This window comes from Triturus cristatus, chromosome 8 (genome assembly GCF_964204655.1).
Source record: "Triturus cristatus chromosome 8, aTriCri1.1, whole genome shotgun sequence".
NCBI lineage: Eukaryota > Metazoa > Chordata > Amphibia > Caudata > Salamandridae > Triturus > Triturus cristatus.
This window is the reverse complement of record NC_140591.1, coordinates 78,755,223-79,043,580: the sequence shown is the minus strand read 5'-3', so window position 1 is coordinate 79,043,580 and position 288,358 is coordinate 78,755,223. Positions and strand designations below refer to the sequence as shown.

Genomic DNA, 288,358 nt, shown 5'->3' with positions numbered 1-288,358 from the left:
CGCGCTGTGGGATGCTGCTGCCCCCTTCGCCTATTGCCTAGCCAGCGGCGAAGGGAACCTGCGAGAAGAGAAGCGACTGTCGGCCGTTCCCGTTGCGGCGTAGACCTGAGGGGAATTGACTCCTTGCCACGACTCCCCCCCCCCCCTCGGCCATTGCAACGTATAGCGGCAAAACATGGCGCTGAGTGCCTGCTCGAGGCTGGGGGGGGCTACTCCGGTCTCGCCCGCTGCCCACTTCGCCCTCCCTCTTACGGACACCAGCTATACGGTGCCGTCCCGGATTGCTGCCGCTGTGGGGGCCCAGCCTCCGCCGACATGCGGCTCCGTTCTGGCTGCCCTGCGGGACTTCCAACTACAGATGTGCGCTGGCCTGCAAGCGCTGAGCGAGCGGCTTGACCCCATACTGTCGGCTGCGGGTCGTGAGCGCACAGTTTGTCATCTACAGGGCGGCGTGGGTCTCCCGGTGCTTTTGTCCACTTGCGGGGACTCAACGGCGGTGTATGACTGTGCTACACTGATGCCTTCACCTGGCGCTCCCGGCGCTCAGGGTACACCGCTCTACACCTCAACTGCGGACACTTTGTCCCCCTGGTCATGGCTGCCTGCTTCATTGTTGCCTGCCTCGCCGCGTCCGCTGGACTATCCTGTTGAGCGATACCTAACTGCGTTGAGGAACCGTCCGCGGTGGACCACGGCTTATTTTTTGTGGAACTCCTGTACCTTAATTGCCAGGTTTGGATTTTATGTGGTGCAAAGAGGGACCTCAACCGATGGTCGGCGGCCATTTCGTGATCCTACTTCACCATCCTTTCACGAGCGGCCATCTTGTCTTTGTCTGCTCGGGACACGGGGCCTTCATGCAGGGGCTGGTTTAATCCCACGCCCGCGATCGGGCCAGGGCTAGACTGACTTCTATTGACAGGGTTTATGGACGGGCTGGCCTGGGACTGGAACTGTATGTCTGTTTTGCGCGCACTCATCGCGACTTGTATCCATTCGCTTACACTGTGGTGCCATGGTATCTTCGCATGCCGTTTTTTGGAGTAGTGGGCTCTCAGTGTGTGGGGGCCATGACTGGCTGATGGTTCGGGGCGCTCTGGTGTCCCGTGGGCTCCTCCCCACCTTCTTTTCTGTTTTCTTATTTTCTTTACTCTATTCCCACTTTCTCTCTTCTCTATATTTCGGGTTCATTGGGCGACAGGCACTATGTCGGGGGGGGGTAGGCCGTAGCCTCCGCATTGGTGTAGGGTGGGGGGATAATACTCTGTCCTTAATTAGTTCTATGGGCCTTTTTTCTTCTATGTCTCTGTGCTCTACTTTCTTCGATTCGGGGTCCGGGTGTGGGGTGGATCAAGTGGGGGCGGCTCCGGAGGGGTGCGTACTTGCTCAGGTGACTATCCTGTTATATTTCTGCACCGCCTCGCTGTTTGAGTTTTGAACTTCCATTGTTGTTCTTACTGATGTTGCTGCTCTCCCGTGTGGTGAGGCTATCTTGCGGACTCGAATCTCCTTTGTTCTTATCCTTCATTGACTCTTTTCTCTGATAAAATAATCTAAAAACTTAAAATTAACCTTCACTTCTCCTTCCCCGGGTGTCAAAGATATCTCCAGTATGTGACTTATAACTCGTTGTTAATCCTGACCATTGACGCACGGGGGATGTAATGTGGATATCAGTGCTTCATTGTATCGTGGCCGGCCTGACGGTTGTAGGCCCGTATTTGTTCTTTTAAGATGCACAAATAAAGGTTTTTAAAAAAAAAAAAAAAAAAAAAAATTGTTGGTTAGACCATATGGATGCCTGGAATGGCAGAGCCATTTTCTCCACCAGCCCGGACGTAGTGATAGAGTCGGATGCCAGTCGATGGGGCTGGGGAGCGCGTTGCTGATCCTTGGAGACAGGGGGTCGGTGGTCCCAGGAGGAATTGAAGTTGCACATAAATTGCTTGGAACTTCTTGCGGGAGCATTTGCAATTCGCACTCTGGCTCCTCAGAAGGTTTCTTGTTGCATTCTCCTCCGCATGGACAATGTGTCGGCGGTGAGATACATAAATCGGCTCGGAGGGACCAGATCTCGTCTCTTGGCGGAGATAGCCAAGGACTTCTGGCATTATTGCCTGGATCATCGTCTGGTGGTGATGGCGGAGTATATTCCCGGGTCAACCAACGTGATTGCCGACTGGAATTCAAGGCATTTGCGGGACAGCAGCGATTGGAGGCTGCATCCCGGCACATTCAAGGCGCTGAACCTCAAATGGGGCCCGTGTGTATTGGACCTGTTTGCATCCAGACTCAACAGTCAGCTCCCACGGTTCTACAGTTGGCGGCCAGACCCTCTTGCGGTCGGCTCGGACACCTTTCTTCACTCGTGGATGACGGGCATTCTATATGCCTTTCCACCATTTGCCATGATCCCAAGGGTGTTGGCACAGCTTCGCAGACAGAAAGCAAAACTGGTTCTAGTTACACCTTGTTGGAAAGCACAAGCATGGTTTCCAACAGCATTGACATTGGCTTGTGCGCCTTCGGTTCGTCTTCGATCATTTCCGGACATTCTCAGGGATCCGCAGGGGGCTTCGACATCCGTTAGTGTTGCTGGACCAGTTGGTTCTCATGGCCTGGAGACTTTCAGGCGTCGCTGGCAGGTGCCGGGAGTTTCGCAAGACACTCTCTTTTTCTTATCTCAAGCTTGGGCACCTTCCACACACAAACGATACGAATCTGCTTGGAAGCGATGGGTCAGTTGGTGTGGTGAGCGACAGAGTGATCCCGTGGGATCCGACATTCATCTGATTGTGAATTTTTTGTCGGAATTAGCCAAATCTGGCTTGGCATACCGTACGGTGAATAATTTTAGATCGGCGATTTCGGCGGGCCATCCGCATGTGGAAGGCAGACCGGTGGGGGAACACCCCTTGGTTTGTAAGGTGGTGCGAGGTATTCGTTTAGTGAATCCTCCTTGGCCTAAGTACACCGTACTTTGGGACGTTTCGGTGGTACTACGTTTTTTCAGGAACTGGCCGAATAATGAAGCTTTGTCTAGGAAGCAATTATCGGCAAAACTGACAGTCTTGTTGTGTCTCATCTCATGTAGACGTGTGTCGGATGTGCGAGCTTTGGATTTGGCAGGTAGAGTATTTACTCCTTCGGGAGTTTCCTTTACGATTTCAAGACGTACTAAAACGCATTCTCTGTGTATTACATATCCTGCTTTTCCTCATCACAGCAAATTGTGTGTTGTCAAGTGTTTGAAGGTTTATGAGGATTGTACTAGGGAATTTAGATCTGATGTGTCAGGACAATTATTAATTGCTCTTCAGAGACCTTTTCGTCCGGTCACGTCTGCAACCCTGGCCAGGTGGGTCACTTGGTTACTGGGTCTTGCGGGGGTGGATATTTCCATTTTTGGAGCTCATTCTATTAGAGGAGCTATGGCCTCAAAGTCTTTTGGGGCGGGTTCCCGGTTGCAAGATATCATGACTGTGGCGGACTGGTCGACTGACTCCACATTTAAAACGTTTTACCATAAACCTATTGTGGATGTAGCTTCGGTGGTGGTGACTCAACTTTAAACTAGCATAATCAGAGCCTCCGTGGACTGACATAGAATGAAAAATTGTCTAGCAGACGCGACAAAGAATTTTCAATTCTATTAAGGACACGGAGGCGAGGATTATCCCACCCAAGCTTCTGGAATGAGGACATTATTGTGTGACTGTTATAATGTGGTACCCACTCGATAATCCTATACATTGTCTTCAACGCCATTTTTATATGGACGTTACGATGTCAGTTTCCATTTCAGGTGACCAGGCCAAGCAACCTTGAGGTTCTGGAGTTTTGGCATCGGCAAGGATGATACGGCTCATCAGGGACACAAATTGGACTGGCATAAGACAGATGACATCGTCTTCCGGAGATGAAGTTCGGGGTTCAAGTTGGGACGCACGTCGATGAAGAAATCGGTGGTCCTGTGTTCATCAGTCAAGTTTGTGGACTGTGTTAAGAGTTTCATGCAAAGAAAGAGGAAGTGATGTCGTGGTTCGAACTATATATACTAAAGTACTGATAGTGATTGGGGCATACTATGGAGGGGGTTGTACTACAGGGGTATGCTGGAGTTTAAAGTTGTTTAATTGGCTGCTGTGTTTTTGCAGTAAAGCAAAGAGAAGCATAATCCTCGCCTCCGTGTCCTTAATAGAATTGAAAATTCTTTGTCGCGTCTGCTAGACAATTTTTCATTCCACTTTAACTTCCATCCAAATGGAAGGAGTTGTAGGATGAAAAGCCTGAAACAGTATAGTTTTTAGCTTAGAAAATGTGGACTTTTTACAGCCTGGTGGGCAGAAAATCTGGATCTTACAAAAGACATGGATCTCAATATTATGCAAAACCTCCTTTCCTGCTACCACTCACAGCAGCAAAAAATAAATAAAAAAATGAGGATCTTTTACAACATTTTACGAGACTTTAAAAACAAAGAGCACACAGCCACCTCCACCTTGTTCTTTCTGAATGCACACATAACCTTCCAAAATAGCAATGACCACCCAATCAACCTCCTTTCTTTGTAATCCACCTCCTTCCCCCTCTATGACAACTTCAACTCATTATGATAACAAAAACATTATACTTGGATTGTGACTCTCAGGGAAGAATGATATTATCATCAGTGCCCTTGCCACCATATGTCCAGCTGCACTTTCCACACATTTGAAATACAAGCCTCTAATCATGGTCACTTAACCAATCTGCTGACTGTATAATGTTCTGCAAATGGAACCTGCCATGTAAGCTTTGGATGCCAAGGCCTTACCTCTATTCCAGCCCGCCTGGTTATTTATTTAACCCATCTGGACAGCCCTGGGAAAGAAACCGCTTTAAACAGGTTTTTGAACGAAATCAACTGTTGCATTACCCCCCAAAGGTCCAACTGCCCTAGCAGGTTCCTCATACTCTTTTAACACGGTATACCCCACACATCTTTCCATTATCCTGAAAGTAAGGGTAACAAAATAGTGGTAAATAGCATCTTAGTTCTTTTAAAATAAAAGGAGACTCCTACCATAAAAACATTGCCATAGTATCAGACACTGTCTTAATACAATTTGGCATACTAACATCATAACCTTCATAGTCAGGTCTCTCAACGTTAAATCCTCCAAACTCTCCGACAAAGAAAGTTCTCTAGTCACAGAGAATTATTCCTTGCAACCTGTAACGCCCTGAACGTCTCAGGATCGTTTAACAGACACGACAATGAGGACGCAACCACTTGTGAAGGGTTAGTTCTTTTAATGAAGGCAAATAAAATACAAAGAACAAACAAAAGTTATAGTCACTGGAATCCTCCAGGCTAAGTACGTTACCAGCCCACAGCACGGATGGTCCTAACCGTCCTCTGCATATACGCCGATCCCGGCGTATGCCAACAGAGGGCAGAAATGAAATGGCCGACAATGCCAATCGGTAGGCTGTGAGGGGCACGAAGAGTGTTGGGGAGAATCGAGGAGTCAGGGAAACACCCAGCCGGGGTCTCTACCTGAAGGGAGCAGCCGCTCAACCTCTTCCTCAGACTGCACCGGGACGCGGAGTCACCTCCTGGTGATGCGTCACCGATACCCCAATCACAAGCAAGAAGACTGAACCGAGAGCAGCCGCTCGATCGATCCTGTGGACTTCCGAGTCTGTAACGCGGCAAACACCTCCTGGTGTGCGTTACAGCTGGCAGTCCCTGTGTCTCTGGTCGGGCTGGGAGTTACGACTCCAACCAGCAAAAGCGCCACTGCGCTTGGACTCAGCCGAGTCAAAAAGCGAAGCTCAATGGTTGACCGGTAGAGCTTCCGGGTCCTTCACAGGTGACGATGGGGCAAGACACGGCCCAGGGAGTAACGACTCGACCTACCTCCGTTCTTGCCTTACTGGAGCACCACTCCGGAACACTGCTCTTCACGAAGCAGGTACGTCGGTGTAAACACAATATCCGACAGCCTTGTACCTCCCGGTTCCTCCCTTTATAGGGCGTGTTTTCCTTGAGTTATGTAACAGCTCTCCTGTTTACATAAGGGCGTGTTTCCCTTGAGTTATGTAACAGCTCTCCTGTTTACATAAGGGCGTGTTTCCCTTGAGTTATGTAACAGCTCTCCTGTTTACATAAGGGCGTGTTTCCCTTGTATGACAGGAATTCTTGACAGTACATCCTCCCTCTCAGCGGCTCCCCACGGGTCCAGCGCTGGCAGGAAAACGCCGATGGAACAATGAGACCAAGCGCGGAGCATGAACCCCTTCAGCCGGTTCCCATGAATGCTCCTCCGGGCCATAGCCTTTCCACGCAACCAGGTACCACAGCTTCCCCCTGCGCCATTTGGACGCCCGTATGCCCGACACTTCATACTCCACCTCCGACTCCACGCATACCGGCCTAGGTGTCCCAGACGGCTTGGAGGGTGCTGGTTTGAGCAACGATACATGAAAGACAGGGTGTATCCGCAATGACTGGGGCAAGCACACCTTCACGTTCACGGGACCCATACACTTGGTAATTCGATAGGGGCCCATGTACTTGGGATGGAACACACTGTTCTTTCGAAACCTCATGTTTCTTGTGGATATCCAGACGTAGTCTCCAGTGCGGTACAGTGGCCCGGGCCTTCTCTTCCTATCTGCCGCAGCCTTGTATCTTCTCTTGGCCTCTATTAGGACAGCCCTTGAGCGCATCAACGTGTCTTTTATGTGTGCCACCCTGTCCGCTGTGGCGGGAATCCTGTCCTCTCTGAACGGATGTAGAAATGGCAAGAACCTGGGATGTTGGCCATAGTTGCTATAGAACGGAGATGACTGTGTGGAGCTGTGAGTGGCGTTGTTATAGGCTATCTCTGCAACCCATAGCAAGTCGACCCATTCTTCCCTGCCCTGGTCCACAAAACATCGCAGAAACTGTTTGAGCGTTTGGTTCAGGCGCTCGGTTTGGCCGTCCGTTTGAGGGTGGTAGCTGGTGGACAGGGCGGTCTTAACATGCAGCGCAGTGCACCAAGTCTTCCAGAATTGCGCAGTAAACTGCGACCCCCGGTCCGACACGATCACCCCAGGTAATCCATGCAGTCGTACCACATTCTTTAGGAGTAGTGACGCCAATTCCCCGGCCATAGGGACTCTCTTGCAGGGGATGAAGTGCCCCATTTTCGTCAAGTAATCCACCACCACCAGTATTGCCGTCATCCCCTGGTCTACCGGTAGGCCCACCACGAAGTCCAGTGATATGCTATCCCATGGTCTATCCGGGGTCGGAAGTGGATGTAAGAGCCCTTGGGTTCGGCCATGGTCGGCCTTCATGGTAGCACACGTAGGACACTCCTGTCCCCACCTCCTGACATCCACTCTCATGGTTGGCCACCAGAAATGCCGTCCCATGCTAGCCACCGTTTTTTCAAAGCCCAAATGACCTGCGCATGGAGAGTCATGGCACCAGATGAATGCTTGTTTCCTTAGCCTAGGCGTGGGTATCAATAGGCACCTGCCCTTCAGGGGTATCCCGTCCTTCAGCTGCCATTCTCTGTGACTGAGGAGCCACCTCCGCCATGCGAATGACCTGATCCCTCTCTTTATTCCCCTCAGGAAAGTATCCGGTTGGATAACCCCCAATACCATCCTCGGGGAAATGATGGAACGCTCGGTTGCAGGCAATGGTTCCTTAACTGCAGATTGACGGGACAGGGCGTCCGCCTTCCGGTTTTCCGTCCCCGGCCGATATGTGATGCGGAAGTTGAACCCCGCAAAGAAGATCATCCACCGCAGCTGCCTGGGAGAAAGGTGTCTAGTGGCCGTCATGAACTGTAGGTTCCGATGGTCCGTGTACACCGATACCACATGTCTTGCCCCCATCAACCAATGCCTCCATTCGGTGAAGGCGTCCTTGATTGCGAGAAGCTCCTTCTCCGCAATATGGTAGTTGCGTTCGGCGTCGTTGAGTTTGCGGGACATGTACGCAACGGGATGAAGCACCCCTGTGTCGTGGTTGCGTTGGGACAAGATAGCCCCCAGCGCCACATCCGACGCGTCCGCTTCCACCACGTAGGGGAGATCCGGATCGGGGTGAGCCAACACCGGCGCCTTACCAAAGGCGCTTTTCAGGGCCTCAAAGGCTTTGTTCGCTTCAGGGGACCAGACAAACTCCTTGGACTTCCTCAGTAGCTGTGTGATTGGGGCCACCACTCCTGAAAATCCATCTATAAACCGCCTGTAAAAGTTGGCGAAGCCAATGAAACTTTGGACGTCCTTCACGCTTTGGGGCACCGGCCATTCTTTCACCGCCTTGATCTTTCGTTCTGCCATCTCCTGTCCCTCTGGACTCAGCATCACTCCGAGGAATTCCACGGATGTGACGTGGAAGTCACACTTGCTGAGTTTACAAAACAGCATGTTTTCCCTCAGCTTTTGGAGCACAGCTTTGACGTGGTGTACGTGCTCCTCCACACTGGACGAATAGATGAGGATGTCGTCGATATATACGACCACGTAGATATCCAACTCCTCTCTGAATACCTCATTCAAAAAGTACTGAAAGGCTGCCGGGGCGTTGCACAGACCGAACGGCATGACGAGGTACTCAAAAAGGCCGAACCTGGTCTTAAAGGCGGTCTTCCACTCGTCTCCGTCCCTCATGCGCACCAGATGGTATGCCCCTTTCAAATCCAACTTGGTGTAGATACGAGCTTTCTTGACCTGTTCCAGAAGTACACTGATGAGAGGCAAGGGGTACCGATTTTTTATGGTTATCGCATTCAATGCCCTAAAGTCCACACAGGCTCTCAGCTCCCCATTAGCCTTCGGGATGAAGAAGAGTGGCGAGGCGGCCGGAGACTTGGACGGGCGGATGAATCCTAGCTTGAGGAGTTTATCCAGGTACCCCCGGAGATGCACGTTTTCAGGCTCCGTCAGGGCATACAGCCTGCCGCTGGGAACGCTGGCCCCTGGCACCAGGTCGATCTGGCAGTCAAACTGTCTATGTGGTGGTAGCACTTCCGCCTTCACCTCATCAAATACATCCTCAAAACTGTGATAAGCCTGGGGGAGAGCCACATCTTTTTCTGCCGCTGTAGCCACCGTCTGACTCCCGCTCTCATCTGCGTCAAGGGATTCCGTTCTTATTCCACAATGCAGGATGCAATACGGTGACGTCATTTCGATGCGATGTGTTGGCCAATCCACAAAGGGGTTGTGTTTCTGTAGCCACGGCAATCCCAATATGACGCCATATTGGGGCGCTCGGATGATGTTAAAATCGATTTGTTCCAAATGGTTCCTCCCATATCTCATCGGAAGGACCCCCGTGTGCTGTCCGATGGGCCCCGTCACCAATCGCCTTCCGTCTACCGCATAGACGTCTTCGGGTACTGCTTTGGGAAGAAGCACTAGCCCTAGCCTGCATGCCTCGTTGTGGTCCATAAACATGCCAGTGGCCCCTGAATCCACCATGGCCACAACGGGTATCCACTGGTCATGCACTCCCACGTGCACCGTGATAAACAGGTGTCGTTGTCCCTTAGTGACCGAGTTGGAAAGTGAAGGGATGGATGAGTGACTCCGAGATGTCCCTTCTCTGGTCTTGGAGTCCTCTAGTTTTCCGCCGGTATGTCCACCACGGCTGTTACCGACCGGTTGGCCCGATAACGTGACGTCTTCGGTTTGGCAGGGCATTCACGTACGTAGTGGCCTTTTTTGCCACAATATAGGCACAATCCTTGTTTATGGCGTGACTCTTTCTCCGTGGCTGTGAGGCTCGCTCGTATTGCGCTGATGTCCATGGGTTCTCCCTTGGATGCGGTGGAAGTTTCAGGACTTCCCACCGTCACATAGGATGGAAGGGATTTTCCTTTTCTCCCATGATCCCCCTTTCTTTCACTTAGCCTATGTTCCAGCCGTAATACCAGGTTGATAAGGCCCTCACATGTCTTGGGTTGAGGGTCAATATGAGCCACGGCGTCCTTGAGCTCATCGCACAGCCCTTGATGGAAGAGCGCCGTCTGTTTAGCAACAGGCCACTTGGTTTCCGCAACCAGCCTTCGGAACGCGTTGAGATACTGCACCAGGTCGTTGGATCCCTGTCTCAACTCAAGCATTTCACGGTCCGCCGTGTACGAGTCAGCCCTTCTGTCGAATACCTTCAGGAATTCCTCGCGAAAAGCACCCCAATCACATAAGAGGGGGTCGTCCCTGCTCACCAGAGGTACAGCCCATTGTGCCGCGTTTCCAGCCAAATAGGATATAAGGAAAGCCACACGAGCCTGACTTGTGGGGAACGCCTTTGGTTTGCACGATAAATGTAGCGCCACTTGTGTGAGGAATACCTGCACTGTGTTAGGATCCCCACTGTACCTCTCTGGTGTTGCCAAGGGAATGGCTACCGGCATTTCCACTACTACCGCAGGGGTCTGGTTCGTGAGGGAGGTGCTGGGCGAGAGCGGGTCCAATTGGATAGCATCCAGTCTGGCTTTTACATCGGCTGTTTCTTGCCTAGAGGCAGCCACTTCAACTTGCATGGCCGCTAAAGCAGCCAGCACATCATCAAGTGTTGCCATGTCTGTTATCGACCGGGAGACAGTTAGTGTTATTAAGGTCGGATATTTTGTAACGCCCTGAACGTCTCAGGATCGTTTAACAGACACGACAATGAGGACGCAACCACTTGTGAAGGGTTAGTTCTTTTAATGAAGGCAAATAAAATACAAAGAACAAACAAAAGTTATAGTCACTGGAATCCTCCAGGCTAAGTACGTTACCAGCCCACAGCACGGATGGTCCTAACCGTCCTCTGCATATACGCCGATCCCGGCGTATGCCAACAGAGGGCAGAAATGAAATGGCCGACAATGCCAATCGGTAGGCTGTGAGGGGCACGAAGAGTGTTGGGGAGAATCGAGGAGTCAGGGAAACACCCAGCCGGGGTCTCTACCTGAAGGGAGCAGCCGCTCAACCTCTTCCTCAGACTGCACCGGGACGCGGAGTCACCTCCTGGTGATGCGTCACCGATACCCCAATCACAAGCAAGAAGACTGAACCGAGAGCAGCCGCTCGATCGATCCTGTGGACTTCCGAGTCTGTAACGCGGCAAACACCTCCTGGTGTGCGTTACAGCTGGCAGTCCCTGTGTCTCTGGTCGGGCTGGGAGTTACGACTCCAACCAGCAAAAGCGCCACTGCGCTTGGACTCAGCCGAGTCAAAAAGCGAAGCTCAATGGTTGACCGGTAGAGCTTCCGGGTCCTTCACAGGTGACGATGGGGCAAGACACGGCCCAGGGAGTAACGACTCGACCTACCTCCGTTCTTGCCTTACTGGAGCACCACTCCGGAACACTGCTCTTCACGAAGCAGGTACGTCGGTGTAAACACAATATCCGACAGCCTTGTACCTCCCGGTTCCTCCCTTTATAGGGCGTGTTTTCCTTGAGTTATGTAACAGCTCTCCTGTTTACATAAGGGCGTGTTTCCCTTGAGTTATGTAACAGCTCTCCTGTTTACATAAGGGCGTGTTTCCCTTGAGTTAAGTAACAGCTCTCCTGTTTACATAAGGGCGTGTTTCCCTTGAGTTATGTAACAGCTCTCCTGTTTACATAAGGGCGTGTTTCCCTTGTATGACAGGAATTCTTGACACAACCAGTGGCTTTGAACCATATATACTCCTTAACTACCTTTTTACCAATAAATCCTGTCCTACATGTGTCCCATTTACCAGGTTATACCCTGCAGCAATTGCCAACCTGCACATACTAATTGCCCTATAAGATAAACCTTCCCAAAACTATTCTGACAAATTGTCCACCCCATATAGTAAGTCAGCAGAAATGGGGTCAAGATCCCTCTCCACACACCAGGGTAACCATTCTCCCTGGGCAATCTGTATGCCCTTCTAGCTCTGGGAGCCCAAGGTTTTGCAGTGATTTTTAGGCAAAGCAAGACTATAGAAAGCGGGTTTGAAAAGTGTTCCCAAAAAGCGGATTGCATGGCTAGCACGCGCACAATCACGCGCATCGTGCCGCCATGCAATCCGCCTTTTGGGAGCACTTCAAAGGGTCAGCTCCCCCGCCCCCAAGTGCGCGCGTGCCACGCTCCGCCGGGCTTGTCTTGTTTTTCTTTTTCTTTTTTAACTTCAAGCGCGAGGCGCGCGTGCGGCCAATGCTTGTCTTTCTCTAGTGCTGTATCTTCCTCTCTAGCCTACGTCCCCTGTTGCATTATTTCACTGTTCTTAAATTGTGTTTTGTTCTTTTTTCCGATATCCTTTTTCTTCCCCTTTCTACGTTATCTCCTCCCTCCCCCCTCTTTCTGTCTCTCCCCTCTTCGTTTCTTCGGTATCTACCCACGTCTGGTTGTTTCTTTCTCGCCCTCACTCTCTTAAACAAATCTCTCTCAAACTCCCCTCTTCATTATTTTCTTCTTTCCAATAGCTGACCTAATTCATCTCTTACTCTTGCCGTCTTTCTCACCTTGACTCCGTTCTCTCTTTCTTTACAACTTTACTTGTCTGCCGTATCTCTACTATCACTCTTTCTGTCCCCACTTCTTCTCCGATGCTGTTTTACCTTTGTCTATCTTCCTTCAAATAATGTCTGTTACTTCTAAACGATTTTTTTTTCTCTGACTTTCCTCTTTTTAGCTCCCTCGCTCATTCTATTTTGTCTGTCTTCTCTCTATTCTACGCCATCTCCGCTCTTTACTTTTCTCTTCTCGCTCTCAATACACTTAGCTTTTTCTACTGTTTCTCTCCTCACAAGTTACAACTGTCTTTTCATTTTGAATCGCGTTCTGTTGTCCGTTCCCCCTGCATGTTTCATTTGTCTCAGTGGGTTTTTCTCTCTCCCTCGCCTGTTTCTCCCTTCGCCTCTCCGCGCCTTGCTCCCAACCTGGCTCTCTCCACCTGTTGGCTTCCCAGGCCAGGGCGTGGCGGGTGGAGGGGGGAGGGGAGTTGCCTCGGTCTGAGACAGGTGGACCGAGGTAGGCACACAACGCCCATTGGTATGAAAGGGCTTCGGTACCCACACCTACACCACCAACCCCTCCTCCCTCGAGTGCCTCAGCTCGGGCAGTTGTAGCTTCCAGGACACATACAGTTCTGAAGCTGGAATGAAAAAGCGCTTCAACGCCTCCCCTGAGGTAGTAAGCGGTATAAACGTGTAATTACAATACAAGGTGTGTTGGTCTGCCTGGACATGTGGCCTCAATGGCAGCCTCCTACAAAGTATTTCCTACGTCATCCAGAAGTTGAGATGCATAACAAAAGACCTATGGAACTCTGATCCTGAGAGCAGTCTTGGTGATGTGACTAAAAAAAGAAGACAATATTCTGAAACTAGTTTGTTGACTTTCACCTAGAGGTACAAACATATAACATATAATGCAAACACTTTAAATGAAGAATACATTTTAAAATAATACAATTCTTTTTAATTTAAGGTGAGCGCATTATATTCTATATGTAGAGTAAAACATGCACTCTTTTATGTTCTGAAAGATTAGTTGGTCAGTTTGGTCACTGTAGATGTATGTGAATGCAACTTGCCACAGAACTGAATTCTGCTTGTGTCACCAGTAGAATAGTGGCGTGCACTTATAGTTCCTCGAGGTCCCAGCCTGTGACTGAAAGCACTGTGAATGTGCACGTCATCTTTTAAAATTGTATTACACGCAGTAAAAGAAAGGCTGTCAGAAATGTGCGAGGAGACTTAGGGTCAGATTTACTAACTTTTCACACAAGGCAGCCCAGCATCCAAAATTGCTGTATTCGGTTGAGTGAATAGGAGAGAGCGGAACAACATCACATCTGCCTAGACATGGTGCTGTTGTCTCCCTGAGGTGGCACACTTTAGGTTGACATGCCAATTCCCACACCCTTTCGTCAGAGGGCATGGGTGTGTGTGCCGTTCAATCTGATGTTTTGTACTTGAACGGTATTTTTCCAGGGCAATAAAACTGTGCTTAAATATAGATTCAACACTTTTCTCACGTTGTACATGTGCTGTACAGTGCAGCACAAAACATGGAAAGTTGGAGAAGTTTTAAGGAATAAAAAAAATTCTCCAATGTATAGTCAGCCAGTTCAACAGTTTGCACCGGCTTGCATCACTTTTGTTACCAGGTTCAGATTGTTAGTAATTCTGTCCCTACATACTTTATAAAGCTATATTTTTAGTAATACCCAATCATACTGGACCTAGTGCAAACTTTTTAGGTCTTGCTGAGACAGCAAAAGCTGTCTCTTTGTTAGGTCTCGCTGAGACAGCGAAAGCTGTCTCTTTGTTAGGTCTCGCTGAGACAGCGAAAGCTGTCTCTTTGAGACATTTTGTAAGTGGGCTTTCAAAAGTGCTACCCACATGGTTTTGCTGGCCTAGGGCTTGAGTGCCCGATGGCGTGCACGTGCACAGCTGCTCCTCTGCTCCTTGCATTCCCCCCTCCCTTCTCACCCAGCCCTTTGATGCTCTGCTCGATTACTTTCACTTTAGCCGCTTTGACCCTTGCATTCCCCCCTCCCTTCTCACCCAGCCCTTTGATGCTCTGCTCGATTACTTTCACTTTTGCCGCTTTGATGTTTGATCGCAAACGCGATCCCTTCCGCTTCGCATAGCCTGTACTTGTTCTCTTTGTCCTCACATATGCTCTTCCCTCTATGTTTTTCTCTCTGGTCTCACATGTGCTATACCCTCTGTATTTTCACTCTGCCCTCACATGTGCTTTTCCCTCTCCATTTTTCTCTTTCCTCACACATGCTATTCCCTCTGTATTTGTCTCTCTTTCCTCACATGTACTCTTCCCTCTGCATTTTTTCTCTATGCTCTCACATGTGCTCTTCGCTCTGTATTTTTTTCGCTGCCCTCGCATGTGTTCTTCTCTCTATATTTTTCTCTCTGCTCTCACATGCTCTCTTCCCTCTATGTTTTTATCTCCGGTCTAACATGCGCCCTACCCTCTGTATTTTTTGCTTTGCTCTCACATGAGCTCTTCCCTCTCTATTTTTCTCTCCTCCCTCACATGGACTCTTCCCTCTGTATTTTTCTCTCTGCCCTCACGTGCTTTTCCCTCTGTATTTTTCTCTCTGCCCTCACATACTCTTCCCTGTATGTTTCCTCTTTGCCCTCAAGTGCACTCTTCCCTCTGATCCCATGCATACACAACTATGCACACATACAAACACACACATGCATTTACACACACATATGAACATATACAAACACACACAAACATGCATAAACATATGCATATACATACACACCAACCCCACATACACATATAAACAAGGACGCACACCAACATACTCAAACACATATACATACACACAAACATGCATACACAGACATAGGTATACACACAAACATATATGTACACATCCATGAAGACAAATGAACACAATGACACACCCATACTTGCACACCAACACACACATGCATACACAAACATATACACATACAAACACACACACATGCATACACACACAGATATATACATATAGACACACACACTATGCACACACACGCATCTCCCGTACTGTCTCAGGGGAAGAGTCGGTGTCAGCTGTCTCCTAGAGGGAGATCTCGCATGAGACAGTAAGACTCAGAGACATGTGGCGGTGGGGAGAGACAGACATGCCTCCCTTTAATTGTGTTGTTGCAAGATGGTGACTATCTTCTGCCACTGGTGCATTCAAATAAGCGGCAGGAAGTTCGTCGGACACATGCACTGTTTTCAATTTCGAGAAAGTGGGGTGAACGTTTCACAGATCGGGAGTGTGTGTCAACACGTGTTTCTCCTTCACGGCAAGGCCAATCAGTACGTTTTGTTTAACCGTGTGGTCATGAATCCTTTAATTGCATAAGTGAGCGGGTATGGATGTAAACAAAAAAGTAACACTAATACCACATTTTCTGTCACTCTTGTGAACAGGTTTGCTGTGAATGTATAAATGAGAATGGCGTTTTAGAATACGTTGCATGGAAAAGGGTCAACATGGTGTATACGTGTTTTTAAATTTTTTTTACATTTATTTTTTATTGCATGGTTAACGTCATGATATACCGGATTCGGATGCTTCATTTCAGATCAGTTGTTTGGCCCGTGGTTATTTACGAGTTTGGAAAATACTTTTGTATTGTTTCGATTCTTTTTGTCTCTGCCCTATCTCTTGGCTGCGTCCTTTCTCTCTCCCTTCTTCGCTCTCCACCTCTTTGCTACATGTTCTCTCGTAATGTTTTCATTTTCCCCAACTCTCCTCTTTACTCTCTCTAATTCTTTTTTTGCTCCTTTTCTGTCTCTGTCCCTTCTCTCCTCTTTCTCTCCCCACCTGTCCCTTCTCGAACCCCACTCCTCTTCCTCTGCCCGCCCCCCCATCCCTCTCTCTCGCAGTACTGCAGCATAGGCAGCACCAGGTCTCTGATGCCTTCTCAGTGTTGGCCCTGGGGGTGGAGGAGGTAAATCAGCCCCCCAAGTGAATCCCATTATCAACAGATAGTGAACCTCTATTTACCAGCAAGTACGGAGCGGTCTCGGGTGACGGCTGATGCGAAGAGTGATCTGCTCTCGGCCCCGGAAGGGCCTGTGGGGTGGGGGCATTACCCTACACTAGGAGCGGAAGTAAAAGTGATATCCTCCCCTCCCCACCACTCCACCACTGTCTCTCCTCACCCTCCACCTCTCTCTCTCCTCCACTTCTGATTCCCTTCCAACTCGGTCTCTCCTTAGCCTCCACCTCGGTCTCTCCTTACCCTCCACCTCGGTCTCTCCTTACCCTCCACCTCGGTCTCTCCTCACCCTCCGTCTCTCCTCTCTCTCCACCTCGGTCTCTCCTCACCCTCCACCTCCGTCTCTCCTCACCCTCCACCTCCGTCTCTCCTCACCCTCCACCTCCGTCTCTCCTCACCCTCCACCTCCGTCTCTCCTCACCCTCCACCTCCGTCTCTCCTCACCCTCCAACTCTGTTTCTCCTCACCCTCCATGTGTCTCTCCTCACCCTCCACCTCACCCTCCTCACCCTCCATGTGTCTCTCCTCACCCTCCATGTCTCTCCTCACCCTCCACGTGTCTCACCTCACCCTCCACACGTGTCTCTCCTCACCCTCCACGTGTCTCTCCTCACCCTCCACACGTCTCTCCTCACCCTCCACACGTCTCTCCTCACCCTCCACACGTGTCTCTCCTCACGTGTCTCTCCTCACCCTCCACGTGTCTCTCCTCACCCTCCACACGTCTCTCCTCACCCTCCACACGTGTCTCTCCTCACCCTCCACGCGTGTCTCTCCTCACCCTCCACACCCGTCTCTCCTCACCCTCCACCTCCGTCTCTCCTCACCCTCCACCTCCGTCTCTCCTCACCCTCCACCTCCGTCTCTCCTCACCCTCCACCTCCGTCTCTCCTCACCCTCCACCTCCGTCTCTCCTCACCCTCCAACTCTGTTTCTCCTCACCCTCCACCTCACCCTCCATGTGTCTCTCCTCACCCTCCACCTCACCCTCCTCACCCTCCATGTGTCTCTCCTCACCCTCCACGTCTCTCCTCACACTCCACGTCTCTCCTCACCCTCCACACGTGTCTATCCTCACCCTCCACGTGTCTCTCCTCACCCTCCACACGTCTCTCCTCACCCTCCACACGTCTCTCCTCACCCTCCACACGTCTCTCCTCACCCTCCACACGTGTCTCCACTCACCCTCCACACGTGTCTCTCCTCACCCGCCACACGTGTCTCTCCTCACCCTCCACACGTGTCTCTCCTCACCCTCCACACGTGTCTCTCCTCACCCTCCACACTTGTCTCTGCTCACCCTCCACATGTGTCTCTGCTCACCCTCCACATGTGTCTCTGCTCACCCTCCACGTGTCTCTCCTCACCCTCCACACGTCTCTCCTCACCCTCCACATGTCTCTCCTCACCCCCCACACGTCTCTCCTCACCCTCCACACGTCTCTCTCCTCACCCTCCACCTCACCCTCCACACGTGTCTCTCCTCACCACACGTGTCTCTCCTCACCCTCCACGTGTCTCTCCTCACCCTCCACGTGTCTCTCCTCACCCTCCACGTGTCTCTCCTCACCCTCCATGTCTCTCCTCACCCTCCACGTGTCTCTCCTCACCCTCCACGTGTCTCTCCTCACCCTCCACACGTCTCTCCTCACCCTCCACACGTGTCTCTCCTCACCCTCCACATGTGTCTCTCCTCACCCTCCACACGTGTCTCTCCTCACCCTCCACGTCTCTCCTCACCCTCCACACGTGTCTCTCCTCACCCTTCACACGTGTCTCTCCTCACCCTCCACACGTGTCTCCTCACCCTCCGCCTCACCCTCCACATGTGTCTCCTCCTCACCCTCCACATGTGTCTCCTCCTCACCCTCCACATGTGTCTCCTCCTCACCCTCCACAGGTGTCTCCTCCTCACGCTCCACATGTGTCTCTCCTCACCCTCCACACGTGTCTCTCCTCACCCTCCACACGTGTCTCTCCTCACCCTCCACATGTGTATCTCCTCACCCTACACGTGTCTCTCCTCACCCTCCACGTGTCTCTGCTGCACGCCTCACACTTCTGTACGCCACACACTGCTGCACGCCTCACACTGCTGCACGCCTCACACTGCTGCACGCCTCACACTGCTGCACGCCACACACTGCTGCACGCCACACACTGCTGCACGCCTCACACTGCTGCACGCCACACACTGCCATACACTGCAGAACGCCGCACACTGCTGCACGCCGCACACTTCTGCACGCTGCACACTGCTGCACGCCGCACACTGCTGCACGCCACACACTGCTACACAAAACATTGCTGCACGCCACACACTGCTGCACACCACACACTGATGCAACTGGCACACTGCTGCACGCCACACACTACTGCACACTGCTGCATTACTCACTGCTGCATGCTGCACGACACTGCTTCACGCAGCACACTGCTGCACGCAGCACACTGCTGCATGCCGCACACTGCTGCACGCCGCTGCACGCCACAGTGCTGCATGCCTCACACTGCTACACGAAACACTGCTGCACGCCGCACACTGCTGCACGCAGCACACTGCTGCACGCCGCTGCACGTCACAGTGCTGCATGCCTCACACTGCTACACGAAACACTGCTGCACGCCGCACACTGCTGCACGCCGCACACTGCTGCACGCCTCACACTGCTGCACGCCACACACTGCTGCACGCCGCACACTGCTTTTATGCAAGTTTATGCTACTGACATTGTAAATGACAATGCCTTTTATTTGTTTTAAAACCAAAACATAAATAAAAGGCATTGTCATTTTGCAATGCCAATAGCTCAAACTCTTATAAATGCGAGACCTATTGCATTGCAAATGCTTGTTAAAATCAAGGAAGTAGTAACATAATCCACTTACATCTACAATAATACTTGCCACTATACCTGTGAACTCTAAAGTCGTGTCACCACTACCACAGTTTCTTTACAATGGCAAATTATCAATGTCTTTCTCACTATTACTACAAATGGCGAAAAAGCCTAAGGTTTAAGGCCCCTCCAATCCTGGAGAAAAGCATCTACTTTCTTTGCCCCCGGACCCAGAGGCCAGCAGAAATAACTCCTCACCTCTGAATTTAGTCTGCTTGCAAACCGGTACACCCTATACAGACCCTACTTCTTCTGAATAATTGAGAACACCATCCTGTCCAAAATGCAGTTGCTTGTATCTAGGAATTGCCCTGAATTCCAGTCTGCTGTGCTGTTCTTTAGAATTGGAGTATATTTGTTATGAACTGTAATGCTACTCTGAAGGCAGTAATCCCTGACACCTTAATCAAATACTTCACATGTGCCTCCACCCCATAGCAGTCTACATATCTCACTGCAAACACATTGTCTATCCACAGAATTAAATAACAATTCAGTCTTTTTTTCTGTTAGGCATCTTATCACAAATGCCCTCACCAGCATCTCCAAGTTATTGCTGTGCATATGTCTCTGATCATTGTCCTCCTGTCGAAGTCTATCCGTACCATGCACTGCAACCATCTAAACACACATCTGACTCTATTACCAAATCTGTGACTTCTCCAAATCCAAGCTTGCACATTCTTCAACCATCAGTTCAACTCTTCTGCATCCTGTGTTAAATCAACTGATAACACCTCATGCCCCCTCTCGCAAATGAGCTGCCTTCAGTCTCTGCAAAGCCCAATAATATAAAGGACCTGGAAAAACAACCTGAGCTGTTGATTAGAGCAAACCTATAATACAAATAAGCATTCTTAAAGAAATATGATCCAATGACAAAGTCTTCTGTATATCTCTCAAGGCATCTCAACTTTTCTCTTGGTAACTTCAACATTTCTTCTATAGTATCCACCATGAACCCTAAAAATTGAGTCTTTCGACTTGGTGCAAAGCTTGATTTCGCTCTGTCCATCACATACCCCAACTTTTCCGACAAACTAACTGCCATCCCTGTCTACTGAACCAATATTTCCCTGTCTTGGGCCACAATCAGAATATCATCCAAATAAATAATCAGCCTTACTCCTCTTATTTGGAGCCAAGCCACCATCAGACACCAAACGTTTTATGAAACACCACAGGGCAGAAAAAAGACTAAATGGTGAGCTGCACAACTTCCATGTCAATCCTGTGAAATCTCTGATGAGGTTCCTATATTGGTGTAGTTAAATACATATCTTTTAACTCTACACATTTTAGCCAATTCCCATTTTGCATGATATCCCTCAGGATAAGGGTGAGGAAGAAATCTCCATGTGATAATTAGCTTGTCACAATGCACCTGGGCTGGGACAGCTTAAGTTCATTGGAACAAAGGAGGAAACCAAGACCCCTGGAGCCAGCACAGGAGGGATTCACTTTCTAAGGTTGGAAGGGATCAGTCACCCGTGTCAGATACGGGGTGAGTCTACAGGACCTAGCCCAATGTGAGCTCAATCCAATAGCGACTTGGGAGACCTTCGCTAACAATATGACTAAAACTCAAAATGAGAGGAGTCACAAGAAGGGAACTCGACTTGATTACGGCAAATCGTCAATACTGCCTGTCCACATTCGGAACATGAGAAGGGAAACAGGCAGACTCTTTCGGCAAACACGCCAACATCCGGGAGATCCTTACCTATTGCAACAGCTCCATAATGAAAGACGGCGGCTAAAAAAAGAGATCTGGAAGTACAAACAAGTAAAACAGGAAACACTATGGGCCCAGTTACAATACGCCTCCAAAACGCACGACTCGAAAAGATTTTGGTATATAATTAATCGGAACGAGAAAGGCCCTGCAGCTCCAAATAATGCCAATATCAGTGAGACAGACTGGGTATATTATTTAAAGTCACATTTCAAGAGCAATTTGATTCATTCCGCTAGTACATTCTGCCCCCCAAAAAAACACTGTGGTACAGCGGAAAATTACAGCAGCCGAAGTAGAGATGGTCATCAAAAAGTCCCGGACCGATTGTGCCCCCGGTCAAAATGGACTACCACAGGCTCTATTCAAACATCTTCCCCAAAAATGGGCTGTTTTCCTAGCATCAATGTTCAATTTTATTTTGGAAAACAATGTTATTCCTGATAGCTGGAGGGGCTCCATCCTTCATCCCATTTTTAAAAAAGGTCTGGCTTGTTCACCTAACAACTATTGTATTGTATTGTATTGTATAAATTCTTGTAACGCGCAAGTCTGCCACCCAACGGGTATCCTGGCGCTCTGAGACACAGTAACAAACTATAGGCTAATAACCCCGATGGATGTTGAGTTAAAATATTTTTCAACTCTAATACTCCGTGATCTGGAGCTTTGGGCACATGGCAATGGAAGAATTCCCCTAAATCAAACTGGCTTCCAAAGGAATCAAGGTACTTTAACTAATCTTATGGCTCTGAGTCTAATCAGGAACAGAGCGAAAGCAACCAGGACACCCCTTTACTTGTGCTTTGTTGACTTTAAAGCAGCTTTTGATGGTGTCCCTCGGGATAAATAATGGGTTAAGCTTCAGCAATGGGGCATCCCATCAAGCATCCTACAAGCAATTAGGCTAGTATATTCTGACACCTGGGTCAAAATTAAAATCGGAGACGGCTCTTGCGTATAGAGGAAGGTTCAAACATCCTTAGGCGTAAAACAGGGCTGTGTCCTAGCCCCCTTCCTTTTTAATTTATTTTTGGCAGATCTTTCCACTGAGCTTGACGAACAGTTGACCTACGTGCCGTCTGTTGCAGGTAAACAATTGTCACATGTCCTCTATGCAGATGACCTGGTGTTGTTCAGCAACATGCAAATAGGACTCCAAAGGCTGCTCAACAATCTGGGAGCTTACACCGAAAAGAACGGCCTGGAAATAAACTTTTCAAAAACAAGTGTGATGGTGTGCAATTGTCCCTATAAGATTAATCGAAAATGGTCTACTAATGGAAACAAAATTGAGGTCAAACTCTGTATACCTAGGAGTGAAAATTGACTCTAATTCCACCTTTGTTTCCCAGAAGAAGGCGATTAGGGCGAAAGCGCAGGCTCTAAATTATGGCTTCTCGTCACTGACCAGATCTATTAAAGGTCACGATCTAAAGCCCATGGGGTCAGTTTTGAAAGCTAAATTGTTGCCAACTCTTGCATATGGAATGGAGATTATGTTGGGCGATGGTGCTCTTTTGTTAGAAAAACTGATGATAAGAGCCTATAAACAAATCTTTAGGCTCCCCAAGTCTGCTTCTCCGGCGCAAATCCAGCTAGAATTTCTGCTCACAAAACAGACACTCGCTAGGCCGGCTGCGTTTGTAAAGCTATGTTATAACTTGCGAGCAGCAGCGGAAAACACTGGCAAATCTAGTCTGGATTGAAATTAACTTGCAAAGGGGCAACTGTGCTTACAAGTCATTTTTAGAAAACAGTATTACGATGCTTGAACTGGGTGACCTTTGGAATTCTAATATCTCGGGTAAAATCTTTAAGAAGCTTGTAAATAAATCTACAAAACTGCAAAGTTGGTTGGCAGACAAAGAAACCCTGTCAAAACGTCGCCACGGGTGGCTGGTGTTGAAATCGTATTTCCACTCTAAGAGAATCAACCTTGCTAGCTGCTCCTTACTACCGCAAGATTACGCAGTCGTTTTTGGCCCTAAGATTCAGAGAAATACCCACGTTAGACCTCATGCCAAAATGGAGGATGTCCAGTCAAAGTGAAGACCAGTCCTGCCATCTATGCCACCAGGGGCCTGAATCTCTGCTTCACATTGTCTGTGATTGCCCTGCTTTGATGGTTCAACAAAGAGCCTTATTAAGGCCAGAGTTCCTTGAACAGGGTATTAGATCGTGCAGGCATGCACTGGTGGAGTCCATGGACCCAATCAACATCATGCTGAACATTAGACTGACTGACTCAGTTATTGATCTGTTTTAAGAAAATTATCAGTTAATAGGATATGTGATATGTAATCTGGAGGCGGTTTCTGAATGTAACTTTAAATTGTAATAACTTGGAAATTTGTAATCTTAACCGAGCACGCCCAGTAACTGTGAAGGACGGGCTGCTAGGGTCTGAAACTAGCAGTTCTCTACCCCGTTAGACTCAGATAACTATTTTACCTATTTTTGATGATGTGAAGTCTTGCAAAATTGTTCTTAATAGTGGGTCTCACAGTGCACCTGGCCCCGCATTTATATTTCTCTTAGTTCCGCTTATAGGCATTTTTAATTATATGTATTAAATTACTTAAGGGGCTTTTTTAAGTTATCTGTGCGGAAGTCTTGCTTTTTTAGATATCAAGTTAATGAACGATTCCTGTTTAGTCACTTTTTATCTAACATAGATTAGTGTTTGGTATCCCGATTAAAATCTCTAGGAAGGAAAGTTAAGAAAGCAAAGGGTATGTAGCGTGAAGAGTTGAGGTTGTATTAGTTGTACGACATACTTTCTTTTTATCTATTTACCTTTTTATTCCTTATGTACTTTTAGCCGTGTGATTTGTTTATGGTTTTAATTGACTAATAAACTAAAAAAATTAAATGGGTGGAGTTGGGGCTCTCAAAGGTGCTCTTACCGAAGACCTTACTTGAAGTTGCCATTGTGGATTTTCCCAGAACGCTGTGCAGAAGGGCTGGGACAAGGGTGGCGGGATAATGTGGCATCCTGGAATTGGACAGGGGTGCTTGCCCCCTAAAACCTTTCACATCTTGAAATTTTCCCTAAGCTGCTACCACCAGGAGAAAAGGAACATCAAGTGCACAGGTCTTGCAGATAACAGCAACAAGAAAATCTTTTTCATCCTCAAATATTTCACCGCACCTCTTGCTACCTCCAGCAACATCACTCACAAGATCTTTGCAACAAGATCTCAAAATTCTTCTGTAACAACTTCACCTCCATATACTGAAACTTTGACCCTCAACCAGACCCCTTCACCGTTGCAACTCAACTTCCCATCACAGCTGAAGAACAATTCCTGATCTCCTGGCCCCCTGTCACCACCATCCAAATAACTGCTACCATGAAGACTATCCACTTGGGGGGCCCCATCTGACCTTTGCCCCCACCACGCTTTCACCAAAGGACTCCTACTGATCAGCAAAGCACTCACACATCCCCCATTCAGATATGGTTACAAAGAACTAAAGCATGGAGTTCTCAAGGCTCAGCCCTGATTCCAACCTTTTATAATATATACTTGTCTTCTTTAGCTAAATTTATCAAATAGTGGGTCTTTGATTTAGAGTCATATGCTGATGAAACTTACCTCATGCTCTCTTTTGAGCAAATTGATATAGCCCCAACAGAAAACGTTCAGGCCGGCCTTTCAGAGGTGGCTGGATGCAAAAGAACTATCTAAAGCTTAATTCCAGTAAATCTAAGCTACTTTTCTTTGGGAAATACAACCCCGTCAACTTGTTACAAAGATGGCTGTTTGAAGCTGGCTCTCTATGCTATACCAAAAAGAGGCATAGTGTGCAGAGAGTACTGTGGATCCCCAGAGGCTTTACAAGTGTAAAGTAAATAATACAAATGCTCTCTTTTGTGGTAGTGTGGGCGAGCAGTAAGGCTTATCAGAGGGTAGTGTTAAACAGTAGTTGTACACACAGTGGCAATAAATGAGACACACACTCAATGAATAAATCTGAGACCAATTTATAAAAATAATACTTGGTAATATTTATTTTGCAGAACCACAGAACTTCATCATAGGTAAATATGCTTTTCAATAGAAATACTTTTTAGTTTAAAAAACACAGTGCAATTTTCAGACTTTGAAATGTCAACCTATGGGAGGAAGAAAACATTCAGCAAACGTAGGGATAACATCAACTTACAAGACCAGTCTTCGGAAGTTAAGGTCAGTATTGGGCAAGGTTCAGTTCAGCAGCAACAGTAGACCACCAGTGGCACAGGGGAAGCTGGGTGTAGGGTACAAATTCGGGGTCGGGCACCCAATACAAATCAATGGGGACTGGGGCAATCGGACATAGGCTGCTTACAGTTAAGTAGTAGTGGCTTGGGGGACCAGTCTCCGGGAGTTAAGGAGAAAAATGCACAGAACTACCTTGAGACAAAATCCTAAACTTACTACCATTTTGGTATTCACAGAAGGCACTTACTCATTTTGGTATTCACAGAAGACACTTACTCACTTCGGTATTCACAGAAATTAGGAGTCTTAACTTTAGGACTCCTAAATGCCTTCTGTGAATACCGAAAGTCTTAAAATTAGGATTTTTCTCAGTTTAGGAGTCCTAAAGTTAGGACTCCTAACTTTACTACTACTAAACTGAGAAAAATCCTAATTTTAAGGTTTTCGGTATTCACATAAGGCATTTAGGAGTCCTAAAGTTAGGAGTCCTAACTTTACTACTACTAAATTGAGAAAAATCCTAATTTTAAGACTTTCAGTATTCACAGAAGGCATTTAGGAGTTCTAAAGTTAGGAGTCCTAACTATACTACTACTAAACTGAGAAAAATCCTAATTTTAAGACTTTCGGTATTCACAGAAGGCATTTAGGAGTCCTAAAGTTAGGACTCCTAACTTCTGTGAATACCGAAATGAGTAAGTGCCTTCTGTGAATACCAAAATGAGTAAGTGCCTTCTGTGAATACCAAAATGGTAGTAAGTTTAGGACTTTGTCTTAAGTTAGTTCTGTGAATCGGGCCCACAGAGCCCAAGGCAGCACTAACACTACACCACCAGTGGCACAGGGGCGGCCGGCTGCAAGTTTGGGGTTGGGCGCCTAATACAAATCCATGGGGACCAGGGCAATCAGACAGAAGCTGCTTACAGGTAAATAGCATCAGCTTCGGGGACCAGTCTCTGGGGATTGAGGACAAAACTGGACAGGGCCCAAGGGAGCACCAACACTAAACCACCAGCGGCACAGGGGCGGCCGGGTGCCAACACGGCGTCGGGTGCCCAACTTAAAGCAATGGAGATAGACCAAATCGGAAAACCAACCTATAATAGGAAGGGCTAGGCTAACACATCTGCTCAGCGCCAGGATACTCTCACAGGTTATACTGTACTTTACAAATACACATAACATCCCCGCGTATAAACCCCTGCAAAAGGGAGAAACAGATGAGAAGACCCTGTGCCTGGGAGCCACAGTGGTGAAAGGATGCCCATCGGGAAGGAAAAGCCAACTAAGCCCTGCAAGGATTTACTAAAGATGTTGACTTCAGATGACCCTAGGGTTAGGATGGGTCTCTCTGGGCTAGTGGCACTTGCCCCCTGAGGAACAGATGGACAACCAACTGACCCTCTCAGACACACTGGCGGTCTTTGTGGTCGCGATTGATGGGAAACTGGGCACATTAAATACATTATTACAAAATAAACAGGATCAAGCTCAAAGCAAGTCCGAGGGCTGTGGATGCAGCCCGATAATTGACAAACTGGCCACACTTCCATCGATGTTGAGCGATTTATGTACATTAATAAAACCATTATCGCAAGGAAAAGAGAGCCACTGGCACAACGGACAAATAGTCGGGGAAATAGATAAGCGTCCCCAAGAATGCCTCACCATCAACAAAAGAGACAAATTAAAAATCACAGCACCTCTCGTAATTACTGAAAATGTCCATACTGTGGTATCGGAGAAACAGATCCACAAGAATCAGAAAGGAGAGGCCAAAGAGACAAGAACAGCGGATAATGAACTGCCTGAAGATCTACAAATTGAGAGGGCTGACAATCATCTAAATGCAAAGCAAAGGAGGACAAACAAACGCAAAGGCAGGAATCAAAAAATAAAACTGATAGAGCGGGACTCAGCCACCTCTTTGGGTCATCGCTCAACCAAGATGGACTAAATAATATTCAAACCGACGACGAAGACGCAGAGACTATCAAGGAGACTGACAAGAGGGAAGGAAGAGAAGTTCCTCACCAAGAAGAAACAAATAGACCCTCTCCACCAAGTCTGGAACAAAGAAAAAAACAACAAAATCCAGTTCAAAGAAAGCAAGGCGGTCTGATCGCCAATTCTATAAGGAATCCTAATGAAAACAGTGGAGTAATGCCTGGGAGCGAAAGTGCCCAGCACCCTCCAATCAAAATAAAGGGGAGAGTTATGGAAGAGTTAGATGTGAACATATCGGCACAAAGTAGACAAACATCGATATCTACACAAACAAGAGTGATTCCAAGATTAGACATGAATGAACGTACAAGTGGTGGGGGATCTGAACCACCAGTCCTCAGACAAAGGGACTGGAACCAAACAACAACCATAGGTGGACAACAGAAAAAACATGACGAAGGGATTATTGGAGTGGAATCTTCCTTATATCAAGCTCTACCTAAAGAAATGCAAGGAACCGGATTAGGACATGGAGGAACTGCCGAAAACATAAACAAAAGGAAGTCGGAAGATATTAGAAACACAATAGCAAATATTGTATGGTTCACCCCGGACTACATTTTAAAAGGAAGTCATGACATACTGAACAGAGGGAATATCTTACGGCTCTTATCTCATATTCCATCTCTGGCTAGCGTGACTACCCTGGATCTAGTCTCCATCGAATTTACTGTAGTAGTAGGCTCGAAGGCGGAAAAAACAAAGGCAACATGGACTACTTCTTCAGTTGCACAGAACATACTGGCCGAGAGCCAAACCTTCCAAAACTGGGGAATCTCAATTGCCCCTTATATAAAACCAAAATACCCTGATTTATTAATCCCTGCAGGAAGAGATGGAGTACAGAACTGCGGCAATAGATCTGGAATGTCAGTACTCCGAGGTGCAATAGGGAACACTGGAGGAAGAACCAGGGAGGACCTGGAATCCACAGGACATGCCTTAGATGGCACGTCAACAGGTCCACCTGATCTGAGATGGATTGCCAGAACAATTAATAATCGAGCAAAATGACCAACTATGGACCTTCCTACATCGAATGGATACAATAACTACAGAATTTGCTCATGGAATGTCAATGGTCTTGCATCTAAAATGAGCAATCAAGAATTTGTCAGCTATATAAGATCTTTTGACATCATGACCTTTCAAGAGACCTGGCAAGAAGAACCACCGCATCTGCTTGGCTTTTTACGTTTCTACACAAGTGCGGTGAGAGCTGCAAAATATGGCCACCTCCAAGGGGGCCTTGTGACCTATGTTTCAGCGGCAAGTGTCCATGAGATCAAGGAACTTGGGCCGCCCAGTCCCAACCTGTTGATATTAAATCTTCTCACCTCGGAACATGGCAAGAGGGGCGCAAATCTAATTCTAATCAACGCCTACGTTCATCCAAAAAGGAAAGCAAAGGTAATAAAAGAACTATGTAGTTACCTAGAGGAAACTACACTCAAAACATTGAATATGGATGTCGTGCTCACTGGTGATTTTGATCTTAACCTGATGGAGAACACAACAGATGATGAAAAGCATCTTCAAGATATAGCCTGGAATATACCATACCAAGCGCCTTCAGAAACATCAAAATACACTAAATTAGATAAGCAGGCATTAGAGAACCTTGAGCCCTACAACATTAGAGTACTAAATGGAAGACTCATTGAAGATACTCCACCAGCATGCACGTTTCACTCATAAAGGGTTAGCAAAATCTTGGATTACACGTTTATGTCACTATCTCTCTTTCACCATGTGACCGCCTTCAAAATAGGGCAAAAAACTGATAGTGATCATTGCCCCCAGGAAATCACATTGAATATCTGCAAGCCCAAATTTGAGCAGTCTTTGGTCCCTATTGACTCAGTTTATACCGTCAATTACAAAAGGATTAAATATTCGGCAGCAAATGAGGGAAGCTTGCATGATATGGCGATACAGCATTTTGAGGGAAGAATCGGGGCAAGCGAAGTTGAGAAATGGGAGTGTTTTACAAAAATAATGGCAGGCTACTCCACAACACCGAAACTTGAATCAAGACGGGCAGACAAAAATATGACCTCGCTTACAAAGGAACATCAAGCGAAGATAACACGTATAAAGAAAAGTATCTATCAAATAATGCGTCAACTTAGGTACTCTCCAAGTGACATGGTGAAACAAGATCGCTTACGGAAATTGAAGGCTTCTTTAAAAAAAACAAAGTGGAAAGCAAATACAGAAATGGAGGACAGCTTATGGGCAAAACTACAGGCTGACATAAAACAGAACGATGGGGCGAAATTCTGGAAATCAATCAATTCTTTTTTAAATCCTGTGCATGATCGAGTATCCTCTAATATTAGTGAAGCTGCATGGTCAAAGTATCTTCAAGATCATTTTACACAACAAAAGGCCTCTGACTTTGAGTTAGGAAACGAGGGCAATAAACTATCAATAATGCGTGAAAACTCACATAAACAAGCATGTGGCAATACAACCATGAATACAAGAGAGATAAATCTACAAAAGATTATCACGCAACAAATTAAAAAGGGAAGAAGGGAAGGGGCACCAGGCCCGAACGGTATACCTCCCATCCTTTACAAACAGAGCGATAGGGAATGGGCTGGAGCACTAGAGCCACTATTTAATGAAATAATACAGTTTAATATATTACCTGCTTCCTGGAAGGGCTCAATTATCTCTCCTATACTCAAATCAGGGGATAAATCACAACCAAGCAACTACAGACTGATTGCCCTCATGGATAACGAGGCCAAGTACTTTGCCGGGATCCTCTTGGAAGAATTACAATCCTGGGCTATAGAAAACTCCTTAATCCCTGTAAATCAAACAGGTTTTGCTAAAACTGTTGGGACAACAACGAACATCTTGACAATGGGCCTGTTAATCGATAAAGCCAAAACTACCAAAATGCCACTCCGTCTGTGCTTTATTGATTATAAGGCAGCCTTTGATTACATCAATCGGAATCTCCTGTGGTCCAAACTGAACAAATGGGGGATCCCGAGGCCCTTGTTAGATCTACTTATCAACCTGCATAGTGACACCTGGATACAGGTGAAGTTGGGTGATGGATCTCATCTGTCCAGACGCATCCCAACTAACAAGGGCTTAAAACAGGGATGTGTCTTGGCCCCAACCCTTTTTAATCTGTTCTTAGGTGATCTAACTCCGATTTTAAATAACTGTAATTCCCACGCACCGAAACTAGGAGGCCAAATATTACCATCAATACTATATGCGGATGACATAGTGCTAATCAGTCAAACAAAAATAGGGTTACAAAACCTTGTAGATGCAACTCGGTTGTATTCGGATGATAATCAATTTACGATAAATCTACAGAAGACACAAACTATGTCAATTAACAAAAAAGGGAAAACCAACTATGGCTGGTTCTGGAATAATAACCGTATTGAAGACACAACAGTGTATAAGTATCTGGGAGTCAAAATCCACAATAGTGGCCAATTTACCATTCAGAAAGCAAGCATTAGAGGAAAAGGTATTGCGATTTCTATTACATTAAAAAAATTAAATGGTAAGCTCACCAGTCCCTCTCTCTTGCCCCTGGCACAAGTTATAAGAGCTAAACTGCTGCCCACAATTACCTATGGGAGCGAAGTACAGAGAGGTAGGGATGCGGCGACCCTAGATAGAACTGTGGCATTAGCATACAGAACCATATTCAGCCTGCCAAAACAAACCTCTCTCGGCCCAACTCAGGCTGGAATTTGGAGTACAGAAGCAGTCTTTGGCAAGACAAGGCGCATACATAATGACTTGGGACAAGGTCCGAAAGGCAAATAAAGGAACCCTAAACAGCTACTTATGGTCAGAACTAGACTGGTATCCGGCATCGCCAGCCGCCAAATACTTGAAAAACAGCCTAGTGAATCTAGGGTTACAGGAGCTGTGGAATACCCCTACCAATCATACTATGATCGAAAGAATAGTAAAAAGAACAATAAAACACCTCTCATGGATTGAAGATAAAGCGTGTGTTGCAAAGAGGTCACATGGGTGGATCATCCTAAACTCCTACTCCAAACAAGGCCACCAGATTTATCTTGACCTCGGGTACTCACGTTATATAAAATTGAAGTTTCTCAGATATAGACTGGGCGTGTTACCATGCACACGCCATTTTCCGCAGTGGCTGAGGGTTAATGGGGGTCCCCTCTGTCGCCTATGTGGCAAGGTGTCTGAAGACATGGAACATTTGCTGTGCTCCTGCGAGAAGCTGTTGGCGGAAAGGAAACGGTTACTGAAATACCACTTCAACCAGCGTGGAATACGCTCACAAAGACAGGCAGTTCTTGCCTGCTTTACACCTAGTGACCCGCAGTTGAACTGTAGCCTGGTGAAGTTCTTGAAGGAGGTAGAAACAAAGATGCAGAAGATTGACCTATCGTCATGTTTTTAGAGGCTCTGAAATTAAGCAGAATCCTATCTATAAAGTATCAATTATGGAAGGTGGAAGAAGAGTGAATACTGGAACTTGTCCCCTTGCCCTAAATTACAGAGGACATTCAGAACAATATGTTTATTATTTTAATCTTATCAACATTTTAAATCTTATGAATTTTTGAAAGGAATTGTAAATATAGATTTTATGTGAATGTAATTTTATTTAAGTGATGAATAATGTATTGTGTAGACATTAGTGTTTTATTTTTCTAAGGATGAATTGCAATGGTTTTAATTAACTATGCTAATAAACTATTACTTACTTACTTACCCTGAGGAACAGGTGGGGTCAAGGACTTGGTAGGGGACCCTGAATGGCTCCCGCAGGACCCGGGGAGAAGGGGGCCTCAGAGGCCATAATGCAGTATGAGCAAAGCACCCCATGCATGACCGCTCTCCGAAGGGGATGATTGTTTTCTCAAATTTATGAATTCTCTCTACATACAAAAGTGCGTCTGATCAGTAATCTCCTGACCATTATTCGACCATCATAGCAGTCAGTCATGCTTCCCAACTTGGTAAAATGATGTCCTCATAATGTTTAAAAGTATTGCCCAAACTGTTGGTGCGGCCAAAACACACACGCAAAAGCATTGACACGTACAATGACCATCCATATACATAAAAATCAGGAAGCCTCTGCTCTGCCTATGATGTCACTACTGCGTTGTGGTATTTCCCAATCTCCACCTAACTGCTTCCTAACCATGCTCCCACATGTGCAGATACTCGTATGCCACCGAATCTGGCCCTTCCATATGCAATGTATTCAAACCAAATGCCTGCCAATTGTTTCCTGTACTGGGTCCTCAGATAAACTAGTATTCACATTATCTATGCTTGATTGAAACCAAGCGTATAATACAGTTATGGAGAGCCTGGACTTAATTGTCCTGATGCCCTACCCTTAGCACTAATGTCGATGAGAACCATGCCTAACCAAACATCTTTAGTCCTTCATTTGCACCTGTTTGATGATGTGATTTTAGAATATTACAAATAAGTAATTAGGTGTCTCAGTAGCTTCCATTCTTAGGTATAAGGTGCCTTGCCCACCAGCCCGATGAACCCTGCCACAATCTTAAGCCTGGTGATTGGGTCCAGGTGAAGGCCAATCAGTCAAAGTCATTGCTTCAACCTTCCGGATGCTGCTCTTCACCAACATTCCAGGTGTGGAGACCGCTTGCCTGGATACACGTTGCATAGCAAGAGCTCCTTCCTCCAAAGACACACCACACGGATGCGACAAAGACGCAGACTCTCCTGCTGCCTGGCTATGACCAGCAAACCAGGTAGCGGGAAGCCTCCTCGCTTCTTGAACCTTCATCAGGTCTACCTGGTCCTCTTCATGGCAAGCCTATTGTGGCAGTGCCAGGAGAAGGTGGGGGTGGGCTCAAAAAAGATAATCACACAGTGCCCACTGTACTTTCCAGAAACAAGCGAGTGATCTACAAGACAACGCTTTCCTGCAAGCTCTGGATCAATATTCAAAAGCACCCATGATTTTACTGATGTTGGGTGTGCGCCCACTGACTCAAAGGGATGTGTATCTATGATCCTGAAACTCTCTGAATCAGAAAAAGAGTACTGTGTCTTCAACATGCAGGGGTACTTTATTACTGAATGCAATATATACCACTCGTGTCACCCTTGATGGGTTGACTGTGCCATTAGATTTTGCCCCTTACTATTCACCCACCTTCTGTAGCCAGAGGACTGGTTTGCAAAGAAGGGAGCAGCAGTGTTTGCTTGGCACACATTGAATGCAATGTGACTAAACAGCGTCATTTCGGTGGGTTGTTCACCCAAATCGATGTCCATGATTCGCCTTATTTTCAAATTGTGGATTGGCTCTGTCAATTAGAGAGGTTTGGCAGGTGGGTTTAGTGTTGATGGAAGCAGCCAATCCAACTACAAATGTTCTTGCTCTTATTATAACCCAATTAGATACACAAAGAATTGCTATTTCACAGAACTAGATGGCCTAATGCATCATTTTATCATATGATTTACTTTCAGATCTGAGTTTGTATCGCCTGGATGAAAGGTCTCACAGGAGGAAATGGAACTTCCCCACCTTACTCCTTAATGCTAGTTAGGGTGAATATGAGGACAGTGTCTCAAAGGGAAAGAGGGTAGAGAAGGGCAGGAGGTGCTTCTTTCATTGAACATAGAGTTGATTGTTACTGCACAGGGCTGTGATGGATCAGGTAAAACAAGATTTTGTATACCTCCTCTAATTTGCATGAAATTAATTACGTAATCATTCTAAAATTAATTTACATAACATGTTTGAAGTGGAAGTGATACCAATAAATATTTGCACCTTGATAAACATAAATACACGTGGGACTAAATTGCTAATTGCATGGCAACGTTAAATAATTAACAATGGTACGCAAACTAACCTTAGATTGTGTTAAAATAGTAAAATTGCATGGTTTATATTGCTTCGTGAGTGTATTGTGGCTTAAAGTTATTGTATGGTAAGTATTATCGCTTTAAATGTTGCTGCAGCTAGGAAGATACTAATATATAGTGGGATTAGTGTGGGTTTGAACATTAAAACCTTCATTTCTATATTTTAATTGCTGCTATGTCTATCTTCGCTTAGTTAACATTCGGGCCTGCTAGGCCGCAGTACTCAAGATGGCGTTCTCTGAAGCAGATGCCACTATGTGCGCGCGATGATTTCTGCGCATGCCCAGATAGCTCTGGAGATCACAAGGTGAAATGAACTCCTGACACCGTGTTCCCTGCCAAGGTCGATGAGTTGGGGACTTGACCGCAAGCCAGTAGATGAGCGTATGAGAACCAAGGAAGAGACAAAGAATGAACCTTTCAAATAGGACCCTTTTGCCTTGAAAATATACATTTACTGGTCCCCCCATGGGAATCGTAAGGATCATCACAAATTGTGAACTCGTGCCAAGAAACTATGCAGAACCAGTTTGCACTGGGAAGAATGCAATGAACTATTGATAATCCCGAACTGTCCAATCAGAACATTTGGTCTGCCCCTAAAGTTGCCATATTTTGTATGCAGTAAGGCAAGAAAAGGTATAATAACCCCTCGTCGGTCATTACGGGTGGGGGTTCGGGAGGACTTCGAGAGTTGCAGTTGGAGGTGCGGTTACGTTTGTCTTTGGGTTATTCTTTGAGAGGGAGTTCTTGTTGGGTGGTTGTTCCTCTTTCAAATTTCCCGACTTTTCTATTTCCATTAAGTTGAATGCTGCCGGTCTGGGTGTGGAGTAAATCCATGCTGCGGATTGATATATGGACATTGCAGAGATATTGCGTTGTATCCTGTGTTTTGGCCTGACGGTTTGATCCCTTGGTGAGGGTCAGACTGCCTGTCTAAGGGAGTCTTTACCTGAGAATGCGGATATCTCCCTGTTTGATCTGAAGCTGTCGTCGCCTGTTCATTGGTTAATGATTTACTGCATTTTTCCTTCATTTATGTTTAAATGAAATTTCTAAATGTTTAAATTACTCTTTAATAAATCTGAGTTTCAAATTATGAGCTGTAGTAAATAAATGCAAGAAAGGATTGATTAATGATTTAGATAAACAAATTGAAATAACAAGAAACGAGTTTTGTGGTTCTTAACCCCTTCCCCGCTCATGACGGAACCACTCCGTCATGAGCCACGGTTGCGCTGTGCTCATGACGGAGAGGTTCTGTCATGCTGTGGCCGTTGGCGGCCGCTCCGCCTACGCGGCGCTAATTCCCCGCCTGTGCGGGCGATTAGCGCAGTGGGCGGATACGTGGCGGAACCACTCCGTCATGAGCACAGCTCAACCGTGGCTCGTGACGGAGTGGTTCCGTCACGAGCACAGCACCACCGCGCTGCCCCCAAGCCCCCCCAGCGCCGCGGCGGAATTCTTGCTGCGGCGAAGGGGTTAAATTAATCACTGAAGATATCAAATGTTTCCTAGACTTTAAATTGTGTTTTAGCTGGTTCTAATTCACCATCAACCAGTCCAACTAGTTGGTCCATCGACCAAACAGTGGAGTGCCTTGATGATAAGGTCAGGATTCTGAAGAGTGTATATAGAATGTATATATAAAGTAGTAAAGAAATAAATCCTGATAGATAATAAGGTACCCACATTGTCCAGCAGCCCCTTCTCCTGTGTACAGATTCAAGTAAGTTTGTGTGGATGAGAAGTGTGTTGGTGTTATGGGCCCCACCAATGAATGTATGAATGAACATTTGTGAATAAGAATCTGTGACATAAGGAGAATATGTAAATGTTGTCCCTTGCGCTGGATCAGCCGCACAGTAAAATACTGCAATGAGGAGGAATTGGGAAATTAAAATGCATAATGCTCGACTATAGTAACTCTAGTAACCCGCAACAACCATCATTTTCTGATCACTGTTGCTCTGCTCTGCTCAAGGGATGTGCCCGTCTCTGAGAAGAAATGCTCCTCAGGTTGCGAGGTCTGCATTTTGAAAATCTAGCTTGCTCAGCTGCAACCATGTACATTGCTGCTACTTATGAATGCTGGCTACTCTTTCTCTCCCATGGCTCAGTCTGTACACCAGCGTATACTCTTGGTGAAAATGTAGTCTTGTGAGCGATACTATAAATTTCCATTATAGAGTATGTATACATATTCATGCTTCCTTGTCTTGGGTGCTTTTCTCCATCTCTAGATGTCTTTTATATACATTTTTTTTGTGGTATCTCTATTTTGCTCTGATTTTCTTCCTTCCGAGGTTGATAAAATTAGTTCAATTAAATTTGATACCAATTAAGAATCTGGTATTTCATCCTCAAGTTCTCTTCATGGTGATTTTTTTTTATTTTTATAAATGCATGTTATGTTAAGTGAGGATTGGGTTAAGTTGTTTCTTATTACATGATAGACATGGATGGCAACAAATTGAGAACAAAACTTTAAAAAAAATTGAGAAGGAAAAAAATTCATTGTTGTTCCTAATTAATTTGACTAAGAAATGCACAATTATTTTGAACATTTGCCAACATTTCAACTTCCCACTGAAATGACTGCTGGAAATCATAAGCTATACATTGAAGCACTGGATTGGCTCCAAGGCCATTTCACAGATGAACCCACCTTGTCATAGAAAGACACACATTTTGCATTCTGTTTCAGGTGCCTAGTAAACCCATTGACTCTTACGTTGCAGCTTTTCGAATTGAGGTACCTCCGTGCAAATTAATAACCTCAAACATCAAATTGTTGTTAACCCCTTGCATGCTCATGACGAGCTGGACACGTCATGGCACACAGTGCTCGTGTGCTCATGACGAGTCCAGTTCATCATGAAACATGCAATGGAAATCCCTCTGGTGCGGGCACCAGAGGGATTGCCTTTCTTGCTGAAAGAGCCTCGGGAGCTGGGGAAGAGCTTCCCCAGCTCCCGAGGCCCCCTCCCTGGTTTCCCTGAAATGACGATCGTCGCGCACGCTGCGCTGACGTCATGTCAGTGAAACCGAAACTGAAATGAGCCAAGAGGCTCATTTCAGTTTCCCTTTCTATGTGCTCAGGGGGCTATCTCAGCCCCCTGAGCACATAGAAAGACGGGAGAGGTATCATTGGAAAGGGGAGAATCTCCAGTGGATCCCTGCTTGGGGATTGCCACAGGAAGGCGATTCCCAAGCAGGGATCCACCCACTAGACACCAGGGAGGGGGGAGCGGCCCCTTGGGCAAGGGCCTTTGCTCCCCCCCAATTAATTTTGGCATCATTTAGTCTTTTTGCCCCCCCGGGGGGGCAGTAGCCCCCAATCTGCCCCCCCAGGGGGCAAAAAGCCCACTAGACACCAGGGAATTTTTCGAAATAAAAATAAGGGTGGGGGCTGCCCAAAACGGGCATGCCCATGCCCCCACCCCTCCCGCAATGACTAAAGTCTTTCTGCCCCCCCGGGGGGCAGATGGGGCATTAGCCCCTAATCTGCCCCTTCGGGGGGGGGGGGGGGGGGCAGAAAGCCCACTAGACACCAGGGAAATTTTTTGAAATTAAAAAAAAGGGTGGGGGCTGCCCATAGCATACATGCCCATGCCCCCACACCACCTGCCCATTACAGCCTTTCTGCCCCCCCTGTGGGGCAGATGGGGCAATGGCCCCTAATCTGCCCCAACGGAGGGGCAAAAAGCCCACTAGACACCAGGGATTTTTTTTACAAATTTAAAATAAAGGTGGAGGCTGCCCAAAATGGGCATGCCCATGCCCCCACCTCCTCAATTATTACAGTCTTTCTGCCCCCTTGGGGGGCAGATGGGGCATTAGCCCCTAATCTGTCCCTTCGGGGGGGCTGAAAGCCCACTTGACGCCATGGATTTTTTTCAAGCAATTTTATTTAGGGTGATGGCTGCCCGAAATGGGTACTCCAATGCCCCCACCCCATCACCATTACAGCCTTTCTGCCCCCCTGGGGTGCAGGTGGGGCAGGGATTTAATTTGGGCCATTTGTTTTTAGGGTGGGGGCTGCCCAAAATGGGCACGCAAATGCCCCCACCCTCCGCCACCATTATAGCCTTTCTGCCCCCCCCGGGTGGCCAATGGGGGCAATAGCCCCCAATCTGCCCCCCACCCCCAGAGGAGCAGAAAGCCCACTTTCCACCAGGGATTTCTTTTTGATCAATTGTTTTTAGGGTGTGGGCTGCCCGAAACGGGCACGCCAATGCCCCCCCCAAAAATGACAGTCTTTCTGCCCCCCGGGAGGCAGATGGGAGCTGTAGCCCCCAATCTGGCCCCCCGGGAGGCGCAGAAAGCCCACTAGAAACCATGGATTGTTTTGTTTTATTAATGTAGGGGTAGGGGCTGCCTAAAATGGGCTTGGCAATACCCCCACCCCACCCCCAGAGAAATTATAGTGTTTCTGCCCTCCGGGAGGGCAGATGATGGCAGTGGCCCCTGATCTGCCCCTTGGGGGGGCAGAAAGCGCACTAGCCGCCAGCGAGTACGCAGGCTTTTTTTATGCATGTGGGCTGCCCAAAATGGTCATACCAATGCCCCCACCCCCACAAAAAATAGCCACAGTCTTTCTGCTCCCTTTGGGGGCATATCGGGACGAACCCCCCTCCCCTGATTCCCCCCCAGGGCGGCAGAAAGCCTACTAGGCTCAGACTTTTATTTAGCAATGTGCCTACCTGTAGATTTTGAACCCTAGCTCTGCCAGCACCTAGGGAAACATAGCAAACCTATACATTTTTTTAAACTAGACTCCCAGGGGAATCCAGGATAGGGTGACTTGACTGGCTCTCACCAGGTTCTGTTACCCAGAATCCCTTGCAAACCTAAAAATTTGTCCCAAAAAAACAAATTTTCCTCACATTTCTCTGGTGGAAAGTTCTAGAATCTGCGTGGGTCCACAAAATTCTACCCACCCAGCGTTCCCCAAAGTCTTCCGAGAAGAATGGTACCTCACTTACATGGGTAGGCCTAGTGCCCGCGACAGGCAAGGGCCCAAAACCTATTGAGGAGACATCAAAATTACCTATCACAAAACAACATGGTTTTGCAAAGGGGGTCCCCTGGGTTTTTGGCCCGGTGCTCGGCGGCCACCTAGGGAAACCTACCAAACCCACACATTTCTGAAAACCAGACACCCGGGGGATTCCAGGGAGGTATGGCATGCGTGGATCCCCCAACGTTTCCTTACCCAGAATCCCCTGCAAACCTCAATTTTAGCTGAAAAAAAATCACTTTTTCCACACATTTTTACCCTTGCCTGTCACGGGTACTTGGGCCTCCCACACGTGTGAGGCACCGTTTTTATCGGGAGACCCAGGGGAACGCTGGGTGGTAGGAAATTTGTGTCAGCCCGGTGATGCCACCACTTTCCCACACTAAAATGTGTGAAAAAAGTGATTTTTTCAGCTAAATTTGAAATTTGCAGGGCATTCTGGGTAAGGAAACGTTGGGGGATCCACGCAAGCCATACCTCCCTGGAAGCCCCCGGTTGTCTAATTTTCAGAAATGTGTAGGTGTGGTCGGTTTCCCAGGTGGCCGCCGAGCACCGGGCCAAAAACCCACGGGACCCCCCTTGCAAAACCAGGTCGTTTTGAGATAGGCAATTTTGATGTTGCTTCAATACGTTTTGGGTCCTTGCCTGTCACGGGTACTTGGGCCTCCCACACAAGTGAGGCACCGTTTTTATCAGGAGACCCGGGGGAACGCTGGGTAGTAGGAAATTTGTGTCAACCCAATGATGCCACAATTCTCCCACACAAAAATGTGTGAAAAAAGTGATTTTTTCAGCTAAATTTGAGGTTTGAAGGGCATTCTGGGTAAGGAAACGTTGGGGGATTCATGCAAGCCATACCTCCCGGGAAGCCCCCGGGTGTCTAGTTTTCAAAAATGTGTGGGTTTGGTAGGTTTCCCTAGGTGGCCGCCGAGCATCGGGCCAAAAACCCAGGGTACCCCCTTTGCAAAACCAGGTAGTTTTGTGATAGGCAATTTTGATGTCGCCTCACTACGTTTTGGGCCCTTGCCTGTCGCGGGTACTTGTGCCTCCCACATGTGTGAGGCACCGTTTTTATCGGGAGACCCGGGGGGACTCTGGGTGGTAGGAAATTTGTGTCAGCCCGGTGATGCCACAACTTTCCCACACAAAACTTTGTGGAAAAAGTGATTTTTTCAGCTAAAATTTACGTTTGCAGGGGATTCTGGGTAAGGAAACGTTGGGGGATCCATGCAAGCCATACCTACCTGGAATCTCCCGGGTGTCTAGTTTTCAGAAATGTGTGGGTTTGGTAGGTTTCCCGAGGTGGCCGCCGAGCACCAGGCCAAAAACCCAGGGTACCCCCTTTGCAAAACCAGGTCGTTTTGTGATAGGCAAATTTGATGTCGCCTCACTACATTTTGGGTCCTTGCCTGTTGCGGGTACTTGGGCCTACCACACGAGTGAGGCACCGTTTTTATCGGGAGACCTGGGGGAACGCTGGTTGGTAGGAAATTTGTGTCAGCCCAGTGATGCCACAACTTTGCCACACAAAAATGTGTGGAAAAAGTGATTTTTTCAGCTAAAATTGAGGTTTGCAGGGGATTCTGGGTAAGGAAACGTTGGGGAATCCACACAAGCCATACCTCCCTAGAATCCCCTGAGTGACTAGTTTTCAGAAATGTGTGGGTTTGGTAGGTTTCCCAAGGTGCCGGCAGAGCTAGGGTTCAAAAACTACAGCTAGGCACTTTGCCAAAAAAGGGTCATTTCTCACTGCGAAATTGAGCTGTGTCCACGTTGTGTTTTGTGCTGTTTCCTGTCGCGGGCACTAGGCCGACCCACACAAGTGAGGTACCATTTTTCTCAGAAGACTTTGGGGAACGCGGGGTGGGTGGAAATTTGTGGATCCACATAGATTCCAGAAATTTCCACCACAGAAATGTGGGGAAAATGTGTTTTTTTGGACAATTGTTTAGGTTTGCATTGGATTCTGGGTAACAGAACCTGGTGAGAGGCAGTCAAGCCACCCCGTCCTGGATTCCCCTGGGTGTCTAGTTTAAAAAATGTATAGGTTTGCTAGGTTTCCCTAGATGCCGGCAGAGCTATGGTTAAAAAACTACAGCTAGGCACTTTGCCAAACAAGGGTCATTTTTCACTGCGAAACTGAGGTGTGTCCACGTTGCGTTTTGCACTGTTTCCTGTCGCGGGCACTAGGTCAGCCCAGACAAGTGAGGTACCATTTTTCTCTGAAGATTTTAGGGGAACGCGGAGTGGGTGGAAATTTGTGGATCCACGAGGATTCCAGAACTTTCCACCACAGAAATGTGGAGAAAATGTGGGATGTTTTAACAATTTTTTAGGTTTGTAATGGATTCTGGGGAACATTACCTGGTGAGAGGCAGTCAAGCCACCCCATCCTGGATTCCCCTGGGTGTCTAGTTTTCAAAAATGTATAGGTTTGCTAGGTTTCCCTGGGTGCCGGCAGAGCTATGCTTCAAAAACTACAGCTAGACACTTTGCCAAAAAGCGGTCATTTTTCACTGCGAAATTGAGATGTGTCCGCGTTGCGCTTTGCGCCATTTCCCGTCACAGGCGCTAGGCCGACCCACACAAGTGAGGTACCATTTTTCTCGGAAGACTTTGGGGGACGCGGGGTGGGTGTAAATTTGTGGATCCACGTAGATTTCAGAACTTTCCACCACAGAAATGTGGGGAAAATGTGGTTTTTTTGCCAATTTTTTAGGTTTGCAAGGGATTCTGGGTAACAGAACCTGGTGTGAGGCAGTCAAGTCACCCCATCCTGGATTACCCTGGGCGTCTAGTTTTAAAAAATGTATAGGTTTGCTAGGTTTCCCTAGGTGCCGGCACAGCTCTGGTTAAAAAACTACAGCTAGGCACTTTGCCAAAAAAGGGTCATTTTTCACTGCGAAATTGAAGTGTGACCACGTTGCGTTATGCGCCATTTCCTGTCGCGGGCACTAGGCCGACCCACACAAGTGAGGTACCATTTTTATCGGGAGACTTAGGGTAATTCAGGTTTGTAAAGCAACTGTTATTACCTATTGACTTTCGATGCATTTCTGCCTTCCAAATGAAAGATATAGTGTAAAAAAGTCAGATAATTCTCATGCTAGTATGAGTATTCCCAATTTCGAAAATGTGCAAATATCTACTGTTTCTAAACTCTATAATTTGTTCCCATTTCAGAAATACATAGGTGTCTTTCATACCGATTTTTCCATGTATACATTTTCCCACAATAATTGATATATATCCGGTACATAATAAAAAGCCATTGGAAATTGCTGCTCAGTTTTTGACTCTGGGTTCGTCGGGTTCTTGGTGAACCTACAAGTCCTATATATCCCCACAACCAGAAAGGTCCAGCGGATGTAACGGTATATTGCTTTCAAAGAGCTGTCATAATTAGAAGAAGTTACAAGTGAAAACGTTGACACAAAAGGCTGTTTTTTTCAACTAATTTTCAATTTTTCCTATATTTAGCTGTTAGTTTCTATAGAAAAACCTTGATGGATCTACACAAATGACCCCTTGCTGAATTCAGCATTTTATCTACTTTTCTAAAATGTATAACTTTCCAGGATCCTTTATTGCTTTCATACCCATTTCTCCCATTAACTGGAAGGAGGTTGAAAGCACAAAAAACAACAAAATAGGCTATGTCCTAGAAAAATGCCAAAACTGTGTAAAAAATGTTGGTTTTCTGACAAAAGTCTGACATTCCCTAAAAGCTGGGAAAATGGTGATTTCAGCCCCACAAACCCTTTTTTGATACCATTTGCAGGGAAAACCCAGACGCTTTCATTTGCAGCCCTTTTTTCGAATTTTTCCCAAAAAAGCAAAATGTTGCTGTATTTTGGCTAATTTCTGGGACCGCTCCAGGGGAAACCACAAACCCTGGGTACCTTTACAATCCCCATGATGTGGGAAGAAAAGGACACAAATTTGGCGTGGATACCTTATGTTGTCAAAAAGTTACAGGGGCCTAAGCGCGCACTACCCCAAATAGCCCAAAAAAGGCTTAGCACAGGGGGGGGGAAAGGCCTAGCAGCGAAGGGGTTAATGGTTTTTACAAAGAAATTCAAGAAAAGTTGTAAAGGCATAAAACCTCAACTGAAAGGAGACAATTGACATTGTGAGAAGTGTGGAAGTATCCTTAACGTTCAGTTCGGGTTTTAGCTGACTGGAAGCAGCCCATGCATGTCCTTACATGACGTTCGTACCATCGAAAGCAGGTTACTTGTAAATAAACAGGAATGCAAACATGAGGAAAAGAACATTTAATGTTCTTTGCTTATGTTATCTCTGTGGATCACATATTCATGCAGCCAACTTTAAACACTGTCAATCTGTGGGAAAATAATGTTTTAAAATCAATAAAACTTGGTAACATTGCAAATATCTGTAACAGCGCTTATAAAAAAAATCTGCCTAGTAGAAGATGTTGAAAGTGACAATACTGATTGCAAGATCAACCTCATTCTGAGCATGGTGATGCTACAGTGATCTCATGAAGATATTATTTCAAATACAATTTAGGAAAATAATAACTGAAATTGATGAAGAACTTCACATTACTACTGTTTATGAAAATTTAAATAGAGATTTGTCTTATAAAGTATTAGCAGATTCTGGTTCTCTATATAATGAGACTGATAATAATTTTTTTTAAGTCTAATTGAGATGATCTCAATGTTAAAACGTATTCTTTTTGTGGTCATTTGATTGCTATGTCGGGATATTGAAATGCTTACACTCAACTCAAAGTTAAGAAAATTGTTGGAAAGGTTTATATTGTGAAAAAGGTTAGTATCTGGTCGGTTGGCGACAGCAGGGTAATTTGAGCTTCACTTTGAGATCTGGTACTGCTGCGCCCATTTCTTGTGTTTCCAAGCAGAACGGTCACTTTATGCAAATTCTGAATCATTTTCAGGATGTGTTTGGCAAACACTTAGGAAAAGTCAAGTGATTTCCGAATGTAATTAGATGAAAAGAAAATGCAGTTCTGGTAAAACCTAAGCTACACGATGTGCTTTAAAGCAATAGGCAAGAGTTATATAACATGCTGAAAAAAAAGTGCTAGTATGGCATCATTGAATTGTGCAAGAATCAGAGAAGATGGTGGTCTAAGGCTTTGTAATAATCTTTTGCCTTTTAACAAGCAGAATTTAGTTGATTGTCACTCTCCCTGAAGCCAAGATGTTTTTGCGTCCATAAGCAAGACAAGGCTTTTTCCACTTTACAGTTACAGGCCACATTTCACCTTATAAAGGTAACTTAGTCCTGATGAAGCGCCAATGACCTTTGTGGCAGACTGGGCGCGAAACATGTTGCCTTATTATATCCAGGCACATTGTGCTGGTTGGGGTAATACTTTACCCACGGGGGTTGAATTGAATGTACCTTCTTACAAACAACCCCTGGACATTTTTAATTCACGCTGCATGCATTGCTCTCACCCTCATTAATAGGACCCACACCCCACACACCCGCAGGCACCATCCGGCATTTGCTGAAAAGAACTCCGATAAAGTGACCCTTCGGGGTACCCGCAGGGGATTGCAGCGACGACCCTGCGAGGAGCAAATGCCCGATGATGAAGCATGACATCCTTTGGGATGTGTGAGGGCAACAGGAGGGAAGATTTGTTCTTTTCTCCCCCCCCCCTCCAGTGGGTCCGCTTCAACCTAGGTGTCTCCTTTTCTTTTCTTCTCTTTTGTAAGGCGTGCAGGTAATTTCTGGACCCCGCCCTAGGAACAGTGTCCTTTTTTTGTTTTTTTTTGGTTTGATGAACTTCAAATTCCCAACATTTGATTACATTATTAAGTTCAGATTGGTCTTTTCGCATGTGTCTTTCAGTTTGGCATCTGCCACTTCTTTGTTCCAAAGACTTGTGGATAATTTATTTGGGAACATAGAAGAGGTTTCTGTATTCCAAGATTTATTTTTTTCAATTGTTCCTTGACTTGCAGAACATAATAGAATTCTAAGCAAAGTACTTCAAATGCAGTATGGCACTTTGGATGGATAATACAAATTTTCATGAAAAGAAGTAGAATATATAGAACACAGTATAGCTGTTCCTTGGTTGAGGATTTCCACAAAGTGATAAAGTTATCAGCTTACCGGCTTTGGCTCCTTTTAATAAATAGTTAGATTGTAATGTTAAGTTTGATGCCCGGTATGGGCTTGAGAGTGATTGTAATCCAGACTCCTGTAAGGAGAGGTTCAATACACAACAAAGTTGCTTTGTGTCTAGAGATTTGTCAAATACTAAAAAGAGATATTCAACGATGGAGAGGGTGCGTTTGGTCCGTGGAACCTTTTAAAGTTGTTTCCTTGAGGAAGAGAATTCTCCCTCATAACAGATCACAAACCTTTGGTATTTATGCTTTCCAGAAATGGTACCAGCAAACCATATTCCAGGTTGGTAGGCTTTTAGCCAAACTATATGAGTTCAGTTTCACAATGTAATATACCCCAGTAAAGAACAATTATGGAGCAGACCACTTATCCAGATCTTTGTGTGGTAAAGTAAGTTTGAATATATAAGGTGTGTTTGAGATATGTGTTGACGAGTCTGTGTTTGATGCCAGGAGAACTCTGGTGGAAGAGGTAACTGAGGAAAACTGGGTGAGAGGTATGAAGGAGAACTATCAGTGAATTCAATTAAAAAATATGGTCAATAATTAGCCACGTGAAAGTGTTTTGTCCACAAATTTGCAGGTGTTCAGGAAGGTCAAGAACAATTGTCCGTCAGAGGAGGGCGAGGCAGTGGTAAGAGCAGAACATTTGTTTGATCCTCTAGAGGGTGTCAACATCAAGATCATTAGGATTGCTCACAAATGACACTTAGGAGACATTGCAAGAAAACCAAATAGTAAGATCTATGTTTTGGTGACCGTACATGGATTAGATGATCTCAGTGTTTTTTAGCTCATGTGTAGACTGTTCATATACTGACAGGGCCTTGAATGTTCACAGTGGCCCTTTCATTTTCCTCCCCTGTCTCAAAGGTTCATGGGAGCTGATCTGCAGTGATTTTCAGGTTCCCAATGACAGTCTAGGAAGTGATCTGCGTTACATGGTTATTCATGTGGGGCTAGATGTACGACCAGCAAAATAGCGACTCGCCAATTGCGACTCATTTGCGAGTCACAATTTGAGAGGTGCAATTTGCCATGTACAACAGGGTGTTTAACACTGTTTGCGATTCCCAATGGGGTCGCAAATTGCGAGGCTCATTAATATTAATGAGCCTCTCACAATTTGTGAGCCCATTGGGAATGACAAGCCTTCCCAGGTATGGTGGCATGTTGGGCTCAGCAGACCACCATATCTGGGACTGCTTTTAAATAAACCATTTTTTAAAAAATGCAGCCCGTTTTCCTTAAAGGAAACCGGGATGCATTTTTTTTTTTTTTTAAATGAACCGTTTTCATTCAAGGGGGACCACTGCCTGCCCTTAGAAAATATTTTTAGAGATGGTCACAAAGGGGAAGGGGTCTTCTTTGGACCCCTTCCAAATTGCGACTGCATTACCACCCTCTTGAAGAGAGTGGTAATTTGCAAGTGTTTTGCGACCGCAGTTGCGGTCACAAAACATTCATACATTGATTTGCGGACGCAGTTAGGAAGGGAACTCCTAAATAGCGAGTCGCAAATAAATTGTGACTTGCTATTTAGAAATTGTACATGGCCCTGGGCCATTTTGCATGCGCAAACGGGTCGCAAACCCGTTTGCCCATGCTATTTAAGGTCGTACATCTGGCCCATGGAATATTATCCCAAATGAATTGAATTGAAATTTATCAGAAAGTCAACAACTGCGATAGTTATGGATTTCTTAAACAATGCTGTGCCAGAGAGGGTTTTCATATACTTTTATTTAACTTTATGTATTGTTTTTTTCAACTAAGTACATACAATGAAACCAGGACTAAATATAAAACAATAATACCATGTGTGGCACAGCAAATGGCTAGGGAAGAGAAAGATGAAAGCAAGTAGAGGGCCAGAGAAACTATAGAGACAAGGTACAATTCAAAAGCAGACACGGCTCATCACTGCATCACTGATCAAGTCAGGAATGTGCCTTCTATAGCATTTGATCCAGCGCAAAGGATAACATTTACATATTCTCCTTATGTCACAGATTCTTATTCACAAGGTTCTATCATACATTAATTGGTGGGGCCCATAACACCAATTCACTCCACATTCATAGGATCTCACTCGAATCTGTTCACAGGAGAAAGGGGCTACTGGACAAGTGGGTACCTTATCACCTATCAGGATTAACTTCTTACTACTTTATGTACACATTTTATACAATTTCCAGAATCCTGACTTTATCATCAAGGCACTCCACTGTTTGGTCGATGGACCAACTAGTTGGACTGGTTGATGGTGAATTAGAACCAGCTAAAACACAATTAAAGCCTAGGAAACATTTGATATTTTCAGTAATTAATTTAAGATCCACAAACTAATTTCTTATTATTTCAATTTTGTTTATCTAAACATTTAATCGAACTCTTACATTTTGCATTTACTGATTACAGCTCATTATTACAATTTTAGATTTATTAAAGAGAAAACAAACATTTTGGCCCACATGCATCAAAGTAAAAACCGGTCGCAAACGGGCAGATTCTCAGAATCTGCCCCTTTGCGACCGGTATTTTTGCATTTGGGATGCATCATCCCAAATGCAAAACTCACAATTTAAGTAATCTCCAAATTGCGATTACTTAAATTGCCATTTCATTTAAGGAATCACAAATTGAGATTCCTTAAATGCAATGCATTAAAGTAAAAAAACTAGTGATTTCGCTAATAGGGGGAGCAAATTACCATGAAGTTGAACTTCATGGTAATTTGCAAAAACTTTGAAAAATGCACTAAAGTGCGTTTTTCAAAGTTCCATTTTACACACACACATGCCCTTGGGGCATGTGTGTGTGCAAGATGTACTCATATGCAGATTTCAGGGGTGCAACACGGTGTCCATTTGACACCCTGGCACCCTTGAAATTGCATTCTCAATTTGAAAGTCTCTGATTGAGAATTTCTTCCCATTCATTCCTATGGGCCTCTAGGCCCATAGGAATGAAGGAATGAATGAATGAATGAATGAATTTGCGAGTCGCAAATAAGCAATGTTTAGAAATTGCTATTTTTTAAGCGATTTCTACATGCATAGCCTTTTGCTATTCCTTATTAGCGAATCCTTATTTTTCGCTAATAAGGAATCGCAAATTGCATTGTTGATGCATGTGCCAGTTAGAAATTACTCTTAGACATAGATTTAAGTAAAATGCAGTAAATCATTTACCAATAGACAGGTGACGATAGCTTCAGATCAAATAGGGAGTTATCTGCATTCTCAGGTGAAGACTCCCTCGAAAAAGGCAGTCTGACCCTCATCAAAGGATCAAACCATCGTGCAAATTACAGGATGCGGCACAATAGAGTTCAGATATTCAGCAAAATCCATACATCAATCCGGAGCATGGATCAATCCCACACTCAGACTGACAGCAAAGAATTAATGAAGAATACATTTTGGAATTTTGTAAGAGGAACAACCACCCAACAAGTACTCCTTCTCAGAGAAAATAACCCAAAGACAACGCACCTGCAAAGTTATTCCCCAAATTCAACGCCAACTGCGACACTATTCAATTCAATTCAAATATCTTTATTCGATTGTAATCTTTACAATCATAAAAGTTCATGTCACAAATATACAGTCATAAACCAAATTTCATAAAAAAACAGTTAAAAAGTTCATATCACAAATATACAATCATGAGCAAGATTTCACAAATAAACATTAAAAAGGATAAATCCTCCAGTTCCAAATTTAAGACAGCAAAGTTGTGAGACAATAAATTACGAAGTTTGTTATAAAACCAGAACAGCAGACAAATTGAACCAGTTAAAAATATAAATAAGTATACAAGGTTAAAAATAAGGGAGAAGTACATCAATAAAAACAGCATAATTATCCCTCCATACTTTTCCTAAAAATAAGGGCTAATTTCAAAAAACTGCATATATATAGAGTGCAGTCACTATTTAGGAGTTGAAGGTAATAAAGAGCTGGTTTAATCTGTATAAAATTCAACTTTTTTAAGCAAGGCTTTAGATATAACTTCCGTGGTACTGCATAATAAGGACAAATAAATAAAAAGTGCACCAAGTCTTGCGGAGACTTCCCGTCGCAGCCGCAAGCAGGTAGCACTTGCCCTCGGTGTGCCCCTTTCGGAGTTGCCAACAAGAGGTGAATCAAATCAAAACGGAACCTTGTCAATAAAAAGCGTTCAAAGCCAGACATAGGCCATGTTAGGTACGGTTCCATACTTGGGCTTGTTTGGAGTAAAGCATGTTTCCTAACACTAGCTTTCAACAATTCGCCCTCCTCCCGGGCAAAATTCCTTAAGGACAAAAATGATTTTTTCACAAAGGTAACATCAGCTCTAGTTATAGTCTCTGGGGCTGAAAACAAGTCAGGGCGTCCCAATTCCGTGAGGCGGTCATTTATATACCTCAACCATGGTACCTTAAACCTGCCGTCCCAAGTTAAGGCTTCTTTTAATATATCATGTGTGAGAGGTATATCTTTGTTTAGCCAGGAGGTCAGCCAGCATATCATGGGGCTTGCTGCTAATCTATCACTGAGAAAAGGTACACCTAACTCCTCGTGGACCGAGAAGTTTCCGGTACCCCTTGGCAGCCTCAAAACCTTCTTTAGAAAATTGTTTTCTGCAATCTCCAGGGCTTGCGTTTGACTATAACCCCAGAGCTCGCTGCCATAGCAGGCAATGGCAACACTCTTAGCTTGATAAAGTTTAAGTAAAGCAGCCACCGGGCTATTGCCCATTTTTCTAGCAAACCCGAGAATGGCTGCATTTGTGCGTGTTACCTCGCCCTTCTTTTTTATAACAGCTGGGCCCCAGGTTAATTGATTATCAAGTAAAACCCCGAGGTATGAGAAGGTTTTAGAATTTGGGATTTTTTCCCCATTTATGGAAAACACATTAGGCTTTCGTGACCCTTGACCTAGTTTCATCACATATGACTTTGAGTTGTTAATACTCAAGCCTCGAAGGCTCATGAAATCATGAAATGAGTTTAAGAGTAACTGAAGGCCATTCGCTGTCCTGGAAATAAGGACGGCGTCGTCCGCATATAGCAGAACCGGGATGCCCTTTCGGCCGACATAGGGGTAATCGGCTCCTGTTTTAATCAGGTAATCCTCTAGCTCATTAATATATAAATTGAACAAAAATGGTGCTAGGATACACCCTTGGCGGACACCCCGATTAATTTTGATGTCACTTGTTACTTTCAGATCTTGAGTGTAACGAACATTAGCTCTGGTGTCTGAGTGCAAGTCAGCCAGAACATAAATTAAGTTCTGCTCGACGCCCATCTTTATCATAATGTCCCACAGTTTACATCTATCAACACAGTCAAAAGCGGACGATAGGTCCATAAAAGCCATGTGAATGGTTCCCTGTCGGGCCATAGTGTATTTGCCTACAATCAGATATAGATTCAGGCATTGAGTTATTGTAGAATGACCAGGTCTAAAGCCATATTGTATAGAGGATATGACTTTATTATCTGACGCCCATGTTGTTAACCTATTCAAGATTACGCCACCTACCACTTTAGCTACTGAATTAATTAACGATATTGGCCTGTAGCATAGTGGACTACTACGGTCGCCCTTCTTAAATACGGGGACGATGGTGGATTGTCCCCAAGACTTTGGACATCCAGACATTGCAGCTGCATTTATCACCTTTGTGAGAACAGGTGCCCATACCGAGATACACGATTTAAAAAGGTCCGGTGGCAAACCATCTGGGCCTGGAGCCTTATTGCCAGTTAAACCTTGAATAGCCTTTTCTATTTCATTATCAGAAAAAGGTAAAAAATTCTCCTTTAATGTTAAAAAATTGTATGCTGTCTGTTGGTCATTACTTTTAAAAATTGCACTAAAATGAGTAACCCAATCTTTCTCTGGAATGTTTGTACCAAGTGCAGTATCACTCAGGTTGTCAAATATAGGTTTATTTATAATTTCCCAGAATTTGCTACTGTTGCCCAAGACTAAGGGGTCAAGTAAGGACTCCCAGATATGGGTTTTTATTTCCTTTTTCCGTTTAGCAAGAGTTTTTTTATAAATCAGACGGAGGTTTTTAATATTACCTGAATTTCTGGGTTTATTTTTTAAAGCCTTTCTTAAGTTTTTACTTGCCGAGGAACATGCATTATCGAACCATTTAGGAATATTTCTAACCTGCCCCTTCACTGGAACTGATAACAGCGACCCTACTGTTGTCACTATACCTTCAAAAATGTCTAAAATTTGCTCTGGGTGCAAACATGTCGATACACAGTCCATTAGATCCCTGCCGCATGCTTTGTTAATTTCTTTATAGAGATTTTCCTGATTTACCATATGCCATTTCAAGCGGCGTTTTCCATTTGTGCATTTTAATATGCCCACATCTTCACAGTGCTTTCGCTGTTCAAATATACCCCCATTCAGTTTAATGGAAAGTGGGTTATGGTCACTGTGAATGTTTGTTTGAATCGTGAAATTAGAAGCCTGATTGGCGAGATCGGCAGATAATAATATGTAATCTATGAATGTCCCAGACCCAGAGCCTTTGAATGTTGGAACGTCATAGACTTTGGTCTCAGGGGCCAATGACATAGCTACATACAGGTTATTTTCGTTTATCAAGTCATTTAAAAGTGACCCTTGCCTAGTGTGTCGAAAATGGAATCCATCCATGCTATTACACCCCAGGTCGCCCATAGGGGTGTCTCGGGGGTTACCGCAAGGATGAACATTAAAATCTCCTACAATTAAGACGTTACACGGCAGTGTGCCTGGACCATCTTTCAGCAGTTCATTCAATGATATTAAATTACTCTCCCCTTCATCAGTTATAGCATTATAAAAATTAACTAGGGTTAGAGTATGTTTACCTCGCTTCAGTACAAGCAATTGAATATTACAATTAACAGTTTTCTGGTAAGTTGTATTACACAAGAGAGACAGATTAACAAAAATAGCAAGACCCCCCTTTGCTCTGCCACTAGCTGAGGGGGCTGCAGGCCTAAGGAAGCTTTGATATCCATCTATGAAGGCATTATTTCCTTCCATCCACGTCTCTTGGAGACATATAATCGCAAATTTTTTGACAAAAGCAAGCCAGCTTGGATCATTTATTTTATCAGCCAGGCCTGCTACGTTCCAAGAGACTAAGTTCATATTACATACAACAGCATTCTTAGTATCGGGTGCAGCCTCGATGACGATGGGATCTGATGTTCGATCAAAATGTTCAACGTTAAAGGCACCCATAATATTTACTGCACTAGATTCTGGGTCTATATGAATAGGATGAATATTAGAAGCTTCTAACTGATATTGCATTGTACTGATGTGCTCTGAGCCAACAGATTCAGAACTAACCGAAAACTGATCTATAACTATTTCTGTAGGATCGTTACTATCTGAATTAATATGGGTGGGGGAAAGGTTCTTATCATGGACAGGGTTACTAGATTTAAAATCAATACACATAGAAGTAGCTGAAAAATCATACAGTCAGTCAACACCCTCTAAGCCATTACGCTCATAGAGGGCGTTGAATCTATTAGAGATAGGAACATTATATTGGATATTAGGATATGTCAATTGGGGAGTATTATGATTATTATATAATCCATTTAAATCCTCCCAATTCTCAGGATAGAATGTTGAGAAGTTAGCTTTGCTGGACATACCTAGTAAATCATTTCTAGAATGACTTCGATCCTTTATGGTAAAGGGTTCATAATTCCTCGAGGTTGCACCATTGTAAATTGAATTATGCATGGTGTAATTTGCCCCAACCTCAATGTTAGGATGAATGTTGCTATCATTCCTTGGAGGATAGAAATAGCTTAAGTCCTTAGTACGGATTAGACTATGGATCAAATTATCCTTCCAGCTGGTAATATGCCTAACCGCTCGTTTGTCAATAAACGTGACAATAATGCAGTCTCCCTCGGTTGATTTGAATCTATGGCCCACCCAATCGACTCTCCTGACATTTGTGATCTTACCACTGATATGACGAGGGAGCGGCCTATGGCTGGTTAGCCAATGACTAACTTTGTTCTTCAAATCACCATATCTCTCCGTCTTTCCCAATTCTAATTGCGGTACACCTATCATCACTATGGTGTAAAATTGGGATTCAGGGGGAAGATTAATGTGAATGGGTTTCTTATTTTGTTTGGGTTGCACGTACTTTTGCGCTGGTCGTATATTATCAGTTGATGGTACTGTAAAAGTAGACCTGACTGGCTCAGCCTGGGCATCAGGAATTGCGGTAGATGTGCCTTCCGTGGCCCATTCACTTTCGTCACTATTGGATGAGAGTCCCATCGTGGTAATAGGCATAGCCGGGGAGATTAAAGCGGTATTACATATACTTATATGTTGATTAGAATTAATCTGGGCTTTGGAATTCGGTAGCAAGGAAGTTTTTAAGTTATGACCCAAGGTTTCTAAGTTATCTGTCTGAGTGGAGATATTAGTACAATTAGACAAATTAGTAACTTCCTTAGGTTGAAATTTATCTAGATTCATTAAAATTTGTTCTAATCTAGATATTTTCTCATTTATAGGATGGAGAAGGGATTTAATCATCTGTTCCAATCTCGATGAATATGATTTATCAATTACACACACCTCCTCAGTCTGTGTTGTCTCATTTATAACAACTTTGCTAGTCGTAAACGAATTTTCATTATGCAATGTTACCACTTGCTCAACAGCTTTTGTAGTTAAGTTAGAGGTACTGGATGTTTGTTTAGCCAATCTAAAGTTTGACCATACATCTTTAACTGAAGATTTATATTTGCCTATAGGTTTATATGTCTTCCTCATGATTGATTTTGGTTTCGTTTTTTTCCTTCCATAGCGCAGACTCTTTAATTTTGGAGAAGGAGATTTATCTGCACTTATGAGGTTAGTTAAAAGAGAGCTTTCCGCAAGAACGGCCCCTGGGGGAGTCAGTGACTTGTTTCCTAAGTATGATACACATGGAATATCCTCACCGGTAGGGGCAGATTGGGGGCTGCCTTCATTACTGGTAGGTACAATTGGAGGGTTTAGAGACGTATTTCTTCTACAGCTATTACCATTAGGCAGTCCCGAGAAGGACTGCAGTAATAACGAGTCCTCTACACTAATAATAGACTCCGCGGTGTTATTCTGCACAGAAGTGTGCATAGACAAATTAGGGAAACACAAGTTAGGAGTAAGTGAGAGGCGTCTCTCCGTGTTTTGGATTGCATCGGCAACCACTCCGATGGTTTTTTGCAGCATTAGATCTATTGCTGTAAGAGATGGTAATGGTGTTACTGGCACGGACTTATTTCTTGTTGTTGATCTAGTCGCCATAGTGGTCTTTCTCGACTTGGTCATAATAAACTAGATGTTCACCTAGTTAAATATACATAAGATACAGGTGTCGAGGTAAAACAGATTAGGGTTTCCTAGGGACACACATCTGCCCTATAGCATTTACGTCTCACGATGATATCACCTTCCGGCAGTGGTACCAGGATGCAAGATGTTAGGGGGGTTGCCCGTCCCGTCTCCTTCAGACCCCTGAGGGCCACAGAGGGCCCGCCCTTTGCCCGGGCTTAGCCCGGCGCTGCCCGCGCGCGGTCCCGCGACGCGGGGAGTGTCCTCCAAATTTATATGCCTCCTGGCGCCAAATCGGTGGTGTCAATGACGGCTTCCTGCCGCTAAGGATCTTGGGAGTGGTAGTCCCTCCCGCTCTGCGACCGCGCCGGTGCAAGAAGGCGCGGCGGCGGGGAGAGACCCACAGGGCAGCAGGAGAGTGCAGAGCAGCAGTAGACCTTTCAGCCAGGTAAAGATTACGTTTTTATCAGCAGCACGCCCGCTCTGCCGGGAGAGTCCTCCAAATTTATATGCCTCCTGGCGCCAAATCGGTGGTGTCAATGACGGCTTCCTGCCGCTAAGGATCTTGGGAGTGGTAGTCCCTCCCGCTCTGCGACCGCGCCGGTGCAAGAAGGCGCGGCGGCGGGGAGAGACCCACAGGGCAGCAGGAGAGTGCAGAGCAGCAGTAGACCTTTCAGCCAGGTAAAGATTACGTTTTTATCAGCAGCACACCCGCTCTGCCGGGAGAGTCCTCCAAATTTATATGCCTCCTGGCGCCAAATCGGTGGTGTCAATGACGGCTTCCTGCCGCTAAGGATCTTGGGAGTGGTAGTCCCTCCCGCTCTGCGACCGCGCCGGTGCAAGAAGGCGCGGCGGCGGGGAGAGACCCACAGGGCAGCAGGAGAGTGCAGAGCAGCAGTAGACCTTTCAGCCAGGTAAAGATTACGTTTTTATCAGCAGCACGCCCGCTCTGCCGGGAGAGTCCTCCAAATTTATATGCCTCCTGGCGCCAAATCGGTGGTGTCAATGACGGCTTCCTGCCGCTAAGGATCTTGGGAGTGGTAGTCCCTCCCGCTCTGCGACCGCGCCGGTGCAAGAAGGCGCGGCGGCGGGGAGAGACCCACAGGGCAGCAGGAGAGTGCAGAGCAGCAGTAGACCTTTCAGCCAGGTAAAGATTACGTTTTTATCAGCAGCACGCCCGCTCTGCCGGGAGAGTCCTCCAAATTTATATGCCTCCTGGCGCCAAATCGGTGGTGTCAATGACGGCTTCCTGCCGCTAAGGATCTTGGGAGTGGTAGTCCCTCCCGCTCTGCGACCGCGCCGGTGCAAGAAGGCGCGGCGGCGGGGAGAGACCCACAGGGCAGCAGGAGAGTGCAGAGCAGCAGTAGACCTTTCAGCCAGGTAAAGATTACGTTTTTATCAGCAGCACGCCCCTGCGACACTAACTGTAACTGCAACCGCAACTCCAACGCAACCAACTACCCAATAATGACTGATGAGGGGTTCTTATACCCTCTTCCACCTTACTTCATACTAGATATGGCAACTTTAGGGGCAGACCAAATGTTCTGATTGGACAGTTCGGGGTTATCAATAGTTCATTGCACTTTTCCCAGTGCAAACTGGTTCTCTATGGTGACTTGGCACAAGGGGTCACAAATTTAAAGTTATTCTTCCGTTTCTCATGCGGGAACGGCAAATGTATCTTTTCAAGGCAAAAGGGTCCTATTGACAGGTTCATCCTTTGTCTTCTCCCAAGTTTCTCATTCGATCATCTTCTGGCTTGCGGTCAAGTCCCCAACACATTGTTCTTGGCAGGGAACACGATGTCAGGAGTTCAAGTCACTTCGTGATCTCAAGAGCCATCTGGGCATGCACAGAAATCATCGCGCGCACATGGTGGCATCTGCTTCAGAGAACGCCATCTTGGGTACTGCTGGCTAGTAGGCCCGAATGTTAACTTAAGGAAAAATAGACTTAACAGCAATTCAAATATAGAAATTGAAGTTCTAATGTTCAAACCCACACTAAACCCAATAAATATTGTATTTCCTAGCTGCAGCAACATTTAAAGCGATAATACTTACCATACGATAACTTTAAGGCACAATACAATCACGAAGCAATATAAACGATTCAATTTTACTATTCCAACCAATTCTAGGGTTAATTTGCGTACCAATGTTAATTAATTAATTTTGCCATGCAATTAGCAATTTAGTCCCACATGTATTTGTGTTTATCAAGGTGCAAACATTGATTAGTATCACTTCCACTTCAAACAGGTTATGTAAATTTATTTTAGTATGATTACGTAATTAATTTCATGCAAATTAGAGGAGGTATACAAAATATTGTTTTACCTTCTCCATCACATTCAATAGTTAACAAGTGTTTAACCTGCCACTTCATCGTCTGCAGAGCAATCCAAGGACAGCAAGTATTCCTGCATTGGGGGGCGCTAGGTGGCGCACGACCAAAATGGCCGCACGCCTGTGAGGCGCTTGCTACACCGAGCAGGAAAATACACTTAATCCTCATCCTGGGTGGCAGATGTGATTATCTGAAGGCGTCATAAGCTGCCGGAAGAGTTGCAGCATTTGGCGGTGCCAGACTTGCCTACTAACGAGGAGGAAAACCCGGCGGCGCTGCGGACGAAGCTTCGTGCGGACTCTCACACATCAGGCTGGAGCTGGGAGGCGGACGCTTGGGGTAGGCGAGCCCGAGGCCGCAGCGGTGGACGTACTACTTTGGCGCGCCGGAGCTCCGGTGGGCAGATACCAGCGTTTCGCCAGCAGATGCACGACGGCACAGGGATAGGCGCGGCGCAAGCGGCGGAGCTACCTCCTGGCGCTGAGAAGCTTTGACGACACTGGGGACGGGAGAGCCCCGGCCGCGTACCGCTGGGGCTGGATGACTCGCGACGAGCCTGGAGGCGCGGCCATTGCGGGAGGTGACACAGAGAGAGGAAGTTGAGGAAACCTGTCGTGGAACCCGCTGGGTCGAGGTACATACTTGGTGTGGCGCGGGACAGGCGGTCCTGACGCTAGGAAGATCGGCGCGTACCTGCGAAAGCGGCCATTTTCCCTGCCTGGTGTCCTGCGCCCGGGGCTGGAGGTGCGAGTCCCGAGGGGCTGCAGAGCTTCCTGAGAGAGGAGCTTGGCTCACGAGTGTTTGTCGGGGCCGTGCTGGCTGGAGGATTCGGCTTGTGAATACTGCCTGCTGGGAGGATCATGGAATAGACTGGTGGCCATCTTGCGGGAGCTCAGAGACCCGATACTCGGTCTGGCGAGGGGTGAGCGCTCACTCACGTCGGACAGGGGCAGAGGGGTTACAGTGTGCCGTGCCTCTCCTGGAACCCCTGTGGAGCATAGGCACCTGCAGAGCAACGGATTGTTGGTGAGAGACTTGCCCATATGGTTACACTCCAAGTACACCGTCACACCGCATGGTGGAATGCTGGTGCTGCAGGGGGTGTCAGACTGATAGACTGGCTGGGCTCACCTCCAGTGGCTGCCTTACACTTCGCTTTTGGACACAAGCGTGCAGGTATTGCTGGCCCTACGGAACGGGGGAGTGCTCCCAGCCCGGATTTGGGGCATCTGCTGCTGTAGATAACCTCCCTTGATTCCCTCCACGCGCTGCTGTTTGGTTCGGAAAGGGGCGCGATGGGACGCACGGACGCCAAGCAGACCAAGCTCCCGTTCGAAACACGCAAAACGTCCAAGCCGGCCCCGCAGGAGCGTGCTGATTCGGACGCCTGGGAAATGCCGGAAGAGGACTGGAAGGCCCTCCTGCTGGGCATGAAACATAGTCTCACGTCCATTGATGCCAAGATTGACACGATGAACATGCGCATGGAGGCAGTGGTTAATAAACTCGACCAGCATGAGGAGCGGATAAAAGAGGCTGAGACCAGGATTTCGGACCTTGAGGATGGCGCGACTTCCAGCCGAGGGCAGCTGTCGCAAATGGACAAGCTGCTGAAGATCATAGCCGATAAAAACGAAGATTTGGAGGCTCGCTCTCGGAGGAACAATGTCCGCATTTTTGACCTTGGCGGAATCCACAAACGTAGGCCGCATGGAAAACTTCATAGAACGACTGGTTGTGGAACTGTTCGGCTGGGACTCCTTTTCAGCGCATCTTACGGTGGAGAGGGCGCATAGATCGCTGGGGGCCCGCCCTCCTCCGGGGTCGCCACCGAGGCCGATGATAGCCCGCTTCTTGAATTACCGCGACAGGGATGCAGTTCTACGACTAGCGCGCGAAAAGAAGCAGGTACACTATGAGAATACCATACTAGCGTTCTACCCCGATTTCACTCAATCAGTTCAGGAGGCCAGGCGTAAGTTTTCTGCGGTTAAGAAAAAGCTTCAAGCGCAGGACATTTCATATGCCATGCTGTATCCGGCGCGATTGCGGATAACACATAAGGGCACGCAGCACTTCTTCCAGAGTCCGCAGCAAGTTGATGACTTTAAGAGGTGCCGGCGCGAGACGTCCAGATGCCCGGAGACGCAGCACCGCTCCAGATCACACTCTCCACTATCTGACCCTGGCTAACACGCCTCCACTGAACATTGGTCCCCTTTTGTGACTCTTCTGGACACTGTGCCATTACTAAGGGGCCTCTAGCTGGTGATGTATTATCTTACTTTTTTATATTCCGCATGATGTCCTGCTCGGTACCTCCCCTCCGTCCCACGATAACTGCCTACTTTAGTGTGGAGTGGTGTGTGGGTGAAAGCAAGGAGGGAGAGAGCGGGTCGTGAGCCTCTGGCGTCCCCTATGTGGGCACCCCCCAAATATTTGATGATGAGGGGCAGTCAATGTGGGATATTGACGACTGTTGGGGAGGGATAGTATACCCGGCATGTTGGGGTTACCGGTGTGGGAGTTGGGAGAGGGGTATTTGGTTGCAAGGGGTTTGCTGAATTTTTTACGAGTTATTCTTGATGCAGCGATAGATACAGATTATTGTAGTGCACACCGTGGCAGACACCACACGAGCTTTTAAGGGATTAAAGATTGCGACATGGAATGTGCGGGGCTTGAACAACCCCAGAAAGAAAAGGCAGGTGCTTGGATATTTAGATCGTCATCATATTGACATAGCTATGTTACAGGAGACACATTTGAGCCCTGGTGGAGTGCCTGTATTTGCCTCACGCTGGGCGGCACACCGATGCTTCGCATGCTACTCCAGCTATTCTCGGGGAGTTACTATTCTGTTCAAACGAGGGGTACCCTTTGTACCTAGTGGAATGGAGGTGGATATTGGTGGCAGATTTTGCCTCCTTTGGGGGACACTTTACTCTTATGGGGTGATGTTTGCTAATTACTATAGCCCCAATATAGATGACCCTCACACTCTTACTAGGTTATGGAATAGAATTCAGGAGATAGGCATGGCATATGTAATTTGGGGAGGGAACTTTAACACCACGTTGCAGCCACGGCTGGATAGGTCCCGCGTCACCCCCACACACTTCATGCTTACGCACAGAGCGTTAAACGATATAGTAGAGGACATTCGCCTACTGGATTCTTGGCGGCACATACACCCTGGGCGACGGGAGGGCACACACTTCTCGGCAGTTCACTCATCCTGGGCTCGATTGGATAACATATTCCTGTCGGTGGGAATGGCGCACTGGTTGCAAGATGCGACCCATCTGGCCCGAACGTATTCCGATCACTCTCCTGTTGTGGTGGTCCTACAGGTTCCCTTGCAGCACTCCCCATATAATAGCTGGCGCCTCAACCCTTCGCATTTACAGGATGCAGTGTTTAAAACAGAACTAGAACAGGATATACGGGACTTCTTTGAGCGCAATACCCAATCGGTCTCCAGAATGACAGTGGTATGGGAAGCGTTCAAAGTGACGGTTCGGGGATGGTGTTTGTCTAACGGGGGCGGTATTCTTAAGACGTTACGCAGAGACCTTTGCAGACTGGAAACTGAGTTGAAAATGTTGGAACAGGAAGCTAGTAGTGACGCGGACGGATGCGAACTCAGGGCTACAATACGTCATAAATTGACTGAGTTTGGTGAGTTGGCAGACAGGGAACTTAAATTCCGGGGGAAACCCCACTTGGCTAGGCGATACGGGGAGGGGGATAGGCCGGGGAGGGCGCTGGCGGCAGCGATCAGACCCCCGCGGTTCTCTAACTACATAACGGAGATACAGGATGGGCAGGGCCAGATACATAGAAATCTTCCGGACCAATTGACTACATTTCGGGAGTTTTACAAGAACCTGTACTCTTCTCAGAGGGGTACTCCTCTTCACCTGCCCAAATATCTGGAAGATACAGCCCTGGCGTGGTTGGGGGAAAATCAGCAAACATTTTTGAATTTGGAGTTAGAATTAGACGAAATCACGGAGGCTATTATGCAGATGAAGTCTGGTAGGGCGCCCGGATCAGATGGACTGCCTATAGAATTCTACAAAACCTATGCTACTATCCTGGCTCCCATATTGAAGGAGGTATTCTATGTGGCATTGGAGGAAGGTAGCCTGCCCGGAACTATGCGCGAGGCCTTAATAACCTCGTTATTGAAACCAGGGAAGTCCCCTCTCTCTTGCGACTCCTACCGCCCCTTATCGCTCCTAAATTGTGACACCAAAATCCTGGCTAAGGTATTGGCGACCAGGCTGGGCCTGTTGATGCCGAGGCTGGTCCTTCCTGATCAGGCAGGATTTGTCCCTAGCCGAGCCACGTCGCATAACCTTAGGACGCTGGCGGCAGTATTACAGGATATTGATCCCAATACCTCGGCGGTGGCGGTCTTTCTGGATGCTACTAAAGCGTTCGACTCCCTGGAATGGGACTACTTGCTGGGTGTGTTGGAACGTATGGGAATGCCATACACTTTATTAAACTGGATTAAGTTGCTCTATAGTGGGCCTGTGGCGTCAGTGCTCTTAAATGGAGCTAAATCCCCACCCTTTGCCATTTCCAGGGCTACACGTCAGGGGTGCCCACTATCCCCCATCTTGTTTGCCCTTACTATCGAACCCTTAGCAGCGAAACTCCGACAGCACCATAATGACAAAGCACTGATATACCCCTCTAGACAACTGCTTATTTCATTATATGCAGATGACATGACGCTCTATGTAAAGCAACCCCAGACCAATCTTAATCCTATACTGCGAGAGATCACAAAATTCGGCGTCATATCAGGCGTGCAAATCAATTGGGCGAAATCGTCTGTCTTCCCCTTAACTGGAAGTACCACCCCTTATCCGTTGGACTATCCCCTAGTGTGGGAAGAGGAGGACTTGAAGTATTTGGGAACACACATTACCAGAGATAAAGACGCATTAATGAGACTGAATTATGGGACGGCTATAGATAAGATCACTGATAATGTTACCAAGTGGCTACGCCTTCCCCTGTCCATGGCCGGAAGGATATCGCTGATTAAGATGGTGTTACTACCAAAGCTGTTATACCTGTTTGTTAATATTCCTTACCATCCAGGGAGATTCTTCTTTGACACAGTGAAATCACAACTCGCGAGGCTTATATGGGGTGGGAAGAAAGCGCGTCTTAACCTAGCTACGCTTATGTTGCCATAACACCAGGGGGGATTCGAAGTCCCAGATTTTGAGTTTTATTACTACTGTGCGCAAGCCCACTTTGCCACCTATTGGTTCCATCCACCACCTTTCATGCCTCATTTAGCGGTCGAAGATGGTTATATGGCCCCGACGCCTTCGTCCGGTTATCTTTTCACTGAGGTGGGGGAACGGGCACAGGACCCGTCCACAGTAGAATGTACTGTGCGGGCCTGGCAACGCATTGTCCGCAAGTTGGGGTCCCTCATGTTGTACTCGCCCAAAATGGTCTTGTCGCGCAATCCCCTGTTACGAGTGACGGGAGAGGGCATTTGTCGGAAGATGCTTGATGGCCTAAGGTATCTTACCTGGGGTGATTTGTATGTGGCAGGGCGGTTTCGGACAAAAGAGCAGTGTTTTGGTGAGCAGGAACAGACCGTTATAGACACATTTCTCTACACCAGACTTCGGCAGAGCCTTAAAGAGGTGACTCCTGATTTCCCCGCGGAGCCTGACACATTTGCGCCCCTGCATGCTTTCTTGCAAGCAGCGCCCCCCCGCCATGCCATATCACTATTATATAAGCACACACAGGATGCGGTACCGACCAATTCCATACGGGCCCGAGACGAATGGGATGCAGACTTGGCTGCCCCATTGTCGGATGACCAGTGGGAATTTAGCTGTAGACAGACGATGGCAATTACTGGTAACAGCAGGCTGCGCCTTATTCACTTTAAGTTCTTGCACCGGCTGTATTATACGCCGGCCAAGTTGTACAGATTCGGACTCAGGGACAATGATAGATGTGTGCGCTGTGGAAGGGAGGGGGCGGATTTTGAGCATTTAGCGTGGAGCTGTCCCTCGGTGGCAGAGTTTTGGGCACAGACGATTGACGGCCTCTCGAGCATAATCGGGGTCCGGGTCCAGCTGTGCCCCCTGCCTGCGCTTCTTGGTCTGATACAGGATGTCAATACTAAGTATAAAAAAGTTTTAGCGCTGGGACTACTATTAGCCAGAAGACAGGTGGCGTGCCGATGGGGTAGAGGTTGTGCCCCCAAGTTTAAAGATTGGCTCGATTCAATGGTTACCTGGCAGGAACAATTACATGGGTATGCAGACCTTCTTCCTACTCGATCGCGACCAAGGTATATTTGGGGCCCTTTAGCTGCGTATCTGTTGGCGCAGGCAGAAAGGGATAGGGAAGGATACGATGACACGACATTGAAGGAGGGAGACGAGCTGGGGGCTGAATCCTTGCCTAGAGGGTGCGGGTAGACTGCTAAAGAGGGTGATCATTGTCCTGCTCGGGTTCAAATACCGGATGGGAAGAGGCATTGTTCTCATATTTGGAATTGGGAGGGAGGAAGTATCCTGGGCAGAGTGGAGTGCCCCTATGCCAGGGTGGTTGTGGACTTCGTAGGTACCCTGCTAGCGGCAGACTGGGGTTGAGCAGTGAACCACTCTCCATGACAATACCATGCAATGTAATAGGTTGGACTTTATGATGAAATTCATGTGGCTGCATCAAAAGTTTGTACTGGGGGCGGGGGGAGGGCAGTTCTACTCATTGGTGTTGGGGTGCGATGAGGGGGGGGTTGTGTGGGAATTGCTACAATATCGGATAGGATGTGATGTATGCACTGATGTACCATGAAATAACTCAATAAAGGTTTTTCAAAAAAAAAAAAAAAAAAAGTATTCCTGCATTGGCTGCCAGATAGATTTGGGACTGAAAGTAGCTGACTGTAGGAAAGCATACAGTTCAGAATTAGTATCACAATAGGACAGATCTGTGATCCAGGCAGACACCGTAGGGGTAGTGCAAGCATTCCAGTGAAGCAAGACCTACAGTTTGGCTAGGAGTAGGGCAATGGCAGCAAAACAACATAATCCTAATGGTAGTGGCCTAACGAACCCCAGCAAAGCCATCAGGGGGTCAGGAACAAGAGGTTGTTACAGCATGAGAGACAAAGTAGAATATATGTCACCCCACTAGGATGCAATCACCCGACAGGTCCATGATAAATAGAAGAAATCTGCCTGTTCCGCCTGGCATTTAGGGCAACAGTGTAATATGGTGGGATTGAAATTGGCCAGAGCCTGAGGGGTAGTGTAAGCCAGGGTTTGCGTATACCAACCACACTGATAAGGGTTTACTTTTCAAGAACAAAATAATGAGAACATTCTTGACTAGAAATATCGATGAAAGCGCACCTCTTGCTCGGACTGTAAAGAAAGAAAAACTTTTTCTTTCAAATAACCCTCACCCACCCGGGTTTCCCCTTGGTGGCATGCTTCATCATCCATGCCCTCTACAGACAGAGGCGTGCTGCTACCAACGGATACGCAGGAGCACTAAATAGAAAAATAAGGGTGTCCCTGTACACCTATGTGGTCTTGTTATGAAGATGGAGTGGGTTATGGAAGTGAACGTTAAAAGTATCAAAATAGTGAGACAAAAACAACTTTATTTTCTACCCCTAATTGATATGATAAAATCTGGGGAGCAAGCGTGAAATGCTAGAGGCATGATTACCTATTGTTTCCCTGGTTGGTCGACTAGTTTCAAACCTTACCCCAGGGCTTTTCGTCCGGACCTCAAAGGAGATATGATGCTCCCACTCCTGATGTTTCTATTAGCACAGTTAAGGTGATAAACAAAAATAAGAAAACTAATATATAGAGCACCTAATTTGTCTATTTTAAATCACAAAAATCCTGCAGAGGTATGAAGAGAAAGAAAAAGGTTAAAAAAAATGCACCACCCTCGGGTCTCCAATGGGTTAAAAATCATTGGTGATTCAGTGGTTATAGTGGTGAAAATACACCAAACCAGTGCGTATAAATGGCGAAAATGCTGTGATAATTGGACTAACAAGACATTACAAACATATAAAAACATATAAACATTTAGAAAGCATAATTTGCTGGCACATCGTCATGTTACCGTGGTGATTGAGGTTAATTACATACATGATCAGAGACCTTCAATGGGCCTCATGAGTCCTTAGAGGAGTTGGAAGGGACGCCTGTAGTCAAACCCTGAAAGTATGTTAATAAATGAGAAATTCTCAGAAGTTACAGTACTGTCTAAAAAGACGTGACAAATCGCTTATAGCATATTGGTCAGAGAGCGTCTACTTACTTCGTCAAGGCTACTCCCTTTCGGCAAACCTGACTTGCTCACTCGAGGCTCCGATGTTATCGGAGTAGCGTAGGAGTTCGGCATATAACGTTGGTTTATTGCCAAACGTGAGCGTCCACGTGGGCGCCAGCGACTAGACTGCGTACTGCTAATCCCAATCCTCACTTCCTGGAGAACGCTGATTCATCACCATAGTAACATGGTTACAGTGACAAGTTGCTGCCTATAGTCTGTGCAAACTGTGCGGACATGTATTAAGAGCGAAAAATTTACCGCTCACTACGTGATGATGTTGGTTACCATCATGTGTATTTTGAGGATTTTAAAAATGACATGGAAATGGGGGCATTGTGCGGACATGTATGAAGAGCGAAAAATTAACCTCTCACTACGTGATGATGTTAGTTACCATAATGTATGGTCCATGTTTTGAAGAAATGAAATAACCGCCCATCTATTAATCATGCTGATCAAAAAAGTCAAGCAGATCATGAATGGAGAACTGGAAATGGGGTGGCTCACTCCGTCACATGAAAGTCATGGATTGGTAAAAGTATGTAAGAGTATGCCCCCTTATCTGAATGGAGGTAAATAATTATTGGTGCACAGTTGAAAAATTATGTTCACACGAATTGGCCCCATGGAATATTTTCATTTAGACCTGTCTCATGTGATTTGAGTCTATAGACCCATCTCTTTTCTTTCTCAAATAGATGGGATTAATTGCTGAGCAAATCCTAGGAAAAGTTATGATCAGATCCTTGGAAAAACCTATGAGTTGATCCTTGAAAAAACCTATGATAAGATACCTAAAAGAGCATGGGAGCAGATCCTTGTAAAAATGTATCCCAAGTCTTTAGAAATCGTTGAAATTATTCAGGAGCAGGTAGTGGAAATATTATGCCCTTGGAATGAGTAATGAGCGTATCCTCAGAAAACGTACTGAGCAGAGTCTGCCTACATTAAAGAAGAGATACTGGGGGAATTTGTAAGCCATCCCAAAGACAGTTCAAGTTCCAATTCCAGAGTTTTCCTGGGGCAAGCCATAGTGGTAACCATTAACACACCCTAGTAATATTAATGACCAAGGACCATATGTAGGAATCTGTTTTGCGATCGTAAACAGTGTGAATTGCAAAAAACAGGGTGTTTGTGATCGCAAAACAGACCGTTCCTATGTAGGAAAGGTTTCCGTTGCCCAAAAATGAGAATCGCTAATTTAGCGATTACCATTTTTGCGTAACACAGATTCTGTGAATTATTTTGCGAAATCGTAGTCTGCGTCACATCAATTGCGAAAATCGCTATTACCGATCTCGGTAATTGCGAATTCGCAAAATTAGATGTTGGAATAACTCGCAATTAGCGATTTCACGAGAATTGCAAATTTGCACTTCTCAATTACCACCAACTCTGAGCAGGTGGTAACCATGTGCAACCTATTTAAACAGGCTCACAATGCCATTGGGACTTCCCACCATGGCTGGCCTGTACGTGATAGCCAGGAGGCTGTGAATCAGAGCTGCCACACAGAGAAGGAGACGCCAGGAAAGGATCTACAGAGCACGCATCACCGTCTTCCAACTGACAGAGGAGGAGATCCATGTGAACTACAGGCTGCACCCAGACAGCATCCTGGATTTAATAGAGGAGCTGACACCCATACTTGAACACCCCACACGCAGGGCACACACCATTCCCACCCATGTTCAGGTCCTGTGCTCGCTGCACCCCCTGGCATCAGGGAGTTTTCAGGGGGTGATCGCCACAGCAGGAGGTGTCTCTCAAAGTCCACTTTCACGCTTCTTCCACGCTTTCCTTGATGCAATGGTACAGAGGCTGCATTACCACATACAATTTCCAAGCACACAACAGGCACTAGATCAGACCAAGCAGGAATTCTACCAAATTGCCCAATTCCCCCACGTCATTGGCTGCGTAGATGGGACCCATGTCGCAATCTCACCCCCGTCACAGAATGAGTATGTGTTTAGGAACAGAAAGTCATATCATTCCCTGAACATCCAGGTAGTGTGCAATGCCCAACATATAAACACTGATATTGTGGCCAAATACCCAGGAAGCACACACAACTCATTCATGTTTCGCCACTGTGCATTACATCGCAGACTCACAAATGGCGAATTCGGAGTGGGCTACCTGCTAGGTAAATGTATGGCTTACAGACACAGAACCAGTAGAGTTATGTAGTGGCAGGACAGTATTGAACATGAATCTACGTATACCCTGCCGGTGACAGTGCGTATGCTGTACATGACTACATCCTCACACGTACCTGAATCCTGCAACTGCAGGTGAGAGGAGGTACAACAGCGCACACAGAGCCACACGCTGTGCCATTGAGAGGATCTTTGGAATCCTAAAGAGCCGTTTCCGATGCCTCCATAAGAGTGGATGTGCGCTACTTTACAGCCCTTAAACATGTTGCAAAATTGTGGTTGCCTGTGCAATGCTACACATCGCTACCAAGAAAGGCACCTCAGTGGATCTGACAGACTCTAAATCATCAGATGAGGAGGGACCATCTCCACGTCGTGGACCAGCAGGTGGGGCCAGGGCGGCTGACGGGCGCATGAGACGAGATGAGATCACACAGAACTACTTCTAAGTGAGTAATGAGGACACAATGCTACTGAATGGTGTTTAACAGTGATGTTTATTTCCTTAGTTGCAGGAATACATCTGTCACACAGCGTGACTTTATTGTTAGTGCTTGCACATGTTTGTGGCACAGTGCAAGAATTGCCATCAGCCACTGAGTCAATATGGAATGTGTTGCTTCACACATGGCCATTAGTCCCTGGTGTCCCTTCACCTCCTATGTGCATGCCCTGTTGCCCCACGCTCTGTCTGCCCACTGCCCTCCCTGGAGACATCATCCACTCTCCCTTGACGCGCACTCCGGCGTCTGTCCGGTGGAATTGGGGGAGTGATGCTGCTCCTGCTGGACTGTTCGTTCGTATCCATTGCACTAAGTGGGCCTATGCCACCTGTGGCAGCTGCGTGCATCCGGTCCACCGCATGTGTTACCTGCACCAGGACACTGCCCACGTCCTGGCAGCAGTGGGCCATCTCACGCTGCATACTGACACTTCTTCTGGCCAGCAGGGATGTGGTGGTTGACTGGCGGTTGACCGCTCTTGTGTACAAGTCCAGCCGTGTGTGATGGTGATGTCTCTCCCTGCGCCAGGCTGCCCTGTCCCTCCTTATCTCCCTGCAGAGCACCTCCAAAGCACCAGTCATGGCCATTACACCAGCCCGCAACTCGGTCATGTTGTGATTGTGTGCAGCCAGATGGCGCTGTATTGACCTTATCCCCTTCACTTGCAGGCGCTGTTGTTTCAGCATGCTGGCCTCAAGGCCCGAGAAAACCGTGTCCTCTTCGACATGAGCAGTGCTGGTGGACGGCCGTGCCCTGCGTCTCAACCCTCTCCCTTCTCTGGATTGTTCAGGGGACTGTGTTGGCTGCTCTCCTGCACGCTGCCTGTGCACTGGCTGTGCCTCTCCTGCTGTGTCTGGTGCCTATGCCTCCAACAGTGGCAGTGGTGACACTATGTTGCGCCGCCTGCATGGTGCAGAGTCTGATGGTCTTACTTCACCCTGCTCCTCCTGCCCTGCCTCGTCCTCCATTTCTGCTGTTTCCTCCCCTTCAGGCACGATTTCCTGTGTTGGTGGTGGTGCTGTGAATTTAAAGGCACACATTCATTCTGTATCCTGTCTCGCATTTGTAATGCATTACAGTTTACAAAATAAAATTCACATGGGTACTATCTGTCTGTTTCCCTATTTTCATGATTGACTCATCCCTATTCCACCTGGCTGTGTCTCACTCACCCAGGTCTCAGTGCATGTGACTACATCTCCCATAATGCATTTCTGGGTGTGCTGGTAGACATGTACTGGAGTTGCACTCAGGTTGCCTTTCGTGGGTGTGAGTGGGTTGGGTATGTATCAGGGGGTTTTGGCATGCATCTTACCTTGTCTGGTGTCTGTGTGTTTGGAGCTGTCCAGGTCAGCCACGCCACTCACACTCTCAGGCTGAAGGGTGCCCTCCACCAGCTCCTCCAGGGGCGTTGGGTCTGTTGCTGTAGACGGACCGCCACCGGTCTTTTTGTCCTCAGCCAATCTTGTAGCCACCCTCTCCTTGCCGCATGTCATACCGCCTTTTTCTGAGGTCTTCGACTGAGCGGTGTGTCACGCCAATGGAATTTACTTTTTCTTGGATGTCACTCCATATTTTTCTTTTTCGTGCCTCTGGCACACGTAGGGAACTTTTGCCAAACAGGAGGTCATGGCTGCTTACTATTTCCTGAGTGAGAACTCCATCTCCCTTTCGCTAAATTTCTGTTTCCTCTTTCTGGGTGGTTATTCCTGCTGCTTCTCTGGCCCCTGGGACTCCATTTAGCTTGCTTTCAGTGGCTAAGCACAACTCTCCAACTCTCCACACAGGCTCTCACTCAGCTTCTGGCTCTCACTCAGCTGCTGGCAATCAGGTGCAGCCTGGGCAGTCACACTTCCTGGTTGTGATGTCATCATTCTGCACCTGAATTGCAGATTCCCAGATTTGCGATTCCTTAATTGCGTTCTCGCAATTAAGGAATCGCAATTTTGGTAATCGCAAAATAATTCTGCGATTTTTTGGGAATCGCTATTATTTTGCGATAAATTACCTACATCGGAATTTGCGATTCTCAAAATGCGATTAGCGGAAAATCACAATTTCAGAATCGCAAATTGCTTTTTACCTACATATGGCCCCAAATCATAGTAAATCAAGAGCCCATTCAGGGGCTTTTAGTCTGCAAATAACAAAATAATTTATGCTCCCCCGACCCTTCCAACAATTATTGTCTAACTCATAGAGTAATACGTTCAGGTCATATGGGTAATCATGAGGTGTTGCTAATGGGAATTTTAATCCAAATTCACGGGTTCCTAGGAGTTCTAATTCTCAGAATATTTTGTGAATGTAAGTGTTACAACTTCATGCAAAATGTTGAATCTGCTTTTCGAAATCTAAACTCCTGATTTACAATATCAGGATTTGTAGTTTTCATTTATGTCTTTGGAAAATTAAAAAATTGGTAGGAATTTCTGCAGAGGGTAATATAGGCTTAGGGATATAAATATGGACGTTCCAAGTAGCTGGGGTTGTATAACGCAGAATCAAGGTAAGTAACATAATACTGCAAAAATATGGGGGCCGATTCACAGAACTAACTTAAGACAAAATCCTAAACTTACTACTTTTGGTATTCACAGAAGTTAGGATTTTGTCTTAAGTTTGTCTTAAGACAAACTTAAGACAGACTTAAGACAGACTTAAGACAGACTTAAGACAGACTTAAGACAAACTTAAGACAGAGTTAAGACAGACTTAAGACAAACTTAAGACAAACTTAAGACAAACTTAAGACAGACTTAAGACAGACTTAAGACAAACTTAAGACAAAATCCTAACTTAAGTCTGTCTTAAGTCTGTCTTAAGTCTGTCTTAAGTTTGTCTTAAGACAAACTTAAGACAAAATCCTAACTTCTGTGAATACCAAAAGTAGTAGGTTTAGGATTTTGTCTTAAATTAGTTCTGTGAATCGGGCCCATAGTCTTAGTAATACTGACTACCACTTCATCATGAAGGTAAGTATTTATAGATTTATGTGGATTTACTATTCTTTACTCCACATTTACAAACTTTAAAAATATATATTGTCATGGGACGCAGATGGGGAGTTAAGAAGAGTAAATCTATACTTATCTACAGGTAGATTTGCAGTCATGATAATCTGGAGTTGACATTTTGACAAGATGATTTTTAAAACTCAATAATGTAGTGGAACCTCCACAAAGGTATTTAGCATCCACACACTTTAACTTACTGGAAATATTCTCAAGCGTCTCGTGGATGACTGGAAACCCTCATTGATTACAATTAGTGCTATACCAATCCACCGATTGATTGATGGACATGTTTGCAAGGTGACAAATCGCAAGAGTAAAATCTGGAGGCACCAATACCCATGGTCAGCTACAATATACATGGATGTTACATTGTGCTCATGGGGATAATTGTAAATTTCCAAACAAGTGGCAATCCAGGCTAACCATAGGTATAAGTTTGAGTATAAGAGTTGCATTGTTGTATTTGAAAATCAATCAACAAATTAAAACTAAAACCAGTGGAAAGCAAAAACTATCCCTTTGGAGAACCACAAATGGCGAACATATAATGACTCATAAACAAACCACTTTGTGTAAACAATATTTTAATATAAATATTTTGAACATACAATATATTTATTGAATAGGAAAATCGGTCACAGAAATATATAAAACAAATACCACATTTCCAATTTACGTGATAGGACTTAACAAATGATGACAAAGAAACTGGGAGAAGAAACACTTGGGAGTGAGCAACAAAAAAAGAGGATTAAGGAGACAGCTGCTGCAGCAACATTTGGCTTTGGCCTCATATTGGGGCTACAGTGGTACTACTATTGGGTAGCTGTTCCCAAGTTTTCATAGGAATTGAAGTTTTTGTGCTGTTAAAATGTTTTTATCACATAAACGTATTAAAATGTGCTGTGTTGAATGGTCATAAAGAAAGAGGAGTGTATAAAATTGGACTGTGTGTCTTTAATAAAAATATGCATTTTACATCACAGTTGCAAGAACCAATGTTGCCATCAGGATTCTTCTGTGGCCCATTCTAAGGAGCAGACAGGCACAATTACAAACTGCGTCTATAAAACTACCCTGTTGAGACCTATTGTAAACTTCGGTAAATCTACATTTAAACTATTTAAAGTTTTCCAAAAGTCGCCTTGTGTGTGTGGCTCTCTCTGACAGAGAAGTGCAGAGACAGTCAGGTTATGCGAGCAACATAATAGAGACAACAAGTAGAGAAAAATACAAGTAATTTTAAAAAGTCGTAGTCTGGGCACAGGATGTGGCGGAATAAGACCCGTCAGGTAGTTCTGAGGTCCTAGAGCTAGTTGTGCTATTTATACACTACAAGCTACAGAAGTCTTGGACCTCTTGGTTCATCTTGCTGAAAGCGTCAGGGATTATTCTTGGAGGACCATCCTTCCCAAGATGAGAAAATCAGAATCATTGAGTTGAGTAACAATAAATATCTGTTACGCACCACCAAGATGTCCCTAGGAGTGAACATGTGCTTTACAAATAAACGTAAAGTTATTCTTCAAACCAGGAAAATTATAGTACTTGGGAGAGATGAGAAGGAGGCTGAGAGTGGCTGTGCCATCCCATTCTTATGGACCACCGTTGTTAACAAACTTTAGTAATGTCTAAATAATTAATCAATAAGAGCCCCTCCCCCAGCTGTGCACCAAACTTCATGTCACACCGGATGTTGTGTGAGATTTGCCAAGTGTTGGGATTGCTGTTCCTATATGGACTAACATTTCCGGACACAAAAGGAACCTTTTCACAAACACTATAAGATCAGTGAGGGAACTGGTGGGAAGAGACTACTGCAGAGACTTTAGTTGCTCCGGCTGCAGATATTGGCGAGGCACTAAAAGCAGCAGAAGGGCTTGGTTACTCTCTTCTGATACCCATTCCAACCCTGCTCCCACTGTAGGTGAGTGGCATGTGTAGGGAGGCGCAGAAGCATTGGAATCTGCAATGTGGGCTGTTCTTTTCAGACCCCCACCTCCAACCCCACTGCAAGTGATGGCCATGTACATTGGGGAGCTATAGAGCAAAGGAGATCTCACCTGACCTTCATCCAACCTGCTCCCATTGCCGGGATGTGATCCACCAAATTTCTCATAAAAATCCTCAAACATTGACAGTGCCTATGAACACCCCCTAATATTAGAGATTGTCCTGTGGCTATAAACATGTTATATGTGGATGCGTTTTGTAAATAATCGTAAAATATAGTCTCCTGCAAATTCTTGTGATGTCTAAATTTGTAAACACTAGTGAACATTGATTTTCAGAATTTGTGAAGGCACTGGAATATACCCATTGCAAATCCCAAAAGATAAACACTGAAAACATGAAACCTTATCTATAACACAGGTGTGATTCAAAAACACAGGGATGGGGAAAATAAGGGCTGGGAGTTATAATCTGATTATGCTGGTGCTCATCTGAAGTGGTAGAAGATCTGATTGTTGTTATTTTGTGAATAATACCATGTGCCAAAGGAAATATGTCTGTTGCTGGTACTTAGACGGGTATGAATCAGGCATCTTTAGATGACACTTGGTTCCTGCTCAGATTCGATCTGGGTGACACTACTTCCAATTTGTTGGTAGATCCACCATCAACGGGCATATGCTGTCCAACCCAAAGACGTCAAGGTGAGATAAAACTGAGATCAAGGCTGCCTGTGTTTCTCCAGATCAGCTGGCATCCTAGTTCTGACCCTGTCTATAGGAGATTGGCCTTTCCCTAGAATGACACCGAACCAAGTCTTATTTGATCCCTTTGCTCATGTCATATGGTTTCTACTAAAATATATACAGATTTTTTCTTCTTTTCTTCAGGTTATAGTAGTCATCACTACTATCTTCTCAAGGCTGGATCATGATAAATGTTATTTTATCCTGTCTGATGATCATGTGCTACTAATTCTGAACTCTGCTGCCTGCCTTGTCTCTGGAGCGCTAAGCATGACCACATTTCACCTCCTCTTTGTGCAATGCATTCATCCTTAATCTGGGTAACAATTCAGTTGCAGATGCTCTGAGATCCATCAGTGTTGACGCTTTCACTGCCCACTATTCCTGACTGTGAAGGTTCTTGATTTGCTTCCACACCAGCTCTTTCCTGTCTCTTGATTCCAGGGTGTGGTCCTGTCCTCCTTCCCCCTGCGCTAGAACATAATTCTTCTGAGCCTCAGATAAAGCGAGGACCGTCTCATTGTCGCCAACGCCTCAAGACCTGGCTCTCCGTAGCCCTGCTCTAACCTAGCTTTCAAAGTTATGAGCTAACCTCTCCAAGCCCCAGGAAGCCAGAGCAGCACCTAAACTGCTCAAACTCCCTCTACATTGGTTGACAGAAGGTAACACAGAGATTTTTATGACATGACGCTGTTTGCTGATGCCTTTGTGATAGCATTGGCCCTGATTCATGTTATTGACACATGGCTTATGATTAGCGATAAGAAATGTCCTCTTTTAGAGCCTGCATGTCTGCGGTATTTGCTCAGTGGATTGCAAATAGAATATAAATGCATAACAGATTACTTAGCTATTCATAGCCCTGGATGTTTTAGGCGCGCCTGCTGACTCAGCAGTATCAGGGAGGTTCTAATGAATTTTAATGCGTGCATAGTTAATGTTTTATAATGCCATAGGCAAATAAGCGGTGACTTCACCTAATGAAACCTCATATTACAATGCCATCAGGAACACTCTGTTGATAACTGGTGGGGGAAGGCCACTGTGCAAAAAACATGTTTTACAGCTTTCATCCTGGATTCCACAACAACTGTAGAAAGTACTGGTGCTAGACCAACCAACACTCCCGCCAGCTGCTCATCACATCCTTATTCGCCGTCCTCATCCAAGACCTTACAGTTTGAGTGTCCCACTGCCCTCACTGGACAGGCCATTACCACTGACCCCTTTTTTCTATTTTCCTTTTTTCCTCCTCTGCCTGTTAAATCACTACTAAAAACCTTCCCTACCCCCATCTCAGGTGAGGGGTTTTTCCTGTCATCAAATCAAGACGGCTAAATTAAAGCTGTTCAGATTGGATTTATGTTTATTGTATCTCTGGAGATACCGCGTCTTACTGGGTGTGGAGCATTTTACGAAACAGATCAGAACAGCTTCGCCTTATTGTGCATAATGGGTCACTTGTCTGCTTTTCCTTTGATAACAGGAGTAAGACATAAAACACAGGCAGTGCCTGGCCCTATGATGGCTCCTTTCTGCACAAACACACACAAAGAGAAAGTAACCAGGCAATGATGATGCAAGGAAGGGCCTTCTGAGTCAGTGTCTTGCTCGCAATTGTTTTCATTCTGAGAATGAAGCAGTATCAGCGCCACCATTTCGCTGCAGATGAGGAACAAATCTCGGGGAAGAGTTTCTATATATGTATGCATACGGTATGTGTATAGCGCAAACCTAGCCAAAAGACGATATAACACTGTGGTACCAGCCTGTCTTGGGGAGTGGGATGCTCAGACTTCAATGAGGAAGTTCAGGACTCAGAGAATGAAGATTACTGGTAACTACTCAGGTCACTCACATGCACTATGGGCTGCTGTGAGTAGGACGTATATTCCTCTTGTGCCCACTTATGCAGATAAAGGATGATTGACATGTCATAGGGAAGGCTTTGTCAGATACTTCCTAAAATGTATATAATCTGGGAAATGCCTTATCTGTGAGAAGAGAATAGAGTCATCACTAAGGTCAACAAATGAATGGAGGATAAGGTACAAGAATGAGATAATCAAAATTTCTTCTGACCGAAATATTGATTCCTGAATTTTGTTTAAAAAAATATCTCCCCATTGGAGTTAGCAATAGAAAATCGACAACCAATTGTTTGATATTTTTCTAAACAACAATTGGAGCAGGATAGTTTTGTCAGAATAGTGTATATCCTGACTTGCAATAGATTTGAGAGACAGGGGAGATCATCTTATAAATCCAAATGGATGTATACTTTATGTCACACGATGAACCTCTTAGAAGGGAACTGAACAATAGTTTCTCAGTCGTGGGTTGTATTTAACATTTCGTTTCCTATTTTCACCATCCTAATAGGGCTAAATATCATCAAAGTTTTGGGCTTTTTTGTTAATGAATGTATGGAGACCAGTGTTGCAGTGGCTGAACGTGACCGAGCATTCTGGCTTGGATTTCATCAGCTACACCATACTTTGTTCTCACATGGTCTATTTCCCTGGACAATGCTTATTTCTGACGGACTCTTCTAATGGCAGGTTCCTCACCTTGGGAATCCACCATACACCAAACTAGTTCCGCAAATTCTTGTAATAGCTCCTGCGTGGCTGCAAGTGGTGCTATCAGCTAGGTCCACTGCCTTTTGGCTAGGTACACTCTATACAAACACCACAAACCTACATAGCATGAGCTTCCAACTAACCAGGTAACTCTCATATCACACATTGACCATATGCTTGTCTTTGACCCTGTTCAGTGCTCTGCTGCCTTTTGGATAGGTTTGCTCTATAGGCATTCATAAATACATACAGTTGTTGTTAGGTTCATAAACCTATCCCATAGAAGGGAGTAATGGGATAGTGTCTGATTTTTTCCTAGGTTTATAGACCTTTATAAGCACTTTTTAGGGATTGCTTCTCAGTTGTTAGGTTTATAGGACTCTTATAAGGGAGTTGTGAGATAGCTTCTGAGTTTTTTTTAGACTTCTCAGAAAGGACTTGTGGGGTAGATTCCCACTTTTTCTTAGGCTTATAGTCCTCTTACAAGGGAGTTTTAGTATGGCTTGTTTGCTGTTGTTAAGTTTATAGACCTCTTAAAAGAGAGTTGAAGGATAGCTTGTGAATTGTTCAGTTATAAACATCTTCAAAAGGGAGGGATCATTTCTAAGTTGATCTTAGATTTCTAGACTTCTTACAAATGAGTTAGCTTCCCAGTTACTGTTTATAGAAATTTGTTGTTAGGTTAACAAACCTTTTAGAAGTAGACTCCTATATATGAGTTGTGGGATAGTTTCAGCATTGTTCATAGATGCATAGATCTCTTACAATTGAGTTCTAGGACAGATTCCCAGATGTTGATAGGTTTACAGACCTTTTAAAAGGGATTTTTGGGATAACTTCTGAGTTGTTCTTAGGTTTATCAATCTCCTATTTGTTGTTTATAAAACCCGTACAAAGGAGTTGTGGGATATATTCTCAGTTGGTAGATTTACACATCTCTTAGAATAGACTCTTAGAAGGGAAGGTACTGAATTGTTGTTTAAAGACCTCTTACAGGGGAGTTATGGTATATATTCTCAATTGTTAGATTTACAGACCTCTTGTTAGAGACTAGTAGGATAGCTTCTGTGTTGGTATTAGATTTAAAATGTGCATTCTCATGATTGTACACATTTTGAGAAATACACACCGATCATTAAATTCAATAAACCATGTGGACGGTGTTGAAATCTACCTGCTCTCCATCATAGGAAATTTAGAACAGGTCTCACTTGGTCTATAACACAGACTCGATTTATAGCCCATATGGATATGAAAGCTGTTACCCTTTTCTCAATAGGTACCAAGGCTACCAAGGTCACTATTATTAATAAATATTGATACTTGAGTCATTTTCTTCTCACTATCCCAGGAACTGCCACATATACCTATGGTTCTTCTTGGGTCCATGTGTGGTCCCTCCATGTTATATTGCTTCCGAGCACTTTAATAAGTGCTATGTAATAACATATCGTTATTTCGCTTGGAGAAGGATATGAGGGGGGACTAGAGGAGTAGGAAACGGGCACTGTAGTGGCGACACTGCTTAGATGTAGACAATGGGATGGGATACACTGTGAGAAATGAGCCCTAAGTCCTTCTAAAAAAGTTAACATTTAAATATTACAGAAACATGATCTGTAGGCAGGGTCTATTTTTATCATATAGTACCCCAGGCCCGTTCTGCCTACACCTGAGGTATGAGACCCTTATCCTTGCCCTGGCAGCCTAATTTGTAGGCCGTGTTAAATTGACCAGAGGGTCCGGTTTTACTGTATAACAAATGCCCTGGGCCATCCGAGTCACTCAGCCAGTATGAACCCCTACCTAGGCCCTGCCAGCCTAATCTGTAGGCCTTTGGTAAATTGACCAGAGTTCTGCACCCATTTTTCTGAACAGCAGGCTCTATGCCTGTCTGACTAAAACCCACAGCCAGCTTCTCTCTGCGAGGCCTCCTGCTCCAAACTATAGAGCCCCCACCCTACCCGTGTGCACAGAGTTCACTGGCGCAAAGTTCACTGTCTCTCTCTATCCTGTCGGAATATAGCCCACCACATCCTGGGTACATCTGGCTATGTGAATAGAGAAGTTCCCACCACAAGAACGTCAGACCAGGGTGATGGATGTGGCAACCAAGACATTGCTATATATTTTATTCCTTACATTACATATTTTCTGCTTGCCCTATGCAATTTACGACGAGCTCTTGGCCTGAGAATATAACCTTTCACCTAGTCTATGTTCCGCATTTAGAAGAATAGGCGCAGCATTTCTGATAAATGTGCAACGTGTGACGTGGGTAGGACTGGCGTGAGATGACATTGCTGTAGGCACTTCTCACTGCTTGAAGGGTATAAAAGGGAGGCCCACAGGTTTCTCGTCGGACTACCCCACCTGTCTGTTGGTAGAAGGCAGGCAGCTGTGGGTGCTCCCCAAGAGCTCTTGTTTTTTGTTTTTATGTTTTTAAGATACAATTTAACTTGCCAATATATTTGTCGTTTGTGCTATGTATGCTATTTTGTCTCTAAACTGGTGTTTTCTTATTGAGAATTTAATGCTTATATTACACTTGCAGGGCTGTTTTCTTTTAGGTGTAAAACGTGAGTATTCTCAACATTATAGATCAAATGTGTTTTGTATTCTGAGAATACTCTCCTTGGTTTAAATCATGCTTTTCATAGTGCATTATAAATGTGTCTTTTATGTTTCTACTCTGCACATCTTATGTCAAACAGTTTCAATGCTTCCATGTAAAAGTGCCTTCTGATTTGTGTGTCACTCTGTGAATGGGAGGTCACTATAGATTGTATTTAGCATTTTAAATGCCTTTCTCTTGAAGTTGCGCCTTCTAAATAAATCTGTTAAACCTTTTGGATTAGTTTCCATGGCTCACACATCTGTTTCCTTCATTTTAGAGTGAGCGTTCCCGTGCACCCCAGCTCAAGTTAAGGTGCCCCATAGCCCCTAAATCTCTCCTACGATCATTAAGTGAAAGTGCCCCCTGCCCCCTAAAACGCTCCCTGTAACACGGTGTTGAAATCTACCTGCTCTCCATCATAGGAAACTTAGAGCAGGTCTCTCTTGGTCTATAACACAGACTCGATTAATAGCCCATATGGATATGAAAGCTGTACCCCTTTTCTCAATAGGTACCAAGGCTACCAAGGTCACTATTATTAATAAATATTGATACTTGAGTCGTTTTCTGCTCACTATCCCAAGAACTGCCACATATACCTTTGGTTCTTCTTGGGTCCATGTGTGGCCCCTCCATGTTATATTGCTTCCGAGCACTTGAATAAGTGCTATGTAATAACATATCATTATTTCGCTTGGAGAAGGATATGAGGGGGGGCCAGAGGAGCAGGAAACGGGCACTGTAGTGGTGACACTGCTTAGATTTAGACAATGGGATGGGATACACTGTGAGAAATAAGACCTAAATCCTTCTAAAAAAGTTAACATTTAAATATTACAGAATCATGTCTGTGTGGGGACATAGGATCTTGTTAAACTCAATAAACATCTAAGATCACATGCATTAAATTCACTTTTCTGGTGAAGAGTGACTTTCTGAAATGCCTTAGTGGACAGCAGAAATACACCCATCTGTTAGAATAAAAGTTACATACAAGTGTGAGATGGGGTTTGTTGTTCTTGAATTACACCATTTCAGGGAATTCACACATTAGGATAGCTCCAATAACATTTGTTTTGAGATTCCAGGCTTGGTTACAAGACCTCTAAAGACCAGAGCTTTGTCCACCGCTGTCTTCATGGCGGCACAGAGTGAAGAGTCGGAATGTCCTCCTGATTTGTACTTGAAAGTGCCTTGTGTCTTGTCAAGTGTTCGTGTTTTCACAACAGGGCAGTTCTGCTCACACAAACGTGGGCTGGAGGTCCTCCTTGAAGTTAACCACTGCCTGGGAACCAGCACGCATTTTCACCCAATGGCCCGAGTTGCCAAAAGTCTCACCATCTGTTCCAGATGTGCCACTGTCACTAGAGTCATAGGGATTCTCAAAGCAGATCTCACAAAATGGCCTGTGGCAGCAGCAGAAATACTCCTCTGAGCTGCTGGAATCTGAATCTAGCGACTCCTGGGTATAACGTTTCCTGGGTCCATCCACAGTCTCATTGTTTGCTGCTTCGCGCCTAGCTCTGTTCAGAGGGCCCAGGGCAAACTGTTCTGTTGGACGGCTCCTCCTTCTCTTAAGAAAGTGATGATTATTATTTGGTCCAAATTGTTTTGCATCTCCTGGATTTTCAGGTGAACTTCTACTGTCCTCAGCCTGCAGACTGAGGTCTCTCTTGAAGGCAGGCCGCATTGACTTGCTGCGGGGATGCGCCTCATGACCTTCGTTGATGGGAGGCAGCTCTGCTTCAGGTTGGGGCCCGAGCCCATTGCATGCCACACTAGCCCTCTTGTTCATCATGCACAGAAAATGTGGGGGCAGTGGCCCCAGGTGGTATGATGATGACGGAAGGATTTTGGAAGAGTAGGTTTGGCCCCTCCTCCTTCTTATCATGTAGGGAGAAAGGCTGAGACAGACATTCCTGAAAGGCTCCGGTGACCTCACGTTGACCTCGTGCTGCACACCTTGGCTAGCACGCCTTGGCCTGTCAGGCGACTTCAGGTTTCTGATCCCCACAGTGTCTATGCTTAGCTCTTTCAGAATTTCCTGCAGCTTCTCGCTGCTCACGTAGTTCACCCTGGGTGACGATTGCTCTGTGGTTCCTCCTAACGCCAAGGGCAGACTTGGCTTCAATGAAACATCAATCTCAGGAGCTGCTGAATTGTCAAGGCTTGATTGCTGATCTTCAAAACCAGAGCTGCCTTCACTTGAATTAGTCCACCTCTCTTTACCATCTTTTTTAGTGGTACATGCAGGGCCGGTCACAGATCCCTCAAGCACAGCCTCGGTGTCATTATTTCCTGATGACGCACTGTCAAGATTCGACTTCTCTATAGGATTCTTATTGTTGCTGTTCCTCTGATGACTAGATGAGGACACCTGATTCTGTATCGAGACAACGACACTAAGCACGTCTCGTCTTTGGTCCACACGTATTGCCTGCTCTGCAATGGTCATGCTGTGGCCAACATTGCCCGCATCACCCTCTAGACTGTGAGCAAAAGCTGGGATTGCACTAGAAGAAGGGTCTGCGCCAAGGTGCTGGTCATCACAATCCGTAGACATCAGCCTGTAGAGCTTTTCTTTGGCATTGTTCACCTGCTCTTGCAGACTGTCTATCACTGCATCTTTCTGTGAAAATATAAATATTTAAAAAAGCATGAGGTGTGTAAGCCCTTGACAGCAAGACCGTTCAACCAATCCAGATCACATTGAATTACCCCAGTAAAGTTTTTCACTCATCGGACATGACGTTTCCACATATCTGACATGACTTCTTATCTTATTTTTCTCTTACATCTTATCATTTAAAATATGTTCACAAGACACAGCACCTTGACTACTAATGCAGTTTGATAAAATAATTGACTATCTTATGTCATGGTTCTTAACCAGAACCATAAAAAATCAGACACTACAAATTAACAATGTATAGTTGCTCAACATTCTATTGTGTATGGCTATTTTTGCAGAAAAGTGGTAGAAGCAAGCATCATGCAATTGATACAGATGGAGGTGGGTTACTGTAGGAGGGCACATGTTGTCAGTGCTACCAAAACTAGGAAGAGATCCATAGCTCACCTCCTTTCCAGCTTAGCACACTCAGTCTCTTTGTGTGTTGTAGCTCGGAAGATGAGGAAAAGCCTGATGCTAAGGTATAGTGCCCTGGCCTTTTCCAGGTAATATTTCACATAGCATCTGGGCCAGTTCTGGGCACTCTCTCCTTGGAAGTTTCTGTCTTACTTTGACAACTCTGGAATACGGAGAGGAACTTCATTGTTAGTACAGAGTTTTTAGAGCTTAGCATACACCAGTGGCACAAATGTAGAATTCAAGGATTGGGCTCTTTTGTTATCTTTAAATCCCATTGGCTAAGAACTCTAGTTTTGCTCCGCTGCTGCACTGCTTTGATCACTCTGTGAACAACAGCCCAGTTCCAGTACCCTTGGTTTCAAAACTTGGCTTATCACAGACATATAAATGAAGGGGCTGATTTAGAGTTTGGGGGAGATGGAGGACTCCTTACACAAAACTTAAGGTCCACTCACCTGATTTACAGATGGGACAGACCTCAAGTATTCCAGCAAGGGTGACTACTCAATCTCCTTCGCTGACATACTCCTCTGTCGACCCAACGGGATAATGGCTATTGGAGGTTTGGTGATTCAACTGGCTACCCAATTTAAATGGGGCTGACGAAAGGCCATTTTAACGACAAACTGCAAAATGATCCCCACACTGTGGGAGACAACTTTATTTATGACAGTGGTTCCTGTCAATGTTAAGAGAAGTTCGCAGGGCGGCAGACATTTCTAAATTTGGAGCAGGAAGGACTATCGGTATGGCAGAAGTAAATTACTCCACCATACCAATGGATTTACCGCCATCCCCCAAAGTGTAAATCATTCCATTGATATATTCTGGAGTCTGAACATAAATCATATTAAACGGCCTGCTCCTCTAATTCACTGTATGCGTTCTGGCCCTTGTCCCCCACACCATCAATGACTTTGTAATATTAGTCTTGACTTCATATTCCTGACTATGCCGCCCTAGAGTATGGTTAGAGGGATAAAAATATGTGCACTATGATAGGTTGTGTTTAGTGCACGCATTGATGATTCAGTTATCGTACATTCCTGCCCAAGGTGATGAAATACTGCACGGTTGTTGAGCAATATCTCTCTACAAAGAGGCAGATTGAAATCCTCTGCCACTATCCCTTAGAAAGAGAATTTGTGGCAATGATTGGCTGTACTTCTTATTGAAAATCTCCAGCAAGATTTACTGCAAGAAAGAATCCAGTCACTGGGCATGGATGGCCTCACCCTCCTTCTAGTCCATTATGAAAGGCGTGCATCATTAGGCTGGATCTGAATTTCTATGACTGCTGACAGCGACCTTCACTGCTCTGGAGCTTCTTAGGCACTCTCTTTGCATTTTCCATTTTGTTATTCCTAGATATCATTTCCTGTCCCTTCACCATCAGGTAATCCTGCTGCCTGCTTTATTGCCCCATTCACACACACATGCCCATCTTAATCTTCTCTTATGGCATCTACTTCACCGCTACTTCTATTTTTGTGTCCCACATCTGGGGAGGGATTTGGAGCAACAGTGCGTTTTCTGCCAATGTTCTTCCTCTCTTGAACTTTCTTCCTCTGAGCCTCAGATTGACAAAGAACCATCACAACTTTCATAACAGCTTCAAGACCTGGCCATGTTTGGTGATGGTCTAGCTTTTTATGGTCATCAATTAGCTGCTCAAAAAGCCACAAAGCCAGTAACGCCTTGAATTTAAATCTTGTCATTCGCTTGGTTAACACACCGGTATTTCTTAATTCTCTCCCTTCATGCACCCCATGTCATCTCCATTATTGACAAGCTTTTTGACGCTGTAACCATGTTCCTTCCTTTAGTCGCTCTTCTTTCACATTTGTCTTGTTCCTCACTCCTCATATGTCACTGACACGTGCGCTGGTGCCCGCTTCATGAGGCCTGTAGGATTCACTGTTTTGGTTCCATTTACACGTCTGTTTGAGTTATAGAGTTGTGTTATATGAAGACTTCAGAAACATACATTGGATTTTTTAATTGACGATCTTCAGGGCCATACTCAGAATCAAAAGCATCCCTGCAAAAATTAAATATCTGCTCCAGGCTGCACCAAGCTGGCATAGCAAGGTAGTCTGTCCTCCTGCAGGTGCCTGGCAGCGGTGGCACAGAGGGAGAGTCACCCACAAGTACATTTTGAAAACATGTGACCCTAATATTCCACTGAGAAAATCTCCTAACTCCCTTGTACCAGAGTTTAGCCCTGCTGAACTTTCAAAATTCATCATGGCACCCTAAAGGTTGGACCACATCTCTTCAATAGTCAAATGCATCTTAATACATTCATTTCAATGTATCTTATTTATGACACAATGCTCTTAGTATACAACAGCTTATGTAGTCTGATAAAAAGCTGCTGATATTTGGGGGGGACAGTGGGAGGCTGGTAGCTGTGAACAACCACAGCAAAGAGGTTAACTATTTAAAATTCCATATTTCGAAAACATTGTAGTTTGTCACGGTTTGTTTTATGCGATGCACCTAAAACATAATCAGTTCGAGTTCTATTCAGAAATAATTTGAGGAACTGAAATTTAGAAGGAAATTATTCGAAAAAGGTATTTTTTGTTAATTCATTCATGATTGTAATTTTTGCCACACTTTCATGATTGCTGCTTTGTTACTGCTTTTTTAATTAAACTGAAATACTAGTTTCGATCTGGATAATTTGGTTAGAGAATGACTTCATGAAATTATGTAGAAACTTTACAAATTCTATGGAATTTGTGAATATTTTTTAAACTGGGGGAGGTAAAAGTAGACAGAAAATTTGTAAAGTACAGTGATTAAATCAAGCAAAAAAAAAAATCATGCTAGTCTTTGTGTAAAAAAAAATCTGAAACCTTCTTGGGGTTTATTTAAATTATTATCAAAGCAAAAGGCAACTATGTAGATTATTTTCCCAGCACAGTAAGTGAAACCTTTAAAATTTCCTCACGTATTGTACTAGTAGATTTACCAAAAATTAACATTTCCGACCCTTTGTGTTTGGTAAAATAAGTGAAACACTGCGATTCCTCATCAGGGGTAGTAAGCGCTATATAAATACAATACAATCTTTACAAATTTATATTTGTGCAACAGAAGATCTGCAAAAAATTTGTTTTTGCTGAGGCATAATGGAATAAAGTATTTACCATTTTGCAATCTCATAGGTTCTTCAGAAGAATTAAATTCCGCTCATTCCAAATTTTGGTTTGGAAACTGTTCTTTATATAATTTTTGAGTCTCCTTATGCAAGCCATTTTCAAAGTTAATCAGATCATTTCTGAAAGTCAAGTTCTCAAATACTCTTAGGGCCTCATGTAGGTAAATAAATTTTACCGGTTCATAAATACCGAGCCGTACCGAATCGGTAAATTAGAACCGGTAAGTTATATGTAGGTAAAAATTCGGTAACAGTTACCGATTCGGTAACATTCGGTAAATACGAATCGGAAGTCACCGAATCGGTAAATACCGAGGTGGTATCCACCGAATCGGTAAATACCGAGGTGGTATTTAGCGAATCGGAAAATACCGAGGTGGTATTTAGCGAATCGGAAAATACCGAGGACACTACCACCTTCCCTTAACTAAGTAGCCAATATCACAATCATGTCATTATAGAAGGTCTCTCAGGCTTGAATAGGGGACCCCATACCTCAAAGATCAGCTTAGTGAAATCACATCACAGGAGCATCAGGAGTCTCCTCGCAGGAAGGCTCGTCTTCGGTCTGAATAATAAACATGACGTCTGAGATATGAAAAGCACCAACTGTCAGGTATGTGCAGCTGCGCGTGTGCCATGGCTAAATCGTGGGTCGAACAACCTAGAGTGGAAAACATGCATTGTGTAAAATTCCAGACTGTGTGTCACAGCATGTACAGACCAAGGTCGCTGCGCAGAGCTTGGGATGGGAACAACAGAATGCACTCGTCTGAAGGAAGTCTCGAGTCAGCAGTTTATTCAAGAAAGAACATGTAAACGCAGTGTCGTGTGCAAAGACACAAATATGGCTACATAACATTCAACGTGGTAATGCCAACTGAACAATGCATGTACGTATTCAGGGAGAACTCACTACACGCCCCCTTGAGCGAAGCAATATGTAATAGGCAAGAAAAGAGAGAACGCAGAGTTCAGTTACGTCAGAGCAGAACAGGGCGTAACCAATGCAGCGCCAAAGTCCTACAGTCCAATTAATTGCAGCATACAATTCCAAAAACACAATGCAAGTATAGTAAAAAACTCAAGCAGACCATCAGGAAGAGAAAAACGAGAACTAAAAGAAATAAATGTTGCGCCAGGGTGCTGTCCAGTAGCACAGGCGCAATGGACGACAATCCAGTTAATCCATGAATGTATAGGCAGCATATGTGGCCACGGCTTCCAACAAGCAATCGTTTTCAGGGCCACTAAAAGTCTCAGCCATCCAATTGAGTAAAGAAAAGGAACATACGTGTTCTCCAACCAACGGAGCCTCTAGCACAATCAGAGGGCACCCGGAATGTTCCTCCAAATAGCTCATGGACAAGAAGTCGTAGGCTGCCGCTGAGATGTCCCAATTACCCAGGATACCATGCGCCGCTCCACACGCCATGATCCGGACACCAGAACAGGACAACTCGTGAGACACTAAGGGCCTCATCAGTCGATCGAAATCCGGCACCGGAGACACCATGTTGGTCAAGCACAAATCCAGAGGCCATTCAAAGGGACAATCCAGGCAGTGTAATACAGGTTGTACGCAGGTGAAGTAGGAATACCTGAAGGATAATCCATAAGCCAGGCTCAAAGTCGCCAATGGCAAAGTACCATAGAAGTCAAGCATCCTATCACGAAGAAGATGCAGACGGGACAGGTGCTCGTGTGGCACAGAAGGAGCAGCCATTCCGTAGTATGAAAAGTAAAAGCAGCACACCTGCCACCAGCGCCAGAAGCAGCGGAACACCTCCAAAGATGCTCGAGAACAGTGAATGAACAAATGCCGGAATTACACCACAAATTGTTTGGAAAGAGGTCACGAGACCCGAGCCCCACATGTTAGAAAAAATTGAGCCAGGCCGGTCGTGGACGAGGCATTGATAATACTTTGGATCAAAGAGCCGAAATGCAGGGGGAGGTCAGTATTCAGAGGCGCCTGTTCCTCAGTGCGCGTAGTAGCAACGTGAAGGACAAATATTTTAACGAGAGGAAGTCAAAGGCACCTCTTTGTGGGACAATGGCGCTCTATTCTGCTCAACTTGTTGGACTCTGCTTTCAAGGTTGGAATCGAAGGCCAGATGGAAACATCCCGCCGCCCATGCGGGGGTGGAAAAAGAACAGTATTGCAGCAGACAACTTCATGCGAGACAGTTATGTACGGGATTACCACTCACATCCCGCAGCAAACTTCATTAATCATTATTAAATGAATACCGTTTGCAAGCACAGTGAAAGAAGGTGTAATCACAGGCACTGGGATACCTCGTAGGACGCACGCCAAAATCGGGGCTTGTACATTGCATGCGCCGTGTACTTGCATGTGCCTATTGTCTCATGTATGAATCCTAGAAGTGAGAGTGCTAGAGCTAATATCTATAACGGCTTAGGCCTTCTCCATGTTTGCTTGGTCAATAGCTCTCAGTCTGGAAGCCGCCTCACTGTGCGACAACTTGCAGACCTCGTTGTAAATAGCATACGCGCACCTTTTGGTTCTGCCACCCACGGGACCATTCACAATATCATTCCATTCGGTATGCACATTGATGGAGTGGGTGGACTTCCTGATCCTGTAGATGTGCTCTGTGTCAGCTGGTGGACAGAGTGGGATGTGTGTCCCATCAATGCAGCCAATATAATGGGGGAAGTAATTCCTGAAGGAACGGGACAGGCAACTCTGGGATACACCACCCACCGCAGCTGCACCACCTGAGAAATGCCGGATGCCAGCAGATGTGGGCTGCAGAGCACCTGCACATGTGGGGGTATGGCGTGCGCCCTTCTCATTGGCTGGTCCAGGAGTGGGTGCGGGTCCCTGATTGAGTCCATGATGGTTTCGGGGTGTAGCCTGTACCTCTCATGTATCTCTGCATCAGTCAGCTGGAATAGTGTGATGCGCTGTCTGTGGATGCGTTCCTTCCGTCGCCAAACCCTCAGTCCTGCTGCCTCTAGACGTAGGCGCATTGCAATGACGTACATAGCTGCCAGGGTGTCCACGCTGTTGCATTTTGGGATTGCTTAGCTGCACTGTTGTTGGTTACCACCTGCTTTCAATCCGTGTTAATTACCGACTCTTATTTACCGATTTTCTTGGATTTCTTAATTACCGAGTGCTCCTACATGTCATTTTAACTTTTTACCACTTCATATTTACCACTTCATATTTACCGATTCGTTAATTATGTATTCGGTAAATATGAATCGGTATTTACCGCCTCATATTTACCGAAAAGTGGTTTTTGGTCTCCTACATCTCACTTGTCTGAATACCGGTCGGTAACGGAATATTTACCGAAATTGGGCCGTTACCGACCGGTATTTCGCTACCTACATGAGGCCCTTAATGTGACTATTGAGTTTAACTAATCTGTTGGCCATGGTACAATGTTTGTGTCATGGATACAAGCCAATATTTCAGCATCATTGAATGTTGTAAACAACCAGAATTAAACAGAGTTTTCCTGAGCTGAGTTCTGAAATTTAGAAATGTTATTCTCTTCCATCTATGAGTTGAAAGAGCTCCTTCACCACATGACCTATAGGTGACTCATTGTAGACACACAGATACCAAAGCAATAAACACCATCCCCCTTAAGCAACACTTTCACTTGCCTTTTATGCCATCACAAATTTGGTTAGCAACTGTAGTATTGTACAGTGCATAATTTCCTTACATCTCTTTGTAATGTTTATTTGTTATGTGTATGTTTGAGTAGCACCATGGTGATGGAACCTGGTGTGAGGAGTCTTGAGTTCAATACTGTTAGTTGTACTTGACACAGCCTACTGGATGGATGGGACCATTTGTTCTGCAATAAACTTATTCCTTATATTCAACTCTGGAGCAGCATTATCATCATTTAGCTTGAATTTTACACCAACCAAGACATTAAGGTACTATTGCCACTTCACAAAACAAAGATGGCCGTTTTCTAGGGAATGATGCACAATAGCGGAGGCTATGTCTCAAGACGAATAAAGACGAGGCAAGTTCTACTAACATGGTGAGGCACATGGACTACATATTTTACAGAGGGAACAATCGAAGATCCAGGTTTTTTCGAACTTAAAAGAAATAAGGTGATGTTTGAGAGCATGCAAGGTGCCGATAATGCATATCGGCGTAGAAGAAACTATGGGAAATGTAATAAGTGTAGAAATAAGTCAGTGAATGAAAGGCATTGTTATCCAATCAGAGGTGGCCCAGTGCGAGATTTTCTTATAAGCCAGTGCGTATATTGGCTGTCATTATGCAGATGTAAACCTGGATGATTCCTGATAGGTCATTAGTCCCTCTCAGGAGATGGGAAGAGCAAATGTGCCTGGCAGTCCCCGTACGCCATAACTATAAATGTTTCCATGAGAATGTCCGCATTGAGCACTGGTCCAGCCACCCTACACCCGGCAACCCACGTACCTCGGTCAGCAGTCGTTTCATTGAGTTATTCTCTCCCAGCAGCTGGTAAATCTGCTCTTCGCTGTATATGGAGCGGAAGCTCTTGCTGGGGCTGTTGAAGAACTTGGCCATTTGCCCAATGCTCTGGTTGTGCTCCTCCTCAAACTGCCTCCACTGCATGAGCTGTAAATAACAAGCACACGTCATTGCCCAGGCTGCACTCATTATAAGCTGTATACAACAGTGAATTATTTGCTTTAAAAGCTTTAAAATGGGCAAGTATGATATTACCCACATTCAGAAATTTCAGATAATGAAAACAAGCTTAATGAATATATTACAAAATAAAGAATTTGGGGAACATTGGTTTAGGGCAAAGGTCTTGAAACTATTCTGAATTAATGTATGGGGGCATACTAAATGTCCAAGATGAGAATATAATGCTCAAGGTATCAACCTCTCATTCCTGATAAAGTTACACAATGTGGACTCTTGTAGGGTGACAGGTCTGCCAATAGTATGTTGACAATCATGTATTCAGCTGCACTTTTAAAATGGATAAATCAACAGTACAGCAATGTTCACATTGTTAAATATGTCTTGAGCTGCCAGTGGTCGTTTTTCTTTCAACCAGTCCTGCAGTTTATTTTTACCAGCAGCGCAGTGTATTTTGTCACTTGCAGTTTTATATTTAATAATGTAAATATTCCTAAAACGTTCCAGAATGCAAAGTGCATTTGGCCAAAAAACAAGGACTGGCTGGAGGTGACACACTTGACAAAGGGCCAGTTGCCAGCCAGGGATGGAAATATGAAAAAATTAATGTCAAGGATGAAAAATTAGCTTGACTAACCGTAAAGTCCCTTGCACTTTTTTGACTCATTTGCGTATGTTATTTTTTCAATTTCACATAAGGGATTTATTGCAAAAAAAAGTAGGAAAGAACATTGCTTTGGACAAATCTTTTAATATATCCCTCAATCCTGGAATATCATTTTGTTGCAGGGATTTTGCACATACACAGAACTATGCACAGGAAACCAGGACCTCTGTGTATTGTGGTGTACCAAAAACACGCCTCAGTGCCCAGAACCCCTATCCAGATAGCTATAGTATCCCATTCGTTCTCCGTACTACAGCAGAGCTACCAATGATTGGCTATCCTAGAACACGCGACTCAGGGCCTCTCAGAATTCGTGGGAAGAAGATACTCTTTCGCTTAGATACTCATACCTGTTCACAATGTGAGTAACCAGAGACACTGTATAGTTTAAAATGTTTATTTCAACTAGCATGCTCTGTAATGCAGGACACGTGCAAACATTAGCAAAGCAATGCAGAAAAAGAATATAATAAGCATGGTTACAATTCCATATAATAGGAACGGGGATAGCATATTATAATGACAGTGGATGAAGCCTTATAGCGCTTTACCACCCTCCCCGTGCTACAAGCTATGTTTATTATATCAGTGGAAGACCTCTGGGCTTGGACAGCGGAACCCCCTACCTCAAGTCTTAGATGATAGGATTTACATCTCCGGACAAGCACATCACTTCCTCTGGAAAGGTTTTCTCCAAGTGTTGATAACTTGCATCCCGTGCAATATTAAAAGCACCCGAAAAGTCAGAAGCGCAGCTGTGTTCCATGTTATGCCTATATGTGTGTGGGACGGACCAAAGCAGATTAACCAGTGGAGTTGTTTTCTGGCCTTGAACACGAAGTACAGATGAGAACTCAGAGCACAACAGAAATAGTGAAAGCCAGACAGTTCCCATGTGAAGCAGCACGAGCAAAGATTGTTTACGGGAACCAAGACATGTAGTGTTGTGTGCATAAGCGGCAAGATGGCGGTGATGCAAAGCACGGACTAATGCTAACGCTAACTTAGCAACGTCCGCTGGCACCCCAAAACCCTCACAACACCCTCCCCTTGAGCAGTCCTACGCACAGTGATTGAAGTAGAACACAGAGTTCAAAAAGTCTGAGCAACAAGAGCTTATGCGGTCTGGAAGCGAAGAATGTCAATTGGGTGTGAAAAAGGAGTAAAGGTCTTTTCGTTCAAAAAATATCCTTTCGGAAGTAAAACAAAAATAAAAATAATGAAATGGAAAAAATTAAAAATAAATGTCTGGGTGGCCTAGTCTTATCAATCCATCAGTGTGTAAGCGCAAAAAGTGGTGATAGCTTCCAACAGGAAATCATTGTCATCGTCTGAAAAAGTAGACGCCATCCAGTTTAGTAATTCAAAGGAGCAAACATGCTCATTAATGATGGGTGCTTCCAGCACCAACGGTGGGCAACTTGCGTGGTCGTGGTACTCGATGTAACTCCATTGCAGGAAATCATGTTCTGCTGCACCGATATCCCACTGAGCTAGCACTCCGAGCGCGGCTGCACAAGCCATCAAACCCATACCGGAACAGTCCTGCTCATGAGACACTAGGGGGCTCATCAGTAAGGCAAAGTTCAGGTCGGAGACGCTGTGTTTGTGAGGCAGAGATCCAAAGCCCATTGAAAAGGACACTCCAAGCATGAGAAAACTGGTTGCACGCAAGTGTACCATGGAAATCGGAAAGACAGATTATAAGCCACGCTTAGAGTGGCCAGTGGCAAGGTACCGTAGCACTGAAGCAAGCGGTTACGAAGCAGCTGTAGCTGGGCCGGGTTGTGAACGACCACAGGAGGAGCAGCCATTTCTGAGCAGGCAAATCAACAGGAAGACCCCGGCAGCTAAGGCCAGTATTAGTGGCAACCCGCCGAAGACGCTGTAAAAGATATGATGAATGAAAGCCGGGATCACACCAAAAATAGTATGAAAAGATGTTACAAGGACAAAGCCCACAGTTTTAAAAAACATGAGCCAGCCTCGTTGTATGCAAAGCATTGAAAATAGAATGGATAAGCTCACCAAAATGTTGTGGGAGGTCAGTGTTTAAAAGTGCTTGAACTTCTGTTCTTGTATTAGCCACCTGCAGGATATAGGTCTCACGGGCAGAAGTGAGAGAAACTTCTTTCTGGGACAATAAAGCTCTTATTCAGCTCAGCTTGTCAAACTCTGCCTTCAAGGTTGGAATGGAAGGCCAAATTGAGAGATCGGGACTCCCACGAGATGGAGGGAACAGCACATTTTTGCAGCAAACTACACGTTGTGACACAGTCACAATGTACAGTATGCCTATTAACATGCCGCAGCATTTTTCATTATTCAGAAGTAAATAACTGCCGTTAGACAGCAGCGTGAATGTTGGTTTAATAGAGAGGACGGGCTTTCCTTTTAAAATGAACGCTAAATTAGGCGCCTCTACATTACAAGTGCCGTGCAATTGTATATTTTTGCACACAAGGGAGTGTCCAATGGAAGAATCACAAGATTCACCAGTCAGATACACCTCTGTGTCATCACGCAAACATCTAAACGTGAAGGGGAGTGACCAAACTTCATGAAGGAACGAGTTTCCTAATGGTTCATAGCGACCTAGGGGAAAATGTTTCATGCACGATATAATTTAAATAAGGAGAATGGCAGTGTTATAACCCCATGAACGAGCCAAACAGCAGAGTTTGTTTCCGCTACTGAGAATGGAAAGGGTCTAATTGTTTAGGGTATAAGTGGCATCTTTCATGGACATAGACTGTTGTCTTTCAGTTAAATTAAAAGGCAAAAGCAAAGAGGATGCGTTTACATAGTCCCATGGCACTCGACCCATTTTAAGCGTCTGCAGGGTCCATGCTAACTGCATAATAGAGCGCAATTGGTTCTGACCATGATATAACACAGATACATCATCCTGTACAATATCAACAACAGGAGAAACCAGATTGTCCAATGTGTATATCCTGGAGGAAAGGGTATTAATACTGTTATCTACCACAGCAATAACTTTTTCAAGATTAGCTTGTTCTATAGCCCTTAAACGTGAAGCGGCTTCAATTTGAGACAATTTCCAAATTTTATTGTAAACTGCATATATCAGGGCCAATCAGACCTTTTATGAAATCTGATAAATCCACATCATTTGATAACATTGACAAATGTTGTTTAACAGAAACTAAGGTAGAGTGTTGTAACCAAGTTTGACATAATTTACCAACAAAATACGTTGTAACTGAATGTGTATTTGAAAATTGTGGATCAGGCCTATCCTGTGTGTAATCTGAAGCCCTGTTATGGAAACGCATTTGGCATGCATCTGCACTGGTCTGCCAAACCAACCACCCCATAGAGTCAAGATTCGAGATATTAAATGTTGCATTTGTAAATAAAGTCTGGTAATTGGTAGTAACATTCCAGTCTGGGTATTCTGCAAGGGATGGAAAAGCAGGAGCCTTCAGTTGTTTAGCTGTAGCTAAGCCCAGACAAGTAGTCTGATATATAGAATCGTTCAAAAACAGTATTTGTGTCGGTATAAGACATGCACGATACAAAGCTTCCGTGTCCTGCACCTGCCAGGTTTTGGAACCCCAAACTGATTTCAAATCAACTGTATTTTTCCAATGATTATAGCCACCCACCGCCAATTTAAGGGTAAAAGAATCTGAGTACAACAATTTAGTGTGTGTACGCATAACTTTTGTATTTCATTTAGAATGCAATTTAAAATAGTAAGATTCAGGGTTTGATTTATCAAAACTCGTAAAATATGTACATTTATTCAACAGGGTCTTATAACTCCCTATCGGTGGGGTGGAGCAATGTTCCCATTGCGTATAATTAAAAACAGCTCGAAAAGTAGTTGCTTCATGCAAATAATGGTGGCCATAATGCTGATAGCAAAATAAGTCAGCATAATTTGCAGAATTCAAATACAAGTCTTCAGCATCGAATGCTGCATAGTATTTTAAATCTGAAAACAGAGATTGTATTGCTCGCACATCCCAGTCATCAGAATGTATGTTATATATAACTAAATCACCCATGGAGACACGAAGCACATTCGGAACATTAATAATCTCTGTTGGACCATGAATTTGAAACAGGACTGTATCCCAAACTATGCCATCCACAACTAGCCAGGCTGTAATGTTGACGAAAGTCAGGTCCCTTTTCATGATTTTTTTTTTTTAAAAATATTTTTATTGCAGGAATCCGTAAATCGTTACATAACCGGCCAACATTATATATCACGCCCGATCAATGAGACGCAACCCTCCGTTCCCCCACCGTAAGTTACTTACACAGCCATTCAGCCCACAACCCTAGGGTCGGGCGGCGAAATTCAATGGGGGCTCAGGAGGATGTCGAAGCTGGCCCGGAGAACACGCTGTCCGTCATCTGCTTTTCCAAACAAACCCATAAACCCAAAATAACACCCCACTCTTAAAACACCCCAACCCCAGGTAAACCCTCCCCCTCCCCCCGCCATCAGCGCGCGGCACCAACCGCCACAGGATCTCCAAAAGGACCCACGGGGAAAGCAATAGATCTGAAAAGTGCAATCGTCTATCGGGACTCAGGGCGAACCTCTTCCTCAAGCTCAGAGTCGCTGGGGGCACCATAATCCCTAAGGGCCTGCACCAACATCTCCCATTCCAGCGCTGCCTCCTGTGCCTTCTCATTACGCTGCCTCCAAGCTAGCTGGTATCTGAGCGTACTCTCCCCCGCCGCCCACTTCAAAAATTTGCTGCGCCACCGGCTTCCCGTCGGACCAGCTCGTGCCTTCCAGTTCCTGGTCACCTCCCGTTTAGCAAGGAGTAGCCCCAGATCAATGAACTTGCTAGAAATTTTATTTTTGGGGGTATGAGGGAACCAGTGCAGGAGACCCACCGCCGCGTCAAGCGATAAAGATCTCCCCGTCGTCTCGTCCAGGGTCTTCCCCACTTCCTCCCAATAGGATGACAATCCCGGGCAGGCCCACAGCATATGGAGGAGGTCCGCCTCCTGGGCCGGGCACCTGGGGCATTCCGCCGAAGTCGTACCAAAATATCGCCTGATTTTCACCGGGGTCAAATAGGCTCTATGGAGCACGTAGTAGTGGACCAATTGAAAGCGGGCGTGGCGTGTGCCCTTCCAGGCCCTCCGCACTAGCTGGGCCCAGGTCGTCTCCGGGATCTCCCTGCCAATGTCCTCCTCCCAGCGGTTTCTCAAAGTGGTGAGGGGAGCCATCCCCTCATTGATCAGTCTGCCGTAAAGGCAAGTGACCGCCTTCACCGTGCCCGCAGACATCATCACGTATTGGCATACTGGGGATAAAGGGGGTTCCTCCTGCCCGCGTCTCCAGTGCGCCTGGATCGCTCGAACAAGGGCCGAGTGCAGCAAAAAGTCGCCGCGGGGAATCCCGAAGCGCTCGATGAGCTCCTGGAAGGGCAAGAGCGACCCGTCCTCGTATAGATCCCCGATTAGCTGCAAACCGGCGTCCTCCCAGGTCGCCAGCCGCGACCAATCACCCCCATGGGGCAGAGCCGTTAGCATCCCCAGCGGTATTTCGGGCGCGTACGGTGTTCGCAGGTGGCCCCGGGCGTGAGCTCGGTTCCAGCACAGGCGGATAGTCCGCTCCTCCATTGACAAGTCCTGCAAGGCCAACCGTTGTCTCATCGCTATGAAGGAGAGAACATGCCTGGCCATGCCCGTTCCCCTCTTTTCTTCGGGGCCCCGGAACTCCCGGGCGATCTCCTGGGTGAGGGCCTGGAGCTGCGCCGCTAAATAATACTTTTCGAAGTCCGGCACCGCAAGCCCACCCTCCTCCTTCGGCCTCAGTAGGGTCTTGAGGGCCACCCGCCGGCGGCCCGAACCCCAAAGGAATCCGACAATCATGGATCGTAAAAGTCGAAACGTGGTCGGTGGGACCCAGATCGGTAGTGTCCGGAAATAATATAGCAACCGGGGGAGCGCCACCATTTTAAGCAAAGCAATCCTCCCAGCCACCGAGAGCGGTAGCGTGGCCCAAAAGCCCATACTGCCTCGAAGTGCTCGAATGCCCCGGGCAATGTTCCCATCCAGGAGGCCAGAAGGTTCATGATAGACATACACCCCTAGATACTTAAAGCAGTCGGGTTCCCATCTAATCTCCCTACTCAGAGTAGGGGTAGGGGTGCCCCTGCGGACCGGGAAAAGACAGGTCTTAGTCCAATTCACTCGGAGGCCCGAGACCTCCCCAAACTCCGTGAGCGCCGTCGCAGCCCCATGTAGGGCATCTAGCGGGTCTTCTAGGAAGAGCAACAGGTCGTCTGCATACAGTGAGATGTAATGCGGGCCCGAAGGAGTCCACAGGCCCGTGTAATGGGCTCCCGACCGGAGATGCAGCGCAAGAGGTTCCACCGCCAGCGCAAAGAGCAGTGGGGATAACGAGCATCCCTGCCTCGTGCCTCGTTCCACCGGATATTGTGAGGAAATCAGCGGTCCCGCCCGAACCCTGGCTGACGCCGAGGCGTACAGAACCCTGGTCCACCTGATGAAGCCCTCCCCGAGGCCGAACCTCCGCAACACAGTACAAAGGTAGTCCCATTCCAGGCTATCAAAAGCCTTCTCTAAATCCACTGAGAGGACAACCGGGCACGGGGCGTCCACAAGCGGTTCCCCTAGCAATCGGAACAACCGGCGAATATTCATGGTCGTGTTACGCCTGGGGATAAAGCCAGCCTGGTCCTCATGTACCAAGGAGCTCATGTGGCCGAGCAGCCTCGAGGCCAGGATGCTGCTCAGTATTTTATAATCCACCGTCAGCATCGATAAGGGACGGTACGACCCCGGATCGGAGGAATCCCTTCCAGGCTTGAGGAGCGGGACCACCAATGCCTCACACATCGAGCCTGGGAGACGCCCAAGCCTCTTCGCCTCCCTGTATACTACCAACAATCTAGGGGCGAGGAGATCGGCATAGGCCGCATAGAACTCCACAGGAAGACCGTCCAGGCCCGGGGTCTTATTTCTCGCCATCTTTTTGATGGCGCTACGGATCTCTCCCAATTCTATGTCGGACCCCAAGGCTTTCGCCACGTCCCGCTCCATCGTTCGGATCTCTAAAGGCCGCAAATAGTTATCGAGCAGGTCAGGGTCTCGGACCGAGCGACTGCGGTATAAGCGCTCATAATATTGCCGGTAGCAGCTCAGAATCGCAGGCTGGGTGTACACCTGGGTTCCGTCTGCCCTGCGCATGGACGTCGTCAGTGAGGACTGCCGCGTAGGGTTGGCCAGCCATGCCAACAGCGCGCTCGACCTATCCCCCTCAGCGATGGACCGAACCGTATAGGCCTTATAGTCAAAACAGCGGAGCCGTTCGACCTCCGCCGCCACCGCCTCCTTCGCCTCCGCCGTGCGCGCCTGCAATTCGGGGCGCCCGGGGCGGCGTAACTCCAACTCGCGGAGTTTTCGATCCGCTGCCTCTAGGTCGGCGAGGATACTTCGCCTCACGCCGACCTGTTTAGAAATGCAGTACCCCCTCACCACCACCTTAAAAGCGTCCCACTCTAGCGCTCTCGAGCTCGCGGTGCCACGGTTGGACGCAAAGTACTCTGAAATCGTATCACCTAGGTCCGCCTTGAAGACACTGTCCTCAAGGATCTCGGGCCGTAATTTCCAGGTGGGCACCGCCGGCACCCCGGGAAACCAGCCAAGGTCCTGGGTCCCTTTTCATGATGTGCGATGAAGAATGCGGGGCTAAAGTTCCATCCACTAGTTCCACAGCAGAGCGTTCTTTAAGGTAGTGTCCATTGATAAAAAAGAAAAAAAACAGTCACAAACCCAATGGACATGAATAAAAAAAAAAGGATGAGCACCAGCCAAACATATATCCATGGGGAAACCAAATAAGTGCGTTTAAACCAGGAGATAAAAATTGCAAATTTTGATGGGGTCAAAGTCCATGTTGAATAAGAGTCAAAGGAAAAACGCGACTCGTTCCTGGCTGTAGCATTTAACCCAGGCAAAGATTCACTTGTAGGGTATGCATATTCTGGTTCGTCATTATCAGCTGAGGACTGTAGGAACAGCAAAGGATTAGTAACAGAGTCCAGCTCTATGGCACTGTCAGGATTTCCTGGAATACAGGCATACAATGATGCTGGAGGCAAACTATTCAGAATCGGCCAGATGGTGTAGCTTGACCTTGTCATTTGAGACGTATCTATTGTCTTTGCGACCAGGAAGTGGTGGTAAAATTACTGTACGAGTTCCCTGCACGCCCAGTACTGGAACCGGAGCTCGATAGCATGGACCAAATTATTTTTTGTTTTCCACCTTCTCCCTGACCAGTTCTTCAACTTTAGGCAGCCAGCCGATCACAGGAATCTGCAGTGCACCATCAGCGGCGACACGTAAATGTTCTTTTGCTACACTTTCTCTTGTGACTTGTAGGTTCTGCAATACAGCACAAAGTTTATCTACGTCAAAAAGGACGGCTTGAGCCGCCAACTCTAAGCCATCAAGGTCTGGCACAAACATCTTCATGCCAAAGAGCAATTCGTAAGGGGTCTGCCCACCCAGAGGTCTTCTAGGGAGATTATTAAGTGCAAGTTGTACGCCATACAAATGGGCGAGCCAGTTCCTGCCAGTGCCTAGGACTCTAACTGTTAAGGATTGCTTTAAGTCACGGTTCATTCGCTCCACAACCGAATTGCCCTCAGGCCTGTATGGAAACGAAAATTTGACCTGCACCCCCAAAGACCACATGGATTCTTTGTACGCCTTAGAGGCGAACGCCGGACCCTGGTTTGAATGTAAGGTGCCCACTGCAAAAATTCCCACAAAGACTCGCAAATCCCTGAGTACAGTTCGAGCTTCAGTGCTGCGTTGTGGCCAGACCCAGATAAAACGTGTGCACGAATCAACTGCAACTAAAATGTATTTATATGCAGTATCAGAAGAAAATGGACCGCAGTGATCCAAATAAAGACAAGCAAATGGTCTATTGGATATGCATAACGGTGTTTGTGGTGGTCGGGTCACAGTAAATGGCTTGATTTGCTGACAAATTTCACAAGAAAGCACATAAGTACATGTTTGTTTATACAAGCCACGCCACCAGTAAAGTTGTTGCAAGATACTGACTGTAGCAGACACACGCATGCGCCGAGGCCATGCCCTTGTGTGCTGCGAATATCAGTGTAAGCCTGCGGTCTGCGTTGGGAATCAACCTCTCACCAACGTTATTAATTGTCACATAGGGAACGTTATCAGGGTTTAAATTATAAGAGTATTTGGAAGGTAATCCTTTTGGATAATTACCTCCCTTCTTCGTAGCAGCTATAGCTGCCAAAATGTCATCATCAATCTTACTCATGGATCTTGTAACTGCTGCTACTAAGCACGTGTCCACTGCTGACTTAGCTGCCTCATCAGCTAAGCTGTTACCAGCCGCGTGGACTCCCACACGTTGGTGGCCAAGAGTATGAATTACCTGTGTGAGTGGCAGGCGTTCCTTCAGCTCTGCCACTCGAACCCATAGCATTTTAGGCTTAATTGTCTTGCCTTTGGAATCCCGGTAGTCATTTTGAGACCAAAAAGAATACAATGTCATTAAAAGATTGTACACAGTAATAGGAATCGCTTACAATGAAAGTAGTCACATTAGGATCTGCAAACTCCAGTGCGAGCACCAAAGCTTGCAGCTCACCCAATTGGGCGGTTCAGTCACCGAGGGCCTGTGTGTGAACCACACTGGACTTAAACTCGCCGTTCACTATGGAACCAGCCACAATCGCACAGGCTGCAGAATAAGAATGTTTAGATCCAATCGCTGGTTGCGCCGAACCGTCAATGTAAATGATACAACGGTATTCCTCGAGCAGGCGCATAGACAGTGGAGCTGGATGAACAAATTCATATTTTAGCGACTCCTGAGTCTGCAACGAGGAATCATAGATAAAGGCAACATCCGGGGATGTCAACGATGTAGCCCATTGTATCCACCGTGGATGTAAGGCTTTGGAGTTAGGAACACTCGCCTTCGTCACTGCTTCCAGAGCAGGATATGGTGTCACCACCAACATGCGCTTTCCTTGTGCCAGGGGGTGTTCTTTTAGGATCGCCATCTGGACCACCGTCAAGACTTTTTCGACAGAGGAAAACCTCAGTTTAGCTGAACTGTACAAGTGTGACTTATAAGCAATAGGAACTGTGTCACCTTCATTAAACGTCAAGTATGTGAAACCCACCGCGCCTGGGACGATTCTTATTACCAGGTTAGTATGGTTGTCACGCGTTAACAAGAGTTTAGAGTCAAGTAGATCAGACCACAAAGACAGCAGTATATTTGTATGTTCCGGAAGCCAGCATGCTTTCGCAAATGTGGGTTGTATCAAAGCATAAAGAGGCTTGATACGCTGGGCATACTCTGGTATGTAAGTACGACCAAAGTTCAAAAAGCCCAGCAAGGATTGTAATTTCTTCAGGGTTGTAGGAGGACGCAAACGTGCACACTTCTCCAGAAAGTGCGGTGCCAAACCGCGTCCTTCATTATTGAGCTTGTAGCCCAAGAACAACACTGCGAACTCAGCAATGTGTGATTCGGCAAAATTACATTTATAACCGTAGTCCGCAAACTCCACAATGATGCAGTCCACGCGACAAAGATGCGGATATAACTCGTCGTTTGTGAGATAAATGTCATCTACATACGAATATGCATCAAGGTCGATTATGTCTAACAATGAGACCACACGTGCGGCGAAAACACCAGGGCTGTTTTTATAGCCCATCGCTAATCTTGTAAACTGTTTTTGTTTGCCGCCGTGTGTAAAAGCTGTCCATTGACTTGGCAAGGGGGACAGATTGTGGCTAAAAAAGCCATTGGATATATCTAGCATCGTTTTATATTTTTTCCGAACGAGACTGTCCACTAGGGCTGAACTATGGATATTCTGGACGGCATTCATCCGACAATGTGAGTTCAAATGTCTGTAATCCAAAATAATGCGGTACGACCCGTCTGGCTAGGTTACGGTAAAAAGAGGGTTATTCATAGGTGACGCACATGTCTCAATTACCCCTTAATACTCCAATTGGTGTAGTATTTCCGCTACAGGAGCCTTTGCTTCCCTTCAAATAGGATATTAGGGTTTTGCCTGTGGCTATCCGCAATGGTATCTCGTGGTGGGGAGATGTTTTATCCCAACCCACCTGAGTACGTTATAAAGCCGGCGCAAGCACCGAAGCCCACTGTTCTGCAAAATGTTACGCATGCTCCTTTGAGACACCGTGTGAAAAACTAGGGAGGATCACTTCCTCCCCTCTCAGAGCTGCCAGAACAAAAGGCGGGGGCCAGTCTGCCTCCGCTAACAGGATGTCATACGAAGAAGTCAGATTTTCACCCAAAAAACCTTTGATAATGCGTTTGATGTCACCTTCTATGAGAATACTAATTTCATATAGTCTGTCAGCGGGAGCCACTCGGGTGTCAGCGGTTTCAACTGTGATGAATGTATCAGTTGCTCTTGCCTCCAGAAATGGACGCAGTGCTTGCCGCACTACTGTAACCTCCGCTGCGCTGTCTGGCAGCGTTACTGCCCATGTTAGATTCCGGACCTGGGTCCTCACCATCCGTAGCATACCTCGCAGTTAAAGCGGCCAAGTTTTTCTTCCGAAAAGGAGGGTGCTGACGAGGAAAGTCTTCTTGTTTACCCTTTCCGTCACTTGCCCGTGGCTGCTCACGTCCTTGTGGGTCACCTCGACCTCTTCCGCGCTCCTGGCGGTTACCTCCACCGGCATATGAGCCTGATGCTTCCTGTGAAGAACGAGGATAACGTGTATCAGGAACCTGATATCAATCAGGAGATTTAATTCTCGCGCGGTCACGCAGTTCATAAGTGCTTCTGAGACCGAAGGTGTAGGGGAGGGTGCCCATCCCCCTTGTTTCTGTTGCGATTTCCCCTGTTTATTATTTTTCCAATTCTTTTTAGGGAATTGTGGACAGCCTCCTTGATCAGTTTGAGACATCCGTTGAGCCTGCGGTTGTGCAGGTACTTTAGCAAAAGGCTTAACACCCAACTATTACGCCTAACTGTTTTAGAAGCCTGGGCTATAATCTTAGGTAATCCGCGAATATTTTACCCCAACTTTCACAATCAGTGACTTCGGGGACTAAGACTTTCTGCAAACTAATTATCAAAATTCGGTGCTTCTCCACAGGAGTGGTATGTGGAAACACCGCTTCCAGCTAGTCAAATTTCTCAGCAAGCCAATAAGGCAAATCTTCCTTATTTGGGGGAGGCTTTCCCATAACCAAATTAACCATGACGGGGCTAATAATAACACCGCCAGTACCAGCCGGTTGCTGTGCAACTCCAGGTGCTCCCACCTGGATGTTGCGGTTTACATATTGAACCAGTGCTCTATACACACGGACTATTGTAGTGTGTAGTAGACGGAGAGCCGCCACATTGCACGTTAAATACTGTGAATGCGGCGTGTAACCTGCCAACACAGGCCAAGTGGCCCCATCAATCGATAACGGGCCTAACATGACAGGTGACAAGGGTACGGGAAGGGTGCCATCAAACCAAATGCGATGCTGCCATGCCGTCAACGGAACTTCTAGAGTTCTATATGGCCAATACACAGCAGGAAGGGCGGTATGGCTGTATTTATGCCACAAATTATCCGCCCCTCAACAGCTGGAAATGTCACCCAGGAATAAAAAACCTCATATGTGTATACTGGGTCGGCTTGGACCACAAAGATCAGATTGACACCTGCGTCCGGCACCCCACATGCTTGCAAATCATGCCGCACCGCCACGCGGCTGTGTGCCGCAATATCAACTTCAACCATATAGAAACTTGAAAAGAAAAAACACAAATTAAAAAGGCGGCTAGACAAAGTTGGGTCGTAATCCAAAATACGAACGATACCTTTTTGTATATATCAAGCTTGAATCACCTATAAAAGCAACAATATAGGCAGGTAAACCGTCACCGCTGTTTTCCGGAAACAGAGGCGAGGGGATTGTGAACAAGTATTGAGAACTACTAAAGTGCCTCGTAAATAAGTACCAGACCAAACGTTAGCTGCGCCATGTTGCAGGGATTCTGCACATACACAGAACTATGCACAGGAAACCAGGACCTCGGTGTATTGTGGTGTACCAAAACATGCCTCAGTGCCCAGAACGCCTATCCGGCTAGCTATAGTATCCCATTCGTTCTCCGTACTACAGTGGAGCTACCAATGGTTGGATATCCTCGAACACGCAACTCAGGGCCTCTCAGAATTTGTGGGAACAAGACACTCTTTCGCTTAGATACTCATACCTGTTCACAATGTGAGTAACCACAGACACTGTATAGTTTAAAATGTTTATTTCAACTAACATGCTCTGTAATGCAGTACACGTGCTAACATTAGCAAAGAAATGCATAAAAACAATATAATCAGCATGGTTAAAATTCCATAAAATACGAACGGGGAAATCATATTATAATGTCAGTGGATGAAGCCTTATAGCGCTTTACCACCCTCCCCGTGCTACAAGCTATGTTTATTATATCAGTGGAAGACCTCTGGGCTTGGACAGCGGAACCCCCTACCTCAAGTCTTAGATGATAGGATTTACATCTCCGGACAAGCACAGCTCTTCCTCTGGAAAGGTTTTCTCCAAGTGTTGATAACTTGCATCCCATGCAATATTAAAAGCACCCAAAAATTCAGAAGCGCAGCTGTGTTCCATGTTATGTCTATATGTGTGTGGGATGGACCAAAGCCGATAAACCAGCAGATTGTTTTCTGGTCTTGAACACGATGTACAGACGAGAACTCAGAGCACAACAGAAATAGTGAAAGGCCTTCAGTTCCCATGTGAAGCAGCACGAGCAAAGATTGTTTACGGGAAACAAGGCATGTAGTGTTGTGTGCATAACCGGCAAGATGGCGGTAATGCAAAGCACTGACTAATGCTAACTTAGCAACGTCCGCTGGCACCCCTAAACCCTCATGACAATTTGAGAAGTTTGCCTCCTTTCTATCTAGTAGGAGAAACTGAAAAGCCTTACTGTTAATCAATTTTGTTTTTACTTATTAGAGTTCCATCTTTCTTTTTTTTTTTTTTTATAAAAATTTTATTGTGCAGAGAAAAAGGGTACAAGCACGGGCCTACAACCTCCTGGGCCGGCCGCTAGTATGCAGAAATGATCGAGCAGTTCAAAAACAATGACTGGCCCGCAGGGGCTCCGCTAAATGGCAGGAGATCAAGCTGCACATAAAGGAAGTCAGGATACACCCTTTTTACATAACTATCAACCAAAGTAAAGAAAAACAAAAAGCAAGGCGAAAAACATTGAAAGGGCGTCTAACCATAGCAGAGGAACTCCACATAGGACCACCCTAGGGTGGTCAATAAAAGGGGGGTCTGAGAGGGAGGGGGGGGCCACGGGAAAACCAAATCTATACTCAGATGAACAGAGTAAGCAAGAAACCCTCAAGGATCAGGGGGACAAGGCAACCTCAGACGTATCCACCAGGGGGGGAGAACAGATAGTCCCTCGATACACATTCCACTGACCCCAGAATCTACCCCACGCCCCCGGTTTACCACGAGCCACATACACCGTCTTCTCCCTGAACATGCACCAGTCCATGTTCTCCTTCCATACGGACACGGTGGGAGGCCGTTGGGAACCCCACAGCTGCGCAATATCTCTCTTTGCGATCATGTTTCCAAGGGCCGCCCACCGAGCCTGAGCCGCATTATAGTCATTGGGCTCCCACACATTCAGAACACATCGGCGCACCTCCGGCAGCAGAGCGACCCCAGTGACTCGTTTCATAACATCATGCACCTCGCGGCACTCCCAGAGGATGTGGAGAAAGGTGGCACTGAGCCCGCAGCCACGCTTACAGAGCCCGTCATCAGAAAACCCCATCGAGACCAAACGGGGACCCGTCACATAGACACAATGGAGAATCTTAAGCTGGACCAGACGGAGACGGGCCGGGATGGCAACCTCCTTAGGGGATGACAGCGCAGACTGCCAGTCCTCGTCGTCCAACTCCACCCCATCTCCCGTCCATGCCTCCCGAAGACGCACCAAGAGATCAGCCCGATTATTTATTAGTTTTTTATAAATCAGGGATATAGTACTGTCGGGGACGTGTCCGTCGAGTATACGGTCCTCGAGAGGCGAAGAGACAGGGACCGTGATCCCCTCCCCAAAGACCGAGAGTAGGGCGTGCCGAACCTGGGCATAGCGGAAGAACTCCCTTTCACTAAGCTCGTACTCGCTCTGAAGCGCCGCGAAGGATTTAACCGCGCCTTTAACCCATAGGTCCCCCACTCTGCTAATGCCGATCGTATCCCAGTGCTCAAAGCCTTTCGTTGTCCAGAGGCTTCCCAAGCGCTCAGAGGCGAATAGAGGAGTAGCACACGTTAACCGCCCACTCCAGCCCACAGCTACATTCGCCGCCTTCCACACACGTACCGCAATCCTAGTAGGGCCCGTGAGGGTCCTTCCGGCAGATCGAGAGTAAAGCGCTCTGTTATAGTTACCGCCGGGAAGCAGGAATTTATCCATCTCATATGCCGGGTTCGAGCCAGGAGCGTACGTAGCATGGTTAATGGCAGACAGCTGGGAGGCCCAATAGTACCTTCTAATGTCAGGAAGCGCGATGCCCCCGTCATACCAGGGAAAAGTCAGCTTTGCCAAAGCGATACGCGCACGACCGTCCCAAACCAGTTTCCTCTGCAAACTCTCCACTTCCCTAAAGTAGGCCGCCGGAACGATATCGAAGGAGTTCTGGAGAGCGTAAAGAAACCTGGGAAGGGACATCATTTTAAACAGTGCTGCGCGACCAAGTGGAGACAAGGGCAACTTACACCACCGAGCCGTGTCCGCCCTCAAACGCCGGAGGGGAGACAGGAGATTCTGCTCATAGCGGACCGCCGGATCCAACGAAACGTATACCCCCAAGTATTTAAAGCCGGATTGAGACGTTTGGATCGGAAGCCGAGGCGGCAAGAGAGGAAGGCCACCGGAGATAGGATACACGCAAGATTTGGACCAGTTAATTATCAAACCCGAATTTCTACCGAAGGAAGTAAGGACATCAAAAAGCACATTGAGCGACTTCCGCGGCGAGGTGAGGTACAGAAGAATATCATCCGCGTACAACGAGACCCGATCCTCGAAGCCCGGGGTAGAGTTCCATCTTTCAAGACCCATAACAATCCTTTAACTTGCTTGCAGTATATAACATTAAATAGAATAATTGTGAGAAAATACATTTGAAATCTGAGGGGGTGACGGCCTGATAAAATTATTTTATATAGGGGTTTTGGCTGTGTGACATTAAAAAGTTTGAAGATCTTTGGGTTAAGGTGTTCGCCATTGGTTGCCAGATGTCAAAGTCAGGGTATCCACTTCATATGCAAATAAATATCATTTAGATTCATTGTATGTAAATGTATTTCACGTAAATACCCTGAAAACCTGACATTGTTCTTTCCCTTCTTGTCCAGTGTTGGAGAGATGCTTGTCTTTGAAAGATATCACACCATACCATTTGTATGAAACAAGCAACAAAATGCTGCAAAAGGCAGTCAAAGATGTAGGTTTAGCACTATGCCAAGGCAAACAAGCATTGGCAAATTGGTCTTGCTTCGGCAATGCTTTATGGTTGCCGCTATTGTATTTGCCACTGCTGGTTGTTTATAAAAATGTGCAGGCACTGCCAAAGCCAATAATGGAGGCGAGCCCTTCTTGAACATCTGTTTGCTATACTTTCAAGACAGCCTCCCCGTTGCATGACCAAATGTTGAGAAATGCAATGCAGGGGCGACCATAAAAGTATAGAAAATAATATTTTCATGCTTTTACGATGGCTGCCACATTGTGTGACATGATGGCAATGTTTGTCACACAACATGGTGGCAATCTTGGAAGCATGTGATTTTCTATACATAGATGACCTTTAGGTGTGAAAGTTGTGTGACCGCCATCTTCAATATAATAGAAACATTTGTTATTTACTGGACTGAGAACTGACATGCGTTTGTTTTAGTAAAACAAGTTAGAATTATGTTGCATTACCTAAAGCAATTTAATATATTCAAACCTAATTTCAATGTGGAAAAGCTGAGTGTATTTTCTAGTAGCATGTCTTACTCATAATACACATTAAGGATGTTTCCTTAAGGGCTGCAAATGACTGGTTCACTGGCTTCAGTTGACATGACCTTCATCAGGGTTTGTAACGCATGGAATCTAGATAAACCTATGGATACTGTTGATGTGATTCTGCAGCTAGTCTCTGACAACTAAGTCCTCAAAACTGACTCAATCACTATTGCCTCCACAGCAGAACAGGGAGAGGGGGTTAAGGATTTTCTGGGCGGCTTAGCTACTGACTTTTGCAATATGATGAGTCTTCCCAGGCAGGTTCTGTAGTCACACCGGGTGCAGGGATTTGTATACAGTGCATCAATGTATTTTTATATAGAGTGTGTTTGATCACTAATGACTATAAGCAAAAGAGAGAGAACTCCATGAGGATACTGTTTACGCCTCTCTAGAATTCAGTGTGGGGGGCATCCCTATTTGTTTTAAAGGACCCTTGCCAACTAGAACCACTAGTCGCATGCTTCGTCCTTGGGCCCTCATCCATGACATCTTGTCTATCTTGGTGGGCTCTATGCTGAGGATCAGCAGAGCTTTTGATTTTCTTGGGGAGGGATCTCTAGCTAAAGTTTCCTGTACCTTATTGTATTCATTATTGGATCCTTTAAAAAGAGTAAAAACAAAGGTGTGATGTCAATGGATGCCCCCATCAATAGGTCTACATGTTTCAGCCTAATGTAATTGTCAGGTAAGCACTATTTGTGAAGTGAGACAATTTTGTGACTCAAACTCATTCACACACAATTTTTGTCATTGCATGCCATGCATTACAAATCCTCCTTAGATACTTCCTCAGTGAATGTATTTGACATACTTTAGAGGCCCAATAGAGGCTTAGTGGTGGGCGGATCATATTGTCACACTTTTTTCAAGGGAGGGGCCAGCATGGACCTGTGTGTGTCCTTTAAGCTGTGCTCTGTCTAAATCTGGATCGATTACAAAATTTGTCAGGGCCATAGCTAAAGTAGTCTGTGTTCCCTTATTTGCAGGTCTGTGTCTAAGTCTGCCACTGTTCCATTATTCCTTAGGACAATGCCATAATCCGATCTGCTTCTTTATTTGTCAAGAGTGTGGCTAAGTCTGGATCAACATGTCTAATTCCATGTCTTTTTTCCTATTTTTCAGGGCCATGGCTAAGTAGTCCAGCTTTGTTTCCTAATTTCTGAGGCCCATGGGTAAGTTTAGGTCTCTTATTTCGCAGTGCTATAGCTAAATCTGGTTCAATTCCTTGATTCGTTGGTTACCTGCGGAATGAAAATGAAGCAATTGACGGTGGTCGTGCAGAGGAAGATCCCACCGGAAGTCAGCCCGAACACCAGGTTGGACCAGGCGTAGAAGAAACGTGTCACCAGAAGGACCACCCCGGCGATGAGGATCACTAGGTTTACACCAACCATAATTGTCAAGGATTGGTTCACTGGTGGGGAGCTGACGTTCTCAGTCAGGCCAGCCAGGTAAGTGCCGTATATTAGAACGGTGCCCTGTACAGAAAGATGAAACACATGTCAATAACAACAGCAACGCAACAGTGGATCCTATAGTGCCATTATTTAAACAAGCCCTGAATCCTGATACTTTTGAGATTGCTGTCAGCTAGAACATCCTGGGGTTAAGAAAATATTACTGAAGTTATTGTGCATATCTGGGTGAGGAACTTGACATTAGTAGTTTGAGTAGAGAAGTACGGTAGGGCTTTATGGATTACTTTCACAACAAAACCTCCTGTGAGCTAGAGAAAACTTCAAAGACATAATCGCACTCTGAGCTACAACAAGTCTTCTGTTGATCTCCACAAACACAGTATTGAGCAATGCTTTCTTTATGCAGTTATAGAGTTTGTTAAATGGGAAGCCTGGTTTGTTCTCCCAGCTGTGGGAGTCTTCACATAAGCCGATGAACACAATGTCAGAATACGCCCATGATATTCATCCTATGTGTTAGGGAGTTGCATCCATCCATCCATCCATCCAGTCACCCATCAGCATGGAACAGTGGTGGTAATTCTGAATCTGAGTCTGATGTGTGCTGCACTCAAAAAATGGGAATACTGTTTAAAGAAATAATGTTGCTCTTCCCTGGCTCGAGATCACAAGGACAACATAAATCAAAGGAACTTCAGGGATGTAAGATGTATTGGGGAGAGAGGTCTATGCATCAGTTTAGAGCCAATTGAACTGAGGCACTCCTACACAAATGTGATCATTTAGTGAGGCACTCTTTACGTCCTTTAGGATGGACTAAAAAAATAAACTCCTCATCCCACATGGGGCTACAAGGGGAAATCCTCAACCAGTAGTTGTTTGTCTGCTAGCAGTCAGATCAAGAGACCATGCAAATGACCAGTGGTTCTTACCCTGTGGTCTCAGGCCCCCTGGGGGTCCCCGTGGCCTACTCAGGGGGCCTGTAACTCTTTTACAAAATTAAATATTACAAAATTAAATCATATTAAAATTAATCAATGAAAGTTAATAGAGTATATACAAATTGGGAAGCAACATTGAACATTTGAAAACGTTTTCTATATTGGATTGTTAATGGCACAAACTATATTTCAATATTTGATATTTGCTTGGTGTATAATTGTTTTTGTACTTTTGTGTATTGTTTTGAGGTCCTAATCATAGAAATGACTTAGGCTCAGGGTCCCTGGCTTCCAATAATGACTCAGTGGGGGTCCCCGAATTCCACTTATGATTTCTTGGGGGTCCACAGAAGCCAAAACTGACTTAGACAACACACACACTGTCCACATGGATCCCATTGGCCATACCCACACATGAGTTTTTAAGACGTTGTAAGGTGCAGCTTCTAGTAAGACAGCTCTCAACTACTAGACATCACTCTACTCAAGGAGTCCACCGGATGAATCATGGGACACACGCACACATGCTATGGTCCACAGCAGCTCAGACTGGGTGATGGGACAGAACCGCTGTCATAAGGTAAGCCTCAGACATCAGATATTATTATACTAAGTAATACATTCAAAGTCAGCAAAAGATACATAATTCGACACTAGGCTTCTCTGTATGGAAACCCAGAACCTCAAAGCACACATTCCACAACTTCACTAAGAAGGGTGTTGTAGGTGCACGTGACCCAACCATGCCAGAGGGCTCACCTCAAGGGAAGCCAATATCTATATATATATATATATATATATATATATATCAGGTATCACTTGGGCAAAAACACTAAGGGCCTGATTTCCACTTTGGCAGTGCGGTGCCGAGTCAGCCCTGCCGCCGCACCACCAAAGCCATGGTCAGGCCGCCCGCCCGCCAGATTAGGAGTTTCCTCCTGTCTGGCGGGCTTTGTTTTTCTTACGTTCCCATGGCGGTGCCCTGAAGATGAACACCGCAATGGGAACGCCAAAAACAGTTCATCATCGCATCTGAGAAGGTGCCCCCAAGCCCGTATGTCACCTGCTGGATCCAGTAGCAGCTATCTGTAATGAAGATGTCCACAGGTTCAGGTGGAGGATATATTTATTCTCCTTCAATGCATTGAATAGTATCATTCCTTGAATCCTTATCTTGCCCCAGTCAATCCATAGGTTTCCCCTGCACCAGCAGGCATTAAGTACCACAATAGTATAAGTTTTCTTTGTCTTTCCTGTACATTGTCTGCAGCACCTTCATTGTTCCAGAAAGATCTACTGGTTGGATAGTATGGTCCTTTCTAAGATCGGATTAGCAGACTGAGGGGAGAACCCCAAAGTGAGCTGGCTGGACGCTCATCACTGCAATGCATGGAAAGAGTAATGACTTTGGTGCATACAGAGCATTGGACACTCCAGGCTGGGGATGTCTGGCAGGCTCTGTAGAGGCTGATGATTGGCTGCCGGGCACATGTCAGTAGACTTGATAAAAACATGCTTTGAGGGATAAGGACCTCATTTGACCACAAGTCTTTCAATGACATCTCCTCTACCAGATCAGCTGTGAGTGGCTTCTCACTGAGGAAGCAGCCAGTGGCAAGATCTTAATGAATCGAGTACCCCCTGCACTTTGGACTGGACTCAGTTGGCTCGGGTATTTCATGCTATTGATTTGTTTTTTTATTGTGTCCCTACTTTAGATATTGCTTGGTGAGCCAAAACAAATGATGAGTAAGAGAATGAAATGGATGTTACTCCACCAAGAGGCCTTACACAACAGCAGGAGGCTAAACATGAGGGTCTCTGGAGTTTGGAAACAGCTTGCGCACCTCGTTGCTGCCACAATGGAGGAGACTTGACAACATGTTGATGCGCCCTTATCCTTGGCTGCCCTGAAACACCTGAACAGCCTGGACTTCAAGAGCTTTAAACTTGCCACCACATCAGAGTCAAACAAGAGGAGAGTGTTGATCCATTGATTGATTCATTTTTGGTTTCATAGTGTGAGCTGATATTGAAGGGTGTCCTAGCACTAAAAACTGAAAGATAGCAAAATACAGTAAAGGAAGAGAAGTGATGAAATGAGTGAGCACAAAGCTATTGTTGGAAGAGATGTGTTTTTAAAAGTTAATTAAATTCAAAAAGATAAGGCCCAGCACGAGTGGCAGAGGGCAAGGGTTTCCAGCAAGAGCAGTCAGCACAGAGAAGGATAGTCCTCTGAAAACTGGAAACAGAAACCAAGTTAGCAGTTGAAGCAAAGCATTCTGAGTAGTCTGTATTGTAGGAAAGTGGCTCTATATATACTGTTCCAAAATAGGTACAGTGTGTATAGAGTCCACAGTCCCCAGAGGTTTGGCAGAGGCTAAAGTTAGATATAACCTTACTCTCTAAAGTGGTAGCTTGGTCGAGCAGTAAGGCAGTATCAGAGGACAGTGTAAAGCATTTGTTGTACACACTCAGCAGCAAAGGTCTCACACACTCAAGAACTGAACTCTAGGCCAATGGTTGGTATATAAAAATATATGGTTGTTTTATTTTAGAACCAACAAGAGGTATCAAAATATACTTTCTCAGAAGGAGATGCTTTAGTTAAGTACTTTGCAAAAGACAATTGACTTGGAATGCAATAGTTACAGTTTGTTGCAATAGGCAACACAATTTCAAACACAATAATACATTGAGCTCAATGGGAATTTTAAGTTATATGCAATTGATTACTTTCAGGATTACTTTTCTAACTCCAGGACTGGATCCTAGATTCAGTTCTGGGACAGTTCTTGGAAACAAGTGAGTAAATACTTTTTAGTAACTGTTGTGATTTTTAAGAAATATTTTGCTATTTTAAAAGTTGACAGAAACTTTTTCTGATCAAATTACCAATGTTATCCTATGGAAGGAAATTCACTTAGCAGGTAAGTGGGGTTACGGTTACTTTTTCTAGGTCAGTGTTGGATCCTGGATCCAGCACTAGTGTACCACCTGTAAGCAGTTGAGAAACTGCGTTTAAGTTATACAGGTGATTTTTAAGGAATATTTAGAAGTTTGCAAAATCGACAGAAAAAATTTCACAGAAAAACAGTCAATGGTTTCCTATGGAAGAAAATTCAAGCTACGGGTAAAGTACGTTCTCGTTACTTTTGTAATCCAGTGCTGGGCTCCTAGGCTCAGTACTGGGACATATATCTAAAACAGGTAAGTAATTACGTTTTCACAGTGGGTATGATTTTTAAAGAATATTTGTAGTTTGCAAAAATCGACACTTAGAAGAAATTTCACAGAAAAACAGTCAGTGGTTTCCTATGGAAGAAGATTGAGTTAGTGGTAAGTACGGTTGGGAGTACTTTTCAGGGTCAGTGCCGGGCACCAAGATCTAGCACTGGGATCTCTCCTAATAGCAGGTGAGTATTTCCGTTTTCGTTACTCGGTTGATTTTAGGTGAATATTTTAAAGTTTAGAAACTCCACACAGAAGACATTTCAAGAGAAACCAGTCAATGTTACCCTATGGAAGAAAAGTGAGTTATCGGCTTTTGGGTAAGTACTCGACTGGCAGAGTTAAGGTTCTGGGCATAGACTCAGGGGTCTCCCAGGCTCAGGTAAGTACAGTTGTTACACCCTCAGCGGCACGGGGGCAGCTGGGTGCAGAGTGAGTTAGGCCCAATGTTATCCTATGGGAGGCATGGGGCCCTTGGTTGGTGGCTGCTGACTAGCAGGCCACGCGGCTGTGGGAGCTGGGCTCCTGGTCACTTGCTCAGGGAAAATGGGGAAGTAGGTAGGAGTAGAAGTTACACTGCCAGGGCCACTCGGGCGGCTGGGTGCAGGGTGCTTTTGAGCCTTCGGGCGCTCAATGGATTGCCATGGAAAAGCTCAAGGGCGAACAAAGGCTGCAAGCTCGGGGACGAAGATTCTTCAGGTGTGACCACCACTTCGAGAGGTAAGTTGGGTAGTTGGAGGATAGGTAGGTACCCAGGAGTCGGGCACGGCAGGCCGCAGGGCGCCGGGTGCAGGGGTGCCTTTTGGTGTTGGGAAATCTTACCCTCTGTTGATCGCGGTAGGGGGGGAGCCCTGGTTCTGAGGCTGCAGGCATCGTCAGGAGCGTCGAGGTGGGTCCTTGGGTGCCGGATTCGGGGTCACAGTCGCAGGGGGGACGTCCTCGGGGTCTTTGTCCACTCCAGCACAGGCCAGGCTTGGCGGGTGCAGAGTGTGCAGGGTTCGCGGTTCCGTGCTGGTGCCTGGGGTTAGATACTTGCTTTGAGCAGAGCCACTGCTCGTGGGAGTCCCAGGTGCTCAGAGTCACAAGGTAGCCAGGTCCTCCGGGGTTTGTGAGGTTGCTGGCCACAGGAGGTGCCAGGATTTATCAGGAGCAGGTTCGAGGGTCGACAGGCCGGTAGGGGGCCAAAGCAGTTGGCGTCTTCCTCTTCTTAGCAGCTGCACGGCAGGTCTTCTTTCTTCTTGATCTTCTTTGCTGTTTTAGAATCTGGAATCTGAGGAAGGAAGGTTCAGGGTGCCCCTAAATACTAAATTTAGGGGCGTTACAGGTAGGTAAAGGGCAGGGACCACTGGGTCCCTTTCCTGGGGTGGTTACACCCCCTATCCTGCCACTCTCCTGTGGGAGGGGTCAGTGGCCTAGTCCTGATTGGGTTGGGCTCCCCATCTTCAAGATGGCGAGGGCCCGGAGATGTGCTTCACCTCGCCTCCCACACCTGAGGGGTGGGGTTGGCAGGGCTGGCACATCCCCTGTCCTTACTTGGAGTTTCCGGCCAGTCTTCCCGCCAGAGTGGGGGTCAGAACCGGTGGGGGCCAGTTGCTGAGTACAGCGAGTGGCCTAGAGAAGCTCACAGAGGCGGCATGCCTTTGAAGTTTCCCCCTGCCCATCCTGGGGGAGGAGACCTAGCACCTCGCCCAGGATGTGCATTGTTGCAGGCCTAGGAGAGCGGGGGCTCTCCACCCAGGGGGGTCCAGCAGCATCTCTGCTGTGTGGCAACCTAGGCAGCCTCTCAGACAAGACGTGGATTGTAAGTTAGGTTTCAGGGGGCATCTCTAAGATGCCCTCTGTAGTGCATTATACATTAAATCCCACACTGACATCAGTGCGGGTTTAATGTGCTGAGAAGTTTGATACCAAACTTCTCAGTCTTCAGTGCAGCCATCATGGTGCTGTGGAGTTCGTGTTTGACGAGCTCCCAGCACCATATACTGTTAAATGGCAGCACTGCACTTACAGTGCCCAGGAATGGACCTGGGTATTGTAGGGGCACAGGGCTCATGCTCCTGTGCCCACACCACTGGCATAGGGCACCCAGCTAGAGGGGTGGCTGATGTATGCCAGGGCAGTGTAGGTTGTGGGCATGGCACACAGGGATGTGTGCCATGTCGACTCTCTGTTTTGTCTTGTACTCAGACACTCAGCCTGCAAGGGCAGTGTGTTTGTGTTAGGGTACAGGGCCTCTAAGGGCGGCACAATAAGTGCTGCAGCCCTTAGAGGCCTTCCCTGGTCACAAGGCCCTGGGTACCTAGGGTACCATTTACCAGGGGCTGACATATGGCCAGGGTTTGCCAATGTGGGTTTTAGGTTTTGGGGAAGAAACATAGGCCCTGGGCACCTGATTGGCAGGAGTCCAGGGCACACTCAGTCAAAGTACATTCAGCAATTCAGCAAAAAGTGGGGGCATACCATGCAAGAAAGATGGCACTTTCTCACATGTATCTAATGAACAACTGAGTCATTTAGCTGGAAGAAGATGGTGTAAAAATGACCTTGTGACAGAAATCTGTGCCACTCATAGTCCCCCAATTGGACTGGCTGAGAGTAGTGTTAGCTACGGGCATGACTGTGAGCATAGGTCATCTGGCACCCTTGTCGCCGTGTAACGAAAATAGTAGTCAACACAGGTTGGTGCACATTGTACAAAGTAGCAAAAGGCAGAAACGTAGTCAAACAGGTAATCCAATACGAAGAGAGTTCCCTATGTCTGGAACTTCTTTATACTAGATCGTCACATCATAGCGTTCGCGTGGTGCTAGCATGCATGTGTGTCTCATTCTACAACCACATACAAGTACTATAATCATGACGACCTATGCAGTCCACCCAACTCTTAGTTTCTATACTTCAGTGAAACATGGAGACTTTGAAGAGGGGCAGGCAGTTTTAAAATCAACATTCATGAAGGTGAAAGGAGAAGGTATTAAAGTCACATACAATTATAAAGATGAGCATTCCTAACAGATTGAAAATTGAGTCTCCATAAATTTGTGGATCTGCAATGGTACCACGTCGTGACTTGTGGTCCAGCAGCTCGACCCATTTACCCCAGCATCTTCCAACATTGAGCCCACTGGCTTGCCACCTGTTACTACACGTCAAAATGAGCACTCCCCTACCTTAAAACCAAACAGAAGGAGAATCCATAGCTCCGAGTATGCAGAGGCGCAGAATTGGATCCTAGTGACGGAGCAGGACACGTCTTTCTCAGCCACCTATTTGGGAAACAAAAGACGGAACCATTATTGGTCAGTCCAAGCTTCATATTCCATAGACCAGATGAGCAGTGGTCTGAAACGGGGTGAGGTATCTACCACACCCAATAAATACCAATTTACTGGGTGAGATAAATATCTCTTATTGTGAGTTTTATCCCATCAAAATGAGGAATTGCAAGTTGAATTGGAGGTCTCTGCCCCGAATTCTCCATGTTTCGGAATTCTTCATGCATTTAGACCCCCTGTAAATTTCAGCAGGTTCGAACTGCCGGAATTAGCCAGGGGAAGATTGGAGGGGTGCAGGAATTACTGCACATAAATCTGGTCATTGCGCAAACTTCCAACTCTTCAAATTTAGCCCTGAACTTGTAATCAGGGCCTAAGAAGTAATTCTTCGATTGAAGATGTCATTCCTCCCTTATTTCATGGTAGACGATTTTCCAGAGATCTTAAAAAGGAATGCAAAGGGCATTGGTTATAATAACTATATTAGAGTGGCCACCTCACTCGAGGTCATTACAGAAACTGGGGCTGATTCACAAAGGGCCTTCGCACTCATGGCGCAGGCCCGCAGTCATTGCAAAGGGGCCTGCAGTCGTGGCTGGGGGTCTGCACCTGTGGCGTGACCTTCACAATGGGTAAAGGCCATAAAGAAGTCCCGCCATGAGTGTGGATATCCAACCTCAAGTGTGAAAGTTCCACCACGAGTGCGGAGATCCCGCCACGAGTGCGGAGATCCTGCCACAAGTGTGGAGATCCCACCACAAGTGGGGGACCTCTGCCACGACTGCGGGGCCTCCACCACGAGTGCAGAGGCCCTTTGTGATCTGGCCCCACTATCTCTAGTACTGAACCTTTAACCTACTGACCACTGATTTCCGGTGTGTTAGTGTAATTAGTTCAATGGAAAAAAACAAGACTACAACACCCAGAATCCATTAGGCTATCACACAAAAGTCCAGGACTGGAGACAGTATCTACAATGACCTTTAGATTGTGGTCACCCTCAAAATGTATGTACTAAAACAGTGAAACTCAAAGTACGGCCCAGTGGCCGCTTGCGGTCCTCTTGACCTTTAATGCGGCCCCCTTGGTGAACAGCAGCACCAGCTGCTGTTTAGTTGCTGAGCACAAGTATTCAGATTTTATTTTATAAAACTAAATGCGCAAGCATTTATTAACCTGCAAATAAATGCTTGCCCATTTATTTAACATGTTTTTGAACCACCTTAAACGATCCCTGACTCACCCAGACCCCCTACCTCCACTCTGCTGCTATCGGTGCGTCCCTCAGTCACACCACAAACTGTAGTTTGTGCCCCCTGGGCAAATGTTTGTGAGTACCCATGTACTAAAAGAAAGCATTTAGAGAGTGCACTGTTACGGGTCACTGAGTGTGCACCATCTTGTGTTGAAGATAACTAGCCATTCAGGCACCATTGAAAACTTTCCATCAGGCAAAAGTTAGAATAATAGAGCAGATTAACAAAGTTGCTTAGGCCGAGGATAGAAAATAAACTACAAATAGGGTGACTACACAACTCTAGGTCATAAAAAGACACTACCTCTGAACATTTCACCTACAAACCACTGGTTTCAGGTGTGTTGGCATAAATCAACCAATGGAAGCTAAAACAAGGCTACAACACCCAGAATGGATTAGGCTATCCCACAAAAGTCCAGGACTGGAAACAGTGGACATCTAATTACAAAGTTATGTGCAACACTACCAAATGTTACAAGATAAGTGACCAGGTTCAGGGTGTGTCTGCTCCTGATGTTTTTCATTTACTGGACCATTAAGGCACATAATTATGGGACTGTGCTTTTACTCAGTGGCGTAGCATGGGTTGCCAGCGCCCGGGGCAACCACCCCTGTGGCCCACCCACACTACACTACTGCTTTCACAGCTCGCTTTTTTGGTGCAAGTTCAACCACTCTTTGACTGATACTTATTGAAACCGCCCTCACACTGGATGGACTCCCTTCTTCCTCGGGGTCACTTTCAATACATGCTGGACTGGCAGAGATATCATGTCCCGTGATGGCCCTGATGCGATTAAAATAATGCTTACAAAAGTTGATGTTGTTATATGGCCATTAGGGTCCTTCTCGACATTGCTAAGTTAGCATGAGCTTTGCTGCCATGATGCTGCTTTGCGCACGTTACTACATGACTTTATTTTGCAAGACTCTGTTTATGCCTTTCACATGAGAACTGTCTGCTTTTCGCATTCTCTGCTAAGTTCCTGGAGTTTAGTCTGAACACGATGTGCAAGGTCGATAAACAATGCCCCTTGTTATTCTGTTCTGGTCAGTCCCTAGCGCCTAGACAAAACAAGCTAAACACAGCTGCACTGCTGGAGGCTCATGCTTTGATATTACGGGAAAGCATGTTGTTCAAACACACACTTGGAGAGAGCCTTTCCATGGAGAAGAGCTATGCTGTTCCTATGATGTAAACCTTCCATCTAGGCTTTAAGGTATGGGGTCTGCTGACAAAGCCCAGAGATCTTCCTTTATATAATAAACCTCAACTTACCAAGGGGAGGGTGGTTAGGCCTTATCGTCCTTTTTCCACTGTCTGTGTATAATGACATCCCCTTTTATATTCTATGGTATTTAACAATGCTAACTGTGTTAGGTTTATGCATTTCACTGCTGGTAGTGGCTCGTATTCTGCATTATAGAGAACGATAGTTAAAAATAAACACTTTGAACTATTACAGTGACTCTGCCAATTCTTATTGTGGACAAGTACGAGTGAGCGAGCGAAAGGGTATGTCTTGCTCCCGCAATTCCTGAGAGAGTCGGGAGTGTTGTGTTCTGGGTTGTCTAATCATTTGTAGCTTTGTGATTATGTAGGAGAACGAATGAGACAGTATAGCTAGTCAGATTAGGGATTTTGGGTACTAAGGTGGTAGGAAGGTGCAACCCCTATACACCAAGGTCCTGTTTTCCTGTGCATAGTTCTGTGCACGTGCAGAATCCCTGCAACAACGTCTTAGTCTATTACACTATCGTTTTCCACCCAAACCAGGAGTTAATTTCATACTGCAAGGGGTTCCAGCTGACACATTGCTAAAGTGAGGGAGCTTGGGGCTGGGGGGGGGGGGCGGCGGGGGGGATTAGTGGACTAATAATTAATTTTAAAAACGTACCTGTCGACGCCGCCAATCCTGGTGTTCCAGGAGTAGTCTAAACGGCCTGGTTTTCCGCTCAGACAGTGCATGGGAGTTTGTGCTGTTTCTCCAACCTGGCTGTGCAAGAAGGCTGGGTTGGAGGAACCTAAGTGCGCATGTCTGTTTGGCTGGCCAAACAGACATGCGCACTTTACAGTGCCCATCACTCCCCCCCTGCCATGGTGCGGCCCCACCCTGCCCTACACTGACATCAGGACAGAAAGTCACCAGAAAAAAAAATGATGGTATTGTTTTAGTATCATTTCATTTTTCTCTGACTAACTTTCACAAGTGGGGTGACGCTCCTTCACCATTACGGAGGTGTCACGCCCGGTCGCACTTTCCAGCACCGTGCTTATTTCTCAGTCTGCCATCGTTACCTATCTCCGATACTGTGCTTGTACCTCAGCCTGCCATCGATACCTCTCTCTGGTTCTGTGCTTATAACTCAGCCTGCCATGATACCTCTCTCCAGTACTGTGCTTAATCCTTAGTCTGTCATCGATACCGCTCTCCGGGACTGTGCTTGTACTTCAGCTTGTCAATACCTCTCTCTGGTACTGTGCTTATGTCTCAGTCATTGATACCTCTCTCAAGTACTGTGCTTATACCTCAGCTTGCCACTGATACCTCTTTCCGGTACTGTTTTTATACCTCAACCTGCCATTGATACCTCTCTCCAGTACTGTGCTTATACCTCAGTCTGTACTCGATACCTCTCTCCGGTACAGTGCTTACACCTCAGTCTATTATCAATACCTCTCTCTTGTACTGTGCTTATACCTCAGTCTATCATTGATATCTCTCTCTAGTACTGTGCTACACCTCAGCCTGCCATCAGTACCTCTCTCAGGCACTAGGCTTATACCTCAGGCTGCCATCGATACCTCTCTTCGATACTGTGCTTACACCTCAACCTGCCATCGATACCTCTCTCTGGTACTGTGCTTATACCTCAGCCTGTCATCTATACCTCTCTCCTGCACTGCTTATATCTCATCCTGTAATCGATACCTCTGTCCGGTACTGTGCTTACACCTCAGTCTATCATTGATACCTCTCTCGGGTACTGTGCTTATCTATCATCCTGCCATCGATACCTCTCTCTGGTACTTTGCTTATACCTCAACCCACCATCGATATCTCTTTCTGGTACTGTACTTATACCTCATACCTGCCATCGATACCTCTCTTTGGTACTGTGCTTATACCTCAACCCACAATCGATATCTCTTTCTGGTACTGTACTTATACCTCATACCTGCCATCAATACCTCTCTCCGGCACTGTGCTTACACCTCAGCCTGCCATCAATACCTCTCTCCGGCACTGTGCTTACACCTCAGCCTGCCATCAATACCTCTCTCCGGCACTGTGCTTACACCTCAGCCTGCCATCAATACCTCTCTCCGGCACTGTGCTTACACCTCAGCCTGCCATCAATACCTCTCTCCGGCACTGTGCTTACACCTCAGCCTGCCATCGATACCTCTCTCCGGCACTGTGCTTACACCTCAGCCTGCCATCGATACCTCTCTCCGGCACTGTGCTTACACCTCAGCCTGCCATCAATACCTCTCTCCGGCACTGTGCTTACACCTCAGCCTGCCATCAATACCTCTCTCCGGCACTGTGCTTACACCTCAGCCTGCCATCAATACCTCTCTCCGGCACTGTGCTTACACCTCAGCCTGCCATCAATACCTCTCTCCGGCACTGTGCTTACACCTCAGCCTGCCATCGATACCTCTCTCCGGCACTGTGCTTACACCTCAGCCTGCCATCAATACCTCTCTCCGGCACTGTGCTTACACCTCAGCCTGCCATCGATACCTCTCTCCGGCACTGTGCTTACACCTCAGCCTGCCATCAATACCTCTCTCCGGCACTGTGCTTACACCTCAGTCTGTCATCGATACCTCTCTCCGGCACTGTGCTTACACCTCAGCCTGCCATCAATACCTCTCTCCGGCACTGTGCTTACACCTCAGTCTGTCATCGATACCTCTCTCCAGTGTTCCCGGACGGACTGGGAATTCAAACCAGCCCTGGCAATCACGTTGGACCAGCCGCATGGGGAGGCAGTGGGGGGTGGGCGTTGCAGTAAAAAACCGGCACCCAGTAATAAAAACGCCCCCCACCAGTTCAAAACCGTCCCCCACCTTTTCGGCCCACCGGGAAAGCACGGGGTGCCCCTGACTGTGTTTATCCCTCAGCCTGCTATTGATACCTGAATCCTGGTTATTTCTTCTTTGTTTTTCTCTCTAGGAATCTTCTTCTCAAGTTTCAGTTATTTGTCCCCTCTACTTCTGGCAAACCTCATTCTCTCACTGACTTGTTTCTCATTTTAGAGAACCCGCTTTAGAGCATGTTAGTGATTTGACAAACTTCAAGCCAGCATGCACACTTTATTGTTGTGTTGCCAATCTTTGATCTAATCTTTTGTCACTGATTGTGCCTCTCAAGGGGCATTTAAATATACCCTCTTGCGCCCTCACCCCACTTGGGTGTTCATACCCCACCTATGAATGATCCCACCTGGGATCTGGAACTTCTGGACAGGCTTCCTTTTTTGCGGGAGAGCTTTTAAGTCAATAGTGCCCATATTGACCTCACCATGGGTTACCAGTTGACTTCTTCTACCCTCCAATTGAAGCATTGGTCCCATGGACGTCGATTCACCAAAATGCCTGGGGTAGCGGAAGTGACATCACAAACCCTTTGACCCTAATGACATCACGGAAAATGACATATATTGACCACTGACCCTGAATATCCCCAGGAAGTGGTGTAACATTACCTTACCCTGAAGACATAAAGTACCATAACTCCATACTTACTATAACACAACACAGACAAATGTCCATTTTAGAAACCACCTATATTAGGGCACTGACAGTATCTTTGAAAGTGGTGGGAAGTAATGGTTTCCTTGAACTATTGCCAGCCAGACCTTTTCTAGGAGAACTTGGGAGGGTTCTTTTCTTTTCCTAAGAAAATTTTAAATTAAATGGGATCAAGTAGTGCATTTAAAAGCACAGTTTTCACATCAGTTTGCTAAAAAGCCAGAGGCTCTGAAGGGATACTCATTCATATTCAAATCCTTGCATGGTGTGCCAAGCCGATGAAACCCGATGCTCTGTTTTCAGAATGTGCTACAGTCGCCCCCAAATGTCATCACTTACCTCCATTGTGCTAGGGCCAGCATTTTATCATGGATGCCCGCCTATGCCTTGGGTGTGACCTTATGTCACAAATTACCGACAGTATGCCAGTGTCAGAATTTTGCAAATCATGCCATCCATATATCTTATGTCAAAGTTACCTCTAGAATGTCAGGGCCAGTATTCTGTCAAGGTTGCCCCCCACCCCATATGCCATGGTGTTCCTCTCTAATGTCAATAAGTTTCTCCAATCTGCTAGCGTCACAGGCGTCACTATACCAAAGATGTCCTCAAGTATGCCAGCATTTTTCCCTCGGTGCCCAGTATGCCAATAATTGCTGCTGTTATGCCAGTACCTGTATTTTATGAAGGGTGACCTTTATGCCAAGAATTACCTCCAGCATGCCAGGGCCAGTGTATTTGCCAGAGGTGTCCGTCATCCTAACAATGCACTCCACTGTGCCAGCACCACAATTTCCCTGTGTGCCTTTATAAGCCACAAATTACCGACAGTCTTCCAGGGCCAACTACAGGCACTACATTGTTACCCACGCTCACTTACATTTAGTCACTTACACTCCCTAATTCTCACTTACTTGCAATTAATTCACTATCTTGCATTCTCTTACTCACTCACGGGCACACTTATTGATAATCATTCTCACTCATTAGTTGTCACTGATTCTCACTCACTGTCACTCACAAATGCTTACTCATACAGACACATGGTCACAAACACACACTCCCTTGCACACAAACACACCCTCACCCACCAGCATGCACACAACTTAAATGTAACAACATTTCTTTTACTTACATCATCTGCAGCAGGAGATCTCGTTCCAGCTCCTGGTTCTCTGTTTTTTTTTATTAAACTAATAGTGAATAATAAACTATTAAGTACTATTAGTACAATAAAACATGAGCAGAAAACATGGGTGGAGCAATGGAGTCCATTAGGACAAGCTGCCTCAGTCTTTTTGAAAATGACTTTGCTGCCTCTGGGCTGGGGGCAGAAAAGACGGTGCCAAGGGTCTCAAGGGGCAATCCAGGGGTCGCAGCTGTGACGAGTGGTGACCCTTAAAGGACGTCCGTGATTGGCCCTTAACCTGTACTCAACTAACTACCCCCGTCCTGGGGATGACCTCATAGTAACACCCAAGTCAAATCGCCATTGACAACAGAGGTCATATAGACTCCATTACCCCCCCCCCCCCCCCCCATTCATAATATCTCTTGGAGTTAAGCCATTCATCTTATTATGTATACACATTTACTAATTGTTCACATTTTCCGCACTGTGTTATCCCTTTTCAATTCACATACTTGAATTTCTTCACTGAACTAAATGTACTCAGTATGGCTTTAGCCTGGGTGGTTGTTGCAATCTCATTTTTGGGATGTTTCTGAACAACTTATTTGATTAAGCTCTATAGTGGATGGATTATGCATCCCCCAATTGAAAACCTCTACTTTGAGAAAAAGTCTACAGTGGATCTCTGTTTTTTTTATATATCATAATATATCCAGGTCTTTTGCATTAATTCAGTTTGGCACCTTAGGTCTTCTGCTTTGCATTTAGAGAAGCTTTCCAGAGTTTATTCAAGTCACCTGGTATTTCCTGCATATTTGTTGTGCTGTGACTGTCTGTGCCCCTCGCAAGAGCAGTGGCTGTCTCCAGATGTCGCACTATGCACTCACCTGCCACTCCCTCCAGCACTACCTAAGCGGGTTAGCCTGTGTTCCCTCCTGGAACCTTTTAGGAACCTGGTGCTCCAAGGACATTTGGTGCTTTGTGAACACCTCTTTTCTCCCTCTGAGAACACCAAAGGGGACTTCCTCCCTTCCTGCCCTTCCGCCGATGGGACTTTCTACTCAGGCTACATTTGGAACAGCTGCCAAGATACTCTTAACTATGAGCCTTCTGCAAATTACTGGCAAATAGCACCCAACCTAGCAGTTGAAATGGACCTCTCCACATGTGTCCAACACTGTCAAATAGTGCCTTACTTGTGTCGTACCACAGTGTCGAAGCGCTAATATCGACTCCACAATAATGACTTGCACTGCATTGCCATGGTAAATAGATATGGAGTTAGAATAGTAAATAGAAGAGGTAGAGCAGTAAATCTATACTTTCCATGGATGCGTACTTTGACAATATGGCGGTAGTCGAAAGTGGAGATGTAAGTGCAGATCTATATTATTGACCTCGATTATGACAATCAACCTTTTTCCCCATGCACTGAGGTAATATATCCCTGAGGGGCAGTGTGTTTGTTCTTTTGCAGAATAATGCACCCCATCCGTTACATTATAAGAATCATAGAAATCACCTTCAAGTTTTGTGCCTGTACAAAGTTCTCATCCTCCAGTATTACACAATGTATGGAGCATAGTTCCCAATTAATGTTCTAATATTAGAGAGTTGTCAGTACATCACTCTGTACATATTCATGATTTATATTAAACACACCATTAATGGAAATGCAGGTGTTATTATTACCCAATGCAATGGGGCTCCTTTTACTGACATTGGAAGAAGGAGTGGCAGTATCGACCCTAGAGGGGTTCAAAGACTTATATTTGGCCTTCCCCAACAAACCCACATCACACCCCACCTCAGGCAGCTCCACTGGCTCCCCAAACAGAAGAGATGCCAATTTCAGCTGCTGACTCACGCACAGAAGGTTCTGCACAACCAAGGTCCCGCCTACATTAACCACCGCGTGAACTTCCACCAACCGTCGAGCCGTCGAGAAGTGTACGCTCTGCCTCTCTATCATTTGCCCATATTCCCTGCATCTACCGTAGCAGAAGTGGAGGACGCTACTTCTCCCGCATCACAGCAAAGTCCCAGAACAGCTTCCCCACACACTTCCGAACCATTACCTCACTTCCGGAATTCTAAATGGCCCTCATGACCTGGCTGTTCAAATAGGCCTCTGGGACCTGCAAGCGCCTGGATACCGGGTGATTTGCCATGCTTAATAAATCGCCGAATTGATTGATTGCTTGAAAGCTTTGATGTACAGTTCAGTCATTAGTTCTCTGGTTCTCATCATATTTGCGCTTCGCATAATGGACCATTCAACATTCGATTGTACTTTACCTTGATGGCAGCATTGAGCGACTGCACACAATGAACGGGATCCGACAGCATCCAGGTGAGAAGCAGGAGTACGTCGACAAAGAGCAGCGCCGCCACCATCCCCAGCAGCTGGAGGTCTTTAATGATCTGCAGGAAGAGCAGAGGTCATTGAGAACAGCCATGAATGGCACACACCGCTCGGTTCACCAGAGACCCCCATTCTTCAGGTTCTGCACTCCTTCATCATGGACATTCAGCACACACGCATCATCCTCATAGTTCAATACACTGCGCCTCATTAATAGTCAGTATAGACTGATCTCATGCATATTCAGTGAGCTCACCTCATTAATTTTCCAGGCAAGCTGGTCTAATTAATATTCAGCATACAAACCCATCATTTTGCAGCCCACTTCTCTTTTTTAACAATCAGTGCAGATCGATGATATGTGTATTCGGTGGAAGCTCCTCATTAATATTCAGGAGCAGCTTGTCTCATTCATATTCATCATAGAAACGTATCGCCATCATTGGGCAGTGCACCGCTCCTCATTCACGCTCAGGACAAATGTTCTCATTCATATTCAGCACACACCTCATTAATATTAAGTACGATTGCTCTCATTGTTATTCTGTCATTGGGCCGCGCACGGCACGCACTCCTCACTGTCATTGGGCAGCGCACGGCACGCACTCCTCACTGTCATTGGGCAGCGCACGGCGCGCACTCCTCACTGTCATTGGGCAGCGCACGGCACGCACTCCTCACTGTCATTGGGCAGCGCACGGCGCGCACTCCTCACCGTCATTGGGCAGCGCACGGCACGCACTCCTCACCGTCTTTGGGCAGCGCATGGCGCGCACTCCTCACTGTCATTGGGCAGCGCACGGCACGCACTCCTCACCGTCATTGGGCAGCGCATGGCGCGCACTCCTCACTGTCATTGGGCAGCGCACGGCACGCACTCCTCACTGTCATTGGGCAGCGCACGGCACGCACTCCTCACTGTCATTGGGCAGCGCACGGCACGCACTCCTCACTGTCATTGGGCAGCGCACGGCACGCACTCCTCACTGTCATTGGGCAGCGCACGGCACCTCATTGATACAGTAGAGTTCTCATTCATATTCCTTACACACCATTTGTTAAAGTTCCGAACTGGCTGTGCTCATTAGTATTTAGCATCAATCATTGGGGAGGAAGATAGCAGGCGGCGTCCTCTTTAGTGGGTCCTGGCTGCTCTATGGTAGCCTCATAGACAGGTCCTCTCACAGGGCGCAGAGGCCCTGTGCCAAGGGAGAGGGGAATACAGAATTTTCACTCATTCGCTCAGTTAGATAATAAGTGAACCGAGCTGTGAAAAACGTATTTTTATTTATGATTTTCAACATCAGTTCTTCTATTTGTAATTCCCTGAATAGTTTCTGATCACGAACTTTGGTGCCTTGCTGACGTGTTTCAAAGTCAGCACCAACAGACTTATTTTGCTTGTGTCTATTCACACCTGGTGTTGACATACCTGCCCTTTGCCCGTCTGAGGCTGATCTAGCAATGTTTATACTTGATTGCTCAATTGTCTGCAGTTGTAGGAGAAGGAAAAAGCAATGTCAACTTGTAAAAGTTTATGCTCGTTTGTTCGATTGTCTGCCAATGTCTTAAGGAACAAGCAATGTCCACTGATAATATTTGTGCTCGTTTGTTTGATTGTCTGCCAATGTCTTAAGGAACCAGCAATGTCTACCGATAATGTTTGTGCTCGTTGGTTCGATTGTCTGCCAATGTCTTAAGGAACAAGCAATGTCCACTGATAATATTTGTGCTCGTTTGTTTGATTGTCTGCCAATGTCTTAAGGAACCAGCAATGTCTACCGATAATGTTTGTGCTCGTTGGTTCGATTGTCTGCCAATGTCTTAAGGAACCAGCAATGCCCACCGATAATGTTTGTGCTCGTTTGTTTGATTGTCTGCCAATGTCTTAAGGAACCAGCAATGCCCACCGATAATGTTTGTGCTCGTTGGTTCGATTGTCTGCCAATGTCTTAAGGAACCAGCAATGTCCACCGATAATGTTTGTGCTCGTTTGTTTTATTGTGTGTTAGTATTTGAGTATCTGCACCAAACCTTAACATTGTTACCTCGTTAGGGATTGTTCCATCTGTAAATATTTTGCACATTCCCAGCCTATGCCAAATGTATAAATAACCTAGCAGAACTGTGCAAGTTGTCCACTCTTGTCATAGCCACCTGAGCGCTGTGATTATGTGCACCAGCGTGTTACTATTAAATACGAGTTGCCTTGGAAGACCTCCAACTACTGGCTTCTTTATTTTGGAAGTGGAGACTAGAAAATAGCGATTTCCACAATTGGCTACCACGAAGGGACCTTGCTGAGAGACATCCAACAGATTTAAAGACTGTGGTCATGGAGGTGCGACCTGGGACCGACTGATCGTGGGGCGCCCTGTAATTTAAAGAGACCAAGTTTCTTAAGCAGCTGCCACCTGAAGTCCCTAACAAGCCTCCTGACTTGACTTCTCCGGCTGAGGTCCCTGACTGATCCTTTTGGAGTAGGCGTTTTTTCTAAGGACCAGTGGCCATACGTCAAACAGATGAAAACAATTGGTGAGATTGTTCTGTTGTATTGGTATCGGAATTCTTTGTGGTATTAGAATTCTTTTGTATTGGTATTGGAATTCCTTTTGGTATTGGAGTTCATTGATATTGGAATTCTTTGATTTCTAGAAGTCTTTGGTATTGGTAATGAAACATTTTGGTATTGGTATTTATAGTCAAGCCCTTAAAAAACAGCTAGATAATTGTATACTAGCTTCTTTGTTTTGGAAGTGGAGACTAGAAAATAGCGATTTCCACACAGCTGTCAAACTTCTCTAGATTCACAAAGTTATATGTGCAATCTAGCAGTATCAAAGCGGATGCTCCATGTCTTCCTGTGGGCGCATCATGTCAATGAAGTGCAGAGCTGCTACAACATAAAGTTACTCACTTAGATTCAAAATATTTAAAATTGAGACAGAAGAGTAAATAAACTATTGTTAAGACTTAAACAATACAAATGCCTCAGAGGGATTAATAAACAGTAATATATATTGCTAATTGAATCTAAGCCCCTCTGATTTACCACTGAAGTATGACATTTTTGAATGAGTCAATAACGGATCTTATTATTTCTCTTGTATCAATACCCAGATTCTTATCCACCATACTAGATTGTCCTAGTACTTCTTTAATACTGGTAATGGGGCACAAGACGTTGGGTTAGTGGAAAATAAGATATTGCGTTTTTCCTCAATTTAAGTTCGTAATTTATTAAACAAAGAAATATTAATTGTTGGTGTCTTTGTAGGTGCATTTGTACTACAAATGTATTTTTCTTTTAATATGAATATTCTTTTGCATTTATAAGATAATAGAAATGTAATTATAACAAAATTATTTGGTTAGATATTTTTAGAACACTTTGCTCTTTAAAAAAGTACTTCACATATGTCCGAAGTGTTTTAGGGTCCAAATAGTAATCCATCAATTTAACATGAACATTTTAGACCACTGGTTTATTCAGTAGAAACTAATTTTGTTTTTTCAACTATATCTTGTATAAAGTACACTAAACCCCCAGAGTATCTCAAATTAAGTGTGAGGGCACTTCCAAGTGTATTTCTTTACATATAAAGATAATCTGACTAATATTTGTGAACTGCAGAGGAATTGTAGGACAATTGTAGACAATTTCAAATACACTAAAATGAAAAGTGAAAAAAGAGTTTGGTTAAGTCTGTTAGAAGTTAATTGGAAAGTACCAGAGGTTTGAATGCTATTATCATAGGGTGATTTAATCTCCCTGTGATAATAGCATTCCAGTCTTGAGAATACTGATAGCAACACTTTGACTAACACCCAATTCCCCCATTGCAACGAAATGGTAGGAAGAACTATTAAGGTGCCGATTCCGATCATGGATAAACCGGGTACGAATCGTCGTACGGAGCATTTTCTCCATACGACTCGTACCCGGTAAATAAACCGTACGAACTAGCAAGTACGATTCGTACAGGAATCCTATTTCCGTACGAATCGTACAAAAGACCGTACGGCTAAAAGACACGTACAAGTCTGATCCGGGACAGCGCGAACGCGACGTCCGTACGGATTTAGGCAACATTGTACGGACCAGCAAGTACGATTCGTACCTACAGCACTCCGCACGGCTATTTTTTTACGGGAGCCAAAAAGTGCCGGAAAAGCTAAGTACGCTGCGATGCATGACGAAAAGGGGGCCCGGTACGCGACGTACACGCCATCAACCACATCGTACGTGTCATCATGTACGGTGCCTACCCCAACATTGCATATGTACAGTACGTACATACGCGCTGGCGGGGTACGCACCGTACATAGGCCAACCGTGCGTATGTACGGTGCGTATGTCCGCACTGTACCCCCCACCCGCGTATGTCCGCACCGTACCCCAGGCGTACCCCAATCTTCGCGTATGTACGGTCCGTACATACGCGAGGATTGGGGTACGCCTAGGGAACAGTGCGAACATACATGGGTGGGAGGGGGTACGGTGCGGACATACGCGGGGGGGTTCGGTGCGGACATACACGGTGGGTACGGTGCAGACATGCGTGGGGTGGGAGGCTGGGGGGGCCATACGACTCGTACCCCGGGCAAAGTTCGATCCGTACGGGACGTTTTCCATACGCTTGTGTATTCGGAATGCCGTTACGGATCGAACTTGTGCGCTCGGACTTCAGTTTTATGACTCGTACGTAAAACTGTCCGGGGACGACTCGTAGACCTTTTCCCGATACGAATCCGTATGTATTTTTTTACGTACGAATCGTACTTCACCGGTTGGACGGGACTTGTACGATTCATACGTAAAAAAATACGGATTCGAGTCGTCCTGGAAAATATTTTCCCGGATCGGAATCGGCCCCTAAGTGTCTGTAAAACTAAGGAGCTAGTCATGGCTCAAAACCAGATTTATAAATATTGAAATTCAGAGTACCATGCTATCTTAAGCAATTGACAATACATTTTGGAAAGAATTGTTCTAGCCTTTCTCCTCCTCTTCTATTTAGTCCTTTTTTGTATTTATTAAGATTCATTCAAATGGTTTCAGAAATGCTGATTTTTCTTCTGTGTGAGATGTGTTGTGTTTATACGGATTATCTTCAAATATTTTTAATGTCCTAGGTTATTGTGCAGTACCGTGGTGCAGAGTTCTATGCTCAGACTGATTTCATTACGGTCAGTAGCCCATTTCCAGTGCAGACATAAGGCAACTTGTCTGATTCTCACCACACGTTTATCTGGAACCCGCTGTGTGAAGACTTTGTATAACCTCCAGCTCTTGCCAAGGATGGGCCCAAAAACCAGTGAGACGCCGAGGTACAGCATCCCAATCCTCATCTGAAATAATAAAAAAACGCTGTTTTTACAATCACTGAAATACATTTCCAGATTTTTTGTATCTGTAGGTAATGAATAAAATATCTTAACAGACTCTTGGCGTAACTTGGTTTTAGGGATATCTGGGGTGTCTTTTCAGGGCATGCTTCTTGATTGGTTTGTAAAAGAGCCTAAACTGTGCCAATATCTGACCTGTTTTACTTATTTATTAATTGATTTAAAACTGTGAATAGTAACAGAGTTGTTGTGTTATGTTATATTGATTTGTATAGCATACTACTCACCCGAGAGGGTATCCAGGAGTCAACACATATGATGAGAAAGCGCTATGCACTTGAAGAATAAATCTTCCACAAGTGGAAGATTTTCCTAAGATGGCCATATGTGCAGAGGACGGCCTTCATGGTAAGTACGAGGTATGTGTGAAAATACTACGCACACTGTAGAAGGTGCAAACACTTAAACCCTCTGCCAGGCAGGGGAATATAGCAAGAGAAAAGGCATTTATGACGTTCAGTAGAGTTTGCAAATACCCTACTGGCAAAATGTATGTCAGAGGTATATAAAGCAATGGCAGCAGTACAAAAAATATATATAATAATATATAAGATAAATATATGGACAACCATGAAGAAGCAAATAAGGCACTCCACAGTGCTTGAGGGCTAATGCTACAACAGCTTAACAAACTTCTATAGACAGTGACTGAGTTGGAATGCTTGCTGAGCTGGAGGTCGGCTGAAGCAGCGTCCCACAGAAAACAAAAAGAATCCCCTAGGTTATATATTTTTTAACCTATCACCTTATGTAGATTAAAGGCGATGTGCATGCTCTGCAAAGTAAAGGAAAAAATGTAAAACATTTATAAAATTTGTTACAGCAATACATCTTTAAAAAACATTCACGCACACATGAATATTCTTGAATCCCCGTATTTCACTATAATGTGGAAGACAACAGATTAAAATTTAACACAATCTACCTCATCATTATACATAAAATAATCAATGTTACTTATTTCACTCATATAATACACGGAAGGTAATAAGTGCCAAACAATTCCCAATGTGTTTCGGTGTCCTAGAGTCATACAAACCACCTTCTTTAGGATGACATTGATAAAATCTTTGAAATCTAAATGCACATTTGTAGCTCCTCTTGAATGATCAGAGTAAGGGACGCTATCTGACAGTGTAGTTGGACCAAGACATACTGGTTCTCTCAAGAAATTGGGACATCCATTCCAGGTTTTGGGAAACAGTTGTAGAGATACCAAAGAAAGTAGATATCCATAAAACAAACATATTGCAAGCATTTTATGAAAAAACAATTTTCCCCTACAATTACACTTCTGAGAGCTCTGGTGTGCTATGTGTTATAGTTCAGGCTAGAGCTGTTACTCTCTTTCAAGAACTCTGGTGTATGTGTCCTGCTACCACAGGACAAACACCTTACCATGGAAGATGCTTGCACCAGCCAGCAAGTATCTTAGGAGATGTATGTAGTCATTATCTGTCAACTGGTGTCTCTTATAAGCAATGCCAGCTCTGTGTATATTTTGGAGAGTCCCAAAGAACCTTACTAGGAAAGGGATCAGTGGAAAGATGGGTTTCAGACATATCTTAAATTTTGGGGAGGAGACATTTCCATGGTAATAAGAGAATTGGTTAATTTGAAGCAATGTTTGGGATAAAGGGATAAAGATTTCCCCAACACATTTCCTTTCCCCAGTAGTTGAGTGCTAAAGAGGAGAATGGTCTTGATAAATAGGACTGGCCTATGCACACCCTAGATGAAAATTATTTTACCATGAAAAATCAAGCTTAGAAAGGCACATATGCTCTGCGAGACGTCAGATGTCATACAGTGTTATGTAGCTGAAGTGCGAGGTACTGGTGCAACCTTTAACTACCATGAATTTCAGGATGAGATGATAAGAGATCAGTTAGTACATACAGCTAATAACAGCAATATTCAGAAACTATTGTGGGCCAAACATCTTGTTTTAGAGACCGCCAAGGAAATTGCATGTAGATTTCAAAATTCTTCCAAAGAAATTTAAAGAACTGTCCATAGCAAAGAAACAGGGACTTGGGCTGAAAAAGGGGTAATTCAAGTGGTTAAACCTCAAGAGTACAAAATATCATGCAAGGGTGCAAAGGAGGGAGAGATGTTACAGATTTGGATTCTAGGGACATGTGGCACCAGATCTCTCGTTGACGACTGAGACACACATGAGTAGGAAATATAACAGAAAGGGACAGAGTGTCCAAGGGGAGACATAGAACCTGTAGGGAGGGGTGTGAATATGATTGAGGATAAGGAGATTAATGAGGATGGAGAATTTGTACTTTAAGTTGAAAAATATTCTGGAGAAGGGATTTTTCCCTTTTGCTGTGTGTTAGCAGGAAACACATTTTTGAAAAAGTATCCAGTAGACCATTTAAAAGGCTGATATCAGTCTGAAAACACCTTGAGGGGTGCAGTGTCATCACACTTCCAAGAGGTGATGGCCTGAGGGCAGGATGATAGGATAGCGATAGACAGAGGCGGACGTATGGGGACCAGTGCAGCGGAGGAAGACAAGCATGTCTGCTGTAATTTTATACACACAGGGGGTCTAATGGGAGTAAGAAACCCAACCAGACATGTACTGCTCCTTAAATAATGGAGCACATACAAAAGTACGTCTGGTGAAAAGGGGAGGGATATTATTATTGTATGTGGGAGAATTCTTTCTCAAAGACAAGAACCCTCACACACCTGAGGGTGGCATACTTCATCATTGGGTTTCCTTCCTCACACTTGCATCAAATGGTGCCTGGTGTGGGCTGTGACTCTCCAATGGAGAGGAGCTGAGGTGTTTTTTGTTGCAAATGAGCGCTACATATGGGTGAGAGGTAGAGTGCTATATATATATATATTACCTACTGGCGGTCGCCAGTAGGTAGTTATAGTTAGGACCACGTTTCCATAGGAAATCCGCAACATTCTATTTTGAATAACTTTGGCGCCGGTTGACGAATCCTCGCGAATTTTTCAAAATAGGTGGGGCACTACGCTCCGCTCCTACCCTGAAAGTCTCGGGGGGATTCGTCAAGCGGGGGGCTGAGATAAAAAGGGGGTCCCAAAACGCGTTTTTCCCATGCATTTTTCCATAGGACCTTTAGACACAGCTACAGCCCGAACGGCTGAACAGAATTACTTGAAATTTGGCAGAGAGGTAGTCCTCAGGTCAAGGAAGTGCCTTTTGTAGGTTTGGTGTAAATCTGTTCAGTAGATTCTTAGAAAATAGCCTTTAAATCAATCTATATATCTGAGCCAGCTTACGGTGCGCTTACGGTGCGCTTACCGTACGCGTACGGTGGCGTGCGCGAGCGCGATTCTGATTGGCCCTTAGATCTTAGTAAACATTCGAATCGGTCGAAACCAGGAAGCGGCGGCCGCCATTTTCTCTCTCGCACTCTGACAGGGGGTTGAAAAACAAAGTGCAAATCATGTAAAGGGTCTGTTTACACAGCTACCAAGCACCTAGCCATGTCGAGGGAGTCCCCAACGATCCCCCAAGTGAAAAAAGGCAATTTTAATTTTTTCGAAAATTTCGCCGATTACGCTTACCGTACGCGTACGGTAAGAAATAATAATAAAAAAAAAAAAATATCAACATTCTCCCCACCCCGTGTGCAAAAGGTGCCCGAAGGGAACTTTTTGTGCAAGGTTCATCAGAGATAAACAAAACCTATATTTTACCTGTCACAACGATGCTCATCATATGACCTCCATGTGCGCACGGTGCGCGAAGCGCATCGTGCGTTCATGGCCCATCTAGCGTAACGTGGGCACGCGGTGCGCGAAGCGCACCACGTGCTCACTGTGCGCGCACGGTGCGCAAAGCGCACCGTGCGCGCACGGAACGAACTGCGTTAAGTGGGCGCGCACGCCACAAATGGCGTAAAGTAACTTAGCATTTAAAAAACCGTACAAATTCACTGAAAAAACCATAGGTTTCACACACGTTATAGTTAGGAATTAGCATTTAAAAAACCTTGCAAATTCACTGAAAAAACCATAGGTTTCACACATGTTATAGTTAGCTGGACATTTTACTGATAAAACACCAATGAAATGCCCCCGTTATAGTTACTGTAGGCAACTATAACTCACGCGACCGTAATCCTCTGCTGATGACATATGTGTCTTTATGAAAAAAAAATATTTGTAATATATGTATAGCTAAAATTTAATGGAAGAAGACATGGGCAAATAAGTGTCTAAATACAGTATTAGCATCAGCAGAGGATTACGGTCGCGTGAGTTATAGTTGCCTACAGTAACTATAACGGGGGAATTTCATTGGTGTTTTATCAGTAAAATGTCCAGCTAACTATAACATGTGTGAAACCTATGGTTTTTTCAGTGAATATATATATATATATATATATATATATATATATATATATATATATATATATATATATATATATATATATATATATATATATATATATATATATATATATATATATATATAGTGTGATGACCAGAAAAGTGACAGGGAGTTTGGAAAAGAAATTCCCTTCATAAGTTCAACATGTTTCCGCTCTAGGGTGACCCAGTTCTGGATTCGTTGGGCATTCATCAGGACCAGTTTGTATAGTCACTCTCAAAGACAAACGTAAGTATAAAACCTGGAGCTGGCCTATATGTAGGGGCCCAGGTGATACAGAAGATGGCCCACAGTTTCTTTGTTTGGGGTCCACCATCCTACTAGATTGTAAAAAGACAAAACATAAGTTTAAAATCTTTCAAGAACATATCAACAGACAAAAGTCCACAAGCAAAATAATGTGCATAGACCTGAGTAAGAGGGTGCCCACCACCATTGGGCACAATAGTGATGTGAACGGAGTGATGAGTTTTCTTACCCATAATGTGGGAATTCTGCTCACTCTCACGCCTTAATATGTCACCTAGACTGTGAAGCTGTACAACACAATTAAAAACAAAGTACTATCAGAATGGATTTATGAGCGCGCCTAGCAGGCATACATGGGGCAATCATATCATCTGAACTATTTGTATTGTTTGAGAAATGCCCAACACTCCTCAAACTATGAATTATATTCATATTAACAAAGTAAAGCTTAAAAAAGGTCGTTGTCGCACCATGATGGTCAACAAGTTCCTATGTGAGAGATCTCACTCTCAACCGTTCCTTCAAAGCAGTGTCACGTAGTGGCCACAATAGATGAATCAATTTCTGTCTGGGTAAAAGTCACAGATAAGCAGTATGTGTACGCGTAGTGGATGCTGAAGGACTGAAAAATGCTGATAGCCAAAGCGAAATATGCGCATAATGAGAATGCAGTGGAATTAAGTCCTCTTCCTAAAGTTTCATTGGGCATATAATGCTCCAACACTGACCCTCCATCTATATAGGCCAAACAATGGTGCCGGGTAGTGGCAAAAAAAGTGCAGCGTGGTCCTCTCCAGGGCAGGTAATGCTGTATGCGCTTCAATCAGAGCATATAACTAACCCTATGGGGTTGTGATCCAATCACGGTGAGGGGTGTGTGGCTGCTACTACTCTGCGAGAGTTGGGATGAGCTGCAAAAGATTGGCTTAATTTGGACTAATAAAAGGGGAATAATGGTGATCCTATCCTCGTCGCCAATGATGATTAATAATGATGAAGAAAGTGGAGTAGTAATTTCAAGCGGGCTTATTCAAACCGTCATCAATTCAGTCAGAAACAAACGAGAACAGTTGTATTTTGATAGTTGACAGCTGGCTACTAGAGTGTACCAATGTAAAAGGTAGTGGTGGTGGGAATAGGGAGGGGGAAGGAACCATTGGAAAGAGAAGGTATACAGGGAAAATACAGTAGTTGTGTGGAACTAAATTATGTTATCTCTGTGTCCACCATATGCGTCTTCTGTATCGTGTCTTTATCCTTGGCGTGTTTTTGATTTTTTTATACTGACATTGTATTATGATGGAGAAGGATGTGTTGGATTTTAACTATGTATTAGATCACCTGCAACTCTCTAAGAATCTAATGCTTATATTCCGTGGAATTATAGGACTATTCGTCGCGGACTCGCCTTCCCAAATGAACGTCAGTAAACTTGTCTTGCAATACTAATGCTGCAGGGGATACCACTTCTTTTCACCAGGCCTCCCTGTGATTTAAATTTACTTTCAGATGTAAGTAAAGTACAGAATGGTGACTGCGTTGTTCAGTCCACTGGTTGGACACAAACATTTTTTTTCTTTTTTTTTTTTTTTAAACCGTTTATTGCAATCTCAAATATATACAGGTAGGGGCCTACAACCTTCTGGCCGGCCGCTAAAGTGACGATAACAAATGACATACATACAATGAGGCACTTAGCTTTACATAGACACTAAGGCAGGAGGTATCCACAACGCGGGCCATATGGCTCTGAGCCCACAATACGGTTTCATTTTATACAACACAACAACATAAATAAACACACACCCGCAAGGCAACCCACGATCGAAAGTGACAGCACGTGCTCCTCAAATGGGGGACCCCAAACCATCCACTGAAAACCCCCGAGAGGGGAAGGGAAACAGGTCTGGGACCGGGAGAATACTGTGCTCGGAACTGAGGGAGGGAGTAAACTAGGGGGATGGAGCTAATGAAGCGGGAGGCAACAACGGCGGCTCGCAGATATCCCCGCGGTAGGCGTTCCAGGGGCCCCATATCTTCACCCATGCCCCAGGCTTACCCCGCGCCACATACACCACCCTTTCTCGGAACATGCACCAATCCATGTGTTCTTTCCAGGCCGACACCGCCGGGGACCTCTGGGATCCCCACAGCTGTGCAACGTCCCGTTTAGCCACCATATAGCCCAGAGTCACCCATCGCGTCTGCGGAACCGAGTAATCGGTCGGTTCCCACACATTCAGCAAACATCTCCTCGCTTCAGGCAACAGCGCGACATGCGTAACCGCTCGCAGGACCTCATGCACACCACGCCAGAATCGCTCCACCCTCGGGCATTCCCACAAAATGTGCAAAAAGGTCGCTGAAGCACCACACCCACGCCTACACAATCCGTCCTCGGCATAGCCCATACGCAGAAGCCTTGGCCCCGTCATGTACACCCGGTGGAGTATCTTAAGCTGGACGAAACGAAGGCGAGCCGGGATGGCCACCTCCTTCGGAGAGGCCACCGCGGAAATCCAGTCCTCGTCGTCCAACTCCAGCCCATCGGCAACCCAGGCCTCGCGGAGGCCAGTCAGTAAGCCCAAACGATCATTTATCAATTTCTTGTAAATGAGGGAGATCGTGCTGTCCGGAACATGGCCATCTAGCACTCGATCCTCCAGGGGGGAGGACTCCGGGATGGAGGCCACGTCTGGGAAGACGGAGCCCAGCGCGTGTCGGACCTGCAGGTACCGAAAGTATTCACTGCCCCGCAGCTGAAACTCCGCCTGCAACGTCTCGAATGTTTTAAATCCTCCCCTCGTCCAGAGATCCCCCACTGTACTGATGCCTATAGTGTCCCACTGCTCAAAGCCCTTCGAGGTCCACAGAGAGCCCAACCTCTCAGACGCATACAGCGGTGACGCCGGGGTCAAACGGTCCTTCCAGCCCATAGCTGCATTAGCCGCGTGCCATACTCGCACCATGACACGCGTGGGTCCCGTCAAGCGGGAATCGGGCACACTAGCGTAGAGCGCTCGATTGTAGTCGCCACCGGGCAGGAGCATCTTGTCCATTTCAAATGCCGGGTTTAGGGCGGGCCCATAGAGGCCCTGATTAATTGCAGCTAACTGGGAGGCCCAGTAATACCGTTTAATATCCGGGAGGGCAATCTCTCCGTCGTACCACGGGAGCGTCAACTTTGCCAAGGCTATACGCGGCCTCCCATCCCAGAACAGGCGGCGCTGTAAACCTTCCACTTCACGGAAGTAGCGCGCTGGGACCAAGTCCATAGTGTTCTGGAGAGCGTACAGGAAGCGCGGCAGTGACATCATCTTGAACAACGCCGCCCGGCCGAGCGGCGAAAGTGGCAAGCGCCTCCAGCGCGCGACATCCTCCTTCAAGCGCTGGAGGGGGGGAAGCAAATTTCGCTCGTAGCGGGCCACCGGGTCCAGCGTAATGTAGACACCCAAGTATCGAAATCCCTCCGAGGCAATCTGGATCGGACAGCCCCGCGGGAGGACAGGAGCCTCCCCGGAAAGCACATAGACACAGGATTTAGCCCAGTTGATGACAAGGCCTGAATTGCGGCCAAAAGAGTGCAGAACATCAACCAGGACAATCAGTGATTTGCGCGGGGAGGCTAAGTACAAAAGGATGTCGTCTGCATAGAGAGACACGCGGTCCTCACACTCAGGGATCCAACGGAGACCTCGGATAGAAGGGTGCCACCGCAGCCACTCTGCCAGGGGTTCCAAGGCCAGTGCGAACAGGAGCGGCGACAGGGGGCAACCCTGTCGCGTGCCCCGTCCCAGCCCGAATGGGGCCGAGACTCGACCATTCACCACCACCTGCGCAAGTGGGTCCGAGTACAACAATTTGACCCAGCTGATGAAACCCGGCCCGAAGCCAAATTTCGCCAGCATCGCCCAGATGTACGGCCACTCGAGTGTGTCGAACGCCATAGTGGCGTCCAAAGACGCCAAGATGGCCGGCTCCCGCACGAACGGAACACGCGCTAGCACGCCGTGCAGGCGTCGCAGATTAAGAGCCGTATTGCGGTGGGGGATAAAGCCGGACTGGTCTTGGTGGACCAGGTCGCCCACCACGCCGACCAGCCGGTTGGCGAGCACCTTGGCGAGGATTTTAGGTTCCGCATTCAAGAGCGAGATAGGCCGATAGGATGTGACCCGATCTCGAGGTCTCCCCTCCTTGTGGATGACCACGATGGTAGCCAGACGCTGGTCCGGCGGGAGGGAGCCCCGCAAGTGGGCCGCAAGGAACATTGCGCGGAGGTGGGGTGCCAGTACATCCGGTCGCAGCTTGTATAATTCGATGGGAATGCCGTTCGGGCCCATGGCCTTGCCAGAAGCGACCGAGCGGATGGCAAGGGCGATTTCGTCCGAGGTGGGGGCGGCATCCAGCAACTCCCTGTCCTCCACAGAAAGGGAGGGGAGCGCGATGTCACGCAGCAGGGCATGGGAATCCTCCTCCGAGCAGGGAGAAACCGGGGAATATACCTCGCGGAAATAATCCGCGAAGCAAGAAACAATGCCTTCCGGCTCAATGACACGCACACCATCCGTCCTCTCAATCAGCGGGACCACACGACTCGCTCTCTCCTTCTTATCCAACCACGCAATCAACTTGCCCGCCTTATCACCCACATCATACAATCGCCCCTGTTGCTCTCTGCTGAGGCCCCTGGCCGCCTCCGTGACGAGGGCCCTATAGGCCGCCTGCTTAAGGTGCAGAACGTGGAGCGCAGCGTCAGTCACCCCACTCCCCAAATCACCCTCCAGTTCAGTAATTTCGGCCTCCACCCTGGTCACCTCCTCCTGTGCGCGCCTCCGGGCATGGGAAATAAAGGAGAGGGCCTCCCCTCTAAGCACTGTCTTGAAAGCCTCCCACAGGGAGATAGCCGACAGGACTGACCCCACATTCTCCTCGAAATACCGTTGCAAGGATTTAATCAAGTCAGTGCGAATAGTGGGGTCGCGCAGGTACCAAGCGTTGATTGGAGCTACCCTGCCCTCCCCCCTCGGGAAGACATCAAAGTGCAACAGGAGCGGGGAGTGATCTGAAATGCCCCTCGCCAAATGGCGCACCTCCCCCACCCTCCCGGCATAGGCCGCAGGGACAAGGATATGATCAAGCCGCGAAAGGCTACCATGGGCACCCGAATGGAAGGTGTACTGCAGCTGAGTGGGATGCTTTAAACGCCAGCAGTCCACCAATCCCAGTGTGTCCAAAAGGCCCGACAGCCACGCCTGTGCCCGGGGGAGGTCCCTAGGGGGATAACGATCCATAGTCCCAGAGACCACCGCGTTGAAGTCCCCCCCAGCCACCAGAAGCCCCTCCGGAAGGTCAAGAAGGAGGCGTCCCAGGTCCGCAAAGGTGGTGGACTGTAACCCCGGCGGGACGTACACTGAGACAAAGACGACTACTTTGCCCTCCATTCTCCCCACCAAAACAGTGTAGCGTCCCCTCTCATCATGGCGCACCTCGTCTATTTCTAGCGGGAGCGAGGTCTTGACCATAATGCCCACCCCTCGTGAGCCTGACGTAAAGCCCGAGTGGGCCACCAAACGATAACCACGTCGATTCATGGCACAAAAGGAGTTACCAATAAGGTGTGTCTCCTGCAGAAAGACCACATCAGGCGAAATCCGTTTCAGATATTGCAGGACCACACCCCGCTTAATCCTATCCCCCAGCCCGTTAACGTTCCAGGACAACAAAGTCAGGTCCCTACCCCCCATCACATACAGAAGCCATCATTTGTCCCCCCGAGAGCAACTCAAAAACACCAGTACAATAAAGGGTTTGCCTTGCGGTAGAAACGAACCACACCCCACCCCAACCCACCCATCCCAACAGAACTCCCCCCACCCTGCACCCCTGCATGAGCCCAAACAGCCCCCCCAAAGTGCAGTGTGCCTGTCGCCCCATAGAAAGAAAACTAACTAGTCCCCCAGAGGAGGAGGGAGATCCCCCAAGAGACCCCGCACGACCTCCACAGGAGGGGAACTTACCCTAACAGTCAATGGTGACAATGGTGACAATAACACAGCCCGGAGCAAGGCCTACCATTAGTCCCTTAGTCCTGACCCGGCGGGCCCTCCCCACCAACCGCACCCCCCCCGCCCCCCCGGCCCCGATCTCCGGGCAAAGTGTCCAGCCAGTCCCCGGCCGCCTCGGGACGATCAAAAAAGTGCGTGCGGCCATCTACCTCCACCCTCAGCTTAGCTGGAAAAAGCATCGAATATTTGAGATTCAGGTCTCGTAGGCGACGTTTGACACCCAGAAAGCTCAGTCTCTGCTTTTGGACCGCCGGGGTAAAGTCAGGATAGAAATTAATATCCATGTTGTCAAGTCTGACTGGCCCTTGGAGCCTAGAAGTCTGCAGGATAGCGTCTCTGTCCCTAAAATTGAAGATCCGGGCGATGAGAGGCCTCGGAGGGGTGCCGATCTTAGGCCTACCCCCGGGGACCCTATGGGCCCGTTCCACTGCAAAGAATTTGCTCAGCCCCCGAGGCTGTAGGTGGGTGAGGACCAGGTCCTCCACGAACAGATCCGCTGCCTCCGCCTCTCGTCCCTCCGGCACCCCGATAATGCGGACGTTGTTTCTCCGGGCCCGACCCTCGGAATCCTCCAGACGACGATTCATCAGGGCGCTCGCCTGGCCAAGCCTGCGCACCTCCTGTTGGAGGGCCGCCACGTCAGTTGTGAGGCCCGAGGTAGAGTGGGCCAAAGAATCGACCCGGTCATTCGTTTTAGACAGATCGGCTCTCACGAGGCCCACGTCCACGAGGACCGAGTCGATCTTCTGCGCCAGAGTGTCAAAGCGCTGGTCCACCGAGGCCTTCATCTCGGCGATGGCGCCCATGACGTCCCGGAGGGTCAGGTCCGTGGGCGGAACAGGAGCATCAGTCGGGCCCGTGGGGGACCTACGCAGCACCTCTGGAGATCCCTTCTGGAGGGTGTAGCGGTCCATGTTATTGGATTGTTGGGCCGTGCCACGACGGGTCGACTTCACCTTGGCCCGGTCGCCATCTTGTTTTGTGGCCATGGTCGCAATCCCCAAATCGAGCCAATCTCCTCAGAAAGGGGGCAGACAATCGCGTTCAAGGGCTCCGGGGGGGGGGCGACCACCGCCCCTCAGGACGGTTCGCAGCCGGCGGGCCGGCAGGGCAGCCCAACGAGGCCACAGCACCGCACACCGCCCCGCAACCCAACCTCGCCTGGCAGCAAGGAGGGCGCAAAAGCGAAAGTGAAAGTGCGGGGCACGCGAGCCACCCAGCCTTGCCCGCCGCTGTTGTTCACTTTGTGTCCGGATCGCCCCACAACTCCAATACGGGGGGCCGGCGTGGAGAAGGCCGCAAATCTCAATCGATGCTCCTGCCGGTGTCCGAGGTCCGATTTAAAAACGGAAAACGGGCGTCACCTCTGCTCGGGCTCACAAATACAGTCCCCTCATCTGGGACAGGATTCTGTCAGGATTTATGCAGGAGGTCGCGGAGGTCCTCGGGAGCCTCGCACCTACGCGGCCATCTTGGTTGCGCGCTAGGCTCCTCCGACACAAACAGTTTTTGAATTGAAAGGCCATGGCCAGACATTGGACCGGGATGGTGGTGGGGTATCCAGGATAAAGCTGGGGTTCAGAAGTGTCTTCAGAGGGAGTGAGTGTGTTTTTCAACTCCAATAACGTGTACACCCTGAATATTTTGACCCCAGAAAATCGATGAAACACAATATCGATGACAAAGTATATTAAAAAAATATAAATTTGTCAGTAAATGTGGATTTTTTACACCCAACTCAAAATATAGGTATCTAAGCGGTACATAAATCTTCAAGGTACATAGATTATTGGAGTTAGGCATAGTAAATCTATACTTCCCAATTCACTTTTACCTTCCAATATTTTCACCCTTGATATTCTGTCCTCAATACTCTTCCTCGATCACGATAATCTGGCGGCCGATATACAGTAATTCTATCTTCCATCGATAGTGTGACCTACAGCCAAGCTGGGATTCTCTATTGTGGACAACATCTTCAATTTAGATCTTTCTTGACAACCGGGGTCCCTGAAAACTACATCATGGACCCAAAATCTTCCTGTGACTGTGACCCTGAAGGGTAGAAGTGTGAGAAGGTTGAAGAAGTGGGACGATGTCCCATCATCTCCGCACTCTGGGTGGGTTTACCAAGCCCATGCACCCCTGAGTATATAAGACAGGATCAAAAATAGAATCCGGGTCTATACAAGACGGCGTTGAAAAACGATGGCTATGAAACTTGTGTCAATCTTAATGTGTCACGAGCTTTGCATATATTTTCCAGCAGCTCAACATGGACCTGTTTTAGAAACAATGAGCCATATTAATGGGTTCTCAAGATGAACATCTCGTGGCATTTGCCTGATCTTTTCATTTAACTTCTTTAAATGTGTAAGTGAATTAATTCTCACACCCAGCCCAATAGTCAATATCTAGTTACCCTTGTGGTGATTACCCACCTGGACTAAAGTCTCTATGGATGCCCCGGCTGCCATGTTGTGTTCTTGGATGCCGAAGAGGTAGCCGCTGGCATACGTCAGGCCACTCCCAAGCAGGGTCACCACGTTCAGGTTAGGGCTGGACATTTTCACAATCCTACAAGAGAGCGGCAGAGAAGAAATGCACTGAGGTGTTTAGAGGGGTGAGGTTTTGAACATTCAAGGCAGTGTTAATGTCATACTTTATAGCACACAGGGGTTTTCATTGGCACTTTCATACTTCCTGTTTTATCATGGGTAACATGGACCAAGGAATTAGCACAGGCTCAGAATCCTCTTTGCAGTTTGTCTTTTGTACCATGTAGCCCCAAGGCCTAATCTTTGTATCTAAGGACATCACTAGCATGCGGCGGCCTTGCCACATAACAGGGGATAGAGAACAAGAGAGTTACATTTTGAATAGAAGGATCTGTGATGTCTATGTTGGTAGTAAGAGTCCAAGAGGAGGAAGAGGGCATACTGGTCAGGACTAAGTGTGGGTAATACTCTGGTATCATACCCCGTGACGGAATGTCACTATGGAATGGCACTGTGGCACTAAAGAGGTACAGTCTGCTGCCACCAATGTTCCATTTCTAGGTATGACAGCAAAATGTTCAAACACAAAAGGAGGGACACATTCAATGGTGTTGGCTGTTTTAGCTATCTTGGTTGGCTAAAATGCTCTATAACTTCAGCCAATCAGACTGCCTGAAAAGATTCATCACATGACGGAGCATTAGTAAAAACGTGGAGTGCACTGCAGTCCGGCTGACGGATTGTGAGGCAATTCCATCCATTTGAGCTCTCAGAAAATGTTCTACCCGCTTCTAGTCAGGAGTTGCAAACTAGCAGCTTCAGTTTACACTAGCTGAAGTGGGGTTTTGTCATGACATTAAATGGCTCATCACAGCTAGGAGCTACAGAGGGTATGTGCCAAGCCGCCCTCCACTCAATAGTGCAGCTATAAAAATACAACCCTGTGCGGTATAGTGGAGGCAGGTACGAATGCCCTCCGCCTCTAACTCAATTTTAAATATTGCTTGGGACATCTGGTTCTTCGCAATACACGGGTTTCCTTTCTCTGATGGGAACAGTAAATATCTCTTTTTCTTGATCTGTTTCCTCTTTTTCTTCACTGGACTTTAATTTCTTGACTCTTGTGAGTGGGCAACCGATGATGAGAAAACGTGGGCATACTGGCGAGAACCGGCTGGTAGCCTCCCTGGTGTTGCGTACGTGAGGTGCCCTCTCACTTTCACCTTCATTATTTTCTTGAATTTTTTTCTTGAGTATTCTTTACTTTTCTCTGTGGAGGTGTTGGATAACGGTGGGCTGTTATTTTGGTTGATTTGGAAATTTGAGGGGACTAGGACTACATCTATCTGGATGCAATACCAGTAGCTGAAGAGAAATAACGATTTCCATGAGCTGTGTAGGTCCTAAAGTAATAATAAAAATTATATCCCCTCCCAGTGCTAAGCCTTGTTTGGTTTAATGACATTAAATGGAACAAGTTAATGAGTTTACCACTTGGCAAGGTTGTCCATCTGACACCACATCCAGAGTATTTTTTCCTGTCCAGCACTGTCTTGTGCATAGACAGTCCCACAACATTAAGGGCACTGACCCTTTAACTTCCACATATGAAAACTCACTCTTCCGGGGGTTCATGTTAAAAAAATGTAAAAAGTGGCACCTTGTCTAACATATTGCTTTGTAAGCACGTCGTCACTTTCTTTTGTTGCCACCATGACTTCTGCCCTGGAGGCGGGAGCAGAAGCTAAAAAACTCTTAATCCTTAAATATGGTGGGACCCCGCTGAATCCTATATAGGTGATCGGAAACCTGCAGAGACACGGGATGGTAGATCCCCCTCACCCTTTAGAGTTGATAGGAAAAGGATCTTGTGAATCAGAGTCCTAAGAACTCTGTGGAAACCCTGAGCAAGTGCTGTTTCAACGCCTCTTCTCATGGTCTAAGGCCCAGGAGATGAGATGGAGAAGCGTGAAGTGAGGCACCAATGTCCGCAAGACTCCGGGCCCATACGTCACCATGAGAAGGGGAGGGCCAGCGCCTTTGTCTCGTGACATCGGGAAGCAGAACCACAAACATTAGTAAGAATCACCACCAGTGGTTCTTGTTCATTATTACCTACCCTAAGATGATGGTAAAGATGTATTAAGACTGGCTGCAACAAAGTAAACTTCGAACCAGCTTGTGCTAATCATCACACCTGTTAGAGGCGTTCAGTTAATAAATTCTTTATGTCTGCCTTTGTCTGAATCATTGGTTCTTTTTCGCATGACTGTGTAGGTTTGTAGTTGCTGATTTTAGCATCTTCCACCACCTCGGTGGGATTATGCCTTGTGTGGGGTCTGCACTCCCTACCTTGAGAGCCAGGGAGGCTTCTTGGAGCCTCTAGCGAACCACAAACGGTGGACAGGTGATTTGATGGTATTGGATAAGCCTAGTTGGAGTGTATAAGGCCTCAGGGTTATCGTACACCTCTACCCTGCCAGTCCCTTCCCGAGTGGGTGAGATGTATCATTGTATTTGTGGATAATATGTGTTGACTGATTGCCGCAAATAACCAGAAAATCCCTGAACTTCTCCTATGAGACAGAGTCAAACGTCTCGCAAGTCTCTGCTGCCATTGGCTTTTTAATGAAGCGGTAAAAAACATGGACCCACCTTAATGATAGGGTTTAAATTCCTCAAAGGATTTGAGCTAAAAATCTGTGACATGACTTTCTTTTAGAAAGTTCTAAGATGGCAGCTGTATCTCTTTAAACGTTCAGCATGTGGTGCAGGGATCTAGGGAATTTTGAGATGGTTAGACAGGTCAAATAGATCTATTTCGATACAGCATCAACTAAATCTTTCTGGCCAATCACTTTCCTTGAAATCAGAACATTTCATGAATATAACCAATGCTTATTGTTTTTCAGTAGATGCAAGCCAGGGCAAAACTGAGAGCCCCAAAATGCTTCAAGTGTTAGCCACCTCTGAGCCAAATCCATATCCTCTCACCAAGCCACATATCAACCATTCAGAAGTTAGCCTAAGTGCACCACCTCCACAGGCTCAAAACACTGCATTAAAGCCACAGAATGGGCAAAGAAGCCTCAAAACTGGGCAACAACCCCGAGCAAGAGGCAACTCTTTACCAAAGCAGTACGAAGCATGCGGCAAAGTTCTTCAGCCACTGCGCACACAAACTGCTCTACAGCGCTCCAGGACATGTGTAGTAACTTGAAAGATGGCAGGAGAGCTCGAGGGAAGTCAAAATAACCATACACAAAAGGGAGTGTACTCACATTTAGACCCTGGAGGCATCTGTCCTGTATCAATTAGACATGTACTGGATATAATGGCAGGATGAGAACTAGTCGGGTTACTTAGCCATGGGGACCTCCCAGAGCACCACCTGGGAGCCTTGTGGAACTCAACACACCTCTTACCTGTTATTCTTGAACCGTATTGTGAAGGCGAAGAAGAAAGCAGCCAGCAGCAGTCCGCAGGTAAGGAGAGTACACAGGGCGCCCAGGAGCAGCGCTGAGATCCTACTGCTGTCCGTGGAGGTCTGCTGGGGGGGATGAAGAAAGGGGAGGGAGAAAAGTAACAATTTTCTATTACAAACTTGTTACTATTCCATGAGAGAGATGTAAGCTGTGGAATAGGTTAGGGGGGAGTGAAGGGCAATAACACACATTTGTAAGAAATCTTTCACAAACACAACTCACAACCTATACACAAATAGAAAAGGACGGTGTGTGCATATTTTAATCTTCACTCTTGTCAGACTTTAACAAATACAAAAACATTTAAACAACCCACACACATCCATATCAATGTCCAAAAATTAACAAGCTCAAAATGGAATTACAAACAAACACAACTCACTCAAATACATTCTAGAACCAAAATGCAACCCAATCACAATTTACATACAACCATAATAATACCAGAAACACTTCTCAAGCACAATGCATGCACCAAATACAACATTTACATCAAAATATTACTTGTGTCAAATGCAGATCGTGTCCAAACACAATCAAAAAGTGAAACACGCCACACAGAATCATCCAACCCACAACTCAGATATCTGACTTCCACAAAGAACTATCGACACAACTGCAATCCAACACTGCCTGCAACTTTATTGCAAGCCACAAATCCCAACAAACACACCTAAAATCATACAGATATAACAGTTCACCTAACCACAAGCCATGACTCAAACACCTCCCACAGCAAAAACAAAGGCCATACACATCATGACTTCCAAACACAACCCACAACGTGAACCTCACCTCCAATATTAACCACTAGTGATTGGTATTTCACCACTGCTGCTCAGACACAACTCAGTTCACCATTAGAGCCCTTAAGCTAAATAAAACCCAAAACAATACAAAAAAATGCAACTCAAACCCCAAAAACAAAACCCAAAGACAAGTTGCCACTCAAGCACAACTCGAAATCAAAATGCAACATTCAGCACTCTGTACACCAAGACAACTGTTTGATGGCTTTGATCTACGCCAATCAGATGCATGGCACTGCACTGGTATACAAAAGCCAGTAAAAACAATGGTAAAAAAGAGGAGACAGGAAAAGGAGCTGCTACCAAAGTTTCAGTTCACTGGTGTGACACCCGGAGAAATGAATGGACTATCAAACAATGTTAAAACAACCTGTCACAATTATGATCTGCTATCCAATCCTGTCACCCACACAAAAAAAACAATTTGCATAGCTGAGCTGGTCAATTGCTTGTTTAACTGGGGAGAGATGCCAGATTCTCTAAACAAACATCAGTGTCAACTCCTGTCATAAAAAGACTTCATTAGATCCTGATTACTCTACATACTCTGGCCCTACAGCAGAGCTATTCAAGGCTTTCATGGGCCATCACCTGTGGCTGGATCTCCTGAGTCAAGCTTTAGACGTCATCAGGGCACTGAGACAGTCTAGGCCTCACTCATGGAGGGTGTGCTTACCATCACTGATAAAGGACACCTTTCCCTGTTGATGTTTCTTGGTCTGTCCACCACATTGAACACGGGGGACTATGATTTACTATTTGATCGTCTTATGACACAAGCTACCATTTTGGATGCAACCTTGAAATGGTTTCAATCTCTCCTTATGGACGGACAAAGAGTGTGACGCTTGGCCCTTTTATATCCTCCGAGGGGAGGTTTGAGTGCGGAGTTGAACAGCATTCACGCCTTCATCACTACTATTCGAGTTGAACAGCGTTCACGCCTTCATCGCTACTGTTCAATGGGTACATCTAGCCGCTGGTTTTCATCCTCAGGGACAGAGATCTGAATTACCACTCATTGCAGATGACACTCAGGTGTATCAGGATAATACCAGGCCCAAAATACAGCTTTGTGTTTCCAAGACGAGGCCTATAGCAATTGGTCTCAAACTGAATGGAGCAAAAACCGATATGTGAATTATGGGTCCCAGACAAAGGTTATAGAATAGAGATGCACTTTTCCAACCTCCTTCTGGGAAAGTAACACCCTTTGAAAAAGGAAAACAAAGAAACTGGGATCTGAGTGTTCTATAGGATGCTGAACTCAATGTTGAGGTCTCTATTGGATTAATAGTTCGATTGGCATTTTTCAGTCTTTGACAGTAAATAAAGGCATTGCCTTACATTGATGATAATAAAAATGCATTACTGGTTGGTTAATATATTTTAAATTGCTATTAAATAGCTGGGTCCATCTATACGCAGCTTCAAACTTTTAGTCCATGACTGTGCACCTTAAAACCATGGACATTTTGAAAATGAGGACCTGATTTAGAGTTCGGTGGACAGGTCACTCCATAACAAACGTAAAGTATATCCCATTTGCTGTATTACAAGTGTATTATGTCCAACAGCCTTTGTAATAAGGCAGATGGAATATCCGTCAAGTTTGTGACGCGTTTGTGATGGAGTAACACTTCCGCCGAACTCTATACCAGGCCCTAAATTATCCTTTATTGAATTTCATCAAACAAGTATTGATTTTACATTTTCTCCACAATCAATTTCTTGTGCTGTCATTCTATAATATTGTCTCACAAACTCATTTCATATCTCCAACAATGCTTTTCGGACAGTGGGTCCTTTGTCAGGGAGGGATGCATCCTGATCACAAAGGTTCGATCTCACTCGTATATCGAAGGAAAGACTGCGATACGACAGAGCATCCCAGTCTCGACTGCTCAGCACATTGAGCAGTGCATCCAAGGGACCATCTGTCTGTCGACAAACAGTAAGCAGTGTATTGTGTATACACACTCAGAGTGGCGGGGGTACCTTACTAGCAAGTCAAAAAGGATTAAACAAGGAATTAACCAGTATTTTAACAAAGGAATGCACTGTGGGGGCCACAATTGAATACATTAGATCTTTGAAGCAGCCACTCACCCTCTTTTGAAGAAGATACTCCCAGTGGAACACTGCTCCACGCCCTAGGCACCAATGGACAGGGCATCTGAGGACACTTTCATCCGCTCAGCTCTTCAGCCTCAGAAACAGCTGTCGGCCCACCCACTATCCCTTACTAAGAGACTGCACCCCTCTAATCTCCCAAACCATCACAATTATTATCAACAAATCATCCTCAGATGGTTCATGGCCAACGCCTTCAAATCGGACATCTAAGTATGGTCGTCTTCTCAGACTAAAGGCCCATCACGACTGTCACGCCAACAACTATGGAGCCAGCTGTTGCCGACAGTCTGGCCGACACCTCAATAGCCTCCTCAATAACAATAATAATAACAATAATAATAATAATAATAATAATATAATAATAATGTGATTTCCAAAGCGCATAGCTACCTCATTGGAGGTGTCCCAGAACTAGGTACAGGTGTCCACCAGCCTCAATGCAGTTTTCAAACCCCTCTACACCTGGAGGTAAAAAGAAACGGTCTTAAGTTTTTTCCTGAACAGGTCTTCCGACTGGGCTTGGCGAACCGCTCGGGGCAGCACTGCCGTGCAGTACAGCCCTGTGTTGGTAGAGTTAGACCCAGATGGGTGAACGGTTGTAGCCTGCGTGCTGGACAGCATTCGGGACGTGAGTGAAGATGTTTATGAGACCCTTGGTCATCCTTCGATTCCATCAGTAACAGGGAGCCTCTTGCTCAACGGTGGACGGTGGCCCAATCAAACAAAACAACATGAAATGGCTCTCCTTGTACTTCATATAAGGCAGCAGAGGGTCAAGCTCAAGCAGTTAACTTCAGGGAAATCCCATTATCGATCCTTGTTGACACTTATATAAGAAGAACAATGGGTATCCTTTGGGCCAACAATCCGATTTGGATTCATACACAGATGATTCTTCGATATATGCCCTCCGCGCATGTACAATAGAGGTAGGATTTATTATGAGGGTGCGTGAAAGTTATGAAGACTGATAAGAATCAAGCAGATAAAACCCACTGCAACAAGAACCAACCAGATATTATCCTCTTACAACTTTCTAGCATCAGCGTTATCTTGTACGCACACCTTTTGTTATGCATTCTTTCTGATTTTCACCAATGTTTACATCTATGATGTTTGGTGCCCAATTGTCCTTGAATTTATGCCTTCTGCAACTTTTGGCAGGTGCAGCTTCTGCCATTTTATTTATTTCGTTAATGGCTTCTTGCCTCTGCTCTCCTGTATTCATGTCCTCTGGAATCCATGTTTTCTGGAATCAGTTCCAGGACCACTTGCATCCACTTTTTAGCAGTTTCTCCTTATGGCATCTACACCTTCTGGCATAAAAAATCTTTTGGCATCAACACACTTTGGCATCCTCGCCTTCTGGCATTGAGATATTATGGTCTCCACACAACTTGGTATCTGCACCTTCCGTTATCTTCACTTTCTGGCAGATCCACCTCTTGGCCTCGGCCCTTTTTTGACAGGGTTATCCCAAAACTTTCTGCATTCCTCTTCCCTTTTTTCCGACCTTCTTTTTTGTTTGCTTTAAAACTCTGGGCACTTTGCTAGTGCTAATGTGCATGTGATCTCCCCATAACATGGTATGATTGGTTTACACCTGTTGGCATATTTGATTTACTTGTAAGTCCCTTATAAAGTGGTATACCATAGACCCAGGACCTGTAAATTAAATTCTACTAGTGGGCCTGCAGCACTGCTTGTGCCGCCCACAGAAGTAGCCTTTCAAACCTGTCTCAGGCCTCTCAGTGCAGGGCGTGTGTCCACAGTTTACTGCCACAGTGACTTGGCATTTAAAACGAATATGGGCAGGCTGCTGTTCAAGCAAAAAAAGTGGTAAAAGGTAGGACATGTACTTTTATGTTTGACATGTCCTGGTAGTGACAAACAGCCTATTTCGTTGTTCACTACTGTAAGGCCTACTCCTCTCATAGGCTAGCATTGGGAATTACATTATATACTTTTAAGTGGTAACACCTGATCATAAAGGAGTAGCTTTGTCATGTTTAGTATGTCCAGAGTTGTACTGATAAATCCTCCTTACTGGTGCAGTTGGATTTCACATTACTGTTTTAGAAATGCCACTTTTAGAAAGTGGACATTTAACTGTGCTTATAACTCTTTGTGCCTGACAGCTTGTCTCCAATACACATCTGGGCTGGGAGACAGCTACACTTTGTGCATTCCCCCTAGACAGTCACAACACAGGAAGGGTTGGCTGTGACAGGGGATTCAGCTGCATACTGATAGCCTTACTGTGTAGGAACAGGGAGAGGTGGCTCATACTTACATCTGAATAGGTTGTGTCCTGCCTTCACACAAAGGGCTGCTTTTCCTTCTACTGGTAGTCTGGAGCCAGGGATGGGCTGAAAGGGATGCTTGCACACTTCAGAGAGTTCTTTTGGAGTGACCCCCTACATCAAAGGCACTTTTGGGTATAAGTACTAGGGCTCTGGCCCTACCAAATCAGTAAACTACTGGGTCTGGGAAGAACTCTGCTGGAGTAAAGGCAGCTGCACTTGAAGGGTTGCCACTTGGCTGTGTCTGACGGTTCTGAGGGACTGCTTCTTTCTGATTTGCTGAGCCGCACTGCTGCCTGCTGATCTTTGCCCTGAGGAGAACAAGGACTGAACCCAGAGTGACTCTAAGGGCTTGTTGGCTTGCCCCCTGTTTTTCTTGAAGCTCCAGGGCCATAAAGGACCTCATGCCTCCCCTAACATGGTTGAAGGACTCTGCATTCTGCGGATCTCGTTAAATGTAGCCCCAAACTCTGTCTGAGATGCACCAGCAGAGACACGACAACAGTCCAGCGATTTGCTTTGGAACTGGCAACATTCTCCTATGGTCCAGCGCTTCACCTGTGGACCTGCAAGTGCTACAACGATAGCCAGTGCACTACGCCGGTCGAGATCCCCAGTGTTCGTAGCCTTCTAGATGCTGCAGTGCCAAGCGAAGCCCTATCCCCAGCCTGGGCGGATTGCCTTGGTTACCCAGAGTCATCACTGTGCCGACGCCTCAGCTTTACTCATGTGAGCAGATTTGATGCTGGGTGCCGGCGTGACCAGCTCGCCTGTGCCCTGAGGAAGAGTGCCACAGCTGAACATTTACATTTTTCCCAAGTGGCCTTGACCTCTTTGAGACCCCTGGCGGCACTCCACAATGTTTTATTGCTCCACAAGCAGAGCACTCAACTATGATGTATTGGGGGTGACTCCAAAGTGGTCCCACCTTATAGAAGAGGATGGTCTTTACTGCCTCACTGGGCTAGGAGAAGGCTCGAGGTTGGTGGCAGGACCCTGGCTGGCCAATGGAGAGGCTGGTAGTTGGTGGCAGGACCCTCGCTGGGCTATGGAGAGGCTCAAGGTTCGTGGCAGGACCCTGGCTGGGCTATGGAGAGGCTGGTAGTTGGTGGCAGGACCCTCGCTGGGCTATGGAGAGGCTCAAGGTTCGTGGCAGGACCCTGGCTGGGCTATGGAGAGGCTGGAGGTTTGTGGCAGGACCCTCGCTGGTCTATGGAGAGGCTGAAGGTCCTCACTGGGCTATGGAGATGCTGAAGATTGGTGGCTGGACCCTCACTGGGCTATGGAGAGGCTGAAGGTTGGTGGCTGGACCCTCACTGGGCTATGGAGAGGCTGAAGGTTGGTAGCTGGGCCCTGGCTGAGCTATGGAGAGGCTGAAGGTTGGTGGCATGACCCTGGCTGGGCTATGGAGAGGCTGAAGGTTTGTGGCAGGACCTTTGCTGGGCTATGGAGAGGCTGAAGGTTGGCGGCAGGACCCTCGCTGGGCTCTGGAGAGGCTGAAGGTTTGTGGCAGGACCCTCGCTGGGCTATGGAGAGGCTGGAGGTTGGTGGTAGGACCCTCGCTGGACTATGGAGAGGCTGAAGGTTGATGGCAGGACCCTCACTGGGCTATGGAGAGGCTGAAGGTTCGTGGCAGGACCCTGGCTGGGCTATGGAAAGGCTGGAGGTTTGTGGCAGGACCTTCGCTGGGCTATGGAGAGGCTGAAGGTCCTCACTGGGCTATGGAGAGGCTGAAGATTGGTGGCTGGACTCTCACTGGGCTATGTAGAGGCTGAAGGTTGGTGGCTGGACCCTCACTGGGCTATGGAGAGGCTGAAGGTTGGTGGCTGGGCCCTGGCTGAGCTATGGAGAGGCTGAAGGTTGGTGGCAGGACCCTGGCTGGGCTATGGAGAGGCTGGAGGTTTGTGGCAGGGCCCTCGCTGAGCTATGGAGAGGTTGAAGGTTGGTGGCAGGACCCTGGCTGGGCTATGGAGAGGCTGAAGGTTTGTGGCAGGACCTTCGCTGGGCTATGGAGAGGCTGAAGTTTGGTGGCAGGACCCTCGCTGGGCTCTGGAGTGGCTGAAGGTTTGTGGCAGGACCCTCGCTGGGCTATGGAGAGGCTGGAGTTTGGTGGTAGGACCCTCGCTGGGCTATGGAGAGACTGAAGGTTGGTGGCAGGACCCTCACTGGGCTATGGAGAAGGTGAAGGTTGGTGGCAGGACCCTCGCTGGGCTATGGAGAGGCTGGAGGTTGGTGGTAGGACCCTCGCTGGGCTATGGAGAGACTGAAGGTTGGTGGCAGGACCCTCACTGGGCTATGGAGAAGGTGAAGGTTGGTGGCAGGACCCTCACTGGGCTATGGAGAGGCTGGAGGTTGGTGGTAGGACTCTCGCTGGGTAGTTTCAACCTTGTCTAGTTTCTGAGCTACAATAAACATTGATCCCAGGGATGATCCCAGCAACACCACCTGGTCTAAACTAGTTAGTATCACTTACTGTGCCCCCTTTATACTTTGGCGCTGTCTTCTGGGCACCTGTTGCCCATCAGTAAAAAGAGGTACTTTGTACCCATTTTGGACTTTGAATGGAAGTCCTGCAATAGCCGCCCAGAGGACGACATGCCAGGGACAAGACTGCGAGATGCTGCTTCTCTCTGAGCTTAGGCTCAGCCTGGGACCATAAGAGATGATGAACCTACTTAGGGCTTGAAAAGATGACAAAACTACCTAGTACCAGAAGAGAAGATGAACCTACATAGGACCAGAAGAGATGATTAGCCTACCTAGGACCAGAAGAAATGATGAACCTACGTAGGACCAGAAGTGATGATGAACCTACCTAGGACCAGAAGAGATGAGAAACCTAGACAGGACCAGAAGAGATGATGACCTACCTGGGACAAGAAGAGATGATTAACTGACCTGGGACCAGAAGAGATGACAAACCTTCATAGGCCCAGAAGAGATAATGAACCTGATTTGGACAAGAATAGATGATGAGCAAGCCTTGGAGCAGAAGAGGTGATGAAGCTGCCTTGGACCAGAAGAGGTGATGAGGCTGCCTTGGACTAGAAGAGATGACAAACCTACCTAGGACCAGAAGAGATTGTGAACCTGCCTTGGACCAGAAGAGATGATGAAACTACCTTGAACTAGAAGAGACGGCGAACCTGCTTGGAAAAAAGCTGACTTGGACCAGAAGAGATGACAAACCTACTTAGGACCAGAAGGGATAGTGAGCCTACCTAGGACCAGAAGAGGTGATCACCTACCTAGGACAAAAAGAGATGATGAACCTATATAGGACCAGAAGAGATTATTTGCCTACCTAGGACCAGAAGAGATGACAAACCTACCTAGGACCAGAAGAGATGACAAACCTAGACAGGACCAGAAGAGATGATGGCCTAGCTAGGACCAGAAGAGATGATTAACTGACTCAGGACCAGAAGAGATGAAAAATCTTCATAAGACCAGAAGAGATAATGAACCTGACTTGGACAAGAATAGATGATGAGCAAGCCTTGGAACAGAAGAGGTAATGAAGCTACTTTGGACCAGAAGAGGTGATGAGGCTGCCTTGGACTAGAAGAGATGACAAACCTATCTAGGACCAGAAGAGATTATGAATCTGCCTTGGACCAGAAGAGATGATGAAACTACCGTGAACTACAAGAGACGACAAACCTGCTTGGAAAATAGCTGACTTGGACCAGAAGAGCTAACAAATCTACCTAGGACCAGAGGGGATGGTAAGCCTACCTAGAACCAGAGGAGATGATCACCTACATAGGACCAGAAGAGATGATTAGCCTACCTAGAACCAGGAGAGATGATGAACCTACCTAGGACCAGAAGAGATGATCACCTACCTAGGACAAGAAGAGATGATGAACCTACCTAGAACCAGAAGAGATGATGAACCTACCTAGGACCAGAAGAGATGATGAACCTACCTAGAACCAGAGGAAATGACCAGAAGAGATGATTACCTACCTAGGACCAGAAGAGATGATGACCTACCTAGGAAAAGAAGAGATGATGAACCTACCTAGGACCAGAAGAGATGATGAACCTACCTAGAACCAGAGGAGATGATGAACCTACCTAGGATCAGAAGAGATGATGAACCAACCTAGAACCAGAAGAGGTGATGAACCTACCTAGGACCAGAAGAGATGATCACCTACCTAGGACAAGAAGAGATGATGAACCTACCTAGGACCAGAAGAGATAATGAACCTTACTTGAACCAGAAGTGATGATGAACCTTACTTGAACCAGAAGAGAGGGTGAACCTACCTGGGACCAGAAGAGATGATGAACCCTACTTGAACCAGAAGAGATGATGAACCTACCTAGGACCAGAAGAGATGATGAACCTTACTTGAACCAGAAGAGTTGATGAACCTACCTAGGACCAGAAGAGATGATGAACCTACCTAGGAACAGAAGAGATGATGAACATAACTTGGACCAGAAGAGATGATGAACCTACCTAGGATCAGAAGAGATGATGAACCAACCTAGAACCAGAAGAGATGATGAACCTACCTAGGACAAGAAGAGATGATGAACCTACCTAGGACCAAAAGAGATGATCACCTACCTAGGACAAGAAGAGATGATGAACCTACCTAGGACCAGAAGAGATAATGAACCTTACTTGAACCAGAAGTGATGATGAACCTTACTTGAACCAGAAGAGAGGGTGAACCTACCTGGGACCAGAAGAGATGATGAACCCTACTTGAACCAGAAGAGATGATGAACCTACCTAGGACCAGAAGAGCTGATGAACCTTACTTGAACCAGAAGAGTTGATGAACCTACCTAGGACCAGAAGAGATGATGAACCTACCTAGGAACAGAAGAGATGATGAACATAACTTGGACCAGAAGAGATGATGAACCTACCTAGGATCAGAAGAGATGATGAACCAACCTAGAACCAGAAGAGATGATGAACCTACCTAGGACAAGAAGAGATGATGAACCTACCTAGGACCAGAAGAGATGATGAACCTTACTTGAACCAGAAGTGATGATGAACCTTACTTGAACCAGAAGAGATGATGAACCTACCTGGGACCAGAAGAGATGATGAACCTACCTAGGAACAAAAGAGATGATGAACATAACTTGGACCTGAAGAGATGATGAACTTCCCTAGAAACAGAAGAGACGATGAATCTACCTAGGACCTGAAGAGATGACAAACTTACGTAGGACCAGAAGAGATGAAGGACCTACCTAGGACCAGAAGAGAAGATGAATCTGTCAAGAGAAGATCTGCCTTGGACCAGGAGAGATGACAAACCTACCTAGGTCCAGGACCAGGAGAGATTATGAATTTACCTAGAGAAGAGCTGCCTTGACCAAGTAAAAGCAGGACCCAAGCCAAGTTTCGGAGCTCTATGCAAAACCCTGACCTAAGGATAGAGCCTGCCCAGGAGCCCTGCAGATGCACAGTCTGGGTGAAAATCAAACCGAATGAGTCACAATAATACGTGTCAGGAGAAGGTGGAGGGTGCACCTGAGATACATAGAGGACAGCACCTGCTGGTGATCTCACACAGACCCACCAGCCTCCTGCCTGCATGTTGACTGTCCAACCCAGTCGTGGCACCAGTAATGGGTGTGTGACCCATGGGTGCACATGGAGTGTGGCCTTGTGTTTTTGTGGGGTTCCCGCACCTCAAGTTTTCCAATCCTTGAAGATCACCAGGCTGTGTCCACTCCATCCAGGATCTCTGGGGTATCACACATTCCTTGGGCCTGAACTCAGAACTGTTGAAACAGTCTTCTGTGATTTGCTGATCTGATGTATAGCATTTACAAGCATTGGTGCCACCAAAGCTAGCTTAGAATGCTCCTGCTTAGAGCAGGTGTAGCTGTGATCAGCCAGGAGTCCTAGTCCCGTTACCCTGGGCATTCTTGGGACCAGTGTGAGGTCCCTTAAACTGTGTCCAGATGCCACACTGCAGCCAGTGGCCTCACGTCACAGGCCACCCCTTGAAATTGTAAAGATCACGGGCTCACAGAGAGGTTATTTAAGGTGTATTCTATTAAGGTGGGGGGTGGGGGGGGGGGTTAATAGAGCGCAGCGTACAACGCGCAGCGAGTCTGCAGCTACCGCCGCTCCCCCTGGACATTCTAACCAGCCATAACCTTCACGAGCACAGACTCAACTACAATCGCATTCTACAGTCCACCCACGCGGAAGCGTTACTTACCAACACCACATGTCACCCCCTTTATATTTTCTTAATGTTGAACATTAGACAACCTAAAGAAAACATTCTCTAACACAACAGAATAAAGAATTAAAGTACAGTTCTCAGAAGCATCCTATATCCTAATAACAATATACTACGTTCGTTTACTCATGTGAATTCGTTTCAAGGGTTTGCATTACCCGGGTTCCGCATTTCACCCAAGCACAACATCTTTTAACTTAGTGGGCATCGACACATTTCTTTCAGAACCAGTGACTATAACCTTATTGGGAATAATTCCTGATGACTGCACCATATCCGTGTACGTTCCTGTCTGCACCCCCCCATCCCCCCTCCCCGTGGAGGTTGATGGAATTATTGATTCCCATCGAACCTTCGTTGAGATTGACCAGTGGTGTACTCACAGCAGCATCGTCCAATAAGGGTACTCTAGCAGGGCTTAAATTGTCATCCTTCCAGCACAAAATCGTATTACATTTGGAAAGTTTACCTAGATGCCAAACTTTTCCATCACTGAGCTTGGCAGAACATCCAGACACTCTCCTCACTTGTAAGGGCTTAGAAAAGTGTCTAACCAGGAAACCCCTTTCCGGGTGTTGGGTTCCCCCGTGCCCTTCTGAATGGTGGTGCGGTTGGGATCTGCGCAGGCGCCTCTGTATTGTCCGAGCTTTGCTGAGCCAGGAAGCTTGCACTGTGGACGGATGGGAGACACATGGCGGTCCTCGGAGATGCCTGGGAGCTTCTCTGGCGACGGACTCCTTTACCAAAGCGTTCCAACGAACGTCATAGTAGAACCAACGCGACAAACAGGATCTGGATATTACAGTGGCGTCCCAGTATAGGGCTAATAGGATAACACCGTTGATGGATTATAGCGCCTTACTGTGTAGGCACTAGAATAACAATTAAGTTCATATCTCAACGCAAGAAGTTACTGATACCCTCATTTTTTTCAGGGGGTTTATTTGGTCTGCATTATCCTTTTCTAATAAATACCTATTGTGTTACTAAATAATGCTTTGACCTGACGTTGACATTCATGAAGTATCATTATTGTCTCAGACAGTCTCGGAGTTCCTGGCTTAACACCACTTGGTCCTGCCAGCTGGAATGACCTAATGTTCTAGTCCTCGAACACCAGAGGTAAACAACTTCACTCACTGAAGATGCAGCTCAGGGACCTCGGGCCTTGGAGAGAAGTGCTCACAGCACGAGCGACGGGCCTGTAGCACATCTAAAGACATACCTACAGCGGGGCACATCTATAGGCGTGACATCAGAAAAAAATCACTGCATAGATGTAAGTCTGATTCTCAAAACCAAATTAATTAAATATATTTACTGCAAAAAACCAGCTTCCGATGGTCATTCAGGTAAAACACACATGCAGATACTAAGGTACTTGCCACTACCTATTTTGACCACTAGAGGAGGCCCTACACCAAGAAAAGGTAGATGCGCACGAGCTGGTCAGCAAATTGCCTACTTATTATAAGTCCATTAAAGACGAATGGGGTTTGCAGGTTCATTCCTGACTTGTAAACCTACACGGATGATCTTAGCCTGAAATGTATTTCGTCAGCACATGGCCATGGAGTCTCAACTTCTTCTCTAGCCTTTCCAATGTGTTTATTTTATCGTTCAGGGTAAGGTCTTTACTAGGTGTGGATGCACCAAGGAAGCTCGTTCCAGCCTGCCCTTGTAGGAGTCTGTCAATATAGTCCTCACTGTATGACAAGGTTTCTCTCTTACACATGTCCTATGTCTGTATTTAGACTGTTGAGGCAACACACGGAATTTTAACAGGTGTACAACATAACATACATTCAACACCTAACCCAAGTGAATTCAATATACAGTTATACAAAAAAACCCTCGCAGGTTATCACCTGCTGGAGATATCCATTAAAGACTAATGGGGTAACCCAATCCACGGCCAAGGGCCTGGGTATAGTGTATTAGGAATAACAAGCGGTCCCAAACGTTTTTACCAGACAAGCCAAGGAAAGAGTATTTTAAACTTCTCTTTTTAAACACGCTAGGTTGCTTAAATGCTCAGCAATGGTTAATTAATACATGAGAAAACATATACTTTTAAGTACGCACCAGGGGAAAAAAAGACGAAACAACCACATAGTTTTTAGGAAAGAACTTCTTTTTATATACTCTCTTATTAACAAAGTGGTAAAAGCAGCACCATATTTAACCATACCTCAGAAATGGAGGTTGCACAAGGGAAAGGGTACAAAGAAAAAGTGTTTGTGTGTGGAGTAAATGAGGAAAAAAGGGGCATCAAAGTAAGCTTTATGTAACATGGTCGAGACAACGAAAATGTGGTTACTAGAGCAGTGGTGGTGGAACAATTCCAGAGTGGGTTGCCCCCATCAATGTTACTGTAAGTAGTAGCCCTAGGCCCACATACTAAATAAAGAGATGACACAGACAGACACGGCCCGATTCACAGAACTAACTTAAGACAAAATCCTAAACTTACTACTCATGGTATTCACAGAATGCACGTACGACTGTCCTAAGTTTACGTCCGCACTCGGGCCGGAATTTCTGCACCCGGAGTGTAAGTTCCGTACCCGGAGTAGAAGCTCCACACCCGGAGCGGAATTTGCACCATCGGGCCGGAATCTCCGCCTACGGGCTGGAATACCCACAATCTGATGTTAATTGACTATATCTGATGCATTGTGGGTATTTCGGCCCGGAGGCGGAGATTCCGGCCCAATGGTGGAAATTCCGCTCCGGGTGTGGAGCTTCCACTCCGGGTGCGGAGCTTCCACTCTGGGTGTGGAAATTCCGGCCCGAGTGCGGACGTAAACTTAGGACAGTGGTAAGTGCATTCTGTGAATACCATGAGTAGTAAGTTTAGGATTTTGTCTTACATTTGTTCTGTGAATCGGGCCCCTAGTTATGGTAGGTGTAACTGCCCTAGGGCAGGTGTGCCAGGTCCCTTTTATTGGCATGAACACCTGACTGGTGACGCCTGTGTTGGATGGGCGTGGGATGTGGGATGAGTGTTAGGACTGCCCCTAGGGGGCTGCACAAAGTGTCCAGCAGGACACTACATCCCTTCCAAAATCCAAAAGAAAGGACAACGAATCCAACCAGTGGAAACAAAAACATAACAATCTGGATACTACATAGTCCATCAGTCTCTGGAGTCACTCAGCCGCACACCATTGGACGCATGGACGTTGACCCTGGGTGCAACACATCTGTACTCACATTCATACTTTAACCTGAGTGAGGCAGGACGCAAACACTGGTGCAAGGATGTCCGAAATTGTCTTGCTGCTTGACAGCTGGAATCATGTCCAGTGAGTGGAGTTGGTCCACTCTGTCGATGCTCCAGATGGTTTGTGGTTGGTGTCAACAGTTCAAAAAGCACAGTGCGTCAGGAGAAGAGTCACAGTCCATCGTGAAGCTTGCCTTGGTGGTGTTGCTTGACTCTTTGAAAACAGTCCTGACCTGCTGCAATCTGTCTAAGTCTCCACTCGTAGGTCCCACTAGCCCCTGACATTCTCAATGCGGCAGCGTCAAGTCACGCTACGGTATGCCCCTTAGTTGGACTGCCATGGGACTGCGTGTGGTCTCCCTTGGTGCCCCTGAGTACATAGTCTGTTTCCTCTCACGGCTGTATGAGAATCTGTCTGCCAAGGACCGGCCTGGCCCCAATGGAACTGCTCGCATTTATTTGTAATCAAGAGGGGAATCAGGCAGGGCTGCGTATTGGTACATTTCCTGCTCTCACTTTTTATTAATGGGGTCGATAGTGCTCCGTAGGTTGACACACCTACCGTCGCAAGCTGGCCTGTTCCCACGTCGTTTTATGCCGAAAACGGTCCCCTGCTATCCAGGACACCTGTTGGCCTGCAGAAACTGATGAATACATTTGGTGACTTTACAGAAGCCAGAAAAATGGAAATTAACAAGACAAAAACATATGATGGTTTTTGGGGAAAAGATGCCGATGTGCAGGAACCTTTCACATTGGGGGCAAACCAATCGCGAGAGTAAACTTGTTCTGTTATCTAGGGGATTTATTTACCAGCAATGGTACATGATCTCAACAGAATTTAAATGCCCGTTTGAAGATGAGTCGAGTTTGTGAAGGGATTTTTAGGGGTTCTAATAAACTGGGGAGTCGCCCACTCAAAGCAATGATATACATATAAGGCATGAGGGAAACCAACAGCTACATATGAAGGAGGCCTGTGGGGTGATGCACCCAGTAACTCCCTCCAGGTTATGAAGCATTCCTTCCTCCCTTAGACATTTATTGTGTACACTAGCATCTGCGTCATCTTCTAGTGTTCAAAAGGAGGGTGGGTTGCCCTTTTTGAAATACTCACTTTTATTGAAATCTTTATAACTCTGGTTTCCTAGTTGGGCAAAAGCAGAAACAAGTTTTATAAAATCAGCAATTTTAGAGTGTTTAACTCTAGATCACATCCTTAAAATTCCTTGGCTGTCCTCTCTAAATTATTTTTTTAACCTGCTTTTCAACATACCGGTACTTCAAGACTCCCGCAGAACCTTATCCCTCAATAAGACTGTATTTAAAGCTCCCTTTTTAAATTATAGACCGGAAAGTAGAATGCGTGTAGATCCTAGGAGCCTGCGGTCGTTTTATATATGCCGAATCGTTTGCAGGAGGGTTGCCTACCTTATTTGTCACAGTTAACTAACACTCAGCATCGTTTTGTCTTAACCAGGTTACGGTTGGGCATAGTACATCATTTGGTTGCCTTCCCTGAAATGAAAAATCGACCACTAGACGCGTTTCCTTGCCCCCGTGGTGGTCTACCGAGACAAGGAACACAGAACTTTATGTTGTTTTGTGGTTTCTATGACCATCTAAGGAGACATTATCTAAAACCGATTTTCCTTGCACAGAGTATAAGAGACTATAATTGCGCGTTACAGTATTTATTTGCACTTGGGGATTGGACTGTATGTTTTAATACTGCTCTCTTTTACGGGGTCAATACATCTCAGGAAAAGCATTATATTGCAGTAAACAGTTTTAGGGGAGGCTCGGGTATTTTAAATATATGTGTAATTTTACCCTTAGTGATGAATTTATGTTTGATGATGTTTTTTTAGGTACTTTTACGGCCACCATGATTGCGCCGAAATGAAGATTTTTTAAAGAAAGATGGTTGGTAGCCAGTGGTGAATTTTGGAGTTCACTGTTGCAAATATATTACCAAAGTATGGTGTGGTAGTGCACTGACATTTACAGAAAACATATTTTCCAATAAAATTGCCTCAAAATTGGCACTGGCATGCTGTTTTACCGGTAAAACCGTATAGTGCACAAACCAAAATGTGTGGAAATCGCGTTTCAGAAAATATTTATCAATTGCACATCACCAAGTACAGTGCTTAGATTTGCATCGATTCTATTAAAATCTTTATTTTTATCACCCTTCAGAATTTGAAAAAAGTGCTTCATTTGTGCATTCCGAACTGCTGATAAAGTTTGAAACATTCCTTCAGTTAATTTACAGGCGTTTAAATGTTGTTGTGTGTTAGAAAAAAATTGGGACCCTACAGCCTTTCCTTTGACACTCCGTGTACTCCAGCAATATTGTCAGATAGTTCACCTTAGAAAATACTCTAAGTTTCCAGTGAGAGAAAGAAAAGTTAAACCCCATTCTTTATGTTAAAAGAATAAGCAGCAATTTGTCAGAAGGCATAGCCTGACATTTGACCTCTATCTTTGAACACACCATGAATGGGTCAAGCGAAAAAAACAAAGCAAACACAAGGAGATGATGGACGGAGCACTGAAACTTTTCAGACACTCACCCCCAGTCACAGATCTGGGTTGAATCCATCATCTTTCTTTAGCTCACTTTGGCACCCCAGTTCAGACACAGCTATATGCAAATCAGTCTTGGCCCTGTGCCTCACGGGAGCAGTCCAGCCCGAACTGCCAAGCCATGTCTTCCCTGGACCGGAAACAAGCATCCTGGGACCGGTTTCTGGGGAACACCCTTCATCAGCCAGGCTAGCTTGAATCCAGTGGCAAAGTGACCAAGGGACCCACGTCTGGGCATACCCTGCCAACTTAGGGCGAACAAAGCAAACACAAGGAGATGATGGACGGAGCGCTGAATCTTTTCAGACAGTCACCCCCAATCACAGATCTGGGTTTAATCCATCATCATTCTTTAGCTCATTTCACCACCTCAGTTCAGACCCAGTCATATGCAAATCAGTCTTGACCCACTGCCTCATGGAAAGCGAAAACAAATCCCATTTAAATGGATCTTTTATTGCTCATTCAGCTTCTGAGCTCCAGCATTCTGATTTTGGGGGTGCTGCAGCATCCCCTACCCCTAAACCCATACTTCTGGCCCCTTTGCATTAGACCAAAGGGGCCTTCAAGCGCTGCCCATTACAGTTAGGCTGAGAGGGACTAAACTCTTGGGGATTCAGGTACAGTGTGTCCTGTAAAGAGTCAGGATTCAGAGTGACTGTCCCAGAGTGGGGCTGGCGGTAGGGTGGGGTCAGGGGAGCTTCAGAACTTCAGTCAACAGATCACTGGTAGATTAATGAAATCAATGCCCAGATATCAGCAGCAGAGCTGATCTCCGGCCAGGATCTGAAAGTGGGAGACCGTCCACAGACCTGCAGTGTTTGAGTGTTGTTTTCATCCTTCGCCTTTCTCTTTCTCTTTCTTCTTCATCTTGTCTTCATCCTTTTCATCTTTCTCAACAGGATAGGGAATACACACAGGGTCTGAACATGCAGGAGAAAGGGATCTCTGTTCCGGAAGACGCTGAAGACCAGGATTTTCTAAACCAGCTACGAACGATCTGCAAAGCCAGTCTTACCCAGGTTCTGACTCCACCCCACGCACCTGCTCGGTGCTTGGATACCCGCATGGGAGATTAGTCCCTCTATACAAATCAACTTAACATAACTTAACATCACATAACATACACTAGTATACTAGATATACTTCCTGGCTTTGACGCCCTTCCTAAATTCTTGGCAGCACGGTAGCAAGGATGCCATGGACCATAGTGTAAGCAAGGAAAATGGCCCATTTTACTATTGGTGGGGTAGTAAAATACAGTAATTATCAGGGCTCATGGGCCCCTTGGGACTCTGGGCCCTGGTGCACTGCACCTGCTGCACCAATGGTAGCTACCCCCCTGATTCCTTGAGGTTAGACTGGTTCACATCTTTTCATGCTAACCGTGAAAGCTGTGCAGCCTTGGATGAGTCTGAATCTGATAGGTGTGATGTTCTGTACGGTGTCCCACAAGGGTCCTGCGTGTCCCCTTATCTGTTCAATAGGCATATGCAGCTTTAAGCCAATGATGTGCAGGCAATATCCAAACTTACAAGCCACTACTCTGTGCACATGACACAGATGTGTCCTTCGCATGATATAATTCAGAATTGAGTTAGAAGGGTTGGCCCACAACCTTCCCATCCTGAGGGACTCCTATCACTGGATAAATATTGCAGCTGCTTATGTTGCAACTGGAGATGAGATAAAAGGCTGGAGAGTTCATTCTGATGTAACTCTGAACAGGAGTGAGCAGGTGAATGGAGGAGTGAGTCCCTTCTCTTACTACCTGTTTGTGTGGGTGAATTGGGCCTACTTTTACCCAGCGCCACGTGTTACAAGGTGCTATTGGTCAGAGTGCCAAGTGATCCCTTGCATACACAGACATCCATCAGGGGCAGCCAGATGCCACCCCTTGCTTGTCATCTGAAACTGCCCTTGGCACTCCTCTTCTCAAGGGCAATGAAAGCACCAGCAGGAACGGTTCTCCAAGAGCCATGTGTGGTATCCTGATTTATTATGTTGTGCCAATGCTTAGTGTATAGAATGTCTCTTGGGGGCTTAGAATGTTTGTAAGAGCAGTTGGCCTGCAGTGGATGAGGTGGCTAGGACATTTTCGTGTATTGCTTATAGTTGAATAAACTTTCATATTGGATCAGCCTTCTTTCTACGTGTACGATCTTCAATTACCACATTTGGCGACGACTTTAAACCTCGTTGCGGGACTTTCAAGCTTTCAGTTTAAAGAAGAATCCTCTGTTTGAGAAGCTTTTACGTTCTCATAGATTATGGGGAAGTCTCTAATGTCTCCCAAGTTACAGGAAACTTCTACAGTACGGACCAATGGTTTGGCTTCTGCGTGCAAAGCCATGTCAAATTCAAACTAGTGTATGAAACCTCACGTGCTACATAAGAGGCGGTTCGCACAGGTAACACTGTGGGGTGGTGAGGCGGCGATGCGGCGAGCGCAAGGTAAGTGGCTTTATTTATTTATTTCTTTACTTTCACCTTTCCCGTCGTATGTTGAACTCCACTACCGCCCCACCCCACCCTGCGCCCCCTTCATTGCCCCACAGTGTTTATCTGTGCGAGCCGCCACTTGTGCTACAAGTCATTCCCTTGTGCTCCCTTCAACGCTGCTTAGTCTCCTGTGTTATGTTGGAACGTACCGCTGTATTCTCCATGTGGGTGCTTCTCTGCGTTCTTATTGTTACTCTGCTCATTGGCTGTTTGGCTCCCTGTGGCGGTATCTATTGGTTCTTCGCCAACCAAGACTCAACTCGTCACTGCTATAGGCATGAACGCTTCAGTGACGTCTTTTCTCTCGGGTGCAACTCTTCACCGCTGTAGTGCATTGTTACAGAGCCTCTCATCTTCGTTTTGATCTCAACAGCTTTGATACTGGGAACAATGTTGCTGTTGCTACGGAGAAACTAATCAGCATCTGAGAAGTAGTAATACTAGTTTTAACTTAATTTTAATTTTTAGGGGGATCTGTTCGGGTGTCTTCTCGGACACAGGAAAGCTCTCAAGGGAGTGAAGTGGGGCGTGTTGGGGGTGTTCTCGGACACCGAGTCCCAGCTAAAACTATCTATTGTTCAGGAGTTCTCTAGTCATTTTTTTAAAAACAATTTGGGGAGTTAATGAGTTTTACTGATTCTGATACTAGAATTGTGTGAATAATTGTCCTGATTGTTTGTGATCATTTATGTATATTTTATTATCAAACTTAGTGTAAATTGTTCCTTCATTAATTATGCAAAATATTATGCTGCTTCCATTTTTCCTGTTCTCTCCAGAAGGACCCACTATTAAGTGATCTAAATGGGAAAAAAGTGTTTTTGTCACTACGCCCGAGTCTGTTGTACATTAAGTGCTGAAAAAAAAGCCTCTTTGCTGCTTCACTGTTAAGGTCTGGAGGGGCAAGAAGTGTTCAAATATCACCTGAAAATTGGGACTAGTGAAGCAGAGGGGTTAAATGAACTGGACATCTGTATCAAAAACCTTGATAGACATTACCTCTCACAAGTGAGTACAATCTTAGAGAGGTATCATTTTGGTAAGCGGATACAGAGACCTTAAGAGTCATTGGAAAGCTATGTCACAAGTTAATGCAAAATAGCAGCCACTTTCAGGTTTGAGGGTAACCTACAAGAACACATCCATGCTTGGTTGTAACATTGAAAAGGTTATCGATGTATGGCAAAAGGATGACCCTAAACATGACGAAGTGTTATTGATGGCGAAGAATATAGAACATTCTTTAACCTCTTTTGATGTAATAGGGAAGGAACATGACCCTTCCCCGTTAGAGAAGATACATGTGGTGCGTAAGTCGGTGTCGAAAAATGCTGAACCTCCTCTTTCTAGAAATCCCTTTAGTGAGAGGTGCTTTAGATGTGGTGCCTCTAGTCACTTGGCTAATGACAAGAATTGTTTGCCTTATATCCTCTAGCTAGAAAGCCCTTTAAGGGGAAGTGCTTTAGATGTGGTGCCTCTAGTCACCTGGCCAATGACAAGAAGTTTCCTGCCTTATTAGTCGGGAACAATGCTAACACTTGCAGGTCCCAAAACAAGAATAAAGTCCAGAAAGTAAAAGAAGTATTGTTATGTGATGAAGATGAAGAGGATGATGTTGAATATAATAAAGTACATTGTGGGAAAGTAGTACTCCAAGTTGGATGGCATAGTAGAAAAGGTCCAGTTGATAAAGTCAATGTCAATGGAAAATCTGTTGGCATGCTGTTTGACTCAGGTGTAAAAATATTGTTTATCCCCAAAGATTTCTACACACATAAACTTTTAGACAAATTCAAACTTTTCAAACCAAACATCACACCATTCGCCTATGGAAGGAAGCCCATTAGGTTGCTTGAGTACTTCACTGGTGATTCAGAATATAAAGGGCACATCACAGCCAGGAAAATATGTGTTTCTTGCAGAGGTGACAGTATCATTAGCTGGTTCCAACAAAAGGATTTAAATGTCATGCTAGATCTGAATAAAGAGCCGAGCATTATTTTGAAACATTCTCCTGGTGCAGTTCCCGACACTTCTGTTGTGTCCTGTACATAAGTAGCTGAAGTCTAGGAGGGTGTGAATTGTGTACCTAGCGAGTTACGCCAGGAATTTGAGGAAGTCTTTGAGGAAAAGTTGGGATGTTTGTCTGATTACTCACATAAAATTGTCTTGAAAAATGAGGATTCGCCTGTAGCGTGCAAGTTGCGGGAAGTACCTTTAGCTTTGAGACAACACATGCAGGCCGAACTTGATAAATTGGAGAAACAGGGGATTATTGTCAAGACTGAAGCAACAGAATGGCTTGCACCAGTGGTACTAGCACGCAAGACCTCAGGTGATGTATGTTTATGTGTAGATTTAAGAGGTCTCGATAGGACGGTGGTGGTGGACAAGTATCCTCTCTGGAATATCTCTGAGATGCTTGCACAATTAGAGGGAGTTTGTATTTTCTCAACTTCAGATCTTAAGGCAGTATATCATCAAATTTGTTTAGATGATGACTCTATGGATTTGACTTCTTTTATCACTCTATTTGGTTTATTCAAATTCACTAGATTACTATTTGGACTCAACTCTGGTGCAGTGGTATTACAAAGGGCTATGGAGAATGTGTTATATAATGTTCCTGAGGTAAACATCTACCAGGATGATGTTTTGATCTATGGTCTCAATCAAGAAGAACATGATTGTATACTGAAGTTAGTCTTGGAGAGGTTTACAGCGAGAGATCTGACCTTGCGAGAGAATAAATGCAATTTTAATCAAACAGAAATTGAATATTTGGGTCATAGGTTGGCCAAAGAGGGGGTGAAACCTTAAGAGCAGTTGCTTAAAACCATTGAGAATTTGCATGCTCCTGACTACAAGGAAGAATTAAAACATTCCTTAGAATGGCTTACTAGTATAACAAATTTGTTCCGTCTTTTGACAGCTGTACCCAAAGTATGAGATCTTTGCTCAAAAAGGGTGTTAAATGTAATTGGTCCGCCCTGTGGGATAGTGAATTTCGCATTGTGATAGCATGCTTTTCTTACTTTTCCAAATAATATGTTATACTGTTCTTTTTGTCATATTCACTAGCTGACAGTCGACGCAGAGGGAAAATTAAATTAATTATTCATTTTCCCTTGTCTGACGAAATCCCGCTCCACTGCCCCACTACTCTTACCTGCATGGGCCACGGCTGGTGTGATTGTAGGGAAATATAAAGCTCCCACCACAATCTTACTAACTAAGCAATGCGCCTGGAGTGACCTCACACTGCGTGGATTCCTATCTCACAATTTTCCAATGCCATATTCCACATACTATGTAATTAACACTTGGACATGTGAGCACGCACCTTACACAAGACACCAAGCACCTTTGCTCGAACACCAAATCCTGTTTAGTTTCCTGCTGAGATGTTATTGTTTGCACAAGCGTGACAATGACATCATTGGCGCACAACATGTTATATATATATGGCTCTTTGCTATATTTCTGCTGTTCAGGTAATGCAATACTGCAGAGTTCTGCACAGCGTTGTGTTCATCTTGTAACGTTTGCCCTTCGTGCGCTAAACAGGAGGATTTTTTAATATACATTCGGTATCTGGGGCAAATATTTGATGGAATTCGTCAGATTTTTGTCACCTTTTCCTTTCGTCACCTTAGATTTCCAAAAAATTGGCTGCTAGTCTGTCTGTGTTTGTCACAATGTGTTTTTCCAAATAGCTTTTTGTTAAAATTGACACAGGCCTACAACTGCCCTTGTCTCAGCAATACTTACCTCCTTTGACTGCCGGAAACACCAGTCGTTGTGACTTGCACTCTCACCTCACACATCACTGAATGTCAGTTATCTGCACTTAAATACTGATTCTTTTTTTTTTTTATATTTTATTTTTATTTTTTTCCCCACAAATATTATTTGTGGGGAATAAATACTGATTCTAGTCTAGAAAAAATATTCCTAGAAAATAAAGAAAACAATGCAGCTTGTCTAATTTAGTGTGTTCACGAAAGAGGCCACATCAAGGTGTAACCCCTTGGGTAACATCTAAGAACAAATGGAGCTGACCCAGAAGAGGAGGGGTGAGAATATCGAGTATAACCCAATGGTCAGTCAGTCAGTCAAGATAATGTTTATTTAGACCATTAGTCTTTAAACAGCACAAGAACAATCAATTTATACACACTCTAATATCATAAATAATTTAATCAACTAATACTATTAAAACAACCATCTTAAAAATAATTTGGTTACATTTTCATAACCCTTCCCTGTTCAGTCCCACAGTATATATAGGTATTAATCACGCCACATCGTAATACATACTTAATAAAAAGATAAATAATGAAAAAAACCCTAAAAGATAATTATCCTAATTATAGTTTTTCTCTTCGGATCGATCTGAGGTTCTTCCCCTTCGCATGGTTCCTTACTTCCCCATGGTTACATTGTTCGACTCATTACACCATATAAAACTTTTTTGCGGCAGTCATGTACCTTCCAATAGCTATTGCAATATCGAGGTTACACATATCAACCAGAAATTCTATCCGCCTCCCCCTGAGCGAGCAGCAACTGCACTGTCGAGTAGGCAATAATGGACCCATCGCGTACGCCCACTCAAACACTACACACCCCATGGCACACCCCAGTTCAGTTCTCCCCCAGTTCCCCTCTATGGCAATGCTCTGCTACAACACAGACCACATCCTCACTGAACAAGATATTGATGTACTCCCTATGTTGACGGAGGTCTACTCTAATACCTATGTACCACAACTCTCTCTGCGACACACGCTGTATGTACGTTTAAACCTCAAAATGCCAATAAAAAGAATTTTCACATCAACCAGAAATTCTATGGCTTAGGTGCGACACATAATTCTGTATTTAAAAAAAATAGGGCATAAAAACACTTTTCGCAATGATAAAACATTCAAGAAATCCTATAGTAGGGGCATGATATCACATTTTCTACCCGCATTACACATACATTTCCCATCCGGTTGTATCCCTTCCTTTTTATTCTCTCTCTTGTTATCTTGTAACCCAATGGCTTCTAAGACCTGAAGTTATGCAACATCTCTTCACACAATCAAACACTAGGGGGTCGGCACTCACTGTACTGGCCTCTAGATTCTGCAACACATTTCCATCACTCCTGCGGGGACGTAGACCCACCCATACACCCGGAGCCTCCCGAAAATTCTCATGCTCTAAAATAGCAAACTCTAAACCTGCTCAATTCTTATGTCAAGTTTCTTTGTGCGGCCTTTTTGGGGACTTTAAAATAATTTTGTGTAAAATCCTTTATATTCTTTTTTATCACAGCACTTATGCCTCTAGTTGCGCTAATATTAATTTAGGAACATCTTACACTGCTCTAAACTACTTTTGAACTGTTTCCATCTTGTATTTGCAATTTTAAGTTTATATTTACTTAGATTATATTTTCTTTTTTTTCCGTCCTTGATATAAAAATACCAGCCCTGTGCACCGGGCCATGATGGTCAGAGTGCACCTGGCCCTGACGGCCAGAGTGCACCTGGCCCTGATGACCAGAGTGCACCGGGCCATGATGGTCAGAGTGCACCTGGCCCCGATGACCAGAGTGCACCTGGCCCTGATGGCCAGAGTGCACCTGGCCCTGATGGACAGAGTGCACCTGGCCCTGATGGTCAAAGTGCCCCAATGCCTGTCAGGGCATGCCTACCTTGGTGGCCCGGCACAGCTCCTGAATCAGTCTCCACGCCTTCTGGCTGCTGTTGGTGCCCTCTGTGTGGCAGTCGCAGAGGCCGGTGCAGTTTGCTGCAGGCTCCATGTCCTTCAGCTGTTACTCTCCAGCTCATCCCACTAGAGGGCGCTCTCACGGCAAGAAAGAGAGAGGCTGGCAGATAGACAACGCCACTTCCAAACGAGACACATTGAGGCGCACCCTCTTAAACACGTCCAGATAAATTACCGGGCCCTTTTCGACCAACGCATATAATCCACATCATGCACAGATGCAGTAGCGGTAATCCACCACAGGAGGTCAGTGTTCACAAACGTATTTGGTTCCACGCCACCAGAAGCATCCCAGCCGCACCAGTAGATGGCAGTCTTCGTTGTTGTATTACAGGCCTCTGATAAATGAGTTTCTTACTTTTCATGCCTGTGGTGCCACTTCTTGCAGGAGGACCATCATATAGGCCTGCCATAAAGATGAAACACAAGGAAAAAATGTTATTACATTTATCAGCTTTCATCTTTGTAATTCAAGCCCTGCGGGTTCTTTTTCTAAGTTATTTGTTGTTGAGCTGCTAGTCAGATTTTTTTGTACTGGTCTTCCATAAAGAATGTACCTGGTGTGCAAAGTGGCAAACGTTACCATACACGGGGTCCCTGACAAAACAGTGCCTCCATTACTCCAAGCAGTGTGCTCATCAGGGCTTTAGGGCCGTGGGACCTGTACAGCTGCATCTCTTGTTGAGCTGTGTTTAGAAATAACATGGGTGTAAAAGCACCTGCTGCAGAGGTCCTTGTGTTTCCAGCAGTTTTCAGTCAACAATAAAAATGTCGAGACAACTCTGGTGATTAATGTTCCTGCTGGAGAGAGAGCTGGAGTTTCGCCTAGTTGCACTTTTGACTCATCATAAAGTGGTGCAGAGGGTTACTGTGCCTGCTGCTAAGAACATGTACCATGCAGATCACAGAACTGTATTTTATGTGGATAGCTTAGTGGGTTTCCGCATTTGTCACAGAGGTCCTTCTGTTACTTGCAGTTTATAAGTTACAGTCCTAATATAGCACAGCGACCTATGAACTATCATCAAAGAGCTGCATGCAAGCACCATGGCATAGGTTGCAATGAGTAATGGGACCTACCCACGATGCCAGAGACCTCCTGAATCCTATTTTCACCAACCTCAGCAGCATCCTAGTCGACTTGTTCCCCGGACAGACATACCTTGTCAAGTTCAGCATCCCTGCCCCGGCCCGTTGCACATACACCAGTGCCAGACCAGCCCGCCCAAACTGGAACAGCATCACTGACAAGGACTGGAGCACCGCTTTCACCCCCCCACCAGCCTCCCCAAAGCCATCAAAAATGTCAGCCATTGGATCACCTCCTGCGCCGACTCCCTAGCCCCTCTAAAAGACAGCATTACAAAAAGATTCAGACCCCAGGTCAGCTGTACACGGAGGAGCTCAGACTGATGAAACGCCACTGCAAGCAATTGAAGAACAAATGGAAATTAGCCAGGACAATGCAGAAAGGAGTCCATTTAAATCCGCTATAAGACGCTACCACCATATGATCGGGACCGCCAAATGCACTGCTCTGGCGGACCGCATCAGTGCCAGCACCAACAAATATATCCGCCATTGTGAAAGTTTTAATCTCACCATCTGACAACTCCAACTCAATCACCCCCTCACAGGACCTCTGCAGCAACCTATCTCAATCCTTCAGCAACAAAATCACCACCATTTACAGAAACTTTAACTTGCAACTGAACCCAGCAGATCTCATTAAACACATCCTGATCTTATCCAAAGAACCAGTACTAATCACATGGCCCATCATCACCCCAGAAGAAACTGCTGACACCATGAAGTCCATTAACTCAGAGTTCCATCGGACCCCTGCCTCCACCACGGCTACTCCAGAGGACTTCAACCCATCAGCACCATGCTCACATCCATTTTGGATGCTTCCACTTCTTCTGCAACCTTTCCATGTGCTTCGAAACATGCAACCTTTTCTCCCATTGCTCAAGAAACCCTCTGCGGATCCTTCAACGCTCGCCTACTATAGACCAATCTCCCTGCTACCATTCCCGGCCAAGGTCTTGAAACAATTATCAACAGTTTCCTCACCAAATACCTCAATGACCACCAACTACGTGACACTTCTCAGTCTAGTTTCAGACCCAACCACAGCACAGAAACTGCCCTCATCGCCGTCACGGATGACATCTGCATGACTTTGGCTAGAGGAGACACAGCAGCCCTGATCCTCCTGGACCTCTCTGCAGCATTTGAGACCCTCTCCCACCCCATCCTCATCCAACGCCTACATGACAGGCACTCCGATGGATCTGCTCCTTCCTGACTGAAAAGATCCTGTCAGTCACCCTGGCAACGTACACCTCGGATATCTCCGGTCTCATCTGCGCAGTTCTGCAAGGATCCTTCCTGAGCACTACCCTCTTCAATGCATACGTGATCCCTCTAGCAGCATCATCTGCTCTTACGATATCAACGTCCTCTCCTACACTGATGACACGCAACACATTCGCCCCCTCACGGACAAGACACCCAGTACCCGGATCAAGTTTAATGCCTTCATGACTGGAATCACCCAAAGCATGAAGACCAGTTCTCTATAACTGAGCACTGACAAGACAGAAATTGTTATCTTTGGGAAGAGCACATCACTATGGGACTCCACCTGGTGGCCAACAGAGCAAAGACTGACCCCCACCACCCATGCCAACAACCTCGGGATCCTCATCGACAGCAAAGTCGACATGACCTCCCAAGTCAATGCCGTCACCGCCTCATACTTCCACACCCTGAAGATGCTGAGGAAGATTTTCAAATGGCTCCCAATCAGCACCCGAAAAACATGCATGCCATGGTCACAAGCAAGCTGGACTACGAGAACACCCTCTATGCTGGAATCAACTAAAAACTCACCATAAGCCTACAGACCATACAGAACTTGGCAGCAAGAATCACTCTCAACCTCCCATGTTGCACTCACATCATCCCACACCAGAAGGAGCTCCACTCCCTCCGCATCCACAAACGAGCATAATCCAAACTCCACACCCACACTTTCAAGGCACTACATAACACTGACCCAGCAAACCTCAATAATCACATCTGCTGTCTCAAACCTTCCAGACACCTCCACTCATCCGACTCCTACTTGCACAAATCCTATGCATACGCAAAACCAGATCTGTCAGTCAAGCCTTCTCATACTTCACTCTTGCAGCATGGAATGACTTACCACCTTTTCACTTCTTGAGTTCCACAAGAAGCTGAAGACCTCGCTTTTCAAGTAGTCCCACTAGGCCAGAGGTGTGGCTAGACTCACACCTGCTCAGCACCAGGATCCCCTCTGGGAGTGTAGTGCGCTCTACAAATCGGCATAAGATAACATAACACAACATAACATGATCAGCCCTTCCCTGTCAGTGCATCAGGGTCTATAGGGAAGCAAAGACCTTGTGGCAGAGAGTTCAAAGTCAAGTTGGTTTTTGACGACATTGTCCACTGGTGACTCTTTCTATTCTGTATTTGTGACTGAACATCCTTGCACATACCAGAATGGGGCGTAGAGAAGGGTGGCCACATTTGGCTTCAATAAGAAGTGAATAATACCATCACAAACACAACGTATGCCCCAATCGGGCGAGTGTTGCCTCTGATCTGAACAGATATGTCAAACTTCAAATTACAGGGGTCAAAACTCTGTCGTCACCAACCTTAGATTCAGCTGAGCCTCACAAGTTTACCACCCCGCCAAGATAACTTCAGTCCAGTGGCGTATCACAAAATGCTGGGGGCCCCCTGTAGAATGCGATGAGGGGCCTGAGACTCCCATATGTCACAGATATTCTCTTGAACTTGTCTGATTGGGGGCTCCCTGATAGGTTGGGGGCCCCTAAAGGGGTTGCGGGCATCCCTGTGCCACAGGGGCTGCAGGGGCTTGTGTTACGTCCCTGCTTCAGTCCTTGGGGAGCAGGTTTTTCTTAATTTGGGCTGGTGGTTGCAGGTGGGGCCCACCAACACTTATTTTTGAGGACTGTCACATCATTTTCCTCACATATTTTTCCTCTACAGACTTTGATCCTGCACAAGAGAGAGAAAGGCACCCAAAGGGGAAAGTAGGAGAAAGAGAAAGATGGAATAACCGTGACAAAGGGAGAAAGCGGGGATGAAAAATAGTGAGGTGAAGGGGCAGGGAGTGTCTAGCAGTGGATTAAAGAGACATGAGGTGGATTGCAGAATACAGAGCCTTGGTGTCCTGCACCCTGTTCTTTGCTAGAACCGGCCCCGGGATTCTGAACAAAACTTTGGGCTTTGGCATTAATTTGTCTTTTTTTTCTACAAATTAGGCAGTGGCAGAATATCATAGTAAACACTGTTCGCTTCTGTAATATGCAAATGTCAGCGCCACTCACACATACAGGCACCCGGAAGGGCCAATTAGCCTTTCATTAATATGCGATTGCATGTTAATAAGGGACTCGTTAAAGGATGTAACAAACTGTCTATTGTCTAGGCCTGCGGACTCTACAGAGCCCCGTAGGATCAGAGTCACCACTCAGCATGTGGGATCGCGCCAAAGCAACTGTCAGTAATTGAAGCCAATTAGAGCGATGCCAAGGGGAGGGAACCGGCTTTGGCACGAAGTGGTAATCCGTTGAAGGGACATCCCGCTGTTCTGTGCAGAACAGCCCAACTGGAAGAGTATGGGCCGCATACTAAGAGAAGCGTGAGATACCATGTGCTGTACGCCAAGTACAGAGACTCAACCTTACCTACCACCATCTAGAAGTGTCCATGCCACCCACCGACTGAAGGTGCAAGGACCTACACTCAACACCAAGTACAGAGACTCAACCTTACCTACCACCACCTGGAGGTGTCTATGCCACCCACCGACTGAAGGTGCAAGGACCTGCACTCAACACCAACTTCAGAGACTCAACCTTACCTAATACCATCTAGAGGTGTCCATGCCACCCACCGACTGAAGGTGCAAGGACCTGCACTCTGCACTAAGTACAGAGACTCAAACTTACCTAATACCATCTAGTGGTGTCCATGCCACCCACCAACTGAAGGTGCAAGGACCTGCACTCAACACCAAGTACAGAGACTCAACCATAACTGAACCCACCTAGGACAGTACTGGTGGCACACTGAGAGAAGCTTGAGGTACCAAGCATTCTATGCGACGTAATGAGAGACCCAAGCTTCAGTACACCCACCAGGAGGTGTCCAGGCCCCCTACCGACTGAAGGTGCAAGGGCCCTGCAATCAACACCAAGTACAGAGACTCAACCTTAACTGAACCCACCTAGGACAGTACTGGTGGCACACTAAGAGAAGCCTGAGGTACCATGCATTCTATGCCACGTAATGAGAGACCCATGCTTCAGTACAGCCACCTGGAGGCATCAAGGCCACCTACCGACTGAAGGTGCAAGGACCTGCACTCAACACCAAGTACAGAGACTCAACCTTACCTACCACCATCTAGAGGTGTCCATGCCACCCACCGACTGAAGGTGCAAGGACCTACACTCAACACTAAGTACAGAAACTCAACCTTAACTACCACCACCTGGAGGTGTCCATGTCACCCCTTGACTGAAGGTGCAAGGACCTGCACTCAACACCAACTACAGAGACTCACCCTTACCTAATACCATCTAGAGGTGTCCATGCCACCCACCGACTGAAGGTGCAATGTCCTGCACTCAACACCAACTACAGAGACTCAACCTTACCTAATACCATCTAGAGGTGTCCATGCCACCCACCGACTGAAGGTGCAAGGACCTGCACTCAACACCAAGTACAGAGACTCAACTTTACCTACCACCATCTAGAGGTGTCCATGCCACCCACCAACTGAAGGTCCTACACTCAACACCGAGTACAGAGACTCAACCATAACTGAACCCACCTAGGACAGTACTGGTGGCACACTGAGAGAAGTTTGAGGTACCAAGCATTCTATGCGACGTAATGAGAGACCCAAGCTTCAGTACACCCACCAGGAGGTGTCCAGGCCCCCTACTGACTGAAGGTGCAAGGGCCCTGCAATCAACACCAAGTACAGAGACTCAACCTTAACTGAACCCACCTAGGACAGTACTGGTGGCACACTAAGAGAAGCCTGAGGTACCATGCATTCTATGCCATGTAATGAGAGACCCATGCTTCAGTACAGCCACCTGGAGGCATCAAGGCCACCTACCGACTGAAGGTGCAAGGACCTGCACTCAACACCAAGTACAGAGACTCAACCTTACCTACCACCATCTAGAGGTGTCCATGCCACCCACCGACTGAAGGTGCAAGGACCTACACTCAACACTAAGTACAGAAACTCAACCTTAACTACCACCACCTGGAGGTGTCCATGTCACCCCTTGACTGAAGGTGCAAGGACCTGCACTCAACACCAACTACAGAGACTCACCCTTACCTAATACCATCTAGAGGTGTCTGCCACCCACCGACTGAAGGTGCAAGGACCTACACTCAACACCAAGTACAGAGACTCAACCATAACTGAACCCACCTAGGACAGTACTGGTGGCACACTGAGAGAAGCTTGAGGTACCAAGCATTCTATGCGACGTAATGAGAGACCCAAGCTTCAGTACACCCACCAGGAGGTGTCCAGGCCCCCTACCGACTGAAGGTGCAAGGGCCCTGCAATCAACACCAAGCACAGAGACTCAACCTTAACTGAACCCACCTAGGACAGTACTGGTGGCACACTGAGAGAAGTTTGAGGTACCAAGCATTCTATGCGACGTAATGAGAGACCCAAGCTTCAGTACACCCACCAGGAGGTGTCCAGGCCACCTACCGACTGAAGGTGCAAGGACCTGCACTCAACACCAAGTACAGAGACTCAACCTTACCTACCACCATCTAGAGTTGTCCATGCCACCCACCGACTGAAGGTGCAAGGACCCACACTCAACACCAAGCACAGAGGGGCAACTTCAGTACACCCCAGGGCCAGACTGGGAACCAAAAGCAGCTCAGACAAATGTTGTCAGACCAGGCCCCTTACTGCATGTAGCACGCAGGGGCACCTGTCTCCTTCAAGGAAGTTATGGGAAGCTCCCCCCTCTGATCCCCCCCCAGACATTTTTGGGTAAAAATGCAAATAAGGTGCAGTTTAATTTTTTTTTTTATATTATCACACTTTGTCCAGCCATTGAATGGATGGATGAAATCTGGAGACAGGGCTGAATTGCTCAATGAATGAACAGTTGGATGGCGAGTAGTCGGTGGGTGAATTAATTCAAGAATAGATGACAATGAATAAAGCCTTTTACCTACGTGGAGCAAATGATTGCAATGTACCGCCCAATGCGGTGTGCTCTGGTTTTCATCTTAGTTCCAGCATTAAAGCTTCCTCCTCATCAAACATCACTACCACCAATCCTTGTGATACAAGCATAGCCTGGATGTATTGAACACAGTGCATTGATCTAGCGCCTCAAGGATTAAACACAAAGCTTGAAGGTTTGCTCTAAAACAGAAAAAGAACGAGATAACCATGTAGTGGCTGATTGCACAAAAACCTTGCATCATTCCTGGCTTCTGCTTGACCACATTGTGTGATCCTATGCAATTACTTTTTCCACAGGGCCTCCTTTTCCTTTATTGTCACTCGGGAGCACCTTGAAATACATCAGTGTGGAGTGAGTGCTGCACAAAAAGCAAAAGACTACTATGCTACTCCATCTATAGTAACGCCCTAGGCCATATAAAGAGCACAACAGACCGCTTTCCTCATGGTTCACGAGTAGCACTGTCGTCGGGCTGGCGGTGCAGGCACGAATAATTCTAAATTGGAATCTGTCATTTCTAATGCAATGTTATATTTAATACACTGAACGAAAATGTGCTGCAAGGATCACATTAAAAAGACAAACAGTTTTTCTGAGCAAGATGACGGCCGCAACTGTGGCCGGTTAAGCGAGTGCTCTCCACCTCCACAACGCTAACCGAGTCTCTGATGGCGTTTTTACCCAACTAACTGCTTGGGCCCTGGAACACTGGCATCGGTACTAACCGCAGTATCTTTGGGGTCCGGATATACCTAGCCGACTTTGGAGGTTCCCGGCACACCATAGTTATTTATGGTTTGGAGATTTTTTTGTGCCGCTGCAGCTTGGAGAACGCTGCGGAGCACGCAGCATCTTCCGCGGTGCTTTCCTGTGTTGGTCGGCGCCGATAGTGGAAACGCGGGAGGAGATATGCCGGGGAAGAACGCACCATCACGATCTGGCCGCGGCAGAGGGGCTGGGCAATCCGCGGTGACTCCGGTAAGAACACGGCAGATGGCAGCGGGGGAGAAGCCGGCAGAGAAAGTAGCTGATAAGATCAGCAAGTTTAACCGGCAGGAGGAAAATAGCTTACGGCAGCCCCCCCAGCCAGGAATCACAGCTCCGGTGCTGATGGAGTTGGAGAGGGACGCCGCACACCATATACCAGCGATGTTCAAGGTAAAAGATAAAACTTGTGGCCAAAATACTGTAGTAATCAGGTCCACTCAGTAGTGATGATTTATGTAGGTTTATTGGAAGTTGGTACAAGATCACAGGTAGATAAAAAGAGGACCAGATGAGGATCTGTTCAGGTCCAGAGGGAGACCAGTACAAGACCCCACCAGGAGCAGCTAGCAGGCAGCTCAGCCCAGTCAACTGTGACTTCTCTGCCAGATCCCCAACATTCTAACAGCATCATCACCTTAACATTCCACTTGTGGTAGAATGGCATTGTATTAACATTAGCAGGATATAACAGAGTTCTAGAGGAATGCCCTGAAGTTTGAGTTTCTTTGTACCTGTTGTTGAGTGTGGGACATTCTGGGTAGTATGTAGTCTCAGTGGGCCCGATTCACAGAACTAACTTAAGACAAAATCCTAAACTTACTACCATTTTGGTATTCACAGAGGGCACTTACTCATTTCAGTATTCACAGAAGTTAGGAGTCCTAACTTTAGGACTCCTAAATGCCTTCTGTGAATACCGAAAGTCTTAAAGTTAGGATTTTTCTCAGTTTAGGAGTCCTAAAGTTAGGAGTCCTAACTTTACTACTCCTAAACTGAGAAAAATCCTAACTTTAAGACTTTTGGTATTCACAGAAGGCCTTTAGGAGTCCTAAAGTTAGGACTCCTAACTTCTGTGAATACCGAAATGAGTAAGTGCCTTCTGTGAATACCAAAATGAGTAAGTGCCTTCTGTGAATACCAAAATGGTAGTAAGTTTAGGATTTTGTCTTAAGTTAGTTCTGTGAATCGGGCCCTATGGCTCCAGTAGGATGTCCTGAAGGTTGAGTTTCTTTGTACCTGTTGTTGAGTGTGGGACATTCTGGGTAGTATATAGTCTCTATGGCTCCAGTAGGCTGTCCTGAAGGTTGAGTTTCTTTGTACCTGGTGCTGAGTGTGGGACATTCTGGGTAGTATGTAGTCTCTATGGCTCCAGTAGGCTGTCCTGGAGGTTGAGTCTCTCTGTACTTGGTGTTGAGTGTGGGACATTCTGGGTAGTATGTAGTCTCTATGGCTCCAGTAGGATGTCCTGAAGGTTGAGTTCCTTTGTACCTGTTGTTGAGTGTGGGACATTCTGGGTAGAATGTAATCTCTATGGCTCCAGTAGGCTGTCCTGGAGGTTGAGTCTCTCTGAACTTGGTGTAGTCTATCAGAACGTGCGGTGTACAGAGCCTGTGAGATGTACCAGGGCTGGACTGGCACTACCTGGTACCAGGCGTTTACCCAGTGGGCTGGCAGTGTGGGGACGTGAAAGGGGACGATATTTACAAAGCAGCAGACTAGAAGCCAGGACATCGCCAGACAAGAAAGGAAGGGTTACAGAAAACCAGAAGACAGGCCTTCACCATCTATGCTGCCATGATCTGGAACATTTACACAAAATAATGGGGTAACCCTGTGTCCCTCAGAACCTGGGTATATGTATTATATGGATACAATGGTTCTGTCAGCATGATCTGGAACAACATCCCTGGTAGCACCAGAACTGCTCCCTGAAGACACAGCTCTCCGCAAAGCACTACATCCCTAAACACAGGGTTCGCCAGCCTTGATTGGTCTGCGGCATTGTGAAGGATCCTGTGTGGTACCCCTGGAATCATGCACCTCTACAGCACGCATTCCTGTATCTGCCTCAGAGGTGGGCCGGTCAGAGTGTCACCCTTTAACAGGCACAGGCCTGTCCTAAAATCTCCCGTGGGACTGACCCAGCCCCAGCCCTTCAGAGGCACTGGCCTCTATGGAGATCTCTGATTTTACCTCTGGGAATTGCATGTGACTGATTACACCCAGGTCATCTACGCTTGCAGGAGGCCGTGGACTGTGGAAAGAGCTCTCATTTTAATTATATGATTAGCGCGCGAGTGACTGACTCTGCTCCGGCCCACAACACCTTTCAGAGCGACTGTGCTCTGTGGTAGGATGTTAGGTTTCACTCAGTGAACTGAACTGGGATGTTACAGACTGCGCCCCTGTCCTTCCGGTTTTCTAGAGGCACTGACCTCTGCGGATAGCTCTCATTTTATCCATAGGACTGGCACATGGTTGACTCGGCCCCAGCACAACGCGCCTTTCGACCGGTCCATAGGCCTGACATCTAATTCACAGTTTTCAGAGGAGCAGCCAGTCATGAGATCTCTCGAAGTTCATACAGTCCAGATCACATGTGTCTGCATTCCTCAAGCGCCTTGAAACATCTGTGAAAATGTTGTACACTAAACTATGACGCACATAAGATGTACAGTGTGTACTTGCTGATCCAGTGTGCGGGATCACACGCAACGCTCTTACTTTGCAAGCTGAAAGGTCTCACCCCATGACTCGTTTTCTTTTCTGTATTGACGTTTTGACCCAACATATCCCGCTGTCTAAAAAAGGGGGCGGGGTTCTGGGGCTCAAGTGGGGCGCGATGGAAGGGGGGGGGCTGCTTTCTAGTCACACCTTCCCGCCTTGCTTCAACTGTGTTATCCTGGGCCAATCACTTAATCTCGTTAGGCCTCCGTTTTTACGGCTGATAATTTCCAAAACTGCCGGGTGCTCATGAAAAGACCAAATATAAACATAAAAAGCGACATTCCTTCGTGGAACGCGTGGCCTCGCGCATCGCAGCTACCGTGACTGGCTGAGGTCCCTCTCTGTGAGGTGCACTTCAGGAAATACTTCTCAGAGTGAGGGACAGCACAGCTGCACAACGGTGGTCAGCAGTCCCAGTGGCCTGGTGGCCAGTCAGCGCCAGTAGTCAGCCAGGAGTAGCCGTGGTGGGGCTCCCCTCCCCTGTAGGTACTGCCACATGAAGAAGCCATCTTGTTTCATCCTCTGCCCGAGGGCCCTCCAGGCAGCCAACTAGTGCAGTGGTGTCCTGTCTACCCCTGGGATCCACAGGCTTGGCCTGAGACACCGGGGACACAACAAATCCCGGATACGGAAACCACCGGCTCATATTAAGCACTGTTTCATCCTCTGGCTAAGGTCCCTCTAGACTGCCACCAAGGGCTGTGGTGTCCAATCCACCCCTGGGGCCCACACAAGTGACTTGAGACCCCGCCCACACCACAGATCCGGATGCATCTCTGGTCTCCACGGAGAGGGATCGGCATTTGGGGTTTTCCGGTTTCTAATCCGGCTCCTCTGAGGCACGTTTCCTCAGCAACCGCATGTGAAGCGGGCTTGGTGCGCCCCCTGCTGCTGATCACTCTTCCAACCTGGATGCTGTCCAGAGAACCACTCAGTACTTTAAGTAGGCCGGGCCCCTCTGGTTCTCAGATCCGGTAGTAATTTCAAACAGATCACTGGGGAGATTAGCAGGGCAGAAAGCACACGAGGGATAGGGCAACGCAGATCACTGGGGAGATTGGAAGGGCAGAAAGCACACAACCGGGAGAGCAACGCAGATCACTGGGGAGATTGGAAGGGTAGAAAGTACACACTGGAGAGAGTAACGCAGATCACTGGGGAGATTGGAAGGGCAGAAAGTACACAACGGAGAGTGCAACGCAGATCACTGGGGAGATTGGAAGGGCAGAAAGCACACAACGGGGAGAGCAACGCAGATCACTGGGGAGATTGGAAGGGCAGAAAGCACACAACGGAGAGTGCAATGCAGATCACTAGGGAGATTGGAAGGGCAGAAAGCACACAACGGGAAGAGCAACACAGATCACTGGGGAGATTGGAAGGGCAGAAAACACACAACGGAGAGAGCAACGCAGATCACTAGGGAGATTGGAAGGGCAGAAAGTACACAACGGAGATTGCAAAGAAGATCACTGGCGAGATTGGAAGGGTAGAAAGCACACAACGAAGAGAGCAACGCGGATTACTGGGGAGATTGGAAGGGTAGTAAGTACACATTGGAGAGAGCAACGCAAATCGCTGGGGAGATAAGAAGGGTAGAAAGTACACACTGGAGAGAGCAACGCAGATCACTGGGGAGATTGGAAGGGTAGAAAGCACACACGGAGAGAGCAACGCAGATCACTGGGGAAATTGGAAGGGCAGAAAGCACACAACGGAGAGAGCAACGCAGATCAGTGGGGAGATTAGAAGGGTAGAAAGTACACACTTGAGAGAACAACACAGATCACTGGGGAGATTAGAAGGGCAGAAAGCACACAAGGGAGGGAGCAACGCAGATCACTGGGGAGATTAGAATGGTATACAGTGCATAAGGAGAGAGCAACGCAGATCACTGGGGAGATTAAAGGGTATAAAGCACACACTGGAGTGAGCAACGCAGATCACTGGGGAGGTTAGAAGGGTAGAAAGCACACAACGGAGAGAGCAACGCAGATCACTTGGGAGATTGGAAGGGTAGAAAGTACACACTGGAGAGAGCAACGCAGATCACTGGGGAGATTGGAAGGGCAGAAAGCACACAACAGAGAGAGCAACTCACATCACTGGGGAGATTGGAAGGGCAGAAAGCACATAATGGAGAGAGCAACGCAGATCACTGGGGAGATTAGAAGGGTAGAAAGTACACACTGGAGAGAGCAACACAGATCGCTGGGGAGATTAGAAGGGCAGAAAGCACACACTGGAGAGAGCAATGCATATCGCTGGAGAGATAAGAAGGGTAGAAAGTACGCACTGGAGCAAGCAACGCAGATCACTGGGGAGATTGGAAGGGCAGAAAGTACACACGGAGAGAGTAACGCAGATCACTGGGGAGATTGGAAGGGCAGAAAGCACACAATGAAGAGAGCAACACAGATCACTGGGGAGATTAAAAGGGTAGAAAGTACACACTGGAGAGACCAACACAGATCACTGGGGAGATTAGAAGGGCAGAAAGCACACAAGACAGGAAGCAACGCAGATCACTGGGGATATTGGAAGGGCAGAAAGTACACAACTGAGAGAGCAACGCAGATCACTGGGGAGATTGGAAGGGTAGAAAGTATATACTGGAGAGAGCAACGCAGATCACTGGGGAGATAAGAAGGGTAGAAAGTACATACTGGAGAGAGCAACGCAGATCACTGGGGAGATTGGAAGGGCAGAAAGCACACAACGGAGAGAGCAACGCAGTTCACTGGGGAGATTGGAAGGGCAGAAAGTACACAACGGAGATTGCAACGTAGATCACTGGGGAGATTGAAAGGGTAGAAAGTATATACTGGAGAAAGTAACGCAGATCACTGGGGAGATTGGAAGGGCAGAAAGCACACAACGGAGAGAGCATCACAGATTACTGGAGAGATTGGAAGGGCAGAAAGCACACAACGGAGAGAGCAACGCAGATCGCTGGGGAGATTAGAAGGGTAGAAAGTACACACTGGAGAGAGCAACGCAGATTGCTGGGGAGATAAGAAGGGTAGAAAGTACACACTGGAGAGAGTAACGCAGATCACTGGGGATATTGGAAGGGTAGAAAGCACACACGGAGAGAACAACGCAGATCACTGGGGAGATTGGAAGGGCAGAAAGCATACAACGGAGAGAGCAACGCAGATCACTGGGGAGATTAGAAGGGTAGAAAGTACACACTTGAGAGAACAACACCGATCACTGGGGAGATTAGAAGGGCAGAAAGCACACAAGGAAGGGAGCAACGCAGATCACTGGGGAGATTAGAAGGGTATACAGTGCATAAGGAGAGAGCAACGCAGATCACTGGGGAGATTAAAGGGTAGAAAGCACACACTGGAGTGAGCAACGCAGATCACTGGGGAGGTTAGAAGGGTAGAAAGCACACAACGGAGAGAGCAACGCAGATCACTGGGGAGATTGGAAGGGCAGAAAGCACACAACAGAGAGAGCAACTCCATCACTGGGGAGATTGGAAGGGCAGAAAGCACACAATGGAGAGAGCAACGCAGATCACTGGGGAGATTAGAAGGGTAGAAAGTACACACTGGGGAGAGCAACACAGATCGCTGGGGACATTAGAAGGGCAGAAAGCACACACTGGAGAAAGCAACGCAGATCGCTGGAGAGATAAGATGGGTAGAAAGTACGCACTGGAGCGAGCAACGCAGATTACTGGGGAGATTGGAAGGGCAGAAAGCACACACGGAGAGAGTAACGCAGATCACTGGGGAGATTGGAAGGGCAGAAAGCACACAACGGAGAGAGCAACACAGATCACTGGGGAGATTAAAAGAGTAGAAGTACACATTGGAGAGACCAACACAGCTCACTGGGGAGATTAGAAGGGCAGAAAGCACACAAGGGAGGGAGCAACGCAGATCACTGGGGATATTGGAAGGGCAGAAAGTACACAACGGAGAGAGCAACGCAGATCACTGGGGAGATTGGAAGGGTAGAAAGTATATACTGGAGAGAGCAACGCAGATCACTGGGGAGATTGGAAGGGCAGAAAGCACACAACGGAGAGAGCAACGCAGATCACTGGGGAGATTGGAAGGGCAGAAAGCACACAACGGAGTGACTAATGCAGATCACTGGGGAGATTAGAAGGGTAGAAAATACACACTGGAGAGAGCAACGCAGATCGCTGGGGAGATAAGAAGGGTAGAAAGTACACACTAAAGAGAGCAACGCAGATCACTGGGGAGATTGGAAGGGCAGAAAGCACACACGGAGAGAGCAACGCAGATCACTGGGGAGATTAGAAGGTCAGAAAGCACAAATGGAGAGAGCAACGCAGATCACTGGGGAGATTAGAAGGGTAGAAAGTACACACTGGAGAGACCAACACAGATCACTGGGGAGATTAAAAGGGCAGAAAGCACACAAGGGAGGGAGCAACGCAGATCACTGGGGAGATTAGAAGGGTGGAAAGTACACACTAGAGAGAGCAACGCAGATAGCTGGGGAGATTAGAAGGGCAGAAAGCACACACTGGAGAGAGCAACACAGATTGCTGGAGAGATAAGAAGGGTAGAAAGTACACACTGGAGCGAGCAACGCAGATCACTGGGGAGATTGGAAGGGCAGAAAGCACACACGGAGAGAGTAACGCAGATCACTGGGGAGATTGGAAGGGCAGAAAGCACACAACGGAGAGAGCAACGCAGATCACTGGGGAGATTAAAAGGGTAGAAAGTACACACTGGAGAGACCAACACAGATCACTGGGGAGATTAGAAGGGCAGAAAGCACACAAGGGAGGGAGCAACGCAGATCACTGGGGAGAGTAGAAGAGTAGACAGGGCATAAGGAGAGAGCAACGCAGATCACTGGGGAGATTAAAGGGTAGAAAGCACACACTGGCGAGAGCAATGCAGATCACTGGGGAGGTTAGAAGGGTAGAAAACACACACTAGAGAGAGCAATGCAGATCACTGGGATGATTAGAAGGGTAGAAAGCACACACTGAAGAGAGCAACACAGATCACTGGGAAGGTTAGAAGGGTAGAAAGCACATAAGGGAGAGAGCAACACAGATCACTGGGGAGATTAGAAGGGTAAGAAGCACACAATTGAGAGAGCAACGCAGATCACTGGGGAGATTAAAAGGGCAGAAAGTGCAAAAAGGGAGAGCAACGCAGATCACTGGGGAGATTGGAAGGGTAGGAAGCACACAATGGAGAGAGCAACGCAGATCACTGGGAAGTTTAGAAGGGTAGAGAGCACATAAGGAGAGAGCAACACAGATTACTGGGGAGATTAGAAGGGCAGAAAGCGCACAAGGGAGAGAGCAACACAGATCACTGGGGAGATTAGAAGGGCAGAAAGTGCACAAGGGAGAGAGCAACACAGATCACTGGGAGGATTAGAAGGGTAGTAGGCACATAAGGGTGAGAGCAACGCAGAGCACTGGGGAGATTAGAAGGGTAAAACACACACAATGGAGAGAGAAACGCAGAGCACTGGTGAGATTGGAAGGGTAGGAAGCACACAATGGAGAGAGCAACGCAGAGCACTGGTGATATTAGAAGGATAGAAAGCGCATAAGGCGAGAGCAACACAGATCACTGGGGAGATTAAAAGGGCAGAAAGCACACAAAGGAGAGAGCAACACATGACTGTGGAGATTAGAAGGGTAATAGGCACATAAGGGTGAGAGCAATGCAGAGCACTAGGGAGAAGGGTAGGAAGCACACAATGGGGAGAGCAACAAAGATCACTGCAGAGATTAGAAGGGTATAAAGCACACAATGGAGAGAGCAACACAGATTACTGGGAGATTAGAAGGGCAGACAGTGCACAAAGCAGAGAGCAACACAGAGCACTGAGGAGATTAGAAGGCTAGACAGCGCATAAGGGTGAGAGCAACACAGAGCTCTGGGTAGATTGGAAGGGTAGTAAGCACATAAGGGTGAGAGCAATGCAGAGCACTGGGGAGACTGGAAGGGTAGAAAGCGCACAATGGAGAGAGGAACGCAGATCAGTGGGGAGATTAAAAGGGCAGAAAGAACACAAGGGGGAGAGCAACACAGATCACTGGGGAGATTAAAAGGGTAGTAAGCACATATTGGTGAGAGCAGTACAGAGCGCAGCTGTATTTTCAGGTGGAGACATGCACAGAAGGGAGAGAGCACCACTGAGCATAAGGGAAGTTTCCATGGGGACGCACATGAAGGAGAGAGTAACGCAGAGTGCGGGGTGCTTTCCGGGGGAGGGGAGAAAGCACATGACACAGTGGTGTAACGAAACTTAAGGGAGTCCCCCTGTAAAGTGCATGGAGGTGGCCTCCTACACTCCGGACATAGTCAGGAGCTCTCAGGATAGGGGCCCGCCATTCGTGCACAGTACCAGAGGGAGCCTCCTGGATCTCGGAGCACCCAAGCAACACAGGGGCTAATGCTACGCCACTAACATGAGGTAGAGACAGCAACACAGAGCACAGGGGGTTTTGCAGGGCGAAAGCACTTGAAGGAGAGCAACACAGAGCGGGTGCTTTGCAGTTGGGAAGGCACATGAGGGACAGAGCAAAATGAAGTGTGCAGGAAGGGTGATTTTTGAATTGACAAGCACACACGGGAGAGAGCAACAGAGAGCACAGTAGTTGGGAGGGTTTGCAGTTAAAAGAGAAGTTAAAACAAAAAGAGCATATTGACATCTCATCGACACCGCATCAAGCGCTATGGTAGGAGTGTGCTACACAAAAGCTAATAACATCATCACGTGTTGTGAATGAGTTCACCATTCTGTGCACAACCTTTAAGGGAAGATGGTTCCCATTGCAAGCTTGCCGGTGGCTCTCTTTTCCTTGCTTTTGCTCAAATTATGCCCATTCTATCATTTGGTCTCCTCCCCAAGATACCTTTTGTTGTTAGTGTGCATTAATGATCCTCCACCCAGTCCGTCTGGCAGCCTTCTCCCCAGTGCCTTGAGACCCTTACAGTTGAGTAGCCGCGCTCTACATGCCCCCTTATTGATTGCATTACATTATATATTAATTCATTTTTTTACTTCTCCTTTCTAAGCTCGGACAAACCAATGGATATTTACAATAATCTGGATAAAGCCAGCAGCAGCAGCCTAGAGCATAAAGAGCAGGGAACAGCGTGGGAGCAGACCTTTCTCGTAGACTACCATAGAGTTGCCACCTGCGATGTCCCAAACTCTATGGTTCCTGTAGGAGTGAATGACTGAGGCTCACACAGGACTGACCAAAGACCCTGACAAGGCTAGTAGCGGCAAGAAGGTCTGCACACAAACTACTAATGCATCGGTCTCCTGCTCACACACGTTGGGAGCATATTTGTGGGGGGGGGGTTGAGTCTCAAAGTCAAGCACACATTGTCTCCATTGGCCCCAACATCAATAAGTAGGTGCCACGATCCCTTTCGTCTTCTACATATCATTTGGCGACCAGGCTGGGGATTATAGTACATTTCTTATGAGACTTTGTGAAAAAGGGGAGCATAAAGAAGGGACATCCTTTCACTCTTTCACGCTTCCATTTACCCATTGATAATCCCTTCCAACCATCCATCACTTTGTCTTTTCTATCATAAGTCCATTCAACCCCCCTTCTCTTTTAATCACCTGCTCTTCCTTTCATGCTTTCATCTTCCCTTCCTTTTCTTCACCTGCTCGTCCTTTCACCCTTTCATTCTCCCTTCCTTTTATTCATCTGTTCTTCCTTTTACCATTTTATCCTCCCTTCCTTATATTCACCGGCTCATCCTTTCAGCCCTCGATCCTTTTATTCACCTGTTCATCCTTTCATCCCAGGTGAATCCTTTTATTCACCTGTTCTTCCTTTCACCCTCTCAACCCTCCATCCTTTAATTCACCTGTTCTTCCTTTCACCCTTTCATCCTCCCTTCCTTTTAGTCACCTGTTCTTCCTTTCACCCTTTTATCCTCCCTTCCTTTTAATCACCTGCTCTTCCTTTTACCCTTTCAACCTACCTTCCTTTTATTCACCTGTTATTCCTTTCACCTTTTTAACCTCCTTTACTTTTATTCACCTGCTCTTCCTTTCACCCTCCTTTCTTTTTCATTCACATGTCTTCCTTTACCGTTTCAGCCCTCCATCCTTTTATTCACCTGTTCTTCCTTATACCCTTTCATCCTCCTATCCTTATATTCACCTGTTCTCCCTTTCAACCTCCCATCCTTTTATTCACCTGCTCTTCCTTCCACCCTTTCAACCCTCTAGCCTTTCATTCATATGTTCTTACTTTCATCCTTTCAGACTCCTATCCTTTTATTCACCTGTTCTTCCTTTCATCCCTCCATCCTTTTATTCACATGTTCTTCCTTTCATCCTTTCAACCTTCCATCTATTAATTCACCTGCTCTTACTTTCATTCTTTCAGCCCTGCATCCTTTAATTCACCTGTTCTTCCTTTCACCCTTTCAGCCCTACATTCTTTTATTCACCTGTTCTTCCTTTCAGCCTCTCATCCCCCATCCTTTCATTCACCTGTTTTTCCTTTCATTCTTTCAGCCCTCCACATCCTTTTATTCACCTGCTCTTCCTTTCACCCTTTCAACCTCCCTTCTTTTTTATTTACCTGTTCTTCCTTTCATCCTTTCAGCCCTCCTTCCTTTTATTCACCTGCTCTTCCTTTCATGCTTTCAGCCCCCCATCCTTTTATTCACCTGTTCTTCCTTTCATCCTTTCAACCTTCCATCTATTAATTCACCTGCTCTTCCTTTCATTCTTTCAGCCCTCCATCCTTTTATTCACCTGCTCATCCTTTCATCCTTTCAGCCCTTCGTCCTTTTATTCACCTGTTCTTCCTTCCACCCTTTTAAGCCTCTATCCTTTCATTCAACTGTTCTTACTTTTATCCTTTCAGACTCCCATCTTTTTATTCACCTGTTCTTTCTTTCATGCTTTCAACCTTGCATCCATTAATTCACCTGCTCTTCCTTTCATCCTTTCAACCTTCCATCCATTAATTCACCTGCTCTTCCTTTCATCCTTTCAGCCCTCCATCATTTTATTCACCTGCGCTTCCTTTCACCCTTTCAACCTCCGTTCTTTTTTATTCACCTGTTCTTCCTTTCACCCTTTCAACCTCCAATCCCTTTATACACCTGTTCTTCCTTTCCCTCTTTCAACCACCCATCCTGTTATTCACCTGTTCTTCCTTCCACCCGTTCAACCCTATGTCCTTTCATTCACCGGTTCTTCCTTTCATGCTTTCATACTCCCATTCTTTTATTCACATGTTCTTCCTTTCATCCTTTCAGCCCTCCTTCCTTTTATTCACCTGCTCTTCTTTTCATCCTTTCAGCCCTGTAGAAGGAGAGCCGTCTGTTGAGGTAGGCTGGGCCGGTCTTGTGGAGTGCTTTGTGTGCGTGGATGAGGAGCTTGAAGGATATCCTCTTGTTGACGGGGAGCCAGTGCAGGTTTCTCAAGTGGGGGGTGATGTGGCCGTGTCGTGGTACGTCGAGGATCATCCTTTTAGTCACCTTTTCTTCCTTCCACCCTTTCAACCCTATGTCCTTTCATTCACCTGTTCTTACTTTCACCCTTTCAGACTCCCATCCTTTTATTCACCTGTTCTTCCTTTCATCCTTTCAGCCCCCCTTCATTTTATTCACCTGCTTTTCCTTTCATCCTTTCAGCCCTCTGTCCTTTTATTCACCTGTTCTTCCTTCCACCCTTTAAAGCCTCTATCCTTTCATTCACCTGTCCTTAATTTTATCCTTTCAGACTCCCATCTTTTTGTTCACCTTTTCTTCCTTTCATTCTTTCAGCCCTTCTTCCTTTTATTCACCTGCTCATCCTTTCAGCCTTCCATCCTTTTATTCACCTGTTCTTCCTTTCACCCTCTCAACCCCACATCCCTTTATTCACCTGTACTTCCTTTCATCCTTTCAGCCCTCCATCCTTTTATTCACCTGCTCTTCCTTTCACCCTTTCAACCTCCCTTCTTTTTATTCACCTGTTCTCCCTTTCACCAGTTCATCCTCCCTTCCTTTTAGTCACCTGATCCTCCTTCCACCCCTTCAACCTCCCATCCTTATATTCACCTGTTCATCCTTTCATCTTTTCACCCCTTCAACCTCTCATCCTTTTATTCACCTGTTCATCCTTTCATCCTTTCACCCTCTCAACCTCCCTTCTTCTTATTCACCTATTCTTCATTTCACTCTTTAAATTTCCCATCCTTTTATTCACCTGCTCTTCCTTTCACCCTCTCAGCCCTTCATCCTTTTATTCACCTGTTCGTCCTTTCACCCTTTCAACCGTCCATCCTTTTATTCACCTGTTCTTCCTTTCACCCTTTCAACCATCCATCCTTTTATTGACCTGCTCCTCCTTTCATCCTTTCAACCTCCCTTCCTTTTATTCACATGTTCTTTCTTTCACCCTTTCATCCTTTTATTCACCTGTATTTCCTTTCACCCTTTTATTCTTTCAACCTCCTATCCTTGTATTCACCTGATCTTCCTTTCCCCCTTTCAACCCTCCATCCTTTTATTCACCTGTTCCTCCCTTCATCCTTTCAACCTCCCTTCCCTTTATTCACCTGTTCTTCCTTTCCCTCTTTCAACCCTCCATTCTTTTATTCACCTGTTCCTCCTTTCATCCTTTCGAACTCCCTTCCTTTTATTCACCTGTTCTTCCTCTGCCCCCTTTCAACCCTCCATCCTTTTATTCACCAGTTCCTCCCTTCATCCTTTCAAACTCCCTTCCTTTTATTCACCTCTTCCTTTCACCCTTTCAACCCCCCTTCCTTTTTACCTTCTTTCTTCCTCCTATTCTAACTGTCGCTCTTTCTTTTCTCCATGTCTTACTGTTTACTTACCTTTCTCTCCGTTTGCTCTTTTTCTACTCCCTTTTCTCTGTCCTTTTTGTTCATTTTCATCATTTCTCTTTCTCCTTTGCTATACTGGTGTCATTTGGGGGCTCTCTGCCCACACCCTTCATTTACTCGCAGTGCCTTTTATAATGTCTATAAAGGACTAACTAAAGTCTATGGCCGCTAGCACCCCACTGTAGCTGTCAATGTGGAGAGTTCTTCAGGAAGTCCTGCTCACAACACACCATGGATCTATGGCCTGGTGCAGACTTGTTTGGTGGTAGGTGGGTTGAAACCTGTTTAGCCGGTTGAAAACCAAGTAGATAAGTAGGTTTCAAATGAACACCAGAGGGCCTCCTTGAGCCTTAGAAGCTCATCTTTAGATCATCTCGAATGTGCATTGTCCGCTAAATTCTTAGTATGCCATTCTGCTCCTAACACATCTAACAAGCAATGGCAAAGTCAATGCATCTAGCTTTCTTATGTGATGATCTCTGCAGAAAGTGACTTGGCGAGCACTGCCTTTAGCTGGAGGAGCTGGGTGAGTGTGGCTGGCAGGATTGCAAGCCTGCAGTGTGAAGCCCTGCCATGAATGGTGAAGCTATTTCTGCTGCTGACAGACCTGTGCTGGCTGTGTGTGCTACAATGAACCTCTGTCCATGTCATTGACACCATAATGTAAAGACAGTGGCGCAGCAAACAAAATATCAGGTTGGGCAACCGAGGGCTGCTTGAAGCTGCCAGCTGACTGAAAACCACAACATTTGCATTTATGTCTCATATCCAGGGCTACTGGAATCATGCAATTGTGTGGCTGTGGCGATTGTCTCATAATTATAGATTTGCCGCACTTGCCACATAATCCATCATCTTCCACATAATCTGCAAATTTTAACAACAACAAAATATTCTTCTTGTTCCTAGCTCAAACCGTTCAATAGTTACTAAAAATGAAGCAACCAATGTTGCCGCACAGCCTAAAGCCCTGTGCAAAGGTTGACTGGTCACCCTTATTTTGCTTATTGCTATAATTGGGTTTCGAACTGGTACTATTAAGGTGCAACCAATGGCAAGACAGTTTAAAAATGTCAAAATATTGAAGTAATACTATCCCAAAATGTGCTGCATTACGCCGCTTAATTTGCCTTTTCTTTGCTAATAATTTACTCAACCCTGCCGCATAATTAGGCCCTTCCCTGCCATATAATTCTAGTGGCCCTGCTCATATCTCATCATCCATTACACTGAGAAGCGCTGCGTCCTATAACATGATAACCACACCTCGTAGGCATCCCACACGGCATGAAAACACTTCCCACACTTAGACGCTGAAAGTCGGGGTGCAGGCCCCTGAAATAACCATGCTGGAGTTCTGAAGGTGACTGAGCAAAAAAGATGGCTTTAAATGTTCTATTTCTTGTGTCACATTTACTCTGCATTCAAAGACAGAGGTCAAATGTCATGCTATGTTTTCTGAGAAATTGCTGCTTTTTTGTTTCACCTGGAAATTGGGTTTTCTTTTAATTCTGGGACTTAAAAGTGAGAGGATTTTGTAAAGTGACCTGTATGGCTTGCTGGAATATAAGCTATGTGGCAGGAATATAGGATGTCAATTTGTATCTAACATAACGCAATGTAAATACCTGTCAATGGAGAGGCCAAATATTTCAAAACATATCAGAAATTAAAAAATCACAAGCGAAACGTTTTGTAATTCTGAAGTGTGATGGAAACAAAGGTTTTTAATAGAATCAAAACAAATCAAGACAGTTTAATGATAACTATTTGCTGAACCCAATTCCGATTTCCACACTTTATCGTTTGTGTGCTGTGTGGTTTTATCAGTAAAATTGTATATCTTTGAAAATACGGCACTCATTTCAATGGAAAATGTGCTGTCTGTAAATGACAGTGCACTACCACGCCATGCTGTAGTAATATATGTGCAACAGTGTGCTCCATAATGCACCACTGGCTACATACTGCACCCCCACCACCAGTGCTTAATTTGAGCCAGTGCTTTCTGGTACTCGGCACTTTATTGTCAACACTGGCACCTATGACAGTCTGCCACATAGTGGCGCTGTTTGCCTTATTTAAAGTTGAGCACAACAATAGTTTATTAATTCACTCCACATTTGAAATGAGTAACTGCTGTCCAAGCCCTTCATACAGCTTTGTGGACCTGGAATAGTCTGGACAGTCACACTTGTAGGAGTGTGAGGGTCAGTAGTTGTGTTTTTATTGTCATTGGCAGGGCTGGCGAGGGCAATGGGTGGTGCGAGTTGAAGTGACCTCCTGAGGAGGGCACCAGCACCTATTCTACAAATTAAGCAGTTCAACACTCTCCTGCTGAATGGTCGTGTCTCATCTTGTTCTTTGTGCGGTGCTTGGAATTTTCACAATCCACACGACTTTAGTGCAGGAACATTGATTGCAACCCCCCCACCCAGCCCCTCCCGCCCCCCGCCACCGAATATTGTTCCAGCACCTCCGTTCCCACACAGCACAAAACAATGACAGCGCCCTTCAACCACACACCTTACACGGTGTGGCTTGCAGCCCACGTAGGCAAGTGCTTCTGTGCCCCACATGCAGGCGCTATATAAGTGCCACAATACAATAATGCTGCGGGCCTTTACTGGTCGTGAGTATCACACGAGCGCCGGTGCTAAAAACTCAAAGTGAGTCCTGAAAAGTGAGCAGTCCCAGTGTCTTGCCAAGCGAAGCTTTTCCCAGACATTTTATTGAAAACACATAAAGACGACGGTTCTGCATTGAAGCAGAAGGTGTCAAACGAGACAATGAACTAGAACACATATTCCCAAACCCTGCGGGTCCAGTGAGATTTCACCACTATGGTGACAATTCAAGATGGCGCGGCCCTGAGTGAGCTGCAGTGATGTAGTGGCCTCGCTGCAGACATCTCACTGCAAGTCCTCAGAGTCCCACTTCAGTACTCTGTGTGATCCTGGGCAGCAGATGTTTTCTACCTTTGTCTCATTTGCATAAAGGGCAGAAACCTGGGAGCGCACTGAATGGATTCACTGAACGAGAAGCAACACGTCACAAGGTGTGAAGAGGTTTTAATGGGACCATCTGTTGTGCACAAACGGGGCCGGGGTTCACGTGCAGAATAATCCTGTCTTGTGTCGCGGCACTCACGCCCCATCTACGCGGCAGCTTGTACTGCGATGGGGGGAGGAGGGGGGGGGGGGGGGGGGGTGGCGTTGTTCAGTAGCAGCCCCCATCATGGCACACAGCACAAAGTTAGGAGAAAGTGCTAGGTTGTGGCAGCGAATGAATGAATGAATGTTGTTTATAATCTTTTTAAAAAAGCATTTTCGGGTACCGCACACGACCAGCAGTTTTCACTGTGGCCATAACTGGAGAAAAACATTTTCACAGCATGAAATCCTCCGTTCCTCCTTAAAGATACACGCTCGACTCATGAAAGGCGACAGGCGGATCACGAGGCTGGCCTCTGCACGGCGCCTGCGCAGATGGGGTCGCTGCTTTTCTTTTTGGCTTCTTGAGCGCATACATTGACGCAAAATATCTCCGAGTTAATGAATGTTTCTGATAAAGCAGCCCTTCTGGCGGCCTTATGGTTTGGATCAGGGCAGATCTTAACTTAAAGGTCACCATAGATAGCTGTTCCTCGCCAGACATAATGAGACTTATTATTAAAGGTACCCAGAGCTGCTCCACTTGGGAACTCTTTAATGTCTATTCTCGTGGTACCCAAGGGGGCGCCAAGTCATCCACCATCACAGCCCTCTCGGAAATACTTTCTACATGCCCCTCTAACTCTTACCTTCTTGTTGCTGGCGATTTTAATTGTTCTTTCGAACCGCTTGCCACTGAAGATATCCTGGGCATGCAAGATGAGGATACTAGATGGAGCATCCCCTCACTTTCTCTTAACCCCGTAAAAAGATGGTCCCCGGCTGTAATTCAAATGAATGCCCTAGCATTAGAATTTGGCTTAAGAGCTACCAATGGGCGCACACCCTCGGATCTAGTGGGCGCTAATACCATTAATAGGGTTGGCAGCCAAAGCAGAATCGATTACATTTTGATCGATAGGAAAGGATGGAAATTTGTTGTTGACATGATTATAATACCATCAATCAACAGCGACCACAACCCTCTGTCCCTCAGCTTGCGGGAGATTTGGCATAGACAGGGCACAACCTCTCACTCAGGTTTGCAAATGATGTCCAAGATACTACACCCCTCTAATTGCGGCAGATTCCTTAAATGGTCTAAAATTGTCCTCTGTGACACAAAACTTGCCACGTTGGAGACTATCCTTGTTGACAATACCTCTAGGCTCTCTTTAGTCCCTAAGGACAATTCCAGCCACACCGAAGTCTATGAGGAAACTATGAACGCAATTGGCACTTTATTCCTTGACCTTAGGAAAAAACCCAACCCCAGAGCCAAGTCGGAAAATGAGTGGTTTAACCAAGACTGCAGACTTAAGAAAAACAGCTTAATCTCTGCAATTAAATCCAACAACCCCGGTGAGGTTAGGCAAGCGAGGCTGCTTTATAGGCAAGCACTCGCTTCTGCTAAAAAAGACTGGGATGAGCAGCGCTGGGTTTCACTAAAATCAGCGAGCCACGCAAAAAATGGCGAGCTATTTTGGTCTATCCTGAGAAGATCTGCTAACCATGCCCATGCCCAATTCCCTAACCACATCACGGATAGGGATTGGTTTAATCACTTTAGGAACCTGTATGCGGGGGCGGAGGTTGCGGATGATCCCCCCACCTGCCTAAGGTCCACAGCTGAACTTCCTGAGCCTACCCCATTCCCAAGGATTGAGGAGAAAGAGGTCCAAAATGCCATTGGCAGGATTGTATCCGCTAAGGCTCCAGGACCAGATGGCATTCCGGGAGACCTTTTCAAAGCCAACACCGAGGGTTGGGCCTCGTTCTTTACAATTTTTATTAACAGCTTATTGAATGGATCACCGGTGCCAGAGTCCTGGAAAGGTGCAGAAGTAATCCCCATCTTTAAGAAGGGCTCCAGGGGTGACCCGGCGAATTACCGCCCAATCAGCCTTATTGACTCTGGCCAGAAATTGGTCGGTAGGGTCCTCCTGGAGAGGATACATTCATGGGTGGATGAAAAAGGGATCTTAACAAAGTTCCAGGCAGGCTTTAGGGCCTGCACTAGCACTATTGATCAAGCATTTAGACTAATGCTTCTTCACTGGAAGACGGTAACCATCGGTAAGGGCGCTTTATACCTCGCGTTCATTGACCTCAAGACCGCCTTTGATCTGGTCCCTCGCGATCGCCTGTGGTTGATCCTGGAGGAGCTGGGTATCCCCTCTTACATTTTGAAACTTTTTATTCGAATGCACGAAGAGAACTTCGCTTGTATTCGATGGGGAGCCCAGGGTCAGAAAACTAATAAAATACCAGTGAATAGAGGGGTTCGCCAAGGATGCGTCTTGGCGCCAACACTTTTCACATTGTTTGTGAATGGTGTGGTCTCCTTTCTGCTCGAAGTTGACGCGGATGTCCCCGCTTTGGCGGGTGACAAAGTCCCCGCCCTTCTTTTTGCGGACGACACGCTTTTAATTTCAAAAACGCCGTCAGGACTACAGAAGCTTTTACAGCGCTTCTCTTCGTTCTGCGAGCAGAGAGGTCTTGTCATCAACACCACCAAAACCAAACTCCTCTATTTCAATCCCTCCAGATCCTCCAGCTCCACTCTGACCCTAGATGGGAAACCATTGGAGCGTGTCAGGGAGTTTGATTACTTGGGAATCAGAATCTCTGACAGGCTCAAATGGCAGCCCCACATAGATAAAATGGCACTTAATCATAAACGGGTAATTGGAGCTCTGGGGAAGGAATTCCGTGCCTCTATCACCAAACCCATTGCTCCTGTATTAAACATCTATGCCGCAAAGGCGGTGGGCAGTGCTATTTATGGCGCGGAATTATGGGGCTTCAGCTGTGTAGACTCTCTTGTGACTAATGAAAACAAGTTCTTTAGAGAACTTGTAACTCTCCCTAGGGGTACCCCAACCAAACTACTCTTGAGCGACTTTGGTAGGCGCTCAATCAGAGATTTAGCCATCCTTCGCCCTTTGTTATACTGGGCGCGGTTGTGGCGCACCCCTGAGCTTTCAAATTATGCAGACGGGCTCAGGGAGGTTATGAATATGCAAGGAGCACATAAAATCGAGTGGCTCACAAATATTAAGAAACTTTTGGCTGCAAGCGGCCTTACCTCTGACCGGCCCCTGGGGGCGCCAATATCAAAGGAGGAAGCCAAACGAGCTTATTGGGCTTGGGTGGATGCCTCGGAACTAAGGGATCCTAACATTGGAAGGCTGACAGAGGCTTTTTACCACCATAAACTCACTCCTCTTTTTGAATCTTATCTTGATTTTATTACCAAGCCTAAGGATAGATCTCTTTTTATCCAGTTTAGATTCGGGACACTCCCATTACGTGATCGTACTAGCAGGTGGAAATCCCCCCACAAGACCCTTCCTGATTGCCCCTTCTGTACTGGCACTATTGAAAATACCTCCCATCTTTTTTTCGCCTGCCCAGCGTATTTATTACCTAGAATGAAATGGCTTAGGCCTGTTTGTTTATTACTAGGAACAAGGGTTCACACTGAAGCCATGAGAATCCTTAAGACCTCTAACAACACTACTATAGTTTGTGGGGTGGCCAAATTTCTAGGTTGGGCATGGCTACTGAGACAGAGATTTATTAATTCCAGCTAACCTTTTTATCCTTTTTAACTTTCAAAGCTGCAAAATTTAATAAGTTCTTAGATATTTATTGTATAGTATCCAACTGGATTTTCTTACGACATGCTTTTAAAATGAATTTGTAAATGTTTGTATGTACTTTGTGCTTTTATGACATCACATGTCGAAATAAAGCTTTATTGATTGATTGATTGATAAAGCAGCCCTGCCCTGTGTTTTCGAGCTCTGTGTCAGAAAAACAAGCATTAACGCCTCCCTGTATTCAACTATAAATGTCATTTTCTCATCTGTTTGGTATTTGTCGATATTTATTCTCTGGTGAGTGAACAAATGAAGTTGCATTTGGTGCATTAGCACATTTCCTTTGCTGCATTGATGTACACTCACACTTTGATGTCTGTACGACTGTAGTGCACTACGAATGATGTTCAATAAAACACCACAAACACTTAATACAAACATTAGGACTGCAGGTGCATGTGTAGCTAGATTGGAAACTTATATGTTTTTACACCCTGTACCGCCATTGTGAACACGTATGTGCCAAGCAGCCATGGCTGTCAGCATGGAGTCAATACACAATAAAAATGACTAATGCCTGGCGCTAGTCTGAATTATCACATTTGTAGGAGTCTGATGGGTAGTAGTTATTTTAGTGCCGTCATTGGCAGCGCTGGCAGGGGCCATGGGCGGTACATGTTACAGTGGCCTTCTGATAAGAGATCTGGTATTTATTTATACTTACAAATTAAGCACTGCCTGGGGGCGTGATAACCAGCTTGCATCGTTACGGAAAAACTTCTAATCAGACCTTTACAACTTCTACCCATCCTTAAGGGATCAGAGCAGTGGGGTTAGGACGATAACTGGGGTCCCTGTCTTGCCTCGCACAGGGCCCCAAAGGCTGCCAGCTCCTTGCACCTGTGGGTTTTCCAAACTAGAGTTCATCCCTGGTTTAGAGGCCGGTGAGTCTACTCTGAGGGGCTGACCGTTCATTCCCTCCCTTAGACAACCTAAGATGCGTCAGATATGAGGTAGAGGAAGTGACGTCATACATCCTATTACCTCAGTGACATTAGAGGGCTGCCCCCTTGTGCCACTCTTGGTCTATCAATAGTCAATAATTTGCTGCTGAGGTGCTACAACAGAGAGTAAACTGAGCTTTAAAGCTCTGTTTGCCTTATGTTCGTGGCACAGCCTCCTTCACCTCTGGGAGGCAAGAGCAGTGCCAGGAGTACCAATGTGCAATGTGCAATCCAGTAGTCGCATCCGTCATGTGGTCCTCCTTGTGTGGTTCTTGTGTGGTCCTCCGCATTTGGTCTTTGTGTGGTCCTCCTCGTGTGGTCCTTGTGTGCTCCTCCTCATGTGGTCCTCCTCTTGTGGTCCTCCTTGTGTGGTCCTCCTTGTGTGGTCCTCTTTGTGTGGTCCTCCTTATGTGGACCTAGTGTGGTCCTCCTCATTTGGTCCTTGTGTGGTCCTCCTCGAGTGGTCCTTGTGTGGTCCTCCTCATGTGGTCCTTGTGTGGTCCTCCTCGTGTGGTCCTCTTCATGTGGACCTTGTGTGGTACTCCTCGTGTGGTCCTTCTCATGTGGTACTAATGTGATCCTCCACGCGTTATCCTCCTCGATTGGTCTTCCTCGCGCTCGTGTGGTCCTCCTTGCGTGGTCCTCCTCACGTGGTCCTCGTGCAATCCTCAATGTGTGGTCCTTTTGTGGTCCTCATGTGGACCTTGTGTGGTCCTCCTCTTTTGGTCCTTGTGTGGTCCTCCTTGTGTGGTCCTCCTCGTGTGGTCCTTGTGTGGTCCTCGTGTGGTCCTCCTCATGTGGTACTCATGTGATTCTCAACGTGTGGTCCTTGTGTGGTCCTCCTCATGTGAACCTTGTGTGGTCCTCCTCATCTGGTCCTTGTGAGGGCCTCCTCATGTGGTCCATGTGTGGTCCTCCTCATGTGGTACTCATGTGATCCTCAACATGTGGTCTTCTTCATGTGTTCCTTCTCAAGTGGTCCTTGTGTGGTCCTCCTCGTGTGGTCCTTGTGTGGTCCTCCTCGTGTGGTCCTTGGGTGGTCCTCCTCATGTGGTACTTGTGTGGTCCTCATGTGGTCCTCGTGCGGGAATCGTGCGGTCCTCGTGTGGTCCTTCTCATGTGATCCTCCTCAGGTGGTCCTAGTGTGGTCCTCCCTGTGTGGTCCTTGTGTGGTCCTCCTCGTGTGGTCCTCCTCAGGGATCTGTGTGTGTTCCTCCTCATGTGCTCATCATGTGGTCCTCCTTGTGTGGTCCTCCTCGTGTCCTTGCGTGGTCCTCCTCAGGTGGCTGTGTGGGGTCCTACTCATGTGGTCCTTGTGTAGTCCTCCTCATGTAGTCCCATTGTGTGGTCTTCCTCATGTGGTGCTCCTTGTGTGGTGTGGTCCTCCTCATGTGGTCCTCGTGTGGTCATCCTCATGTGAACCTTGTGTGGTCCTCCACATGTAGTCCTCCTCATGTGGTCCTCCTCGTGTGGTCCTTGTGTGGTCCTCCTCATGTGGTCCTCCTTGTGTGGTCCTCCGCGTGTGGTCCTTGTGTGGTCCTCCTGGTGTGGTCTTCCTCGTGTGGTCCTTGTGTGGTCCTCCTCATGTGGTCCTCCTTGTGTGGTCCTCCGCGTGTGGTCCTTGTGTGGTCCTCCACGTTTACATGCTCGTCGGCGTGACAGGTTTACGCTCAATGAATTCATAAAAAATACGGTTCGGAGCTGGTTGCGGGGATGTGTGAGTTTCATGAGGGCACCAGGGTTCAATCTACGCAGAGTGAACTCTGCCTTTCATTGTTCACAGGTCGATAAAAGGAGTACCATTGGGTCGGAGAATAATGACACCTGGTATTCACTACAAACGAATAAACAAAATTCGCCTGCAGCACGCGATATAATAAAACACGTCATTATTTCATAGTCTCAATCCTTACCCCACAGTGTCACTACAATATTCACGTATCTTACACACACCTGGAACCGTGAGGTCTGATCGTTAAATTATCGACCGGGAAACCATCAGACCCCCGGCTCCAATTCCAGCTTCGCTGCCAGTACAGTGTGTGTGATCTTGGGCAGACTGCCTTATCTCCGCGTCTGTCATGCTCCCTAGCTGTCAAAGTTGGGAGCGCTTACAAACGGGCTAAGGCCGATGACGTGTTTTTTATAACCATCAAACAAATTGATATATCTACCCCAATTAACGCTTTGCATCATAACATATAGACAAGACACAGACAACGAAGCATTCAGAAATAACGCACTCACCTGCACTGTCTTTTTTGCATCATTGGAGCGCGCATCTCCGGGAGCGCTGTCGGTGTTGTTGGTCTTAGGAGGGGGGGGGGGCTCAGAGGGGGGCCTCCAGCAGGTGATGGCAGAGGGACCCCTGGGGACCTTGTGTGGTACTCCTCGTGTGGTCCTCCTCATGTGGTACTAATGTGATCCTCCACGCGTTATCCTCCTCGATTGGTCTTCCTCGAACTCGTGTGGTCCTCCTTGCGTGGTCCTCCTCACGTGGTCCTCGTGCAATCCTCAATGTGTGGTCCTTTTGTGGTCCTCATGTGGACCTTGTGTGGTCCTCCTCTTTTGGTCCTTGTGTGGTCCTCCTTGTGTGGTCCTCCTCGTGTGGTCCTTGTGTGGTCCTCGTGTGGTCCTCCTCATGTGGTACTCATGTGATTCTCAACGTGTGGTCCTTGTGTGGTCCTCCTCATGTGAACCTTGTGTGGTCCTCCTCATCTGGTCCTTGTGAGGGCCTCCTCATGTGGTCCATGTGTGGTCCTCCTCATGTGGTACTCATGTGATCCTCAACATGTGGTCTTCTTCATGTGTTCCTTCTCAAGTGGTCCTTGTGTGGTCCTCCTCGTGTGGTCCTTGTGTGGTCCTCCTCGTGTGGTCCTTGGGTGGTCCTCCTCATGTGGTACTTGTGTGGTCCTCATGTGGTCCTCGTGCGGGAATCGTGCGGTCCTCGTGTGGTCCTTCTCATGTGATCCTCCTCAGGTGGTCCTAGTGTGGTCCTCCTTCTGTGTGGTCCTTGTGTGGTCCTCCTCGTGTGGTCCTCCTCAGGGATCTGTGTGTGTTCCTCCTCATGTGCTCATCATGTGGTCCTCCTTGTGTGGTCCTCCTCGTGTCCTTGCGTGGTCCTCCTCAGGTGGCTGTGTGGGGTCCTACTCATGTGGTCCTTGTGTAGTCCTCCTCATGTAGTCCCATTGTGTGGTCTTCCTCATGTGGTGCTCCTTGTGTGGTGTGGTCCTCCTCATGTGGTCCTCGTGTGGTCATCCTCATGTGAACCTTGTGTGGTCCTCCACATGTAGTCCTCCTCATGTGGTCCTCCTTGTGTGGTCTTCCTCGTGTGGTCCTTGTGTGGTCCTCCTCATGTGGTCCTCCTCGTGTGGTCTTCCTCGTGTGGTCCTCCTTGTGTGGTCTTCCTCGTGTGGTCCTTGTGTGGTCCTCCTCATGTGGTCCTCCTCGTGTGGTCCTCCTCGTGTGGTCTTCCTCGTGTGGTCCTCCTTGTGTGGTCTTCCTCGTGTGGTCCTTGTGTGGTCCTCCTGGTGTGGTCTTCCTCGTGTGGTCCTTGTGTGGTCCTCCTCATGTGGTCCTCCTTGTGTGGTCCTCCGCGTGTGGTCCTTGTGTGGTCCTCCTGGTGTGGTCTTCGTGTGGTCCTTGTGTGGTCCTCCTCATGTGGTCCTCCGCGTGTGGTCCTCCGCGTGTGGTCCTTGTGTGGTCCTCCTGGTGTGGTCCGCACTGCAGCAGTGTTCTTCTGTGCGCTTCCTTTTTCGGAGTCAGGCAGAGAGGGTGTGGTGGGAGGGGGTGTGCCCTCTGTTTCACTCTTGCCTTCCCCCTGACTGCGGTATGGCTGGGTCGGATCTGCTCTTCTGCCCTGGCTGGGGTTAGTTCCTGCTTTGGGAGTGACAGTGGGCCCGGTGCTTGGCGCTTGGGTGGAAGGAGAGCTGCTGTTGGCACCCCCTCTTCTTGGTAGCCTGCGCCCTGTTGCCCCTCGAGGGGTTTGTCCTGTTAATCGTCTGGGGTCCCCTGGCCCTCTCAGCTCCCCGTGCGCTCCTTGTCACTGCAAACCCTGGTGTTTTCTACTTCATAAAGTGGCCTGCAGGTCGCCTCCGTGTCCGTCGGGGCTGCTTCAGCTGGCAGCGCCCCGTGCGGTGGTCCTTCTGCCAGGGTGTGGGTGGGTGGGTGGCTCCTGGAGGGGGTTCCAGCTCCTGGTTGATCTGTCGGCCTTCCTGCCATCTTGCCCTTATCTGGGGGCGCTATGGAGGTCTATCTGGGCTTGCACCAGGGTGTCTGGAACCTTCTCTTCCGTCGGTGGGCGGGGTTACCGCTCTGATGATCTTGGGGCCCTTCCTTGCAGATATTTCCAGGCTTGCTTCGTGTCCCTCTGGGTCTGGCTTTGGCATCCACTGCTGTCCTTTCGCCTGGTCCAGGCGGTCGCGCTGCTTCCTTTTCCAGGGCCAGGGTTGTAGCAGGCGGCTCCCGGAGGGAGTGCTGCGGGCGGCGGGGAGGGGTAGGGTGCGGGGTAGTAAACTACGGCATACGGCCGAACCCAGGCAAGTACATAAATAAATAAAACGAATTACATTGCACAAGGCATGCGTAATTCGTTTTATTTATTTATGTACTTACCTCGGTTCGGCCGTATGCCGTAGTTTACTAACCCCGCTCCACCCTACCCCTCCCCGCCCCGCAGCACCCCCTCCAGGAGCCGCTACTCATACCTGGTCGTCTGTCCAGGTCTGCTGGCTCATGCCTCTGTTTCTGACCGGTGTGTCACGTCAGGCGCCTTCCGGTGAGGGAGGTGGGCCGTGTGTGGCGGACCGAGCGCCTGTTCTCTTCGCCTCGGTCTTCTGGGCTCTTCCTTGTCGGGTCAGCGCGCCTGCTCTTGTGCCCGCCCTCGCGGTGCCTGTCGCCGGCCTTTTCTGGGGGGCGCCTCTTCTCCACCCCCCGCCCCCCAGGTTACCCTGGGTGTTGGGGCGTCCGTGAATGTTTGGGCCCGTGTGTTTCTTGCTGTCCCACCTGCGATGCGCGCTCTTTCTTCTACCCCAGGGCCTTCTTCTAGGCGCTCCCTGACCCTGCGTAGCTCTGGGGGTTCATGCGCTTTGCGGCGGGTGGGATGGTGGGCTTCAGGCCTCGGTAATTTCTCGGTTACCTAAGGAAGAGGAAGCTTGAGGAGTTAGCGCGCTGATTACTTCGCGGTAATCTTCACTACTCCAGTTACCTTTCCTTTCTGACAGCTCACGTGGTGCCCCAGCCTTCGCTTGACCCTGGACCCCAGTGCTACTTGATGTCAGGACAGGGTGTGGGCGCGTTGAGAGGGACTTCGAGGGAGGTCAGAGGGTTGAGAAGCTATTTTAGGTCTGGCTAGGTCTGGGTCACACGGTGTACCCACCCGAGTGACATAAGTACTGGGGCGTGGAAAGGGTAATGGCGTTAAGTAATCGGTGCAATATCCTGCTCAGCTACATGAAATGTACGGGTTCCCTTCCTACCCAAGCGGGCCTTGACACTACTGCCCCCCCCCGAGAATGAGCAGAGCACCCTAACTGTGACATTCACCCCGTGACCTGGACGCAGCCCCCCTCCCTCCCACCCCTCCTGCAGCACAACACGCGTTTTAATTAAAATCACCCTGAAAAGTCGAGAGCCGCTGTCGAAATGTATCGGTCATGCGGATAGATAATATTGGACTTTTATCGACATGGCAAGGATGTAATTGTGAGAATAAGGAGCATGCTGTCATCTGAGCCTGCAAACAACTTCACACCGAAGGGGTGAACGTTCTCCCGAAATAAAAGTGCTCTGGGGGGACCTGTTGCAGCGATGTCTTCAGTTTAAGGGGGGTGTTTCCAATTTGCTAAATGTTTGCGTTGACAATTTAGAAGATCTGTACTCTAATCCCAGCTCCACCCTGTTGACAGCAAGCTTTGTGTGATCCTGTGACTCGCTCTTATCTCGTCTCTCTTGCAAACACAGTAGCCCCTCTCCCTCTCTCCATGGGTTCCTTTACCCCTGAAGAGGTTTGATGCCCATTGGTGGGCTCGGACGGTGCTGCAGCCAGGCTCAGTACTGTCGACCCCGCACCATTCACCAGTACCGAATGCCCACCCTCTCCGTGAAGCACACGGTGGGGTACCGGGCCCCCTTAAGGAGACGGCCGAGCTCACTATAGCCCTTTGGCACACGCCAAAGATCGCGCATTGTAACGTGTCATACGTCTTGCTTCGTGCACAGGGTTGGATTTTTTAAGTACACCTCGTTTAATAGCAGAACGTCTATAAACATTTCCGATTGAGATTTTAGCTAAATGAACACACATCGAACTCACATGATCACTATTAGCATTCATACATTATATTCCTACAACGATCATGGCCAGTTCGGGCGATCTGTGCTTGAATCTGGCTTCCACCTGCGATCTGTGTGATCCTGGGCAAATCTCTTTCTGGCTTTGTCTGTGCTCCGTTTCTATCCCCTGCCAAAACGATGGGTCTCAGAAAGAGAATACCCCGAGAAACAAACGCAATGGGGGGGATAAAAGATCCCGAAAAATTCAAAACTAACATTATATAGATAAATGTTCAAATAACTTATGGACAAGTTGATTTTAAACCAACACTACATAGATAAATGTATAAATACATTTATGGACAATTTGATTTTATAGCGGTATAAATAAGAGTATTTTAATGAATGTATCTTATTGTATTTTGTAATAGTTTTTAATAACTGGAAACAATAAAATTGACTTGACTTGACAAACGCAATGGCAGTTGCATTAGGAATTACATTTGTTGGAAAATCCTCACATTTCCCTACACAGCGTCATAAAAACATCTCCAAATAGAGACGTTTACATGCTCGTCGGCGTGACAGGTTTACGCTCAATGAATTCATAAAAAATACGGTTCGGAGCTGGTTGCGGGGATGTGTGAGTTTCATGAGGGCACCAGGGTTCAATCTACGCAGAGTGAACTCTGCCTTTCATTGTTCACAGGTCGATAAAAGGAGTACCATTGGGTCGGAGAATATTGACACCTGGGATTCACTACAAACGAATAAACAAAATTCGCCTGCAGCACGCGATATAATAAAACACTTCATAGTCTCAATCCTTACCCCACAGTGTCACTACAATATTCACGTATCTTACACACACCTGGAACCGTGAGGTCTGATCGTTAAATTATCGACCGGGAAACCATCAGACCCCCGGCTCCAATTCCAGCTTCGCTGACAGTACAGTGTGTGTGATCTTGGGCAGACTGCCTTATCTCCGCGTCTGTCATGCTCCCTAGCTGTCAAAGTTGGGAGCGCTTACAAACGGGCTAAGGCCGATGACGTGTTTTTTATAACCATCAAACAAATTGATATATCTACCCCAATTAACGCTTTGCATCATAACATATAGACAAGACACAGACAACGAAGCATTCAGAAATAACGCACTCACCTGCACTGTCTTTTTTGCATCATTGGAGCGCGCATCTCCGGGAGCGCTGTCGGTGTTGTTGGTCTTAGAAGGGGGGGGGGGGGGCTCAGAGGGGGGCCTCCAGCGGGTGATGGCAGAGGGACCCCTGGGGGGCGGGGAGATGAGGGAAGTGAGGTGACTTCCAGCTCTGCCGCGGGAGATGCGGACACACGCACACACGCACGCACACATACCAGACACTCGCGGCACATTGGAGTCAGTTACAGAGCTGTCAGCGCCCCCCCCCCCCTCCAGGGCAGTCACTTCGGGTTTGTTTGTGACAACAATAGTTTGCTTGTGAAATGCCCGGCTCTGCCTCTCTCCTCGGCGTGGACTCTTTTTTGACAGCAGGCACGGGGGAGGGGGCGATTGTACACGTCCCTCCTGAGTTTGGGGCCCGCTCTGGGTTTCGGGTGCCCGTTTCCGGGCAGATACATATTTCACGGACGACGCTGCCTCTCTGATGTACGGGACTTATGTCTGTTGTTATCTCAGGCCTTATTCATCAGTATCGGTGCGTACCCCATTATTGTACACATTATGCAACCGTCGGGTGTCCGAGGTCGAATCCTTCTCTTCTCCCCCTCATTTCTCTGTAATGCTTTTCATTATAAAAACCAATAAAATGTATTTAAAAAACAAAAAAAAAACTTGAAGCCAGGTAGAGAGGCCCTGAATGGGCTGGGAAGACCTGAAAGAGAACAAACTTATATTTTCTTACAAAAAAAAATAATCTTATTATTAACAAAGCTCGAGAGATCATATCATTCAAGAACAGTCTCATAAGTACATCGGTTGTCTTATACAGAGAATCAATGCCGTCGTTTGCATGGACAGAGCAGTCTCGCCCATTGCCCCCCCTCTAGCCTCTATTTCGCCGTCTCCAACCCTCTATACCTTCGCCATGGCCTCCACGCCCTCTCCCATTTCTTTGCGCACCCTCTACTTTTGTACACGTCTCCTCGGCCCTTTGACACCAACAAACTTATATTTTCCATGAAACCACAATTTCAAGGGGGGGCCAGGTGCTTGCACCTGTCAATACTCGCACCACGCCTCTAGGGGGCGCTCTGCTGTCATACCACCCTTCCTTAGCCGCATGTGCCTATCTGGGGACGCAAGACCTCCAATGGTCCCACGTGTCTAGCTACAATCACACCATGTGACCACATGGCACATGTCTGTGTGTGCAGTGTGTGCATACCACGTGTCTAGTTACAATCACACCACATATCCACAAGGCACATGTCTGTGTGTGCAGTGACACAACATCCCCCGGGGCTCATACCTCTGTTTACAGTTGCACACCACCACCAGCGGGGACATGATACACCACGGTACTCACACCATGGAACACACCACCACTCCAGGGGCGCATACCTCTGTCTACAGTCGCACACCACCACCAGCGGGGACATGATGATACACCACGGTACTCACACCATGGAACGCACCACAACACCAGGGGCGCACACCTCTGTCTACAGTCGCACACCACCACCACCAGCGGGGACATGATGATACACCACGGTACTCACACCATGGAACGCACCACAACTCCAGGGGCGCATACCTCTGTCTACAGTCGCACACCACCACCAGCGGGGACATGATGATACACCACGGTACTCACAGCATGGAACACACCACAACTCCAGGGGCGCATACCTCTGTCTACAGTCGCACACCACCACCAGCGGGGACATGATACACCACGGTACTCACACCATGGAACACACCACAACTCCAGGGGCGCACACCTCTATCTACAGTCGCACACCACCACCAGCGGGGACATGATGATACACCACGGTACTCACACCATGGAACACACCACAACTCCAGGGGCGCACACCTCTGTCTACAGTCGCACACCACCACCAGTTGGGACATGATACACCACGGTACTCACACCATGGAACACACCACAACTCCAGGGGCGCATACCTCTGTCTACAGTCGCACACCACCACCAGCGGGGACATGATACACCACGGTACTCACACCATGGAACGCACCACAACTCCAGGGGCGCATACCTCTGTCTACAGTCGCACACCACCACCAGCGGGGACATGATGATACACCACGGTACTCACACCATGGAACGCACCACAACTCCAGGGGCGCACACCTCTGTCTACAGTCGCACACCACCACCAGCGGGGACATGATGATACACCACGGTACTCACAGCATGGAACACACCACAAATCCAGGGGCGCATACCTCTGTCTACAGTCGCACACCACCACCAGCGGGGACATGATGATACACCACGGTACTCACACCATGGAACACATCACAACTCCAGGGGCGCACACCTCTGTCTACAGTCGCACACCACCACCAGCGGGGACATGATGATACACCACGGTACTCACACCATGGAACACACCACAACTCCAGGGGCGCATACCTCTGTCTACAGTCGCACACCACCACCAGCGGGGACATGATACACCACGGTACTCACACCATGGAACACACCACAACTCCAGGGGCGCACACCTCTATCTACAGTTGCACACCACCACCAGCGGGGACATGATGATACACCACGGTACTCACACCATGGAACACACCACAACTCCAGGGGCGCACACCTCTATCTACAGTCGCACACCACCACCAGCGGGGACATGATGATACACCACGGTACTCACACCATGGAACACACCACAACTCCAGGGGCGCACACCTCTGTCTACAGTCGCACACCACCACCAGTTGGGACATGATACACCACGGTACTCACACCATGGAACACACCACAACTCGAGGGGCGTACACCTCTGTCTACAGTCGTACACCACCACCAGCGGGGACATGATGATACACCACGGTACTCACAGCATGGAACACACCACAACTCCAGGGGCGCACACCTCTATCTACAGTCGCACACCACCACCAGCGGGGACATGATGATACACCACGGTACTCACAGCATGGAACACACCACAAATCCAGGGGCGCATACCTCTGTCTACAGTCGCACACCACCACCAGCGGGGACATGATGATACACCACGGTACTCACACCATGGAACACATCACAACTCCAGGGGCGCATACCTCTGTCTACAGTTGCACACCACCACCAGCGGGGACATGATGATACACCACGGTACTCACACCATTGAACGCACCACAACTCCAGGGGCGCACACCTCTGTCTACAGTCGCACACCACCACCAGCGGGGACATGATGATACACCACGGTACTCACACCATGGAACACACCACAACTCCAGGGGCGCACACCTCTGTCTACAGTCGCACACCACCACCAGTGGGGACATGATACACCACGGTACTCACACCATGGAACACACCACAACTCCAGGGGCGTACACCTCTGTCTACAGTCGTACACCACCACCAGCGGGGACATGATGATACACCACGGTACTCACACCATGGAACGCACCACAACTCCAGGGGCGCATACCTCTGTCTACAGTCGCACACCACCATCAGCGGGGACATGATACACCACGGTACTCACACCATGGAACGCACCACAACTCCAGGGGCACATACCTCTGTCTACAGTTGCACACCACCACCAGCGGGGACATGATGATACACCACAGTACTCACACCATGGAACACACCACAACTCCAGGGGCGCATACCTCTGTCTACAGTTGCACACCACCACCAGTGGGGACATGATGATACACCACGGTACTCACACCATGGAACGCACCACAACACCAGGGGCGCACACCTCTGTCTACAGTCGCACACCACCACCAGCGGGGACATGATGATACACCACGGTACTCACACCATGGAACACACCACAACTCCAGGGGCGCACACCTCTGTCTACAGTCGCACACCACCACCAGTTGGGACATGATACACCACGGTACTCACACCATGGAACACACCACAACTCAGGGGCGCACACCTCTGTCTACAGTCGTACACCACCACCAGCGGGGACATGATACACCATGGTACTCACACCATGGAACGCACCACAACTCCAGGGGCGCACACCTCTGTCTACAGTTGCACACCACCACCAGCGGGGACATGATGATACACCACGGTACTCACACCATGGAACGCACCACAACTCCAGGGGCGCATACCTCTGTCTACAGTTGCACACCACCACCAGCGGGGACATGATGATACACCACGGTACTCACACCATGGAACGCACCACAACTCCAGGGGCACACACCTCTGTCTACAGTCGCACACCACCACCAGCGGGGACATGATGATACACCACGGTACTCACACCATGGAACACACCACAACTCCAGGGGCGCACACCTCTGTCTACAGTCGCACACCACCACCAGTGGGGACATGATACACCACGGTACTCACACCATGGAACACACCACAACTCCAGGGGCACATACCTCTGTCTACAGTTGCACACCACCACCAGCGGGGACATGATGATACACCACAGTACTCACACCATGGAACACACCACAACTCCAGGGGCGCATACCTCTGTCTACAGTTGCACACCACCACCAGTGGGGACATGATGATACACCACGGTACTCACACCATGGAACGCACCACAACACCAGGGGCGCACACCTCTGTCTACAGTCGCACACCACCACCACCAGCGGGGGCATGATGATACACCACGGTACTCACACCATGGAACGCACCACAACTCCAGGGGCGCACACCTCTGTCTACAGTCGTACACCACCACCAGCGGGGACATGATACACCATGGTACTCACACCATGGAACGCACCACAACTCCAGGGGCGCACACCTCTGTCTACAGTCGTACACCACCACCAGCGGGGACATGATGATACACCACGGTACTCACACCATGGAACACACCACAACTCCAGGGGCGCATACCTCTGTCTACAGTCGCACACCACCACCAGCGGGGACATGATGATACACCACGGTACTCACACTATGGAACACACCACAACTCCAGGGGCGCATACCTCTGTCTACAGTCGCACACCACCACCAGCGGGGACATGATGATACACCACGGTACTCACACCATGGAACACACCACAACTCCAGGGGCGCACACCTCTGTCTACAGTCGCACACCACCATTGGCGGGGACATGATACACCACGGTACTCACACAATGGAACACACCACAAATCCAGGGGCGCACACCTCTGTCTACAGTCACACACCAAACCCAAGGGATGCAAGCTTCTATCTACCGCCAGGCACACCCCACTAAACGTATCTGTCACTTGTTCGGACGCACGGGCGGCGCCGTGTGTTTGCCCATATTTACAAGCCATGTAGAGCCACCCTGCATGACTTTTCACGGCCTCATAAATATGGCCCCTTTTCACGCATTACTTTGTGTGAAAGGGGCGTTGCATGGGTGTTGCTGTGGGTGTTCCCACGCAACATCCATGGAACTTGACGCAGATTTACAAGGTTCCGTAAACCTGGGAATGTATCAGATTCCTCCACCTCCACAGGGGAGGCGTAAGGGAGGCGCAACGAAGAGAAATACCTTTATTTCTCCTCATTTTTTCTTTTTCTCTGTGTGCTGCAGAATGTAGTAAACAGAAAGAGCAAAACACATCTCATGGCTGTTTTTGTGCAGGAAGGTTTCCCTTCCTGCACAAAAACAATCCCCCCTACAACGCAGACACCCTTGCAGCAAGGCGCAAGGGAACCTGCGTTGGCGCATGGCAGGCCATTGTGTGCCGGCACAGGGATAAACGACAGGAATGCGCCTTATCTTGTAGATATAGTGAATTCCAGCCCTTTTATTTTGGCACACGACTTATGTTCGGTTTTAGTGAAGTATAGAGGAAATTGAGATTTAGCACTAGCAATTCTGATATTGTGTTTATGTTGATTTAATCAAATTATGATTTTTTTTCTGTTGTCCAAATGCATATCTTGCCCAGGCCCAGCCCTCCCTGTGTTGCTGCACCGCTCTGCTTCCTCCCCATTTCTATGAGTGCTTTCGCCTGCTTTTGCCTCGTTTTTTTTTACTGCTTTCTCCTTCCTTTCCCCCTCTCTGAGTGCTTTCTCATGCTTTTGCCTAGTTTTCAACTGCTTTCTTCTTTCTTTCCCCCCGTTTTTCTGATGCTTTCTCTTGCTTTTGCCTCATTTTTTTCACTGCTGTCTCCTTCCTTCCCCCTGTTTTTTTGAGTGCTTTTTAATTCATTTGCCTACTTTTTTACTGCTTTCTCCTACCTTTTCCCTTGCTTTTCTGAGTGCTTCTCCTGCGTTTGCCTTGTTTTTTTACTGCTTTCTCCTTCCTTCCCCGTTTGTCTTACTGCTTTCTCCTACTTTTGCCTAATTTTGTTTTAATCAATTCTCCTTCCTCTCCCCCCGTTTTTATGTGTGCTTTCTCCTGCTTTCACATCATTTTTTTTAACTCCATTCTCCTTTCTCTCCCCCCGTTTTTATGAGTGCTTTCTCGTTTTGCCTAGTTTTTACTGCTTTCTCCTTCCTTTCTCCTGTTTTTCTGAGTTCTTTCTTCTGCTTTTAAAAGTTTGTGCTGATATCTCTAGCCTTTGCCCCCTATTTTTATGAATGCTTTCTCCTGCTTGTGCCTCATTTTTGCTGCTTTCTCCTTCCTCTCCTCTCCGTTTTTCTAAGTGGTATCTCCTGCTTCTTTCTCGTTTTTAGGTCTCGGCAAGCGAAGGCTGCGCTTGCGCAGTCTCGCTCGCGAGATTTAATGACTTTGAGAAGAGGGGCTTGCACCCGCCCCTCTTCTCTCCTGTTCTCCATTGGCTGGCCTCTTAAATGCTGGCCAGCCACTGGAGAAGAGGTCCAGTCACTCCGTTGAAGCCCCGTCCTTTTCGGATCGGGGGGCGTGTTTTTTGCAAGAAGTCTCAGGGAGGAGACAACAGCAAAACACGCCCCCCAATCCGAAAAGGACACTCCCTTTCTCCGAGGCATTTTCTGCTGTGCCTCGGAGAAAGGCGGTGGTGTCCCGGCGTTGCTCCCTCACCTGATCTCCTTGTTCATCCTTAAACTGGCCGCCAATGCCCCGCTATCAACATACTGTTCTTGATCAGCTTTTGACTGAATTCTTTATAAATAAAAACGGTAATGTATTTCACGGCATCAAGGTGCTGCTTGGAGATCGTGCATTACACTACAGGTTGGTGACCTCAGTACGCAGAGGCGCCGCTGTGAAGGTATTTACGTTTTACCAGCTCCGACCGACTCACTGTACGATTACAGAGATCCGGGAGGTAATTTTAGCCTGCAGGTTATCGTTATTTCATCTTTCAGACGTAACTCCTCCCCCCTCATTTGTAAGGGCGGTGACACCTTTGTTTTCTGTGGTCTGGGCACAGAGATATGTCCAGCTCTTTGCCTGTGAATCACTACATATGTATCCTGTGCAATGGGTTGGTGACCTCAGTACGCAGAGGCGCCGCTGTGAAGGTATTTACGTTTTACCAGCTCTGACCGACTCACTGTACAATTACAGAGATCCGGGAGAGCTGCGCGGCTGCTCGATAAATCGAAAGGCTTTTAATGTGAAAGTGTCCCCGAGCCCCCAGCCTGCCCTTGGAAGCGCGCCCTGTCCCAGACAGCGAGCCTACAAGAGCGCCTACCAGCCTCTGCTTCCGGGCGCGTGCTTCCGGGCGCGTCCAGGGACAGGGGACGGAACCACGACGCAGCCTCCCTGGAGTGGAAAACACGAGTCGGTAAAGTTGCCGAAGGGCGCCTCGGCTATCCCCAGATTGTCACTGATGTGTGTGTGTGAGACATGCTTTACATAAATATTATATTAGATACTCATTGTCTCTAGCAGTTTGCTACTTCATTCCCAAAAAGCTCAGTGGGTGGAACAATCAGTGCAGGCACCGGGTAATTTTAGCCTGCAGGTTATCGTTATTTCATCTTTCAGACGTAACTCCTCCCCCCTCATTTCTAAGGGCGGTGACACCTTTGTTTTCTGTGGTCTGGGCACAGAGATATGTCCAGTTCTTTGCCTGTGAATCACTACATATGTATCCTGTGCAATGTGCATGCGCATATGAACATATGTAGGAAGGGACACGGGCACGTCTTATGCCCGTGTTTTAAAATGGGCGAGCTGGGCGCAGGCCCAGGGCGCCAACCTTTATATGGGCGCATGGCACTCTGTGCTTTAGATGCCTGTAAACAGCAGCGTCCTGTTCAGTTGGCTCCAATTACTAATTTTAAAGTGTTTTTAATCATTTGAACGTGCCGCAGGCAGCGTTTTTAACACCCCACCAGCCCTCTTCTTACCCCCTCAACTCCGTCTAACCCCTCGCTGTCACACAGCAACAACACCCCCGCTCCATCGCGACTGGGCTACCCTGCACGATCCCGGTGAGTTGGTCGGAGGAGTGAATATATTTTCGTAAGAATTCAGTCACTCCTCTGGCATAATGAGCCAGGGACTGACTTGGGAACAAGAAAAGCTGCGCCCCGCCCCCCCCCCCGCTGCTTCACCAGCCGCCGCGAGGGAGCCGGTATACTTTTCCGCCCAGGGAGCTCTAGTCCAGCAAAGGCCCTCTCTGTCAGCTCATGTATACATGTGCTTGCGTACATATGCACCTGTGCCTATGTACCTCAGCTACTGGATCCATCAACCGGCACCCATGATTCTGTACATGCACACCTTTACCTTCTGCAGCCGTTGTACTTAAGGCGTGGTTTTTGTCTGCATGACCAGCAAATCACCTGTCCCTAACGGCTGGCGTGGAGTGTAGTCATAACAGACTTTGATGCCACAATGGAATTGCTTTCCTTTGATTCAGTGTCGTGCTTGCCGTTTAGGCAGTTCGTACTGTTTAGCTAATAGCACTTTGGATTCTGGGACTTGAAGTTTTACTTTCTCCATTATGATAATAGTCGTACTAACCCCACCTGGAAAAGTTGTTACACAAACCTACATGGACAATGGGAAGAGGTCTTGCTGTATGTAGGTCGTGCAATCACGACAGAGCCCTAGATCAAAGAAGGGCTAAACGAGTATTTATATTTTTTCAATTAAACCGAAGTTGTTTGGTTAGGCATTAAAGAGTGCTGGTGCAAGTGTGCTTCGTGCCAAATAAAATGCACGCTCGCCAGTCTTTCACACACTAAACCACGGTTATTATGACAGTGATAAAGGGTGTGATGTAGTCCAGTAATTTGTTCTCGTTTCTGCAATGTACAAGATCTATTTCTTGTTTACATGGTTTTAATGTTTTTTTGTATGCGAGTCACCCCTCTCTTTGATTTTGGGACTGTTCAGGTCCGGTCAGAACGCTGGTAAATCTGGTCAATGGCCAGACACGAGGTTCGGCTTTAGATTGCCTCCAGGTTAGACTTGCATGAATATACATATGTTCGGCACTGTTTGTTCGGTATATCACTCTTCATTGACACGTTGTATTGTGGTCTTTTATAGACTCGTACGTCCTAATGCGACGTGGCTTTTGACTTGGTGAATTCTAGCTTCCTAGAGTTGCATGACCTAACATTTTGATTATACCGCGCCTTTTGCATTGACGCGATTTAGTAAGCACTCCGCATGTGTGTGTGGGTGGCTCTGTGTGTGTGTGGGTGGCTCTGTGTGTGGCTTTTTTTGTAGGTGGCTCTATGCATGGTGGCTCTGTCTGTGTGTGGGTAACTCTGTGTGTGTGTGTGTGTGTGTGTAGGTGGCTCTATTTCTGTGTGGGTTGCTCTATGTGAGTGGCTCTGTGTGTGTGGGTGGCTCGGTGTGTGTGGGTGGCTTTGTGTGTGTGGCTCTGTGTGTGGGTGCAAATGCAATAGGTCTCGAATTTGAGAATGATTAAGCTATTGACATTGGAAATAACAATGCTGTTTCTTTCAATGTTTTAAAAACAAAAACATAAACAAAAATAATGTCATGAGCAATGCCAATAGCTCTAACTTTACAAATGCCGAGACCATTGCATTGTAAATGCTTGTTTACTGTTTCTCCTTCTTTTCCCCTGCTTTTCTCAGTGCTTTCTCCTGCGTGTCTCTCATTTTTTACTGCTTTCTCCTCACTCTCCCTCCTTTGCCCTTCCCGTCTGGAGCCCGTTTTTGGGTCTCCCTCCTAGTCCCCACCCACCACCTCCCAGCGCCACTCCCTCCTCCCAGGACCTACTTAATGGAGGCCGCAGCGCGACCCCAGGCCCAGCTCCCCTTTGCTGCTGCACAGCTCTGCTTCCTCCCCGTTTCTCTTGGCACTTTCTCCTGCTTTTGCCTCATTTTACTGCATTCTCCCTTCTTTCCCCTGTTTCTCTGAGCACTTTCTCCTGCTTTTGCCTCGTTTTACTGCTTTCTCCTATGTCCCCCCTTTTTCTGAGAGCTTTCTCCTGCTTTTGCTTTGTTTTTTTACTGCATTCTCCTTCCTTTCCTGCGTTTTTCTGAGCACTTCCTTCTGCTTTTGCCTTGTTTTACTGCTTTCTCCATCCTTTCCCCATTTTCTGAGTGCTTTCTCCTGCTTTTGCCACATTTGTTACTGCTTTCTTCGTCCTTTCCCTGTTTTTCTGAGCACTTTCTTCTGCTTTTGCCTTGTTTTACTGCTTTCTCCTTCCTTTCCCCTATTGACGTTGTGCTTTCTCCTGCTTTTGCCACATTTTTTACTGCTTTGTCCTTCCTTTCCCCCGTTTTTCTGACGGCTGGCTCCTGCTTTTGCTTAATCTTTTGCTGCTTTATCCCCCCATTTTTAGGTCGAGGGACCATCCGGTCTGCCGAAGGCAGAACCGGAAGTCCGGAGATCTTATGTTTCTGAGAGTGGCTCTTTAGCCCGCCTCTCTTTTTGGCTCTCCTCCATTGGCTGGCTTCCTAAACGGAGGCCAGCCATTGGAGGAGAGAGCCGTCCCTCCAAATAGACTCCGTCTTTTTCAGATTCGGGGGCGTGTTCCGTGCTCTTCTTTCCACTTTTTAGCCATGCCCTTTTTTAGGCGTGTTTTTCTCTCCTCCAGCCAATGGCAAGAGGAGATAAAAAGAAACACGCCCCCGAATCCGAAAACGCCACTGCGTTTCTCCGAGGCATTTCTGCTTCGCCTTGGAGAAAGGCGGTGGTGTGCTTGTTTCTATGTTGTTCTACCTCACTGCCCACCTCTTCTACCCGCGTCCCAATCGCTTGCTGTTGTCCTCTTTCTGGACTCCGGTTTTCTCACTTTTCCGGGACGGGTTTTTGCCCTCTTGGTCCCTTTCCCGGGGGAGACCCTGCCCTTGCTACTTCGTTAAAGGCACGGAAAGAAAGAACATCTCCAAACAATGCCCTGCACGTCTAGTAGCTGGCCCTGGTGCACTGAACCGGTCTGCTCATGCCCAGAGCTCCGATGGGGGAGCGTGTGGTGCACACCCCTACACCAGAGTATCTCATCTCCCCCATCCCTAACATGTACGTGCAGTCCCTGGTGTCACTTGAGTGATGACATTCTGGGCATCGGTTCCTGCGTCTAAGATTTTACGCTCTCTGCGTGCGGAAGTTGGAAGTCACGTGATTTGGTGTGAGAGGTGACCCTATGCTTCTGGGTGTATGTATGCACATCACAGATATTGCAGAGAAATACAATGTATAACCCACATTTGGCAATGCTTGTATCTTTAGTCATGCCAGTCGGATAGTGGTGTGCCGAGCTGATCAAACTACATCTGATGCGAAAGTCTGTATCCCTGGCTGTCTGCGGTTGATTCGAGTGTGTTTATTTCGGGTTCTTTTTATTTGGCTGTACTTCTGGATGTGCGTGTGTGATATTTAACCTCTAGGCCTTTGTCCATTGTGGCTGTTTCTTATGTAGGTGTGTACTTGCACACGGACATGGCTCTTTGCTGGAAGAGGCTCCCTCACTTATAAGCGGTGAAAGCCTTGAATTCCGTGTAAGTGACAGGATCGCGAGGGGCTCGTGTGTTTGGGCCGCTTGTCTGCTTCGAGAGAGGGTGCCGAAGAAGCAGCCTGCGAAGGAGGGTGGTGCCCACTAATTGCCGAACCCCCCCCCCCCTGCATCAGACATCTCCTTAACCTTGCTCGAGCCGAACGCACCCAGAGTGGGGATTGGCCTCGCAGAGCAAAGGGCTGCTGAGCGGAACCGGGACAAAAGGCAGCTCTAGTCAAAGTCTAAAAACATTCAAGCAGCACCGTCTGAGCACTCCGCACCGCACTGCGCTTGTATCAATCCATGCAAAGCGTCTTGTGCTGTCAATCGAGTGCCAAGCGCAACCACTCCAAGCCAGACACCCCTCTTGTTGTTATTGTTTAGGTCGAAGGACCATCCGGTCTACGGAGGCCAGCCATTGGAGGAGAGAGCCGTCCCTCCAAATAGGCTCACTACTTCACAACACCACTCTGATTATATCTCACTACCTCACAACATCCCTCTCCCTCACTACATCACTGTTTCACTACCTCACTCTCTCTCACTACATAACTCTATCTACCTCACTACTCCACTCTATCTCACTACCTCACTATCTCACAACTTCTCTCTCTCAAAACATCACTACCTCACTCTCTAGCTCACAACCTCACAACTTCACTCTCTCTCACTCACTACCTCAATCACTCTCTATCTCACTACCTCACTCTTTCTATCTCACTAACTCACTTTCACTCTCTCTTTCACTACCTCTCTCTCTATCTCACTACATCACATCACTCTATGCTTATATATCACTACCTCACAACATCCCTCTCCCTCACTACCTCACTCTTTCACTCTTTCACTACCTCACTCTCTCTATCTACCTCACTCTCTATCTCACTACCTCACTCTCTCTATCTACCTCACTCTCTATCTCACTACCTCACTCTCTCTATCTACCTCCCTCTCTATCTCACTACCTCACTCTCTATCTACCTCACTCTCTATCTCACTACCTCACTCTCGCTCTGCTAATGCAATAGGTATCACATATGCAAAAAAAAGCTAATGCCAATAGAAATGACAATGCCATTTATTTAGGGGTACAAAAATGATAAAAAACATAATGAGCAATACCAATAGCTCTACCTATAATATTGCCGAGACCATTGCATTGTAAATGCTTGTTCTGAGTGTTTCTCCTGATTGTGCCTCACTTTCTACTGTTTTCTCCTTTCTCTACCCCTGTTTTTCTGAGTGCTTTATCCTGCTTTTTACAGTTTTTTCTTCTTTTCCTTTGTCATGTTTTTGCTGCTTTCTCCTTCCTCTCACCCCTGTTTTTCTGAATTCTTTCTCCTGCTTCGCCTGGTTTTAGCTGCTTTTTCCTTCCTCTCCCCCCATTTTTCTGAGTGCCTTCTCCTGCTTTTGCCTTGTTTTTGCTGCTTTCTTATTTCTCTCCTTTCAATTTTTTAGGAGCTTCCTCCTGCTTCATTCTCGTTTTCTACTATTTCTCCTTCTTTTCCTCCTGCTTTTCTGAGTGCTTTCTCCTGCTTGTGGCTCATTTTTTTTTACTGCTTTCTCCTTCCTCTTCCTCTGTTTTTCTGAGTGGTTTCTCCTGCTTCTCCCTCTGTTTTCCCTGCTTCTCCTTGTTTTTTCCTCATTATCCTTTCCGGCCTGCCGCCAGTTTTCCCACCTCCCGCCGAGCCCTACACACCGCCTCCCAGGACCTACCTAATGTAGGCCACAGCGGGAGCCAAGGCCCAGCTGCCCCGTGCTGCTGCACAGATCTGCTTCCTCCCTCTTTCTCTGAGCGCTTTCTCCTGCTTTTGCCTCGTTTTACTGCTTTCTTCATCCTTTACCCGGTTTCTCTGAGCACTTTCTCCTGCTTTTGCCTCGTTTTACTGCTTTCTTCATCCTTTACCCGGTTTCTCTGAGCACTTTCTCCTGCTTTTGCCTCGTTTTACTGCTTTCTTCATCCTTTACCCGGTTTCTCTGAGCACTTTCTCCTGCTTTTGCCTCGTTTTACTGCTTTCTTCATCCTTTACCCGGTTTCTCTGAGCACTTTCTCCTGCTTTTGCCTCGTTTTACTGCTTTCTTCATCCTTTACCCGGTTTCTCTGAGCACTTTCTCCTGCTTTTGCCTCGTTTTACTGCTTTCTATGACTCACAGACAAGGCCTGCATTCTTTTATCAAGAAAGGATCGTCTGAAGTACTTTATGGTACCCAAACAACTGTGTAAATGCGGGTTCAGGTTGATTGTACTGTGAGGCAATCATCAGGCTCGCTCCTGTCACTGTGCTCCTGACCGAAGTGTTGAACTAAAACAACTGTTCTTGTTTTGCCAAATGCCTTGACTTTTGGTTTTTCAAGGTAAATTCATATTTGAGCAACAATGTGCACAGTGGTGGCTCCTCCGCTATGGCGGAGGAGCGTCGCCCCGCTGCTTTCAAGCAGTGCGAGAAGAGGAAACATAACATGACAATAACTTTCAGCTATTATCATGTTATGTTTCCTTTGTGGGCGGGAGGGTGGGCGGGGCTGCTCTGCTCACGGAGCAGGCCAGGGGCAGAGTGGTTTGCCCACTCAAGTGCGCGATGACTGTTTGGTCGGTCCTCTCGGGCCGCCCAAAGCAGTCATGCGCACCTCCCTGTTCTCCATGCAGGCTACATTACAGCCTGCATGGAGAACATGCCCACCCCTACAGCCCCTGGCTGAGCGCCAGTGCACAGCGCTCAGACCAATCATATTGCTGCATCGCAGCGTTGTGATGTGCTTAGAGGAGGGAGCCTGGCTGCCTGTTACTGTTCCTGGAAGCGGACTCAGGAGAGCAGGAGCACAGAAGACGCGGGCCCCGGCCTCGAGGTAAGTTTATTATTTTCTTTACATTTCTAAACCCCGCTCCCACGTGCGACATCCCACACAACTCCCACTCCCCGCAACACCCCCGTGACCCCCACGGCCCCCACACCCGGCCCGCCACCCGCGAGTCATGCCGGCCGCCCCTAAGTGTGCACTCCAGATTTCCCATGTTGTGATATAGTGCACACTACACATAGATCATGCTGTAATACACTGTGCACTTCAGAAATACCATGCTGTCATTCACTGTGCACCTCAGAAATACCAAGCTGTAATATGCATGATTCAATCACTACAATTCTCTCTTTGTGGTGAATGTGGGTTTAAAGCAAATTACCATTAAGGATTTGTGGAATGCTTTTCATTGTGGGATCCAAACTTTTCTTGTGTTTTCTGCATTGGTTACCGGCTGCCAGAAGATCCACGTTCAAGCTGCTTTGTATCACCCACAAAGTGATACATGGAACAGGACCGCTCTTCATCAGGAATAAAATCACCAAACACATTCAACAAAGGAACCTCTGCTCTAGAGTGGCACCTCGGCTCAAAAGCCAAACGTACAAGAAAAAAACCCTGGAAGCAGACCCTTCTCTGTTCAAGCAGCCAAACTATGGAACTCATTACCCCCCAACATAAGATCCACAGATAACCACATTATCTTCAGAAAACTACTCAAGAATTGGCTCTTCCCCACATGACCACCGTACTCAAACATAAATATACAGCATATCCCTTTGTATATCAGCTTTTATTTGGACTATAGATATGTACCTACATATATGTGTATTGCTTTCTATAAATGTGTATAATAATTACGTTTTAAAAAATATAGATATTCGTTAGTTCTGCTTAACAAATGTACATATTACTTATAGTTACATTATTCTATGTTTTTAAAATGTATATAAGTAACTGCATAAATAAGTAAATCTTTTATCATAACTATTTATCTACAATCGCTTCACTATTGGATTACAAAAAAGAAAAACAAATACATTAATTTAAAGTACAACAAGACTTGAAAGCCGGAGTTTAATAAATGCATGTTTAATCTACATATATTACCTTCCTTATCCATAAATACATACCTTCCACATACTTCTGTATCTATATATTTATTACTTTGCTTCTGATTCAGCATATCCAATGCACTACCCTATTTCTCACACTATAACGCTCTCAATATATCCTCTACTTCGACTCTCTGACTCATCTCAAACCTCGTTCTACTACTCTTTCCAAAGCACTACCCTATTTCTAACTATATTTCTCAATATATCCTCTACCTGCACTCTCTCATTCATCCCAAATTCCATACCACTACTATGATCCCCCAAATAATCCTTTCTACACTCTTCCCTCCTCTACTTATCCTTGCATCATCTCATACCTCTTTTACTATCCAGATCTCCCAAACAAGCCTTTCTAAACCCTCCCCTCTGACTCTTCCCCTCCACCTCCCATTTACTCTTCCCAAACCCCCACCTACTTCTATGAACAAAAAAAATAAATCTGGAACCTTCCCTTTTCTATCCCTCCACTATTCCTTTTCTAGCCAAAAAACAGACTAACATGTCCATCACTCAAATTACTTCATATTTCACTATACTAATTTTTTTTGATAAACAAGTTTTTATTGTTTTGATTGATACAACATAAAAACCTTGAGCCTGTCGATCCATCAGCTGACAATAACACAACATGAGGACACGCCACATTCCCGCCCCCCCCCGAAACCCTCCTCCCGCCCCCTCCCCCCGAACCGCCTGCTCATAATACATTACCCAACCATTTCCCCCAGACCTTGCGGTATTTCTTGTGGCAACCTCGTGCCTGGTAGAGAGTCCGTTCCTGTGCCGTACACCAGTCCACGCCGGTGCTCCATTTGGCCAAGCTAGGCGGCTGCGGTTGTTTCCAGGCCGCTGCAATGTCTCGCTTCGCTACCATGAACGCTGTCGTGAGGAATAACTTCTCTGCGCGCGTGCCATCTAGGCCGTCAGTGATGCCCAGTAGGGTATGTCTAGGGTCATGTGGCACCTCCCACCCCAAGACCTCCGTGAGCTCAGCTTCTATGCCCCCCCAGTACCCCCCCAGATCCGGACAAGACCACACCATGTGTATAAAGTCAGCCGGCTCAAAGCCACAGCGGGGGCAAGCTGCGTCAGCGGAGAGGCCCGCGCGATGCAGGCGAGCCGGTGTGAGGTAGGCAGTGTGGAGGTAATAAATTTGAATAAGCCTCAGCCTGGCGGAGGCCGTCACCAACCTGGGGGCCATAAGGGCATCCCGCCAGTCCGCCTCGTCCAGGGGACCCACCCACACCTCCCACCGTTCCTTCAGGTCTTCCCGGGACACGGGGGTATTATTAACAAGAGAGCGGTATATCCTGGAAATACCCCCCCTCCCTAGGTTGCCCAGCATGACCTGAGCCTCCGGGGGGCTGTGATCCGGCAGCCTAATGTCCAGTGGGGTGTATGTGCGTATGGCATGGCGCAGTTGGAGGTATCTATAGAATTGGGATGAGTGGAGGGAGAAGCGCGCCTGCAGTTCTGAGTACAAGCACATGTGTCCCCCCGCCAGATATCTCCCAGCTGGGAGATGCCAAGTAGATCCCATGAGCGAAAGCCCTCCAGTTCCGCAACCTCTCGCAACCAAGTCCCGTGCCAGAGGGGGGTGGCGCGAGTCAGTTTCCCGGTCCACCGGGTGTGGCGAAGCGCCGCCCGCCAGGCCATGAAGATCGCTTTGGTGATGTCTGGGCAGGAGGCGGGGACGGGGGCGCCGTACAGGCGGTCCTGAATACAGGAGAACCCCAGGTCCTCTAATTCCACTCTATAGGCCGGGTCGGACCATCCCCCCCCAAACCAATCATGGACGACCAGAAAGCGGGTAGCCAGGTAGTAGAGGAAGAGATCAGTCATGCCTAGCCCTCCATCAAAGGTGGGCAGGCGACATGTCGAGAGGGCCAACCGCGGTCTCCCACCACCCCAGAGAAATCTGGTTGCCATCCCGTCCAGCTCGTGGAACCACGGCCTCGGGAAAGACACGGGAGTGTTCTGCAACACGTAAAGGAACCGGGGGAGAATCATTATTTTGTATAGGGCCACCCTCCCCAGCGGATTGAGCGGGAGTGATTGCCATCTTGCCAGGTCCACCTTAGCTTTCTTGACCAGGGGGGTCACGTTAAGTACCCAGCTCAATTCCGGGAGAAGGGAGACCCAGATGCCCAGGTATTTGAAGGACAACCGGCGGAGGGGAATAGTGTCTTGCCAGTCAAACCATTCCCGAGAGGGGTGCAGAGGCACAAGGACCGATTTCCGCGGGTTGAGGTAGAGGCCAGATGCGTGACCAAAGCGGCCCAAGATGTGGAGTGAGCGTGGGCCCGAGCGCGCCGGATCACCGAGGTACAGCAGGACGTCGTCTGCATAGAGGGCGATTTTGTCCGCCGCCAAGCCCGGCCAATCCCAGCCCTGAAGGAGAGGATCCGTTCTGATCAGGGCAGCCAGGGGCTCCATCGCAAGCGCGAAGAGAAGGGGCGATAGCGGGCACCCCAGCCGCGTCCCCCGGCCTATCCGAAATGGCCTCGACAGCGCCCCGTTAGCCAACACTCTGGCGCGGGGGTGCGCGTAGAGGACCCGTACCATTGCGACAAACTTGGGGCCGAAACCCATGTGGGTCAGGACATCAAACAAGTAGGCCCACCCAACAGAGTCGAAAGCTTTCTAGAAATCAGCGAGCAGGAGGGTGAGATATGGAGGTAAGCGATGGCGGTGAGCCAAGGCCACGTTAAGGCGACGGAGGCAGTGGCGAGTGCCCCGGTCCGGCATAAAGCCGCATTGGTCCGGGTGTACCAGACACGACAAAAAGGGTCGGAGCCGCTGGGCCAGGACTGCTGCGTAAAGCTTGATGTCAGTGTTAATAAGAGAGATCGGCCGGTAGGCCGACCTGTCACAAGGTGGCGGCGCAGACTTGGGCAGAACCACAATCGTGGCTATGTCGGCCTCTGGAGGGAAGGAGCCTTTTTTGAACGCTTCGGCAAAGAGATCTCTCAGCCGCGGGACCAGGTGGTCTTTGTAGGTGGCATAAAACTCTTGAGGGAAGCCATCCGGTCCCGGGGTCTTCCCCGAGGACGTGCGCCCTATCGCATCTCCAATCTCCTCAAGAGAAATGGGCGCCTCCAGACTCTCCCAGTCCCCCGACCGAAGTTGGGGAAGGCGTAGGTTACTAGCGGCGAGCAGAGAGGCCAGGGAAAGGTCCGGCGCCCGGGCCCGATATAGCTACGAATAGTACTGAGCGAAGGCTTCCGCTATCGCCACGGAGGAAGAGTGGAGCACGCCATCAGAGTCGGCCACCGCCGAAATGATGCATGATGCCCTGGGGTAAGTGGCCAACCGGTGCAGCAGCGCACCGTTCTTATCACCCCACCCGTACACCCTCGCCAGCGAGGATTGCCAGAGGAGCTTAGCCGCGTCAAGCGACCGTTGACGAATCTCCTCACGTAGAAGTCGCAGTTGCCGAGTCCCGGCCGGATCATCGGATTCGGAGAGAGACTGTTCCAGTCGCAGCGCACGGGCCTCACAGGCAGTGAGCTGCTGCAGTTGCGTCTGGCGGTGCCGTACCACATGTGCCTTGGCAGCCCCCCTAATGGTGGCCTTACAGGCCTCCCAAAGGGTGCCCGCCGAGGAGACCGACCCGTCGTTATCACCATAGTAATGCGTCAAGGCGGACCCCACCTCCTTACGGAGTGTCTTATCCTGGAGGAACCAAGCGTTAAAACGCCACATCTGGCGGGCCCCGCGGGGCGGGGGGCCCAGGCTTAGGAGGACCGGAGAGTGATCGGATAGCCCCCTGGGGAGGATGCGGGTGTCCTGGATGCCTACACAATCGCGTCAATGCGTGCATGGGTGTGATGGGCGGCCGAAGTATGAGTATATTGCCGTGTGTGCGGGTGCCAGGTCCGCCACGCGTCGCACAAGCCCTGAGCCTCCGCCCAACCCGCCAGCTGCTTCGCCCGCGCGGCGTGGGAGTCTGAAACCGGACCAGAGGAGTCGAGCTGCGGGGCCGAGACAGCATTGAAGTCCCCCCCCCCCCCAGAACAATAGTTCCCGGAGGGAGAGTTGCCAGCCAAGAGGCGACCTGAGCTAAAGCCTGAGACAGCCCAGAGGGCGGCACGTAAAGCGACAAGAAGCTGAGCGGCCGACCCTCAAGCGTGCCGCTAATGGTAATCCCCATGCCGTGGGGGTCATGGAGCACCCGGGAAAGGACAAAAGGGAGGGAGCGGCGCAGCAGGACGTCAACCCCCCGCGAGCCGCGCGAGAACCCGGAGCGCCACACCCGGTCATACCCATAGCGCGCCAGAAAGGGACATTTCTCGCCAAGCAGGTGGGTTTCCTGAAGCAGGAGCACGTCTACCTCTGCGCGCTGGGCATATTTAAGGACGGTGGCGCGCTTGAGCTTATCCAACAAGCCGTTCACGTTCCAGGACAGGATGTGCACCTGGGCCTTAGGGATTAGGTCCTCCATGACAGCGGTGGGAGCGGAACGCGCCGGGAGCAACGCGGCCAAGGGACGCCAGGAAGACACCCTACAACGGATCTCATGCTCGGGAGAGCCAGTGGACGGCGGCGGCAAACGGACGACGGCGGAGTGCGTGGCAGTGTCTGCATGGAGTAGCGAGACGACACTTGTGGTGTGGTGCTGCATGAAAGGCTCATTGAAAAACAAACCCAAACCAATCAAAACACCCTCCCAAGGAGGAACAACCAACGAATACCCAACCCCAACCCCCCACCCTACACTTCAAGAAAGGAAGCATCTGTCGCCCTAACTGAACCAACATGTACAAGGCCCCAAGCTTGGGCGCTCGGGTATAAAGAGCGTGGTGGACCCCTCCTGAATTACGGATTACAATGTCGTGTCCTAGGTTGCTACAGAAAACGTGAGGTTGCAGAGCCCCCTACCCCCACTACCGGGCAAGGTTGCCGTCCCCCTGTGGAGAGAGAAAACAAATGGAAAGTCATATAGCAGGGCTGCGGGAAAGGTCTGACAGGTCAATTGGCGCTTGGAGGGGGGTTGGAGGCCCATCCGGCTGAGGCGACAGACGGCGCCGAGACCCCCCGACCACAAGAGATGATGTCCCAGACGAGGCAAAGGAGTCTCTCATTTTGCTTTCATATAGGCTCGCGGACCGGGTCCTGGCCCCTGTCGCACCACGCCATTGCAAGGAGTGCGTGCGCTTCTTGCGCCGTGAGCGTTGGGACCCAACTGCAACAGGGCCCTGGGGCACAGTACTGGGCGACACCCCTCCGGACCGGCACATAGGTTTTTCCTCGGTGAGCCAGACCCATGCTGCCCTGGGAGTGTCAAAGAACAGTGTCTTACCCTGGAAAATGACGCGTAGGCGAGCTGGGAATTGGAGCTGGTATTGGAGGCCCAGGGAGCGCAGCTTTTGCTTCACTTCCGTGTAGGAGCGGCGTTGTTCTTGGACCTCCCGGTTGTTGTCCGGGAAGATCATAATGGTGTGGTTATTAAAAGTCAAGGGGCCGCTCACCCGTGCCTCCCGCAGGATAGCGTCTCTGTCCCTGAAATTGAGGATCCTAAGAATAAAGGGGCGCGGGGGCCCCCACTGGAGGCTTGGCCGCCAGCGACCGGTGCGCCCTCTCCACCACAAACCAGGTTGACAAGCTTGCCGCCGGCATCCAGGACTTGAACCAAGCGTCCAGGAAGTCGTCAGCTCGGCCAGACTCGACCCCCTTCCGGAAAGGCCACCAGGCGAAGGGTGTTGCGGCGGGCGCGGTTTTCGGCATCCTCCGCCCGTCTATGCAGTTCCTTGGAGTGGGTCGTGAGCTCCCGGACCTGGTCCTGTAGCTGGCGAATGTCGTCCTCCACCGTTGAGATCCGGGACTCCGTTTCCGTAATGTGGGCCATGGCATTGCGGAGGTCCTGCCGCAGGAGTGTAACATCCACCTTCACTTCCCCAACCAAACCCCTCCAAGGAGGTGCGGGAGGCATCAATGGCCTGGAGGATGACGGCCAAGTCTTTGTTCGGGGCCGGGGCCGCCCCCCCCCGCTCGCGCCCGGCGGGTCCGAGCTCGCAAATTGGTCAATCTTCGTTTGGTGGGACGCTGACGGCGGTCTGGGATCTTTTTCTTTGCCCATGGCGGCCCCCTGGGAGCAGGCGCCGGGCCCGAGGTCAGGCAGGGTGGACCGTCAGACTGTCCTCACTCGTCCGGCAAAGCGGCCCCCAGCGCCAGGCCGGGGACGGAGAAAGCGAGGAAAGGGTGAGGGAGGGCTCAGAATCCAACGGGCACGCCACTTCCCCAGGGAGATCCGGACCGGGCCTCACTCACCTTGCCACAGGCACCCCGCTGCAGTCCGTACACGTGGTGGTCACCAGTCGAGGGACAGCGCACGGGCCGTCGAATCATCGTCGTCCGCCCCAGTCCAGAGGGCCGTCCCGGTCAGCGGGGCGATTCCGCATCCACCCTCAGTCCTGGACCAAGCACAGCACCGGGGGCCACCCGGTCAAGACGGTCAAGGGGAGCGCTCCCACCGGCAGTGCCTCCCGGTCAATGGTGCAGGGCGAACGTGATCTCCAGTGGCCGCCAGGCCCGTCCCAGCGTCCCCTACCGCCAAGGAAACGTCACAGCCCCGTGTCCGGCGGCCGCCCCCAGAGTCCGGCGGGGACGTCACCGCCCCGGAGATCGCCAGGCAAGAGTTCCCCCCGCGGGCGCCCAGGGTAGGCTGGTGAGGGGCCCGGGGTCGGCTCCGATCCGCGGCCTGCAGCGTAAGTATAGGGTGGGCGTCGGCGACAGCAATGCCGGGTCTGGTCTCTCGGGCAGGCCCACACAGCTCGGGCCGGTCCGCCAGTCGGACAGGGCCTCCCCGCTACTGGTCGTGGGCTACCACCCCCTGGCAGCTCTGGGGCGGCTCACCTGCCGTCGCTCCCCCCAACTCACTGGAGGTCCGATGAAGGCGCGGGTGCCACTCCGCAAGCTCCTACGACCGGCGGTCAGCCGCCACCGGTCACGCGGCCTTCTCTCCTCGTGGTGCGCCGCGGGCTCTCGTAGTCCTCTGTGCCGGCCGCGGAACCGTCCGGGTGCGTCCTTTCTCTCCGGTGCGGCTTACGGGCCTCCCATCTCGGCTCCGGTGGCTCAGAATCGGCCGGAAATCTCACCGAGGGTAGGGCAGCAGCTCTGCTATATGTGGGGACCGCCGGTGCACACCTAGGACAGTCGTAGCGGATTCAGGGCGGATGCGAGGGGTCAGGCATCCAGGAGCCTCACATCAGTGCGGCCATCTTGGTTAGCGCCACCTAGCGCTCCCTCACTATACTAATTTACTCTAATCCTTTATGGGTTCCGGAGTAGCGTGCTACTCACCGAAAATTCACTTCATCACCTCATCAGGGTTAGCAAGTGCTATATAAATGCTAAACTTTTCCTTATTCTATCCCTTCACTGTCCTTCTCAATCCAAATAACAGACTAACATATCCACCGCTCAAATTACTTTCATATTTCACTATACTAATTCACCACTAATCCTTTATGGATTCCGGAGTAGCGTGCTACTCACCAAAAACGTGCATCAACACCTCATGAGGGGTGGGAAGCGCTATATCAATGCAAACCTTTTCCCTCTTCTATCTCTCCACTATCCTTCTCAATCCAAATAACTGACTAACATATCCACTGCTCAAATTTACTTTAATATTTTCACTATACTAATTCACCAATAATCCTTTATGGGTTCCAGAGTAGAATGCTACTTGCAGAAAAAGCGCTTCAACACCTCATCAGGGGTAGCAACTGCTATATAAATGCAAACATTTTTCATCTTCCATCCCTCCACTATCCTTCTCAATCCAAATAACTAACAAAGATATCCACCACTCAAATTACTTTCATACTTCACTATACTAATTCACCACTAATCCTTTATGGGTTCCAGAGTAGCGGGCTACTCAAAGAAAAAGTGCTTCAAAGCCTTGTCAGGTGTAGTAAGCGCTATATAAATGCAATTACAATGCAAAACAATATAGCATAAATTTTTTTTGTCCATTATGCATGATTTCATTGGAATACCAATTGTTGAACAAATCTGTCAGTGAATTCCCCTATGTGCTCATGGATTGAGTTATACGGAATAAGCGTCTGCACGGTAGACTCATCTAGTTTTTATGTATTTTGGTAACACGTATATAATTGGTCTACATAAGAGTGAAACTCTTTTTATATTTTCCATAATCCAGTATTTTAGTGCTTTGACAAGAAACACTTGAAAGATTACAACACATTCTTCTGCTGGACCATTTCAAAACGTACATATTAAACTGAATCTTGATATGTTCAGCAGTTTTCAGACTGAATAGTTCAATTTTTGTTATAACCAGGGTCTCACTTTATCTGACATATTAACAAAGATCTTTACATTATTTCTCTGTTTCTTTATATGTGCTAATTTTCTTGACAGCCATATTAGGTCATTTAAGTGTCTATGATGGTATATGATTTTCAGATCTTGCAAGACCAAATACTAATTTATTTCTATTATCTTATGGCTTTTGACATATGCGTACATTCCTGGTATTCTGAAGGCTGAGACATATTTTTCACTTAGACAATTGATAGTTCTAAATATTTCCTACAATATCTTTGCTTTATTTAGTAATCTTTTGCAGATTCCCTCTTTGCATATTTCGCCTGATCTCTTGGTCGCCACTGGGATGAGGGTCCAAAAGAACTTAAAAAATGTGGACTGTGGAATTGAATCAAGAAGAATGAAGGTTTTGTCATATTGGGTTGTGATGATTTTTTAACATAGATTTGTCTGTAGTGCTTGAATCTGTTGATTGAGTGTGTATTGCGCTCTGTGTGACTCACCAAGAGGTGCATGCTTCCACCCAATTACACACTTCATCATCATTACAACTGTCTGTATCTTGTTTAATATTCCTTGGTTTGTGGTCCTTCCTTTCTAGTATTTATCTGCCTAATGTTGAACTAACATCCCACCACTTACTTTGGTTCCTCTGTATTTGCAATCATGGTTTTATCTGTTTTATCTCATTTTGTATAGATGATAAAGTCTTAGATAATTCTTCAATTATAAGCAATCTCAAACAAATGTAACTTGTATTTATGAAGCCCATGTTCAAGAGTTGAAGAAAAGAGGTTTTTTGTTATCAAACTCAATGGAACTCATCAAGAGAATAACATTTGTCTCTGAACATCTTGTTCTGCTTGCACGGGGCAGGGCTTAGAGGAATGCTGGCAGCTCTGGGATCATGGGCTCTTTCTGATATTGGATCATCAATGTTGTCTGCAGTGGCTGATTAACATCTCCTTTTAAATGCTAGCTGAATTGGCACAGGACTTTTTCTAAAATATCTCCTAGAGTTGTACTTTGGGTAGTGTCTTTAATGAGGGAATGTACTTGATTAGCTGCATCCTGCATGAATCCTTTATCTAATGCTCTGCTCTCTCTGTCAGATGGGCAAACCCATCTAAAGACATGATTGCTCAATAGGTGGCGAAAGCATCCCAGAGGCCATTTTTTAGTTCTATAAATCAAACACTTGGATTCAAAATCATGCTCACCAACATATTAATGTCAAATTCAAATCAAAGTAAAGCAATTTTGTTGCTGTGTTTTCTTGGGTTTCCGACAGTATTGATCTACTGATTATTGGCCTCAAAGAAGCATTGCCTTCGTCTGTGAAAATGATTTCCCTTGTTCACACTGTGCACAGCACACAAAGTTTTAATTATGCACTAATCTGGTGGCCATCTTTGAATGAAAACACCATTTCATCACTAAATACCTTTTAGTAAATTGAAACTTCGTTGAAGGTATTTCAAAGCCTAAAAATCAATATTTTGTTGTATTATCAGTCAGTGAATTCATTCCAATACATAGTAACACAACCCACAATGGATTTCATGCACTTTGTTAGCACTTCTTCAGCCCAATCTACTTTATCTTATTTGAGAAAAAAAAGTAAAAACAATTGAACCATCACGTCCAGAAATATAGGGCCCGATTCACAGAACTAACTAACAAAATCCTAAACTTACTACCATTTTGGTATTCACAGAAGGCACTTACTCATTTTGGTATTCACAGAAGGCACTTACTCATTTCGGTATTCACAGAAGTTAGGACTCCTAACTTTAGGACTCCTAAATACCTTCTGTGAATACCGAAAGTCTTAAAGTTAGGATTTTTCTCAGTTTAGGAGTAGTAAAGTTAGGACTCCTAACTTTACTACTCCTAAACGGATAAAAATCCTAACTTTAAAACTTTCGGTATTTACAGAAGGCATTTAGGAGTCCTAAAGTTAGGACTCCTAACTTCTGTGAATAACGAAATGAGTAAGTGCCTTCTGTGAATACCAAATGAGTAAGTGCCTTCTGTGAATACCAAAATGGTAGTAAGTTTAGGATTTTGTCTTAAGTTACTTCTGTGAATCGGGCCCATATACTTTAATCTTACAAAAGCTTCTCATCAAATCCAATGCCGGCATGCAGAGCAAAGATGCACAGACCCACATGGGGGTGTTAGATTTCATCATTCTTGCGTGAGTAAAGCATGGATGGCGGAAGTGACATCACACGCCCTTTGACCTCCCCTTTCACTCACACACTGATACTTACACATACAGACAAATTCACACCTATACAGTCGCACACATAAACACACTCTCACCCACAAGTACACACACAAGATACATTTTTTACCTACCTCAGCTGCCACAGAAAGGCATAATGCAGCTTATTGCACTCCACTCTCATTACACTATTAGTGAAAAATATATTTTATTTATTCACTGTTAGTGTAATAATAAATTGACACTCAATAAAGAGTGGGGGCCCAGCTGCTCCAGTGTTCCTGGCGCTGAACTTGCCACCTCTGAGGCAGGGGTAGCACAGGCGGGGCAAGGGGTAGCAAAGGCAAGCCAGGGGTCGCAGATGCGACCCCTGGTGTCCCCTAAATGACGCCCATGGAGTAAAGGGGCTTGGCGTCCTTCCAGCTGGTATGACGTAGCGCGGCAACCTACTCTGGGTTCCTTGCCCTTCCGTCTACAACTCGCCCTCTTCAGCCCAAAGCAAGCGGTGAGAGGAGCCCCAGAAAAAGGTGAAAGGGGCCTACCACTATTTTACCCACAACATGTTCCGAATGGATCTCACCCAATGAATGAGCGTCAAGTGTGATGAATCAGGAACTAAACTCTTTTCAACTCTGAAGAATCTTTACACAGTGGGTTGGGCCAGGCTCCCCATCCGGGAGCAGAGATGTCAAGCTGCATCGTAGGCGCGTGGCAGGGCCCGTGCTTCTAGATCATGAGTAAAAAACGCGAAAAAATTGTGTTTTTCCAGTTCCCTGGGGTGTTTCATCATTTAAATGCCATTTTTCCAAGTTACTGTGAATATTTGCCTTTGTGTGCTGATGTAGGCTTGGAGCATCCGGAAGGTGATGGGTGTGGGTCTGGGGACGAAGGGGTAGATTTACTAATATTTTGCTCTGGGTTAACGCAACAGTGACGCTAACCAGCACAAAATATATTTTTTCAGTTTATTTTCCAGTGCAAAACTTGTTTTTGCGCTGGAAAGTACCCTGAAAGTAACACAAAGCAACACAAAGCACTGCTTTGTGTTACTTAGCGCCAAGGGGGCGTTACCTGGGTGGCTCGTGGGCTTTCCCATGCTACCACCCATTCCTTTTGATGCAAAACCCTTTCTACAAACAATAGTAGACAGCGTTTAGTGCCAAAAGTTAAAGCCATTTAAAAGGCGGTGTTAAGAAGAGTAATGTTTGTATTTCTCTTTTTTCTTCTGACTTTGTATGTGTGCTGCACTGTGCAGCACACATGCAAAGTAGAACAAGTTTAAAAGTGTGTGTGAGAAGTTGGCCTGGTATACGCTGACCACTAATTAAAGTGGGCACCTTGTACCAGTCTAAACAATCCTTATTGATGATTAGGTTAAAGACAACCTTTATTGAAAGCTATCCTAGTGGTAGCTATGGAGAGCAGCCTTCAGGATAAGTCTCAACGGAATGTAAAGCAGCTTGTTTTACCAGATTAGAACCTCCTGAATGACCAAATGAAAGGAGAACCACACAAGGAATATATAAAATATATGTATTTATTACTAAACACTCTCTACTAACCTCTTTAATGGAATTTTAAAGATTAAGGATACTTCGGAGAGGACTTTAAGCAAACCCAGTTAAACATAGAAGGTTCTAAGGCCAGCACCCTTGAGAGTACCGTGAGACCCGTGTTACCTATCCCAGAGGAGCCGGGTGCATAGGGGTCAAGGGGTGTCGGAAACCTTCGTAGTTTTCAAATGGCGTGATGCGGAAAAGTGCTGCTGCCATGGAGATGAAAAGTGTCCGGTGTGATCCAAGCCTGGATCGGAGCTGAGAAGAACCTGAAAGCAGAGGGGACATAGTCTGGGTCACTTCACAGTAAACAGGGGCACAATAAACCAATGCCCACCGGTGTTGGGTGTTTCAGGTGAGAAGAGGTGAAGCTTGACTCTGCAGCCACGGGGACCTGGAGACGTCAACAATAACCAAAGTCCGGAGGTGAGCTGTCCCACGAATGATGTTGAGTGCTGGGGTGGTCAGTGTCCAGATTGAACACCAACAAGCCTTGACAACTGCAACCCATGAGGGCAGAGGAAAGATGCTTCGGTGAGGACCAGCAAGGTCCTGGGAACTCCCCAAGCTATGGAGAGTCAGGGCACGTCTGGAGCAACCAGGAAAGCCCACGGACAGTCAAAGTTACCTTCACAGGGACCCACAGGTCGACAGACCAAGGATTGCAAAGGGACTTCGAGCTGAATCGCAAAATACCAGCCCACAGAACACTTGTGGAGTGTAGGCCGGAAATCTTCAGTGGAATTACTGCTCGGGGTCAGGACTACAAGTAGCCCAGAGCAAAGCCTCAGGGGTTGCCAAAATGCATATGCAGCTGCAAATGTACACGGTGCACAGGGGTTCGGGTTGCACGGTCCCCACGAGGGATACGGCCTCAGAATTGCTGAGAGCACAGATCAACCTCAGAGACCTTGGGAACCCACCTCCTGTGTTGCAGAAATCTTCGGAGCCCTCAGGAGCTTGGGAGATGCAAACCAGTCAGATGCATTTCAGGTGCCTGCCTTGCAGGGGAGTAACTCCTTTACTCCAAGGGAGATTCTTCAGTCATCCAGCGTTGTGCAGATCGTTAAAGTACTTGGTTTCTGTAGCAGAGTTTAGTCCAGGTAAAATCTAAAGTCCTGTAGTCAGGGGTTCCTACTTTATACCGAAGGAAGGGGTGGGACAAACTCTGGGGACCCACCTATGGGAGGTTCAGGACAGACACCCATTTCCTTTGTCCAGTTTCACACCAGAGCAGGAGCAAATAGCTCCTGCAAACGGTTTGACTATGCACAGGGACACCAAATGTGCCCCCAGTGCAGACATCAAAGCGCTCTCAGAGTGCACCCACCCAGCCCCAATACACTAAAGCCTGTCTGTGAGATAGTCACACCACCCTGTGACAGGAAACCTATTGTCAGGCCTTCCTCTGCTCGACTTCCGTCCAGCAGCAGGAGGGCAGACCTGTGTCAGTGGCTGGCAGCATCCATTTTGTGATGCCAGGGTTGAGAAAGCTGGTACCGGGTGTACCGGTGTGTCGCATATGTCCCTTTAGGAGGGTGGAATCATACCTCCCACACCAGTTACTGGTGTGGAGGTATGATTCCAAGGTGTTTGACACCAAACACAACATGTTTCCATGCAGCCGTTTTAAAGATAGCATTTACCGCGAGGTTATAATGCACTTAAGTATATGTGGTTGGCTGCATCACAAACAACCCCAGAATATAGGTTCTGAGGGATGCAGAGGGGCTCTGCTCATGTAGGTCCACCCTCTCACATAAAACCCAGCACCCTGCCTTCAGGATTTATAAGGCCTGCTATAGGGGTGGCTCATAGGTTTATATGTGCAGTGATATCGAGTAGATAAAGTGAACCTATATCTAAGTAAGGGGTGCATGCACCCCCTACACAGGCGGCTGTAGCAGACCTGTGGTGTCATTTCGAATGGTCTCCCAGGGGTGGCATAATACATGCTGCAGCCCTTGAGAGGCCTCTGGGGTACCTATGCCCTGGGTACATAGCATACCATATACTAGGGACTGATATGGGTACCCCAGAATCCATTCTGGAGTGTACCTAAAGTACATGCAATCAATTTAGAGGAGAAAGCAGATAAACTGGGGTCCTGATTAGCAGGATCCCAGTCAGACTAGTCAAAAACCAGCAAAACACCAGGAAAAAAGTAGTGGGGGTAACCATGCAGTCAGATTCTACCTTCCTACATACCCCCCCCCCTCCCCAAACGAAAGGAGATAAGGCTAACCTTGTCCAGTTGAGACTTTATTGACTAAGTGGCCATATAAGGAAGATCCTGCACTAGCATGGATACCCCCTGTCTTATGGTCCACTAAGGAGTCCCTCCCTTTAAGGGTATTGGATTTTCTCCAAAAGTTGAGATTACTACCTGTAGTGTGTTTTGGCAAAGTAAAAGGCTGGGGGGGTGTCTGAGTAGAGAAAGGAGGCCCTAATAAAGTTGGTCTCAGCTTCCTCAGAGCACTGGACACCATGGAGGTCTTTGTTTCCATGTCTGAGTTGTATCTGGCCATAAGGGTCAACCTCTGGCTGCCCACAGCTGGGTTTGGGTCCCTTTGGTTGGAACACTGGAGGGAGAGGATAGGTTCGGAACCATGTTGTCCCAGGTTGGCCCTTGCCCAATATAGTCCATCTGGGGGAGGTCCCTACCCAATGGTAAGAGGGATCACTCAGTGTGTTGAGGGCTTTTCACCTGGCTAGGGCTACTAGACTGGGTGCCCCTAATCTGTTGATGAGGGTATTCCTCTGGGCAGTGTGCCCTTAGGGGTCCACTGACCTCCCTGACCTCTGCAGCCCTAGCCTGATTTAGGCAGGGTAGAGAGGGGCAGGATACCTGCTCCAGACTGGGTACCACCTTGGAAGGGTCCCCTGCCATCAGGGGTGTTGCCAGGACAGGCCTGACCACCTCTGGGGCAGTTCGTCCACAAGGGGTAGGATCAGTTCCCTGAGGAAGCTGACCCTTACCTATAGTCTGGGGGAAGAAGACTTTTCTTCAACCCTTGTGCTCTCTGGTGGAGTAGAGTGGGCCATTCTTTCAGGCTCCATCACTCCAAAATTTCCCTGGGGTTGGGCTGAGGCCCCGTGGGTCCCACCAACTCTCTCAGGGAGGCCTAACATTCTTAAATGGGCCTGGTATTCAACTTCAGCCCAGGATGACATTTCTAGATCATTACCCAACAGGCAATCTACAGGCAAGTTTGGGGATACTGCCACTCTCTTTGGGCCAGTGACCCCCCTCCAGCTGAGATTGACTATGGCCATGGGATGATCTGTCCTGATACCATCCATGTTGTTCACCTGGTACTTAAACTCAGGTAAAAGTTGTTTAGGGGGGACTAGGTTCCCTGTCACCATGGTGACACTAGCCCCTGCACCCCTGAATGCCACAGCTTTCTAAACATTTATTTTTGGCTCCTGTCTGTACTTGCTCAAATAATTAGGACTGACATTAAAAGTGGCAAATCCCAGGCCACCATCACAGACTGAGGAGGCCTGTGAGGGGAACCTTTCCAAACTATGGTTTACCTCAGTTCCCTATGAGAACCCACCTAACTTTTTGGGTGCACTACTACCACCTGGGGGATTACTACTTGTAGTACCAGGAGGAGTGGTAGTATTGCTGGGAGGAACATTTTCCTTATTCTTGACCTTAGGGCAAATGGGGTCATTTTTAAAGTGGCCAGGCTTCTTACTGAGATTGCAATAAGGTTTCCTTTCAGGGGAGGAAGGGGGACCACCCCCAGAAGAGGACTTTTGGGGCCCTGTAGTGGATTTATCTTTTGATTTATCCCCACCTTTCTCTTGGTTCTTGGAAGAATCTTTCTTCTAGTCACCACACTGTTTCTTTGGCTTTACTCTGGTTCTGACCCATTTATCTGCCTTCTTGCCCAAGTCTTGGGGAGAAGTTAGATCTGAGTACCAGGTACTGGTGTAAAAGCTGGTTTGACAATTATTAAGGCTCTGCTCCCTCATAATCAAATTGTACAATCCTAAAAAGTAATGCACCTTGCTGCCATGTATCCAACCTTCCAGAGCCTTAGTAGCACAATCTACAAAGTCTACCCAGTCTTGAGTCTGTGCCTTTTGGGTGTCTTTGGACTTAATCCTGTACTGTTCAGTGGTTCAGCCAAACCCATCAATCAGAGCACTCTTCAAGGCTTTGTAATTATCAGCATCCTCTTCTCTAACAGTGAGGAGCTTGTCTCTACCTTTGTCTGCAAAGGAGAGCCACAACATTGCTGCCCACTGCTCCTGAAGGACCCTCTGTACTTTACAGGCCCTCTCCAGTGCAGTTATCCATTTGTGGATGTCATCCCCACTCTGGTAGGGAGGGACAATCTTGTTCAGGTTCCTATGGTCACTACCTCTAGGGACACTGTTGCTGCCACCATGGGGCTCTAGCCCCAACCTTTTTGAAGCTCTCTGAAGCTCCAGGGATTCCCTATCTTAGGCCAATTGCTCTCTCTTGATCCTGAGCTCTCTCAAACTCAAGCAGTTGGCACTTCTTCTCATAAGAGGACTCCCTTTTATGAGACGCAGAGGTCCCTACAGAAATACCAGAATGATTAGATTCCTGAGAAGGAGATCTTGATCTTCTTGGTAAACTGTTAACCCTTCCAGGTAGGGTAAAGAGAGGGCCACTGAGGCCTTCTCCCTCACCTTCAGGAAGAATTGGATTGTCCAGGTTAGAATCATCTTGATCCTCCTGGTCAGCTTTGGAGTCCATGTCATAGAAGTTATCACTTCCTGGCCTTTCCTCCTCTGCTGCTCCACCCAACTTGCCTGCCTCATCAGACCCTGGGGTCTTTCTGAGGTCATCCAAAAGCAAGGCCTCTATGAGGCATTGAGTGCCTGGATGTCTCCCTGTCTTCAGTTTCCTACATGTACACATAGTTCTCAATTCTTGGAATGAGAGATGGTCATACTTAGTTGGCAGAGGCCCACTGGTTGCTTGCCTAGAAGACATACTAGCGTTGTGTGTTATAGGCACCTACCTAACCTAGTGGGAGCTACTAAACTCTCTTGAGTCAGAGAAAGGGAGTGCTAAACCCTTGACTTACCCAACTCTAAGTTCAGTAGAACTTACATATTCTAGTCTTGATTTATATGTACCTAATACCTTTAGTGGTTTTCAGTTAGTCACGCAATGAGATTATCTGGTAATATAATACCAAGCTTGAATCCCAACCGCTGCACACCAATGTGAGAAATTGGCCTGATATATGCTGATCACTAATTAAAGTGGGCACCTTGTACCAGTCTAAACAGTCCTTATTGATGATTAGGTTAAAGACAACCTTTATTAAAAGCTATCCTAGTGGTAGCTATGGAGAGCAGCCTTCAGGCTAAGTCTCAAAGGAATGTAAAGAAGCCTGTTTTACCAGATTAGAACCTCCTGAATGACCAAATGAAAGGAGAACCACGCAAGGAATATATAAAATATATGTATTTATTACTAAACACTCTCTACTAACCTCTTTATGAGATTAGAGAACAAAGCACACAATATTAAATCACTAGAACAACAGTAAATAGCACAATACACAGTGGGCTCCAGTGGGAGACCAAACCATATACTAAGAAAGTGGTATAACAACCACAAATTGACTAGACAGTACTTAGAGCACATAGAATCACTGGGACCCCAAGGAACCACCCAAGGTAGTGACACAGGGGGCCCACAGAGGACGGGTGCAGTGTGAGTAAACAGACGCGAGCTCCGTACAACTCTATGGGAAAGTCGCGGTTGGAATTTTAAAGATTAAGGACAGTTCGGAGAGGACTTTTAGCAAACCTAGTTAAACATAGAAGGTTTGAAGGCCAGCACCCTTGAGAGTACCGAGATACCCGTGTTACCTATCCCAGAGGAGCCGGGTGCATAGGGGTCAAGTGATGTCGGAAACCTCCGTAGTTTTCAAATGGAGTAATGTGGAAAAGTGCTGCTGTCGTGGAGATGAAAACTGTCCGGTGTGATCCAAGCCTGGATCAGAGCTAAGAAGAACCTGAAAGCAGAGGGGACAGAGTCTGGGTCACTTCATAGTGACCAGGGGCACGATAGACGAATGCCCATGGGCGTCGGGTGTTTCAGGTGAGAAGAGGTGAAGCTTGACTCTGCAGCCACGAGGACCAGGAGATATCGACGATGACCATAGTCTGGAGGTGAGCTGCCCCACAAAGGATGTCGAGTGCTGGGTGGTTAGTGTCTGGATTGAACACCAACAAGCCTTGGCAACTGCAACCCATGCGGGCAGAGGAAAGATGCTTCGGTGAGGACCAGCAAGGTCCTGGGGACTCTCCAAGCTATGGAGAGTCAGGGCACGTCTGGAGCAACTAGGAAAGCCCACAGACAGTCAAAGGTACCTTCACAGGGTCCCACAGGTCGATGGACCAGGGATCGCAAAAGGACCTCGAGCTGAATCACAAAATACCAGCCCACGGAACACTCGTAGAGTGTAGGCCGGAAATCTTTGGTGGAATTACTGCTCGGGGGTCAGGACTACAAGTAGCCTAAAGCACAGCCTCAGGGGTCGCCAAAAAGCATATGCTGCTGCAAATGTACGTGGTGTACAGGGGTTCGGGTTACACAGTCCCCACGAGGGATACGGGCCTCAGAATTGCTGAGAGCTCAGATCAACCTCAGAGACCTTGGGAACCCACCTCCTGTGTTGCAGAAATCTTCAGAGTCCTCAGGAGCTCGGGAAATGTAAACTGGTCGGAAGCGTTTCAGGTGCCTGCCTTGCAGGAGATTAACTCCTTTACTCCAAGGGAGATTCTTCAGTCATCCAGCATCGTGCAGATCATCGAAGTACTTGGTTTTTGTAGCAGAGTTTAGTCCAGGTAAAATCTAAAGTCCTGTAGTCAGGGGTTCCTACTTTATACCCAAGGAAGGGGTGGGACAAACTCTGGGGACCCACCTATTTGAGGGTCAGGGCAGAGGGGTGGCTACACCCATGTCCTTTGTCCAGTTTCGCACCAGAGCAGGAGCAAATGGCTCCTGCAACCAGTTTGAGCTGGACTATGCACAGGAACACCAAATGTGCCCCCAGTGCAGACATCAAAGCACTCTCAGAGTGCACCCACCCAGCCCCAATACACTAAAGCCTGTCTGGGAGGTGGTCACACCTCCCAGTGACAGGAAACCTATTGTCAGGCCTTCCTCTGCTCGAGTTTCGTCGAGCAGCAGAAGGGCAGACCCGTGTCTGTGGCTGGCAGCATCCATTTTGTGATGCCAGGGTCGAGAAAGCTGGTACACGGTGTACCGGTGTGTCGCATATGTCCCTTTAGGAGGGTGGAATCATACCTCCCACACCATTTACTGGTGTGGAGGTATGATTCCAAGGTGTTTGATACCAAACACGACATGTTTCCATGCAGCCGTTTTAAAGCTAGCATTTACCGCAAGGTTATTTTGCACTTAAGTATGTATGGTTGGCTGCATCACAAACAACCCCGGAATATAGGTGCCGAAGGCTGCAGAGGCCCTCTCACATAAAACCCAGCACCCTGCCTTCAGGATTGATAAAGCCTGCTATAGCGGTGACTGATAGGTTTATATGTGCAGTGATATGGAGTAGATATAGTGAACCTATATCTAAGTAAGGGGTGCATGCACCACCTTACACAGGCTGCTGTTTCAGACCTGTGGTGTCATTTTGAATGGTCTCCCAGGGGTGGCGTAATACATGCTGCAGCCCCTGAGAGGCCTCTGGAGTACCTATGCCCTGGGTACATAGTATACCATATACTAGGAACTGATAAGGGTACCCCAGAATCCAATCTGGAGTGTACCTAAAGTGCATGCAATCAGTTTAGAAGAGAAAGCAGATAAACTGGGGTCCTGATTAGCAGGATCCCAGTCAGACTAGTCGAAAACCAGCAAAACACCAGGGAAAAAGTGGGGGTAACCATGCAGTCAGATTCCACCTTCTTACAGTGTGTCTATGTATAATACTTTGTACTGGAAGGTTACCCTTCCAGTACAAAACCTATGCTAGACTCAGGCATGCACCATGGCCCTAAGGTGTGTGCCTGGCACACAGCACCTGAAATCTGCGTCGGCGCTAGGGATAGGGGAGGAGAGAGCCATATCTCTGTAGATATGGCGCTCTCCTTATCCCTCCCTGTCATGCAACGCAGCACAGCATTTTTGGCTGCTGTGCTGCGTTGCATGACTTTTATGTAAATCTGGGCCCAAGTTTGACCGTACTCCGTTGTGTCCAGAGACTAGCGCTGGGAAGCAGAGGCTGCTTCTCCTGTGGGTGGTCTTTGCCATAGGTCTGACTTGACCAGGCAAGTCCATCTCTGAACTCCTACCCAATCCTGTTACTGAGTCCAGTTCCTGCCCTGTGCAGGTGGTTGTTAATAGGGAGATATCGCTCAGCCAGAAAGCAGACAACCTCACTGTAAGAGGCAGTAAAGGAGACTAGCCTGACCAGGGTTGAGGCACATAACCTGTCCACCACCCAAATAAGAACCAGAAGCATTGAGGGTCTCCAACGCCCTCAAAACCTGCATCTCAGGTCCGTCAGCCACGGCAGTCTTGCTGGTAAGTTCCCCAGTACAGAAGGCGCATTGAACTCAGCAGGGTTTACCCTTCCATCCTCACTGCTGGTCAAGATCCTGGAGGGTAGAACCTGGGTCTGGTTTCTCTGGTGTAACCATAGACTCAAGGATCTTAGGAGCCTTTGTCGAAACAACCACTCCATCTCCTAAGGACTCAGTCTCATCTTCCTCTGTCTCCAGCTGGACTCCATGGCAGACAGGTTGGATTTTTCTGAGCCGTCAGACACAGAACAAATAGATATGGGCTTGTCAAATCTCCCTTCCCACCTGAGTGCAGGGTTCTCCTCCAGTCTCAGCTCAGACTTTGATGCTACAAGACAAAGCTGAAGCTACTGGTGCTGCTGGTGGAGGACCTGGCTACTTGGCACAGCTCCAAGAGGCTAATGACCAGGCTCCAGTCTCTATTGCTGGGGGCTGTGCCAGTAGACATGAGGCTGCTTCTGGCCAAGCAGGACCTTCAGGGATGGGTGCTGCATCTGTTGATCCATCCTCCAGGTATCCTCCCACAGGAGTCTTGTAAATAAAGAACCCTGGAAATCTTTCTGCTCCCAATGTACACCGTAGGCTTGAGACGTAAGCTTCGGAGAGATGAGTTGAAGACAGGCTTATAATGTTGAGTTCTGACATACACGTGGCGGAATAAAGACGTGTACAATTACTCCCCGTATGTGGCATGGTTATTGGCGACAAACGGGGAAGATAGGACGCTCCACTCCCCAGAAGAGGCTAGACCGTGGAGATCTGGGTACTGATCAGAACCCCAACAAGAAAACTAGTAACAGAGATCACAAAGAGAGGAACCTTGAACTACCCTTTAGTCGTGGCCAATGATTTATATTAAAGACCCAGCATCGCTGTCAGAGAAGGGAGCTATGATCATCACCTGCCTAAGGCCACTATGCACATTGCGCCCTAGTTCTTCAACACGCTCAGGAGATCTGGAAGGAAAAGGAAACCTTAAGCTCTCTGCCCAATAAATATTGGGTTCTCAAATACACCCCAGTCTTTGTATCTGGGAACTCCCAGCTTAGACTGTGCTGACGATGGATACTTTCCTGAAGATCAAACTGTTTCCCTCCCTCCTGGACAAGGAGATCAAATATCCTACAATATCTGTGAAAAAGATGAACCAGTCTGATGGTCTCCTCCTCAGACAAGCAAATGCAAACACCCTTCATTTTTGGGGACCTCAGACTCGTCCTATGAAGACGGATCTACAAACCTGTTGGGTCATTGCGTTCATCTTACCTGATCCTACTCTCATGGAAGAATTTTCTCTTGGTGGCCATAATATCGACCAGTCATGTGAATGCGCTGCAAGCCCTCTGCACCACAGAACCACACACTATATCCCACCAGGAAAAGATGCTTCTGGGCTCATCCCACCTTTGTCCTAAAGGTTCCGTCAGATTTCCACTTCAACAAGGAGATAATCCACCCTATATTCTTTCCACATCCACAAGCCTCTTTGGCAGAGAAGAGACGTGCCAGCTTGGGAAGGGCCTACACTGTGGACCCCCTCTTGCACCAGCCATGGCTGACACTATGCACCGAGCTGAACCACCCTCGGGTGCCCCAGCAAACTCCACCAGTGCTAATGTTCTTCGGCAGTGTTCTGCGGGCGGCATAGTTATACATGCCACTCAACCTACTTCTACATTATGCTTTTGAGAGTTACTCCTGCAGAAGAGACGTTCTTTGCAGCCCTTTGCCCCAAAGCTGCCATCTAAGTCTCCCTTTCTCCTGCTCGGGGACTGTGAGATCTAATGGCAGCTCCCCCGCTAAGGAGGAGGAGCTCCGCCCCACTGCTGTCTGAGCACTTAAAAGAGGAAGAATGAAATGATAACACATTATTATCATTCTGTTTTCCATACTTGCTCAGTTTTCGGGGCAGGGCTGGACTGTGCATTTTCTTTGGTCTGCATGGCGGTTTGACCGTCCGTCTTGGGCCGGTCAAACAATCATGTGTACATTGCATGTTCTCCACCAGGATGTATTGCACAGTCTGGGTGGAAAACATGCACAGGCTCATAGTCCCCGTCTTAGTGCCAAACCAGGGTGCTCGGACCAATCACAATACTGCTGTCATGGTGACAGCAGGGTCGTGATTGGGTTAGGGGAGCCTGTAGTCTTCCTGCTTTGGACCGCGAGTCAGAAGAGATGAAGAGAGATGGCGACTGTACCCAGGTAAGTGATTTATATATTTTTTCATTCCTTCCCCCAACTGCCCCGTCCTGTCCCGCACCGCCCCACCACCCCCGCCTGGTTGCAGCCACCACCGGTGAAATCTTTCCTCCTGTTGTGGAGCCAGGAACAACTGAATGTTAACGTTATCTTCATAGGGACTCTCACTCTTAGCCATAGCCTATGCCCCACCCTCAGCACCTTCTCACTGACTTTCAGCCATCAGCCAGAAACACACAGTAGCTGGCTCCTTTTTCAAGAAGAGACCTGGCAAGGACATGCGTAAGCTCAGGTATAAAGGGTACATGCCACATATGATGTACACATGTATGTGCAGTGCTGGAGCGACAAGGCCGTAATGTAAGCAAGAAAATTAGACCCCATCCCTTGGTTTGGTAATAAAAAAACAGCCACAAGCTGGGGTGCAGTGCTCCCTTCACATCTCTAGACCCTGGTGCCACTGCACCTGTGCACTATTAATAGCCACACCCCTTCGCAGACGAAGCTCTGATTTATCAGCTTTTGAAACACTTCATTGCTGCTTCTAGGTGCCAGTGAGATCAAATGACGTCAAAGGACAGACCTAGGCCTGATTATAAGTGTAGCACAATGGGGTGGTGGAGTTACATCACCCTGTAAATAATGATTTTCAGGAAGAAATGTTTACCAGGTGTGGTAAATACCTCCTATTCTGAGTTTTATAATTGGAAAAGAAGTATACCGTGCAGAATTGTATATGAAAACTGCCTTTATATAGTGCTTACTACCAGTGCTTAATTTGTCAGGCGGCCACTGCAGCTTGCACCACACATCGCCCCTCCCAGCGCTGCCAATGGCATTAATACCAACACAATTACTAATCATCAGACTCCTACAAGTGTGACAATTCAGCCTATTTCAGGCCCCCAAAGCTATCAGAAAGGCTTGGGCGGCAGTGAATAGTCATTTTTTATGTATATTCAATTAATAAACAACTGTTTTTGTGCTCATCTTTAAATTAGACAGACAGCATCACAATCTGGCAGGCTGTTACAAGCCCCGGTGTTGACAATTAAGTGCCGGTGCCGAGCACCAAAAATCACTGGCTCAAATTTAGCACGGCTTACTACCCCCAGACAAGGCGCAGAATCTGTGTTTGCTGCACAAAATTCTACATTATGTGCCTACTTTTTTACATATTTTTCACTGATATCTGTCAGGGGGAATTTCAGGGCGTGGTAGTTAGGACATTACTTGGAATTCGGATGCCTGGGACATTACCAGTGACGATTAGGTTTTGAGCTGGGATGGGACTTTAGCCCCAATCTCATAATCAGGGCCTAAGAGTAACCGAGGTACCATAAAGGTAGGTTTATCTGTTTTGAATGATTCGGGAATTCGATAAGACATTGATTATGGGTGTAAATGTGATTGAACTGTGATCCACCCCTGGATTGCACAACACAGGATGAAGTGATGTTGAAATACCAAAGAGTTATTAACACTAGTGACCCTTGGAAGAAACCCCATAGGTTCCTCCCGACCTCTATAGCCCACCTTCATGCACCAACAGTCACTCCCCTCGTCTAGAGTCAACATGTCATACCACCTCACCAGTGGGCCCATCAGTATAGGTAATTACATACCTATATGTACAGTCATCTCCCATTTCTAGGGGCACATGACTATAGGAACAGTCATCACCCACCCCAAGGAGCACATGATTATAGGTGCTGTACATCATCAATCTCTACTGGCACATGACTATAGGGGCAGTCATCACCCACCTCTAGGGGCACATGACTATAGGGGCAGTCATCACCCACCTCTAGGGGCACATGACTATAGGGGCAGTCATCACCCACCTCAATGGGCACATGATTATAGCTACAGTCATCACCCAGCTCTGTGAGCCCATGATTGTAGCTACAGTCTTCACTCTTCTGTATGGGCTCATGATTGTAGCTACAGTCATCACTCATCTCTACGGGCCCATGATTGTAGCTACAGTCATCACTCATCTCTACGGGCCCATGATTATAGCTACAGTCATCACCCAGCTCTGTGAGCCCATGATTGTAGCTACAGTCTTCACTCTTCTGTATGGGCTCATGATTGTAGCTACAGTCTTCACTCTTCTGTATGGGCTCATGATTGGAGCTACAGTCTTCACTCTTCTATATGGGCTCATGATTGTAGCTACAGTCATCACTCATCTCTACGGGCCCATGATTGTAGCTACAGTCTTCACTCTTCTGTATGGGCTCATGATTGTAGCTACAGTCATCACTCATCTCTACGGGCCCATGATTGTAGCTACAGTCTTCACTCTTCTGTATGGGCTCATGATTGTAGCTACAGTCATCACCCAGCTCTGTGAGCCCATGATTGTAGCTACAGTCTTCACTCTTCTGTATGGGCTCATGACTGTAGCTACAGTCTTCACTCTTCTGTATGGGCTCATGATTGGAGCTACAGTCTTCACTCTTCTATATGGGCTCATGATTGTAGCTACAGTCATCACTCATCTCTACGGGCCCATGATTGTAGCTACAGTCTTCACTCTTCTGTATGGGCTCATGATTGTAGCTACAGTCATCACTCATCTCTACGGGCCCATGATTGTAGCTACAGTCTTCACTCTTCTGTATGGGCTCATGATTGTAGCTACAGTCATCACCCAGCTCTGTGAGCCCATGATTGTAGCTACAGTCTTCACTCTTCTGTATGGGCTCATGATTGTAGCTACAGTCATCACCCACTGTCAGGGGGCCCATGATCATAGCTACGGACAGAAATTATTGTACTATTTTTCGAACTTCCCAGTCTATGTCCCGACCAAAATCTTTCGGCAACTTGAGCAACTAACCAGAGATCTTATTTGGAACAAGGGCCGGCCCCTCATTGCACTGTGGAAATTATACACCCCCCCAAAAGTAGAGGAGAATTGGCAGTTCCTCACATGGAATTGTATTATTTTGCAGCGCAATTACAATGGGTTAGGAGATGGTTTGCAGGGAAGACACAGCCACTGAACAACCGCAATGGTCTCAATCCCAAAGATACCACGTATTCCATCCCATTACTCGATCAAAGCGCCCTTTACAGATATATGTGGCCTTGGCACATTGGTGCTAAAAGAGGAGCCTGTATCTCGCAAAGGATATAACCCCCTACGCCCCGTCAATACCACTTTTAGGAACACCTAGGGGTGGACTGAGCACCTCTAACAGAACACTTGTACATTGGCACCAAGCAGGATTAAGTTCCTTGGGTGATCTTTATGCAGAAGGCGCCCGGATGCCATTTGAGAATTTAGTGAATGATTGTGACTTACCCACTCCCACCGGTCAATGTCTATTACATAATTCAATTTACGAGATTGCTCTCCGCGGCACGGGGCGATATCACTACTGAATTGGAGACACATCTCCTAGTGCAATATTTGCATGTTATGGGCAATGGAACACATATAGTGCACTGGCTGGTTGAAGCGTTACTCGCCCACGTAATGAGACCCTTGACAGCCCTCCGATGACGATGGGAAGTGGAGAGGGGAAAACAATGGACAGACCGCGAATGGGACACACCGCTAGCAAACCCCACTACTGTTCCAAGAAACGCCAAGTTTAAACTAATTAAGACATATATAACTCAAAGGGCATACCTTTCCCTGGACAAACTAAACAAATACTTTCATACCAACACTGCGGCATGCCCACGCTGTCTGCAGATAGATGCGGACCTCCTGCACATGCTTCGGTTTTGTGCCTCTATATCTACTTACTGGCAGGAAGTCATCGCAGCACTTGAAATATGCGTCGACAAGACAATCACGCGTACATGGGAGGTCTGCATATTAGGCCTTTCTCCTAGATCAAAGGCAAATGGGGTTACTTCGAGATTTACTGACCTAGGATTGGTAGTCGCAAAGAGGTTAATAACCAAGAGATGGAGGCGCACTGACCCTCCAGCTGTTAATAGTTGGAGAAAACCACTCCTAGCGTGAGCGCAAGCTGAAAGCACATCACTACACAGGGAGGAAATAGCTGGGCTACGCAAGTACCCTATTGGGACACTATACTGTTAGATTTAACACGAATGCATAGGGAGACAGGGGGAGGCTCTTCGCCGGTAGCAGATGTGCGAGGCGAGGCTGCAGACCCACAGGCCCACACTGAGATGAGCTCAGGATGAGGCCCTAGACGACCTAGGGGAAAAGGGCCATAGACATAACACATCATTGGTACTAGTGGGAGGGCACAGACATAGCCCCGGTGTGAGAAGTTGGCCTGGTATATGATGCTCACTAGTTAAAGTGATCACCTTGTACCATGCCAAGCAACCCTTATGGTGTGGTTGTAAGTCAACCTTTTCGGACTAGCTGCCCTAGTGGTAGCGTAGGCTAAGCAGTCTTTGAGGCTAAACTCGTGATGCGTGTTAAGCCAGCTGTTTTACCAAATGTAACCCCCTTTTATACCAATGAAAGGACACCACACAGATATATATTCAAAATATATATGTATTTATTTCTCAAAGTAACCCCTAGTCTCTTTATGAGCACAGGAGCACAAATCGTCAAACAAGATTATCACAGAATACACAGAAGTTGCACTTTATATGGATAGGCCCTGGTGGCCACTCGAACCATATACTAAAATAGTGGTATAAGTACCACGAACAGAAAAGGGAAAAGGCCTAGGGCCTCTAGAATCGCTGGGCCTACAAGGAGCTAACGTCAGTTAGTGACCAGGAGGTCCACGGGTGGCGTGTGCAGAGCAAATAGTCACACGCGTGCTCCCATAGGTTTCAATGGGTGCGTAAAAAGTACAAAGTTACTGCAAAGAGGATCTTCCGGATGGACTAGGAACTCAAGACTTGGAACACAGGCACTAGAGATGTAATACTACACTTGGGCACAGGTGTGCCAGCTTTACCTCACCCACAGGAAGCGGGTGCATAAGCCTCGAAGTGCGTCGGGTTTCTTCTATCTGTTCCGTGGAGCCTGAAGACAAAGATGCTGCAGGCGGTCGGTCCGGGAGAGATGCAGTGGATCCAAGAGTGGATCGGAGATGTTGAAGACCTGTAAGCAGAGGGGACAGTGTTCACAGTCACTAGCCAGTGACCAGCGTGGCACCAGGTGGGTACCAGGCAATGTCGGGTGCAAACAGGAAGAAAGGTGTAGCTTGTCTCTGCAGCCACGTGGTCCCTGGAGGTCGACGACGTCCAGGAGTCGGTTCACGAGCTGTCCCACGCAGGCTCTCGCTGTCGGCGGTGTCGGCGACTTGATCGAAGGAAACAAGCCTTGGCAAAAGCAATTGTTGTAGGAAATGAAATATGCTGATGGTTCTGACCAGCAAGGTCAGAAGGACTGCTCCTTTGGAGGGGAGCAAGGGCCAGTCTGGAGCTACCAGACCAGCGGTGTATTTCTTGAAGTTCGTCGCCAAGATGGCTACTAGCCAACGGGCCAGCAACCGGTTAGGCGCGTCGAGTGGCAAAATGCAGAAGGGCCCCACGCAGATCGTGGAGATGCTGGAGGGCTCACCTTTGGTGCAGATGCTGCTCGGGTGTTGGGCTTCTCAGATCCCAAAGCACAACTTGGAGGGAGCCTCGGTTGTTGCGCTTGTCAGCTTGTCGTAGTCGTTCCAAGATGGCTGGCTCCACGTGTCTCGGTGCCTCCACGGGTCTCCTCTTTTCAGGGACTGTGGATCGGGCGGTGAGAGGTCTGGAGGTCCAGGTCTTGTCAGTCTCTGGGCTCGGGCTCCGGCGGGAGGCGGCGGCAAAGCAGACGTTGATTCGCTGGATGGTGCTTGCGTTAGCAAGGTGGTCACTCCCTGACCACAGGGGAGATTGGCTTCAGTCCTCTGTGCAGCAGAGCGTCGAAGTTCCCGTCTTCTTCTTAGTGTTAAGTTGATTCCAGGATGTCTGAAGTCTTAGGACACAGCTCCTACCTTTAAGCGGATTCTAGGGGCCGGACTACCTGCTAGGTCCCTCCCTATGGGTGGGACTAGGAAGGGGGGTGGTTACACCCCCAATCCTTTGTCCAGCTCGCCCCAGGCCCGGGACTGGTGTGCCCCAGGACCGGTTTGAACTGGCATATGCACCGAGGCTCCTTGTGAGCCACAGGCATGTCTGGTTTCTTTCAAGCCCTACCTGACCAATACACAAAATCCTGTCTGGGGTGGTGCACGCACCTCCCCTGGCAGGAAACCCTTTGTCCACACCTCCCAAGCTGGAAGGACTCCCAGCAGCAGGAGGGCAGACTTGTGTCTGTGGTGGCAGCATCCATTTTGTGGAGCTGAGGCTATGTCTGATTTTACCCGGGTTTCAGGTACTGTACATGTCGTGTCCCTCTAGAAGGGTGGAATGCTAACCCCGTCGCCAGAATTGGCGAGGGGTTAGGATTCCAATTCGTATGACACCTTACTCGACATGTTTTGATAAAGCCAAACCAAAGATAGCATTTAACCGCGAGGTTCATAATGCACTTAAGAGTATATGGTATGACGATACCTGGAAACAGTAGAAGGAAGTTGTTCCGACCACTGCAGACAGGCTCAGCTCATGCCAGAGCACCATCTCACATGGAACCAAGCACTCTGCCTTCAGGATTGTTAAGGCCTGCCATAGGAGTGACTTATAGGTTACCAGGTGTCCCATTTAAGGTTAGGTATAGGTATACTACACCTAAGTAAGAGGTGATTACACCAACTTACCCCAGCTGAGTGATCAGCCAGTTGTGTCAAATTGTTAGGCCAAGCCTGGGGTGGCATAATACATGCTTCAGCCCTTGGCAGGCCTTGGGTACACCAATGCCCTGGGTACCTAGTGTACACTGGTACAGGGGCTGACAGGGTGATCCACTTCCAATTGGTTATGCACCTAGGGTGCATAGTTTTAATTTAGTAGAGAGAACAGCAGGCTGGGGGTCTGATTGGCAGGCCCACAGCCTCAATATGTCAAAAACCAGTGAAGCAAAAAGCAAAAATTTGGGGTGACCATAGGATAGCAGACCCTACTCTCCTACACAACCCCCCCCCCAAACGCTGGGACATTAAACTAGCCTTGACCAGTCTCGTCTTCATGTCCTAAGTGGAAGTACCTGGAGAGACCATCTGCATTCCCATGGTCAGTACCTGGCCGGTGCTCCACTGTAAAGTCCATCCCCTGTAGGGAAATGGACCACCTAAGCAGTTTGGGGTTTTCACCCTTCATCTGATTTAGCCACAAGAGGGGCTTATGGTCGGTCTGAATCTTGAAGTGAGTGCCAAACAAGTATGGCCTCAGCTTCTTCAGGGCCCACACCACAGCAAAGGCCTCCCTCTCAATAGCTGACCAATTCTTCTCTCTGGGGGTCAACCTTCTGCTAATAAAAGCAATGGGTTGGTCTTGACCATCTACATTAAGTTGTGACAGCACAGCTCCCACACCCAACTCAGAAGCATCTGTTTGGACAATAAACTCTTTGGAGTAGTCAGGACTTTTCAGGATAGGTGCAGAGCACATGGCCTCCTTCAGGTCATCAAATGCCTTTTGACAGCTTACTGTCCACTGAACCTTTTTGGGCATCTTCTTGGATGTCAGATCATTAAGAGGAGTCACAATGGACCCATAGTTCTTAACAAACTTCCTGTAGTACCCAGTCAAGCCCAAGAAAGCTCGAACTTGAGTCTGGGTGGTTGGAGGGGACCAGTCCTTGATGGATTGTATCTTACTCTCCAGTGGTTGAACTTGGCCTCCACCAACAAGGTGGCCCAAATATACAACCTTACTCTGCCCTATCTGGCACTTTGTAGCCTTGATAGTGAGGCCTGCCCTTTGCAGAGCCTCAAGAGCCTTCTTCAGGTGGATCAGGTGATCCTCCCAGGTGGAGCTAAAGACAGCAATGTCATCAAGATATGCTGCGCAAAAGTCATCCAACCCAGTAAGGACTTGGTTCACCAGCCTTTGGAAGGTGGCAGGTGCATTCTTCAGACCAAAGGGCATCACCACAAACTGGTAGTGCCCACCTGGGGTTGAGAATGCTGTTTTGGCCTTAGACTCCTCAGCTAATCTGATTTGCCAATAGCCAGCTGTTCAGTCAAATGTGCTCAAAAACTTTGCAGAAGCTAGTTTGTCTATGAGCTCATCTGCCCTTGGAATAGGGTGTGCATCTGTCCTGGTGACAGCATTGAGTCCTCTGTAATCCACACAGAACCTCATCTCTCTCTTGCCATCTTTGGTGTGAGGTTTGGGGACCAGAACCACTGGGCTAGCCCAGGGGCTCTCTGAGGGTTCAATGACACCTAATTCCAGCATTTTATGTACCTCAGCCTTTATACAGTCCCTGACGTGGTCAGGTTGTCTGTAAAGCTTGTTCTTTACAGGCAGACTGTCACCAGTGTCCACCACATGGGTACACCAGTCAGTTTGACTAGGTATCAAGGAAAACATATGTGAAAATGATTGTAGAACCTGTCTACATTCAGTCTGCTGATGGGCAGTGAGGTTGCCTCCAAGGGTCACTCCTTCAACTGAGCCATCTTCAGGGTTCTGAGACAACAGGTCTGGGAGAGGGTCACTCTCTTCCTCCTGTCCCTCATCTGTAGCCATGAGCAAGCCCATGTCTGCCCTGTCAACATATGCCTTAAGCCTGTTAACATGGAGTACCCTGTGGGGACTCCTGGGAGTTCCTAGGTCGACCAGGTAGGTGACCTCTCCCTTCTTTTCCAGGATTGTATGGGGTCCAGACCATTTGTCTTGGAGTGCTGCTGGGGCCACTGGCTCCAACACCCATACCTTCTGTCCTGGCTGAAACTCAACCAAGACAGCCTTTTGGTCATGCCAAGCTTTCTGTAAGGCCTGGCTTGCCTCAAGGTTTTTGGATGCCTTCTCCATATACTCAGCCATCCTGGAGCGGAGACCAAGTACATAGTCCACTATGTCTAGCTTAGGCTTTTTGAGAGGTAACTCCCATCCTTCCTTCACCAAACACAGTGGGCCTCTCACAGGGTGCCCAAACAACAATTCAAAGGGGCTGTAGCCAACTCCTTTTTGTGGGACCTCTCTGTAAGCAAACAGAAGGCAGGGTAGAAGGATGTCCCATCTTCGCCTGAGCTTTTCAGGTAATCCTTTGATCATACCCTTTAGGGTCTTGTTGAATCTCTCAACAAGCCCATTACATTGTGGGTGATAAGGGGTGGTGAACTTGTAGTTGACACCACATTCCTTCCACATAGCTGTCAAGTATCCTGACATAAAGTTGGTACCTCTGTCAGATACTACCTCCTTAGGAAACCCCACTCTGGAGAATACTCCCAGCAGGGCCCTGGCCACAACAGGTGCTGTAGTGGTCCTAAGGGGAATTGCCTCTGGATACCTGGTGGCATGATCCACTACCACCAGTATAAATCTGTGCCCAGATGCAGTGGGAGGATCCATGGGACCCACTATGTCTATTCCCACTCTTTCAAAGGGGACCCCCACCACAGGTAGTGGTATTAGGGGGGCCTTTGATGTGCCACCTGATTTGCCACTGGCTTGGCAGGTAACACAGGAGCGACAAAACTCCTTTGTGTCTTCATTCATGTGAGACCAGTGAAAGTGAGGGACAAGTCTGTCCCAAGTCTTGTTCTGGCCTAAGTGTCCTGCTAAAGGAATGTCATGGGCCAAGGTAAGAAGGAAGCCCCTAAATTGCAGAGGTATAACCAACCTCCTGGTAGCACCAGGCTTGGGGTCTCTAGCCTCTGAATAAAGGAGCCCTTCATCCCAATACACTTTATGGGTACCTTGAGCATTCCCAGCAGCCTCAGCAGCAGCCAGCTGTCTGAGGGGTTCAAGAGAGGGACAGGATAACTGAGCCTGCCTCAAGTCAGCCCTTGAAGGTCCCCCTGTCCCCAGAAACTCAACCTGATCAGGTTCAAGCTCTTCAGGGACAGTTCCTTCAGGGTCCTCTAGATCAGCTTCCTGGGAAGGCTGATCATCACTCTGAGGCAGGGGGGAAGGCACAGCCTTGACCCTCCTGTTCTTCTTCTTGGTAGGTGCTTGGTCCATTGTTCCAGGATCCAAGACCTGAGGTTCAGTGAGGCACTTTTTGGCCTGTGACCTGGTCACAGCAAGGACATGTGATGATATACCTAACATCTCTGCATGAGTCCTGTACTCCACTTCTGACCATAGAGAACTCTCTAGGTCATTGCCCAACAAACATTCTACTGGGAGGGCTGCACTAACCACAACCCTTTTGAGGCCAGTTACCCCTCCCCATGAGAAGTTAACAACTGCCACACTATGTGAAGTAGTGGCATTGCTGGCATTGGTCACCAGGTAGTTCTCACCTGGTATGTACTGTCCAGGGTCCACAAAGCCTGGTGTCACCATAGTGACACTGGCACATGTGTCCCTGTAGGCTTGAGCCACTTTGTCATTAATTAAAGGAGTCTGTCTGTACTTGCCCAGGTTACTGGGGCTCACAGTCAGGGACAAATCAATGTCCCCATCACAGATCAAGACTGCCTGTGTCAGGGTTCTGTCTAAGTCAGAATCTCCTTCAGTTCCCATAGTGATTCCCACTACACCCTTTGTCTGGGGACCAACACTGCTAACAGTAGTACTGGGAGCAGGTGCCTTAGGGGCAACAGTGTTGGGGGCTCCACCCTTTTTGCAATCACTAGTCCAGTGAGTTGTATTCTTGCAATGATTGCACCAGGGTTTCTTTTGACCTTCTTTCTTCTTTTTGGACTGTTGTTGGGACCCACCCTCCTTAGCAGTAGTTTGGGGCCCTGTTGAAGACTTCTGGTCTTTAGATTTCTGATCTCCACCCTTTTGGTATGTTTTCTTCTGATCACCCCCTTGGCCCTGGTTCTGGTTCTTTTGCTTAACCCTGGTTCTGACCCATTTGTCTGCCTTCTTTCCCAATTCTTGGGGAGAGGTCAGATCAGAGTCAACCAAGTGTTGATGCAGTTGCTGGTTTTGACAGTTATTTAAAATCTGTTCTCTCATCATCAAATTATATATCAATCCTGTAAAATCAGATACCTTACTTCCCAGCAACCAACCCTCCAAAGCCTTAGTGGCACATTCAACATATTCAGACCAGTCCTGAGTCTGTGTCTTTTGGGTGTCTCTGAACATTAACCTGTACTGTTCAGTGGTTAAGCCTAACCCATCTACCAGAACACTCTTCAGGACTCTGTAGTTTCTGACATCCTCTTCTCTAACAGTGAGGAGTCTGTCCCTGCCTCTTCCCTCAAAGGAGAGCCAGAGGATTGCTGCCCACTGGTCTTCAGGAACCTGCTGTACTTTGCAGGCTCTCTCAAGAGCAGTTATCCATTTGTGGATGTCATCCCCACTTTTGTAGGGGGGCACAACCTTAGACAGGTTCCTATTGTCAAAGACCCTATCTTTGTCCTTAGGGACAATGCTGCCACCAGTGGGTATAGACCCACTCTCTCTAGGTTGCCTAGCCTTGTTCAGTTTTTCTTCCATCAGGGCTACTTCTAGCTCCTGCTTCCTGATCCTCAGCTGGGCTTCCTGCATTCTGGCCTCATGTTCCCTCCTCTGAGGGGTGGTCATCCTTTTCCTGGAGTGACCTTGAGAGCCTCTAGAGCCATGAGAAGCATTGGAGTCACCTGAGCGATTCCTTTGCCTCCCAAGCCCTGTGTTAAGTCCACTGGGGAGATCCAATGGGGTAAACCCATTGTCAGTCCCCAATAGCCTTAGTTTAGCTGGGCCAAGTATAACACTTGGCACTGGGCTAGTTCTCCCTTCATCCTCACCACTTTCTGTATCCCCATCACTTTCCTCCTCTGTAGTATGGTGCTCATCTAAGGGATGGCTATTGGAAGGGGGTACCTCTGTGGCATCTTCAGAAGGGGGGCCTCCTGTTCCTGACCCTAAGGGGGCTAACTGGGAAGCTTTCCTGAGTTCTCTCTGATTCTCATCATTTTGTAAGAGTTCTCTGAGCTCAGCAGAGGTAGGGTTCTTGGGCTGTTTAAGGCCCCTAAGAGTTGCCAAATGCCTGAGCTCATTCTGGTTAAGGGTAGCAAAGCTGGATGGTGCCCTCTGGGGGTCACTCTCAACAGAGATGGGTACAGTGGACCCCTCTGCCCCAGCCATTGCTCTTAAGTGTGGGTGGATGTGTTGCAATCTACCTACACTTGGGTTTACCTACTAAACCTATCTAGTAGTTGTAGTCAGGGTGTGCTACTCCCTTTGCTCTACAACAACTAAGTTCAGTAGAACTTAAGTATATCTAATCTTGTTTTATATGTACCTACAGGTACCTATGTGATCTTTCAATTGGTAACCAAGAGATTACAATGGTAAAACACAGCAAGCTCAAATCCAACCGCTGCTCACCAATGTGAGAAGTTGGCCTGGTATATGATGCTCACTAGTTAAAGTGATCACCTTGTACCATGCCAAGCAACCCTTATGGTGTGGTTGTAAGTCAACCTTTTCGGACTAGCTGCCCTAGTGGTAGCGTAGGCTAAGCAGTCTTTGAGGCTAAACTCGTGATGCGTGTTAAGCCAGCTGTTTTACCAAATGTAACCCCCTTTTATACCAATGAAAGGACACCACACAGATATATATTCAAAATATATATGTATTTATTTCTCAAAGTAACCCCTAGTCTCTTTATGAGCACAGGAGCACAAATCGTCAAACAAGATTATCACAGAATACACAGAAGTTGCACTTTATATGGATAGGCCCATATACTAAAATAGTGGTATAAGTACCACGAACAGAAAAGGGAAAAGGCCTAGGGCCTCTAGAATCGCTGGGCCTACAAGGAGCTAACGTCAGTTAGTGACCAGGAGGTCCACGGGTGGCGTGTGCAGAGCAAATAGTCACACGCGTGCTCCCATAGGTTTCAATGGGTGCGTAAAAAGTACAAAGTTACTGCAAAGAGGATCTTCCGGATGGACTAGGAACTCAAGACTTGGAACACAGGCACTAGAGATGTAATACTACACTTGGGCACAGGTGTGCCAGCTTTACCTCACCCACAGGAAGCGGGTGCATAGGCCTCGAAGTGCGTCGGGTTTCTTCTATCTGTTCCGTGGAGCCTGAAGACAAAGATGCTGCAGGCGGTCGGTCCGGGAGAGATGCAGTGGATCCAAGAGTGGATTGGAGATGTTGAAGACCTGTAAGCAGAGGGGACAGTGTTCACAGTCACTAGCCAGTGACCAGCGTGGCACCAGGTGGGTACCAGGCAATGTCGGGTGCAAACAGGAAGAAAGATGTAGCTTGTCTCTGCAGCCACGTGGTCCCTGGAGGTCGACGACGTCCAGGAGTCGGTTCACGAGCTGTCCCACGCAGGCTCTCGCTGTCGGCGGTGTCGGCGACTTGATCGAAGCAAACAAGCCTCGGCAAAAGCAATTGTTGTAGGAAATGAAATAAGCTGATGGTTCTGACCAGCAAGGTCAGAAGGACTGCTCCTTTGGAGGGGAGCAAGGGCCAGTCTGGAGCAACCAGACCAGCGGTGTATTTCTTGAAGTTCGTCGCCAAGATGGCTACTAGCCAACGGGCCAGCAACCGGTTAGGCGCGTCGAGTGGCAAAATGCAGAAGGGCCCCACGCAGATCGTGGAGATGCTGGAGGGCTCACCTTTGGTGCAGATGCTGCTCGGGTGTTGGGCTTCTCAGATCCCAAAGCACAACTTGGAGGGAGCCTCGGTTGTTGCGCTTGTCAGCTTGTCGTAGTCGTTCCAAGATGGCTGGCTCCACGTGTCTCGGTGCCTCCACGGGTCTCCTCTTTTCAGGGACTGTGGATCGGGCGGTGAGAGGTCTGGAGGTCCAGGTCTTGTCAGTCTCTGGGCTCGGGCTCCGGCGGGAGGCGGCGGCAAAGCAGACGTTGATTCGCTGGATGGTGCTTGCGTTAGCAAGGTGGTCACTCCCTGACCACAGGGGAGATTGGCTTCAGTCCTCTGTGCAGCAGAGCGTTGAAGTTCCCGTCTTCTTCTTAGTGTTAAGTTGATTCCAGGATGTCTGAAGTCTTAGGACACAGCTCCTACCTTTAAGCGGATTCTAGGGGCCGGACTACCTGCTAGGTCCCTCCCTATGAGTGGGACTAGGAAGGGGGGTGGTTAAACCCCCAATCCTTTGTCCAGCTCGCCCCAGGCCCGGGACTGGTGTGCCCCAGGACCGGTTTGAACTGGCATATGCACCGAGGCTCCTTGTGAGCCACAGGCATGTCTGGTTTCTTTCAAGCCCTACCTGACCAATACACAAAATCCTGTCTGGGGTGGTGCACGCACCTCCCCTGGCAGGAAACCCTTTGTCCACACCTCCCAAGCTGGAAGGACTCCCAGCAGCAGGAGGGCAGACTTGTGTCTGTGGTGGCAGCATCCATTTTGTGGAGCTGAGGCTATGTCTTATTTTACCCGGGTTTCAGGTACTGTACATGTCATGTCCCTCTAGAAGGGTGGAATGCTAACCCCGTCGCCAGAATTGGCGAGGGGTTAGTATTCCAATTCGTATGACACCTTACTCGACATGTTTTGATAAAGCCAAACCAAAGATAGCATTTAACCGCGAGGTTCATAATGCACTTAAGAGTATATGGTATGACGATACCTGGAAACAGTAGAAGGAAGTTGTTCCGACCACTGCAGACAGGCTCAGCTCATGCCAGAGCACCATCTCACATGGAACCAAGCACTCTGCCTTCAGGATTGTTAAGGCCTGCCATAGGAGTGACTTATAGGTTACCAGGTGTCCCATTTAAGGTTAGGTATAGGTATACTACACCTAAGTAAGAGGTGATTACACCAACTTACCCCAGCTGAGTGATCAGCCAGTTGTGTCAAATTGTTAGGCCAAGCCTGGGGTGGCATAATACATGCTTCAGCCCTTGGCAGGCCTTGGGTACACCAATGCCCTGGGTACCTAGTGTACACTGGTACAGGGGCTGACAGGGTGATCCACTTCCAATTGGTTATGCACCTAGGGTGCATAGTTTTAATTTAGTAGAGAGAACAGCAGGCTGGGGGTCTGATTGGCAGGCCCACAGCCTCAATATGTCAAAAACCAGTGAAGCAAAAAGCAAAAATTTGGGGTGACCATAGGATAGCAGACCCTACTCTCCTACACCCGGACAGATCCGTGTGACCGAACTAAGATGGATACACTGTGCTTGAAAAGTGTGCTCTATACACACACCGATCCAGGAGAGACAAGTAGACAAGGGTTTTGTTAGTTTGTTATATTATAAAAGTATATCAATGTTTTGCATCCTCCTCTTGAATTGCTGGTATGCTTAGGCGCGGATGTTGACGTATAATATCTTCGGTCACTTGATTACAACCACTGCAGCAGTCCCCTACTACAGGACTACAGTTTGAGTCATTTCTCACCTACAGCGCACATCATTTCTATAAATTGTTGCCACCTCCCCTTTGAGGTGGCACCCGATTATAATTAAAGTCATAACTCTGCCCCTACAGGGTGCACCTGAGTACAGCAGCAGACAACCTTCTCTCCAGAGGACACATAACGTCATACCCTTAAACCCCTCCAGGGGGCGCAAGGAAATAGCTGCAGCATTGTTGAGATGCACACCGACTCATAAGTGGCTCCAAAGATAAAAGTCAGTGCCCTTGGGAATGCCCCAGGCAAAGGACAGTCTGGATTTCATAATGTATGGCGTGTTCCTGTAATCACACTTTATTACAAATAGATAATGAAGGGCTGTAATAACTATATAATGCATGGAAGCCTGCAATCTCTGTATGAAAATCCCAATCTCTAATGTATTTATTTCCTTATTACAGGTGTGTTGTGTAATGAAGAAATGAGAAGCTGCACAACTGTAATAAGATACTGCAGCTGAGTTCTGACGTCATAATGCCTGGTGCCAGCGCCAGCAGCCAAGGGTAGAGGCCGGTCATGGAGCATAATGACGGCCACAATTACAACACTGAAAACATGAACTGTATTCTCCTTTTTTGGATATGTTTTTCTAAAATGCAAAGCTTTAAGCTGTGGCAACATGTTAATTGTTCTTCCAATCTATATGTCATTACAAGAAGGATAGAAACTCTGCATGTTTCAACACAGCATTTTTAAATCTGTCTTACATGAAACTAATCCCAATATATTTTGGCAGGAATTACTAACTTCTTTTAGTAAATTGCAGTACAGATTCTGCTTTTATTCTCCATACTTGCAATAAACATGAAACAGCAACCCACTAAGGATTGAAGAGGTTTGTGGGAAGGGCGAAGGTGTGTCAATGTATTATACTGAATAAAATACCCTCTGCCATAATTAAAAGGAGGGTGGAAGTCACCTTGGAGTTCCATGAACTGATTGAAGGAACTTGGTCTTCGGCCTTGTTCCTCCACGTGGTCATGAAAGTCCTCAGTGACCTGGAGTATTCTTATGATGTAGATCAAGCGGGTACTTGATCCAGTACTTAAAAACTTTCCTTTAAAATTCGTATTTCACTCTGTAAGAACAAAATTACATAATTATTCATCTATGATAATAGAATGACATTGCTACTCTACTTTAATAACATATTACAGTTGAGTTGTGATGTCACAATGCCTGCTGCCAGCAAACAGTGTGAAAGGCAGTTTGGTGCACAGACCTTCAGTTGCTGTTTAGACAGTGAAAGGGATAAGTTGCTTTACAGCCCTTTCTTGTGCTCTGTTTTCCCGAATCCCCTATAAATAGACTCTTCCCATTGGAGCAGGATCGAGACTGATTTGCATATGGCCGGGTCCAAACTGAGGTGGCATGGAGTTCAAAATAACGACGGATTGGGACGTGGCCTGAGTAATTATCGGTGGCAGAGATTAATTCAAGCATTCCATCCATCACTTTTTTGTATACTTTGATATAAAAAACAGCTTTTGTGCACGCAACCCATATAAACACCGTTTGTGAATACCTGTGTTTATATCCATTGGCACATTAAAGCCTGACTTACCTGACCTCATTACAAGTGGGCGGGTATATTGATGTGATAATTAACGCATGGATAAAAATCTGACACTGATGTGTTAAATTTTATCAGATGAGATAATTATCGCATATTCTGAGTTTTTGGGAAATAACGTGGGATTTTGGTTCTTACAATGTCAAAACCTGCATTTTCTGGTGAAACCCGTGTTTCTTACCCATGTTAAATGTTGGCACGTTTGTGCTGCCGAAACTTAACAAATGGCACAATCTTCAATGCACCTGTTATCAACTGAGTGAAGGAAACATTGCGCCGCTTGCATTTGCGAGCCATGCGCAAACACGTGTTTGTGAATAGATCGTATTTTAAGAGGCCGCTTGAAATGAGGGACACTGCATTTGCCAGCGATGCTCAAACACGTGTTTGTGAATAGATCGTATTTTAAGAGGCCGCTTGAAATGAGGGACACTGCATTTGCCAGCGATGCTCAAACACGTGTTTGTGAATAGATTGCAGTTTAAGAGGCCGCTTGAAATGAGGGGCACTGCATTTGCCAGCGATGCTCAAACACGTGTTTGTGAATAGATCGCATTTTAACAGGTCGCTTGAAATGAGGGACACTGCATTTGCCAGCGATGCTCAAACACGTGTTTGTGAATAGATTGCAGTTTAAGAGGCCGCTTGAAATGAGGGGCACTGCATTTGCCAGCGATGCTCAAACACGTGTTTGTGAATAGATCGTATTTTAAGAGGCCGCTTGAAATGAGGGACACTGCATTTGCCAGCGATGCTCAAACACGTGTTTGTGAATAGATCGTATTTTAAGAGGCCGCTTGAAATGAGGGACACTGCATTTGCCAGCGATGCTCAAACACGTGTTTGTGAATAGATCGTATTTTAAGAGGCCGCTTGAAATGAGGGACACTGCATTTGCCAGCGATGCTCAAACACGTGTTTGTGAATAGATTGCAGTTTAAGAGGCCGCTTGAAATGAGGGACACTGCATTTGCCAGCGCTTGCAGTTTTTATCTGAGCCTCTTTCTCGATGCAGTCCTGTGACCTCACCTGCCACAGCCAGACAGCCGACACCTAGCGTGTACTCAGACTCGAATCTACCAGCCACCGCGGGACATGAGGGGGGTTCTGGCTCGGCAGCTGTTTCTGAGCCACATCTGGGATCAGGCCGACCCTGTGACATACGCTGATATTGTCCTGGTTTCATTTTCTGACACCAGGACACAGTTCCGCAGCGCCCGCACATTGCCTGCTCTCTGCTTGGCAATAAGGCGCAGCCCAGCAACGCTGGGACCTGGGTAGAGCAAGTACTTGTAAAAGTAAAAGTGTTGTATAAGAACAAGAACTGGATAATTGTGTATTTGGGTCGCAACATCGACAACCGCTACAGTGGACTGTTTTTACACTGATGTAGGAGTTCAATACTCCCGATGGGAATGTTGGTCTAGCATCCATATGTCCTTGTCAGTCACATGTATACACTTGCATTGTGTATAGCACCTGCACACTGCTTGTTGACTTTGTCACTTTCACTGCGCCTCTCCACCAATAGGAGCTCCTTCTTCTAAGACTCTTTCTCTGAAATGAAGACATTGAGGTCTTGTTTTGATACAAGCCGTTTCTATTGTGAATTACCAAATACATTTCCTAATTGCAACATAATCTTTCTGGTGGGGGCTGTGTGTAACTATTGATGTGGACGTCAAGGGCCACACTTCCCCCATAGGGACCACTTGTGCCTTGATTACTTGCTTTCTGTTTGGAGCAGCAGCGTGCAGGCGGTGAGGGGGCTATCTTGTTTGCACTTCCAGTGGGGTCTAAAACAAAGGGCTAATTTAAAGGGCCATCAACCCTTCTTTTCTTTCAAGTAACAGCCTGGCTGGGTGCCCTCTGGAGCCCAACAACTGGGCACCACCGCAATGGAAGGAAACGAAGGCAGACAGCCTATCACTTCACAAGTACTTCAGAGAAGCTATGATTTGGAGGCAGGCTTTTGACTTTGTTGAACCCTCCCATGTAAGAGTTGTGCATGCACTGTAAGAACGCCAGTTGTATTTGTGTTGTATGAGCAATGACAAAAATAATTATTTAAATGTCATTATTTAAATGGCACATACTAATGTATTTGTATTTAATTCTTTTATAGTGCTATGCATTCCAGTCTGGTGTGTCAGAGTGCTTTACATCACACACAAAGAGACAATAAATCATATGTGTGTAAATCAATGTACAGGAAAGGTTACATAAAACAATGGGGGTTACAAGATGTAAGAGATACATGTCATCCATGCTTGTAGACATTATATAAGAGGGAATTGCCGGGAGAAACAAAGTCAGGATTTTGTACCTAATAGAGTGATTGGGTTTGTTAGTACTAACAAGACTTTATGACTACTCGACGACAACAGAATGAGAAAGAACAATACAGGTCTAAATCCATGACTTGCAATTTTCGTGCAGCGCCTTGATGCCAATTCATAGTTCACTGCGCTATATTTGGACTGCAACTTATGAACTGAAATTAACATAACGATATTTGTGTCAAGAGAAGTAGCCTCCTTACCTAGCTACATAAAATACAAATCTGAAGTTTGCCTGTACACGATGTGCTTTGCAGCAGGCACATTAACCCTTTATGCCACTTTATGAGTAATGAGGGTGTCTGGATAGCTGCATTAAACACCAGAGTTATCTAACTGTTATTATAATGCTCTGAAAATTGCTGTGTACACAAAGATCTCTGCAGCATACGTGTTTTAAATGGGCAGGTACTCAGTACGTGCACTTTAATTTGGTAGGGATAGTACTGGCACTTCTCAGCACTGCGCCAATGCTTTTAATCATAGACGCTGGAAGTAGGGGTGCTGCAGCACAGTAAGTACACAAAACATTGTTGAATTATTTTGCACACCTTGCCACCTCAGTGTGGACACAGCCAAATGCAAATCAGTCCTGTCCCTGCTCCAATAGAATCAGTCCAGACCGAACTGCCAAGCCAGGTCCTCCCTGAGCCAGGTTCTCCCTGAACCAGCCGGACCCGCGTCTGGGAATGTCGCTGGTGCTGCACGCCATCATTATTTTGGACACCATGCCACCTCAGATTGGACCGACTACATGCAAATCAGTCTTGACCCTCCTCAAATGAGAATAGTCCAGCCCAAATTGCCAAGTCAGGTCCTCCCTGAGACGCAACTCCAGCAATGTGCCATTTCAAATAGGGCAAGTCCCATGCGAAAAGGCATGCATCACCCCTTACGAAGTAGGCATAAGGATTGGACGCAGTGACGCCATAGCAGGAATCTCATAGATTTCACTGCAACACTTCTACAAGCCGTTTCTGCGCCGGAACACCCGCCCAGCATACATTATACCTATAGCAGGTATAATGTAGTGCAGGGGTTTAAAAAGTGACGCACCTGCCTAGATCACTTTATGAATATGGCACAGTGTGGCGCATTTATTACGCTGCCGCAGCGTCAAAAAAGTGACACGCCGGCGGCGCATGTGCCTCATAAATAGGGCCCACAATGTATAAGTTGGCTGTCAGACTTCTTTTCATGACTCCGCCCCTCATGACTCCACCCCCTTTCCTTTGCCTACCCCTCTCTAGTGACATTCCTGCCCCGCTGCCACTCACAACGCATGGCCCCTAATGCCATGTCTACCCACAGTCAGTGGCTGGACCAGAAACCACATAAAACTACACTCCAGACAGGCAGGAATCCTGACCTGTGGTGTTGGACCTTTGGTGATCAGGTCAACAGAAAACTGAGCCCCTCTCTACCGTGAGAATCTGTATAGTGACTCAAAGTCTTCCCGGGTGCCAGCTTGGCACCACAGGTGAAGGTAGTTGTTAAATCTTGGTCTTTACCCAACAGCTCCTACGGTGGACACGGACTCCCCACACACTCTGGGTTCAAGGCGCCCCATCGCACTGGTTCTCGCTCATCTTGGTTAGAGCTGGACACACCGGGGCATATTTACAAGCCCCTGTCACCTCCACAACGTCGTTTTCCTCGAAGTTGTGGTAGGGATAAGGGCTTCGACTTATTCACAAGGCGGCATGAAGCAGCTGGCGTAACGCCGCCTTGTGAATAAGGCCGACTTTTACGCTATACTTAGCGTGAATGGGGTGGGCAATGGGTGTTGTGGTGGCCTTCCACTGCAACACCCACTGATTTTGACGCTGCCCCATATTTACAAGGGCAGCGTAAATATGGGGCAGCACCAAAATTAAGACCAGGGAAAACCTGTTCTTAACCTGGCGCAACGAGGAGAAATGTTTAATTTCTCCTCGTTTTTGTTCTTTCCATGTGTGCTGCGTTGTGCAGCACACATAGAAACAGCAAAACGCCAACAATTGTTTATGTGTAGGTGTGTGCACCTTCCTGCACTACAAATTTAAAAAAAATGAAATGACGTTTTGCAACTTGTATGTGCGCTGCATTAAGCAGCACGCATAGAACTTTCAAAAGGCCATTTCAGATTGTTTATGAGCAGAAAGGGACGCCATCCTGTACATACACAATCATTCCCCCAAACGCTGGCACCCTTGCACTATGGTGCAAGGGTGACTGCGTTGGCGCTTGGCAGCTGTAATAAGTGCCAGCACAGGGGGGAAACGCCGGGCTGCACCGTATTCTTGTAAATATAGTGAAACCCAGCATTTCAGAAGTTGCGGAGGGCGGCGTTAAGCCAAGGTGCCCAACGCCGCACTTTGCCACTTCCTTGTAAATATGCCCCACAGTTCTTCCACGTGGAACCTTGGCTTTCACTAGTATATTCATTTCACAAATATTGTAAATAATTCATACTCTACCATCCCCTGCCACCCTCCAGGGGAGCACATTCGTGCCCACAGTCAAGGCGCCCCTTTGAGGGTGGATATGTGCATGCTCACAGCTACGGGATACCCCTCTCCCCCCTGCAATGGGCATATGTCCATACCGACATACAAACAGGACACACATGCTCACACGAACAGCCTTACCACACCTCCAGGGGCACATGTCCCTCCCTAGAGGCTGCCCGGCTATCGCGGGCCCTTGTTGTGCCACAGCACCGCGGGCATGATCCGCCTGCAGTCACACACCACCTCCAAGGGCACGTGTTCCTCCCTAGTGTTATGCGTGCCCCGCTATCAGGGGCCCGTATTGTGCAACAGCACCACGGGTATGGTCCAGCTACCGTCAGATGTCACCTTCAGGGGCCCGTGGCCTTCTCTAGAATCATGCTGGGCTATCAGGGGCCCGTGTTGTGCCACATCACCACGGGCATCGTCCGCCTACCGTCAGATGTCACCACCAGGGGCACGTGAGGTGGCCTGCAGTGAAGTCACACTGCAAGGAGCAAGGAGTCACGTGCTGCTGTAGGCAGTGACACTTCACTTCTAGGCAGCATTAGTTAACAGCACACCTCTAGGCGCTATAGAAACTATGATCCTTCTGAGCCATTTACACACATTCATCAGTTGAAGGAAGGGAGTGCCCAGAAAATGAATTATACCCCATGAACCATCCCTCCGGTCACAGTGAGCATGTGACGCAGGCAAGCCTGGCCCTCCTCAGGAGGTGACCCTTCACCCGCTCAGCCATCCCATCAACTTTCTCTTTCTGTCCATTCACCTGTCCATCCCGTCGCCCATCCATCTATGCATTAATACAACCATGTATCCATCCATTCATCCTTTCACTCTCCCGAGCCTGTCCATCACTCACCTGTCCATCCATTCACCCTTCCAGGCATGTATTCTTTCACTCGGCCTTTCGCCTTCTCTTCCCTCCTTCTTTTCACCCCACTCTATGTTTCCTCTTTCTATCTGCTCATCATTTGTCTCATCCATACTTTTTCGTTTTAACCTTTCTCTCTCATGCTCACTTTTTACGCCCCCCCCCCCTTTGTGTTACTCTCTGTTCCACACGTCATCCTCTCTCATTCTCTGTTTCCTTTGCTGCGCTTGTCGGCCCCGCCCCCCACTCCTCTCTCGGGGGCTTCCCTCACATTGCTGCTATTTGTGAACATTGCGTCTACAGCCAGAAGAGGCCCAGCAGCAACACCTAATCCATGGTTTAGCGGGAGGTCACTGCTCCAGATCTTCGGGCCCACTGGCACTGCTGAAGTGGGGGTTCACTGCACTGAGTGGGGGCACCAATGTTTGAATCAGCCACGATCATAACCGTCATATAAACAGTGCATTATTTGAAGACATGATACAAGTCTGGGGAGAAACATTATGAAGCCCAAAGGGAACTTTTAGTCTAAATGACTTTAGAACAGAGACAAATAAATATATACTTTCAAGGTGCTACATAAATAGTGCGAAGCGATGCACAACTTGTTGTGAACGAATGATGAGTGAAAAACAAATGAACAAAAACAACACTGGGGTCTGGCTGTTCAGACATCAAATACCCGAGACAGCATAACAAATTGCATTGACTACTCTCTGGAAAAATCAAATTAGGGAAAATCAGCCCAAAACAAAGATTAAATTGACGTTTCGACCCCATGGGGCAATGTACACAGGTTCTTCATCAGGACAAGAGTCAGTAGGACGCTTGGCAGGACCACCACATGGCAATTTACATCAAAGTGCATAAAATCCCTGGAAAAGTCAATGACCAGTCTCAATTTAAGTAGAAAAGAGCAGGGCGAGGGGTCACTGCCGAAGCAAGCACAATGACAACTCAAGATGGCACCCAGTGCCGCAGCTGCCGACGCCTCAGTCAATGGGTTTAAGTGTGCCACACACACCTCAAGGGCAGGTGCGCCTTCAGTCAAACTTCACGTACTTCTTTGGTTTTTGAATAGGCGTGTGTCTGTCTGCGTTAAAACCACTCCAGAAGCTCAACGCAACACAACGCAACACAACCCAGCATAACATAAGATGTGGCTGGCAGGTAGTTTTCTGCAACATATTGTTCTATGGTAAGTTCAGGAGCTTTGGGTAGCTCAGTGGGTTATATAGAGCTACACATCCACAGGTTTGGTAGCTCGGTAGGTTAATGCACTGGTTGTACGGATCTGTGTTTATCTTTGGGTCACTAGTTTTAGGTACCGAGGCGCAGTTATTTAGACACCAGTACACAGCTGCGGTGCCAGACAAATTGTAAAGTTTGAGTAAGGTTTTTGCAGACGTGCGCTGACAGACTGACTGCTTGACCCCTGACCCTCCTGTGCCCTTCTTGCCCTGTGACCTGCCTTCACTCTTTCCGGACCCTGACTTTCTAGTCATATAAACGTGCTGTGTGCATAGCGCTTGCTGTCACCATCGAGCAACTTCTTGGCGCTATCAACAAATGTGTGTTATCGAACTCAGCTTCTAGTGTCTATTTCCAAGTCAATAAAAGTTAAAACCAGCGTCGGTTTCTGGGATTCAGTTGCGCACATACCTCGGATGGCCGTGCACTAGCCCACGGAGCTACCTTTCTAGTACTATAATTCTCTCAATTGGGGCATAACCCCTCGGGTGCTTGACCTCTTCGGGTTCAGCTGGCCCAGATGCATCACTTTTGTGGCATCACAGAGCGGACTTTGAGACTATAAGAACGTTGCCCACTTGCTTCTATCTCGACCCACCGTGTGATTTTGAGCAAATCGCTATAACATCTGCGACAAACATAGCCGCTGCCTCCATGCCACACACGACGCATTGAGCCAGTACTGGCTGCTTAGCTTAGCTAATAACGCTTTGCATTTCGGAACTTGTAGTTTCGCAAATCGGTACTGGAAAACCCCTAGCGTGCAAAGTAGTGTTGACTTGAAAATATGAATTGGTTGAAGGGTCCATCCGCTGATATATTGATATCTGTACCTTCGAAAGCGCCTGGGAGCACATGCTAATTGTTGTAGGCGCTGCGTAGTGGCTAGTTGGCCAGTCATAAGTTTGGGGGCAGCTGAATTCTAATCCTGGCTCCTGGACAACGTGTGATCCTGGCCTTTTCCTCGTCCCTCTTGCACTGAAACAATAGTCGGGTGCACTCGGCATCATGCGGCAGAGACGCGCTGTACAAGGGATGTAAAAAAGTTATTAATTATAGGGCATACCTGTCAGCGGGAGATGCGGGCTCTTCTTGCTGTCCCAGCAGAGAGGCCTCCTCCTGCCCCATACCGTCCGCCATGGTCCTGCCCATCAGTACAATCGTCAGTGAGGGGCGGCTTCGGGGAGCTTTGATCCCTCAGTGCACATTGGCAGCTCTGGGCATCTCTCGCTGCTCCTAGCGCTGCCCTCTCTGCGCGCATCTCTGCTCCTCCCCCTCCCACCAGGGACCGCCCCCAAAACACTGCGAGCAGCTGCTCTGTCTAGGGGTGTCCCAATGTCGAAGAAAGTCACCCCAGGAGTGCGCGCGGCCAGGAGATGTCAGCGAGTGCACAGAGGCCGAGTCTGGGAGTCAAAGATTCATTCATCACCCCCAGTGTAATTGTGGAAAGTGCAGTAATGTACTCTCCCCGCCCCTCGATCACCGGGACCAAGCACAAGCACGTGGCTATGAGTAAGTGAATGAATGAAGAACATAAGAACATGGCAGACCAACGCTTTCAAACATTGTCTTCTGTGCGCTACAAGGAGGAATGAGGGGCAGTTTCAGAGAGGGGAAGAGAATGTGACAAATGTGTGAGGGGGGGGGGCGTCTGGGAGACGGAGGGACGAGACACCAGTAGGGAGGGAGTTTTACTAGAGGAAGAAAGAGAGTGCACGGTTGGATGAGAGAGCTGTGGTGGGAACAGAGGATGCCACGAGAGGGAGGAGTGTCACTTAAAGCGGGGGGAGGGGGTATCACCAGGGGGAGCGAGTGACACGTTACCAGGGGAGTTTGTGACACAAGGGGGCGTTATTAGGGAGAGACTGATATCACTCAACGAACGAAGGAATGTCACTAGAAGAGATTGTGTTACAACGATGGAGGGAGGGAGGGAATGTCACTAGAGAGAGGGATGCCACCCGAGGAGGAAAGGAATGTCACTAGAGAGAGGGATGTCACTCGAATGTCACTAGAGAGAGGAATGTCACTCAAGGAGTGAAGGAATGTCACTCGAGAGAGGGATGCCACTCAAGGAGAGAAGGAATATCACTAGAAGAGATTGTGTCACAAGGATGGAGAAAGGGATGGAGGAAATGTTACTAGAGAGAGAGATGTCACTCAAGGAGTGAAGGAATGTCACTAGAGAGAGGGATGTCACTCGAATGTCACTTAAGAGAGGGATGTCACTCAAGGAGTGAAGGAATGTCACTAGACAGAGGGATGCCACTCAAGAAGGAAATGAATGTCACTAGAGAGAGGGATGTCACTCAAGGAGTGGAGGAATGTCAATAGAGAGAGGGATGTCACTCAAGGAGTGAAGGAATGTTACTAGAAGAGATTGTGTCACAAAGGATGGAGGGAGGGAGGGATTATCACTAGAGAGAGAGATGTTTCCCGAGGAGGGAAGGAATGTCACTAGAGAGAGGGACGTCTGTCACCCGAGGAGGGAAGGAATGCCACTAGAGAGAGGGACGTCTGTCACCCGAGGAGGGAAGGAATGCCACTAGAGAAATGGCTGTCACTCAAGGCGGGAATGAATGTCACTAGAGGGAGGGATGTCACTCAAGGAGTGGAGGAATGTTACTAGAAGAGATTGTGTCACAAAGGATGGAGGGAGGGAGGGATTATCACTAGAGAGAGAGATGTTTCACGAGGAGGGAAGGAATGTCACTAGAGAGAGGGACGTCTGTCACCCGAGGAGGGAAGGAATGCCACTAGAGAGATGGCTGTCACTCAAGGCGGGAATGAATGTCACTAGAGGGAGGGATAGCGAACACAACAAGATGAATGACGGAGAGCTGAAACATTTCAAACACTTACCCCCAGTCAAGATATCTGGGTTTAATCCATGTTCTTTTACTCACCACGCCACCCCTGTCTGGACCAGAGTCTGTCGGGGGACATGCAAGAGTCTGTTGAGGGCTCTACCAAGATCTGTCTGGGGGATATGCAAGAGTCTGTTCAGGGCTCTACCAGGATCTGTTTGGGGGACATGCGAGAGTCTGTTCAGGGCTTTACCAGGATCTTTTGGGGGACATGCGAGAGTTTGTTGAGGGCTCTACCAAGATCTGTCTGGGGGATATGCAAGAGTCTGTTCAGGGCTCTACCAAGATCTGTTGGGGGACATGCAAGAGTCTGTTGAGGGCTTTACCAGGATAAGTATGGGGGACATGCGAGAGTCTGTTCAGGGCTCTACCAAGATCTGTCTGGGGGATATGCAAGAGTCTGTTCAGGGCTCTACCAGGATAAGTCTGGGGGACATGCGAGAGTCTGTTGAGGGCTCTACCAAGATCTGTTGGGGGCATGCAAGAGTCTGTTGAGGGCTCTACCAGGATCTGTCAAGGGACATGCGAGAGTCTGCTGAGGGCTCTACAAAGATCTGTTGGGGGACATGCAAGAGTTAGCTGAGGGCTCTACCAGGATCTGTCGGGGGACATGCGAGAGTCTGTTGAGGGCTTTACCAGGATAAGTCTGTCTTGGGGACATGCAAGAGTCTGTTGAGGGCTCTACCAGGATCTGTCTGGGGGACATGCAAGAGTCTGTTGAGGGCTCTACCAGGATCTGTCTGGAGGACATGCAAGAGTCTGTTGAGGGCTCTACCAGGATCTGTCAAGGGACATGCAAGAGTCTGTTCAGGGCTCTACCAGGATCTGTCGGGGGACATGCGAGAGTCTGCTGAGGGCTCTACCAAGATCTGTTGGGGGACATGCAAGAGTCTGTTGAGGGCTCTACCAGGATCTGTCTGGAGGACATGCAAGAGTCTGTTCAGGGCTCTACCAGGATCTTTTGGGGGACATGCGAGAGTCTGTTGAGGGCTCTACCAGGATCTGTCAAGGGACATGCGAGAGTCTGTTCAGGGCTCTACCAGGATCTGTCGGGGAACATGCGAGAGTCTGCTGAGGGCTCTACCAGGATCTGTCAGGGGACATGCGAGAGTCTGCTGAGGGCTCTACAAAGATCTGTTGGGGGACATGCAAGAGTCTGCTGAGGGCTCTACCAGGATCTGTCGGGGGACATGCGAGAGTCTGTTGAGGGCTTTACCAGGATAAGTCTGTCTTGGGGACATGCAAGAGTCTGTTGAGTGCTCTACCAGGATCTGTCTGGGGGACATGCAAGAGTCTGTTGAGGGCTCTACCAGGATCTGTCTGGAGGACATGCAAGAGTCTGTTGAGGGCTCTACCAGGATCTGTCAAGGGACATGCAAGAGTCTGTTCAGGGCTCTACCAGGATCTGTCGGGGGACATGCGAGAGTCTGCTGAGGGCTCTACCAAGATCTGTTGGGGGACATGCAAGAGTCTGTTGAGGGCTCTACCAGGATCTGTCTGGAGGACATGCAAGAGTCTGTTCAGGGCTCTACCAGGATCTTTTGGGGGACATGCGAGAGTCTGTTCAGGGCTCTACCAGAATCTTTTGGGGGACATGCGAGAGTTTGTTGAGGGCTCTACCAGGATAAGTCTGTCTGGGGGACATGCAAGAGTCTGTTGAGGGCGCTACCAAGATCTGTTGGGGGGTATGCGAGAGTCTGTTGAGAGCCCTACCAGGGTCTGTCAAGGGACATGCGAGAGTCTGTTCAGGGCTCTACCAGGATCTGTCGGGGGATATGCGAGAGTCTGCTGAGGGCTCTACCAAGATCTGTTGGGGGACATGCAAGAGTCTGTTGAGGGCTCTACCAGGATCTGTCAAGGGACATGCGAGAGTCTGTTCAGGGCTCTACCATGATCTGTCGGGGGACATGCGAGAGTCTGCTGAGGGCTCCACCAAGATCTGTTGGGGGACATGCGAGAGTCTGTTGAGGGCTCTACCAGGATAAGTCTGTCTGGGGGACATGCAAGAGTCTGTTGAGGGCGCTACCAAGATCTGTTGGGGGGCATGCAAGAGTCTGTTGAGAGCTCTACCAGAATCTGTCAAGGGACATGCAAGAGTCTGTTGAGGGCTCTACCAGGACCTGTCGGGGGACATGCGAGAGTCTGTTGAGGGCTCTACCAGGATCTGTTGGGGGACATGCAAGAGTCTGTTGAGGGCTCTACCAGGATAAGTCTGTCTGGGGGACATGCGAGAGTCTGTTGAGGGTGCTACCAAGATCTGTTGGGGGGAATGCGAGAGTCTGTTGAGGGCTCTACCAGGATAAGTCTATCTGGGGGACATGCAAGAGTCTGTTCAGGGCTCTACAAGGATCTGTCGGGGGACATGCGAGAGTCTGCTGAGGGCTCTATCAGGATCTGTCGAGTGACATGCAAGAGTCTGCTGAGGGCTCTACCAGGATCTGTTGGGGGACATGCGAGAGTCCGCTAAGGACTCTACCGGGATCTGTTGGGGGACATGCGAAAGTCTGTTCAGGGCTCTACCATGATCTGTCGGGGGACATGCGAGAGTCTGTTCAGGGCACTACCAGGATAAGTCTGGGGGACATGCGAGAGTCTGTTGAGGGCTCTACCAAGATCTGTTGGAGAACATGCAAGAGTCTGCTGAGGGCTCTACCAGGATCTGTCAGGGGGCATGTAAGAGTCTGCTGAGGGCTTTACCAGGATCTGTCAAGGGACATGCAAGAGTCTACTGAGGGCTCTACCAGGATCTGTCGGGGGACATGCGAGAGTCTGCTGAGGGCTCTACCAGGATCTGTTGAGGGACATGCAAGAGTCTGTTGAGGGCTCTACCAGGATCTGTTGGGGGCATGCAAGAGTCTGCTGAGGGCTCTACCAGGATCTGTCGGGGGACATGCAAGAGTCTGCTGAGGGCTCTACAAGGATCTGTCGAGGGACATGCAAGAGTCTGTTGAGGTCTCTACCAGGATCTGTTGGGGGGCATGCGAGAGTCTGCTGAGGGCTCTACCAGATCTGTTGGGGGGCATGCGAGAGTCTGCAGAGGGTTCTACCAGGATCTGTTGGGGGACATGCGAAAGTCTGTTGAGGGCCCTACCAGGATCTGTTGGGGGGCATGCAAGAGTCTGTTGAGAGCTCTACCAGGATCTGTCAGGAGACATGTTAGAGTCTGTTGAGGGCTCTATCGGGATCTGTCGGAGGTCAGGCGTGAGTCTCTGGAGGGCTGTACCAGTATTGGTCGGGGTACATGCGAGAGTCTGCTGAGGGCTCTCCCCGGATCTGTCGGGGGACATGCGAGAGTCTGCTGAGGGCTTCACCGGGATCTGTCAGAGGACATGCAAGAGTCTCTTGAGGGCTCTACCGGGATCTGTTGGGGGACAGGTGAGAGTCTGTTGAGGGCTCTTCCGGGAACTGACGGGGGACATGTAAGAGTCTGCTGAGGGCTCTACCAGGATCTGTTTGGGGGACATGCAAGAGTCTGCTGAGGGCTCTACCAGGATCTGTTTTGGAGACATGCGAGAGTCTGTTGAGAGCCCTTCCATGATCTGTCGGGGACATACGATAGTCTGCTGAGGGCTCTACCAGGATCTGTTGGGGGACATGCAAGAGTCTGCTGAGGGCTCTACTGGGATCTGTCGGGGGACATGCAAGAGTCTGCTGAGGGCTCTATCAGGATCTGTCTGGAGGACATGCAAGAGTCTGTTGAGAGCTTTACCGGGATCTGTTGGGGGACAGGCGAGAGTCTGTTGAGGGCTCTACCCGGATCTGTTGGGGGACATGCGAGGGTCTGTTGAGGGCTCTACCAGGATCTGTCGGCGGCATGCGAGAATCTGCTGAGGGCTCTACCAGGATCTGTTCAGGGACAGGCGAGAGTCTGTTGAGGGCTCAACCAGGAACTGTCTGGGGGACATGCAAGAGTTTGTTGGGGGCTCTACCTGGATCTGGCAGGGCAAATGCTTGAGTCTGCTGAGGCCTCTACCAGGATCTGTCTGGGGTACATGCAAGAGTCTGTTGAGGGCTCTACCGGGATGTGTCCGGGGACAGGCGAGAGTCTGTTGAGGGCTCTACCAGGATCTGTCTGGGGGACATGCAAGAGTCTGTTGAGGGCTCTACCGGGATCTGTCGGGGGACAGGCAAGAGTCTGTCGAGGGCTCTACCAGGATCTGTCTGGGGGACATGCAAGAGTTTGTTGGGGGCTCTCCCGGGATCTGTCAGGGCAAATGCTTGAGTCTGCTGAGGGCTCAACTAGGATCTGTCTGGGAGACATGCAAGAGTCTGTTGAGGGCTCTACCGGGATCTGTCGGGGGACAGGCGAGAGTCTGTTGAGGGCTCTACCAGGATCTGTCTGGGGGACATGCAGGAGTCTGTTGAGGGCTCTACCAGGATCTGCCTGGAGGACATGCAAGAGTCTGTTGAGGGCTCTACCGGGATCTGTTGGGGGACAGGCAAGAGTCTGTTGAGTGGTCTACCAGGATCTGTCTGGGGGACATGCAAGAGTTTGTTGAGGGCTCGAATGAGATCTGTCGGGGGACTTGTGAGAGTCTGTTGAGGGCTCTACCAGGATCTGTCGGGGGATATACAAGAGTCTGTTGAGGGCTCTACCAGGATCTGTCGGGGGACATGCAAGAGTCTTTTGAGGGCTCTACCAGGATCTCAGGGGGACATGCAAGAGTCTGTTGAGGACCCTACCAGGATCTGTTGAGGGCCCTACCAGGATCTGTTGGGGGACATGCCAGAGTCTGTTGAGAGGCCTTCCAGGATCTGTTTGGGGACATGCAAGAGTCTGTTGAGGGCTCTACCTGGATCTGTCGGGGGTCATGCAAGAGTCTGCTGATGGCTCTACCAGGATCTGTTGGGGGACATGTGAGAGTCTGTTGAGGGCTCCACCAGGATCTGTCGGGGGACATGTGAGAGTCTGTTGAGGGCTGTACTGGGATCTGTCAGGGCGCAAGAGTCTGTTGAGGGCTCTACCAAGATCTGTTTGGGGACATGTGAGAGTCCGTTGAGGGCTCAACCAGGATCTGTCTGGGGTTTAATCAATGCTGGAGGTGGCAAATGCGGGTCGGCTGCAGGATACATAAAGGTTTGTTTAAGGAAGGGTTGTTGGAGGTCACATAAGGGTCTCTGAAGGGATACTTCATGGCCTGTTGGGACTGCATGAGCAACTGAGAGTGTCTGCTGGGATATGCAAGGGCTTGGTGAGGTCCTCTATGGGAATGTGAGGGTCTGTTGAGTGATAAGTGAGGGTTTGTTGGGGGTATAGGGGTGTTTATTGTCCAATAAACGATATGTACACTCCTTTCCAGGTCTCCATCTTACGTTCATGCGAAATTCCCCATGATCACAGTCACTGGGAAATGTAATTCTACGGCCACTGCCTTATCCAGCCAACGCAGTTCACGGTCTGCCGCATAATTTGCAATTTTTAAAATTATAAATAAAGTTTTTTGTAACTCAAATGAATCGATACACGTAGGGTAACACACCACGTCTGATAGTATAAAAAAATAACTGCCCCCACAATACACTTGTAAATTATTGTATAGGGCATTTAAAGGATGAGTCATTTAGTCCAGATACCGTGTACACCCCCAGTTTGTGGACCGGGCAATGCTTTTTGCCTCCAGCAGGAAACAAAAACAATGTATACTTAAATATAATTAAATGTAATTCAAACTGCGTGGTAAGATCCATTCCTGCTTTGTCATGGGAATGTTTAGTTTCACTCTTCACAAAAATGGGTGTTTACATCCAGGACTGGGTTCTCAAAGCAGCAGTTATTTCAAATGGACACTCAGGCTTTAAAGAATTCCAAACATGGCGCCTCCCTTGAGCTGTCTGTCCTGAGGAGCGTCCTAGTCAGATGGTTATGAAGCAACTCTGAATGCACATTGCTCGCAGCCTGGCGATTGCTTCATGGAGGAGGCGCTTGTAAGGGGCCTTTCCTGCGAACGGAGGGCAAACCTGAAACTGGAAACTAGTTACATGCACAAGAAGGGTCTCTATAGGCCTGTTTCCTACGGAGTGTAACAAGGTGTACGTTGTACACTACGGGGCAGATTTACAAGCCCCTTGCGCCCCTTTTACGCCGCCGTTGCGTCACTTTCGTGACGCAGCGGCAGCGCAAAACCAGCGCCATGCTGTGGAGTATTTACAACGTGACACATCTTAGGAGATGCGTCATGTTGTAAAGCCATGTGCCAGAAGTAGGCGTTTCTGCGCGAGGGGGGGGGCGTTCCGTCGCAGGAACGCCTCCTAAAAGTGGCTGAGTGAAATCTACAAGATTTCACTCAGTCACTTTTGAGCCCATTATGCGTCAAAACCCTGCGCCTGCCTGAAGTAGGCGTAAGGATTGACGCAGCACTGTAAAGATAGGGCCCCCCGGAGCCTTGCTGGAGCTGCGTCGCGCTTGCGACGCAACTCCAGCAATGCGCTGCCTTTACGGCACAGATGCGTCACGCATCTGTCCGTTTTTGCCCCATGGTGCGCCGCATTGTAAATGCGCCGCATCCATGGTGGCGGAGCCGTGACGCACAATAACTGGCGCATCCCTGCTAATATGCAGGGATGCGCCAGTTATTGTAAATCTGCCCCTATCTATTTCATTCTGGGAGTTAGAAAGGGCGATGCTAGTAATAGTGCATCCTTGCTCCTCCAGCTTCCACACAAGACACAACCATAATAAATCTTCTTCAGACCTGGGCAATTTGTAGTGTTTCAGGAGCCCATTTGTGTCAATGTGTGTTAAAATAGGCAGATATTGGCACAGAACGTGTTGCATAATTTATCTCTCGTTGCATGATATGCGGTATGATTTGCCTGTCCTTGCAGCATCATTTATCCATCGCGGCTGCATAATCTGGTCCTCCCTTGCCGCATAATCCCAGAATCCTTAGGTAGACCCTTCCTTGTCCTTCCACACACACCCACATGACGTCATGACCTTCCAACCTCCCACAATGCCACAGTGTGCCCCAAGTGAGGCTGACCAGCCAGGCAGGTTACCTAAGAAGGGGCGGTTTAAGAACTTTGCTTTCGTTCTAGGCCGGGAGGCTCCTGAGACTTGCCGACACCAGGACCAGAAGAAGTACCAGTAGGGTCGAGGTTGGAAAGTCTTTTTTAAAAATCTTTTTAATATTGAGACCAAGGGAAGAAAACAAAACTTGTGAAAATGAAATTGCCCGGCGGGTCAGGATTCACACAAGTCAATAGCAAACAAAGGTCATGGCTGGGGTCCTTCAGAGCCTGGGACTGACCGTCTCCCAGGGCACCCAATGGAGATTCGTCCATCATCGGGGGGTGGAGGCACCACCTCCATGAAAGGGTTACCACGTGTCTCTCAGGCCTTGTCTTTGGAGTCATGCCTTGGACCCCACACTTTGGCAAACTTTCAAGAGCGTCCCCGAGCACGGTAAGGTCTCTTCTACCCGCATGCCCCAATCCATGTTCTGCATCCAGTGGTGCACCGCCGGAGTCTTCCCACTATCCCACAGTTGAACAATGTCCCTTTTGCCACCATCAAAGCAACGTTACAAAACAACAGTGTATATTTTGGAGGTGTTTGGTCACTCCAGGTCCCCAGTTGCCCAGCGGTGTAAGTTGCATTGTTTGCCCTATCGTGCACAACATTAATTGCCCTACTCTGGTCATAAATGGTTGGATCACGGGGCACTCCCACAGGGTAAGGACCAAAGAGCCTAACAGATGGCATCGCCGGAGACATTTATCAATGTCCACCCATCCCATCTTGTGTAACCTCAGTCTGGTAAAATAGACCAAGTGCAGGATCTTCCATCGTATGAGGTGAAAGCCCAGTCTGATTGCGGCTTCTCTCGGGTATCTACCGGCTTCCGCCAGCCCCCTTCGTTTAAGCTTCCTGCCTCCACTTCCCACTTAGTCGTAAGAGCATTGAGGGGGGCAGCGGCAGCTGGTGAGGAGTGTCCTCTAGATCTGAAAACACCACATGTTTCAGCAGTGCAGCAAGACGGTAAAGTCTTGTTTTCAGGGTGGACAGGTTAGCCGGCAGACCTCAAAGCCATTCAGATGGTAGGGTCAGAAATAACGACCTGCAAGTCCTTGAGGTGGAAGTCATATTTTCTTGTAAATTGGCTAGCCAGGTGGACGTCACGGCTATTGAGTCAGTTGGCTCTGAAATACTGATGGATCTGAAAAGAGGGCCGGGTGGCTTTGGATGTCAAAGCCTTGGTTCCTTTAAGACCAGGCTAGGCAGGTGTATGTCAAGGTCCCTATACGGGCAGGCTCAAAAATACCAGTAGATCCAAGAAGAAGGAGGCCATGGATGCTCCAACCTCTAGGCCGCTGAACAGAGGGCTCAGAAATACCAGTGGATCTGAAACGATGGAACGGTAGGTCCTGGATGTCAAAACCTTATTTCTTGTAAGAAAAGGTAAGCCTTGTCGACATCAAGGTCAATTAATCAATAGGCTAAGAAATACCCTTCGATCCGAAAATAGGACCAGTAGGCCAGGGATGGTGAAGATTTGTTTCCAGTTTCTTGTGTGGACAGGATCGCCGGGAGGACCTCAAGGCCATTGAGACGGTAGGCTAGAAAATACTAAAAGATCCGAAAAGAGAGAAACATAAGGCAATGGATTCTGAAACTTAGGGGCATATTATCAAGAAACGGCGTTAAAATTATCGCCGCTTTAGCGGTAGAAAACTGCCTCTAAAGCGGCGACAATGGGCTTGATAATATGCCCTTGAGAATTCCAATAGAAGCCCATGTTCAGACCAGAATATGGGCTTCTATGGGAATTCTCAAGGGCATATTATCAAGCCCATTATCGCCGCTTTAGAGGCAGTTTTCTGCCGCTAAAGCGGCGATAATTTTAACGCCGTTTCTTGATAATATGCCCCCTAGTTTTCTATGTGCACGGGCTAGCCACGTGGACATGAAGGCTGCTGAGACGGAATGCTGAGAAATACTAGGAGATCTGAAATAAAGGACCGATAGGCCCTAGATGTCAAAGCTTTTTTTCTTGAAAGAAAAGGCTAGTCAGGCGGACGTCAAGTTCATTGAATCTAAAGGCTAAGAAATATCACCAGATCCCAAAAGAAGACCAGTAGGCCATGGATGCGGAGGCCTTGTTTCCAGTTTCCAGCAGGGACAGGATCAGCGGGTAGGTCCTCAAGGCCACTGAGATGGTTGGTTCTGAACTACTGGTAGAAGGGCCTGTAGGCCCCGGATGGCGACGCTTTGTGCCTATTGCAGACAGGTCGATCTAAGGCTGTGAACATGTTGGGCCGGTAGGTCACCAAGGACCGGTAGCTCCAGGATGGCAAAGAAATGCAGGTAGGACCAGGAAGAAGGCTGAAGGAGGAACGGTAGGTCCAGCAAAGAAGCGAAGGGCTGGTAGGTCCAGGAGGGGAAATAAATGCAGGCAGGACCAGGAAGAAGGCTGAAGGAGGAACGGTAGGTCCAGCAAAAAAGCGAAGGGCTGGAAGGTCCAGGATGGGAAAGAAATGCAGGCAGGACCAGGAAGAAGGCTGAAGGAGGAACGGTAGGTCCAGCAAAGAAGCGAAGGGCTGGTAGGTCCAGGAGGGGAAAGAAATTCAGGTAGGACCAGGAAGAAGGCTGAAGGAGGAACGGTAGGTCCAGCAAAGAAGCGAAGGGCTGGAAGGTCCAGGAGGGGAAAGAAATGCAGGCAGGACCAGGAAGAAGGCTGAAGGAGGAATGGTAGGTCCAGCAAAGAAGCGAAGCACTGGTAGGTCCAGGAGGGGAAAGAAATGCAGGTAGGACCAGGAAGAAGGCTGAAGGAGGAATGGTAGGGCCAGCAAAGAAGCGAAGGGCTGGTAGGTCCAGGATGGGAAAGAAATGCAGGTTGGACCAGGAAGAAGGCTGAAGGAGGAACGGTAGGTCCAGGAAAGAAGTGAAGGTCCAGGAGGGCGAGGAGGGCCGAGAGGCTCAGGGGATTGGTTGAAGGAGTTTTATTTAACCAGTAGATTGAAAAGAAGGATTTGTGTTAAGGTAGGAAAGCAGGCAGGTTACCTTCAGGAGGACTGCTCTGTAGGAGGGACTATGAGGGACTCCTAACCCATGAGGGTTTTAATTAGGAGGGGGGGGGGCTCAGAATTTGGATGCGTCATTTTGCCACTGAGGAAAGTTTGGTAAAGGGACAAGAAAGTGCAACAATCTTCGTCCGCTTAAAACTGTCACTTTTTGTGGTTCCCTTTTACGCTCACTCTAGGTGCCGGTGTTGATCCGTCGAATTGTATGGCATACTTCTGATTTTAATTCCTTTGACCTGTATTGAAGTACATCCTTGTCAAAATCAATGCCATGTCTGGGCCTGTATTGTTCATTGCCCAAACAGCGCCCTGATGCCCGACTGCGTTCACAACACATTGAAATAAATGAAGAGAGACAGTAATGAACAGTACTTGTTCTTCTTGACCAAGGCCCTCCTACATTATACTCTGGTGAGTTGAGAAATGAGACATCTTTCAGCAGCTGCCTCGGTGAGATAGCGCAGTGGGTTAATGCTCCCTTGCAGACACCTGGGTGTCATCAGTAGTACATAGGATACAGTCCCACTAAAAGAGATTAGCGAATTAAATGCTCCCACTGATGGACTCTGTGTCTTATCTGCTATTGACAAATCAAAATCTAAGTGAAATAGCTCAGTGGGTTAATGCACTCACTTCACAGACTCGGGTGTTGTCACAGGATCACAGGTAAATACACCCAAACGTGCTCATCCTTTTATCCTTCAATCAGTCCCTTATATGAGAACTGTCGGCTAATACCTTGAGAAAAGTGTAATTGTTTCAAGCACTCCGCAGTCTGCCCCGTGAAAGGGATGTTAAATATTACTTTCACCAAAGGGATGTATTACACCCTGCACGGGAGGGGCTCTGCCTACTTATGTGATTCATTTTATGGCTCACGTTATCAACGCATGTTGGGTCCATATTTCCATCCATGTGCAGATGGCCAGAGGGCCTCATTCCCCTCAGAGTTGCTCATAGCTCAGTTTGCAGCGCTCCACTCTTCTTTTTAATTGCATGGACAAACCCTGCCTGTTTGACCGACAGGCTCAGCAGGACGCCCAGCACAGGTTGCCATGGCAGCAGCTGTAGCTTTTTCTTCTGACCTGGATATACACGTGGAACCAGCCTCTCTGGGTACCGTCCTCGTCGCCAACTGTAATATAGCAAGCCTGGCCCCATTGGCCCTTCTCTGTGATTCCTGCCCATTGTGCTCCGGGAACCCACGCGCCGCTGGAATGTCACGGGGCCTTCGATACCAGCAGGACTCTGGCATCACAGCCGTGCCACCCACTCCATCAACGTCAGGAATATCTGAAGTTTCAGTCTGTGAGGGCCAAAAACAGACCGAGCCAGGGCACAGGGTGGGTCACCTGCCCCAGAATGGCGACACCGGTGGCTCCTTGAACCAGCAGGTGCCATTGTTAAGAATGGGTGACGAGTGGTAAAGGCCTGTGATCCATGACCTTGTGTGCCATACAGGAGGCAGACGCCATTAGGCGCTCACCCAGGGTTCATTAACAGCCCCCACAGTAGGTGCATTGTAATAGGCACCACGGAGCGCTCTGTATATAGCCATAGTGTGCACAATATGTTGCCTGGTACATGTCAAGAATGTAGGTATTTGCCTGCCTAATGTCAGTAGTATGTAAACATTCAGGAGCCTGGATAGTGGCCTTATTATTAGATGTATTTTCTAGGTCTGGCCTAGAGACATCTTTAGCTGTCATGTGTGTATATATATATACATACACATATATATTGTCTCCACTGGGTAGTTATAGTTAGAATTGCTTTTCTGTAGAAAATGCGCTTTTTGGTTTGCTAATAACTTTGGCACCATTTGATGAATCTCCAAGAAATGTTTACAAAAATTTAAAAAAATCCACTTTAGCTCCTTCCTGGAAAAGTTAAGGGTGATCCTTCAAGCAGGGGCCGAGAAAATTGGGGGGCCCCCAAAACACAAAATCCCATGCATTTTCCTTAAACATCTTTTTTTGTGTGTTTTTTGTTGTTTTTGTTTTTATATTTATTTTTATATGCCGTATACAATCACAAATACTGTTGCAGGGTTAGCCACGAATGGCAGAGAACGTTCGTACAATGCTGCATACGTGGTTACCCTATTATTGCTTAGATTTTGACGGTGAAGGAGATGTAAGATGCAAAGGACAGGAAAGTTAGAGATAAAAGAAAACGGGGGATAGGACAGGCATATAGAGAGGTACATTTTCTTGGCTTTACATTAGCGCCTGTTATACAAACTGTATTATGTCTTACAGCAAATCA

The 288,358-nt window shown here is 47.3% G+C and overlaps 1 protein-coding gene across 1 annotated transcript; it reads right to left on the bottom strand.

The window, feature by feature from the left end:
- Positions 1-71,744: 71,744 nt before the first annotated feature.
- Positions 71,745-274,396, bottom strand: GPR156 (G protein-coupled receptor 156). The gene is made up of 10 exons (XM_085621048.1): positions 274,267-274,396; positions 173,805-174,284; positions 148,234-148,358; positions 144,752-144,887; positions 131,439-131,549; positions 126,131-126,256; positions 116,573-116,668; positions 109,054-109,290; positions 89,789-89,950; positions 71,745-81,704 (listed from the first exon to the last, which is right to left on the bottom strand). Exons 2-10 carry the CDS (start codon positions 173,910-173,912, stop codon positions 80,316-80,318), a joined length of 2,490 nt encoding a protein of 829 aa, XP_085477174.1. The 5' UTR covers positions 173,913-174,284; positions 274,267-274,396; the 3' UTR covers positions 71,745-80,315.
- Between the last annotated feature and the right edge of the window lie 13,962 nt (positions 274,397-288,358).

Coding starts and splice junctions, on each gene's coding strand:
- GPR156 (XM_085621048.1), bottom strand. CDS start 173,912: ATGGAGCCTGCAGCAAACTGCACCGGCCTCTGCGACTGCCACACAGAG. Junction 148,359..173,804: donor AGCTGTGCCGGGCCACCAAG/GTAGGCATGCCC, acceptor CATCCCCCCCAG/CAGACCTCCACGGACAGCAG. Junction 126,257..131,438: donor GGGTTCCAGATAAACGTGTG/GTGAGAATCAGA, acceptor CTCTTCCTGCAG/ATCATTAAAGACCTCCAGCT.